This window comes from Leucopleurus acutus (genome assembly GCF_964270905.1).
Source record: "Leucopleurus acutus genome assembly, chromosome: 9".
Lineage (NCBI taxonomy): Eukaryota > Metazoa > Chordata > Mammalia > Artiodactyla > Delphinidae > Leucopleurus > Leucopleurus acutus.
Genome location: NC_139144.1, coordinates 47,171,197 through 47,459,554, shown reverse-complemented (window position 1 = coordinate 47,459,554; position 288,358 = coordinate 47,171,197). Strand labels below are relative to the sequence as shown.

The following is a 288,358-nucleotide window of genomic DNA, read 5'->3' as shown; positions in this document are numbered from 1 at the left end:
TCCACTTTTTACAGAACCTAGTATGCTTTCTGTTCTGAGGGCACAATGAAGCTGAGAGGGATGGCTCCTCTAAGTGAAACTGACCCCTGCATTTAGTGCCTGAAATCAGAGGAAGCCTGTCAGTGTGGGCAGACACCAGGAGTAGACCAATCTGATCTCCCACTTCTTTTTTATCTCATGGAAACGAATGGAGGGTATCTGATGTGGACCCTTCAATCAATTGTTCCTGCTTAACGTTTAAAACCTTGGCTTACTGTGGGGTAAACTTAGGTTCCTGACAGTCATCCAAAATCTTAGTTTCTCTTCAGTTCCACTGCAGAATAAAAACTAAATTTACCCCAGTGGATTGTTACATCGAGTCTGGTACGATTTCTCCCAAGAGGCCACCTGCTTCTGGGAAAAGACAACAGGGTGTGCCCTCTATTACACCTCCATTTAACTGATGGTATAATGATGTACAATTCCTTGTTGACCCCTGCAATTCAGAGTTATTGTCTTGGAACATATGATTTGATTATCTCTTTTCACTCCATAGGATAACTGTAAAAGTATCCACCCAGTGTTCAATCCAACCCCCAGACATTGCTTCTGATGGCCTTAAATTTTTTTGATTAGTCTACTCGCCACAAAAACTCAGATTACTAAAATTAGTGGGGAAGGGATGGATTCTTCTAAAACATCCCACCACCAGAACAGGTGTACTTGCAAAGTAAAGTTTGCCTGACGCATCCTCTGTCTCAAGTTGTACAAACGGCCCTGGAGGGTGGAGCCCTCACAACCTGCTTCCCTGGGCGTGCGCGTCTGTGGGTGTCGGGGCACGCGCAGGACACACATGGACCCACTCTCCCAGGGCAGCCCAATCAAAGTCCCCCTCTCACCTCAAAGGCTGTCAACTCTCACGCCCCTCCTTGAGCGCACAGCCCCTTTCTCCCTCTTCGCTCCTTCATATCCCGCCTCCAAAGTAGGATGCCTATTCTCATTGGCAGGTGCTCCTCTCACTCCCACCCTGAAACCAATCACTCGCATACTGGTGGAGAACGACGGAGCCAATGGGAATGCTCGTTGCGGCAGCTGCCGGCCCGGAGCGCCGGGAGGCGGTGCAGGGGGCGGGGTACGGGTTGAGGGGTTAGGTGCCTTATGGAGTGAGGAGCGGGCAGAAGAGGCGGCGGCGGCGTTTGCGGTGGCGCGGCTTCGCGTTCATCCAGGCACCTCGAGGCCCTTTACCCTTACCAGGTCCCCAGAAGCAGGGGTCCCGGCCCTTCCTGCAGCTGCCGGCCTCTCCTGCGCGTGCAACCCCGCGGATCTGCGTGATCCCGGCGGCTGCCCCTTTCCCCTGTCAGCGCGATGCCCGGGGCGGCGGCGGCGGCGGCTCCGGGCTCCTCGCGGCCCCGGCCGTGACCGCCACACCGAGCCCGGTCGGGCGGTTGGGGCCGTTGGACGTTTGTTTTCGCAGCCTTCCCCTCCCCCCTCGCTGAGGCAGCGGGGGTGCGCGTTGCGAAGGGGGAGCCGAGAGACTCCTCCCCCTCCACGATACCCCCGCCCCTCCCCCTTACACACTCGCACGCACTATCGCGCCGGCTCCCACACGCTCGCGCGCCTCCCGCTCCGCGCCTCGGTGTTGGCCGGCATCGTCCAGGGCCCGCGGAGCCACCATGTCCACTGCCTCCTCCTCTTCCAGTTCCTCTCAGACTCCTCATCCCCCGCCGCAGAGGATGCGGCGCAGCGCCGCGGGTTCCCCGCCCGCCACCCCCGCCGCCGGGAGCGGGAACGGTGCGGGAGGCGGCGGCGTGAGCTGCGCCCCGGTTGCGGGAGCCGGCCGGCTGCTGCAGCCCATTCGCGCCACGGTGCCCTACCAGCTCCTGCGGGGCAGCCAGCACAGTCCCACGCGCCCGCCCGCTGCCGCCGCCTCGCTGGGCAGCCTCCCGGGGCCCGGCGCGGCCCGCGGCCCCAGCCCGCCCAGCCCGACGCCGCCGCCGACCTCAGCCCCGACCGAGCAGGCGCCGCGGGCCAAGGGCCGCCCGAGACGGTCCCCAGAGAGCCACCGGAGGAGCAACTCACCTGAGCGACGGAGCCCCGGCTCGCCCGTGTGCAGAGGTAGCGAGCCCAACCTTTCTGTCCTCCCGGGCTGCGTCTCCCCGACGGTGCCCTCCGTGGAAACTTCAGCCTCTCCGGGCTTCTCTTTGCTAGTGCATTATCGAAGGTGTGAAAGCGGCTTTGGGAACCTCACCCCCCTGCGGTCGCTGCGGGGCTTGGATGAGCAAACTGCGGAGCAACTTTTATTTGACCCTCCTGCCGCCCCTCAGCTTTATCTTCTATCACTCGCCTGTATCGAAAGGTTTTTCAGTTTAAGAGCTGATTAGCTCACTCATGTGTTTGCTGTTTGTAGTGGGGGAAGGAGGAGCTGGGCGAAACACTTAAAAAAACACGCACACAAACTCTCCGGCAGCAGATAAGGTGGTGGTTGTAATCTCCACAGCCTCTTTGTGCTTTCCTACAAAGTTCCTATAATGTGTCTGTGCCTACCGGGATAATTTTTTTTTTCTTTTTTGGGGGTGGGGAGGTGGAGGCACCAGTTATGATGTAAGGATATCCTGTTGGGTGTGTAGAGGGGACAGTTTTGGATGTGCAATTGAAGTGTATAGTGTTTGGTTTGGCTTTTTTTTTTGTGGGGGGGGCTCCCTCTTTTCTCTACTTTATATAGTCATATGCATCAGGGCGGTACTGCACTGGAAACAGTTTATGCCCAACTCAAGACTTTCATGGTAAATTTCTAAGGACCTATTTGTGGAGTGTGCTCACTTTTTTCCTTCTATTTTTAAGTACACTTAACAGTTCAGTTGAGCTGTTAAAGGATCTCAAGTTTCGTTTTCCTTAGGTGTCAAAGGTAATGGTGAACTGGTGGATGCTGTCGGCTTCCCTTAATGTTTTGTGTTTTGGGGCGGTTTGGTTTATGTTTAGGGACACGGTGAATGATCTAGTTTAGTTCTGGGGGAGAAAAGGAAGTTTAGCCAAAACAAGGATGTAAAACTCATAAGGGAGGGAGGAGTAGCTCATGTTATTAGATACCACGCTAGGGCTACAGATGCTGCTGCTGCATTGTGGAGAGAACGGATCATACCGAGGGGAAAAATCTCTGCTTGGAAGGGAATCACTGTGGAGCCTGTGCAGTGTTTATGTGGTATGTGTAATTTTTTTAATGGAGTTTTCTTGATGAAGGTCTTAGACTTGGAGAAAGTGATTGTGTTAAGATAGATTGCAGTTTTGGTGTTTTGTTTTAATATTTCTGACCTGTAATTAGCATGTTGCTGAGGCCCTTGTTTTCAGACCACTTGATGGTGAGGCAGGGTAGGATGTAGTGCAGTGGTATGTGTACAGGAGCACCGAGAAATACATCCTGTAATCAGTATGCACCAGAAGGAATTTGCTCCCCCACTCCTCCCCCAGGTCAAGCCAGCTACAGAAACTGACATCCTCCAGCAAATCCTGAATGAATGAATGAAAACAACGTGATCGCCCTAATAATGACCACAACTGAACACACATCTTTGGCTGTATTTTATAGAAAAGGCCACCATTTTCTAACAGATTAATGCCATATGCAACTCCTTTGCACATTTTCTAGAACTGTATGAAATGAGAGGTAACAGAATGAAAAGAAGGCAGCAGTTACATAAATTTTTGAGTGATTTAGTTTCAACAGTACATAGATTGAGTTTTGGGATTTTCTTTTAGGGACTAATGTAAGAGCCATAAAATAAGCACTGCAGAAAGACTGTGTTCAGAGGGTTTTGTGGGCATAGTGAGTAGTTTCAGCAATTGCTGCAACAATATATTGGTCATCTAGTACCTCCTCCCCTTTTGTTGATAAACACATCTTACAACAGATCATAGTACAACTTGTTTTTCTGCATCCTTCAAAAGTCTTAATTGCTTAGGAATTACAAGGTCCATCATCAAGTAGTTTTAATGAAATTTGTGACCAGGCTTAAACTGTCCTCTTTGTTGTATGTAGTATGTCACATCTGAGTTTAATGCAATTTTAACGCAATCATGATGAAAACACTTCTCTGACTCTGGTTGTTCAGGAGACAGATTTGCATCAGAGAGCTTGTATTGGGAACAGAAGAGGCCTTTCTGCTGTTTTTAACACCAGGTGGTTTTGTCAGTTTCTTACACTGAAATGATTTTGAATGTAGGTTCTTCTGCCCCCAGTTCCCTGATGATATTACCTTTCTGTTACTCTCCACATCCCGCCTTGCTCCTCTCTAGCTAAGTTAAAACTATACAACTACTCTGTTCTTTTTACTTATCTATTTAAAATTCATGCTATGAACAGTTGAACAATTTTTCAAACAATTATCTACTCAGTTTCTTTTGAATTCTGCAAGGTTCTGACTTCAGTGGATTGTAGCCTCCACAGGTCAAGGCTCCTGCCGCTGCTGCTGCTGCAGACACTGACATCACTATACTGCATGAATGAAAAACAACAACGTGCTCCATTTCTTGCTCTCCACCTCCTTCCTTTTCTGCACACTCCGTGTGTGTGTGTGTGTGTGTGTGTGTGTGTGTGTGTATGTATGTATGTGTGTGTATGTTTAAGATGGTATTATGCTGTATTTGAAAGTACATTTAAAACTGTTAAATTAGGTAGGTGGTAGCTCAGGGATATGTGTTTAGTATAGAAGCATATTGCTTACAAGAAGCTTCAAGTGCTATGAGCATTTGGACTAGAGGTGACATAACAGCATTCAGTATTTTTTTATCTGGACTGGTGGTTATGGAAGAAAATACAGAAGATGTAAACAATTTTCTTTGTAATTGTTTTACCAAGAAGAAGTTATGAGACAACATAATTTCTTAATATGTTAGATCATTATCTCCCTCTGAAACATTCTTAATATGCACATTTTTAGGGTTAAGTCTAGAATAATAAAGAAATGATACTCAGATTATTTCACAAGGCTGAGGAAAAGCTGAATTATGTAAATAGGCACAATTTTAATATATTTATAAAATCTAACAAGAAGATGGTAATTTTCTCTATTTTTGTAGCACAGTTTTAGATAATTTCAGTGGGTATCATAATAGAAGATATATAAATCTCCAAACACCTTGCTCTGTATAGTGGACATGGAGCTTTAAAAATTGAAATTATATTGTTTATGCATATGATCATATTTTTGTTTGCATTTTTAAAATTTTCTTTTGTAGTTTTAAAACTTCAAAGTTTGTTATTTATATTCATTTCTTCTGCCTTTAGCAAAATGTCACCCTCCTCCTTGTTTAGTTCTGAAGGGTCTTGAAGTGGTGAATGACAAGCTACTGAATGCATCCTCAGGCTCCCTGTGATGTGTTTGTAATAGATGTAAAATCATAAAGTATTATGCAAATAGTTATTTTTTTGTAATGGTAATACATAAGTCTACCTTTGAGATAAATAGAACAACCCAAATGAGAATATAGCAGGATGTTAGTGTTAAAATTAATGATCTTTAAGCTAAAATCATGAGTAACAATGAAAATATAATAAAGTTGCTTCTTTCTGAAAACTTCATAAAGCAAAATCTATGAATTCAAAAACAGAACAGATACAATTTTATTGTGCAAGACAGTAAATAGCAATTGCAGGTCTTTTTGTGTTTTTTTGTAAGGATTGAGCACTGAGATGAAATATAAATTCTAAAAGATATGAAAACAGTTGCGTTAGAGCACTCGATGTAGAATACCGCTTATTTTTAAGTGTACCAAACCTAATAACAAAAACATGGAAGAGCTTGTAATTTATATAGTTCCTGCTGTGGAAAATAGCATGTGTTGATTCCTGATTTAACATGCCTAATATCATTAACTCTAGAGTGAAATTTGGTAAGAATTTTTCATGAGTACCTTGAGAGCCTTATTTTATACATTGAGAAGTTATGATTATATTTTAAAAGAAAATACAAAGCCAGCTAGCATATAATGCTGAATGACTGCCTGCATTGTGTGTGCATGTATGTGTGTGTGTCTGTGTTTTGATCAATTAATTTGCTTTCAGTTTTTTATTTTTCATTAAATTTTCCCTCTTGAGTCATTTTTACTGCTATGCTCAGTTTGTGGACTTCCAACATTTTTAATTACTTTTTTCTCTCTCTTTTTAAAGATACTCAGACATTCTCTTATAAAGTTACTTCTCAGGCCGATATTGTTGAAAATTAAGGTCCTCCGTTTGTCCCCCCCACTTTTAAAAATAGTTTTCCTTGGGTGCTTAGAGTTAACTTGCTTCAAAGCTTTCTTATACTAGACTGAAAACAGTTAAAGCTTTGACTGTTTTTCCTAAAGAGACAGGTTTCAGATACTGATTTTTGGGAAAGGTTTTCAGCCTTTGAGAACTACACTGAGTATCAGCAGCGTTCATTAATTTTTCCCATTAATTATGGTACGTAAAATTTCTACATCAGTGGGTTAATAGCAAAATAGATAAGTGAATTTATAGAAGTTTTTTTATTCTTAAACTGTTTTATGTTCAAAGATTATATTCCTTTCGAATAACTATTATTCTAAGCATATTGAATATTGTATACCTAGGGTGTATAAAAGCACCTTGGACAGTTTAGCTGTATGTAAAGTCGTGTATATATATTGAACTAAAAATTCTTTCATTATTTACAGTACTTTTTACAGAAGGACATTTCATTCACTGCAACGTATGTTGCTTCAAGGATTTAATGCAAATTAGGATTTATACATTGGGGAAGTGTTGAAGGGTAATGGTATCCTTGTGATTTTTATTTGTGATAATGTGGACTAAATGTGAATAAGAAAACAAAGGAGTAATTGGGCTCCATGGCAATGAATAACAATGGAAATAAACGGCAGTGTTCAACAAATGGCGAGTAGGAGAGGATTTTTCTTAAATCTGAAATTTAAAACATTGCTAAAAGCCTGTTTTATCAAAGCTTCCACATACAGCTAATAATCTGCCAAGAAGTATATACTAATGACTTTGTTATTCTTAATTTTAGTTTAGTCTTTTCTCCAGAGTTTAAATCCCCAGACACCACCACGATAGGCTTTTTCACAGCACCTGTCCTGGGTCTGTGCCTGGCACTGTTGTCTTTTGTCTTCAATATATAATTTTGTTCTCTCATTAAATGTCAAAGAAACCAAATCACTGATGCTGTTTCTGTCCTATATTCTATTTATTTTAACAAGAGGTTGAGCTTATCTGATGATGGTCTCTAACTGGGTTTGCCAAAAGTTAAGTGGAGGAAAGAGAGAACACTACTCACCTATTGATGTGAAAAACCTGAGTGAGAAACTGATGGAAGAGCCAGAAGCCAGTCTCTTTCCCTTTCTACCCCTCATCTGAACCCCTGGAACCGACCATGACTCTATGGATCATCCAGTTGATTCTAGAAGGATAATACTTGTGCTTATTCTGCAAAACAAATTATAATGGATTTATAGTAATTCTAAAGAAAACAGGATTATACTTAATTATGAACAAACTGTGGAAAAATACTTTTCTAGTATTTCATTTTTGTAGGAACAAACATGGCAGATACCTTTAAGCAGTGTTGTTTACCTCAGGTGAATGTTATTGTGGCAGCTTGCAGGACGAGGCAAGTTCATGAATAACTCAATAACCTCCCCAATATTATGTTGTATCTCTAATTGTTGTAGGTACAAAGGAAGAAAACATGTGAGTGCTTTACTATATATAAGGCAATATATTCTTTCATTCAGCAAGAAAGTGGATTTGAAATCATATCTTCCGATTCCAGATACAGTGTTCATTCCACAGGATTATCCTATTTCTCCTAATTAAAAAGAGACTGATATTGGTCATCAGCTGTGATTTCTGAGCTATAAGAATTACTAAAGAAGAGGTTTTCTATTGGTTCCACAGCACTATTACACTGTGCTGGGGTGTGCTTTGACATTTTCAGAATGTCTAAAAATGTGTCGAGAGAGAGAGGGAGAGAGACAGAGAGGAGGGTATGAGCAACAGTGTGTGTGAGAGAAATCCTGGTTCCTGAGGGGTCAAGGATATGGACTTGGTTGTATCTGGCCCTGTGTACTTCTAGAATCTGTGCTGTTCTTGAATCGTATTATAGTGAGAAGTATTTTTCTCCATGATTATTAAAAGTTAGTTATACATGGTGGTAAACTGGTAGATGTTTCAGGAATTACTTAGCAGAGATTCTGGTCTCAAGAGATTGTCCTGGCAACTGGTACTAGGTTAATTTAGCCCCACCAGGAGCTAATAGTTATCACTGTAATTTGTGGGTTTGAACTCTGTATATTTGTAACTTAATGCAATGCAACTATGGTGAACCTTAATAATGGCTCACCAAAAATAAGGATGAGTTAAAGAAACTAGTGAGATCCATTATTGTGTGGGAAGGTTGATGTCCAGAATTGTCTTCCACGTTATTAGAATTCAGAAATCCATTAAACTTCTGGATGTTTCATAACAAGAAGGCAAAAACTGCTAAAACTTGCTGCCTAGTGTCTAAAGATAAAATACCTATCAACTACTGACAGTAATATCCCCTTATTTAGCCAGTATGGCCTCAGGGTGAACTTCTGTTAATAGTCCATATAGCTAACCTTAACTTTTATATTACTAAAATATTAATTATTTAGTGAAACATTTTCTAAAATTATTATACAATTGTTTTCTTGAGCAGAACAAACAAGACATGAATGAACTCTTTGTGGCTTAATTAGCTTTATTAATACCTATGATATACCTAATAAAATAATTGCTGTTGATACTACTGAATATAAGATTGAATGAGCACTGACTGACAACTAGAGTTGCCCTATAACTGATTCTATAAATTTGCTTTGGGGATTGTCTTATTTCTGGAAAAGGTGGAATGAAGCAGTGTGTGGCTACATTTATTCCTTAATGGAATAACCTGGCTTTTTTCTCTAGAATTAATTATCAAGTTAAAGACCAAAGAAATGATTTTCCGAATGGTTCCATAAAAGAGGCTTAGAAACAGAAAGGTATACTGAAAAATATTGGATTTGGAGTCAAGAGACTTGGGTTATATTTCCACTTCTAACATTTGACTTATAGTAAGTTCTTAACTGTTTGCATCTTATTTTCTCTATCTTTAAAATGATATAGGTGGGTTTTTTAAGAGTTTGGTTGTGTAGGGAAAAGATTCCGCTATGGAAAGGAAAAGTAAGTTTATTAAAGGAAAAGTAAGTTTATTATTTACTGAGGTATAACTGACAAAAGTTGTATATATTTTAAGGTATACAGTGTGATGATTTGGTACACATTTACAATGTGAGATGATTAGCACAATCAAGATAATTAACATATCCACCACCTCACATAGATGCCTTTTTTTTTTGATATGTGATGAGAACACTTAAGATCTATTCTTAGCAAATTCCAAGTATATAATACAGTATTATCGACTGTAGTCACCATCTGTACATTAGATTCCCAGAACTTACTCATAACTGAAAGTTTGTACCCTTTGACCTCCCCACTTTTCCCACTTGCCAGTCCCTGGCAACCATCATTCTACCCTCTGCTTCTATGAATTAGACTTTTTTAGATTCTGCACGTAAGTGAGGTCATATTTGTTTTTGTTTTTCCCTGTGTATTTGTTTTTCTGTCTGGCTTATTTCACTCAGCAAAATGTTCTCCAGGTTTATCTATGTTGTTGTGAATGGCAGGATTTCCTTCTTTAAAAGACTGTATAAGATTCCATTGTATATATATACCACATTTTCTTTATCCATTCCTCTGTGAGTGGACACATAGATTCTCCACATCTTAGCTATCGTGGATAATGCTGCAAAGAACATGGGAGGGCAGATATCTTTTCAAGATACTGATTTTACTTCCTGTGGGTATATACTCAGAAGTGAGATTGCTGGATCATATGATAGGTCTATTTTTAAGTTTTTGAGGAACCTCTGTACTGTTTTCCATTCCCACCAATTTATATTCCCACCAGTGTTATACAAGGGTTCTCTTTTCTCCACATCCTCACCAACACTTCTTATTTTCTTGTCTTTTTGACAATAGCCATTCTAACAAGTGTGAGGTGGTATCTCATTGTGGTTTTAATTTGCATTTCACTGGTGATTAGTGATGTTGAGCACTTTTTCGTGTACCCTCATTAGCTATTTATATGTCATCTTTGGAAAATGTCTATTCAGATCCTTTGCCTATTTCTTAATAAGGTTATTTGTATTTTTTGCTATTGAGTTATATGAATTCCATATATATTTTGGACATAGCAAATGTATATATCCAAAAAACCATACACTTGTCACATGTATGGTTTGCAGATATTTCCTCCCATTCCATAACTTGCCTTTTTATTTTGTTGATTGTTTCCTTTGCTGTGCAGAAGATTTTTTAGTTGCTTGTTTATTTTTGCTTTTGTTGCTTGTGCTTTTGGTATCATATCCAAAATATCATTGCCAAGACTGATGTCAAGGAGCTTTTTCCCTATGTTTTCTTCTAGGAGTTTTATAGTTCCAGGTCTTAAATTTAAGTCTTTAATCCATTTCAAATTAACTTTGTGCATGATGTAAGATAAGGGTCCAGTTTCATTCTTTTGCATGTGGATATCCAGTTTTCCCAGCACCATGTATAGAAGAGACTGTCCTTTTCCCATTGTATATTCTTGGCACCCTTGTCAAAGATTAGTTGACCGTATATGCATGGATTTATTTCTGGGTCCTCTGTTCCATTGGTCTATGTGTCTGTTTCTATTGCCAGTACCATATTGTTTCTATAGCATTGTGTAGACTAGATGATTCTTAGTAAAATCAGTTATTTACAGAGCTTTTATGTCAGCAACTAGTCTTCACTGGGACTCAATATAAAACACTTTTATAATTTCTCTTTCTCTCTTGAGAAGTTAAGTAATCTGCCCAAGATCAGGTGGCATGCACAGAAGGCCCAAAGGGCCATGTAACTCTCTAAGTCCCGACTTCAGGGTCAGGTGAAAGTTGCTTTTGGAACCCAATTAATTATGGAGCAGGAAAGCATGCACAATGGGTTATCCCATTGCTTATACAGTTAAGTCACAGAAAGGCCAAAAATAGCTTTGGTGGGGTGTGAAGAGAAAGCTAAATGGCAGTAAACTCTAGGGTCCACAGAACTTAAAATAGCTGCAAGTATTCCCAGTGATTCAGGCCTCAGATATGTATATAAATATGTCATAGCACTTCAAAACCTTATTATGTCATTAGTAAGCCTTCCGCTTGGTCCTTAAAGTACTTACCACTTTGTTAAGACACAATTTAGATTTAATTTTTAAAATTGCCTTTCACATGAAATCTTAAAATCTGGGTAGAATGAGTCTTGCATTTTCCTATTTGATAACATAAGCTTTACATTTATAATACAGCATCATAAGGCTCCATTCAACCATAACATTGTGATTCTTAACTTTTACCATTCTTTGATAATTTAGCAGCATTCAAAATAGTATCTTTTTATATTTCACTCACATGGCAAAGCAGCAAGGTGCAGTATCTTCTCAGTTTATGCCTCTTGGGCTCTTTTCCATTTTCTAGGTTTGCTGATGTGATGTATAATAGAAAAGATATTTCAATCTCCATTTTAACCATTTCTTTCAGGATGTTGTGGCGTTTTTCAGTGTCACTTGTGCTTACTCTAAGCCCTCTTTGATAGTCAGTGTGGAACATGAATCCTTTCATAAGTAACATTAGAAATGGTATTTTTATTGTTATTGTTATGATACTGAAAGTGTTATATAGAGTCTCTGTGATGAAGTTTCTCATGACTTTTCTTGTGTAATTATTTACTTTTCTAGTTAAATACATCAGTTTATAAGTTGGATTAACGAAGTAATATTTGTATCTTAGAAAATAAAAACTAGTAGAGCTCAGTTGCTCAGTTACCTTAAAGAACTTTGCTATACTTATGTAAACCTGTGAAATGATCTTCCCACGAATGTGTAAAAGGATCATAGTAAAATACAGATTTGTTTATATATTAGCTGGTAGTCTATAAACAAATTATGATATTTTTGAGTGTTCTGTGACAGTGTCATTTTCTTTCTTCCAAAGTGTTTTGGAGGTTCTCTGGTGCATCTCCCTGAAAAGAATCAACTATCCTTTTCCTGCTTAAAGTCAGGTTATTTCATTTAAGTGTCTAATACTTACTAAACAGGGATTAGCAAACATTGCTAAATGCAGTTTCATTAGCATTGTAAATTAGGGAGTTAGACTATGCTCAGAAATCAGTTTTTGGAAAAAAGCTACAACATTCTGCAATATTTTGCCAGATAGCTTTAAAAAACTTATTTTAAAATTCTGTTCTTTCTTTACATATTTAAGTGACCTGTTATTGAAAAATACCTGGTCAGTTGATTGCATTTTCCCACTCTTTGTCTTTTTGGTTAACACATGGCCAAAGATGAGTGTAGCTTTAATGTAATTTCAGTGATAACTGTTCATTCAAGAAATTTTTGTTTTCAGGTATTGTAGTTGTTGGCAGTATGTTGATGAGTAAAACTAATGCATTTTCTCCCTGTTTTACACAATAAATATTTATTGAGTCCCCGCTATGTCTGAGGAGCTCTGTTTAACCCTCACAGAATACGTATTCTAGGTGCTATTGGGGTGCTCACATTCATTTTTCTCAACAAGGTCAAGTCATTTAAAATCTGCCAAGAATTTGACCCACTATCTTCTCCGAGGTTTGGACTTCGTATGGGAATTATTATGTTCTGTGCTTATCTTTCAAGATTAGGTTGCACTTCTTGGTATTCTTTTTTGAATACCAAATACTTGTTTATATGTGTTTTTCCCTTATTAGATGAAGCTTAGGAGAGCATTATCTTGTGGCTTCTATATTATATCTAGGTATAAGCTATATTGCTGCCTGGACATATTATAATATTCTGCTAAAGTCTGGCCTAGCATGGTGGGATTAACATGAAATCAGCTTCTGAAGCTGTTATATTTGGAGAAATTCAAAAAACCGTCATGCCAAAAATTTGGTGGGCATTTTCAATGAAAAATCTAAATGTTTTTAGATCTATCATAAAGATCATGATTATACTAAGCAAGCAATGAGAATATAAATTACATATTAATTTGTTCTTTATTGCAATGTAAAAATTTTTAAGTGTAGAGCAGATTTTGGGGTGTTTGTTTGCTTTAGAGAATATCTAATTTACGCGCAAGTAAAATTATTCAATTTAGCAAAGTGTTATTTACACAAACTTTTTAGGAAGTCAGTTACACAAGATTGAGGTTCATCTGAGGTTGTAAAAATATATTACTGAATAGTGTAATTTCTCATTGCTACATAAAATGTTCTACTGACATTTAGCAGGATTAACTAATATCCTAAGAAGTTGTTATAAATGAACATGAATAGATCTTTTCCATTTCCTTTCTAGTCTGAGTTTTAAAATTCTAAGAAATTTTGTATTCAATTAACCCCTAAAAGGGAAAGAATTCATATGTACTAATGATTTTATTTCTCACATTTCTCTGTGGAAAGGTATGCTTTTAAATTAGATAAATATTCCAAGTTTTCTTCTGGATGATTTTGTCCTTATAAAAAAAAAGTTATTACTTGAGTTATAATTTCCTACCAAACTGTTCCTAACCAGCTTAATGGAGGAAATATTTCTTCCTTCATGAAAAACTTTCACCAAACCTGCTACTGTTATCAGTGTCAGGAGGACAAGGCAATAAGTAAGCATAATTAGACTAGAAATATGATTAGTACTGTGGATTATGATATTTATAATTGTATAATCCTACAGTCTGATTTTAACTTAAAGTTTCTGTATATACTTAAGGACGAAGAAATTAACTGGTCACCCATATACACACTACTGTATATAAAATAGATGACTAATAAAGACCTACTGTATAGCACAGTGAACTCTACTCAATACTCTGTAATGGCCTATATGGGAAAAGAATCTAAAAAAGAGTAGATATATGTATATGTATAACAGATTCAATTCGCTGTACACCTGAAACTAACACAACATTGTAAATAAACTCTACCCCAATAAAAATTTAAAAGTAAATAAATAAGTTTACATTCACAGGAAGTTGCAAAGACAATACAGAGAGCTCCCACGTATCCTTCACCCACTTTTCCTTTAACGGTTATATTTTACAAAATTATAGTATGACATCAAACCAGGATTTTTATATTGGGGGGTGTGTGTGTGTGTATGTATGTGTGTGCGTGTGTGATTTTATCACGTGTAGATCTGTGTAACCACCAGTATAATCAAGATACAGACCTGTTCTATCACAGATGTCAGATGCCACTCAGATCCCCCTCGTGCTGCCCGTTGTAGTCATACCACTCCCTCCCCCTACCACCCTGACCCCTGGCAATCACTGATCTGTTCTCCATCTCTATAATTTTGTCATTTTGAGAATGTTAGATAGAAGGAATCATACACTATGTGACCTTTTGAGCTTGCCTCTTTTCCACTCAACATAATGCCCTTGAGATCTATCACAGTAGTTCAGAGTATCAATAGTCTGTTTCCCTTTATTGCTGAGCAATATTCCACAGTATGATGTACCACAGTTTCCTTACCCATCACTTATTGGAGGACATTTTGGTTAAGGTTGGGTCTATTACAAATAAAAATGTTAAAAAAATTTGTGTACAGATAAAAAAAATTGGTCACCTAATTTGATTATACCTAAGGGCTACACAATATCTGTGTGCATGTGTGTGTGGTGTGTATGTATGTGTATAAAAGAGAGAATGCTGTAAAGTTCGCGTTCCTTTTTCAACAATCACTGGATAATCACTGGCTCCTGATACTTTCTCCATATAGAGTAGAAATTCATGGTCATCTTTTCATAATGCTATAGGTAATTTTAATATACGAAGTGGTAGTGACTTAGGGACTTTACTTATCTCATGTAAGATAAAACCAATGGACATCTAACTAGATGAGAATTCTGAACATCTTCCTTGTGGTTATGGGGAAATTTGCTATTTATAATACAATTATATTTCCTTCTGGAGGCATGTCTTTTTTTTTTTTTTTTTTTTTTGTGGTACGCGGGCCTCTCACTGCCGCGGCCTCTCCCGTTGCGGTGCACAGGCTCTGGATGCGCAGGCTCTGCGGCCATGGCTCACGGGCCCAGCCGCCCCGCGGCATGTGGGATCTTCCCGGACCAGGGCACAAACCCGTGTCCCCTGCATCGGCAGGCGTACTCTCAACCACTGCACCACCAGGGAAGCCCTGGAGGCATGTCTTAAATGCTGAATTCTTTGAAGTATTTACTTAAGGATTATTTGGTAAAAAGTTGTTGGATGGGTTTGGAGAAACAAATTAATCAGTTTACATATAAATTACCTTTTCTGAATCATCTAACGTAATTTAGAATGACAATCCAGTTATCTACAGTTTAATTTTCTTAGTAAGTGTATGATCATTTTCTCTGCTGGAGTTGGCTTTGTGATTTTTGAGCAGAATATTATGTTGGTATTTAAATTCAAAGTTGAAAGAAGTGTTGAAACCTGTCGTTATTGCATTTCTACTGACTGGAGTGGGTATTCTTCTAGGTGGTAACTGTATATAGCAAATTAAAACAGACATAATGCTTACATCCTGCAAGTTTACATATCCACATATTTAAAAATATCATTATAATTGTCTTTGGATGTTTTGCTCATGCTCTTTACCTTCTTGCTGATCTCGTTACCATCTGTATAAGAAGTTTTAAAGTATATTCCACCTATGTTTCACATAGAATATATCATATTCCCTTAGGTAACATGCTTTGAAAAAGTGGTCTAGTGTATTTTTCTATGCTACTAGCAGAAAATCAATAATTTATTAATAAGACTTTCAGACCCAGAGCATCATTGGGTTGGGTTCTTAACTTCCTTGCAGCATAATTATTAACTTTCCCTCCTCCCTCATTTCTCTCATCCTACGGATCACTATATCTTATCCCATCTCCTTAGAATTATGTCCTGAATCTGGTAGCTTCTTTCCATCCCCTTACGGCTCCGTTATTACTTATTGCTTGATTTGTTAGAACTGCTGCCTCTTAAGTGGTTCCCCCGCCATTAGTCACGGCTCTCTAATTTACCCATTGCACAGTCTTTCTTTATAAACATAGTCTTTCTTTAAAAAAAAAAAATTCTGAAGTTCATAATCCTTTCTGTGACATAAAAGACTCATCTCAGCATCCTCGATTGTGTACATCAAGTTCTTTGTAAACTGAACTCACTTTGTATTGTAAATGCTATTATCTTTCAATAGCTCCATACTTGTTCCTTGTCAGGCAAAGATCCCGTGTCAGTGTAAGGTAATCTACTGATTACTGTAAATTAGATTAAGTTAGATCACTCTATTTATGGTGACAATTGTAATAATTTAGCAAGACTTACTCTAAAATTTGGCTCAAACTATCTCCGAGGTAATTCAGACAAAGGGAGTTAAGCCCTTCTATAGTAGAGACTTCTAATTATTCACCAAACCCTGTTTTGTCTCCCTCTTGGCCCACATCAAGACTCTTTTTCCTACCCCTCCTTGCAATTAGATAAGGCTTGGTGATATACATTTTCATCTGTGTTCAATAAAAAAGCACTAGTTTGATCCTCGTCATTCATTCTCTTCCCTCATCTGCCAGCTGGAAGCAGAGAATCTAGCAGAGGACTCCAACCAAGGCCCTGGGGGAATGGTAGAGCCATAAGATGAAGGAAGTCTGAATCCCTGAATGATCATATAGAAGGCCATCTGTCAGCCAGGAAGATACACATTGGGTTTTTATTGTGATAAGCCACGAATTTTAAAAAATTGTAGCTGTTAGCATTAGCAACTTTACTGCACCTCACAGTTTAAAGAAAGGTGGTCTGCCAGCTGCTACTACTGGAGCCACTTTGAAAATTCACCTTGGGAGTCTCACTCTTACCTCATGTGATCCATCACATAGGCAAGTGTGGTTCATTGTTATCAGTGCTTCTGTCAATATGCAAGAGATACTTCATCAAGTTCGATTGTGTGATCTTGGTGGAATATATTTAGTTTTATATAATTTGCTATTTACTTTCATTAACTGAAGATGCTATAACTACTCTTTGATTAATAATTTAAGAGACTATTTTCAAAACAATTCGGAGACATTTTAAGAATTGATAGCCATGTGGAAATAAATCCATGGTCTCCCAGAGTGCCTGGCAGGACACGAAGTTTAGTGATCTTATTAAGTGGTCTTGTTAAATAAATATGTTATTTTTCTTGGATATGCACTATATGAAGAGTTATTTATTATATGAACCTATATTAATGACCTGTTTGTGAAATACCTAAGCATGGAAATCATAGCCTTTTATGTAAATGTGGAAAATGGGATGATAGAGATCTGAATTCAAGTTATTTTTGTCACTCTCTTGCACTTCATTCACAATGATTTTAGATGAGCCTCACATACAGAATATTAAAAAGAAATGTGGAGCCATTCTATTTGAGGCTCTTCCAGAAAGGCTCCTTTGCTAATGAGTTCCATAATATATGCCAGGTGATTTCTAGTTTTTGAGTATTAATTTCATTAAAAGTAAGGAAAGGATGGATAACTGATATCCACAGGTTCAACAAAACTTGAGTAGTTGTGCTAGCTGTTAGAGAAACAAACAGAAAAAGACAAGAGCTTTACTTTTAGGAAGGAGCCCACCCTCTGGTAGATAAGTCTTACATTTATCATTTAAGTATAAACTAAATAGATTAGTGAATCATATTAGGTTTCACTTTCTTATTTCATTCTTAAATGAAAGTAAAATAGTTAAAATATGGGGGGGCAAGAGACAGATAAATGAGTGATTTGACATATCCGTGAAAAAGAAGTTAACTGTATTATTCATAATGTTTGAATATACATTGTTCGTACTTGTCCTGTCTCAAACACTACATAGAAAGGATTTAAAAAATTCTGGTCAGAGGTGAAGAAGGAAAGAATGGAGAAAAAAGGCAGACAAAAATGCAGTTGACCCACCTCTTTTCTGTAGTGTGGTTTTGTTTTCTTCCCATGTTGAGAAGAGTCTTTTCAGTACATCTGGAAGTGTTGTTCAGGTTTTTATTACAAATGCCCTAGCTATTGTAGGTATTGTTAATGATTCAAGCTATATCCAAAAGTGTAGTCTGATATTTGTTCACTCATTTCTTGGGTTCTTGGATTGAACAATGTTCTTTCATCATTTAAGGGAAAAAATTAACTTAGATGCTAATAACAAACTCTGGAACTTTGTGACTTCAGTCCATTTGTAGCTCCTGGGCAATGCCATTTTGATTGAAGTACAATTCAATCAGTAATATCAATAGACCATTTTTGACTAAGATTATAATGGCCAGTTCTAAGCCTGTTCTGGAGGAATAAAATATGATGCTCTTCTAAAATATTTTATGACACTTTTCCCCTACACTTAGTCATGCCACTAGTAGTTTTATTTTATTTTTTCTGAAGTTGCTCCCAGTCCTTGGCAGTGTTTCCTGGCAACCTTTTATGCACAATGTTTGTAGAATTGTTGAGGTGGAAGGTGTCCTGTGTATGCGAACACGGAACTGGTTTTTACCATGTTCTGTTTTACTCCATGGCCTCTACAAAGGTATCATTTGTATAAGACCTTTTCCTTCAGGATGTTTCCTGCAGCTTTGGGCCATATCCAGCTTTAATGAAGCATCCAATTTTAGATAAATTACTGCTTCACAGCTACATATTTGATTCTTTGATGTCAATATTTATGAAAGTAAATGCTAGAATAAACATCTGTGTTTTCTTATTTCTGAAGCCTTCATTCTGTTGAGCCTATTGATTTTGGGTTTATTCTACAGAAGCGTAGTTATATTTTTCCCAGTCAACAACATATTCACCATTGCTGGATTTGGGGACACGATGTGGGGGAAAATGCAGCTAGTTAGCTAGGTTTAATTAACTAGATTCTTTTGCATGAAGCAAATCTGTGGTATCCAGATGTATTTTCAGTTCAGAGTACTGTTTATCATTTGCCTACCATCAGTAAATTAGCTTGACTAGCAGTCATATCTTATTGAGGTTAAGCAGTTGCTCTTTTCCTAAGCCTTTCTCCTTAATCTTTTCTACTTAACCATGGAGTTAACTGTTTACCTTATTATTATGCTATTATGAGCTAATCTGTAGGTTTTATTACCTAAACAAAATGTTTATAACTTAGACTTAAATGCTTGCATCTTATTTTCATTATTAATTGTATGTTGTTAAAATGTATTTGGATTTAGAATTCTACAAATTTTCAGTATAGATTTAAGAAGAGATATTTACTTGTCTAGGAGACTGTTGTGCTTTCTCTGCCATATTAAGTCAGTATTCTTTATTCAAATAAGAGATGAGAAAACTGATAATTTTCAGATTCTTTTTCAGGATCAGAGGAACTATAGTCATCATACAGACTTCATCATAAAGATCTTGTATTACATGGTAAAATTTGGTTTTGTCCTTCTGTAATAGTGGTAAGACCCTGATTCCATAACATTAATAGTCAATCAGTTCTTTCTTGGTCTTGAAAATTATTTTAGGACTTTTTGTTCTTTATTGACCTGTTCCATAGATACTGGGATGATGTGGACAGAGGCTGCTTACTTTTGTTCCTTCAAAAAGCAGATCCTTATAGATTTAGCTCCTTGCAAGGTGAAGGTCCTCTTCAAGGCTGCTTTCCATCTTGTTTTTTTCCAAATGACTCTCTCTTCAAGCCCCTCAGCCCATTATTCTACCTTATCCCATGGTAAACTCCACCTTTCCCCATAAGAGGAATTCCCGTTCCTTGACCATTCCTGGTTCTTGCTGCAGGCTTCTGTAGGATTGACTTTCAAACCTTACTCTGTAATTGCCAGCTCTAGAGGAAGGGGATGGGCAAACATTCTATTAATGGAGTGACTATGGATGCTCCATTTCAATTAGTTTCTTCACTAGGTTGGGCAGGAGCTAATTTCTCTACTAGGTTACGTCTCTAAGACTCACATTAATTTTTCTCAGAGTCAACACAATAAAATATTGGAGGGATATTAAAATGTTTAAAAATATATGTATATATATCTGGTTCTATAAGAAATTTAATAACTACATTTGGTTATCAGATATTCTGGAAATTCTTAGTCTTACAGATGTGCTGAGAGAATAACTATATGAATTTACAATCCTTCTCTGGTCATTTCTTTCATGTAATGATGGAAGACTTACCTTAGAGATATTGAGCATTGTGCTACTCTCTTCTCCTTTGAAAGTTACTACCTGAATGGCTCACACATTCCAGGAGCGCTTATGTTAATTCCTTTCCAAGCTGTTGGTTGTTTGAAGCTATTCTCTGGTAGATTCTTCGGGACAGACTTATGGGAACAATATTCCTTGAGTTCTCATGTATTATGTAGCAAGAATATACAAGACTATAAGAAGTTTTAATCTATGGGTTTTTATACTTGAAGGTCACTTTAGCTTCATTAAAATGTGTTTGATTTGGGCTGTATCAGCTGTATCATTTTCTCAGATACATGTATAGTCTTTCAATATGTAGTTTGAAGTTACCTTTTATTCCTGGAGAGTTTTATTATAGTTTTTATCATTTTTTGCTTTGTTGCTTTGGTCTTCTTCAGGGACTCCTACTAAACATATGTTGGACAGTCTTGCTTAAGTTACATATTAATTATTGTCTCTTAAAATCTTTTTATCTCTTCTTTTAATTCTAAAATTTGTCTTATGTTCCATTTTCTACTTTTGGAAAGGCGTTAACCCACTGTGCTTCTTGTTAACTTAGTCTTCATTCCTGAAATAAGTTTTTCTTTTATTTCTAAATCTTTCCTGAGTTTGATCACCTCTCTTTTCATATCTTCCTTGCTCTCAAACACATCATTTTTAGTTTTTCTAATTCTGAGGTTTTTCATTGCTTCTGTCATTTAAAGAAGATTTTTAGCTTGTTTTGAACTGTTGGATCACAGTTTTCCCTACTTTAAAAATCAAGGAGTTTGATCAGTAATATTGGTTGTCATACTGTGGTAAAGATATAGCCCATTCTATAGCCTTTATTATAGTCTTTTTTGTTAGTTTTTTTTTTTTAATTGGGATATAATAGTGGATCTGTCTCATTTGGTTAAAAATTTTCTAAGTTCTACCATTGCTTTAACTGGAAGTTAAGTACTTTGAAACAAAATTTTGTTAAACATTTTGTCTTCTGGTTAAGGAATATTTGCTTTCCTTTCACTTACTATATTAATATCCATTTTTGGTCATCTTATTTTCATTGTTTTATAGTTGCTAATACTTTGTGATTATTTCTTTAACATTTGAGACCATTAGTTATATAAGATTTTAGATGTTTGGAAGCTCTATTAATCGAATTCATTGGAAGTTCATAAAGTTTATAGAATGTTCTTCTACTAATTATGACTTTGCCAGGGTTCCTTAAAGAAATACCATTTTCCACCAGAAAAAATTGAACTTAAAAATCTTTAGTGTCTCAGCTGCCATATACGTAATTTCTTTATAGATATATTCCAGATGTCAGAACTCCATCTTAATTTGTTGTGTATTCTTCCAGTGCTTGTCACCAGCCTTCATGGCCATCTTGGTGAAGTTTTCTTTTACAATCTTGATACAAGAAGATACTCTCTTGGGTTTTCTTTGAAAACAGGCTGAAGGCCTTCCTCCAAATGTCATATCTCAATTTATGTATCATTTGACACAAATTTGAGTGAGCTATAACCTAGAGAAGAATCATTCCTAAATGGCTGCTTGACTACATTTTTTTGTTTGTTTTTCTTGACAGACCTCAGGTTACAGGCTGTGTCAGGCCTCATTTGGTGAGAAGCATGTTTGTTTCTCTTGTCAGCTTCTTGACTGGTTCCTTTCCAGATTTCTGCAGGGCAGCCATATGGTCATTTCGGCATGTTTTCTAGATTGCTTCTATGGCAGGATTCCAGGTCTTGATTAGTGTTTCAGAATCTACTCACACTGAGAGGGCTTTAGTTTTTGCCCTTTAGTTTTATTTCAGATAGCATATTCAGATCTGGTGTCCTTCCTGTCTCATCTGAAGTTCATTTGATTTTGATGATTTTATTTTATGTGGCCCATGTATTTGGCTAACTTTTTATCTTCTTATATTTTAAGCAAGGAAGGCCCGTAAAGGCCGTTAGTGAGGTGCCTAGACTGTGCTGATTTTGGAAAACTGAATCTAACAATAATTCGATTAGATGATCAGTATTAATGTGCATTAGATTGGCTAGAGAGGTATACCAGTCTCCTCCTTTCTACTTTTTTTATTCTTAGTTACACAGTTCTTTAAATTTGTTTTTTTCTTGGTGGTGGGGGGAAGGATTTATTTTGAAAATTTCTCTCTGTAACCGTGAGGCAAGGAGAAAATTACTCATAATGTTGGTAGTGATGTTTAAGAAAAAATTGTTCATGACACTTAATAAAGATTAGTAAAGCAGACTTTATTCAGGGAGACTATCACGATAGTTGTAGGGACCACTGCAATGTGATTTTGTAGTTGGGGAGAAAGATTGGGCTCAAACTTGGAATACAACTAGGGAAACTGGGGATGTATAGCCAAGTAGAAGGGTGGGGTAAGTAGATAAAAAATTACTGAGAGGAAAGAAACATCAAAATAAGGGGGATTCTGGCTAAACAGACCTAAACAGGATTGTTAATGAAGGCAGACCAGGTGGTCAGATATTACATGGGGGATGGTGGAGATGAGAAACCTAATCAGATACCCAGCGTGATCAATATTGAGGGTGGGGGATTCTGGTTAAACTGACATAGTAGGATTCTTGCTAAAATTGGACAATACAGAGATGAACACAGAAGCCCAAAATTTAGGGCCTAATTGGAAAGAGTTCAGAGGAGCCTGGCTAAAGTTTGGTCAAGGAGAGACTCTTCAACAGTGATAATAAATTTAAAACTATAACTTTCAAGGAAGTAGCTCTCAATACAGAAATACTGAAGCAAATTTCTATTAAGAAAACAGACCTTTAGGAGCTTCCCTGGTGGCACAGTGGTTGAGAGTCCGCCTGCCAATGCAGGGGACACGGGTTCGAGCCCTGGCCTGGGAAGATCCCACATGCTGCGGAGCAACTAAGCCCGTGCGCCACAACTACTGAGCCTGCACTTTAGAGCCCGCGAGCCACAACTACTGAGCCCACGTACCACAACTACTGAAGCCTGCGTGCCTGGAGCCTGTGCTCCTCAACAAGAGAAGACACTGCAGTGAGAAGCCTGTGCACTGCAATGAAGAGTAGCCCCTGCTCACCGCAACCAGAGAAAGCCCGCAAACAGCAACAAAGACCCAACGCAGCCAAAATAAAAATAAAAAATAGATTTATAAAAAACAAAACAAAACAGACCTTTAGTTAAGTTCATGCTTAACTCAGTGAACCAATAGCAAGATATTCTCTACCCGTACTTACTTTTGGCTATTTTTGATCACTAAATTAGGAACTATATCATTTCAGGGTTTTTTGAAGTTGAAGAAAAGCAACTTAATGTCTTATATTCAGTCTCTGCTCCATGAATTTGTTATTTTGATTTCAGTGATAAGGATTGAAATTATAATATGAAGGAGCAAATTCAGACATCATGAAACACTTATTTTCTCTTAAAAGATAAAGGTTTTAAATAAACAGGCTATAAAATACTGTAATATTTGGAGACTCAGGCTTAAATTCTTTAATCAAATTAATTATTAAAATCTAAATTTTACTTTGCTTATATATTTTATTTTTCTTTGACACTTTGATTTTATAAAAAGGAACCTACTTAATGTAGTTTTTCAGAATTTCTTGTATTTTTTTAGGAAGCAAATTTTATTGTAGTTAACTTTTGTGTGCAAAATGCCCTGTTTGGGTGGGAGGGAATCTTTCCAAAGAAGCTGTATTGAACTTTTTGTCTGTTATCTCATCTTTCTAAGAAAGCATTCCTAAGCATTCTGTCTAGAGTGCTTTGTATTTAGGTTTGAAGGTTCTTATTGTCATGGCTGGCACTCAGTTTAGAAAGTGACCTTTTTGAAGGAGATGACTAGAAGTTTAAATTTACTAGATTCTAGAAGGTTAGCTGCTAAGTGCAGATTTCGAAGAATTGACTTTTTTGCAGCAGGATATTTTCTTGCATTTATATTGAAACTTTCAGTGCCTCTAAATGGAGTAGATTATAATCAACAAAATTATTTTATTTTTGAGCACGTGCAACTCTAAAGGATCTAGTCCCAATCGTTTAGACATAGGTTCTTAAGATTTTAGTACCATTAAATTCACTTGAGATACATATTTAAAATTCACATTGTTTGGTCCCACTAGCAGAGAGTCTCACATTGTTGATGAGAAATTGGGCCCAGTATTGAGCATATTTAACAAATGTCTAACACTTTGAGAAACATTGCTTTAGGACCTCAGTGGTTCCCAAGGCTGATGATGCATCTGAATCAGTTTGGTCTGGTTTAAAAAATATGTTGAGGGCTTCCCTGGTGGCGCAGTGGTTTTATTTAGTGGTAGTGATTACCTGGTTTCACTACATATGAAATTACTATTTTCCTGATGCCTGTTTAGCTTAAGTAATGATGGTAAGTATTTATTTAATTGATTTTCTTTCATACTTTAGAATATGGATTTTAGCAATTTTATTGCTAATGTTTTTTATTAAATTTTATTGTTTTTTAAGCTCTTGTAAATTCAAAGACTGTTTGAGGATACTAATGTATGTTTCTAATTGATAAGGTATCCTCTTATTTTATCTACTTGAACTGAGGTAATTTTGTAATAATTAGTAGAGAAATACTGTGATCAGTTAAAAACTAAATATATATTCTAATCACAACTATAATCATGAAATAAGAAACAATTTATTGTGTTGAATATATAGTGTAGACTGCCCTTATCCACAGGGGTATCTTTCAAGACCTCCAGTTGAATGCCTAAACCTGCATATAGTATTATACCCTGTATATCCTATGTTTTTCTTATACATACATACTTATGATAAAGTTTATTTTATAAATTAGGCACATTAAGAGATTAACAACAATTAATAATAAAAGTTATAAGTATATGCTGTAATAAAAGTTATGTGAACATGGTCTCTTTGAAAGTATCTTATACAAATATAATGCTTTTTCCATTTTAACTAAGTACCTATCACACACTGTGGCCCTAACTTTTGCAGTTTTGAGGTGCAACAGCAAAGCAAGCCAAATTTCTTTTTCCTTCTTCACAATTTCACAGATAAAAGATTTGTTCTTACCATAGATCTTAGCAACCAGAGCATTTAATTTTTTTCTTCCTTTATTAAGTTGAGAACTTTGACATTTTCACTTCAAGGGAACGCTTTACAGCTTCGCTTTGGCATATCCAGATTGCCAGCATCACTAGTCTGGTGCTTTGGGCCATTATTAAGTAAAATAGTTGTTATTTACACACAAACACTATGGTACCAAGACAGTCAATTTAATAACTGAGACAGCTAGTTAGGTGACTTAACAGGTGCGATATGCTGGACAAAGGGATGATTCACGTCCCGGGCTGGATGGAGCAGGATGGTTCTCATCACACTACTCAGAATGGTGCACAATTTTAAACATCATCATCATTATTATTATTATTATTATTATTATTATTATTATTTTTGGCGGTACGCAGGCCTCTCAGTGGCCTCTCCCGTTGCGGAGCGCAGGCTCCGGACGCGCAGGCTCAGCGGCCATGGCTCACGGGCCCAGCCGCTCCGCGGCATGTGGGATCTTCCTGGACCGGGGCACGAACCCGTGTCCCCTGCATCGGCAGGCGGACTCTCAACCACTGCGCCACCAGGGAAGCCCTAAACTTATTACTTTTTAACATCTTTATTGCAGTATAAATGCTTTACAGTGTTGTGTTAGTTTATGCTGTACCACAAACTGAATCAGCTATATGTATACATATATCCCCATATCCCCTCCCTCATGAGCCACCCTCCCTATCCTATCCCTCTAGGTGGTCACAAAGCACTGAGCTGATCTCCCTATGCTATGTAGCAGCTTCCCACTAGCTATCCATTTTACATTTGATAGTGTATATACGTCAGTGCTACTCTCTCACTTCATCTCAGCTTCACCTTCCCCCGCATGCCCTCAAGTCTGTTCTCTATGTCTGAGTCTTTATTCCTGCCCTGCCACTAGGTTCATCAGTACCGCTTTTATAAATTCCATACATATACGTTAGCATGTGGTATTTGCTTTTATCTTTCTGACTGACTTCACTCTGTATGACAGATTCTAGGTCCGTCCACCTCACTACAAATAACTCAATTTTGTTCCTTTTTATGGCTGAGTAATATTCTGTTATATATATGTGCCGTATCTTCTTTATCCAATCATCTGTTGATGGACATTTAGGTTGCTTCCATGTCCTGGCTATTGTAAATAGTGCTGCAGTGAACACTGTGGTACATGACTCTTTTCGAATTATGGTTTTCTCAGGGCATATGCCCAGTAGTGGGATTGCTGGGTCATATGGTAGTTCTATTTTTAGTTTTTTAAGGAACCTCCATACTGTTCTCCATAGTGGCTGTATCAATTTACATTCCCACCAACAGTGCAGGAGGGTTCCCTTTCTCCATACCCTCTCCAGCATTTATTGTTTGTAGCTTTTTGATGGCCATTCTGACTGGTGTGAGGTGATACCTCACTGTGGTTTTGATTTGCATTTCTCTAATGATTAGTGATGTTGAGCATCTTTTTATGCATTTGTTGGCCATCTGTATGTCTTCTTCGGAGAAATGTCTGTTTAGGTCTTCTGCCCATTTCTGGACTGGCTTGTTTGTTTTTATGATACCGAGCTGCATGAGCTGCTTGTATGTTTTGGAGATTAATTCTTTGTCAGTTGCTTCATTTGCAAATATTTTCTCCCATTCTGAGTGTTGTCTTTTGGTCTTGCTTATGGTTTCCTTTGCTGTGCAAAAGCTTTTAAGTTTCATTAGGTCCCACTTGTTTATTTTTGTTTTTGTTTCCCTTACTCTAGGAGGTGGGTCAAAAAGGATCTTCCTATGATTTATATCACAGAGTGTTCTGCCTATGTTTCCCGCTAAGAGTTTTATACTGTCTGGCTTTACATTTAGGTCTTTAATCCATTTTGAGTTTACTTTTGTGTATGGTGTTAGGTTGTGTTCTAATTTCATCTACATGTAGCTGTCCAGTTTTCCCAGCACCACTTATTGAAGAGGCTGTCTTTTTTCCATTTTATATTCTTGCCTCCTTTGTCAAAGATAAGGTGACCATATGTGCATGGGTTTATCTCTGGGCTTTTTATCTTGTTCCACTGATCTATATTACTGTTTTTGTGCCACTACCGTACTGTCTTGATTATTGTAGCTTTGTAGTATAGTCTGAAGTCAGGAAGCCTGATTCCTCCAGCTTCATTTTTCTTTCTCAAAATTGCTTTGGCTATTCGGGGTCTTTTGCATTTCCATACAAATTGTAAAATTTCTTGATCTAGTTCTGTGAAAAATGCCACTGGTAATTTGATAGGGATTGCACTGAACCTGTGTATTGCTTTGGGCAGTACACTCATTTTCACAATATTGATTCTTCCAATCCAGTAGAATGGTATATCTCTCCATCTGTTTATGTTATCTTTGATTTCTTTCATCAATGTTTTATAGTTTTCTGAGTATAGGTATTTTGCCTCCTTACGTAGGTTTATTCCTAGGTATTTGATTCTTTTTGTTGAACTGGTCAGTGGGATTGTTTCCTTAATTTCTCTTTCTGATTTTTCATTGTTAGTATATAGGAATGCAAGAGATTTCTGTGCATTGATTTTGTATTTTGCAGCCTTACCAAATTCATTGATTAGTTCTAGTAGTTTCCTGGTGGCATCTTTAGGGTTTTCTACGTATAGTATCATGTCATCTGCAAACAGTGACAGTTTTACTTCTTCTTTCCAATTTGTATTCCTTTTATTTCTTTTTCTTCTCTGATTGCCGTGGCTAGGACTTCCAAAACTATGTTGAGTAAGAGTGGCGACAGTGGACATCCTTGTCTTGTTCCTAATGTTAGAGAAAATGCTTTCAGTTTTTCACCACTGAGAATGATGTTTGCTGTGGGTTTGTCATATATGGCCTTTATTATGTTAAGGTAGGTTCCCTTTATGCCCACTTTCTGGAGAGTTTTTATCATAAATGGGTGTTGAATTTTGTCAAAAGATTCTTCCGCATCTATTGAGATGATCATATGCTTTTTATTCTTCAATTTGTTAATACAGTGTATCACATTGATTTGCATATATTGAAGAATCCTTGCATCCCTGGGATAAATCCCACTTTATCATAGTGTATGATCCTTTTAATGTGTTGTTGGATTGTGTTTGCTAGTATTTTGTTGAGGATTTTTGTGTCTATGTTCATCAGTGGTATTGGTCTATCATATTCTTTTTTTGTGATATCTTTTTCTGGTTTTGGTATCAGGGTGATGGTGGCCTCATAGAATGAGTTTGGGAGTGTTCCTTCCTCTACAGTTTTTTGGAAGAGTTTGAGGAGGAGAGGTGTTAACTCTTCTCTAAATGTTTGATAGAATTCACCTGTGAAGCCATCTGGTCCTCGATTTTTGTTTGTTGGAAGATTTTTAATTACAGTTTCCCTTGCTGCTTTTAATATCTTTTCTTTGTATTTAATTTTTGATAGTTTGATTAATATGTGTCTCGGCATGTTTCTCTTTGGGTTTATCCTGTATGGGACTCTCTGCGCTTCCTGGACTTGGGTGGCTATTTCCTTTCCCATGTTAGGGAAGTTTTCGACTATAATCTCTTCAAATATTTTCTCAAACCCTTTCTTTTTCTCTTCTTCTCCTGGGACCCCTATAATTCAAATATTGGTGTGTTTAATATTGTCCCAGGGGTCTCTGAGACTGTCCTCATTCTTTTTTCTTTTTCTGCTCCCTGGCAGTTATTGCCACCATTTTATCTTCCAGCTCACTTATCCATTCTTCTGCCTTAGTTGTTCTGCTATTGATTTCTTCTAGAGTATTTTTAATTTCAGTCATTGTATTGTTCATCACTGTTTGTTTGCTCTTTAGTTCTTCTAGATCCTTGTTAAATGTTTCTTTTATTTTCTCCATTTTGTTTCCAACATTTTGGATCATCTTTACTATCATTACTCTGAATTCTTTTTCAGGTAGGTTGCCTATTTCATCTTCATTTATTTGGTCTTGTAGGTTTTTACCTTGCTTCTTCATTTGTAACATATTTTTTAGTCATTTCATTTTTTTTTTTTTTGATGGGTGGGGCTGTATTCCTGTCTTACTGATTGTTTGGCCTGAGGCATCCAGCACTGGAGTTTGCAGGCAGTTGGAGAAAGCTGGGTCTTGGTGCTGAGATGAGGACCTCTGGGAGGCCTCACTCTGATTAATATTCCCTGGGGTCTGAGGTTCTCTGTTAGTCCACCGGTTTGGACTCAGAGCTGCCACCACCGGAGCTCGGGCCCAACCTGTGGCCTGGGAACCAGATCCCGTAAGGCTGTGGCGTGGCCAAAAAAAAAAAAAAGAAGAAAAGGAGCAATACAATAACAAAGAATAAAAAACAAAATAAAATTAGAAAGATAAAAAATATATTAGGAAAAATAATATAATTGAAACAACTTCAACAAGGTAAAATAAAACTGTAACAGAAAAAAGAAAAAGGAAAAAAGGGGGGTGGGGGAACAAGCCAAAAGGAGAAGAACAATAACAAAGTATAAAGAATAAAGTAAAATTAGAAAAATAAAAGATTTATTAGAAAAAATAAACATATAAATGAATGAAGAACAATTAATCAACAAGGTAAAACAGAACCCCAATCTAAACGAGGAAAAAAGGAAAAACAAAAGCCTTGGCTATGTGGGGCAGAGTTTAGGCAGGGGTGGAACTTAGGCAGGGGCAGGGGTTACGGTGGGGCGGGACCTAGGCTGGTGGGGGGGCGACTTGTTTGAGCATGGGGTAGGGCCTAGGCTCAGGACCCATGCAGCCAGAAAAGGCCTTGGGGGTGGGGCCTGGGCAGGCGATGTTCAAGCATCGGTCAGGGCCTCTACTTAGGACCTACAGAAGGGGGAGAAGCAGCACCTCCAAAGGAGGGCCTTCAGAGTGTGGAGTTCTGGAGTTTGGAGGCAAGGCCGTGGGTGAGGGTGTGTGGGTGTGGTTTAGGTCCAGCTCATTGGAGGGGTTCTCTGAGTGTAGAGGTAGGGCCCTGGGTGGGGGTGTAGGGATGGGGTTTGGGCTCTGCACAGCAGGAGGGAGGCTCTGAGGGCAGAGAATTAGGCCCGGGAGCCCAACAGGCTCTCTGGTGCCTAAGTGGACAGGGAAAGCACTGGCCGTGTTCCCTTCCATTCCTCCAGACCCCACTCCCCATCTCCCCCGGGGTCTCCCCAGTCCCTGCTGGACCCCTAACCATGGGTGTGTCCCGCTGGGTGTAGGAACTCCTCCCCTCCCCCAGCCACCCCTCAGCGGTTCCAGTCCCATAGGTCTGGCCTTTACTTTTGCTCCCCCTTCCCTCCCTCCCACTCCCTCAGGACCCATGCAGCTGGAGGGGGCCTTCGTGGGCAGAGGATCAGGACCGGGATCTCAGCAGGCTACCAGGGGCCCAAGTGGGCAAGGGAGACCTGGCCACGCTCCCTTTTGATCCTCTGCCCTCCCAATGGTCCCCCAATTTCCCCCTTTGGGGGTGGGATCCCTTCCCCTCCCCCAGCTACCCCTCAGGGGCGCCAGTCCCATCCCACCTCCACTTCTTCTCCCCCTCTCACTCTCCCCATGCCCCACGTCCTACCCAGTTGCTGGGGGTTTCTCCCGTCCCCTTAGGTGTCTGTGGTCCCTCACCAGTGCCTGGTAGGTGCCCTAGTTGTGCAGAGACGTGAATTCCATGTCCTCCTAGTCTGCCATCTTGACTCTGCCCCCCAATCTTAAACTTATGAATTATTTCTGGAATTTTCCATTTAATATTTTCAGACCATGGTTGACTGTGGAAAGTGAAACTGAGGATAAGAGGGGACTACTATAATGAAAAACCAGTGTTGATTTTTATTGTTGCACTAAATTGTAAAACCTGAATTGGTAGGTGATAATACCGCAAATTAAATATATAAAAATTTGGGAGAATCAAGGCTTAGATGTTGAGGCAGTTAAAATCTAATTCATTGCCATGATAGTTTGGATAATAGCAATAACTCATCTTGTTAAAATAGAATCGCACTGCTTATGATGAATCTGTTGGTAAATAAGGCCCTACTGATATTTGGTTAAGTGGGGTTATTATGGCTAATCATATCTTGGGAGAGTACTATCCTTGCCAATTTTTAAACTTATTTTGAATTTTTACCCTTCAAATAATTGACGTGGAAATTACTAATAACCACATATCTTTGAAATTTTCCTTGTATGAGCAATGGTGAGAATCTTTTAAAGCATATGTTTGAAATATAACCTTTCAAGTATATTTATTTCATATACTATAATTTTTTAAAACATCATGACTGATAGAGCAAATTTTATAACAGGATATCGATACCATGTTGTCCTACCTTATTCTATTTAAGGCAGACCGTTTTTGTTTTTTGGTATTGGTAATGTGTGATGCTTGTTTACACATTCTTAACACAATTAAGCAATAGCGTTAAATCACAGAGCTAACTGGCCAATCTGTAGATTGAATTTAGCACCCAATTCATATTTTTCCCTTTTATTACATTATGTTTATGGTAACCGCATGGAGATATAAATTTCAGGAAGTTTCCAGTTCAAAAACCTATATAACACATTTATACAACATTTAAAAGTACAAAAGCTCTTTTTGGTTAAGGGACAATACAAGAAAACTCATGAATTTAATGACACCAGAAGTGCCGGTCCACGCTGTCCCAGAAAAAGGTTACCAAATCTGTTTCTTGGCTCTCTCATTGGTGAGAATGCCCCCCTCTGATACTCAGCACAAGGTGAGTGTTTCTACACCAAATGTTGGAGCCTAGGTTTTCAGAGTCCGAGTTGATGGCCGCCACTGGTCCTTGGGACTTGGGAGCACCCAATTTAAAGTCCCTTATCCCAGTGGTCTTCACACTGAATTAAGGCCACCCATTTATGAGATACAGGAAGAAAATGTAACTTCCATTTTTTTCATACATATTTTTATTTTTTATATCATATGTAAATTTCTACTTAGGTTTACACTATATATAACATATTAGTAATATAATATATACCTCATTTATAAATAAATAACTGCACATATTGCTGCATACTTAGATATTTACTATTAGGAATACTCAGTCAAAATAACTTGAAGACCACAGTTCTGACAGTAGCTAATCAGAGAGAATGGACACTAAGGGAAGAAATAGGATCCTTTGAAAGTGATAGACAAAGGTCCAGTGATTAACAATATAATAAAAAAGTATAGACTAGAATATTATATGTATCAAGGGATTTGTTTATAGATTCTTTATATACTTATTATAAAACATAAAAATGATCTCTATTGTTCACCAAGTTAACAGGGGTTTTAATAACTATAAGTAGACTACATACAACTTTCATAATAGTTGGAGCAGTTTAAAGTTCAGGCACAAGTTTTTCGCATATAGTGGCTTTTCATTTTCTGGTTGTGGCTGTCCTTTAGGCCTTTTTTATTGCTATAAATGTTCTTTTTCAAGGGATAAACTGTTTTTGTCTTTTTTTTCTTGGTGGAGGGAATGTAAAGTAACTTTAAGAAGTTTTAAACAAATTATTATAAATCAGATTATGAGAGAGACATGTTAATTTTCCGTGTTTCGTAAAGTTGCTAAAATTTGTGCATATTGCTTTTATAGCCAGAAAAAATATTTAAAAGAATTAATAGAAGTAATTCCTAGTGATAGAACTAAAAACAATCTGCATATCTTCTAAATTACCTATGGTAGGGGAAAAAGTAAGGAGAAAAAGAAGTAAACAGTAAAACATAGAAAACAAGTAGCAAGGAAGAATTATAAGAGGAAGAAAAACGTTATGTGACAGGTTTAATCAAGTTTGTTATAACAAATATAAGTGGGATGAACATACCTTCTATAAGGAGAAGACATACTCTAAAGTTTTTTCAAAAAGCCTAATTGCATACAGTATACAAGAGTCACACCGAAACAGCATGATTGAAAGAAATTGAAAATAAAAGAATAGGCAAACCAGACACATTATAATAGAAAGAAAGCATAAAGGGATGATAATGTTCAATTTGACAGAGCTTAAAAGTAATAAATGGAACAGACTACAATGGTGAAGCATATAAGCCATAATGATGATGTCATGAATCAATATGTAACCAAATTATACAGAACTAAATTTCTATAAACTTTTTTTGTTTGTTTCTTGTTTTTGGCCACACGGCGCAGCTTGCGGGATCTTAGTTCCCCGATGACCAGGGATTGAACCCATGCCCCCTGTAGTGGAAGTGCAGAGTCCTAACCACTGGACTGCCAGGGAATTCCCCAGAACTAAATTTAAATGATAAAAATTGCAAGAGATAAAGAGAATTGTTATATCTCAAGAGTAGTTTAGAAATTTTAGAGTAGTTCTCTAAGTCTGTGACAGATAAAGCTAATAATTTTATTATTACTATATTCTATATTTTTATTTCAGCTGATGTACAAGAAAAATAACTGTATTCTGAAAACAGAAAATATATGTTCTCCATGACTCCTGAAATATTTATAAAAATTGACCATGATTTTTGGTCACAAATAAAATTTCAGGTGATTCCAAAGAGTAGAAATAGACTGTCCTGACTCTCTGCCTATGGCAAAATAAAATTAGAGCTAAGTAATAAAGATAGGGAGGAGGGCTTCCCTGGTGGCGCAGTGGTTGAGAGTCCGCCTGCCGATGCAGGGGACACGGGTTCGTGCCCCGGTCTGGGAAGATCCCACATGCCGCGGAGTGGCTGGGCCCGTGAGCCATGGCTGCTGAGCCTGCGCGTCCGGAGCCTGTGCTCCACAACGGGAGAGGCCACAACAGTGAGAGGCCCGCGTACCGCAAAAAAAAAAAAATAGATAGGGAGGAAATTTTGTAATTTTCAGATATTCTCTTAACACTCTTGGGTCAAAGAAGAAATCAGAACTGCAGTTGTAAGATAAAATTGGCCTTCCAGCCCTCTGTGTCCAAGGATGTGGAACCTGGAGAGGTGGATGGCCAAATGTAAGGGACTTGAGCTTCCTCAGATTCTGGTATCCGTGAGGGTCCTAGAACCAGTCCCCCATAGAAATGAGGACGACTGTATGTAAATAATATGATAGTTCACAGTATGCTGCATTTTCTTTTGTTTTCCGATTTAAAAAACCCAATTTTGTATTTTGGTTTCAGAAGGATAGTTAAAGGACAGTATTCAATAACAAATGTTTCTTGGCCCTCTGTAATGTGCAAGACATTTTGTTTGATGTGAGATATAACTCTGAGTAAGACTGAGCCTTGGTGCTTGTAATCCACTGGATTTTATTATTCAATGCACATTAGTAGTAACTTATTTGAGATGCATATATGAAAAATCCTTTATAGTTTCTTTGTAAAGAAACTATAGTGTTCAGTATGATCATTTTAATTCTCAGCAGAGGTACCGATGGTACCTATATGGAGAGGAGAAGTAGATTATTATAGTAGATTGATTGAACTGTGTAGAATATCTGGAGATCTTGGTTCCTTTTTACCTCTATCACCTGTTAGCAGTTCTATTTCATTGGACGATTTAATTTTATCCCTCTGGGCTTCAAATTCTTCATCCATAAATGAGGAAGCTGAATTAAAATGTAAGATTCTTTATACATGTTATTTTTGTGTAGCTGTGAATAAATTCATTCATAAGTATTGAGCATCAACTTCTTTTCAATCTGTAGGGACCAAACTTATGCTCTAGTTGGGGAAGAAAGACAAATTTAGGGCTCCATGCAAGCAGAGAGTGCGTATATCTTTAAAAAGGACAGAGATGGAGAAAAGAAGGGCATTGGGAAAGGTTTCACAGAGGTAGTGTGACACCTGAGCTGATCTTCAAGATAAGTTTTTGTCAAGTGAACAGGGAAGGAGAACATTTTAGGTGCAGGAGATAATAGAAAGTATAGAGGCAGAGAAGTGAGTGTTTTACATTTGGGAAATTGCAGTTAGTTTGTATGGCATTTAGTAGTTAACATAGGTTTATGGAGGAGTAGCAAGACATCAAGTATTGATGTATATGGGAGCTGAATTGTGAAAAATAATGGGCTTTAAGTTAAAGACAGTGAATAACCATGGAAATTTTTTTAAGCAGTGGAGGGAGGTGGTACTGTAAGATTTAGTTAGGGTGGATGCAGAGATAGCATTTAGGAAACTGGCAGTTGAGACATGATGAAGTCTTAATTAAAGTAATGGCAGTGGAGATGATATACAGGTTTTAGAATAGGTCTCTAAAATGGATGGGCTTTGTAGGGTGTGACAGCCCTGGAAGTGTATGCAAAATTTAATATGTGAATGTATTTTCCTTTGGGAGAGGGTCTATAAATTTCATCACATCACGCAGTAGGGCTATTAGGGTAAATATATATTGTAGGGAAAATTGACAGAGTGATATTTTACAAACTATGAAGGTTAAATAATTTTAAGTTTTACTTTATTAATTAGTGACTAATCTTTTTTCACTTTTTTATAGTGGACAGGCCAAAATCTCATCAAGTTCGAACCTCTGGTACAATAAGGCGAACCTCTTCTTTGGATACGATAACAGGACCTTATCTCACAGGACAGTGGCCACGAGATCCTCATGTTCATTACCCTTCATGCATGAAAGATAAAGCTACTCAGGTAAAATAAGCAAATCAAAATCAGTTTTATTATCCTGCAGTTCTATTTTGATCACAGTAAAGAAAATTAATTTAATCAAATTTTCCCAGTTATTAAATATATTCAACCAAAGAAGAAAGCCATTTCTTTTTTTTTTTTTTTTTTTTTGCGGTACGCGGGCCTCTCATTGCTGTGGCCTCTCCCGCTGCGGAGCACAGGCTCCGGACGCGCAGGATCAGTAGCCGTGGCTCGCGGGCCCAGCCGCTCTGTGGCATGTGGGATCCTCCTGGAGCAGGGCACGAATCCGTGTCCCCTGCATCGGCAGGCGGACTCTCAACCACTGCGCCACCAGGGAAGCCCGAAAGCCATTTCTTTTAATAAACTTTAGACTAAGTATTTTTATCATCTCAGTTTTGAAAGTTTTAAAATTATTTAATATTTAATAAATAGCACATCAGTCTACATTGTGTGGTTTTTGAGCCTTATAGTTTTAGGAATTATTTTCCTACAGAAATTAATGACTAGTAACTGTATTAGAAAATACAGGCATAACTTGTTTTACTGTGCTTTTGCTTTACTATGCTTCTCAGATATTGTGTTTTTTTACAAACTGAAGGTTTTGGCAATCTTGCATGGAGCAAGTCTATCGGCGTCTTTCTTCCAACAGCATTTGCTCACTTTATGTCTCTCTGTCACATTCTGGCAATTCTTTAAATATTTCAGACTTTTTTATTATTATTATATTTGTTATGGTGATCCGTCATCAGTGATCTTTGTTGTTACTATTGTAAAAAGATTATGACTTGCTGAAGGCTCAGATGATGATTAGCATTTTTAGCAATAAAGTATTTTTAATTAAGGTATGTATATTGTTTTTTTAGGATGTAATGCCATTGAACACTATAATAGAATACAGTAATAGTATAAACATAAATTTTATATGCACTGGGAAACCAAAAATTTGTGTGACTCTTTATTGCGATATTTGCTTTATTGTGGTGGTTTGGAACCGAACCTGCAGTATCTCCAAGGTATGCTGGTATAAGTAATTTTTGAAGAAAAGCTTGCACAGTTCCTGGAAATAATTTATAAAGTATTAACACATGGCTAAGGAAATATATGTTAAAGGATTTTTTTTCTGTTTAAAGCCAAAACTGAAATTCTTGAGAGAGAAATAGAAAATTTCCTGTTTGTCACACCTTCTCTATTTGTGGATCAGAGCTTTTGACTTGAAAAGTTTTCCTTCCATGTCAGAAAAAGATCTGAAAGCATCTTAATTTATAATTTCTGAATTCTTGACCATATCTTTATAGCAGTAGTCGATTAGCATTATGAACAATACTAAAAGTATAAGAGATGGTTATTGGCCTTAAAGAACTTACAGCATAGTTAGGAAGATAAGATGTAAATGTAAGAAAATTGGTAATAGAAGATAGAGTATTATTAGGTGTTAGATGAATGGAGCATTTAAATGTAAGGGAATTCAATGGAATGGGAACATTTTTGGCTTTGTGGGTTAGGGAAATAGAAGGATTAGAGTTTCATGTCTGAAGAATGAGGAAAAGGGGAGAAAATTTTGGACATGATCTATGAGAATCTTCTCCAGTTTTGTAATTTTCTCAGGCAAGCTTGAAACCATAAAATTAGCTTCTTTATCGTGAATCCTATCAATTTTATCTGTTTAATATTTTATGTCACCCACTCCCAGTCTTTTGCTTTCCATTCTTTGTGAGGGAAAGGAGCAGTTTGATATGGTAGGCAGTGGGATTCTCAAGTAGAAAGAACTAGCAAAACTTAGAGATGTGGGCCTGCACACTTAGAAATGGTCACAGATAATTCAAAACTATCTTTCTGGAGGAGTTGGACTCACAAGTGTGACAGAGTGTAGGTACAGAGTATGAAGAAAGAAGGTCAAGAGATCAAGGACTTAGTTTTTAGAAATGCACACAAGGGAAGGATAAAAAATTAATGTATTCACCTGGTAGCAACAAGAAGAGAAAGGAGTTTAACATTTACTGACTGTTGTACCATGTACTTTGTGTTTTTATATCCTGTGTTTCATTTAATTCTCACAAGAACATTATAAAATTACACGATGGAGAAGCAGAAGCTCAGGGAAGTTAAGTGACTTAGTATCATAAACCTAGGAATTGTTGGAGCCAGGTTTCTAATACAGGTTAATTTGTCAGCCAATCTGAACTTCAATTTTATGGTGCTTTTAGGATAAATGGAATAGTGTGTGTGCATGTGTGTGTATCACCTAGTAGAGTAATTGACACCATTCTTAAAAATGGTAGCTATTCTTTTTAGGTTAAAAAGAAACCCTACCTTTTATTGAATATATGCTTTATGCTGACACTCTCCAAAAATATTATCTTATTCATTCTTCACCAAAACTCTAACAAGAGGAGACAGAAAAAGAGCAAAAGCTAAGAGAAGAAATAGTCGAGCCTTAGAAACCAAAGGAAAAGTTGTTTTAAGAAAGGAAAAATTATTAACAGTATCAGGTGCTACCGAGGGGTCATGGAAAATAGGGACTAGATTTAGGGATTAGGGGCATATTGTCTTGGAGAGTGAAATATTGATAATATGTTAGAGAAGGAAGCTCAGATATTTGGGAGTTAAGAAGAGAGTGATATGGTGATAGAAGATAAGGGTGCTGGGTAGGTTTCTTAACCACATCTGTTTCTTTATCTGCACAATGGGATTAATGAAACCTAACTCATGATAATGTTGTATGACTAAATAGGGTAATATTTGAAAGTGAATATGGCAATACACATGTTAGGTTATTAGTAGTAGATACAGACAGGCCCATTTGTAACATCTGCAGGATCTGGAGCAAATATAAATGTAGACCTACATACCATATACATACTAAGTTAAATTAACAAACTGTTACATAAAATTCCCCCAAAAGCCTGAAGTCCAGGGTAGGGGCTTCTCTTGCCTGGGTCTGCTTGTAGATCGTCTATTTGAGAAACCTGACATTGATAGGAAGGCCAAATATAGGCCTCATTTTACATATGATATACTGAGGCTTAGAGAAGTTTAACTTGTACATGGTTATATAGCTAAATAAATATGAAGAGATCTGAATCCAGATTTGGCTGATTCCAAAGGTTTTGTGTTTTCTCCAGTTCCTCACTGCCTCTCATAGTAATCACTAAAGTGTATAGCACTTGACCTAATGCTTGCCTTACAAGCCTAAGAAATGGTCTTGCCCCGAAGCATTATTAGTTTAATTGAAGGTATAAGATATGAACATATGTAATGGTTGTTATTGTCATGTCCTCCTTGATTAATTCTTTAATTGCCATAACTCCTTGATTAATTCTTTAACTCTTGGGGAAGGAAGTAGATATTTTTATTTATTCAGTGGAAATTAGTAAACAGAAAGTGATACAGTCATTGTGCTACAGATATTAAATACCTAGGCTGTCTGGCTTTAGTGGAGGGAATCTCTAGTATTTTATACCTTTCATATTTCCATATTTCAGCTACCTTTATTATTGAGGGTTAGAAATAAAATTCTTATTGTTTAATGTATTTATACATTGGGCCTTTTTAAAAGAAGTAGCATAGTGTTGTGGGAAAGACTATGGACTTTAGAGACAGATCTTGTGTTCAAATCAAAGCCCAATGTGAGGGAACTTCCTGGGACAATGGAATTGTATATCTTGATAGAGATTTTGGTTACATGGGTGGATGTATTTATTAGAACTTACACAAGTATACACTTGTGCATTCTAATATATAACTTCTAAAATATAGAATATAAATATTGAAATCTAAGATGTTTAGAGGTGAAGGATACTGCTGTCTGCAACTTACTTTGAAATGAATAAAAAATAAGATCAATAGATGATAGATAGATGAATATATATGTGATGAAGCCAGTGTAGCAAAATGTTAAATATAGATTCCAAATGTTGGCTTTCCGAGTATGCACTGAGAAGTTTTTTCAACTCTTCTATCTGTTTGAAATTTTAAAATAAAATGGTGGGGGGAAAATCATGGCCCATTGAATTAACTGCAATGTGTCTCACACTTCAGTTTCCTTTTTTACAAATTGCAGTTAATAATACCCAGGTTGCACATACACATATTTATTCTGAGGACTAAAAGAGACAGCTTCACATTTTTGAGGCCAATGGGGAGATGGATAATTGCCAGTTTATTAGACTAATCTGGGTAGCTTAATAGAAAACTAAAAACCATTTGTAGAATTTGATGTTACTTTATTACATTAACCCTGCTGATACAACCTTTTTAAACAAGTTTATTACCGACACTTAAAATTGAACTTGTAGTTAAGGTCACTATAATCAGACAGTAGCATTTCCTCAGTTTTCACCCCACAGTCCAAAGTATAAATCTTCATCTATGGACAGATATGAAATCTACATGTGAATGTGTTTTTAAATGATAAAGTAACATATACTCTTTGTAAAGTGGTCAAACAATAAAAGTAATATAGAGTAATAATCAGAGGTGTTTCCTCTGACTTTGCAGGTATAGTAATGATTAGAGCTGTTAACAAATATTCTCATCCTCTCTCCTTGACATATGATAAGATTATACTTCTCTGCCCACTTGAAGTTAAGTGTGGCCATGAGACTTGCTTTGGGAAGAAGCTTTAAAGAGCTGGTGCACCAAAACTAGACAAGTAACACCACAAGAGAGAAAATTACAGGCCAGTATCCCTGATGAACATCAATGTAAAAATCCTCAGTATAATATTAGCAAATCAAATTCAACAATACATTAAAAGGATCATACACCATGATCAAGTGGGATTTATTCCAGGGATGCAAGGATGGTCCAACATCTGCAAATCAGTCATTATGGTACACTACATTAACAAAATGAAGGATAAAAATTATACAATCATCTCAACAGATGCAGAAAAAGCATGTGACAAAATTCAACATCTCTCAACAAAGTGTGTATAAAGAGAACATACCTCAACATAATTATAGGCCATATATGATAAGACCACAGCTAACATCATACTCGATGAAAAATTGAAAGCTTTTCCTCTAAGATCAGTAACAAGACAGGGATGCCGAGTCTCGCCACTTTTATTTGACATAGTATTAGAAGTCTCACCCAGAGCAATTAGGGAAGAAAAATAAAGGCATCCAAATTGGAAAGGAAGAATTAAAACTGTCACTATTTGCAAATGATAATATACTGTATACAGAAAACCCTAAAGACTCCACCAGAAAACTGTTAGAATTAATAAATGAATTTGGTAAATTTGCAGGATACAAAATCAAGATACAGAAATCTGTTGCATTTCTATACACTAATATCAAACTATTAGAGAAATTAAGAAAACAGTTCATTTACAGTTGCATCAAAAATAATAAAATATCTAGGAATAAATTTAACCAAGAAGGTAAAAGACCTGTATGCTGAAAACTATAAGACATTGGTGAAATAAATTAAAGAAACAAATAAGTGGAAAGATATTTCATGTCATGGATTGGAAGTATTAATATTGTTAAAATGTCCATACTATTCAAAGCAATCTACAGATTCAGTGCAATCCCTATCAAAATTCCAATGGCATTTTCACAGAACTCACACAATTCTGAAATTTGTGTGGAACCACAGAAGACCCAGAGCCAAAGCAATCTTGAGAAAGAACAAAGCTGGAGGCATCTTACTCCCTGATCTGAAATTATGTTACAAAGCTGTAGTAATCAAAACCATATAGGCGTAAAAGCAGACACATAGATCAATGGAACAGAATAGACAGCCAAGAAATAAACCCACGTATATATGGTCAATTAATTTATGACAAAGAAGTCAAGAATATAGAATGGGAAAAGGATAGTCTCTTCAGTAAATGGTGTTGGGAAAACTGGACAACCACATGCAAAAGAATGAAACTGAGCCACTGTCTTACACCATACACAAAAATTAACTCAAAACGGATTAAGGATGTTCAACATATGCAAATCACTGTGATAACACCACAGCAACAAGAGAGAAGACAGAAATCATGTTCATCTCAATGGGTGCCGAAAAAGCATTTGATAAAATTCAACATTCATTCATGGTAAAAGAAAAAAAAAACTCACCAAAGAGGGTATAGGGGGAATATATCTTAACATAATAAAAGCTATTTATGACAAACCCACAGCCAATAAAATACTCAACAGTGAAAAGCTGAAAGCCTTCCCTCTAAAATCTGGCACAAGGATGCCCACTGCCACCACTTCTATTCAATGCAGTATTGGAAGTCCTGGCCACACCAGTCAGACAAGAAAAAGAAATAAAAGGTATCCACATTGGAAAGGAAGAGGTAAAATTGTCATTATATGCAAATGACATGATACTTTATGTAGAAAACCCTAAAGACTCCACACAAAAACTATTAGAACTGATAAACCAAATAAGCAGGGTAGCAGGGTACAAGATTAACATACAGAAATCCGTTGCATTCCTTTACATTAACAGTGAAATATCAGAATGGGAAAGTAAAAGAAAAATCCCATTTAAGATCGCGTCCAAAAAAGAAAAAAAATACCTGGGAATAAACCTGACCAAGGAGGTGAAAGACTTATGTGCTGAGAACTATAAAACATTGATTAAGGAAACCGAAGGTGATTCAAAGAAATGGAAAGGTATCCCAGGCTCTTGGATTGGAAGAATTAATATCATTAAAATGTCCATACTACCCAGAGCAATCTACAGATTTAATGTGATCCCTGTCATATTACCCATGACATTTTTCACAGAATTATAACAAATAATACTAAAATTTATATGGAACCACAAAGGACCCAGAACTGCAAAAGCAATCCTGAGGAAAAAGAACAAAGGTGTAGGCATAACCCTCCCAGACTTCACACAATACTGCAGTGCTACAGTAATCAAAAAAGTTTGGTACTGGCACACAAACAGGCATATGAATCAATAGAGAGCAGAATAGAGAGCCCAGAAATAAACCCACACACCTACGGTCAATTATATCTTTGACAAAGGAGGCAAGAATATACAATGGAGAAAAGACACTCTCTTCAGCAAGTAGTGTTGGGAAACTTGGACAGCCACATGTAAATCAATGAAGTTAGAATACTCCCTCACACCATACACAGAAATAAATTTGAAATGGCTTAAAAACTTAAATATAAGATGTGACACCATAAAACTCCTAAAAGAGAATATAGGCAAAACATTCTCTGACATAAGTCATACCAAAAGGAATAAAAGGCAAAAATAAAAGGCAAAAGGAATAAAAGCAAAAATAAACAAATGGGACCTAATGAAACTTAAAAGCTTTGCACAGCAAAAGAAACAATAAAGAAAATGAAAAAAAAACAACCTATGGAATGGGAGAAAATATTTGCAAATGATGTGACCAACAGAGGCTTAATTTCCAAAATATACAGACACTCATACAACTCAATAACAAAAACCAAACAACCCAATCAAAAAATGGGCAGAAGACCTAAATAGACATTTCTCCAAAGAAGACATACAGATGGCCAACAGGCACATGAAAAGATGCTCAACATGCCTAATTATTAGAGAAATGCAACTCAAAATTATGATGAGGTATCACCTCAACACCAGTCAGAATGGCCATCATCAAAAAGTCTACAAATAATAAATGCTGGAGAGGGTGTGGAGAAAAGGGAACCCTCCTACACTGTTGGTGGGAATGTAAATTGGTACAGCCATTATGGAGAATAGTATGGAGGTTCCTTAAAAAACTAAAAATAGAGCTACCATATGATCCAGCAATCCCACTCCTGGGTATATATCCAGAAAAGACAAAAACTCTAATTTGAAAAGGTACATGTATCCCAATGTTCATAGCAGCACTATTTACAATAGTCAAGACATGGAAGCAACCTAAGTGTACATCAACAGATGAATGGACGAAGAAGATGTGGTATATATTATATAATGGAATATTACTTAGCCATAAGGAAGAATGAAATATTGCCATTTGCAGCAACATGGATATACGTAGAAATTATCATACTAAGTAAAGTAAGCCTGACAGTGAAAGACAAATATTATGATATCACTTATGTGGCATCTAAAAAATGATACAAATGAACTTATTTACAAAACAGAAACGACTCAAAGACACTGAAAGCAAACTTATGATTACAAAAGAGGAAAGGGGGGAGGGATAAATTAGGAGTTTGGGATTAGCAGATACAAACTACTATATATATATATATATATATATATAAAATAGATAAACAACAAAGTCTAACTGTATAGCACAGGGAACTATATTCAATCTTGTAATAACCTATAATGGAAAAGAATCTGAAAAAGAATATATATATATATATGTATTTATGAATCACTTTGCTGTACACCTGAAAATAATGCAATATTATAAATCAACTATACTTCTGTTTTAAAAAAACAATGTAAGACCCATTTTTCAAAAGCATGGCTTGGCGTTTTTTCCCTCTATGTATTAGATTCAACATCAACCAACTAGTTCAAGAAAATAAAGGAACCAATAATTGGTGATACTCCAAAAAGGCAAAAAAAAAAAAAAAAAAGGACTTGAATGTAAGATCTGAAGCCATTGAAATCCTAAAAGAAAACATAGGCAGTAAGACTCCTTGACATAAGTCTGGGTGATGATTTTTTGGTTTGAACCTTAAAGCAAAGACAACAGAAAAAATAAACAGGTGGAACTACATCAAACTAAAAAGCTTCTGCACATGAAAGGAAACCATTGACAAAATGCAAGGCAACCTACTAAATGTGAAAAAAATACTTGCAGATTATATATCCTATAAGGGGTTTATATACAAGATACATAAAGAACTCATAGAACTCAACAGCAAAAAAAAAAAAAAAATCTAATTAAAAAGCAGGCAGAGGATCTGAATAGACATTCTTCCAAAGATGTACAGATGGCTAACAGACACATGAAAATGTGTTCAACATCACCAATCATCAGGGAAATGCAAATCAAAACCACAATGAGCTATCACCTCATACCTGTAGAAAGGCTATTATCAAAAGCACAAGAGGTAAAAAGTATTGGTGAGGATATGCACTGTTTGTGGGAATGTAAATTGGTGCAGCTACTACAGAAAACAGTATGGCGGTTCCTCAAAAAGTTAAAAATAGAACTACCATATGATTTAGCAGTTCCACTTCTGAGCATCTATCCAAAAGAAATGAAAACAGTAGCTCAAAAAGATATACATACCCTCATGTTCCTTGTGGAATTTAAAATAACCAAGATAGGGGTACAACCTAAGTGTCCACTGATGCATGAATGGATAAAAAAATGAATAGATAAAAAATATTATTCAACCATAAAAAAGGAGGAAATCTTGCCATCTGTGACAACATGGATGGACCTTGAGGGTATTATGCTAAGTGAAATGTCAATTTAAAAATATGGTATTATACATGTGGAATCTAAAACAAAACAACAAACCCACCGTCTCATAGATGCAGAGAACAGATTGGTGGTTTCTAGGGATGGAGGGGGGTTGAGAGTAGTTGAAATGGGTGAAGGGAGTCAAAAAGTACAAACTTCCAGTACTAAAGTCATGGGGATGTAATGTACAGCATGGCACCTATACTTGATAATGTTGTATTGCATATTCGAAAGTTGCTAAGAAAGAAACTCTTAAAAGTTCTCATCACAAGGAAAAAACTTTCTGTAAGTATGTATGGTGACAGATGTTCACTAGACTTACTGTGGTGATCATTTAGCAGTATATACAAATAGTGAATTATGTTGTACACCGAAAACTAATATAATGTTGTATGTCAGTTATACCTCAATTTAAAAAAAGGTAGTGTGTTCACTCTGACAATGGTAGCATCCATCATACGTGCATATTTTACCAATTGTTTTTCTTTTTCTTTTAAATGAAGAGTGATTCATTATGTTTGAAATGCCATTTGATCTTTGAAATGAAGGTTGTTTTGACTCATAACCTATAATTTGGTGAATTTTTTAATAGATTACTTAATAATTGGTCATAATTACATTTCTGGAATGAATACTATTCATTTATGGAGTTCTTTTTTAAAATATACAGTGGCAGTTGAAGTGTTTAAAATTTATTATATTTATTTCAATATTCAGAAATGAGGTCTGAAATTTTTTCTTTCTCATAATGTAATCCTTAGATTTCTGTGTTATATTGCTTCATAAAAAGATTTTGCAAGATTTCCTTCCTCTGCTCTGGCATGGTGTAAATATCATCTCTATTATCTGTTACTTCGGTCTGAAAGAATTTTCCCTATGAAGCTGACTAGTATGACTTTGGATTATAGCTCTTTAGTAAATCTGTTTATTCCATGGCTCTTGGTCTTTTTTGATTTCTACTTCTTTAGTTTTTTGTTTCCTAGAATATAATCCACTTCATCCAAATTTTCAAGTGTATTTTCATAGAGTTTCACAAAGTACTCTTCTATAATTCTTTTAATTTTTTGTATATCTGCAGTTGTTTTTCTATTCTCGTTTTTATTTATTTATTTTAGGCTATGTTGGGTCTTCGTTGCTGCACACGGGTTTTCTCTAGTTGTGGCGAGTGGGGGCTACTCTTCGTTGCGGTTCTCATTGTGGTGGCTTCTCTTGTTGTGGAGCACGGGCTCTAGGCACGCGGGCTTCATTAGTTGTGGCACACAGGCTTAGTAGTTGTGGCTCACGGGCTCTAGAGCGCAGGCTCAGTAGTTGTGGCACACAGGCTTAGCTGTTCCATGGCATGTGGGATCTTCCCAGACCAGTGCTTGAACCTATGTCCCCTGCATTGGCAGGAGGATTCTTAACCACTGTGCCACCAGGGAAGCCCTCTATTCTTATTTTTAATATTGTATATTTGTGTTTGAGTGATTAAATTTATTAGGTTATATACTATATTAAAATTTTTTAAGGTGTTGAATTAATTTTACTGTGTTTTTTTTTCCTAGTTCATTGCTCTCTGACTTTGCTCTGTCTTTGCCTTTCTTCTGCCTTCCTGGCATGTGTATTGTTCTTTTTCTGGATTCTGAAGATGAATGCTTAATTTTGTATTTGTGATATTTACTGTTTAGTAAGTGTTTTATGCCAAGATTTATCTTCTGAGCTCAGCTTTGGCTAGTATATGTTTCCATTATTTGTATTTTCAAGATATTCAATTTCAGTTTTGATATCCTGTTTAGCATATGAGAGTATTTTGTTTTGTTTTTAACTTCTAAATGGTTAAAGTTTCTTTTCCTAGTAAAACTTTAATTTCTAGTTTTATTGCATTATAGCATAGACTAATAGGTTTTTGGAAACTTCATTGAAGTTTTCGTTGTAGCCTTTGATTTGTTGTTTTCTTAATTCTCTGTATTTGAAAATGAGGTACAGTCTTTACTTTCAGATAAAGAATACATTACGTATGAATTCAGCCTTATTCACTATATTATTCAGTTTCCATATAGGTCACTTTATTTATGTCTGTCTGTTCTATCATGAGCTCGATGTTCTTGAGTTAAAACTTCTGTTGATTTCTGTTTCCAGTGGTCGTTTGCCTTACATTTTGATGATAATACAGATGTTTTAAAGATGTATGTTCATTATGTCTTTCTTTTTTTTTTTTTTTTTTTTTTTGGGTACGCAGCCCTCTCACTGTTGTGGCCTCTCCCGTTGCGGAGCACAGGCTCCGACGCGCAGGCTCAGCGGCCATGGCCCACGGGCCCAGCCGCTCCGCGGCATGTGGGATCTTTCCAGACCAGGGCACGAACCCATGTCCCCTGCATCGGCAGGTGGACTCTCAACCACTGCACCACCAGAGAAGCCCCATTATGTCTTTCTAATGGTTGATATTGTTTATTGTTACAGAATGCTTAATGTCTTGATTAATATTATTTTCCCTGAACCGAACCTTTTCATGATATAAATATTGTAAACTCTCTTTTCTTTTCATTGGCCAAGAGCTCTGGTTTTGAATCAGATGGCTTGGTTTTGAATCTTGGCTCCAGCATTTTTTAGCTTTGTAATTTTGAGCAAACTACCTCTTTGCCTCAGTTTCCTCATTTGTTAATGGGATATTATACCTCATAGGATTGTTGTAAGGGTTAAATTGAGGTAATGCATTTGAAATGCTAAGAATAATGACTGAAACATTGTCAATAAGTAATTACTATTAATTATTTACATTTACTAGCAGAGGGTTAAAGATAGGTGGACATCTGGGTATTGGCCATGGCACTCTTAATTCACAGCTGAGAAGGGGAACTTCAAATAGAAATTTCTTCCTTCTTTCTTCCCACCTGTTTCCCATGGTTTTTACTTCTTAGTGTTTTTGTCTTTCTGTTCTGATAAATCTTGCTTATTGCTGGAAATAATTAGCTTTGAGCCATTTATATGTATTTTTGAGTCATCTGCCATACTTCTCCTTGTTAGGGAAAAATGACATGGTAAACCTGACAGTTTTTTTAAAATGTCTGATGGCCAGTTGAGGTGAGAGTAGCTTTTACTCTATATGAGTCCTTCCACTTTGACTGCTTGTCTATCCCCTCATTCATCTTCTCTGAAAAGTTGGTATCAGAGAAAGATTTCAGAACTTTTCATTTACCTCTTTTATTTTTTGAAGGGTAAGAAATGGAATGGTAAGATTTTTAAATGAAATTCTGTACACTTCTGCTTTCTTTTCTCCAGATGATATTCTTCTTTGATATTTTATTGTTTTTAATTAATTTTCAAATTTTACAGTATGAAACATTTAAACATGCCAAAAAGTACATAAAGTAACCTTTTAGTTTTCTTCATTTCATTAAGTTTGAGTGTATGGAGTTTTGTGATCCTATCTCTATGCCAGCATTTTTCCCTAGAAATCTTTTTTATATTTAAGAAACAGATCTGGTATAAGTACTTAGCGTTTGACTTTAGCCAACATTCGATAAAATTAACAACTCCAAACTAAAATATATAAATTCTTTGCTATTTAAATACTCTATTCTTTTCTTCCCTTCATGAAAGGAGCTTGGTTGGGGAGGACTTTCATCAAAGGAGTAAATGGTATATCTCAAATTAGTAATAGGTATAAAAAAGAACTTTCAGTTTTACCACTCTGATCAGAAACTCATTTCCTGACCAAAAGTCATTCTTGATACAGCTGTTTGGGTTTCCTGTGCCCTTGTTGAAGAGCTTGCTGTTAAAGTTTAAGAAGTGGTAGTTGCTGGAACAATTTTGGACGGTGGTGGGAAGCTTTTCTTGAAATGAAAGCAAGTCTAAAGATTTGGCCATCTTGGCCTCCTAGATTGCATTCCAGGGACCTAAATTGTTATTTTTATGGAGCTGGTCTCCAACTGGCTCTTGAGTAAGTTTATAAAGATTCTATCTTGTACAGGATCGCCTTTACTTTTTTTTTTCAGCCATTAGCTAATTAAAAGACAGGATTGTATAATTCTAGAGTTGAACAATCCACATGATAGTAGTCACGTTCCTAGTTCAGGGAGTAATATTTTTGGTTGCCAGAGGAATATACTCAGCTGTACTGGTGAAAAATTTAAATCCATAGCTAAAATATTTACTGTTTTACTCATCAGTTTCAAATACTGTCTTTAAAACTAGCAAAAACTCAAAATTCTACGTATTAATTTTTAATAGTTAATGTATTGATTTAAATCAAAAGTAGAAGGTAAATAGCAAAGAGCCTTCCCCATACTCCTGTTGCCCATATACCCAGTTTTCTTCCCATTACCAGAAATATTTTACAGGTAACAAAAACAGCCTGTTTTCCTTTATCTCCTCCCTCACCTTTACCCCTAAACTAGCTCTAGGTAAAGTTGTGAAATAGGTTGTATTTATTTGGAACAACCCTCTCACTCTATCTTCTTGAACTTTGTTGTCTGGTACATTGGTTCTCAACCTTTTATATCTTAAAATCCATCAATTTTCTATCAAAAATCCTGTGATAATAATAAACAGCATTTATTTAGAAAGACATTTATTAGAGACATTAAGCTTTAAGAGTCAGAATCAGATCATAGTTAAGGATGGGTGCAGTATGAGAAAGCAGTATGCCTTTCAAGTTGTCAATAACTTGGTATAAATTTTTTAATAAATGATTGGCATAGAATACATCATATTGGTAGGAAACATTAGTATAAACCAAGTGAAAACAGCTTTTTTGTGCTGTTGACATTCTTAAAGCTTTTGGGAGATAACACTAGTACCTATTAAAATGAGGATCACATAGTAAGCTTCTAGCACAGTAAATAGGACATAGTAGATGTTGAAAAATGTTACCTGCTTTGTATTGGAGTCTATAGTATTTTACTGTCAGCAGGCTTAAATATAATAATACTGAATTGAGTGGACAGTATTACTGGTATCAATAATTGATTATGCAATTATGAACATTAAATCTGGATTGGTAAGAAATGGCATAGAAATGATGCAACTAACTCCAGGGCATGATAGGGCTCTGAAACACGGTTAAACAATTTCTGGTGGGTCAGGGTTCATTCAGTCAGAAGTAGCTATTGTTTTCCACTGTACATTCTTACAAGTAAGAAATGGTACTTTAGATTTATAGGTCCATGTATGGGACAGTGGACTTATATTGCTACAGAAACTCCCACTCCCTTTCTCATTACTTAGGTATCCCATTGATGATATTTATGCTATCATCAGTTGAACACTACTGGTTTTTATGACTTCGGAATGGTATGGAAACATTTTTGGTAGATATCTAGTAGTCACCTATGTTGCTGATTTTCTGTCAGGTGTGAGAGATTAAAGAAACATTAAAAGCTATTAAGAAACAATAAAAAGTAATTTATAGGATAATACTGAGGCAGCTATATAATCCAGTGCAATTGTTAAATGTATTTTTTAAAGTGTTTGGAAATATCACTTTTGAAAAAGTAAAATTGCTCTCATTTTTTTTTACTAGTGGAATCAGTTTTCTGAAACACAGTCACCAAAGCAAATTGTAATTTTAAAAATTATAGCACAAAATAATGAATATGTTTTAATGCTCTCTAAAAACTGAAAATTAGATCTCATCATTTGGTTTTAAATTTATCAACAATAATAGTGAGAGAACTTGTCAGAATGGGTATTATTAAGTGTAAATACTGAATAATAAATTGAAATATTGTTTATACTTTTAATTCCTCATAGTACCATCTCCTTTTGGTTAAAGCAGAAACTGTCAACAGTCAATTTAATAACTGTTTCTGTAAGAAGCCAGAGAATAGTATTTCTGATATACAGTTTATTTTATGTTACATTAGTTCCTTTGTTAAATGTTCTCACAATGACTTGAGAAACCTGACTAGGTAGATTATTAATGTACAGTGCCTCCTACTCTTTTCTGTTATATTACTCGACTAGTGCTGCTGTGTGATTTGAAACTTGGCAAGAAAAGCATGACAGAAAATACCAATTATTTTTAGAAAATACAAACAATGCTTGGGACTTTCAGGTTCAGCAATACATGGCTTTTTTTAAATTGAAAAATGAGATTGATTTGTAATTTCCTCTTTGACATAAATATTTTTAATAACAGTTTTATTGAGATATAACTTATATAGCATACAGTTCATCTATTTAGAGTGTAGAATTCATGGTTCTTAATATAATTGTGCAACCAATGCCATAATCAATTTTAGAATATTTCTGTTTTTACGAAAAGAAACCATTAGCAGTCACTAACTATTTCCCCCCAGTCTTCTTTTCCTCAGCCATAGGCACCCAGTCAGTAGTCTACTGTCTGCCGCTCTACATTTGCATTTTCTGAACATTTCATATCAATGGACTCATACAATTTGTAGCCTTTGGTTTCTGCCTTTTTCATTTAGTATAGTATTTTTAAGTTTCATCCATGTGGTAGCATGGTATCAGTACTTCATTCCTTTGTAATGCCAAATAATATTTCATGGTATGGACATACTACAGTTTATTTGTACATTCATGAGTTGGTGAATTTCTATGAACCTTTGCACACAAGTTTTTGTGTTTACGTATGTTTTCATTTCTCTAGGAATTGCTGGATCATATGGTAGCTCTCTGTTTAACTTTTTGAGGAAAACATTTTTATAGATATTTTTTCCTCCATAGAATTAAAGTACAACATGAAAGACATATCCAAACTGAATTATAATTTCCTGTCAATATTCTCATCAATAACTTTCCACTAATATTTCTAGGTGTTGGATATTTCAGTTACCTTCAGTTTTCAGTTATTCTAAACACTTAAATATTTCAGCTTTTCTAAAGTCTCCAATTCCATTCCCATAGCCAGTGATAAACTACATACAGGCACTTGCAGTTGTGAGAGAACCCCAACCCCTAGTCAAAGGAAACGCTGACTAGGGAAAAATATTTTATGTGATGTATACTAACATCTTAACTTACATGTAACCTGTCTTCCAAGATAGATTTGAGGTTTGCATCTAAAGTTAGAATTTTTGTAATTCTATGTTGGGCTTTCTCAGAGTAGATATACATCCCCACTTACTGATTCTATTACATAGCTATCTTTCTCATTTTTTTAAAATCCTGCTTCTAAATTTGAAACAGGAGTCACTGCAGAAGATTTGGAAAATACCAAAAATCTCAAAATAAGTTGCTTATAATTCTAATATCCAGACAGCCATTTTTAACATTTTGATGCATATCCTCTTATATTTTGATTATTTGCATTTAAAAAATAAAAATTTAAAAACTACAGACCATTTTAAAAAGAGTTCAGATGATACTGCAGGTAGTAAATATGATTTTATTATTTATTTTGTATGATTTTAATAAATCATAACATTTACTCATGCCATTAAGTATTCCTAAACATGACTTTAAGTCTTTTTTTAAATCTTGATTTTTCTCAGCTGGAAAAAAAAAAGGATTTACTGTAGAATTATCTAGAATTCTTACCACCATTTATATTTTGAAGTATCTCTTTAAAGTCTTTTTCTCTTTGTGTGTACTTGCTTACTAAAGTGGGATTACAGTCCATGTAGTGTGGTTTTTTGTATTATAAGAATGTGCCACAACTTTTCTGTTCTCTATTGATAGACATTTATTTCCAGTGCTTCTCTTGGTGTACATCTTAGGTTAATTCTTAGAAATAGATTTACTATGAATATTCTTAAGATTTGGGGCACATTTATGATTGCTTTTTCTCAAATTAACATTTCTTATAGAGTAAGGCAAATACTTTTATCATGTCTAGCACAGATTCAATAGTTGATTTCTGTGGTATTTCTTATTTTTAAAAATTGCAGTCCAGAGATTTACCACCAACACCCTCCCTCCCCCTCACCTTGAGATCTGGAAACAGAAATATAGCTTCTTAACTCTTCTGAATAAGCTCCCTCATTAATAATCTAGAAAATCACAAACCATTACTTCATAGACTTCCCATTCAGTTGTGTGTTGAACACTTTTGAGGCCTAAATAGACATGGATTTTATAAATTTTACTTAAATATTCAGGCATATCTTAGTCCTTGCTGGAGACTACTGTTTAATGTTCCTTGGTAAAGAGAAACTTCTCTCTAGCAATATAACTTTCTACATGGCTCCAAACAACATTTACATTAGTTTATGTTAATTTCCAAAGATGTAATTATATGAAAATTGATATTATACTTGTAAATGGTTATTAGCCTATAAGAAAAATGAGTGAGTATATGGTCAGCTTCTTAGAACACAGATTGCTGGGCTTTATCTAAGAATTCCAGATTTGGTAATTCTGCTATTGAGCCTGAGAATTTGCATTTCTAACTTGTTCTCAGATGATGCTGATGCTGCTCCTCCAGGGACTGCACTTTGAAAGTGATCTAACAAAATGATCACATAAGTTAGTATATAGCTGGAGCATGATGAAAAACTTTGAGTGTGTAACTGCTATCACTGAATTCCTAAAGCTTTTTTCAGCGGAACTCTTCCTTTTCTTTACACCTTGTTAACTAGTGAAGAGGCTATTTATATCTGGTTATAAAACTATATATACTTATATACTGTTACCAGAAAAGCAAAGCATAATATTAGAATCACAGGGAGTTCCCTGGCAGTCCAGTGGTTAAGACTTTGCCTTACAATGCAGGGGGTGTTGGTTTGATCCCTGGTCGGGGAGCTAAGATCCCACATGCCTCAGGGCCAAAAAACCAAAACATAAAACAGGAGCAATACTGTAACAAATTCAATAAAGACTTAAAAAAAAAAAATGGTCCACATCAAAGTCTTAAAAAAAAAAAAAAGAACCCCAGTTTTTTGTGCTCCTTTTTAATCAGGATAGTCTTTTCAAGACGATCTTTTAAGTTAAAAGTTTTTAAAAAGTTAAAAAAAATTTATTAGTCAAAAGAAAATCAAATTTCTAAAAGACATAGTTGTAAACTCTAAAAGACATAGTTGTAAACTCTAAAAGACATAGTTGTAAACAGTGAAGGGTTTGTCATTATCTATTTTTAAAACGTTTCTGTAACTTAAAATCAGACTCTAATCTTAATTATTAATTTAATGATCATTGATTTTTCAAGTAATTCTGTTTCATTTCTTGCCAGCTTTATCAGTACCTTAATATTAAGGATCATCTATGTAAGTACAGTAAAATAATTAGCAGTCAGTAATCATATTTCCGTAATAGATTATAAACTATAATAAATTTCAAGGCTAAGGGTGAACCATACAAAAAACAGATTTTAAAGCTTTACATAGGATTTAAGTAAGTTTTATAAAAGATTAAGAGAATTTTGTGACGTGATTAGTTTTTTTGTTTTGTGGGTTTTTTTGGAACTGACTCTAGGCTCTTGCATGTTGAAAAAGAATATTTTCTTGCTGGGGGTTAGTTTGACCTGTTCTGAAATTGATAAAGCAGGAAAGCATATTTGCCCTTGCTAGTCTGTGAATAAAGATATAAATAACAAAAGCACCCATTGTTCACATCTGATAAAGGATGTAAAATATGTAAACAAAATATGCAAACAACTCTTAAAATTCAACTATAAGAAAACAAACAACCTGATTAAAAAATGGGCCAAAGACTTCCTAACAGGCACCTCACTAAAGACGATATACGCATAGCAAACAAGCATATGAAAAGATATTCCACGTTATATGTCATCAGGGAAATGCCAGTTAAAACGAGATACCTCTATACATCTGTTAGAATGGCCAAAATCCAGTACACTGGCAATACCAGATGCTGACCAGAATGCAGAGCAACAGGAACTGTTGTATGTTGCTGGTGGGAATAGGAAGTGGTACTGCCACTTTGGAAGACGGTTTGGCAGGTTCTTACAAAACTAAACATACTCTTACCTTACAGTCCAGCATTCATGTTCCTTGGTACTTACCCAAAGGAGTTGAAAACTTATGTCCACACAAAACCCTGCATACAAATATGTATAGCAGCTTTATTCATAATTGCCAAACTTGCAAGCAAGCAAGATGTCCTTCAGTAGGTGAATGGATGAATAAAGTGTGGTACATCCAGACAGCAGTATATTATTCAGCACTAAGAAGACATGGAGGGACCTTAAATATATATTACTAAGTGAAAGAAGGGACTCTGAAAAGGCAACCTACTGTATGGTTCCAACTACCTGACATTCTGGAAAAGGCAAAACTATGGAAAGAGTAAAAAGATCAGTGCTTGTCAGGGGTTTGGAGATGGTGAGGAATGAATAAGCAGAGCACAGACAATTTTTATGTCAGTGAAAATACTATGTATGGTACACAGAATGCACAACACCAAGAGTGAACCCTAATGTAAACTATGGACTCCGGTGATAATGATGTGTAGTGTAGGTTCATCAGTTGTAACAAACGTACCACTCTGGTGGGGGATGGCTGTGCCTGTGTCGGGGTGAGGGGTATATGGGAAATCTCTGTAATGTCCTCTCAGTTTGGCTATGAACCAAAAACTGCTCTATTTAAAAATAGTCGTAAAAACAAGTGTGTAGTCCTGTGCAGTAGGACTGTTTTCTGTTTATATCGCTCAGAGAAGAAGCATTCGTCACCCAGGAAACCAGAGCTAGGAGGATGGGCCTGGGGGTTGGAGAAGAAGCTTCATGGGCTGGACTTTGGATGATTCTGAGAGGTGAAAATTAAAAAATGGCTTCTTCCACCTGTAGGTATCATTTTCATATAGAGGGGACTTTTTTTAGCCAAACACCTTTTTGTCAGCAGTCTTAGAGATAGACTTTGGTTCTGCATTACTCAAGTGTAAGAAAGGTTCATTTTCTATTCCCTGGTAGTTTAAATGGAGGCAGCTAAAAAGGGAGAATCCCGCTAAGTATGGTGGCCGAAGAGTAAGATATTTTATATAATACCAATTACTGAAGATTATACTTCTTTCCAAGCTGTCTGTGGAGGATGTTAATACACATAAAATGAGTGTTCTGGGGTCATATCAGTAAGAAAAAGTAAAGCAGGTTTTTAAAAAAGTATCTATGTATTTGTATATTTGAGTTTTGAAATGCTAATTGCATTGTACATTGAGAAAAGGAGTACAGAATGTAATATTTTCCAAATTTATTTGACCATGGAATTCTTTTTCATATATTTTTTACTAATACTCAGGAACAGTGTTATAAGTAGCACCACTCATAAAATTCTGCTCTAGATTAATGGACAGAATAACAGGCCAGTTGGAAGGAATCACTTGCTGATATGAAAGCAAAGAACTTTTGCTACTTTGTGGTGGTGTTTTCCTAATTTAAATGGTAAAACATTTCTCAAATACTCAGATTTAACAAACTGGATACAAATTAATTCATCCTCTGTGACTTCACAAGCTTGAGCATTAAATAGATTTGAAGACCAAGTAGCCATCTTTGGTATTGCTTTGACTAGAATAATTTGTTTAAAATCAATGATTAGATCAACCTCTTAGATAGCCTCATCCACCAGAGGGCAGACAGCAGAAGCAATAAGAACTACAATCCTGCAGCCTGTGGAACAAAAACCACATTCACAGCAAGATAGACAAGATGAAAAGGCAGAGGGCTATGTACCAGATGAGGGAACAAGATAAAACCCCAGGAAAACAACAAAATGAAGTGGAGATAGGCAACCTTCCAGAAAAAGAATTCAGAATAATGGTAGTGAAGATGATCCAGGACTTCGGAAACACAATGGAGGCAAAGATCCAGAAGATGCAAGAAATGTTTAACAAAGACCTAGGAGAATTAAAGAACAAACAAACAGATGAACAATACAATAACTGAAATGAAAACTACACTAGAAGGAGTCAATAGCAGAATAACTGAGGCAGAAGAATGGATAAGTGACCTGGAATACAGAATGGTGAAACTCACTACTGCGGAACAGAATAAGAAAAAAGAATGAAAAGATAAGAAAAAAGAATGAAAAGAAATGAAGGCAACCAAAGAGAGCTCTGGGACAACATTAAACGCAACAACATTTGCATTATATGGGTCCCAGAAGGAGAAGAGAGAGAGAAAGGACCAGAGAAAATATTTGAAGACATTATAGTCGAAAATATCCCTAACATGGGAAAGGAAATAGCCACCCAAGGCCAGGAAGCGCAGAGAGTCCCATACAGGATAAACACAAGGAGAAACATGCACACACACATAGTAATCAAATGCACAAAAATTAAAGACAAACAAAAATTATTGAAAGCAGCAAGGGAAAAATGACAATTAATATACAAGGGAACTCCCATAAGGTTAACAGCTGATTTCTAAGCAGAAACTCTACAAACCAGAAGGGAGTGGCATGATATATTTAAAGTGATGACAGGGAAGAACCTACAACCAAGATTACTCTGACCAGCAAGGATCTCATTCAGATTCGATGGAGATATCAAAAGCTTTACAGACAAGCAAAAGGAAAGAGAATTCAGCACCACCAAACCAGCTCTACAACAAATGCTAAAGAAACTTCTCTAAGTGGGAAACACAAGAGAAGAAAAGGATCTACAAAAACAAACCCAAAACAATTAAGAAAATGGTCATAGGAACATACATATTGATAATTACCTTAAACGTGAATGGATTAAATGCTCCAACCAAAACACACAGGCTTGCTGAATGGATACAAAAAGAAGACCCATCTATATGCTGTCTACAAGAGACCCACTTCAGACCTAGGGAAACACACAGACTGAAAGTGAGGGGATGGAAAAAGATATTCCATGCAAATGGAAATCAAAAGAAACCTGGAGTAGCTATACTCCTATCAGATAAAATAGACTTTAAAATAATGTTACAAGAGACAAGGAAAGACACCACATAATGATAAAGGGATCAATCCAAAAGGTGATATAACAATTATATATGCACCCAGCACAGAAGCACCTCAATACATAAGGCAACTGCTAACAGCTATAAAAGAGGAAATCGACAGTATCATAATAATAGTGGGGCACTTTTAACACTTCACTTACACAAATGGACAGATCATCCAAAATGAAGCTAAATAAGGAAACAGAAGCTTTAAACGACACAGTAGACCAGATAGATTTAATTGATATTTATAGGACATTCCATCCAAAAACAGCAGATTACACTTTCCTCTCAAGTGTGCACGGAACATTCTCCAGGATAGATCACATCTTGGGTCACAAATCAAGCCTCAGTAAATTTAAGAAAACTGAAATCATATCAAGCATCTTTTCTGACCACAATGCTATGAGATTAGAAATGAATTACAGGGAAAAAAAATACGTAAAAAAGACAAACACATGGAGGCTAAACAATACTTTATTAAATAACCAAAGATCAATGAAGAAATCAAGGAGGAAATCAAAAAATACCTAGAGACAAATGACAATGAAAACACGACGATCCAAAACCTATGGGATGCAGCAAACGCAGTTCTAAGAGGGAAGTTTATAGCTATACAAGCCTACCTCAAGAAACAAGAAAAATCTCAAGTAAACAATCTAACCTTACACCTAAAGGAACTAGAGAAAGGAGAACAAACAAAACCCAAAGTTAGCAGAATGAAAGAAATCATAAACATCAGAGCAGAAATAAATGAAATAGAAACAAAGAAAAGAATAGCAAAGATCAATAAAACTAAAAGCTGGTTCTTTGAGAAGATAAACAAAATTGATAAACCATTAGCCAGAATCATCAAGAAAAAGAGGGAGAGGACTCAAATCAATAAAATTAGAAATGAAAAAGGAGACGTTACAACAGACACCACAGAAATACAAAGCATCCTAAGAGACTACTACAAGCAACTCTATGCCAATAAAATGGACAACCTGGAAGAAATGGACAAATCCTTAGAAAGATATAACCTTCCAAGACTGAACCAGGAAGAAACAGAAAATATGAACAGGCTAATAACAAGTAATGAGATTGAAACTGTGATTAAAACTCTTCCAACAAACAAAAGTCCAGGACCAGATGGCTTCACAGGTGAATTCTATCTAACATTTAGAGAAGAGCTAACACCCATCCTTCTCCAACTCTTCCAAAAAATTGCAGAGGAAGGAACACTCCCAAACTCATTCTGTGAGGCCACCATCACCCTGACACCAAAACCAGACAAAGATACTACAAAAAAAGAAAATTACAGACCAATATCACTGATGAATATAGATGCAAAAATACTCAACAAAATACTAGCAAACAGAATCCAACAACATATTAAAAGGATCATACACCATGATCAAGTGGGAGTTATTCCAGGGATGCAAGGTTTCTTCAATATACACAAATCAATGTGATACACCATATTAACAAATTGAAGAATAAAAACCATATGATCATCTCAATAGATGCAGAAAAAGCCTTTGACAAAATTCAACACCCATTTATGATAAAAACTCTCCAGAAAGTGGGCATAGAGGGAACCTACCTCAACATAATAAAGGCCATGTACGACAAACCCACAGCAAACATCATTCTCAATGGTGAAAAACTGAAAGCATTTCCTCTAAGATCAGGAATGAGACAAGGCTGTCCACTCTCACCAGTATTATTCAACATAGTGTTGGAAGTCCTAGCCACGGCAATCAGAGAAGAAAAAGAAATAAAAGGAATACAAATTGGAAAAGAAGAAGTAAAACTGTCACTGTTTGTAGATGACATGATACTATACACAGAGAATCCTAAAAATGCCACCTGGAAACTGCTAGAGCTAATCAATGAATTTGGTGAAGTTGCAGGATACAAAACTAATGCACAGAAATCTTTTGCATTCCTATACACTAATGATGAAAAATCTGAAAGAGAAATTATTGAAACACTCCCATTTACCATTGCAACAAAAAGAATAAAATACCTAGGAATAAACCTACCTAAAGAAACAAAAGACCTTATGCAGAAAATTATAAGACACTGATGAAAAATTAAAGATGATACCAACAGATGGAGAGATATACCATGTTCTTGGATTGGAAGAATCAATATTGTGAATACGACTCTACTACCCAAAGCAATCTACAGATTCAATGCAATCCCTATCAAATTACCAATGGCATTTTTTACAGAACTAGAATAAATCATCTTAAAATTTGTATGGAGACACAAAAGACCCCAAACAGCCAAAGCAGTCTTGAGGGAAAAAAACGGAGCTGGAGGAATCAGACTTCCTGACTTCAGAGTATACTACAAAGCTACAGTAATCAAGACAATATGGTACTGGCACAAAAATAGAAACATAGATCAATGGAACAAGATAGAAAGCCCAGAGATAAACCCACGCACCTATGGTCAACTAATCTATGACAAAGGAGGCAAAGATATACAATGGAGAAAAGACAGTCTCTTCAATAAGTGGTGCTGGGAAAACTGGACAGCTACATGTAAAAGAATGAAATTAGAACACTCCCTAACACCATACACAAAAATAAACTCAAAATGGATTAAAGACCTAAATGTAAGGCCAGACACTATAAAACTCTTAGGGGAAAACATAGGAAGAACACTCTTTGACATAAATCACAGCAAGATCTTTTTTGATCCATCTCCTAGAGTAATGGAAATAAAAACAAAAATAAACAAATGGGACCTAATGAAACCTAAAAGCTTTTGCACAGCAAAGGAAACCATAAACAAGACGAAAAGACAACCTTCAGAATGGGAGAAAATATTCACAAATGAATCAATGGACAAAGGATTAATCTCCAAAACATATAAACAGCTCATGCAGCTCAATATTAAAGAAACAAACAACCCAATCCAAAAATGGGCAGAAGACCTATATAGACATTTCTCCAAAGAAGACATACAGATGGCCAAGAAGCACATGAAAAGCTGCTCAACACACTAATTATTAGAGACATACAAATCAAAACTACAATGAGGTATCACTTCACACCAGTTAGAATGGGCATCATCAGAAAATCTACAAACAAGAAGTGCTGGATAGGGTGTGGAGAAAAGGGAACCCTCTTGCATTGTTGGTGGGAATGTAAATTGATACAGCTACTATGGAGAAAAGTATGGAGGTTCCTTAAAAAACCAAAAATAGAATTACTATATGATCCAGCAATCCCACTACTGGGCGTATACCCAGAGAAAACCATAATTCAAAAAGACACATGCACCCCAATGTTCATTGCAGCATTATTTACAATAGCCAGGTCATGGAAGCAACCTAAATGCCCATCGACAGACGAATGGATAAAGAAGTTGTGGCACATATATACAATGGAATTTTACTCAGCCATAAAAAAGAACGTAATTGAGTCATTTGTAGAGATGTGGATGGATCTAGAGACTGTCATACAGAGTGAAGTCAGAAAGAGAAAAACAAATACCGTATATTAATGCATGTATGTGCGTTATATATATTATTATTATATAATATATATTATATAATATATCATTAATAATATATTATTATGAATACATTATTAATTATGATAATATTAATATTAATTAATAATAGCATGTAATTATAATATTGATATTATTTATATAATTTTAATATTATTAAATATTAATAATATTATTAATTATATATATAACAATATTAACGCATGTTTGTAGAAAATTGGTACAGATGAACCGGTTTGCAGGGCAGAAGTTGAGACACAGATGTAGAGAACAAACGTATGGACACCAAGGGGGGAAAACCACAGTGGAGTGGGGATGGTGGTGTGCTGAATTGGGCGATTAGGATTGACATGTATACATTGATGTGTATAAAATTGATGACTAATAAAAATAAATAAAATAAAATTAATGATTAAATGTATAAAACACTGCTCTCAATAGAGCTTTATGCAGTGGTGGAAATGTGCTGTATCTGTGCTGTTCTGTATGGCAGCCGGTAGCCTCTAGCCACATGTGGTTATTGAGTATTTGAAACGTGCTAATGAGATTAAAGAACCGAAGTTTTTGTTTTATTTTCATTAATTTAAATTTAAATTATTATATGTGCCTAGTAGCTTTTGTTTTGGACAATGCAGTCTTTAGAATATAATAGTATATATGTGCAATTAAAATGAAAATTTTCTTTGGGGAGTATTTTTTGGAAAAGTTGAAACTATGATGAATATGCTTAAACAATTTATATACATGTAATTTTATAGCCACATGACTGAAAGGATTTTTCCAGTGGTTTTGTACTTTAAAAAAAAACTGTATATTTTACTAGATAGATTTCAGGAACATAAATATTCTTTTGTAGTTAGTTTTTATGTATTTCTTTTGTATAACCAATACTACATTCTGAAATAATCAAATAGGTTTTCACATTCAATTTTAAAAAAAGAATGACAATAGGAAGAAAGAAGATACTCTGAGATGAGAGACCTCAGATTTAGTTTCATTTGCCATTGGTGTGCTTGGCAGTATTAAGGCATTTGCAGAATTTTTGTGGCTACTGATTTAACTCTAAGTTGGAGATACAGTTTATGTAAATTTCCTTTGAAAAAGTTAGAGCCATACAAAATGAAAATAGTGTTATAAATGTTTTTGTTAATTATGGAACATACCAGAAATTTTATTCATTTTCTGTGAATATGCTTTTGAGTTTTAAACATTGTGATCCTTAATCATTTGATTTTTGATGAGAGCAATGCCTCTGCTTGGTAGAAAGGTAAAAGTATTAAGGGATATAAATTCTCGAAATAAAAGTTTGACTAAAACAAAGTCATAATTGAATAATCTTAGCATAAATTATTAAAGATATGACTACGTGGGGGGATTATTTTCAGAGTAGTTTTTCTTATCTGGGACTGAGATTAGGAAAATTTAATAACTAATTATTTGCAAGCAGTTTAATATATTAATACCTCTTATCTTTGCCATTACCAAGTGAATAAAATATTTTACTCAGTATTATGACTAAATAGTTTCACTTTAGTATTTGAACTGTTTAAGCAGTTTATTTGTATTTTTATTCAACTAGCATTCAATTGTTATTGGTTTTATTTTGCAGCATCATTACTTTTAAGAGGTGGTAATTATTTAAAACTTTGTCCACAAGCATTTTGAATTGTATAGAACTGATGGCTTCTTCATAAGTTGTGTATTATGTAAAGTCACAGGTGCAGCCTCAATATGAATGATGAACTTTTCTGTATGTAATAAAAAATAATTTTTGAAGCAATATATATTTATATTGGGTTGGCCAAAAAGTTCGTTAGGGTTTTTTCCCTAAGATGTTACAGAAAAATCCCAGTGAACTTTTGGCTTACCCAATATTTATATATGATAATCATTACCCTATATCTGTCTTAAAATAGTGGTTTTAACTTTCCCTAAGTTGCATTACACTAAGAGTCTTCTCATATATTAAGGATGGTAGTTTAATATTTAAAAATTTTTAATACAAGTACTAAATGATTTTACTATTTGGCATTTAGTGTTTTGTGTTATGTTTGGATGTAGTGTCTGTTATAGGTTAAATCGCTGAAAATGAAGTTTTAGGTAAAAGCAATTCTGTTTTCTGCCATGTAGCTGAGGTTTTCTTTAAGATGCATTGTTTTAAATTATAGTCAGTTTAGCTTAATCTTGTTTATTTTTATAATAACTTTTTCTATTTTTATAGTAACTTTATATTTTTATATAAAGATGCTTGATGTTTTTCAAAAAAGGATACTATTATTAACACACTCTTTCCTGAGTATAGAAAGAATATAGTACATTCAGCCCTTTACCTAACTAAATATTGACATGTAGGTCATCTGTAACCCCACTGCTTCTAAGCATGTTCTGTTAATCTTACTTCTCTTTAGTAAACATAACATTTCATAATTAGTTTGCCTATTCTCTTTAAAAACACCAATATACATATTTCACAGTTCTCTTTGAATTTGATAAATTTAATGTTGATGTAAAAAACCAAATGTTTTGAGTAACATTACTCAGAAACATCTTAGATTGATCATATCTAATTCAGAATAATAAACATTTCACAGGGTCATGAAAGTCTTAGCTTTTAAGGCATCCTAGTATTCAGTATAACCCTTTAATTGGTATGTGCTAAGATTTTGAAATATGTTTGATTTGCTGTGAGACTAAGGATAGAGGCAAAATTCTTTATTTTTTATTTTACTTATTTTTTTAAAGACACCTAGCTGTTGGGTAGAAGAAGGCACAGAAAAGAGATCACATCAGCGTTCTGCATCATGGGGAAGTGCTGATCAACTAAAAGAGGTAAGTCACTTCTGTTTTCAGTCTGTGTGCTGCTTTGGTCCTAGCAAATTATCTTAACTATTTCCTGAATATAATGATACTTCCTATATTTGTGATAAACTTACCTCTCTCAGAGTTTTAAGGGTTGCCTTCCACATTTTGGTGAACAATTCTGAGTTTACATTATTTGTGCCCTTCATATTCTTTATAAATATTTCTTATGTACCCACTCAGCTTTTGCCTTTCCAGAATGAAGTCTGATTTTATGTAATTTTGTCTTGTTTATTTGTTATATTTTGTTCCCACTTCAGCTTTCTTATTCTTGAGTTACCGCAACTAGAACTATAGATCACAATTTTTACAAAGGTAGGATAGTGTTTTCTGTTTCTTATAATTCTTTAATGATATCCAGCATATTGTTGCCCTTTGAGACCCGATAGTATAGTGGAATCCATGTCTTTGAGAAACAGTTATTATAACCCATTCCCTTATGAATAACCCAAATTATGATAACTTTATGTATTAATATATTTTTTGATTATTTTCCTGTAGTGTTATCTTTTATCCATCTAAATTCTTATTTATTTGCTTTTATAAAATTACAGAAACTTAGAGTTGGAAGGTCATCTAGTCCATCTCCTATATAAACACTCCTTCTTAGAAAACATTCATCTAGTCTATTACAGTCATTCTCAGTGAGAAAAGCTTATCACTTTGCAAGAAAACCAAACCAGTTCTGTTTGTTGCCCCTTAAGTTGTTCGTTTATTTTGTACTATATTGAACTCAAAATTATACCCCTAAGTTTTGACTCTGCCCTCTGTATCAATATTGAATAAGTCTAATTTAAATATTTGAAAGGTTTGCAATATGTCATTTTCCTCCAGAGTAAACATTGACATTTCTCTCAAATATATTTCATATGCCATAGTATCCATACCTCTTAGTATCATTTGCATATCCTATAGGTTATCAGTATTTCTCATATACTGTGGTGTCTGGACTGAATAGATATAGTAGTCTATTAGCATGATTTTGCCTGTGATTGTATTACATTTTTAGGAACTTCTTTATATTATTGATGTACAGAAATCCTCAACTCCTATCTATGCACACAAACACATATGCGCAAAATCAGTTTTTCCCAACAGCAACAAAAAACAAAGGAAGCTGAGTCTAATATATCTAGTCTAAAATAGGTACATATCTATGCACAGAATATTGAGTAATATTGAATAAAAAGTAAATTTGCTCTTTTATCTTAGAGGTAAATACAATCTCAAAGTTATAGCCAAGATTAGGTATAGTTGACTTTGGACTACAGCAATACATGATATACACTATTAAAAAAGGAATGGCTGACATGACTGAGTGAGAGATTTAATTACTTCCCTCACAAAGCAATCATAAAGCTGGACAAAACTGTCAAAACAAATTCATCACTCTGGAAATCAACCAAATAAATTGAGAAACTTCATTCATGAAAAGTACTGAACTCAGGGTAAGAATCTTAGCTGCAAACAAATAGGACCAATGGCTCTGCTAGTCTGAGATTGTGGTCTAATTTGTGACAAGCAACAGACTCATGGAGTAGCAGGATTTTATAGAGAGTTCTAGGAGGTAAGACAATCTTGGGGGCTTGGTAAGTTCACCACATATCACAGGTTGATTGGAGGCTGTAGACAGGCACAGCAGAATATCAAGTGGGCCCAGTCACCCACGTATCACTGGTTAGTGGAGCCTAAGAATATCTGGAAAGGAGATCAAACAGGCCTAGTGGTAGTAAAATCTGAGGCCAACTTGTAAAGACCCAAACTTTGAATGCACTCCTCATTTCACACAGAAATCCTCATTCAAATATACACACATCCTGAGAGTGGAAGCTTTACTGGATTGAGATGTTTGAGTAAAATCTCTGAATAGTTTTTGGCTAAACACTAAGGTGACACTGGAGACCAGCTTAAAAAGGTCTTAAAAAGCCAGTCATAGAAAGAAAAATGAGGGGGGAAAAATGGAGTAGAGATACCAGCAACCACACATGGTGGGGAAAACAGACTTTCAGTCCATCAGCCACCCTCAGAGAAAATCAGAATCTAGAGTTGCTCCAATATATTATCTAAAATGTCCAACATTCAACAGAAAATTTAGAGATATGCAAAGAAACAAGAAAGGATGACCCATAGTTAAGGAAAAAAAAACAGTCAATAGAAACTGTATCTAAGTGTCTCCATATGTTGGATTTAGCAGACTAAAACATCAAAGCAGCTATTATAAGTATGTTCAAAGAACTAAAGAAAACCATGTTTAAAGCATCAAAGGGAAGTAGGACCACAGTGACGCAATGAATAAAGAATTTCCACATAGATGTAATTATTATAAAAAATATACAAACAGAAACTGTAGCATTAAAAAGTATAGTAATTAAAAAAAATTCACTAGATGAGTTTGATAGAAGATTTAAGATGGCAGAAGGATCAGTGAATTTGAATATAGGTCAGGAGAATTTATATACTCTGAAAGAACACAGGGAAAAAGATTGAAGAAAAGTCAAGCCTCAGAGGCCTGTGGGGAAACATTAAGTTCATACATATACACATAATGGGAGACTGAGGGGAGGAGAGGGGAGTTAAAAAATATTTGAAGAGATAATGGCAGAAAACTTTCCAGATCTGATGAAACACAATCTATATAGATTCAAGAAGCTCAACAAACCCCAAGTAGGAAAACACGCAGAGCTGCACATAGACACATCATAGTTAAACTGTTGAAAGCTAAAGGAAAGAGAAAATCTTGAAGCTGGAAGAAGAAAATGACTCATTACACATAGGGGACCAATAATACATTTAACAACTGGTATTTTTCATCAGAAACAGTGGAAACCATAAAGCATGACATATTCAAAGTGCTAAAAGAAAAATATCAACCAAGGATTCTATATTCAGAAAACCCAGCCTTTTAAAATAAAGGTGAAATAAAGTATTCCTGGATAAACAAAGATTGAGAGACTTTCCTGCTACTAGACTGTCTTACAAGAAATACTGAAGGTATTGACTCCAGTTTAATTCAAATCAATAGGAAGAATTGAAGAGTGTTGGCAAATACGTGGGTAAATATAAAACAGTCTATAGATAGATTTTTCTCATTTTTCTAAGATTATATAAAACAATAATTATAACACTGTTGTTGGGTTTATAACATATACATTTAATATATATGACAATAATAACACAGAAGAAAACAAGGGAAAAGACATATTTTGGAATATAGTTTCTCTTTTCCTGGAATTAAATATTATTTTGAAGTAGATTATAATAAATTAGAATTCATGTTATAATCCCTACAGCAGTTGCTAACAAAATAACTCTATAAGAATAGAAAATAAAAAGTATCAGAAATGGATTAAAAAGATACAATAAAAAATATTTATCACAAAAGAAAGCAGTGTAGGAGGAAGAGAGAAATAAAAAAGATGTGACAAATAGAAAAATAGCAAAATGGCAGGAATAAATCTATTTAATTACATTAAATGTGAATGGAGTGAACATTATATTCAAAAGGCAGAGATTGTCAAACTGGATAAAAAAGCAACACTCAGCTATACGTTGTCTGTAAGAAACACATGTTAGATTCCAAGACACAAATAGGTTGAAAGTAAAAAGATGGGGAAAGATACACAATGAAGACAGTAATAAGGAAACATCAAGACAAAATAGACTTTAAGACAAGAAGTATTACTGAAGACAAATAGAGACATTTCATAATGATTAAAGGTCAGTACATTCAGGAAGATACAGCAGTCAAAAATTGTATGTACATCTAACAACAGTCTCAAAATGCATGAGGCAAAACTGTGGAAGGAGAAATTCAGTTTCTCTAATTGGGGATTTCAATACCTTACTCTCAATACTTTAAAGAACTACTAAGTAGGTAGAAATCAGCAAGGAGATAGAGGAGTTCAACAGTATCATCAGTCCGTTTGACCTAACTGACATACATAGAAAACTCTACCCATTGACTGCAGAATACATATTCTTTTCAAACACGTGTGAAACATTTTCTGGGTAAGACTATATACTGGGCCATAAAACAACTCTCAGTAGGTTACACAGGACTGAAGTCATATAACAGAAAGAAATCTTTAACAAACCCAAATATTTGTCAATTAAAGAACACTTACCTAGTACCACAGGGAAATTTTAAATATTTAAATAAATGAAAGCAAAAAGACAACTTAGAATTTATGTGTACAGGTAAAGCAATGCTTCAAGGAAAACTTATACCTTAAGTGCATATATAAGAAAAAGAGAAAATTCTCAAATCATTACTTTAAGCTTCCATCTTAAGAAACCAGACAAAGAAGAGCAAAGCAGAGCAAAAGCAAGCAGAGAAAGGAAATCATAAAGAATATAGCAAAAACCAATGAAACAGAAAAATACTGGAAAAAAGCCAATAAAACTAAAAGTTGGTTCTTTGAAAAGATCAACAAGGTGGACAAACCTTTAGCTAGACTGACCAAGAAAAAAAAACACACAAATTACTAAAATCAGCAGTGAAAGGGGTGACATTACTACCAACCTTACATAACTTAAAAGTATTATAATGGAATATTATAATCAAATTTATGTCATCAATTTAGAAAATAAGCCAAGATGGATAAAATTCCAGCAAGACACAAATTACTAGAAATAAATTACCAAGACTGATTTAAGAACAAATAGAAAATATGAGCAGACTTGTAACAAGTAAATAAATTGAATGAGGAATTTAAAATCTTCCCACAAAGAAAATCCCAGGATTGGATTTGGTGAATTCTATCAAATATTCAGAGAAGAAACAATGTTAATCATTCACAAACTCTTTCAGAAAATAAAAGAGAAGGGAGCACTTACCAATTCATTTTATAAGTCCAGAGTTATCTGATTTCAAAGGCAGGCAAAGACATTAACATTTCAGATCAATATCTCTCTTGAACGTAGATGCAAAAATCCTTAACAAAATATTAGCAAACCAAATCCAGCAACTTATATAAAGGATTATACACCAAAAGCAAATGCGACTTGTTCCAGAAATGCAAAGTTCTTTTAAGATCCAAAATTCAATTAATGTAATAAACACTACTATATTAATAAAATAAAGAAACAAAACTGCATAATTATCTCAGTAGAGTCACAGAAAGCTTTTGCCAAAGTGCAGCATCCATTCATGATAAAAATCTCTAAACAAACCAGGAATAAAAAAGAATTTTCTCTGCCTGTTAAAGAGCATTTATGAAAAACGTACAGAGAATATCATATTCAATGGTGAAAGCAAGAATGCTTTCCTCTAAGATAAGAAATAAGATAGTGATGTCCACTGTCACCTTGTCACCACTTCTATTCACTTGCGCAGGAGGTTCTAGTCAGGCAAGAAAAATGAATAAAAGACATCCAGATTGTTAAGGAAGTGGTAAAACTGCCTTCATTCACAGATACATGATCCTATATGTAGAAAATATAGGGAACATATAAATATATTACTAGAACTAATACAAGTTTAACAAGGTTGCAGAAAAAAAGATCAACATACAGAAATCAAGTGTTTGGTTGTTTGGCCTGAGGCGACCCACCACTGGAGCTTACAGGCACTTTGGTGGGGTGAATGGTGGACTCTGGGGGGGTTCACACCAAGGAGTACTCCCCAGAACTTCTGCTGCCAGTGTCCTTGTCCCTGCAGTGAGCCACAGCCGCCCCCTGCCTCTGCAGCCGACCTTCCAACGCTAGCAGGAGAATCAAATGTGCTGTCACAGTTGTGAAAACTGATTAAAGGTAGAGTCTATGCGACCAGAGGGCAGACAGCAGAAGCAAAAAGAACTACAGTCCTGCAGCCTGTGGAACAAAAACCACATTCACAGAAAGATCGACAAAAGGAAAAGGCAGAGTACTATGTACCAGATGAAGGAACAAGATAAAACACCAGAAAACCAACTAAATGCAGTGGAGATAGGCAACCTTCTAGAAAAAGGATTCAGAATGATGATAGCGACGATGATACAGGACCTCGGAAAAACATTGAAGGCAAAGATCAAGAAGATGCAAGAAATGTTTAACAAAGATCTAGAAGAATTAAAGAACAAACAAACAGAGATGAACAATAGAATAACTGAAATGAAAAATACACTAGAAGGAATCAATAGCAGAATAACTCAGGGAGAAGAACAGATAACTGACCTGGAAGACAGAATGGTGAAAATCACTTCCGTGTAACAGAATAAAGAAAAAAAAATGAAAAGAAATGAAGACAGCCTAAGAGACCTCTGGGACAACATTAAACGCAACAACATTCTCATTATAGGGGCCCCAGAAGGAGAAGAGAGAAAGAGCCTGAGAAAATATTTGAAGAGATTATAGTCAAAAACGTCCCTAACAGGGGAAAGGAAATAGCCACCCAGGTTCAGGAAGCACAGAGACTCCCAGGCAAGATAAACCCAAGGAGAAACACGCCGACACACACAGTAATCAAATTGACAAAAATTAAAGACAACCAAAAACTATTAAAAGCAACAAGGGAAAAACAACAAATAACATACAAGGGAACTCCCGTAAGGTTAACAGCTGATTTCTCAGCAGAAACTCTACAAGCCAGAAGGGACTGGCATGATATATTTAAAGTGGTGAAAGGGAAGAATCTACAAACAAGATTACCCAGCAAGGATCTCATTCAGATTTGATGGAAAAATCAAAAACTTTACAGACAAGCAAAAGGAAAGAGAATTCAGCACCACCAAACCAGCTGTACAACAAATGCTAAAGGAACTTCTCTTAGTGGGAAACACAAGAGAAGAAAAGGACCTACAAAAATAAACCCAAAATAATTAAGAAAAAGGTAACAGGAACATATATATCAATAATTGCCTTAAATGTGAATGGATTAAATGCGCCAACCAAAAGACACAGGCTCGCTGAATGAATACAAAAACAAGACCCATATATATCCCATCTACAAGGGACCCACTTCAGACCTAGGGACACATACAGACTCAAAGTGAGGGGATAGAAAAAGATATTCCATGCAAATGGAAATCAAAGCTGGAATAGCAATACTCATATCAGATAAAATAGACTTTAAAATAAAGAATGTTACAAGAGACAAAGAAGGATACTACATAATGATCAAGGGATCAATCCAAGAAGAAGATAAAACAATTATAAATATATATGCACCCAACATAGGAGCACCTCAATACATAAGGCAACTGCTAACAGCTAGAAAAGAGGAAGTCGACAGTAACACAATGGACAGATCATCCAAAATGAAAATAAATAAGGAAACAGAAGCTTTAAATGACACAATAGACCAGATAGATTTAATTGATATTTATAGGACATTCCATCCAAAAACAGCAGATTACACTTTCTTCTCAAGTGTGCATGGAACATTCTCCAGGATACATCACATCTTGGGTCACAAATCAAGCCTCAGTAAATTTAAGAAAATTGAAATCATTATCAACCATATTTTCTGACCACAACACTCTGAGATCAGAAATGAATTACAGGGAAAAAAACGTAAAAAACACAAACACATGGAGGCTAAACAATACATTACTAAATAACCAAGAGGTCACTGAAGAAATCAAAGAGGAAATCAAAAAATACCTAGAGACAAATGACAATGAAAACACGACGATCCAAAACCTATGGGATGCAGCAAAAGCAGTTCTAAGAGGGAAGTTCATAGCTATACAAGCCTACCTAAAGAAACAAGAAAAATCTCTAGTAAATAATCTCACCTCGCACCTAAAGGAACTAGAGAAAGAAGAACAAACAAAACCCAAAGTTAGCAGAAGGAAAGAAATCATAAAGATCAGAGTAGAAATAAACAGAAAAGAATAGCAAAGATCAATAAAACTAAAAGCTGGTTCTTTGAGAAGATAAACAAAATTGATAAACCATTAGCCAGACTCATCACGAAAAAGATGGAGAGGACTCAAATCAATAAAATTAGAAATGAAAAAGAAGTTACAACAGACACTGCAGAAATACAAATACAAAGCATCCTAAGAGACTACTACAAGCAACTCTATGCCAATAAAATGGACAACCTGGAAGAAATGGACAAATTCTTAGAAAGGTATAACCTTCCAAGACTGAACCCGGAAGAAACAAAATATCAACAGGCTAATAACAAGTAATGAGATTGAAACTGTGATTAAAACTCTTCCAACAAACAAAAGTCCAGGACCAGATGGCTTCACAGGTGAATTCTATCAAACATTTAGAGAAGAGCTAACATCCGTCCTTCTCAAACTCTTCCAAAAAATTGCAGAGAAAGGAACACTCCCAAACTCATTCTATGAGGCCACCATCACCCTGATACCAAAACCAGACAAAGATACTACAAGAAAAGAAAATTACACACCAATATCACTGATGAATATAGATGGAAAGATTCTTAACAAAATACTAGCAAACAGAATCCAACAACATATTAAAAGGATCATACACCATGATCAAGTGGGAGTTATCCCAGGGATGCAAGGATTCTTCAATATATGCAAATCAATCAATGTGATACACCACATTAACAAACTGAAGAATAAAAGCCATATGATCATCTCAATAGATGCAGAAAAAGCTTTTGACAAAATTCAACACCCATTTATGATAAAAACTCTCCAGAAAGTGGCCATAGAGGGAACTACCTCAACATAATAAGGGCCATATACAACAAACCCACAGCAAACATCATTCTCAATGATGAAAAACTGAAAGCATTTCCTCTAAGATCAGGAACAAGACAAGGATGTCCACTCTCGACACTATTATTCAACATAGTTTTGGAAGTCCTATCCATGGCAATCAGGGAAGAAAAAGAAATAAAAGGAATAGAAATTGGAAAAGAAGAAGTTAAACTGTCACTGTTTGCAGATGACATGACACTATACATAGAGAATCCTAAAGATGCCACCAGAAAACTACTAAAGCTAATCAATGAATTTAGTAAAGTTGCAGGTTACAAAATTAATGCACAGAAATCTCTTGCATTCCTATACACTAACAATGAAAAATCAGAAGGAGAAATTAGGGAAACAGTCCCATTCACTATTGCAGCAAAAAGAATAAAACACCTAGGAATAAACCTGCCTAAGGAGGTAAAAGGCCTGTACTCAGAAAACTATAAGACACTGATAAAAGAAATCAAAGGTGACACAAATGGAGAGATATACCATGTTCTTGGATTGGAAGAATCAATATTGTGAAAATGACTATACTACACAAAGCAATCTACAGATTCAGTGCATTACCTATCAAATTGCCAATGGCATTTTTTACAGAAGTAGAAGAAAAAATCTTCAAATTTGTATGGAGACACAAAAGATCCCGAATAACCAAAGCAATCTTGAGGGGGAAAAAACGGAACTGGAGGAATCATGCTCCCTGACTTCAAACTATACTACAATGCTACAGTAATCAGGATACTATGGTACTGGCACAAAAACAGAAATATAGATCAATGGAATAGGATTAGAAGCCCAGAGATAAACCCATGCACATATGGTTACCTTATCTTTGACAAAGGAGGCAAGAATATACAATGGAGAAAAGACAGGCTCTTCAATAAGTGGTGCTAGGAAAACTGGGCAGCTACGTGTAAAAGAATGAAATTAGAACACCCTCTAACACCACACACAAAAATAAACTCAAGGGCTTCCCTGGTGGTGCAGCGGTTAAGCATCTGCCTGCCAATGCAGGGGACACGGGTTCAAGCCCTGGTCCAGGAAGATCCCACATGCCATGGAGCAGCTAAGCCAGTGTGCCACAACTACTGAGCCTGCGCTTTAGAGCCCGCGAGCCACAACTACTGAAGGCCGCGTGCCTAGAGCCTATGCTCTGCAACAAGAGAAGCCACCGCAATGAGAAGCAGGTGCACTACAATGAAGAGTAGCCCCACTCCCTGCAACTAGAGAAAGCCCGCACACAGCAGCGAAGGCCCAATGCAGCCAAAAATAAATAAATAAAATAAATTAATAAACTAAAAATCCCGCAAAACTCAAAATGGATTAAAGACCTAAATGTAAGACCAGACACTATATAAAACTCTTGGAGGAAAACATAGGAAGAACACTCTTTGACATAAATCACAGCAGGATCTTTTTTGACCCACCTCATAGAGTAATGGAAATAAAAACAGAAATAAACAAATGGGACCTAATGAAACTTACAGCTTTTGCACAACAAAGGAAACTATAAACAAGATGAAAAGACAACCCTCACAATGGGAGAAAATACTTGCAAAGGAATCACCGGACAAAGGATTAATCTCCACAATATATAAACAGCTCGTGCAGCTCAATATTAATAAACAGCGCAATTAAAAAATAGGTGGAAGACCTAAATAGACATTTCTCCAAAGACATACAGATGGCCAAGAAGCACATGAAAAGCTGCTCAACATCACTAATTATTAGAGAAATGCAAATCAAAACTACAATGAAGGTATCACCTCACACTGTTTAGAATGGACATCATCAAGAAATCTACAAACAATAAGTGCTGGAGAGGGTGTGGAGAAAGGGAACCCTCTTGCACTGTTCTTTTTTTTTTTCAAACACAGACTTTTTAAAATTTATATTTTTTACAGCAGGTTCTTATTAGTTATCCATTTTATACATATTAGTGTATATATGTCAATCTCAATTGCCCAATTCATCACACCACCACCACCACTGCCCCCCGCCACATTCCCCCCTTGGTGTCCATACGTTTTTTTGTTCTTTCTCTGATTGCTTTAGGTGTAAGGTTAGGTTGTTTATTTGAGATTTTTCTTGATTCTTGAGGTGGGATTGTATTTTTGATTTCCTCTTTGATTTCTTCAGTGATCTCTTGGTTATTTAGTAATGTATTGTTTAGCCTCCATGTGTTCGTGTTTTTTACATTTTTTTCCCCTGTAATTCATTTCTAATCTCATAGCGTTGTGGTCAGAAAAGATGCTGGATATGATTTCAATTTTCTTAAATTTACTGTGGCTTGCACTGTGACCCAAGATGTGATCTATGCTGGAGAATTTTCCATGTGCACTTGAGAAGAAAGTGTAATCTGCTGTTTTCGGATGGAATGTCCTATAAGTATGAATTACATCTATCTGGTCTGTTGTGTCATTTAAAGCTTGTGTTTCCTTGTTAATTTTCTGTCTGGATGATCTGTCCACTGGTGTAAGTGAGGTGTCAAAGTCCCCCAGTATTATTGTGTTACTGTCGATTTCCTCTTTTATAGCTGTTAGCCTTTGCCTTATGTATTGAGGTGCTCCTATGTTGGTTGCATATATATTTATAATTATTATATCTTCTTCTTGGATTGATCCCTTGATCATTATGTAGTGTCCTTCCTTGCCTCTTGTTACATTTTTTCTTTTAAAGTCTATTTTATCTGATATGAGTATTGCTACTCCAGGTTTCTTTTGATTTCCATTTGCATGGAATATCTTTTTCCATCCCCTCACTTTCAGTCTGTATGTGTCCCTAGGTCTGAAGTGGGTCTATTGTAGATTGCATATATATGGGTCTTGTTTCTGTGTCCATTCAGTGAGCCTGTGTCTTTTGGTTGGAGCATTTAATCCATTCACGTTTAAGGTAATTATCGATATGTATGTTCCTATTACCATTTTCTTAATTGTTATGGGTTTGTTTTTGTAGGTCCTTTTCTTCTGTTATGTTTCTCACTTAGAGAAGTTCCTATAGCCTTTGTTGTAGAGCTGGTTTGGTGGTGCTGAATTCTCTTAGCTTCTGCTTGTCTGTGAAGCTTTTGATTTCTCCATGGAATTTGAATGAGATCCTTGCTGGGTAGAATAATCTTGGTTGTAGGTTCTTTCTTTTCATCACTTTAAATATATCATGCCACTCCCTTATGGCTTGTAGAGTTTCTGCTGAGAAATCAGTGGTTGATGTTATGGGAGCTCCCTTGTATGTTATTTCTCATTTTTCCCTTGTTGCTTTCAGTAATTTTTCTTTGTCTTTAATTGTTATCAATTTGATTACTATGTGTCTTGGTGTGTTTCTCCTGCCTGGGACTCTCTGCGCTTTCTGGACTTGGGTGGCTATTTCCTTTCCCATGTTAGGAAAGTTTTCGACTATAATCTCTTCAGATATTTTCTCTGGTCCTTCCTCTCTCTCTTTGCCTTCTGGGACCCCTATAATGCGAATGTTGTTGTGTTTAATGTTGTCCCAGAGGTCTCTTAGGCTGTCTTCATTTCATTCTTTTTTCTTTATTCTGTTCTGCAGCAGTGAATTCCACCATTCTGTCTTCCAGGTCACTTATCCGTTCTGCTGCCTCAGTTTTTCTGCTCTTGATTCCTTCTAGTGTATTTTCATTTCAGTTATTGTATTGTTCAGCTCTGTTTGTTTTTTCTTTAATTCTTGTAGGTGTTTGTTGTTTAATTCTTCTACGTCTGTGTTAAACATGTCTTGCATCGTCTTGATCTTTGCCTCCATTCTTTTTCCAAGGTCCTGGATCACCTTCACTATCATTATTCTGAATTCTTTTTCTGGAAGGTTGCCTATCTCCACTTTATTTAGTTGTTTTTCTGGGTTTTTTTTCTTGTTCCTTTATCTGGTACATAGCTCTCTGCCTTTTCATCTTGTCTTTCTGTGAATGTGGTTTTTGTTCCACAGGCTGCGGACTGTAGTTCTTTTTGCTTCTGCTGTCTGCCCTCTGGTGGATGAGGCTATCTACGAGGCTTGTGCAAGTTTCCTGATGGGAAGGTTGGATACAGCTCGGTGTTGCTCTGGTGGGCAGAGCTCAGTAAAACTTTAATCCACTTGTCTGATGATTGGTGGGGCTGGGTTCCTTACCTGTTGTTTGTTTGGCCTGAGGCGACCCAACAGTGGAGCCTACCTGGCTCTTTGGTTGGGCTAATGGTGGACTCTGGGAGGGCTCACGCCAAGGAATACTTCCCAGAACTTCTGCTGTCAGTGTCCGTGTCCCCACAGTGAGCTACAGCCACCCCCCGCCTCTGCAGGAGACCCTCCAACACTAGCAGGTAGGTCTGATTCAGTCTCCTGTGGGATCACTGCTCCTTCCCCTGGGTCCCGACGCGCACACTACTTTGTGTATGCCCTCCAAGAGTGGAGTCTCTGTTTCCCCCAGTCCTGTTGAAGTCCTGCAGTCAAATCCCGAGAGCCTTCAAAGTGTGATTCTCTAGGAATTCCTCCTCCTTTGCCAGACCCCCAGGTTGGGAAGCCTGAAATGAGGCTCAGAACCTTCACTCCAGTGGGTGGACTTCTGTGGTATAAGTGTTTTCCAGTTTGTGAGTCAGCCACCCAGCAGTTATGGGAATTGATTTTATTGTGACCCCTCCTACCATCTCATTGTGGTTTCTTGTTTGTATTTGGATGTGGGGTATCTTTTTTGCTGAGTTCCAGTGTCTTCCTGTCAATGATTGTTCAGCAGTTACTTGCGATTCCGGTGCTCTCACAAGAGGGAGTGAGCGCACGTCCTTCTACTCCACTATCTTCTCCTCTTGCACTGTTGGTGGGAATGTAAATTGATACAGCCACTATGGAGAACAGTATGGAGGTTCCTTAAAAAACTAAAAATAGAATTACTATATGACCCAGCAATCCCACTCCTGGGCATATACCCAGAGAAAACCATAATTCAAAAAGACACATGCACCCCAATGTTCATTGCAGCACTGTTTACAATAGCTAGGTCATGGAAGGAACCTAAATGCCCATCGACAGATGAATTGATAAAGCAGAGGTGGTACATATATACAATGGAATATTACTCAGCCATAAAAAGGAACGAAATTGGGTCATTTGTAGAGATGGGGATGGACCGAGAGACTGTCATACAGAGTGAAGTAAGTCAGAAGAACCAATATTGTATATTAATACATATATGTGGAATCTATAAATATGGTACAGATGAACCGGTGTGCAAGGCCCAAATAGAGACACAAATGTAGAGAACAAACATATGGACACCAAGGGGGGTAAGCGGGGAAGGCCTGGTGGTGGGATGAATTGGGAGATTGGGATTGATATATATACACTAATATGTGTAAAATAGATAATAAAAAAAGAAAGGAATCAAGCGCTTGTCTAGATATTAGATATGAACAATCCCCTAAATCAGAAAACAATTACAGTTGCATCAAAAATATTATAATATTTAGGAATAAATTAAGCAACAGCAGTTCAAGATTTATACACTGAAAACAAAACACTGCTGGACAAAATTTTAAAAGATTTAAATAAATGGATAGACAGTTTGTTCATGGATTGGAAGACTCAGTATTATTACTAAAATGGTAATTCTCCCCAAATTGATTCAGTATAATCCCTGTTTTCTTCCCAGCGTTTTTGTTTTTGGTAAAAATTGACAAGCTAATACTAAAATTTATGTGGAAATGTAAAGGGCCTAGATTGGCCGAAAGTAATTTTGAAAAGAAGGAAAACTTTGGAGGACTTGCGTGGTACAATTTCAATACTTTCTTATAAATCTATATTAATAAATTTGGCAAAATATTAGCATAAAGAAGAAATATAGATAAATGATTCAAAATTGTGACTCAATGAATAAACCCTTATATTTTATGGTCAGTTAATGTTCGACAAAGCTGCCAACGCAATTCAGTTGAAAAGGACAGCGTTTCTGGTAACTGGTACTGGAATAATTACATATTCATATATAGGAAAAATAGTTAGGTCCTTGACGCTCACTGTAGAGATAAATGAACTCAAAATGAATCATAGTCCTAAATATAAGCTCTAAAATTTTAGATCTTCTAGAAGACCTTGGATTAGGCAAAGCAGTTTTAGATACAACACCAGGAGTAAGGCCATAAAAGAAAAAAAACTGAACTTCATTTAAATGAACGTTTACACTACATGACTAAAGGAATGATAAGACAAGCCCCAGACAGAAATATTAGCAAATCATATCTGATATAGGACTTATATCTGGAATGTATAAAGAACTCTTAAAAATCAGTAAGAAGACAATGCACTTAAAAGGGGAAGACTTTGATAGAAGTATTTCATCAAAGATGTATGGATGGAAAATGACCACATGAAAAGGTGTTCAACCTCATTAGGCAAATGCAGATTTAAACCATGAGATACAACTACACACCTACTACAATGACTGTAATTTAAATGACAGAAAATGCTGAGTGTTAGCAAGAATGAAGAGCATCTGGAACCCTCAGACATTGTTGGGAATATAAAATGATACAGCCAACTTTGGAAAACAGTTTAACAGTTTCTTTAAAAGTTAATCAGAAACTTTGCATATAACCTAGAAATTCTATTCCTAGGACTCTGTATAAGAAAAATGAAAACACATGTTTACATTGAAACATTTACACAAACATTTATAGCAGAATTATTCATAATAGCTAAAAACTAAAAAATATTGAAATATCCACTGTTTGGTAAATGGATAAACAAAATGTCATGTGTTCATGCAATAGCATACTGTTCAGCAATGAAAAGGAACACTGTACTGAATACTGATACATGCTACAATGGGAATGAACTTCAAAAACATTTTACTAAGTCAAGGGTCAGCAAATTTTTTTCTCTAAAAAGCCAGATAGTAAATACTTTATGGTTTGTGGGCCACAGAGCCTCTGTTGCAACTACTCAACTCCACTATTGTAGTGTGAAAGCAACCATAGACAATATGGAGTGGACATGGTTATGTTCCAATAAATTTTATTTACAAAAACATGTGGCCTGCTAGATTTGGCTTGCAGACTGTAGCTTGCCAATTCCTGCTAAGTGAAAGAAGCCAGATGAATAAGATTACATATTGTATGGTTTCATTTATATTGAAATGCCAGAAAAGGCAAATCTATAGAGGGAAAAAAAGCCCATTAGTGGTTGCATGTGGCTGGAATGGGGTGGGGGTAGGGGTGATTGGCTACAAATAGACTCAAAGCAAATTTTGGGGGTGATGAAAAAATCCTAAAACTGAATTTTGATTATTTTGTACAACACTACAAAGTGATTACAACTTATTGAATTTTACCCTTACAATGGATGAAGTTAAGGGAATGTAAATTACATTTCAATAAAGATGAAAAAAAAGGAATAAACATAAAAGACTAGTAGGTTTTCCATGTTATGTCCATGGTAGATATTAAATTTTAAATGATATATAACTGAGGCTGGAAAAATGAGTACATGGGTAAAGACTAAAAGTAAAAATAAGAATAGTTATAAAAGATGACAGAATTGGAATCTGAGGAAATTATGAAAGCCAAAACTATTATTGAAATAGTAATTTCTTTTCAGTTATATGCTACTAAAGTTCAGTGTTTTTTTTTAACAAACAACTTTTGACCTGCTTCCTTGTCTCGGCATCAAATTCAGCTGTATCACATCCATTCTTCCTGAGTCACATACATGCTGTCCCCCTCAGAGAGTCTGCATCTGGATTTCTGATTTAAATGTCAGTGAGAGCACCTGAATAGTCTGCTTCCACTTTGTTCCAAGCTTTTAAGACTACAGTGTGAAAATTTTTCAAAGAAATACATAAGTAAATATATTTGAGCTACATTTAAGACAAGGAAAACCCCTGCAGACCATGAATAGAAGGGAAATCCTTAGTGATGACTGGATGTTGATGTTATCTGACTCACAGAAATCTGGATCGTGTTGGCCAGGTTTCTGTGAGTTAAGCCAAATTTAAGAGACTACACATTTTAAGAGAGTCAAATATATCTTGCAAATGGGAGATTGGAACTGGGCTGTCTGCATAAAGCAGGGAACTGGGACCATGTTTCCAGGCAGTAAAACTAGACCTGTAAAAACTCCACCTGACACTGTTGGTGTTCTTGTGGGTCAGACAAGCCTCTATACAAAAATGGAAATAGTAACCAAATATGTTGTGTGTGGATGTGGTGTCTGGAATAGAGCTCTGCCCATGTGGGAGCAAAGCCCCAATCTTCCTGATTTAAGACTTTTGCTCTGAAGCTATGCAACTCTGAAGCACTAGTCTGAGGAACCATGAAACAATATGGCAGTAAAGAGTTCACAAAATATAAAACTCCCACATACAGAGAACTTCCAAGTAAGTATTTTAGGGTATGTCAGGAAATCTACTGCCGTAAGAGACAGCAGATACATTAAATAGAGTCATAACTGAGAAAATAAGAATAAGAACACAATCCCAAAAAAGAATTTAGAAATAAGAATGTTTAAGAATTTCAAATGAAACAGTAGCTCACAATGAGAACAGAAGTAAATAAGAACAGGCAGAAAGAGAAAGGATCCTTTATAAGTCTTAAATATAATAAAAGTTGGTGAAATTAAACTCTTTGATGGCTTAAATTGACACAGCAGAAGAGGGAATTAGTCAATCAAAAGTCTCAACTGAGAAAGTCTGGATTAACAAATCATCTAGAATATAGAATAAAAAGATAGAGGTTGACAGAATGGCCAGCATTAAAAAGTCTACAAACAATAAATGCTGGAGAGGGTGTGGAGAAAAGGGAACCCTCCTGCACTGTTGGTGGGATAGTAAATTGGTGCAGCCACTATGGAAAACAGTATGGAGGTTCCTTAAAAACTAAAAATAGAATTACCATATGATCCAGTAATCCCACTCCTGGGCATATATCCAGAGAAAACTAATGCGAAAAGATACACGCACCCCAGTGTTCATGGCAGCACTATTTACGATAGCCAAAACATGGAAGCAACCTAAATGTCCATCGATAGATTAGTGGATAAAGATGTTGTATACATATATACAATGGAATACTACTCAATCATAAAAAAGAATGAAATAATGCCATTTACAGCAACATGGATGGACCTAGGGATATCATACTAAGTGAAGTAAGTCAGACAAAGACAAATATCATATGATATCACTTATATGTGGCATCTAAAATATGATACAGATGAACTTATTTACAAAACAGAAACAGACTCACAGACATAGAAAACAAACTTATGGTTACCAAAGGGGAAAGAGAGCAGGGGAAGATAAACTAGGTGTTTGGGCTTAGCAGTTACAAACTATTATATATAAAGTAGATAAGCAACAAGGACCTACTGTATAGCACAGGGAACTATATTCGATATCCTGTAATAAACCATAATGGAAAAGAATATACAGATATATAACTGAATCACTTTGCTGTATACCAGAAACTAACACATTATAAATCAACTGTACTTCAATTTAAAAAATTAAAAATAATTTTTTAAAAGATAGAGGTTGAAAATATGAAAGAGGAGTTAAGAAACAGGAAAATAGACTGAGTAAGGAGTTCCAGAAGGTAAGAATAGTAGGCATCAGGGAAGAGATACTTCTTAAAGGTTGAAAATATGCTAGATTTGGAGAGTGATGTGTCTTCATATTGAAAAAGCCCATCAATTCCACGAAGGATTTTAAACAGGACAAAGAAAAAATTTCCACCCTAGGTAAACTGAGTTGTAGGTCAAGGACACACACACACACACACACACACACACACACACACACTTACTCATTCTTGCAATTAGAAAAAAGATTACCTACAAAAAAATGGGAAACAGATTATCAACACATTTGTCAGAAACTAACTGATACCAGTGTACAGTGAGGTTATGGGTTGTGTCCATGTTAAGGAAATGAATTCAAGTGAGACATCATTTTCTTTTATGAAAAGATTACTTTTCCTCCTTTGAATTATGTTTACTGGAGGGATGTTAACCCAACCTTTATTTAGATTTTACAAACCAAACAAATGTTTAAGTGTACTTTTCCATTGGTTAGATATGTGGTTCCCTGTTTACATAACACAATTTAAAATTAATTTATAAAGCATATCTACAGTTTAAGAAGTCTGCTAAGCAAATGATAAGGATTTAATTAGTACTTATCACTTTTTTATTGTTGATGGTGCTTTTATTTTTAATTTTTATTGGAGTATACTTGATTTTACAATGTTGTGTTAGTTTCTGCTGCACAGCAAAGTGAATTAGTTATACATATGCATATATTCACTCTTTTTCAGATTCTTTTCCCATAAGTCATTACAGAGTATTTATCTATTTTATATAGTATAGTGTATATGTCAATCTCAATCTCCCAATTTATCTCTCCCTCCACCCTTCCCCCCTGCCACTGCTTTCTCCCCTGGTAACCATAAGTTTGTTTTCTACATCTGACTCTATTTCTGTTTTTATGGTACTTGATTTGTATACATTTAATAGAGGTAAAAGAGAAGACAGGTACATTTTAAATATATATTTTAGGATACATTGTCAGCCTGTAGTGGCACTGCATTTGTTCATGGAATAGCAGCAAAGCATAAGACTATATGCTCAATATTGTGTAAAAGCATCTAGAATTTCAAAAGAAAGAGTAGATACAATCTACTTTTTAAAGAGCTTAATTACATATTAGGAAAATCAACTAAGACTTTAAGGGATAATCACAAAAGGACTTTATATTAACTCCCACTATCCTTATTCATTGAGAGAAGTTCATCTCTTGTGTATGGTGCAAAACCAGAAGCTCTTACACACCTATGATTCCTTCAAGTGAACCTGCTTTCCAGTCTCTCGTAACAGTTAAAGCTTCCTACTTACTTCATGGTTGCAGCTACTCCTCTTCTAGCTAGGGCCTACTGCAGGTGAATGACTTCATGGGTGAAGGGATCCCGGAGGCTCCTTTTGTCTTTCTTGCTTACCTCTTTCCTAACTCCACAGCTACGATTTCTGACCCCTCTGGAGTTGGAGCTTGGGGGAGAGAGGGAGAGGTAAGGGGAATAGAAATGTTCCTACTTGACTGGTACTGTTATCAGATACCTGTCAATTAGCTGGGCTTGACAGATTTTTAAAACTCACCTTCTTTTGTAGAGTAATTTCATGGGTTCTTTGGACATCCCTTGTTGCTGCACATCTCTTACCTACACTTCTATCTTACTCTCTCCTTAGCCTCTAGAATTCTAGAAATAACATTCAGTTTCTCAGCTGCTGAGCTCTGTTTACCCTTTTAGGTGGTCCTCTTAAGTAGGACCTAAGACAACCCTCCTATGATTCTCACTTTCAAATTTCCCAAATGGTTACTGGGAAGCTTGCACATTAAAAAAATCTGGTTAATATCTGGGAATTTAGGCTGATTCTAAAGCAAGAGTAAATCTCCATCATCCTAGCTCAACGTTTTCAGTATCTGGGGTGGAGTCAGATTCCAGTCCATCCGGTCTTCTTATCTGTGAGGAACAGTCAGTCCTTCCAAGTTGTTCCATTAAAACTCCTTTCTCTTCATTTGAGGCAAAAGAGGAAGTATACCCTCCACATCTTGGATTTGATTTTTTCCTACTTATAACCTAATAAGTTAGCTTTTTACTATTTCATGGATGCTAGCAGAAGTCATGAGGCTCGTGGTTTAGAAACAATGGACTTTATTATTCACTGCACAGCAGGTATCAAGACTATCGAGTTTGCATTAGTTCCCCTGAACCCCAAGTCCAGTGGGGGTGATGGGGAGGGCCTAAATGGATGCCTACACATATAGTAAGTAGATCACATTATAGGAGAGAAACAGAACTTGGAGAATCCACTGTTTTTATAGTAAGCAGTTAAGTATAAACTACTCTTTATCCCAGAGGGTGATGTTCCCAGAGAGAATATAAGTGATATTACTGTATTGTTGTTTTGACTTTATACTATTTCTGATTTTGATAAAGATAAGTTGCAAAAGGTGAGTTTACTATTCTTAAGTCCTTCAGTGGATAAAAGGAAGAATCATGGATTGCTTCTTTTATCTCACCAATAAGCCCTCTTCTTATTAGTGGGATAGTTTTTCTCTAAGTGAAATGATTAGGGAAGTTTCTTGCTTCTGATCAAATAGTGATTAAAAAATATTGTTGTGGTCTTCCTTTTTTAAGAAAAATAAAAGTTTCCTTATAGTTTTAGTAAAAGTATACATTCTGCCCTAATGAAAAAAAATTGTTTTATCATACTATACTAGGGGAAAATTGCAATAATATTTTCTCTGGACCTAAAAAACAACAGTCTGAAGAATTTTTATTTAATTATGTGGTAAAGTCTTTTAAAAATACAAATATTTATCCAATAACTTCTGAGTCCATATTAAACTGAATTGTAAAGATGTTTTATAATATTTTCATTGTTTAAAACTGGATCCAATATGAACAATATTTAAGGTTATTAAACTGCTTATCAAAAAAGAAATATATCATTAAGTTAGTATGTAGTCAGTTAATTGCTTCATCAAATTTATGTTCACCTTTATTGCAGTTTCACATCTTGCAATATCTACAGCATTAAGAAAGGAAGTTACTTGGCGAAGTGGTTGAGATTATGAGCCAATACATAGTGACTGGTAGTTATTTGCGAACATTAACATAGTATTATTTTCAGCAGCCCTGTAGGTAATAGAAAGGGGTTACGAACTAAAGGCTAAAGGACTGGACCTGCCATTTATTAGCTGTGTTACCTTGGGAAAGGTACTTTATTTTTCAAAGTGTTTCCTCATCTGTAAAACAGTTACAATATATCTGTGGAATCTAGTGGGTTTATGGACCAAGTGTTCTTTAAATGTTAGTCTGATATTGTTGTCATCATTCCTCTGTTGACAAATATGTCTTATTGGTAAATACATGTCTATATTAAAAACTATTTTATGTGTATAACAATTGTCCCAAAGCTAGCTATATTTGTGGGAATGGATCTGTGTAAATCTCTTTGTTACTGGGGGTGGGGGCTTGTGTGAGTCTGCATGTGGGCAAGCATGTCTGTCCGTGGGCATGTGTAAAGGTGATGTGCATGCAGGTGACAACTCCCTGTGCATGTGTATGTGCTTACATATCTGTGTTCTTTATATATGCACGTTTGTGCATACATATGCCTATGTTTGTGCATTTGGATATCAGAGGGCTGAATAAACAGCATTTATTTCATTAGGGTTTCATTAGAAAAACAGGAAAACAACATGAATTATTCATATTTATATTAAACAAAAAGAAGTTTTAAATTTTTATTTTTAGTATTAGAGTAGGTAATGTGTTGCATTTTAAATTCCTTTGAACACTGTCAAAGGATATAATATGTAAAATTTGTTTTTAGACTGCAGAACCTTTCTTTTGAGACATTGATCTTTACAAGCACTAAAGTTTGTCACATATTCTCTTTTTTTCATATCAAAGAGAAATAACAGCTTGAGATTCATAACCTCTGAAACTAGATTTTCAGAAAAATTTGTTGGGTTAATATCTTTAGTAATTGTTTGGGGGCCTTTTTTCTTAACAGTTCAACTATCGTCATTTGTATATTGTTCCCATTTGTATGTCTGTCTTCACTTTTTGTAAGATTTCTTTATCTCCTTATGAGTTATTAACTTGATCCTTTAGGCAATACAGAATAGTGATTAAGAGAGCAGACTCTGGAATTCCACTTCCTAAGTTCATATACATGTTTCACCACTTAACTGTGTGGCTTTCAACAAGCTAACCTTCCTACCTCTCAGTTTCCTCACCTATAAAGTGGGGATAATAATAGTACCTATCTCATATGTTTTTATTGAGAAATGAATGAGAGAATTCATATAAATGCATGTGACAAAGTGCCATTCCTGGCGTTAATCAAGCTCTCTTCTCACTTTTTATTTTCCTCTTTCAAAAGCCCCAGGATTCTGCTTCCCTTCCTACTGCAGCCACTTAGTCTGTTTAAGATGTCTCAGTTCCTTGGCCTACTATAGAATTCATTCTGAGAAATATTACCCTCCCTCCCTTTCACTACCTGAGGCAAAAGTACACAACCAGTCTTTTGAGGCTCAGAGTTTAGTTTTTTTCTGTTTTTATTTTTATTATTATTTTAAATTAATTATTTATTTATTTTTGGCTGCGTTGGGTCTTTGTTGCTGCGCGTGGGCTTTCTCTAGTTGTGTCGAGCAGCGGCTACTCTTCGTTGCGGTGCGCGGGCTTCTCATTGCAGTGGCTTCTCGTTGCGGAGCATGGGCTCTAGGCGCGGGCTTCAGTAGTTGCGGCACACGGGCTTCAGTAGTTGTGGTTCGTGGGCTCTAGAGCACAGGCTTAGTACTTGTGGTGCACGGGCTTAGTTGCTCCACAGCATGTGGGGTCTTCCTGGACCAGGGCTCGAACCCATGTCCCCTGCATTGGCAGGCAGATTCTTAACCACTGGCCTACCAGGGAAGCCCTTTTTTCCTGTTTTTAAATGTTAACAATAGTGGGGGAAACTAACAGGACAAAAATAGCAAATAAACAAGGGTGATGTTATCACGTTTCCAAAAGTTTACAGTGAAATGTGTTCCTAGTTCTTAGCTTTTCAGTGGGGCCAGTCTCTGATTTTTCTTCATCTAATTCCACAAATATTTTAGTCATTGCTTTGTATTTGTGCTAATTCTTCTCTCTACAATATTATTTCTTCTTTATGACTCAGGCTTACTTAGTCCCTAACTTTTTCAAACTTTGGAGCTCACGTGCCTAGGACCCCTTTCATGTTTAGAGAATGCTCCTATCTCCTTCCCTCTTAATTTTTTTTCTTTAAGCTTCATTGAGATATAATTGACATATAGCATCATATAAGTTTAAGGTATATACAACATAATGATTTGATATATGTATATATTGCAAAGTTATTACCACGAGAAGGTTAGTTAACACATCCATCACCTCAAAATTTTTATAATTTTTGTGTATGTGGAGAACTTTTAAGATCTATTTTCATAGCAACTGTCAAATATACTATAGAGTATTATTATCTAGAGTCACTATGCTTTACATTACATCCCCAGAACTTACTCATCTTATAACCAGACGCTTGTACCCTTTTAACCACTCTCACCCATTTTCTGCCCCCCACCAGACCCTGTTCTCTGGTTCTGTGAGTTGGTTTTGGTTTTATTTTTTCAGATTCCATATATGAGTGAGATCATACAGTATTTGCCTTTCTTTGTCTGACTTATTTCACTTAGTATAATACCCTCAAAGTCCATTCTTAATTTTTTCCTTAAGGCCACAGCATTGCTAATGGATATTTAGAAACACAAGCAAGATTCATCTATAGTTTAAGAAATCCAGTCAGTATAACTTTGGGTTCCCTTTGTAAAGGAAGGTTGTATGGGCATTTCATTGTAGTAACTAGGGTGGGTAGGCCCACCGAAGTGAGGACCAAGAGCTTTGTGTGATGCATTGGACATGGGATTGATTAGAGAGGTTGTCTTAGGCAGAGGTTTGGAACTACGGATGAGATGGGAGGGGTGTGTGAGTGTAGGGTGGAAATTACAACACCCTCTGCCCCTTCCTCCCAGAGATACCTTTGTGTGTCTACTGTCTACTGGTACTGAACTTAGGGAGAAGAGATGGCTTCGGAAGCCCTATATCTTATTTTCATTTTACATGGTTCTTGAGTAAGAGTTGTAATGTTTTGAGTATATATATTAAGATGGGCTTCCTTTTTACTCTGATCTCTTCTAAGTTGTAAACAAAAGCAGAACTATGTTATAATCCAAAGATAAACAGTATTAGGGCTTCCCTGGTGGCGCAGTGGTTGAGAGTCCGCCTGCCGATGCAGGGGACACGGGTTCATGCCCCGGTCTGGGAAGATCCGACATGCCGCGGAGCGGCTGGACCCGTGAGCCATGGCCGCTGAGCCTGCGCGTCGGGAGCCTGTGCTGCGCAACGGGAGAGGCCACAACAGTGCGAGGCCTGCGTACCGCAAAAAAAAAAAAAAAAAAAAAAGATAAACAGTATTGTGTGGAAACTATAAGGTTGCATAGTTTAAGCTGATATTCCAAGCAAAGTAAGGTGTGTACCATTATGTATGCTTTTTGTTTTCAGGGGTTTGGTAAAGCTATTTAGAACAAAAACTTTTCCGGCTTAATATGGTATCTCAAAGGCCTTTAAAAAGAGTGATTAGGATTGATCAATTTTCAGATTATTTTTGTTTGTTTATTTTTAAAGATTATTTTTAAAAATTAAAAAGTACAAATTGCTTTGATTAATCTGTAAGCATTATGGGCTCTTCTCTACAAGCTCTTGCCAGTTTTGAAAAACCACTGAAACATCATTAATATTCAGAAAACACTTAATTTTATACCCCTATCCTAATTAAATAACTTGTACAATTTGAAATTCTATTTATTTTTATCATAGAGTATAATCTCTCTTGATTTATAATGATTACCTACTAATTTTGATTCCTTTTCTCATGAAAATTAATGTTCTCTAGAAGAAAACGATGTCATTTCAACAGAGAGCAAGGAACACAAATATTAACATAGATAATCTTATTTATATATCTTTGCAAGGAAATTGTATGGGATGTCCATAAGCTACAAAGAGTTTCAAAAAATTAGAGGATCTTATTTTAAATAAAGGGTATAGATTACTCTTTTAGGTGCTTTATTTTCTTCCATGCTGCTTCTCTTCTGTTTGTAAGTTTTTCCAGCAACCTATATACATTTCCCCTTGACCATTAACAGGCTTTAATAGCAACTATTTTGCTTTTCATTGCCATGGTTATTCCAAGTAAGCATTTTGCTAAACATCTCTTTGAGGAAATCAATATATTTTACACACTTTACTTTGTATTTGCACTTCGCCTAGTAGGTAACATAAAACTGACCTCGCTGTATGTGTTCAAGGAGTAACTATTAATTGATTGATGTCATCTTTTCTACAAGGAAAGTAATACCAATATTAAGTAACTTCCCCCAAATTGCTAATGATTCCCTTTGAAAATGCTCAGGTATATTTTACTTCAGGTCTAGCACAGTTTAAGAAGATTATATAGCACCTAAAATATGTTAATAGTTTAATGAATTCCAAGCCATATTGTAGAAATGACTTTTCTCTTAAGCCTTAAGTCTGGGAGTTCTACAGTTCCATTTAGGAGAATACACTCCTAAGTTATATTTGTTTTGAAAAAAGTTGTGTCACTGTAGCCAAGTATCTGTCAATGGAGAAGTGGATAAAGATGTGGTACATACATTCATCAATGAGAAAGAAGGAAATCCTGCCATTTGTAAACAACACTGATGAACCTTGAGGGCATTATGCTAAGTGAAATAAGTCAGACAAAGAAAGACAAATACTGTATGGTATTACTTGTTTGTGGGATCTAAGAAAAACTAAACTCATAGAAACTGAGCGTAGAGTGGTGGTTGCTAGACTGGAGGGTAAAGGGGAGTGGTCAAAGGGTACATACTTCCAATTATAAGATGAGTAAGTTCAGGGGATCTAATGTACAGAATTTTGATTATAGTTAATAATACTGTATTATATATACTTGAAAGTTGCTAAGAGAGTAAATCTCAAATGTTCTCACCCCCAAAGAGAAATGGTAATTATGTAATGGGATGGAGGTATTAACTTATGCTACAGTGGTGTCATTTTGCAATATATAATAGCATCAAATCAACATGTTGTACAGGGACTTACCCGGTAGTGCAGTGGTTAAGAATCCGCCTGCCAGTGCAGGGGACACAGGTTCAATCCCTGGTCTGTGAAGATCCCACATGCAGCAGAGCAACTAAGCCCATGCGCCACAACTACTGAGCCTGCGCTCTAGAGCCCGTGAGCCACAGCTACTGAGCCCACATGCCACAACTACTGAAGCCTGTGCACCCTGGAGCCCATGCACGGCAACAAGGGAAGACACTGCAATGAAAGCCTGCGCGCACTGCAATGACGAGTAGCCCCCGCTCGCTGCAGCTAGAGAAAGCCCATCTGCAGCAATGAAGACCCAGTGCAGCCAAAAATAAATAAATAAATTTATTTTTTAAAAAAATGTACACCTTAAACTTACACAATGTTATATGTCATTTATGTTTCAGTAAAGCTGGAAAATAAAGATTTTGTGACTAAGAGTAATATAATAGTAAGATATTAAATACTAACAAGTAACTAATGCTAAATGCCATACGATTTACACCATGGGATTTACAATTTTAAAGTGTTTAGTAATTGGTCTACCAGATCCATTTTGTTTATATAAAATGGGAACTTAAAAACTTAATGAGGTCCCTATATTAAGAGATTGGGTTTGACTTTAATCAATAGGCATGTGAAATACTAGTTTTTCATCTTAGAAAAAGTGTTTAAAGGGGAAGATGTTTCTGGTGTTACAAAGGTAAAATATGAAATAATCTGGGGAAATTTAGTCTATGTATTTACCAACAATATTTAAATCGTATAAGTGAAGCATTTGTAGCATATATTTATTTCTTATTTTCAGTAGTTTTAATTATTAAAACTTGGAGAATAAATCACTGTAGTGAAATAGTCTCTTCTTGAAATCTTTGATAGAAATTTTATTTTTTTAACATCTAAAATTAAAGAAATAAATACTTAAAGCTTGGTATTCACTTCTGTTCTCTTCTTGCTTCTCATCCCTTCTCCCCAAAGCAGATTGCCAAACTGAGGCAGCAACTACAACGTAGTAAGCAGAGCAGTCGGCACAGTAAAGAGAAGGATCGTCAGTCACCTCTCCATGGCAACCATATAGCAATCAATCACACCCAGGTAGGCTAACTTCTTGTCCAGATTGGAATAATTCCTTTTAAAGGGTTCGTTATAAAGGAGAACCCATCATTTTAGGATTAAAAAAAAATTAATGTAAATCTCTAGCTCTGTTACATTACAATGTTTGTTTTAAGAAGTTTTTGTTTTAGCCATATGTGTAATCTTTTAATAACAGACATAACAGAGTGTAGTGGTCACAAGGATGACTGTTACTGGCCTGGGCTGATATCCTAGCTCATTCACTTACTAAGCAACTCTGGGCATTATCTTATTTAATCTTCCTAATAGTACCTTAACCCATCTCTCTCTGTGTCTCTTGATATATTTTACCCCTATCTGACTTAGGAAGAAATTGAGAATTAGTTTTTTTGTCCTCCCACCCCCACCCCAAACATGTACTCACATCCCCATGGAACAAACTTCAGGTAATGCTATTCTAGGCCAAATTTACTTACAAATATTAATGTAAATTTTAGTAAATAAAATATAGGCAGTATAGCAGGAGAAACCCAAGTAGTATATCAAAAAAATCTAATTAGGGGTTGTTTCACAAATGTAAGGATAATTCAACATTAGGAAATGTATTAGGTTAGTTCATTGCATCAGAAAGTCAAAGTAGATGCTGAATAACATAATAACACTTGATAAAAACTCAGTATCCATATGTGATAAAAACTTATCCTAAAATAGGACACTTCCTAATGGGACTAACTGCAAATGTAGTTAGATCCTAACAATAAAATACTGGAAGTATTTCTGTTAAAATAAAAGTGAAGTCATAGATGTCTGTAATTATTGATGTTATTTGCTAGTAGTTTAGAGGTTCTAGACAGAGCAGTAAGAAATGTTATCACTGTGCATACGATATTGTTGTATATTTAGAAGATCAAAGTGAATTTACTAAACTATTAGAAAACTAATGATAGGATGGCTAAAATGGAAGATATTGACAATACCAAGTGTTGATAAGGATGTGAGGCAACCAGAACAGCCACACATTGCTGGTGGCAACACAAAATGGTACAGCTACTTTGGAAAGAAGTTTGGCATTTTCTTAAGAAATTAAACATACACTGACCATATAGCCCAGGAATTCCACTCTTTGGTATCTGTCCACAAGAAATAAAAACATATGTTCAGACAGTGACTTGTATATCATTGTTCATGGCAGCAGTATCTATAAGAGTCAAAAAATGGAAGCCAGGGCTTCCCTGGTGGCGCAGTGGTTGAGAGTCCGCCTGCCGATGCAGGGGACGTGGGTTCGTGCCCCGGTCCAGGAAGATCCCACATGCCGCGGAGCGGCTGGGCCCGTGAGCCAGCGTGTCCAGAGCCTGTGCTCTGCAACGGGAGAGGCCACAACAGTGAGAGGCCCGCGTACCGCAAAAAAAAAAAAAAAAAAATGGAAGCCAACAAATATCCATGAACTGGTGAATGGATAAACAGCCCTTCATACATCCATATAGTATAATACTATTCAGCAGTAAAAAGGAAGGAACTACTGGTACTTACAACAACATGGTTGAATCTCAAAAACATCATGGCAAGTGAAAGAAGTCAGAAGTAAAAGGCTACATACTATATGATTCATTACATTAAATCCTCAAAAAAGCAAAATGATGCAAAGTATTAGGGGTGGGAATTGACTGTAGAAAAGCCCTAGAGAAATTTTTTGGATGATAGAAGTTTCTAAAATGTGATTATACTGATAACTGGATGACTATATATTTACAAAGCTCAATGAGCTACATACTTAAAATGGGAGGATTTTATTGTATGTCAGTTATACCTCATCAAAGCTGTAAAACAAACATGTAGTTGGCAAGCAAGCCTCAGACATTTCAAGAGAAAATTCACATATGCCTTACTTTTTCTTCTTAATCTGGAAGAATTAATATATTATTCTTATTTTGTTTATTTCAAACACCTTTTCTGTAAGAGCCCAATGCATTTATAGTATATCTATTGACATATTGATTTAACAGAAAAAATTTATACACTTATTCCCAATTTACATTGAATTTTTTGGCATTGTAGTTATGTTTAAAAATAATTATCTTTTGGGCTTCCCTGGTGGCGCAGTGGTTGAGAGTCGGCCTGCCGATGCAGGGGACACGGGTTCGTGCCCTGGTCCGGGAGGATCCCACATGCTGTGGAGCGGCTGGGCCCGTGAGCCACGGCCGCTGAGCCTGCGCGTCCGGAGCCTGTGCTCCACAACGGGAGAGGCCACAACAGTGAGAGGCCCGCGTACCGCAAAAAAAAAAAAAAAAATTATTATTGTTATTATCTTTTGCTATACCTACTGGAATAGTTGTAGATGAACTATGAAGTCTAGAATGTGCTTTAATATACTCAAAGAACAAAAACAAGTGGATGTTTAGATGAAATAAAGTTAGAAAATGTTGATAAGTTTTGGAACTGGATGACGTGCACCTGAGTGTTCATTATACTATTCTGTTTAATTATATTTATGATTATAATTTTTTACAATAAAAAGGAGAAAAACTGAGAACTTAATGATCAGATAAAATGTAAACATATAAAAATCAGTTGTTTTCTCCTATACTAGTAAAGGTAAACTACTGTTTCCCTCTGCTTATAACATTCCTGACACCAAATGTGTGAGATTTTTTTCCCATACCAACCAATTCTCCGACTCGCCAGACACCAACCAAGTGTCCTCCAATTCAGTTATACCACTAACTACGTGGGGTTAGCACAGACCTCACAGGTGAAGGACTCCGCCCCACAAAACTGCCCCTCTTCAGATGCCAGTTGAAAGGTCCAGATTGTCATTGTACTTTTGACCTACTGGCTATAAAGAAGGGATTCCCACAGTCCCTTCTTCAGGTTCAGTAACTCGTTGTAACTGCTCAAAGAACTCAGGGAAACACATTTCCTTGTTTATTACAAAGGATATAATAAAGGATACATACAGATGAACAGCAGGATGAAGAGGTGCACAGGGCAACGTCTGTAAGTAAGTCACGTGCAAGAGCTTCTGCTCACATGGAGTTGGGGTGTGCCACCCTTCTGGAATATGGATGTGTGTTCACCAACCTGGAAGCTCTCTGAACCCGTAGTGTAGGGATGTTTTGGGAGGCTTCATCACATAGGCATGATTAATTATTAACTCAGTCTCCAGCCCCTCTCCTCACCAGAGGATGAGGGGGATGGGGGTTGGACTGGAAGTTCCAAGGTTCTAATCATGGCTTCTTTCTAGTGACCAGCCCCCCCATTTGGAACCTATTCAGGAACCCACCAAGAGTCACCTCATTAGAACAAAAAACTCTTGGTCCTATCTCCCAGGCAATTCCAAGGGATTTAGGAGCTATGTGTCAGGACTGGTGTCAGAAACCAAATATTGGAACAAAAGATGCTCCTACTGCCCCTGTCCCTCAGGAAATTATAAGATTTTAGGAACTCTTGTCAGGAACCAGGGGTAGAAACCAAGTACATATTTCTTATTATGTTACAACTAGCAATAACATGTTAGTATATATATAATAAAAAATATAAAATGCCTAGGCTTAAAAGAAATATGCAAACTATAAGACTTTATTGAGGATATGAAATATAATATAGAGACAAATGGGAAGTCATTCATGCATGGGAAGACTCAATATTTTTCAAATAGTAATTTGCCCAAAATTAACATACAAATTGAGTTCCAATGGAAATGTAAAAGGAATTGTTTTATTACTTTAAAAGTTATTTTCAAAGGTAATATGGAAAAGTAATGCCAGTTAAAAAGAAAATTTGAAAAGGCTTTCCCTATAGGATACCAAAATGCAAAATGTAACTGCTATAAAGTTATAGTAGTTAAAGTGGAGCTCTGTATAGGGATTATCAAGTAACAACTCAAGGAAATCAAATACAGAATCCATAAAGAAATGTTGGGGCAGTTTGATTACTATGTGGGAAAAAATACTATTTCATAACATACACAAAAATAAATCACGGTAGGTTAAATATTTAAATATGAAAAACCATAAAAGTACTGAAAGATATTTCATGCTAAAGTAAACAGTAAATGTATGACAAAGAGTTACAACTTTAATATGAAAAAAGCTCATGCATTAATAATGAGACAAAGGACATTCGTGGGCAGCAGTTTACAGATGGCAGGAGCACCGCACTGAGTATGGGAAATATATTATTCATTTAATCAATGACTAGCTGTCTACCTCATTATGAATCATATATATCAACTTTAATCATTCAGAATAAGGTAGAGATCATATACTGTTCTTTTTTACCTTGTTCATCTTTATTTTTCTTATTTCCTTTCTGTTCTTAAAGTTCCTTGAGCATCAAAAGGCTTGTCTTACACTTTGTGGTACCTCTGGCAGGACAGCTATGAGAGGTGGTTAATTTTTGACAACTCCTCCAAAGGACTTTTGAAAGCAACCTTATAGTTGTTAAGTGAGTGTTACTGAACTTAACACGATATTGTTGCCAAACTACTTAGTAATCCAAAAGCCTTTCTTAAATGGTTGATAAAATGGAAATGAAAAATACTAGAAGGTAATCGTCACAGTGCAGGGAACAAATCTTTTGAACACATACACAGGCACAGAGCAGAGCTGAAGTGTCATGTGATACACTTAACTTACATGATTTCAACTATGCTTTTCCAGTAAAAACAAAAAAGAAAAAAAATTAAACAGCGCAGAGGACACTCGATTTCTGCCATTCTACTGGAAAAGTGTGTACAGTTTACAATCGTACCTTTATACTTATATAAAGGATTACTTTGACTCTGTAATTTTTACCTTACTTTGGAACCGAAACTGCTGTATGTGTATCTGAATTTATATTGTATTTGAAATTTCAAAATAACTCTGCTCCTTGAGTTTCTCTTTTAAGATTTACCATGCTCTTTAGTTCTTGATTTCTTTGGCCACAAATAATTTGATAACACCTTATCTTCTGTTTTGTAGGCTACTGGATCAAGATCAGTCCCTATGCCACTATCAAATGTATCAGTGCCAAAATCATCTGTTTCACGTGTGCCCTGCAATGTAGAAGGAATAAGTCCCGAATTAGAAAAGGTATTCATTAAAGAAAATAACGGGAAAGAGGAAGTGTCCAAGGTAAGGTTACATGGGATGTTTGAGTCACTTTTTTCTTTAATATTGTGGACTGTATGTATGTATGTATGTATCAGTACTTCATTCCTTTTTATTGCCAAATAATATTCAATCATACAGATTTTATTATCCAGTCATTAACTGATAAACATTTCCATTGTTTCTACTTTTTGGCTATTATGAGTAATTCTGCTGTGAAGTTTATATACAAGTTTTTGTGTGAACATGATGTTTTCATTTCTGTTGAGTATATACCCATGAGTGGAACTGCTTGTATGGTAACTCTGTTTAACCTTTTGAGGAACTGCCGGACTACTTTCCAAAGTGGCTGCACTGTACCATGTTACATCTCCCCACTGGCTGTGTATGAAGCTTCCAATTTCTCCATCTTCAGCAACACTTGTAATTATGTGTCTTTTTTATTGTAGCCATTCTAGTGGATGTGAAGTGGTATCTCATCATGGTGTTGACCATTTGTATGTCTTCTTTGGAAAACTGTCTATTTAGATGCTTTGCCCATTTCAAAATTAGGTTGTCTTTTTACTACTGATTGGTAAAAGGTCTTTATAAAGTTCTTACCTTCTAGATAAAAATACCTTATTAGATATATGATTTGAAAATATCTCCCATTCTGTGGGTTGTCTTTTCTCTTTTCATTTTCTTTTGGGTCATATCTAAAAGATTGCCTAATCTAAGGTCACAGTGATTTATTCTTGTGTTTTCTTCTAAGAGTTTTATGGTTTTAGCTTTCTCTTATATTTAGGTCTCTGATCCATTTGAATTAATCAAAAATACTTTATAAATTACCTCTGTCCCAGAAAAGAAATCTGGACACTCCTGCATATGAACTTATATTTGACCGCATTTTAAAGATATACTCAACAAAAGAAAACATCAAGTAGCATTTGGCTTAATTATCTATCTGATGGTTTTTTAGAACTAAAATATGATTTAATTTATGTCAAATGTGTATCTAATTCCTTCAGATAATGTGTAGATTTTAAAACTGATTTAGAGTTCATCTCAAAATTCACACAGTTCAATTTTATATTTATAAAATTGAAAAAGAAACTTTTTCCAACTCTGAATATTGCTTAGCAGATATAAGCATTAATCACAGTTTATTGTATATGCTTCCAAATATGTGTATGTATGCTAATATATACTGAATCACTATATGAAGGTACCATAATTTAAAAGTCCCCTACTGATGGGCATTTAGATTGTTTTCAGTTTTTGTCATCATAAGCAGTGCTTTAGAAAACATAGTGTACTCTTGGCAGACAATTCCCTGGCTGTGAAACTGCTGGGTCAAAGCATTTGCACGTTTTAAATTTTGATGAATATTGCTAAAATTACCATCCCAAAAGGTTGTGCCATTTTACTCTTCCTAGAGTTAAATTTTTATGTTATATTCATTAGGCCAAAAAGGAACCCTTTGGAAATTGTGATGTCTCTTAGCTTAGCTGTGTATACCATTAAAATGTTTCCTTTATACATTAAGTAACATTTAAGAACAGTAATGTAAGGAAGTAAAATTGGTCTAATTTTTTGAGGATGAGATAATCAGACACATATTTGCTAATTCTTTAAGAACTGCTAAGCAAAACTATACTAGAAGATGAAACTTAGTAACATAGTTCTGCTGGAACACACTTTCTTCTCACGTGCACACAGAACATTCTCCAGGATAGATCACGTCTTGGGTCACAAGCCTCAGAAAATTTAAGAAAATTGAAATCATATCAAGCATCTTTTCTGACTACAACACTATGAGACTGGAAATCAGTTACAGGAAAAAAAAACTGTAAAAAACACAAATACATGGAGGCTAAACAGTACGCTACTAAATAACCAAGAGATCACTGAAGAAATCTAAGAAGAAATTTAAAAATACATAGAAACAAATGACAACAAAAACACAGTGATCCAAAATCACGGGATGCAACAAAAGCACTTCTAAGAGGCAAGTTTATAGCAATTCAATCTCACCTCAAGAACCAAGAAAAATCTCAAATAAACAATCTAACCTTACACCTAAAGCAACTAGAGAAACAAGAACAAAGAAAACCCAGAGTCAGTAGAAGGAAAGAAATCACAAAGATCAGAGAAGAAATAAATGAAATAGAAATGAAGAAAATAATAGCAAAGATCAATGAAACTAAAAGTTGGTTCTTTGAGAAGATAACCAAAATTGATAAACCTTTAGGCAAGACTCATCAAGAAAAAAAGGGAGAGGACGCAGATCAATAAAAATAGAAATGAAAAAGGAGAAATCACAACTGACACTGCAGAAATACAAAGGATTATAAGAGACTACTACAAACAATTATATGCCAATAAAATGGACAAGCTGGAAGAAATGGACAATTCTTGGAAAGGTACAATTTTCCAAGACTGAACCAGGAAGAATTAGAAAATATAAACAGGTAATGAAATTGAAACTGTAATTAAAAATCTTCCAACAAACAAAAGTCCAGGACCAGATGGCTTCTTAGGCAAATTCTATAAAGCATTTAGAGAAGAGCTAATGCTGATCCTTCTCAAACTCTTCCAAAAATTGCAGAGGGCGGAACACTCCCAAATTCATTCTACAAAACCACCATCACCCTGATACCAAAACCAGACAAAGATGTCACAAAGAAAGAAAGATGTCACAAAGAAAGAAAACTGCAGGCCAATATCACTGATGAACATAGATGCAAAAATCCTCAAAAACATACTAGCAAACAGAATCCAAGAGCACATTAAAAGGATCATACACCATGATCAAGTGGGATTTATCCCAGGAATGCAAGGATTCTTCAGTATATGCAAATCAATCAGTGTGATACACCATATTAACAAATCGAAGGAGAAAAACCATATGGTCATCTCAGTAGACTCAGAAAAAACTTTTGACAAAAGTCAACACCATTTACGATAAAAACTCTCCAGAAAATGGGCATAGAGGGAACCTACCTCAACATAATAAAGGCCATATATGATAAACCCACAGCAAGCATCATACTCAATGGTAAAAAACTGAAAGCATTTCCACTAAGATCAGGAACAAGACAAGGATGTCCACTCTTATTCAACATAGTTTTGAAGTCCTAGCCACGACAATCAGAGAAGAAAAATAAAAGGAATACAGATTGGAAAAGAAGAAGTCAAACTGTCACTGTTTGCAGATGATATGATAATATACATAGAAAATCCTAAAGATGCCACCAGAAAACTACTAGAGCTAATCAATGAATTTGGTAAAGTTGCAGGATACAAAATTAATGCACAGAAATCTCTTGCATTCCTATACACTAACAAGGAAAAATCAGAAAGAGAAATTAAGGAAACAATCCCATTTACCATCGCAACAAAAAGAACAAAATACCTAGGAATAAACCTACCTAAGGAGGCAGAAAACTTGTACTCAGAAAACTATAAAACACTGATGAAAGAAATTAAAGATGACATAAACAGATGGAGAAATGTACCATGTTCTTGGATTGGAAGAATCAATATTGTGAAATGACTATACTACCCAAAGCAATCTACAGATTCAGTGCAATCCCTATCAAACTACCAATGGCATTCTTCACAGAATTAGAACAAAAAATTTTACAATTTGTGTGGAAACACAAAAGACCCCGAATAGCCAAAGCAATCTTGAGAAAGAAAAATGGAGCTGGAGGAATCCCTGACTTCAAACTCTACTACAAAGCTACAGTAATCAAGACAGTATGGTACTGGCACAAAAACAGAAATGTAGATCAATGGTGCAGGATAGAAAGCCCAGAGATAAGCCCACACACATATGGTCACCTAATTTATGACAAAGGAGGCAAGAACATACAATGGAGAAAAGACAGCCTCTTCAATAAGTGGTGATGAGAAAACTGGACAGCTACATGTAAAAGAATGAAATTAGAACACTCCCTAACACCATACACAAAAATAAACTCCAAAAGGATTAAAGACCTAAATGTAGGACCAGACACTATAAAACTCTTAGAGGAAAACATAGGAAAAACACATCTTTTTTGACCCACCTCCTAGAGTAATGAAAATAAAACCAAAAATAAACAAATGGGACCTAATGAAACTTAAAAGCTTTTGCACAGCAAAGGAAACCATAAACAAGAGAAAGAAACAGCTCTCAGAATGGGAGAAAATATTTGCGAATGAAGCAACGGTCAAAGGATTAATCTCTAAAATATACAAACAGCTCATGGAGCTCAATATCGAAAAAACAAACAACCCAATTAAAAAATGGGCAGAAGACCTAAATGGTCATTTCACCAAAGAAGACATACAGATGGCTAAGAAGCATGTGAAAAGATGCTCAGCATCACTAATTATTAGAGAAATGCAAATCAAAACTACAGTGAGGTATCATCTCACACCGGTCAGAATGGCCATCAAAAAATCTACGAACAGTAAATGCTGGAGGGGGTGTGGAGAAAAGGGAACCCTCCTACACTGTTGGTGGGAATGTATATTGATACAGCCACTAGGGAGAACAGTATGGAGGTTCCTTAAAAAACTAAAAATAGAACTACCATATGACCCAGCACTCCCACTATTGGGAATATACCCTGAGAAAACCATAATTCAAAAGGACACATGTACCCCCATGTTCATTGCAGCACTATTTACAATAGCCAGGACATGGAAACAACCTAAACGTCCAATGATAGATGAATGGATAAAGATGTGGTACATATATACAATGGAATATTACTCAGCCATAAAAAGGAATGAAATTGGGTCATTTGCAGAGATGTGGATGGACCTAGAGTCTGTCATACAGAGTGAAGTAAGCCAGAAAGAGAAAAACAAATATGGTATTTTAAGACATATCTGTGCAATCTAGAAAAATGTTACAGATGAACCTATTTGTAGGGTAGGAATAGAGACACCGATATAGAGAATGGACATGTGAACATGGGGGAAGGGGAAGGTGGGACAAATTGGGAGATTAGGTTTGACAATAAATACACTACCATGTGTAAAATAGATAGCTAGTGGGAACCTGCTGTATAGCACAGGGAGCTCAGCTCGGTGCTCTGTGATGACCTAGATGGATGGGATGGGGCGGGGGGGGGGGCGGCGGGAGGGAGGTCCAAGAGGTAGGAGATATAGGTATACATATAGCTGATTCACTTCATTGTAGAGCAGAAACACAACACTGTAAAGCAATTTTACTCCACTTAAAAAAAAATTACATAGTTCTGCTTTTAAGTAAATCATATTCTAATTTCACAATAGCCACTTCAGAATTACTCTGGGGTAACCTACACAGTTATAACTAAAATATTAATTTTAAGAATTTTTAGATTTATGATTAAGTGTGCCTCAAAGTTTTAATAAATCAAAATGTCACCATCAGTGAACCTGTCAGTAGCTTCTAAGCCTTTATATTTCCCATCATTATTTTGTGTAAATGTATAAACTTCTAAAATCTGTTTTGTTATTCTAATTCTTCTGAACCCCCTCCCCAAGAAAACAGAAGTTGGTTAAGGAAATTGATATATATTATCCAGTTAAAGATTCAGAAATGGGAATACAAAGTGATTGTATCAAATAGGACATGAATAAAAGATAACTCAAATTCTTAAACTTTTTTAGTTACAAATTGATACATTATTCTTTTACTAATTACCAATATTGATATTTTATTAAAGCAGCATTTTCCTTGACTTAAATATCTAAGTTTTAAGAAAGACCTCTGTCATTTAACCCTCATATATATTCCAAAATGATCTTTCTTTATGGGTTGTTCTGAAAACCTCACACACCTATCACATAATTTTGTCCAAAAAAACCCCCAAAAACCTGCACCAATGATTTATTCTTAGAATTGTTCATTCTAAAATTTAGTGCAGTGTTGTAATTAAAATCTAAATTTAGTTAAGTAAAAGAAAAATTTTAAATAATAAATAATTTTCTTAGCGTTTGACCAAGTAACTTAATATTTCTTTGGGAATATTTCTTTCCTAAATTGGAAAATTTTACTTTTTTTGTTTGTTGACAAAATTAACTAATATTCCATAATTGAATATTCTCTTTACAGTAGCATGGTCATTGTCAGGTTGTGAAAATGGTATAGTTTTGGTTTAGCAACTCTGCATAGACAGATGAAGTTTTTATTTTAGGTTTTGACCTTCACTTAATTTGTTGTAGAAAAACATTGATATATTTTGAGTCTTGCCTAATTTTATCTTACTTCATTTTCCCTCTGACAGTGTTTCTAAAATCTCTGAAATGACAAAGCTCAGAGTAATAGCAGTAAACAGTGAAAATAAGTTGTAAATATACTAAGAATATATTGGGTCTTTTTTCCTAGCATTTCAATCTTGTCTATGTAATGACAAAAATACTGTAAATATATAGAATTATATTTGTTGACCTCACTTAGTTAGCAAGATATATCTTTACAGCAGAAGCAGAGTAGAAAGAGTCCACTGCAGCTGAAGCTCTGATGCCATTTAATTGACCATGTCACCAGGAGCTCTAAACTTTTAAGTTCTGGGGGTTTCCCTGGTGGTGCAGTGGTTAAGAATCCGCCTGCCAATGCAGGGGACACGGGTTCGAGCCCTGGTCTGGGAAGATCCCACATGCTGCGGATCAACTAAGCCCGTGCGCCACAACTACTGAGTCTGCGCTCTAGAGCCTGTGCTCCGCAACAAGAGAAGCCACTGCAACCCAGAGTAGCCCTCGCTCGCCGCAACTAGAGAAAGCCCACGCTCAGCAAAGACGACCCAACGCTGCCAAAAATAAATAAATTTATTTAAAAAATAAAATAAACTATAGGTTCTTTATTGGTAAAAACATTGTGCTAATGAGGTCTAGGGTCTTCTCGGGTCAAAAATATATGATTCATATATGATTCTATAATTATAATTTCATTTCTATTTTTTATTTTTGCCACTCAGAACAATGCATTAGAACTAAGCAAAATTCATTAGTAGTCCTACTCAGTTGGATACCAAATTAGAAGAAATGTTCTGAGTTATCTTAATATCCTCCCTTGAGTACTAATAGAATAAACCTTTTATTATAAATTTGGGGTAAACTGCAAAATCTGTTCCTGGCTTGTAAAAAAATAAGAAGAAGAAGAATGAACAAATGGAAATCCATACCTGTGAATATGAGATTTCTCTTTTTTTATTATCAAGTCAAAGTGACTTCTTGAGCGGTTTGACTAATTCTTAAAGCAAATGTTTATTGAATGTCTGCTGTGTGCCAGACACAGTGCTAGGGATACAGTGTTAAAAGAAGCCCCTGTCCTTGAAGAGTATTACTGGGAGTGCTGACCTAAAGTGACTGGCAGAAATTAAGACACAAGATTGGTATCTTTATTCTCTGAAGAATCAACTGTGGTGGCGATAATACTGCAAAATGAAATCAAAAGAAACACCAGTGCTTTCTATATGGATGGAGTATATGAACTGTCACTGACGGTGTGATGGTTGTTGCTCTTCCAGCCTTTGGATATCCCGGATGGTCGGAGAGCCCCCCTCCCTGCTCACTACCGGAGCAGCAGCACTCGCAGCATCGACACGCAGACCCCCTCTGTGCAGGAGCGCAGCAGTAGTTGCAGCAGTCACTCCCCCTGTGTTTCCCCCTTCTGTCCCCCGGAATCCCAGGACGGTAGCCCTTGCTCAACAGAAGATTTACTCTATGATCGTGATAAAGGTGAGAATGAAATCATCCATTTAGAGGGTTTGTTATAAGGCCTTGGTCATTCTACTTTCTTTGTCTTAGACCATTACATCACCTTTTTTGTTTCATTGAATGGTGGGATTGTAAAGGATTGGTTGATCTAGGTTGGTTTGTTCATTGGTTTCATGTACCCCCTTCTTTGTGACTTTCGCAAACATCTTCCATAAATGTGTCAGAGGAGCACAGCGCATGGTTATAACAGCTAATGAAAGCTATAAAATGAATGTGTACAGCTTCACATCATATAACACACAGTTTTTTCCTTGGTATTGTCCAGAGTTAAGGATGGTTATGGTAAAGTTTATGTTCCTCGTGCCTGAGGTTAGATTTCGTATTCAGATTAATTTGGGAGGAAATAATTTCTAAAAAAATCTGTTGGAAGAATGAGTGTATTTTTAACCAAGTGGGATAAAGTTTAAAAAGTACCTGTAGCACATCAGGGAATATATTATGGTATGTAGATGAGTTATTAACTAACACCAATAAGAGTGCAAAACCCGTGGGGTTTCTTATTGCCTGTCAAGCCCTGTCTGCCCATGTCCTCCTGTCTTCGTGTCAGGCACTTGGCTACCACTGTTCACTCTCTTCTTTCAGTTTCTAGCCCCCTCAGACTCAGACATCGAAGGTACTGAAGACTGCCCAGCTTCCACCTTCCTAGCTACTTACAAAGAAACACTGAACTTCCTTTGTAACACATTTATTGCTTTTCACCACAAGAAGATCATAGGCAACACAAATTTTAAAACATGAAAAAATTAAAGTTTATAGAATCTTACAGGATTTTTTTATGGGCCTTGTCCTGACTTGACCCCCAACCCCCTCAATTTGTTTTATTTTGAGGTGTTAATACATTTAAAGTGCCCAAATATTAAGTGCTAAGCCCCCTGAATTTTTACACACGTATGCACTCATGAAACCACTACCTGGATCAAGATACAGAACATTTTTCGCCTCCCAGAAGGATCCCTAGCCCCCTTCACAGACAGTATCCTTCTCCTCTCCACTTAGAAGTAACCACTGTTGACTTCCATCATCATAGTCTAATTTTTTCCTGTTACTGGATTTCATAGGAATGGATTGATGCAGTGTGTATTCTTTTGGTCTGGCTTCTTTCAGTCATCATTACGCCTGACTCTCTGCTGAGATGTTAGATGGAAGCTACTTTGGACTTTGTCCTCTTTGTGGGTGGATCTCAACAGTTCTCCCCTTTTCACCTTTTCCTTATTGGAAGCCTTGTGAACTCTCTTCCTCCATTAAGGATGTACTGAAAGCAGTACCTTAGTTAGGCATATCTCTCTGCTTCAAGTGGAATGTCGATATTGTAGAATGCAGACTAGGAAACTTTCATTTCACTGAGGCATCCTACAGCAGTCACTTCCTCGCATTTTTAGTATGGATGTTTCATAGTAAAACAAACAAGAAAACACCTTGCTTCTAGTAGGAGTATTTGTTTTGAAGGTAAATGGAAATGTTAAATAATCATCAATAATCATAAGTTATTGTAGGCTGCAGAGGTGGTATATGGTGAAACAGATCTTGTAAAACCCGTATTTTTTTATTGTACCACTAGGAAAGATAAGTGCAGACACTTTTGCTACTTATTAGCACTTACAGTTGGGTTAAAATTAAAAATAACAGTGATAATAAGGCTAGGCAGTTAATTCAGAAGTTTTGTTTTCTTCTAAGTTTAACACTGTGGATAGTTGAGAGATGCTGAACCAAAAGGGAGATGTATTAGGAAGTTGATAGATGAATTCCATTTTGGTTAGCTGGTTGTGAGATTGTCTTCTTGGCCTCTGCGGGACTATATTCTTTGAGGCAATCTCACAACCAGTTAGAACCACATTATCCATTCATCTGTCCATGGACACTTAGGTTGTTCCCATGTTTTGGCTATTGTGAATAATACTGCAATTAATATGGGAGTGCAGGTATCTCTTCGAGATAGTACAATATTCTGAATTCTGGCTGTTTCTTAGAGAAGTTAGACTTTTTCTAAGACTGCTTTTGGTTGTATATTTTTCTCTATGCCCTTCTATTCTTTTATACCAGATATCTGCCTGCATGACACAAGTGTCTTATCTTTCTTCTGTTCCTCTTGTTTGTTTAATGTAAAATGAGAACGTTGGTCCACATCATCTCTAAGGCCAACAGTTTTTCCCCTAATAGTTAAAACAAATTTTGTTCTTAGTAAAACAAGGTGAAAATACTTGTTTTCATACCTCATACCATTATTGAAGTTAAATGAGATATTGGAACAGAGTGCTTAGCACAACTCTTGGTATGTAGTAAACAATAAATGGTGTTGGGTGTGACTAATAGTGATTTTTAAAAAATTTCCTTAGAAACTAAGAAGACTACAGAATCATTTAAGACTGTTTTCTACAAAACTACCTCAGTTTGGGAATTAAGACCTCATGACATAAGTTTCTTAATATATCTACACTATTATACAAGTATGTTCAGAAAACTAAAGGTACAAAGGAGAGGGAGTTGTCAGTTTTGCAATTTCTGAAACTTACATATTTAAATCATTCAAACTATAGAATAATCTCTGACTCATTACTTCAGAATGAACAGTCCAAATTTTTTTAAGATACTAATTCTAGCTTACAATTTGCATTTTTCCACAGTAAAGCTTAAATTGGTCTTTTGTTTCTTTACATTTCCAGTAAAGAGAAAAAAAAAGCAAGCTATAGATTTCTAATAGGTATGCATCATTAACTCTGAAAACAGAATTGATACTGTAATTTTGTAGTCAACTAGAATTGATTTGGAGTACCTACCTATTCTGTAGTTGCTGTTGTAGACTAGCTAGTTTAGACATCTTTAGGTGCCTGGATTGGCATGCACAGGTGGGGAGAGGGAAAGACATTGTGAGTATATAGCTCTAATGAGAGATGTGCTAGTTAGCTGATTATTTTTCTAGTACTCATCTGTTATATCCTATCCTTTTCCTGACTTTATTATTTCTGCTTATTCCTAACATCTGTTTTTCTCCATGACACATATATAATTTGAGACCTATAAAAATAATTTTAGTTGATTAGCATAGTGGTCCTTTGGCTGTTTCAATTGCAATGCCAGGACAAAAACACTCTCATTATTGAGAAAAGTCCAGCCTTTAAGAGACTGTTTTCAGGTTTTAGTTTTTTGGGTTTGGTGGTTTTCTGACAGATTTTTCCAGTGACCTAAAGACTGAAGGCAAACTGGTAATGTGTAAAGTTGCTAGGCTTACTAACCTAATAACAGCCACAGTTCCTACATTATGATCTGTGTGGAGAATTCAGGGATCCAGAATAAGAGCTCTTATTATCTTGACATCTTCAGAATATATCCTAAGAGTTAGCCTAAATTCTTCTACATTATCATGCCCAAAATGCAAGGGAGAAAAACAGTCATTTATATAATGTAAATGGCAGTGTCAAATATTAGTTCTTTTAGCAGCTCTGCCAGCTTTCCTTAATAAGGTAGCAAGCCACAAAATCTTGACTTCAGTCTGCCACTTATAGTTGATCTTTGGCACAATTCACTTAGGCAGGTTGTTATAAAATTCTGCAGTTTTGCAAGATATTGTGGAAACGTTGATTATTCTAATCATGACGTCAACTGAACCATTCTAGTCAGGTCAACTACCAAGAGTTGTATTCCAAGAGTCCATAAATTGATTACTTGGAACTTAAACTATGTTTTCCCACAGGAACAATGTATATCACGTAGATGGAGTTTCCAGGGCACAATGCATATAAGCCTATTTAACTCATACTATGATTTAACTTATAAATATTAATATTTCTAAACTTTGGGTATTAGGACTGAGCAGCCCATAGTTGCAGAAAAGAAAAAAAAGTATTATCTTTTCAGGGTCTAGGGCTGACCCCAGGCAGACTTTTAAAAGAGACTCTTTTTGGTATCTTATTCCTTTCTGTATACATTTTAAACCCGATTTGTGTTCATCTTTAGGGCTCTATTTCTTAACATTGTTTGACCTTTGCCCTTACCATACTTTAACTCTCCACCTTCTAGATATCCTAATCAGCCAAGATTTTGTGGTACTTTTCTTTTTGTGGTTTATATTGTGAAAATAGATACGTTGGATATACTTCCTTTAGCTACCACACCTTGCAAATTGCTGCTTTTGAGCCTGAATCTGTTTCTCAATCAAAAGATTCTCCCCACATAATTCTAGGATGCTTATTATCCTAGAAGAACCTCTTGCTGGTAAAACTACAAAGAGTGTAGAAATCTTATTCCAACAAAGGAGTTATTCCATAGGTTAAAAAGTGAACTTTTCTAGAATTACATCCCTAAGGTCATCTTCCCCGTTTTGCTTTTTCAAGAGTACATCTAAAAGTACATATACTCCCCTTATCTGATGCGTATAAGAAGCATCCCGTAAATGCCTTTTCCCCCCTCTTTTGGAAAATGTCTACAATTTTACTAATAGCAGTTGCTGTGTTAGTTCTCTATGGATGAGTTACTATTCTTAATTCAAAATTATTAGTAAGTATACAACTCAGTTCTAGCAGTTACAACTCAGAGTCTAAAACAAAAGCAAACCAAAATTGATTAATATGTCCGCATATATAATTTCACTTAATCTTCTATTATCTATTTACTAGACTATAAGCTCCATAAAGAGCAGGTAACTTTATTTTGCTCATTACTTTATCCTCAGCAACTAGAGTGGCGCCTAGCATTAGCATGGAGTAGTGCTTAGTCGAGATTTTTTGAGTATTCCTTCTTCATGGTATGTCCATTTTTTTAAGAATATATTTTTATAGCTTTGTTGAAAACATTAGTGTCTTTTTCCTTAAGTGGTTAACTTATATATGTTAGGCTTTTGAATGTTCGGGAAGAGTATGATAATCCTCCCTGCTACCACCAACCAAAAAAAGAAAATAAACAGTCACCACTCTAAGATTATGCTAACTTAGTGATCATAGGCCTTTGGTGAGAAAGAAGCCATAAAGTTCAAATTTCCTGTTGAAATTAGGGGAAGGGAAGTAACTCTGCTAAAATCCATCTCATCTTCTACTCTGATCATGACTGGGGAAAAAATAGGGTATGGGCTAGAGGAAAGGGGATCTGTTGAATTTTTTTCTCCCTGTTATCTTTTATGTTCCTCTGAGAAGAAATATGGACACTGAAGCCACTCCTTGCACTGTGCCTCCTTGTGAGACTAACAGAAGGCAGACCCAATGAAGCTGTTGCCTAAACTCTAAGACTCTACTGAGGAGAAGCATGGAATGTTAGATGGGAACTTGATCGTCTAGTCTAATGAGGACGCTAGAGTTGAGATGGATCAAAACAGTGAGGCAAATAGCATGATGGTAACAAACTCTGACTCTGGTGCAGCCAGGTTGAACTCTGCTCTGCCACTTACTAATTATGTGTCCTTGGGCAAGTTACTCAACCTCTCTGTATCTGTTTTCTCACCTGTAAATTAAGGAAAATGATGGCACCTGCCTCATAGGATTGTTATGATGATTAAATTTGCCCAGGTGACTTTACCTTTGTTATCCCCTGTAATATTATCACAATCCGACGAGGAGGGACATTGTCATTATTTTAAGAATGGGGAGCCTAAGGCTTAGAGAAATGAAGTTAACTTTCCTAAATCTTTTGAAGTCCAGATGCCAACGAAGATCTTCTGTAGGAACCTCACACTACTACTTGCTGCCTTCGCAGGAGGAATAGCCATTACACAGTCATTCAGCTATGAAAGAGCCTGGTGTGTGAACAGTTAAAAAAAAAAAAAAATAGTGTGGCTAGAGCATAGGGGTAAATGGTAAGGAGTAGAGAGCAGTGAGAATGGAGAGGTAGGTAGAAAGGCCACTATTTCATAAGGGCCTTGTAGCCTTGCTGAAAGAAATGAAGAACCAAGCAAAGATCTTTTGTCAGCTAAAGCAGGGGTCCCCAACCCCCGGGCTGCGGACCCGTAGGGGTCTGCAGCCTGTTAGGAACCCGGTGGCACAGCCGGCAGTGAGCAGCAGGCGAGTGAACTGACAAAGCTTCATCTGCCACTCCCTGTCACTCACATTGCCACCTAAGGCACCGCACCCCTCACCACCCCACCCCCCGTCTGTGGAAAAACTGTCTTCCATGAAACCGGCCCCTGGTGCCAAAAAGATTGGGGACCGCTGAGCTAAAGGACATGACCAGCTTTAAGGATAAAGCTACAGAAGTGGAGACAGACAGCAAGAGGGGAAGATAAGATGCTATTTTAATAGCCTAGTCCCGTCTCTCCAAACTTGAGTTATTACATACTTTTTTCAGCAATTTTTAATTTGCACCCGTAATATAAATTTATATATTTCTAAGTTACGTAAGTACATAATTCAATCCATATACAAAATATTTGCTGGTAAAGCTTAGTTTCTTATTTTTAGAGATAAAAAGTAAATATGTATAAATGTTCTTTTTTCTTCCTGCATATCAGCAGATTGTTTAGTGCACCTTAATTGGGAGACCACAGGTGTAGGGCAAAGGAATTGGAGGAAATAGACTGAAGAAGAATCAGCAGCATTTGGTGGTTGATTAGATGTACAAGGTGAGGGATTAGAAAAATGAGGATAAAGGCAAAGTTCTAACAAAGTTCTGGCTTGGGACATAAGAAAACGATTACCACTATTAATAAGGCAGTGAATGTCAGAGAAGGAACAGGCTTTAAGATGACCATTATATAAGTTTAAGATTACATTTGGTTATCTGCCGAAAAGATGTTATAATACCATTTCCCTTTAGCAAGAATTGGGGGGGAAAAAAAAAGAGAGAAATACTGAGTTTTACCTGATACATAGCATTTTGTTTTGTCTTCTGTTTTGTACATAATTAAGTGCTCAGTAAATATATGTAAGTGTACATTTAAAATTATATTGAAATTTTATTAGAAGTTTTCATTTTTTCCCCTGTAGGATACTTTAGGAGCACTTTAATATGAACAGTGTGTTTCAGTGTTCTGAAAACTGATGTCCCTAGAAATTTTTTCATTTAAAAACCTCAAGAATATAAAAAAACTAAGATCGCATCTGACTGATTTTGATTTTGCTGAGAACCTTAATTACATTACTTTTCAAGATATAAAATATTCTGGGTAATCTGAAATTTATTTTCAGTTTAGTTTTACCATTATGATTTATAAGAGACAAGATTTTAGTCTATAAATTGGTTTGCAGACTGTCTTCAACAGAGTGATTTGCTTTCATTTTTTAACTCACGTCGGATAGTCAGATTCAGGGTGATTTGTTCGCGTTCATGTAAGATTCCGAGTGAGTAGTTAGCATATCAACGATGCCAAGTCAGATTTGGAGACAATAATAAGCAATGTTGTTCTGCATATCAGGATTATGTTTGCAGAAGCAGCATTGTACTTATTGTGAGTACACAAAAACAAAGGCACAACTATGATTTGTTTGCTTATTTTGTAAATTAGTACCAATTCAGTGAATATGGAATAAATGATTAAAATATAAAACACCTTCCACATATGACAAATATTTAATTAATGGGCCTAACTTACATTTGGAATGTAATGGGCCTAACTTACATTTGGAATGTAAGTCCCATTAATTCAAAACAGTCTTATTTGAGACAGAGTTCAAAAATATAAGTAACAAGGATTATGTTACATTTTCTCTCCTTACCCTTTGCTGAATGCTGATGTAAGGGAGATCTTAGCTATAGCTGATGTGTTGTTTTATTAAAATTTTGTAACCTTCTCATAAAAGGTTGACTTTGAAATTGTAGAGAAACGTTAGAGACTATTTGTAAAAGTCAAATGTTCTCCTTACTCTTCCACAGTTTTTTTTTTTTTTTCACTGAAAATGCAGGTTTTCAATACAATCAGTAATGCCAACTGGTTCCAAAAGTTTGTTGTCAAGAAACACTATACAGTTGTTTCTCCTGATTTCATTAGACCATCAAATTACACTACAGCTGATAATTTCATTTCCTGATGCAAAAAAAGTAATTTTTTAAATTGAAGCATAGTTACTGTACGCTATTATATAAGTTACAGGAGTACAATACAGTGATTCACAATTATTAAACGTTATACTCCATTTATAGTTATTATAAAATATTGACTGTATTCCCCCTGTTGTACAGTATATCCTTGTAGCTTATTTTATATCTAATAGTACCTCTTATTTCCCTACCTCTGTATTGCCCCTACCCACTTCCCTCTCCACTGGTAACCACTAGTTTGTTCTCTATACCTGTGAATCTGCTTTTTTGTTATATTCAGTAGTTTGTTGTATTTTTTTAAATTCCACATGTAAGTGATATCCTACAGTATTTGTCTTTCTCTGTCTGACTTATTTCACTTAGCATAATGCCCTCCTAGTCCATCCATGTTGCTGCAAATAGCAAAATTTTGTTCTTTTTTATGGCTGAGTAGTATTCCATTGTGTATACATACCACATTTTCTGGAAAAGAAGTAATTTTAATACTAGAATAGCAATTCTGTTTAGATCCTGTTTAGTTCATCATATTTATAATCTTATTCTAAATTGGCTAACTTTGTCACTAAGTTTAGTGTTCGTTGAACTCTATGCTCGTTTTCTCAGCCTGTTTTTCTAGCTTTGAAAGATAGAATAATAATTACATTCTGCTGGCTCTTGCTACACATGTAATAAATATTCTCTACGTAGAGGAATCTATAGAATCTGTATACTTTAGGCATTAGTTTTAAAATTTCGGAACGGTAGATCTCCATATGCTAAAGGATGCCATCATGAACTGGCAGAGTTCCTACTAGGCAGTCATAAACCGGAGAATCTGGTACTCCAAATGTTACTCGGCTTCCCCACCAGACACAAAATCTTACCTTTATATACCTTAATAAAGTTAGTGTGCATTTCTGTTACTCTCTTTTACCAAGAAAGTAGAATAGGCACTTAATTTCTGAATGGTTCACCTTTGTTAATTTGTGAATTAGGAATGATGTGTTCTTTCTACTATTGTAGCAGTATTTATTGAGAGCTTATTCTGTTTCAGGTACACATTTTTCACAGCCATCATATCAGTAGTTATTCCCATTTTATAGATCAAAACACAAGGGAATCACACTTTTCCTAGGCCATGCAGTTAGGCCTAGACAGAAGTCAGATGGCTTGACTCCATACCAGTGTTTTAATGTTTTCATGATTGGTTATCAAATTTGGCTGTACTTCAAAAGCATTTGAGAGCTTTACCAAAAAAAAAACAGCCAGCACATGCCTGGGAATGGGCCCCAGACTAATTAAATCAGAACCTCTTGAGGGGTGAGGTTTCAACATTGGCATTTAATAGTATTGTTAAAACATCTTTGATGAGTCTAATGTGAAACCAGGGTTAAGAACCACCACCCTGTAATTATACTGCTTATTTTAGAATTAATTTTACTTAATTTGATAAAGTAATCTGATAGTAGGAGATAAAGCACGTATAAAGACTTAGGGCTAGAAAAGAACCATGGCAGAGATTTTACATACCTTCCTACATAAATGAAGCAACTTAATATATATGTTTTTTTATACTAGAATTATTGGCCATACAGCTTAATATACCAGAAGTAATGGAGGCCATTTATAAGGAGAAATTCAGAAAACTCTAAAACTATAAAAGTACACATAGTTTAATGAATCTTGTTTCTATATGGAGTTTCAGACTTCAGTAATATCTCTAACTTTTCCAAGCTTTAGTTCATTATGATGTGTTTTAAAATGTTTGTCAAACTCCTTATATTTTAATCGTAAATATGGTACACATGCATAATTATAATCTTTTATAATAAAATAGTCAATAAAATGTTTCCATACTCTTAATTTTGAGATCTGGGTGATTCTGTTATAAATACAGATGAAACTATTATGAATGCAGACAGATATGTAAATAATTATATTCATCACATCTAATTTCATTGGTTATGAGGTTGTAAGAACATAAAGTAACATTTAACTTAATCTCAATTACATGTCTAGTTATTATCCTATTGTGGGATAAGAGAATGAGAAAATGTATCATGCTTGTGAACAGGAGGGATTAAATTAAGATTACCATGAGACTTCATCCTGAATCTCCTGAGCAAGCATGCTTACCTCACATTTATAATGTTCTCTTAATGAAATGTGGTTATTAAACTCAACACAGAGTTCTAAATGCAGGAGTTAGACAACCAAGCTTGGAATGGGTAGAATAGTTTGCTCATGGGAGTTGTTTTTAAAGCATGCCATTTGTAAAGCAAAAAAAAATATTTTGGTACACTGTTCCTTTTCTGTATGTTAGAACCTTTTGTAAAAATCACAGAATTTCAGAGTTAGGAATGGAAATTCCTTTAGTTATATAGAAACTTAGAGAGGCAGCTGTGTTGAAGGTTATACAACTATATACAGCTAGTGACAGAACTAAACCCCAGAAAGTTGTCTCCATTCCCTCTTCCTCTTTGCACTCTATCAGATTGCATATTTACCTGAGGAGAAAACCCCAGATTTAAGAAATCTATTTACGGCTCCAAATTTCTTTCTTTCAAGCTTTGTCTTTCCAGACCACCAAACATTAAATGTAATATATATATATATACACACACACACACACACACACACACACACACACACACATATGTATATATATATTCTCAACAAACAGTTTTTATTGAAAAGTCAAGGCAGTATAATAGCACTGAATACTATCTTTCTGGGATAGCAATATATTGTGTTTGTTTCTTTAAACATTTGTCACCCTCCTCCCCGCCCCCAATAAAAGAATGTTTAAGTGGGTAAAACTCTGTAAAAATATAAGCCTCGGAAATTAGAAAAATTTCAAGGAGAAAAACCATTTAATATTTAATTCATTGTAGATTGTTTATAGGAAGACAGTTAGTTTTGCTGATTATCCAACTCACATCTAGCTTTCAATTCTGGGAAGGTCCCTTGAAACCATCAGTAATGTTATGAGAGAAATCCTGTGGTAGGTCTGATGATGTAATAAGAAACAGAACACAGGAGACTGTAAGAGTGGCCAAGATGACTTTTCTTACATGATAATAGGGTGGATTCTTAACTACTGACCTGGTCACACCCCTGCTGATGGCAGAAAAGGCTTGTTAAAGGCATCAAGCCCATGGCTTTAGGCCCATCCTGCGTGCAGCAGGGCTGTGTCCTCTCCATGGAGGCACTACACAACCATAGCTACTTTTTCATGTATCCTTGGCATGGCTGGTCGTTGCTTGGATAATAAAGCAAAGTCAACCTGTATTTTTGGTATTATACCGAGTTCAAGACCTCATTCCCACCAGTTTTTGATTGAAGACCAGTCGTTTTGGTTTAGCCTAGCTCAAATAGCAGCAAAGTCGGACTCTAGTCAGGTTAATGATGTTTTGCATCTACCGAAGAGAAAAAATAATATTCCTTCTCCTCCCTCCCATTTGTTTAAGCAATATAGGATAAATGTTGAGTCTAAGAAAATCCTCAAGTCTGAAAAAACCCAACGTAACTCTAAGACTTAATTCCTTCCCAGAGACTATGCATAATCTCTATGGACATGTGTAACAGTAGTGATGGAGAAACTATGAGGTTTTCTAGGTTTCCCAATAACGTGGCCTTGTTATTTTGCAGGCAATGATTTCCCAGCCAGAGATATAGCCATATTCAAATATAAGCACACATCTGCATGCCCAACACTTGCACAGATGCTCTTTGAGTCATTCACCAAGTACACTCTAAGTGTGCCTCAAGGGTCTACTTTCTAAGCGTGTATTATACTTCATTAATGATGATTAAAAAAACCCTCCCTGTTACTCAGATTCTGAATGTTGGACCATGTACTGTATCCTAAACTGAAGCAACTTATCAAAATTGTGACACCTGAAATTTATGGTACTAATGCCATCTTTCAAAATACATACGAAAATACTACATCTCAATAGGTCATGTGCTTAGTATTTTAGCATGGGGGATTGGTTTGCATTAAGTCAGAATTTGTTTAAATAGGACTATTGTATTTATAAAGGTATGTTACTGACTTTACAACTTGGCATCTTAAAAAGATAATGACATATTTTGGTGGATATGAATTTCCAAAATCCTTTGCCAGGTAGGAAAGGGAGAAACTGCATATAGGTTTTATGGCTTTTCATGAATAGGCCATTTCTTTTTGGTCAAAAATACGAAGAAAACATGTTAGATAGAGATGCTTTTAGATTCCTCGTGCTTCCAGCAGCGAAAATACAAATAGTGCTCAAAAAATTCTTTTATATAGACATTTTAAAGGCAAAATTCTGAACATTACCTTTTTCATTGTGGGCCAAGGGAAAGTATATTGTGTTATAAGCCTGTTTTTTCCCTGCATACATGTTATTCACAGTGTTTAGTAAAACTAACGTTTCTGCTAAGAACTTTTGTAATGAAGATTATTCCACATATTAAAATTTTCAATTAAATTGGTTGAACAGTGAGAAAATATAGAGAATGCTGTATTTAATCTCTTAAAATTCTGCATGGCTATACATATCACCCCATTTATTTACCTTTTTGAAATACATAATGATGTATTTATTTTCAGGATTACAGCTCTACTTTACTCAAAATGCAGTTGTCTGGACCAAAATATCTGCTTTTTATGTTCTGTGGTATGGCAGATTACTATTGCATTGAAGCTTTTATTCATAAGATATGTACTACACAAGGATGTTAGAAACAGCTTTGCAATAAAGGAAGCTCTGTGGTGGAAGCCAAGGGGCAGTAGTGGATAAACTGTGCAAAAGGCTGCTTGTTTGGAAATCAAATTTAATTTAAAAGAGCTTTCAATCACTAGTTAATATAACTGCTTTAAATTTACAGACAGTGGGAGTAGCTCACCGTTACCCAAGTATGCTTCATCTCCCAAACCAAACAACAGCTACATGTTCAAACGGGAGCCCCCAGAGGGATGTGAGCGAGTGAAGGTCTTTGAGGAAATGGCGTAAGTAATGTCTTTTCTGTCAGCTGGGATCTGCAAAGCTGTAAAGCTTTTTACTGAGACCAGTTGATTACAGATGAATCAACTACTCCATCCAGCTGATAATGTGTTCCAAAAGCAAATTATGAAAAGAGAGTTGAATAGGCAGAAGAGATCTTATTGAAGGAGAATTAGAGTCTGTGTGCTGGAAATATGCTAATACAAAGAAACTTGGAAATTCATCCTTACTACCTAAAAGATTTATTTTTAATCATTAAGAATTTTCCTTTCAAAAGTTCTATTAATTTAGATGGCTAAAAAGAAAAAGACATTTAGCAGCAAAGTGAATATCCATGTGTGGCTAGCCTTAACGATAGTGATACCACAAGCCAGAGGGAACTCACTAACTCGTCTCCTTCCCTGTAGACACATCTAGCATGTGTATTCATTGAATTTAGACTTTCTGTTCACAGATTTTTTTTTTCTTTTTGAAAGTTTGGTACGTATAAAATAGAAATTAAAGGGAAAAGAGGCTCATGCTGTAAATACCTGGCAGAATAACTCAAAAGAAGAGCGTGTGGCTCTTGGACTCACTCATCCCTTTGTCCCAGTGCAGGTGCCCTAGTGGAGGCTGCTGTACTCTTGTAACCTAGAAGGGGACAGAGACGGGTCCTGCAGGAGTTGATGGCTTAGTTCCCGGGGAAGGGGAGGAGAGGAAGGGCTTGTGGACGCTGTTCTGTTGGGCTGACTCATCAAGAAACTACTGAAACTATTTTTCCTGATCTGTGTTAGTAGGAGTATGTATAGAGATACAGAAAAAGGAGGAAATGCTTAAAACCAAATATATGATTGGGTAATCCCTCTCCCAATGTACTTAACAGAAAAGGTCATTTTAACATCGCATAATCCATGTTTCTAAATGAATGAAAGCAAACTAATCTCTGAAAAATTCTGTGTGCCCAGAGTCCTTTTGAAAATCCTTCTGTTTTAAATGTCACCTCAGTGCTGTGTACATCAGTAGTATGCCAGCTGACTTGTGCTATGGAAGATGTTTACCCCTCTGTGTACACTTAATTCATTCCCTGCCATCCACATTTTAGCTGTTTTAGAGAACTCCAATTAATTCAGAAAGTGCCTAACTTTTTAGTGATTGTAAACCTAATTTTGTTTTATGGTTTTAGGTCTCGCCAGCCTATCGCAGCCCCTCTCTTTTCATGTCCTGACAAAAACAAGGTTAATTTCATCCCAACCGGATCAGCTTTCTGTCCTGTAAAACTTCTAGGCCCTCTCCTACCTGCCTCTGACCTGATGCTCAAGAACTCTCCTAACTCTGGCCAGAGCTCAGCTCTGGCCACCCTGACCGTGGAGCAGCTCTCCTCCCGGGTTTCCTTTACGTCTCTTTCTGATGACACCAGCGTGACGGGCTCCACAGAGGCCTCTGTCCAACAGCCATCCCAGCAGCCGCAGCAGCTCCTGCAGGAACTGCAGGGTGAGGAGCACATCTCCGCTCAGAACTACGTGATCATCTAAAGCAGAGGGGGAGCTGGCCTCTACCCTGTGTTCCCTGGATTAGGAACTAGATCTCAGACATCTATCTGCATGGAGTGACAAACTTCCTGACACCACCACCAACAGAATACTTATCAGCATCATAAAGTATCTCTTAACACTGATCTTGGCAGGGACGGAACTCCTATTCAGCAGTTTTTGTGGAAAGCAGTAATGCTTGCAAAAATGTGTGTATCATTCAGCATTTTAAGTGGAGACTATGCATTTCATAGTATGTTTGACAGATTAGTACTGTGTCCTGTGTTTTGTTCCAAACTCTTCAGTATAAATAAGCTCTATATCAGAAAGTTGCCTGTCTAAATAGAAAATGTCTTGCTGTGTTTTGTCCTATGGAAAAATACTGTACTTCAGAATTATGTTTACAATTGATCCAGGTGTTTGTTTCTAACTTCTGTAATACATACAATGCAAAAAAATAAATAAATAAATGGCCACAACAGTTGCACAGTGCCCACCCTATGGCCTAGCTTCAGGTACTTCAGTTGAAGTCTAAACTCAGGTAACTTGGAATGTATATCATATTGGGATATTAACTATTTCACAGCTAAAAAGCTAAAGAGGGAACATCACTCTTTTGCCTTTTCTTATTTTATGCATTTCCCTTTCCTCATTACATTCCACGTTCTTAGAATAAGAAGTGCATTCAACCCTAGGAGAACAGAAATCCTGGACATGGGTGAACATGAGGAGAACCAGCAAATCTGTGGTGTCTGACATCACTTTTGTCATGTGGTTACACGTAAAACAACTGTTGCATTCACTGTTTCAACATGTGTAAATGTGGCTTTTTTTTTTTTTTTTACAAGTTCAGGTGTTGCTCGGTTAATGACTGATACAATGTTGCAAATAAAATGTCCAGTACTAGGCTGTACAAAAACATTCCACCTTGTGTGTGTGGAATTTAAAGACAAGAAAGTCTAGGTCTAATTTCAGGACCAGTGCAGTTTCACAGGAGGATGGCTGAGGTTTTTTGTTTATATTGGCCATCAGGGTCATGAAATGCTACTGTTCTATCAAAAGGCATATTAATGTTTAGTTTCTCTTTTGGAAATTGTTTAATTTGCAGGTTAAGAAATGACACACTTTTGGTTATTGTTTTCCTCAAGCAGTTCAGGTGCATGAGTTGCATTCACACAGAGAGAGCATATGTGAGTCTCAGAATTCAACATAAGTAAGCAGGTTATGTGGTGACTTACAAATGCAGTAGTTTGAAGCTGTCTCTACTCAAGCCTCTCATAATAATACCATGAACAGTTCTGTTCACATTTTGGATGCACGAAGTAGAGCATAAACCCAAGTAAAGAGCCCTGAACTTGCAGACTCAACCTAACTTCTCTAAGTGTGAAGAGAGCCCTAGATATTCCTGATTGGTCAGTGGAAGAGCCCAACTTCAGACATTGTTTTCTGCAGCACAAAGAGAGTATTCAAAAGCAAAGGGAAGTTTCTTTATTTTTATTCCATTGCTTTCAGTTCAATAAAACTGTTTCATCTGCACCTGAAGTGTATGGCACAGTTTTCTTAAGAATTAGGGGAACAAGGTGCTTACAGTTACAGGAACGTTTCAGTTCCTTTCAGTCATTCCTGGGTTTTTCTTTGTTTTATTTTCTAAGGAGGTTGAAGAAGGAAGAGTTGATAAAGAAGAAAGCAACACCATTGATTTTCTTTTTTTTAAAACAAATGATATATATATGTGTGTATATGTTTGTGTGTGTATGTGTTCTGTGTATTATTTTGTCATGATCCCAATTATCTTCTTTCCACCAAAGTTTGCAGTAATATTCTCTCCTGAAGGTGCATTCTGGCTCCTTTAAATTAGTCAGTGTTATATTGTAGGAGACTGTCATGGGAAAGGACTCAGTTTACTTTCGCCATTTTCACAGGGGAACGTTTTAAAACAATCTATTCAGCAGAAGAAACCTTTAACCCTAATAATCTCAGGCCTTGATGAAAATACTATATTTTGTAGATTATGGTTAAAGGGAGAAAATATTAGTTCTGTAAGATAAATATGAGCTCCATTAACTTCTGATATCTGGTTTAGCATTACATAATGTGTTGATCTTATGCTCTGCTTTTGTCCAAATAAGATGCAATAGTATCAATATTAGTTTCTGAACGATGGACTGAATATGCTTTTTTTGGTAATGAAATCTGATGTACGATATTTATAGTGACATGTGCTTTTATTTTCTCATGAGAAAACTAAATATTAATTGTGTTGTACATTTGTTCTTAGCATATATTAAAGTTTTGAACCAAATGTGTTAAAGCTTATGCTTTGCCATGTAAATTTCCCAGAAGTTGTTGAGCTCAAATGTATCCTACATCCAGCTGTAGAAATTTGTCAGAAATTGTTTAAATTTTGTATATAGTTGTACTGTTTAATTCTAGCCACTGCGCTGAACAGTATTCGAGTTACCATACAATATGGCTTTACACAAGGAAATGTGTGGCTTTTGTTTTGTATTTTTTCAGTATAGAAGTTCCTGTGTCTTCTTATTTAAATAAAGTTATTAGTAAAACTGGAATAGTTCGCGTATGTTTTTGGAAAGACTGAGCTTTTTAGCATCTTACCTGACAGGGATGAATTCAGCTCAGGGAAGTGGCAGTATTCAGTACTCACTCAGTTCCTGACCTGCATCTCTGGGTTGTAGGTAGTCTGACTGGATCAGATTTCCACAGCCTGGTTTCCTCTTGACATTTAATGTACACACTTTCCATCACAAGGTGAGAAGCTAGATGTCTGAAGTTCCAAGTGTTTGTACTGCTCCCAGCTATGAGCACCTTAAAAAGAGAAAACATTGTCCCCATGTTGTTATTTTATGCCTAAGAATTTTTTATGAAAATAAGTTGTTGAAGTTCAGTGAAATCACCACAAAGGAAGTTGCAGCAAAATTAAAAAATTTTTCACTCTTTTTATATATGTTTTCAGGATAATAGGGAGAAAAGCTTTATGGAACAAAGGAGTGTTGATGTTCTTCCCAGTTACCCAAATAGGGTCATCATAGGCCACGTGCTGGCTTGAAAGCAGCAACAAACCACTTTGAGAAATAATTTACCAGCAGAGTATTCTTCATTTCTGAAGCACATCTCACTAAAGAGATTGATAAGATTTGACTTTTAAATTGAACTTAAACATAACGACTTAGTAGCTGTGTTTCAGGCCTTAAAAAAATAAATACAACTTTTTAATAGTGAGCTTGATCTTCTTCAGGACAATATATGATTTAGGCAGGAAATTATCTACCTTATACAAGTTAAAAACTCCATTGCAAATGAACATGAAGGAAAACTGGAATTCTCAGCCCCATCTCTGCTTGACTTGATCAGATAATAAGCTTAATATTAAATGGCCCTGAGAAACAAGTCAGTATTTGCAAAATCAAACCTAAGGAACAAGGAAGGGGGAATCAGTTGTAAGAATTTACATGTTTAACCCTATGTTAGCTAGAAATAATCACTTAAAGTTTATTCACGAATATCGCAAAATAAATATTCACCCCCACCCCACAGTGTGAGGTGAGGTCCCTTCTAGCTCTCAAGTCCAGTTATCCCCGACATACTCCCTCCCGCTCTCTATGAGCAGCTTCCATCTTCTACCCCATCTTTGGTACTCGCAAGTCTTTCTTCCCCTGTAAAATCACTCCTTTGGGGACCTCAGGGCTCCGTAGAGCTGCAGGAGCTTCGTGAAGATAGATCCTGTAATTCACACCTTGAGTCAAAAGTTAAATGCCATAGTCTAGTCCCACGGTTCCAGTTGTCTGAAAAGCATCTCCTCTCAGACTTCCTGCCTCATTTCAACTGCAGTGATTAAATGCAACGAAGACACACTCTTGTCCCCGTCACACCAAAGCAGCTCTTCTCCTTTACACTCCTATTCCTCCTATTTCCCAGAAGACAAGGACTGGAATTCTATGTCCTGAAGTTTTCTCCACCTAAATCAGAGTTGCCTTTCTGTCTTCCTATTATCTCACCACTAAATATCAAGCTGCAGAGACATGATGGTGGCAGATTAGACAGCCGTGCCATGTGGATGAAATTTCTTTTGAAATAGGATTCTAATGGCAAGGAAAGAAAATAAGTTTGCTGGACTTCCAATAACCTCTATAGCTGTAGACCAGGGATCAACCAACTACAGCCCATGGGCCAAATCCACCCCAATGCCTATTTTTATAAATGTTACTGGAACAAAGCCATGCTCATTTGCTTATGTACTGCCTATGGCTATTTTGCTGTACGATGGCAGAATTAAGTAGTTACCACAGAGACAGGCTGGCCCACAATGCCTACAGTATTTACCATCTGGTCCTTTACAGAAAACATTTACTGACCTCTGACATAGACTAAAGACTAAACTAGATTAGGTAACTTGTGTCATAAACATAAAGACTAAACTAGATTAGGTAACTTGTGTCATAAATGTGGTGGTTTTAAAAATATGGCCACATGGGCTTCCCTGGTGGCTCAGTGGTTGAGAGTCCACCTGCCGATGCAAGGGACGCAGGTTTGTGCCCCGGTCCAGGAAGATCCCACATGCCGCGGAGCGGCTGGGCCCGTGAGCCATGGCCGCTGAGCCTGCGCGTCCGGAGCCTGTGCTCCGCAGCGGGAGAGGCCACAACAGTGAGAGGCCCGCGTACCGCAAAAAAAAAAAAAAAAAAAAAAAAAAAGGCCACAGTCTCTTCAGCAAGTGGTACTGGTAAAGCTAGACAGCCACATGTAAATAAATGAAGTTAGAATATTCCCTCATACAATACACAAAAGTAAACTCAAACGGGCTTAAAAACTTAAAATATAAGACATGACATCATAAACTCCTAGAAGAGAAGGTAAGCAAAACATTCTCTGACATAAGTCATAGCAACGTTTTCTTAGGTCAGTCTCCCAAGGAAATAGAAATAAAAGCAAAAATAAACAAATGGGACTTATAAGCTTTTGCACAGAATAAACAAAACAAAATGGAAAAGACAGCCTACGGAATGGGAGAAAACATTTGCAAACGATGAGACCAACAAGGGCTTAATTTCCAAAATATACAAATGCTCATACAGCTCAATAACAGAAAAACAAGCAACCCAATCAAAAAATGGGCAGAAGACCTAGACATTTCTCCAAAGAAGACAAACAGATGGCCAACGGGCATATGAAAAGATACTCGACATCGCTAATTATTAGAGAAATGCAAATCAAAACTACAATGAGGTATCACCTCACACCAGTCAGAATGGCCATCATCAAAAAGTCTACAAATAATAAATGCTGGAGAGGGTGTGGAGAAAAGGGAACCCTCCCACACTGTTGGTGGGAATGTAAATTAGTGCAGCCACTATGGAGAATAGTATGGAGGTTCCTTAAAAAACTAAAAATAGAGCTACCATATGATCCAGCAATCCCACTCCTGGGTATATATCCAGAAAAGACAAAAACTCTAATTTGAAAAGATACATGCATCCCAGTGTTCATAGCAGCACTATTTACAATAGCCAAGACATGAAAGCAACCTAAGTGTCCATCAACAGATGAATGGATAAAGATGTGGTGTGTGTATGTATATATCCATTGTATGTATATGTATTAGCCATTAAAAAGAATGAAATAATGCCATTTGCAGCAACATGGATGGACCTAGAGATTATCATACTAAATGAGGTCAGAGAAAGACAAATATCATAGGATATCTAAAAAAATGGAATCTAAAAAAGTGGAATCTAAAAAAATGATACGAATGAACTTATTTACAAAACAGAAACAGACTCACAGACATAGAAAACAAACTTATGATTACCAAAGGGGAAAGAGGAAGGAGGGATAAATTGGGAGTTTGAGATTAATAGAAACACACATATAGAAAACAGATAAACAACAAGGTCTTACTATATAGCACAGGGAACTATATTCAATATCTTGTAATAAACTATAACGGAAAAGAATCTGGTATACATATATATATATATATATATATATATCACTTTGCTGTACACCAGAAATTTATACACTGTAAATCAACTATATATATATATATATATATATATATATATCTCCACAAACTTTTTTTATATTCCTCCCTTCCAGAGGTAGAGATTTATTTTCCTCCCCTTAAGTGTGGGCTGGACTTGCTTTAGAATAGAATACAGAAGTCACTTTTGAGCTTAGGTTATAGAAAGACAGGTTGCTGTCTTGCATGTGCACTCTCCTGGACCACTTGCTATGGGGAAGCTATTTGAGAGGATACTCAGGAAGTCTATGGAGAGACCTACATGGCAAGCCGCAGAGTCCTCTGGCCGCCAGCTAGCAGGGAACTGAGGCCTCCTGCCAGCAACCGTGTGAGTGAGCTTGGAAGCGGCTCCTCCAGTCAAGCCCTGAGATGCCTGCAGCCCCAGCCCACAGGTTGACTGCTGAATCTCATGAGAGGCCTCAAGCCAGACCAGCTAAATCACTCCTGGGTTCCTGACCCTCAGAAACTGTGAGAGAATGTTTTTGTTGCTTTAAGGTGCTAAGTTTGGGGATAATTTGTCACATAGGGTTAGAGAACTGATACAATACAGCAGCTGCCCTCCGTGGCTGTACCTACACACATATACCCATTACTGCCACCAATGTCACCTAGAGCAGGGGTCCCCAACCCCCAGGCCATGGACCGGTACCAGTCTGCGGCCTGTTAGGAGCACAGCAGGAGATGAGCGGTGGGTGAGTGAGCGGAGCTTCATCTGCTCCCCGTCACTTACATTACTGCCTGGATCACCGCCCCCCCATCACTCGAATTACCACCTGGACCACTCCCCCACCATCCGCCCTGGCTTCTGTGGAAAAATTGTCTTCCATGAAACTGGTCCCTGGTGCCAAAAAGGTTGGAGATTGCTGACCTACAGTCTTACTGTGTCATTCTGTCCTCTGGGTCCAGAAAAGGAGGCTTGCCTTTTTGGAATGGACACTTCTTGAATGAAGCCCATTTGGACTAGGTCCAAGACAAAGCTTTCTCATATAAAATTTTGCTATTTGAACAACTCACATGATAGTAAGTCTACTAGATGTGCCTAAAAGTTGTCTAACACTATACCATCTTACCTAAGACAATCCAATGGAGGGAAAAATTAAACCCTTACAGGAAAGGATTCCCCATGGGAAACACTGCAAAAAGAGGGAGGACAGGTGATCAGTTTTAAAAGCTGGAAAAGAAGAAAAAGCAGAATCTCTAAAGAAAATGAGAAATATTTCCATCTCAAATATCTTTTTTTTCCTTTAGTGAACAGGAGGCTGGTGATCCATTGATTCTAACAGCCTATTCCATTCCAGAGGCATTTGCATCTCTCAGGAGAGGAAAATTTTTTCAAAGGTTCCAGATCAGTTGGGTGATGACCCCTCTCATTCAAAAAAGCCATTTTCTTAAAGATGACTAAGAATTTGAATAATTAGATCATTTTCCCTCCAAAAGATTTTCTGATAGTAAGAAATGGGTCCCCTTTCACACTACAGATTCTACTCAAGTTTTGGCATCAGTTTTAAGCAGGACTTTGATGACATCCCTTGAGCCAGATCTGGGTGTGGGCCTGCAGGCAATGGATGTTATTTCAAACCACTGTCGGGAAGCAGACTGGATAAAAGGTGGTTGGAGGGCTCCACAAGGACCTGCCAGATGGAGAGAAGGGTTCATGTGGGAAAGGCAAACCATTTCTCAGGTTTTCTATTCCACTTTGTAAAGGAAAAGGGTTATACTCAAGGGATGGAAGTTAACAAAGGCCACTGCTCATGTGTTGCAATCAACGGCCTGCCATTTTTCATATGGACTGAAATCCAGGCAAACAGGGTAATCTTAACTCACTCTCCATTCACCTGCCCGTTTGATTACAGACAAACACCTGGTGTGGTCTCCCTTGCTTCCCTTCCCAATTGACCCCCCATGGAGCTATGTATGAAGAACCTATTTCGTTTTGAACCCCTGACCCTTTCTCCTGATCACTGCTAAATTCAGGTCCTGCAGGAAGACAATAAAGAGGTAGGAAGAGGAGGCCAAAGATGGTTACACCTGGGGAACAGGATCTGTGGGTGGGGCAAGGAGAGGGCTGAGGTGAGCTTTCACAATATTCATATGCCCTACTGAAATATTTGATTCTTTTCTTACAATGAGCATGTATTCCTTTAGTAGTGTTTTCTAAAAGAAGACAAGGAAGCAGCATGACCTTCACTTTTGCACAATTGTTGGCAGTCCTCTTCCCTCTGCCTGCAACTACCTTCTTACTATCCATTCATCATTCCTACAGCAGAAAGTGCATATGACTGGACTGCTTCACATACTCCTGATATAAAGACAAGGTGAAATTCAAGGGGAGTGATCAACATGAAAATAAATGTTTAGCCTCACTAATGATCAAAGCAATGCAAATTGAAACAATCTGTTTCCTTTAGCAAAGATTAATAAGAAGGATAATATTCAGTGCTTAAGGGGGCGGCGGGGATACGGTCACCCTCATATATGCCATTAGAAGAATAAATTGGTACAGCTTTCTGAATAAGAACATGGCAGCACTTACACAAACCAGGGTCACCCTGTAGTTTTGTAAAAACACATATATATGTGAGTTGAAAAAAGACATGAAGAAGGTACAAAAATTAATAGCGGTTACGTCTAGGTTGCAGATAATTTGTATTTAACATTTACATTTCTGTTTTTCTGTTTTCTTTAGTAGCAACTATTAGCCTTATGACTTGAGAGAAAATACATGTTAATTTCTAAATATTAAGGGAGGGAAAAAAGTATGGAGGAAAGGAAGGAAATGCTAGCAAAAGATTTAGTTTTAACGGAAATGAGCTGCAGATCTCTTAAAATCAAGGTGGATTGAGAGAAGGTTTGGTACAGTGGATTTTGCCCCAGCAGGAGAATCCGAAAATGACATAGAGTTTCAGATGTTTTCCTCTTAGAAAAAAATGGCCTCAACAGCTTCATACTCGGGTAAAGAAGATTAAATGATTTAAGCCTGGGTATAAATTGGGAGTTTGGGATTAACATATACACACTACTGTATACAAAATAGAGAATCAACAAGGACCTACTGTATAGCACAGGGAACTACACTCAATATACTGTAATAACCTAAATGGGAAAAGAAACTGAAAAAGATTTTATATATATATATATATATATATATATATAACTGAATCACTTTGCTGTACACCTGAAACTAACACAACATTGTAAATCAACTATATTCCAAAATAAAATAAAAATTTTTTAATGATTTAAGCCTGGATTGGAGTTGGAGGTGCATTTGGGAAAGGCTGCAGCTTTAGTTCTGAGGACAGAGCATTCCCTGGAGTGTGGAGCACACTAATAGCCCTCCACTCAGCTGAGATGGACTTGTGAAGTGGGCACCCAGGGGCCCAGCAGTCTGTCCTGTTGTTTACATTTCTTGAACTGCCTCATCTAGAAAACTGAAAAGGACCCCCTGCCCCAAACAAACTATAGAAACCTGAAAATGGCCAAGAGATTGTTCTTGAATGTGATTCCTGTTTCTTAGCACATTCTTTATTGAGGGCTGTTAGTCTAGTTTTACAGATTGCCTAAAGTGGATACATGTGAGATGGACTCTGACCAGGATTCGGATTAGCTGAGATTGGGGATCAAAGCACTAGACAAGCTGCAGTGAAGTCCTTGGCTTGAGAATCACCACTGTAGGAGGACTCGGTCCCTCCTATTTGTCTTTGAATCTGTAGCTGGCATAAGCCAATTGGGTGGAAAGCAACTTGGGACGTTTCCTTATTTCTCCTTTTTGGCAAGTTTCTGCCCCTTATTCACCAAACTGAGTCTCTGAATTTTGCCATCTGTGATTTTGGTCAGCTGGCAGGCCACACCTGGTAGAAAACCATGTCTCTGCCACATCCTGGGACCCAGAGGCAGTGTGGCATAAGGGCCTATGGTCCAGGTTTGGCATCACACAAGAGTGAGTGATGACCCTGTGACCCTAAGAGTCTTGGTTTGTAAAACAGAGATAATAATGCTTAATCTGATTGGGCTGCCATAACAAAAGACCACAGAATAGGTGGATTAAACAACAGAAATTTACTTCTCACAGTTGTGGAGACTGGAAGTCCTGGATCAAGGTCCAGCAGGGTTCATTTTCTAGTAAAGACTCTTTCTGGCTTGCAGATGGCTAGTTTGTCCTCACATGGCCTTTGCTCTGCACCAGTGTCTCTTCCTAGGGTGCTAATCCTATCAGGTCAGGGCCCTGCCCTTCCTCATGATCTCATTTACCTTAATTACCTCCCAAGGCTGAATTTCCAATATAGTCACATTGGGGGGTTTAGGCCTTCAAAATATGAATCTCTGGGGAGACACAATTCAGCGCAAGCAAATACCTACTTCCATTAGAAAAATGCAAATTAGAACCATGAGATACCACTTTATACCTGCTAGGATGGCCATAACCAAAAAGACAAATAATTACAAGTCTTAGTGAGGATGTAGAGAAACTGGAACTCTGATACACTACTGGTGGGAATGTAAAATAACGTAGCCACTTTGGAAAACAGCCTAACAGTTCCTCAAAAGATTAAGCATAGAGTTGCCGTATGACCCAGAAATTCCACTGCTAGGTATATACCCAAGACAATAAAAATATGTCTGCACAAAAACTCGCACACAAGTGTTCACAGTGGCATTATTCATAATAGCCAAAAAGTAGAAACCATTCAAATATCCATCAATTGATGACTGGAAAAATAAATTGTGTCATATCCATACAACTACTAATTCAGCAATAAAAAGGAATGAAGTACTGGTATATGATACAAAATGGATGAACTTTAAAAATATTATGCAAAGTGCAAGTGTCACCAAGCAGAAGCCTATGGGACCTTCCTGGGACAGACTATAAATGATCTGTATTTGCTCTTAAAATATTGTGTCACTTTGGTTAAGTGAAAACTATTGTTTCACAGTGAACTATGATCTTATTTGACCAAACGTTTTGAAAACGTTTTGATAGTTTTGACAAACTTCCCAAATATCAAATTCTAATTAAAGTTCTTTTCACCTCCAGCTAACTTTGGGATACTTCAGAGGGCCCCTAAGGCACCTGAGAGAGAAATATTAAACCAACTAGGATTATTTGGTATGTTAAATTACGTGGGAAGCATTATCACACGAGGGATAAACCTCATTCTTAGGTTATACTATATGGATGTCATTAATATAAATGTTCTAGAAATTATAGGAAGTTCCTAAAATTTAAATAAGCCTTGATATAATGTTATCAGTCATAATTCTAGTTATTACCTTAAAATATATGTCACAGCAACTTGGCTAAGTCCATTTGTCAACTGCATTGCAATGAGATCTTTAACCATGCCTTCTTATGTCTTTTGTCATTCATGAATAGTTACTGTTTCACTCTGATGTTTTTGAAAATAGGCTTCGTCATCATGAAGATTCAAAGAAAGGACTTTTTGACAAGTACAGGTTTCTGATAACTTTCAGATAATACTGCTGAACTAAGTAAAAAATTAAAGAATTGTAATGGAAACCCTGATGGTTTCATAAAACTGTTAACAAAAAGGATTAGTTACATAGGACTGAATGAACTGATAAATGTGGTTATAATTTTATGGTTTTTGTCCAAAATATTATTGGCTTTTAATCTGTTTTCCAGATATAAGGAAACCTTTCCCCTTAAGCTAATTATAATTTTTTTTTTTTTTTTTTGCGGTACGCGGGCCTCTCACTGTCGTGGCTTCTCCCGTTGCAGAGCACAGGCTCCGGACGCGCAGGCTCAGCGGCCATGGCTCACAGGCGCAGCAGCTCCGCGGCATGTGGGATCTTCCCGGACCGGGGCACGAACCCGTGTCCCCTGCATCGGCAGGCGGACTCTCAACCACTGCGCCACCAGGGTAGCCCAGGCTAATTATAATTTATAACAACTTGGTAAATTACATTTTTGTAAGTAAAACTGAAACACTTATCTTTTCCCTCTACCTGATCCTTCCAGAAATTGGAAATTCTTGGGTTTCCAGCAGCCTTATTAGGTGAATAAGAGAGGTCACCTCCTGACAGGTGTAGGAATCTCAAGATATTTGGGGGACTTCAAGAAGAGAGAAATTCACCCAAATCTATAGATACTGCAGGCACAATCTGACGACAAGCCCATGGTGTGGCCTTCCTGGTCTTGAGAGGCTTCTTAAAAGTTCAATCTGAGGTTCCTTATGAAAAGTTCCAGCAAAACCAATTTAAAAGAGTCTATGTGGGGCTTCCCTGGTGGCGCAGTGGTTAAGAATCCACCTGCCAATGCAGGGGACGTGGGTTCGAGCCCTGGTCCGGGAAGATCCCACATGCCACAGAGCAACTAAACCCGAGTGCCACAACTACTGAAGCCCATGCGCCTAGAGACTGTGCTCTGCAACAAGAGAAGCCACCGCAATGAGAAGCCTGCGCACTGCAATGAAGAGAAGCCCCTGCTCTCCATAACTAGAGAAAGCCCACACGCAGCAATAAAGACCCAACGCAACCAAAAATAAATAAAATAAATAGATTTATATTAAAAAAATAATAATAAAGAAATAAATAAAAGAGCCTATGTGATCAATTAACCAGACCTACTTTGCAAACAAATTAGTTTTAATTTGGCTATATTTGGTAAAAATGAGGGCAATTTTAGAAAGAAAAAGATTATGTTTCAATGGATATTAAATTCTAGTTTTGTTAATTCAGGTCAATATTTACTGCTTAAGACTCACTTCCCAAGTAGCTTCTTGTTGCTATGTTACATTATTGTAAAGTCTGAGTTATTAGGAGGATATTCTAAGCTTGTTTCTGAAGTCAATCACAGTACTGTATCTTTGGATGAAGATCAGATGCCCCATGACCTGCAACCAGGAGATTATGCATACTGGAAAAGGCATCATTTAAAGAACCCTTATCAAGTATTCTTAAATACCTCATGCACAATGAAACTGAAGGGAGTTAAGTCTTTAATTCATATTTCCCACTTAGGAAAGACCTCTGCATTGTACTGGTCTAGAGAAAGGTCTATTGGTCCCAAATAATATCCACACCAGGACAAAAAGAGGATGACAGCAATGGTAGGCAGCTAACCCAAGAATCTAGACCAGGTCTATAAGCCCTATCACACTAATTTAATAGAACCCTTTACCAAAACTTTGTCTCCCTGTCAACACTGAAAGTTATTGTTTTACTTCTAACCACATTTTGCCCCCAGTGTTTAAGATGGAAAGAAAATTCTCTAATGAAGTTGTCACAGAGTATAACTACTCGTGACACGTATCACTCCTTGCTTTAGGTCTACTGCTTGCAGGACATGTACAATGTTTTGCACGACAATTCAGTGTAATTGATAAAAATGTATAGCCTACAAAGTGTTTCCTCATCAGCATACCTCTGTGCTTATTTATTTTGTCTGATTATTTTCTCCCAATGTGGATAAGTAGGCAAATTATATACACACACACACACACACACACACACACACACACACACACACACAAAGTAGGCCTAGCACCAAGGGACATCATGGACCTAGGACAGGCAGCAACCATCCTGGCAACAAGGGACAATTATTTTGATTATTAATGCTTTCTATCAAAAGTGGGAAATGTGGAGGAAATTTTCACATATTGAGGTCTGGGAAAGTAATTCTGACTTATACATGACTTAAATTGAACTTTAGGCTAACCAAAACAGCCCGTTTGTGGTCTACAAAACATACATTGTACATCTGCTTTAACCACTGAAGAAAAGATTACTTTTTTAAAAAATGGAGTAACTGTGGTTCAGGCATCCAAAATAGAGCTGGATGGCCATTATGGACATGGTTTCAGACTATTTTACTATATTACTGAGAACTTGAGTTTTCTAAACAGTATCAGACTCAAGGACACCACCAGGTGTTCTTAAAACAATATCTGCTAGCACCTGCCAACTGCACCCTTACGGTCTCAAGTTCTCCTCTCGTAACTGTGAAACCTTTCTCTTACTTCAGGAATAGTAGTGGCAAACAAGGCAGCTCATGCTATAGCCTCCCAGCTAGGCCCTAGATTCTTTAGCCAGAATAGTATTAGATAATAAAATTGCTTTATATTATATTTTGGCAAAAAAGGAGACATATGTGTATTGACCAATAGCTCCTGTTATGTATAATTTGTATCTCTGGACTGGACAGCTGCATGTAAATCAATGAAGTTAGAACACTCCCTCATACCATACACAAAAATAAATTCAAAATGGCTTAAAGACTTAAATATAAGATGTGACACCATAAAACTCCTAGAAGAGAACACAGGCAAAACATTCTCTGACATAAATCGTAGCAATATTTTCTTAGGTCAGTCTCCCAAGGCAATAGAAATAAAGGCAAAAATAAACAAATGGGACTTAATCAAACTTATAAGCTTTTGCACAGCAAAGGAAACCATAAACAAAATAAAAAGACAAGCTAGGGAATGGGAGAAAATATTTGCAAATGATGCGACCAACGAGGGCTTAATTTCCAAAATATACATTCATACAACTCAATAACAAAAAGCAACCCAACCAAAAAATGGGCAGAAGAGTTAGACATTTCTCTAAAGAAGACATACAGATGGCCAAGAGGCACATCAAACGATGCTCAACATCACTAATTATTTGAGAAATGTAAATCAAAACTACAATGAGGTATCACCTCACACCAGTCAGTATGGCTGTCACCAAAAAGTCTACAAATAATAAATGCTGGAGAGGGTGTGGAGAAAAGGGAACCCTCCTACACTGTTGGTGGGAATGTAAATTAGTCAGCCACTATGGAGAACAGTATGGAGGCTCCTTAAAAAACTAAAAATAGAGCTACCATATGATACAGCAATCGCACTCCTGGGCATATATCCAGAAAAGACAAAAAGTCTAATTCAAAACAATACATGCACCCCAATGTTCATAGTAGCACTATTTACAATAGTCGAGACATGGAAGCAACTTAAGTGTCCATCAACAGATGAATGGATGAAGAAGATGTGGTATATATGTACAATGGAATACTACTCAGCCATAAAAAAGAATGAAATAATGCTATGTGAAGCAACATGGATGGACCTAGAAATTATCATAGTAAGTGAAGTAAGTCAGACAGAGAAAGACAAATATCATATGATATCACTTATATGTGGAATCTAAAATATGATACAAGTGAGCTTACAAAACAGAAACAGACTCAAAGGCATAGAAAACAAACTATGGTTACCAAAGGGGAAAGAGGGAGAGAAGAGATAAATTAGGAGTTTGGGATTAGCAGATACAAACTGCTATATATAAAATAGATAAACAACAAGGTCCTACTGTATAGTATAGGGAACTATATTCAATCTTATAATAAACTATAATGGAAAAGAATATGAAAAAGAATATATATGTGTGTATACATATATACATATATGTGTATGTATATATATTATATATGTATAACTGAATCACTTTGCTATATACCAGAAACTAACACAACTATAAATTAGTATAATTTAATACAACTGTAAATTAACTATACTTCAGTTAAAAAGAAAACCTGGAAAAGTTGAAACGCAAATATGGAATAATTCAAAAGGCTACTTGTTTACTGGATGTAAGTAAAGAGGATCCACTCCAAAACTTATTTTCCTGGTTGCCATCTAAAATAGGAGGACTATTTTCGGGAATACTACAAGGTGCATTTTAATCATTATCCTCATTGTAATATGTCTACTAATTTTCCAACCTTTGTACAGGTATTATGACAAAGCAATCAAAGAGAGAGGTAATGTTTTCATAATACGAAATGCTGATGCTAAGTTTGGAACTGGGGAGTATATCCAACTCTCTGTCCATTCCCCAGATTGGGGCAGGACCATGCCCCATTTCAGCAGGAAGTATTCAGAGCCCCATTCCCTCAAAGATTTGGGGAAAGTTGAAACAGAGTAGGGGCTAAAACCAAGTCCTCCTAAAAGTGAGTTTCTCTGCCGAGTTAATGATTAACTTCTCTAACCAAAACTTTATTCCCTTTCTTGTCCTGCACCGGTTCCCCTTCAAGTTTGAGGAATATCAAACAAAAGAAGGGATTGTAATCAAGTAGAACGCTATGGGGCCTTCGCTGGACAGACCCCTCCATATCCTCCATCTACCTCTTGTTTATAGAAAAACTTTAACCTCCTAGGCTTTCCCCGAGTTCCAAAGAACAAATTTAATTAGAGACGCAAGGAAATGCAGAAACAAAGGAAAACAGTCAAGCAAGACAAAATAATAATAGTTTAGCCATTAAACAAAGTCAAGGACCTTTAGCTCCTCCTCAAGGGCTACAGATAATATTCTGAGACATATCCTTGAGCTGTTTTGCAGCTACTGAAACCCCCACCAGGTGGAAGAAGTTAACTGAAGGCTGACCACAAACAGGTAGGCCCCAGACTGATTAGAACCAGGAGGCTGACGATGTTGACTCCTGATTACCTCACCACCAACCAGTCAGAAGAATGTCCGCGAGCTGATCACGTACCCCACAACCTTCTCCCTCACCCTGCTTTATAAACCATTCCCTGAAAGCCATCAGGGAGTTCGGGCCTTTTCCTTTGGAAGTTAGCTTCTGGTACTACTTGCTTGGTGCTCTGCAATAAACGCTGCACTTTCTTTCACCGCAACCCAGTGTCAATAGATTGGCTTTGCTGCACGTGGGCGAGTCAACCCAAGTTGGCCTCAGTAACGAAAGAAGCCAGTTACAAAAGTCTACATTATCCCATTCTGTCCATTATAGGTAAATTCATAGACATAGAAAGCAGATTAGTGGTTGCCAGGGTCTGGGGTAGGGTGGAATAGGGAGTCACTGATAACAGGTTACAGAGTTTCCTTTGGGGATAATAAAACATGCTCTGGAATTAGATAATGGTGATGGTTGCATAACCTTGTGAGTATACTAGAAAGCACTGAATCATACACTTTAAAAGGGTGAATTCTATGGTACGTGAATTGTAACTCAATTAAAAAAGTTTTTTTTAAATGCACACACACACACACCAAAAAAAAAAATCCTACCACATACGATAGTTAAGACGATGAGTGGGCTTATGTGCGCATGGCACAGTGCCCAGCACAGAGTTCCTCATGGATAACAGCTGTTTTTATTTTCCACAATCTATGTAGGGTCAGAAAGACTGAAGGTAGGACAGCCATAAACATGGTTACATTAGCCTAACGTCTCTGCCTCTGATGTCCTCAGGGACACTCACTGCAGGGCCCTACCTCCTTCTCTGCCGTCCACTGCCTGGCGTTTGCACCGTTCCTCGCTCTCAGCTGGGCAGTCTGTCCGGCTCCCACCACCCAGGCTACTCAGGCAAGAGGCCCAGGAGTGCGCCTCCGACCCTGTCCTCCCTCTACAAGCAGCCCGGCTCTGCTCACCCCGCCCACCCCCGGAAACCAGGCCAGGAGCCCAGGCTCTGCTCACCCCGCCCACCCCCGGAAACCAGGCCAGGAGCCCAGGACACTTCCGGCTTCACCCTGGACCCGCCCCTCTCTCCTCTCCAGGTGCTTCATCTTTAACCAAAGACCTGGTTTCTAGGGCAGAAAAACCTGCTTGGCCCTGGGCTGCTCTCACCACAGGCTCCCCATTGAAACCCAAGATAAAGAGGCAAGGGCTCCCCCAGGGCTGGTTCTGAGGGCAGCTAACAGATGGGTGGTAGACTGCAGGTAGCAAGAGCTCAGGCTAGTATGTTGTCAGGATTTGTTCTCTCCTGCCAGCTTCTTCCTTCAAGCTGGAGCCGAAGTCACAGCTCACCCAGGATGGCAGCTCCTACTGGCAGGATAAAACTAGCCCTCAGTTTGACTACTGGGCCCACCCCACGTGTGGCCAATTCAGCCATTAAGGGCAAGGAGAGAGGAAACAGGACAGAATGGCTGTGACTTCCCTGCCGGGAAAAGTAGTCCAAGGAGCCTCCCGCTCGCTGACACACGAACGATGCGGGATTTCAGGGCTCACAGGAAGTTCCAATCACATCGGTGCCCTCAGCATCAGCATGAAACCTCTGATGATTGGCATGAATGTTTCTGACTTTTATTGTTCATCGACCCCTTTGAGGATTTATGGGAGCTCTAGACCATTTCCCCAGGAAAAAAAATCCACAGAGGGGCATTTTCACAAAAAATTACATATGATCTCAGAGGATGTACAAAACTCTTGATGCTAAGAGGTCCATAAATCCCTGGGCCAGAATAGACTCTATAGTAAGGCAGAAAGAATTTAGAACCCAGCCATCAGAAATAGCAATGAGGTGCTGGAAAAGGATGGAAGCAAGGATGTTATCTGTCCAGCACTGCATCCTAAGAATGCCTTCTGTCTGTGCTGGGGACAGGGGCACTGTGGGGGATGCTCTAAGTGTGAGACAGACCCTTGGGCACCCACAGTTCAGGGCCAGAAACAGCAAGGAGACACCTCGGATCAAAATCAATAAAAGAGCTCCCTGGGAAGTAGCTGGAGAAGGAAGCCCCAGAGAGTGGATATATAATCCAGCCTCTACTGATGAGGCATTTCTAAAATCGATTGCCTCATCCCTCACTGGTAGAGGTGGCCTCTGTCGGGTCTTAGAGGTTTCCTGGGCACTTCCAATCAGCTCTCTGCTGGGCCACATCATGAAATCACCGCCCTAATGCCAAAGCCAGCAGTTATCCAACGCTGAGGTTGTTGCTCCCGCCGGGGGGTGGGGAGGTAGGTGGGGCAGGGTTCCTAGCAGTGGAAGGAGGACGTCTCAGTGCCCTTGAACATACTGGAAGTGCCACCAGAGTGTCAGGCCATGGGGCCAGCGGGGAAAGGAAGAGATCTGATAGAGAGCCTGAGGGGCCCCGGAATTCCATTGAGAATAATCATGTTCTTCTCCAGGAGGACACAATGACTGTGGCTCCTCTTGAGAACTCTAGAGCCAGCATTTGGGCCTGTTGAGAGCAATAGAGTCCTCAGGTCAGTCTCTTACCGATTAATTATCAGAAGGCAAAGATCCTATTTTCAAAGAGGTTCGTCAGTTGATCAAAGAAGTCTAACTGAGAGCACTGGAGTAGCCCGGGCTGTCTGCAAGGTCCGGCCACCACCTGCCCTCTCCCCTGCTCCACCCCCTGTCTGGTCTATACCTCTCTGCTTCTGCTGGCTTGGTGTTTCTGGTTTCAAGCCTCCCATTGCTTTAGAGTAACTGTGCATTGCTTCTGTTAATTTTGGTATCTACAGATTTGTCCAGCTTCAGAACCCAAACTCTAATGACTGCCCTATATTACTGTGCTAAATTCTATCTCCAAAAGGTGTATTTAATGACTGGTCTAAAACCTCAGCTCTCAGTTTCTAGCAAACACCTTGAAGTAAAAGAAGGCTTGGCCCAGGAGTCAGGCAATGTGGGCTCTAGTCTTGGTTTTCCACTTAACTTATAGGTTTTTTATGTCCCCTGGGTCCTTCAGTCTCATTACCTGGATATGAGCAGATTGGATACACAGAGCTCTGTGATCCCTTTTGACTTTCCTGAAGTCAGCTACAGGTCAGCTGCAAGGTAGGGATCCTCCATGGGCCACTGAGAGCACCAAGCCTTCCAGCCCCAGTGCTGGGAATGACCTCAAAAGGGATCCCAGTGGGGTTCCTGGAAAACATTCCAGTTCTTTTAACACAGCTCACTTCATATCCCTCTGGAAAGACTACACAGTGCCTCGTCAAAGTCCTTCCAGTGGAAACTAGCGTGGATCGCTATTGCATTCTCCTTCCCAAGGTCCATTCCCTCTTCCTCTAGTAATGGCACCCTAGCTTTCCCATAAGGAACTATCTTCTCTCTATTCCCAGTCCTTGAGGGTTGAGCTCCAGAGATAGGCTCATGAAAAGCTGGGCAAATAGCCTATTTTTCACCCCAGTGGTTGACTGATGATTGGACCAAGGACAAAAGGCAGACTCAAATCAAGACTTTGGCTGGAGACGCTGGTGGCCTTTTGGCCTCCTTATGAGAAGAGTCTGTTGGAACGAAGCAACACAGAGGGAATCAGAGCTGGGAGCTGAAGAGGGGATAATTGTTGAGAACATCATCTGAGCCCCTAGATCCAGCCATGCATGAAAGCCTACACCTGGACTTTTTAGTTACCTGAGAGAATAAATCCACCCCCACTTTTTGTTGTTGTTGTTTAAATGAGTGTGAGTTGAATTAGGTGTCAGTAATGTGTTCTTTGAACTTTCTGCTTTTCTCATTCATGCATGCCCCTCTGTCAATGTTGCCAAATCCTAGCCAATTTTTTTTTTTTTTTTTTTTTTTTTTGCGGTACGCGGGGCTCTCACTGCTGTGGCCTCTCCCGTTGCGGAGCACAGGCTCAGAGGCCATGGCTCACGGGCCCAGCCGCTCCACGGCATGTGGGATCTTCCCGGACCGGGGCACGAACCCGCGTCCCCTGCATCGGCAGGCGGACTCTCAACCACTGCACCACCAGGGAAGCCCCCTAGCCATTTTTGATTAAAAGAAGAGGAAGGGGAGGAAGAGGAGAAAGAAGAAGAAGAAAAGGAGAAAGAAGGAGAAGGATAAGAAGAAGTTGTGAAATCTAAAAGCTGCATGAAAGGCAAGGTCTAATGTAGTGCTGGTAATTAGATAGCATTGTTGCCACCACTCCCTGCCCTGTACCCATCACAAATATCACTCATTTATAAGAATTCTTCTCAATGCAGAATTCTTGACAGCCATTGCCAATCATTCGGAGTTGCCTCCAACCTGAAATCTATTTTCTAACAAAGCTAAAGAGACCTACATCATTACACTGGGACTGGGACTGGGAGATGGTTTAAACCAAAGCAGAGGATTAACTACCATGGCCTGTCTGGAGGACACTAGTTGATCACAAAGACAGAAGCAACTTTGATATACTGGCAAAATCCAACAGTGCTAACAGTTAGCCCTGAGCCACTGCCAGGGTCAGCCCTTGGGGAGGGGTCTCAGAGAGAAAAGCATAGAGTTTGGTTAATTGGCCCCTGGAGCTGAAGCATGGGCAGGAGAGGTCTGGTGGGTGCCATCTTAACCCAGAGGGCTAGGCAGCCTCACATGGCAGCCTTGTGGGGGCCCTCTGCCCTGGCCCACACCCAATGTCAACACATGATGGTGAGCCCCACCTACACGCCAACTGGCAACTCAGGGCTCCCAAGGCTGCCAGTTCTGAGCAGGTAACATTTTCTTGGGCATAAACCTCTGATAACAACAAGTGCTGGTTCTTTCTAAGTTGGCACATTTCTAATTCTGAAGCTGACGGATGCTTTTCTCACTCTCCCAGAACTCAAAATCAACTTGACATTTCTAAAATTACATTTTGAAGGCGATGAATCTATAAAGTGCAAATAGAAACATTCTGGCTCTCTCCCGTAAATGTGAATATTCTTTCTACATTAGCTGGGACAGGGGGAGTGGGGAAGGGAGACTTGCACCTCCAAAGGATGAAAGTGTTCAAGGAGCAGGTGCTCTCTGAATGTCCCTGAGAGTTCAGAGCAGCTTCACGACATGGGATGAAAATTAAGCAGAAGCAAGATTGGGCACGAAGAGGTGAGGCACCTTCGACTTCTAGACGAAGACAGCCCGGCCGCGAGGTGGGTCCCAGAGGAAGCCCCCTGGCTGGGCCGGCACACAGGACACTTAAAAGAGAATCAGGCAGGGCTTCCCTGGTGGCACAGTGGCTGAGAGTCCGCCTGCCGATGCAGGGGACACGGGTTCGTGCCCCAGTCCGGGAAGATCCCACATGCCGCGGAGCGGCTGGGCCCGTGAGCCATGGCCGTTGAGCCTGCGCGTCCGGAGCCTGTGCTCCGCAACGGGAGAGGCCACAACAGTGAGAGGCCCGCGTATCGCTAAAAAAAAGGAAAAAAAAAAAAGAGAATCAGGCGGCAGCTTCTTCTCCTTAAACTGGAGAGGTGTTCGAAGGGGCTTTGTGTGAGCCACGATGGAAACACACCTATCAAGAGGGATCCAGAGCCTGGCCGAGAGGACTGCAGATGGGACAGGGAATTGAATCTTTTTTCTTTTTAACAAAAATGTAAAAATCCAGGGAGAAAATGCCTTTTTTTTTAAATTGTAGCAAAGGCTGTCCAATGACCACAATCCTCTTCTCCCCTTCACCCACAGATCAACCATAAAATGCAACCTGTTAGTATTTAAAGTGATCCATTCAACAGAAAAGAACCCCGCACCCCTTGCCCTCCGCCAACCAAGCTCCCTGGGCCTCCAGCCTGGACAGAGGGAGTCAGGCCCTCCTGCTTCAACCCCTTACAGTGGCTGCTGTGGGTTTTTACAGCTGCAAACAAATGTGACCCAGGATGAAACCATGAGGCCTTAATCAACATTCCACACAGGGCAGCTGCATTCAGCAATCATTAATCCAGTGCTTACAAGGTGCCTCCAGGGTGCTCATTAGTGGGGAGACAGAGAAGATTTGGGGAAATAGAGGCCTTGTTTTCTGGGATTGCAACACCCGGTGGTAGAGGCACATGCAGACAGCACAGGCCTTCTGAGGAGATGGGACGCCAGGGACAGAGATGAGAAGCAGTTCTCCAACGGAAAACTGCGGGCTACACTTTGAGAGGTCCCTGTGGGGGAGACGGTGTCTGAGGAAGCTCCTGAGGGGTGGGTAGCATCGTGAAGGTGGCTGAGGGCACGGAGCCGGTGGAGTGCGCAGCAAACGCACAGGCCGAGAGAGAGGGAGGCTTAGGGGCACAGCAAGCCTTCCTGTGGTGTGGGGGCAGGGTAGTGAGCTGGGGCCCTGGGTAGGTACACCGATCTTCTCTAAGACCACGAATGCCAGGCTGAGGAATCCGGTAAATGAGATTCTAACGAAAGACACCCCTGTGGAGGGCCGTGCTGCTCCGGCCCGGAAGTGAGCTGAGCTGAACAAGCCACATACGCACCGCCCAGTCCCCGGTGCTATCTTACCTGCGTCTCCTTCCGCGCAGAGGAAGGAGCGCCTTCCGCAGGCTGGGCGCCAGGCTGGGCCTCCCCTGAGCTGGGCAGGCCCAGCGTCTCTGTGCACGTGGAGAAGTGGCCCCAGGAGACCCTTTAGGGGCTGGGGACTGAGGCTGCAGGCGCAGCAGACACCTCGCAGCCCAGCTGAGCTCGTAGAACCAAGGCCTTGCTAGTCCGTCATAGACTCCGCCCCGACTCAGTGAAAGGCGTGGAACACGGGCTTCTGCGGATGTGTGTGGCTTCTCAGCCCATTACCGGTGACACGGGCGGGAAGAAGAGGCGGCAGCCCTGGAGTCTCTGACAAAGGTGGATTATCTGAGTCGCTTATGTGCCCGCACGCAGAACTGCCGCCCTCACCCCTGCCCGCGCTGGCAGGAGTCCCCGCCCCTCCCCCACCGCCGGACCTGGGGGATGCATGGGTCACGTCAGCAGCTTCATGCAGGTGGGACCCGTCCTTCTCCCCCGTCCCTCTCCGGCCTCTACTCCCACAGCACCTCCCCACTGAGTCCACACGACAGACTCATTTATTAACTTGACTTTGCATGTCAAATATCTTTTCCGTTTAATTAAAAAAACAAAACAGTTAATATCACAAGGGGCTCCAGAAATACATGCTTTTGAATTCCAGCCATGGAGAGGACTAAAGGAGAGCTGGGATCTGCAGGTGTGGCTGCTTTCCGCAGAGGGATTTGTGCAGCCCCGACAAGCTCACTGCCCGTGAGAGAACCCACCGCACAGCAGGCAGGGGCCGTGGGACAGAGTCTTTGGTCGGCGGGAGCTTCACCCAGAGCTCTCCGGAAAGTGGGTCGGCAGGAAGAGGGTGTCTCCCTACAGCCCCCTGCTAAGGGGGGACACGGGCAAGGGGGTACAAGAGGAGGCATTTAAGCCTCCCTAGCGTCCCGCTGCCTCTGAGGCTGTAGGCCACCTTATTTAAACCTAACAAAAAGTAGGTTTATGATTTGAACTTGGACCTTGTAGCAGCCCAGTGACACGTCGGCAGCCACGATGCAGTTGTGGGCAGGAAAACGGTGGGCCTGGAAACTGCTCCTAGACCACCCTGTATCGTCAGGTCCACATAGAGAACACACAGGAACCCTTTAGACCAAATAAAAGTAAATAATCATACCAATATAAACAGGGCCTTTGACCCTTTCATTTTATTAAAATGGCACGTAAATATTAAAACAGCATACTGATCGCTTCCTACATCTGCAAGCCCCCCGGGGTGTGCTGATTTGGAGCCGCCTGTGGGCTCCTTCCTGGAGGCTGCAGACTCATGCATTCAGCAATTCATGTTCTTTGTCGGTTTTCCCAACAGCATCAGGATTTGATAATGGGTCGAGATCGGCGAAAAGGCTGAACCAGGCAGTCAGGTCCGAGGAGGGCTTGGCAGGCTCTGGGGAGAGAAGAGCAAACGTGAGCACACCTACCTTGCTAACTCCCACCTCTGCCAGGCTGCAGGCAGGTGGGTCCAGGGGCACCTTGAAGAGGGAGGGCGCTCAATCCGACAAACCCCATTGCTCTTTGTCGCTAAGCCCTGTTAGGGTATTCCATGCCCCCCCGTTGGCCGGCTGGCTGAGCAACATTTTTAAACCATGGTCTTTACACAGCTCAACGCACAGTGATCCTTTGTGTTAACCCACACCTGCACCTCCACCCAGCGATGGCCACTGCCCGCAGAGCTGCCTGAAACCCCAGGCCCCATGCTTCACCACCACCAGGAAATATCAGTCATTTCAGAAATTAGACTGAACGTCTCAAGCAAGGTGCTTTCTGGAGGAATCTTTTCAAATCTGCTGGGTTAAGAGAAACACCGTGTGTTACTCTTTTCAGCCTTCAAAGCAACAGGTCCAGAAGGGGGGAGGGGGGGAGGGGGGATGGCACCTAGGCCTGACTGCCCCTCTTCTCTCAAGGTCACTGCCTTCTTTAACCCTCTCCCATCAGAGGAAGGGGGCCTGTGACAGGCCTCCCCTTCCCCACTGGGCTCTAAATTGCCTCCATACCCCTTAGACTCCAGCCTCAGTGGAACAGCCTTCAGCTGTCCTTTCACCGAACCACCTGCCCTAACTTCTTGAGTGCCACGATTACAGAGCCTAATTATTTTCCAGATGAGGAGAACATTTTCAAAAGAGTGCCTGATGCAAGTGATTTACAAATAAGTTGGGGGCTCCTCTCTATATAAATCATTCCACATGAGAATCTAAGTTCATTCGCTTGGATGACCCATGCTTTTTTTTCTTTCTACAACGGGTGGCAGTATCAAAAGCATAAAGTAAATGTCTCTCTGACAGGTTATCCTTCTAGCTGAGAGCAGCTAGGAATGTGCTTGCCATCTGGTTGAAAAGAGTCTCAAAAACTATTGGTAGCACAAGTTGCTAAAAGTGGTTATATGACAGTGATAGAGAATATTGATGGGATTATACCAACATACACAGGGCTTTTGATCTTTTCACTAAAAAGCACTTAAACATTAAGACAGTATACCGATCACTTTATACTTCTGATTCTCCTCCCTTTGTTTTTCAAAGTCTCTTGTGGATATATTATTTTATAATGAGATAATAATGCACCTATTACAGAGATAAGCTATGGCAAGCAAGACTAGTTAGTAACTGTGCAAGTTATTATTATGTAACATTAATTTCACACTGTGTGCAGTTAGCCCCCAAAACACTTGGGTTATTTTGATATGATAAACTGAGACTTCAGAGATCTCAATACAGCTTGGCGGGAGTGGGGGAGATATCATTTTTTTTAAAAAAAGGGAGTAATTTCTCTTTCTTTAGTCATGTAGGAGGTCACACAAGGAAACTGTATGGGGCAAGATTGACTTAGGAGGATTAGTGTGTTCTTGATAGAGAATATCAAGATATCTTAGATAGGGAGGGTGGGAGGGAGGGAGGCGCAAGGGGGAAGAGATATGGGAACATATGTATATGTATAACTGATTCACTTTGTTATAAAGCAGAAACTAACACACCATTGTAAAGCAATTATACCCCAATAAAGATGTTAAAAAAATAAAAAAGAAAAAGAAAATAAAAAAAGATATCTTAGAGACAGCACCAGTGAAAACACCCTCCATGCTCACCTCCCCTTCCCAGCACCTTCCGATGGTGGGTGTGGCCCTGCTGTGAAGAGCCAGGTAACTATACCTCAGGGGCTTGGGGGTCCTCACATTCCCCAGACCTCCACTGTGGGAGGGAAAACCAGGTGCAACTATTTGCACAACACCTAAAAAACAACAAGGGAATGCTTTCTGATGATAATAAAATTGACACTTCCTTTAACTTCCTGTGGTCAACACAGGGAAAGTGGGTGATGACCAAAGAAAGACAGAGAGCTGCAAATACAGATGAGATCTTCCTCAGGCAGATGTTTTGTCTCAAAAGAACAGATTTCACAAGCTCGAAAGGCCCTCTTTTGACAACTAAGACACCTGGCTCTTCATGCAAAGCACTAACCAAATGCCTTGTCTGGTGGAAGCAATGGTATTTTCAGCTAAGGATCGCCAACCTCAGTGGCCTTTTCTCCCTTACTGTTGTCACCCAATCTTGGGGAGCACCCAGTCCCATGGAGATAGATGTTTGAGTCTTCCTCATTAGATGTGATAGAGGGAGTTATGAATTAGGACATTAAGCCAGGAAAGAAGTTAGAATGTTAGTTCCTAGGATCATGCCGAACTCTCCACCCATGCAGCCCCTCCTCTGAACCCAAGGTGCTCACATGGAAATTAGTAAAGAAATAAAGAAAAGGGTGTTAGGCCAGTGAAAGTGAAGGCAACTGTCATTTAAGGGGGGATAGAACACTGTATTACCTTTCACTGCAGGGCTACTGCCATTTGGACTGCTTGCCTTTGGTGCTGCCCATGGAGGAGAAGTAGGATTGACATTGCTCTCTGACCAGCCTAATGTTCAAAACCAGAAGTTGTTAGATCTAGGGAAGGGCAGTTACACTGCCCCATCAGTTCCTGGGGCACACACATGGCTCTCAACTCCGATAGCCCTCAAAGAGAGAGAGGAGGGTGGTGTGCAAAGACCCTTCTCCCATGTTCCTCATACCCGGAATATGTTTTAGGGGAGAGTGGATATGTATAATCATGCCCACCTTAAGAGTATGGGCAACTAGGGGAAAGACTGCATTTTGAAAAGCAAATGAGAAATTGCTAAGGCTAAAGCATGTTTGCTTTCAGTTTTATACCCATTTTTCTTACCAAGTGACATCATTTCATGGTCACACCAAAGATTATCAATAGTGTTGCAAGGAAATCAAGTGCCTTGTTTTCCTGTCACAAATGGGGAAAGCTTAAAAAAGTGAATACCATTAAATGTAGCAACAGAACTAGGGAATGGCTGGTCTTCTCTGCTTCCAATATGATCCAGTTCATTTATTTTCCATACAGCTAATTTAAATTGGGAAGTTTAGCTAATACAGAGAAATAAATGGCAGTCCAGTCCAAACATACAAGGGGAAAGAACCTCCCCTTAACTTGATGTCGTACCCTTACAAATGACATTGATCTTGTCTAACCCACTGTTCTGAAAGGCCCCCCTGTGCTCTGCCTGCCCCTAATGATTAAGAGGCATTCAGCAGTCCTGCTTTGGGGGAAGCAAGCCTAGTTTCCCCCCAGTATTTACTGTCTGTGCTGGATGTTTCAGCATGACTCATTTAATTTAGAACTTTACCATATACTTCTTTTGCACGTCTGCTTTAATTCTTCACGTGTTAAGTCCTGTCTTCTCAATGAGACAGGGAACTGTTTCTTCAATGTGCTCCATAACACCTAATGTGGTACAGGTAGGTGTGTGTGGGTTAAGTCCATTGTTGATTCTCATTGTGAAACGTCAGATGAGGCACCACTGTTGGGTCCAAATGGTTAAAACTGTATCCTTTCACTGGGATGCTCTGGTCGCAGTGTTTCCTACAGAAAAGGTTTTGTCTCTGATAAGCCCCCCATGAGACATCACGTTTAGATGGCAGAGTTCAGCTGGGGCAGTGAAACCAAATTCTGAAGCAAGCAAGCCACTCAGTAGATGCCACAAAAATGATAAGATGTAATGCTGTTTGTTTCCCCTGCCATTCTAAGATTTGTGATAAGGGACCTAATTATAGAATCATACTATATTGATTAGCTTGTACTTTTGTTTCATCTCCTAGAGTTCTGAGCCCCTTGAAGGCAGGGACCATGTATTATTCATCTTTACATCCTTTAGTGCACTACCTGGCACACGATGGGTGTTGAAATTAAGATAAACTATTGAAGAACTCTTTTAAATCATGAGAAGTACACTTACGAAGCTTTAAGAGATGGCAAGGCAATGCTTGGCGCAGTAGATGCTATAATACTCACTGGTTGATTATTTCATTTTAGGCAAGTAAACACAAACGTCTCTATGAAGACTAACCAATGACAAGTGAAACAGGTGGCCTGTGACCTATTTATTGGGTCTAAAATAATGAAAACATAGAGGGTTTAAAAAGCATTGTTATCCATTGGAAAGGTACTTGAACATGTTGTTAACATAATTCACAAACAACGAAAAGCACCAAATTTTAAAGGAACTTTTTGGGAAGATGGAAATGTTCTAACACTAGACCGTGGTGATGGCTGCACAATCAAAATTTACCAGAAATCCTTGAACTGTTCTCTTACAATGGGTGAATTTCATAGTATGTAAATTATAGTTCAATAAAGCAGTTTTAAAAAATGACCAGTATTGGGTTTCCCTGGTGGCGCAGTGGTTGAGAGTCCGCCTGCCGATGCAGGGGACACGGGTTCGTGCCCCGGTCCGGGAAGATCCCACATGCCGCGGAGCGGCTGGGCCCGTGAGCCATGGCCACTGAGCCTGCGCGTCCGGAGCCTGTGCTCTGCAACGGGAGAGGCCACAACAGTGAGAGGCCCGCGTACCGCAAAAAAAAAAAAAAAAAAAAAAAGACCAGTATTTGGTGTAATCCAGGAGTAACATAACCTCCCTGTTTCCTAGAAAATTGGCCCATGGGCATTTTCCTTCTACACCCAAATCACATAAATAGTGGTAAATGTAGAAAGTTAAAATTGGAGTTTTGTCATGTGCCAAATAAAGCTCAAAGAGGTAGCATCTAACTGGGTCAATTTTACCTTTTTCCCTACAATCCTCTTCTGGACACCAAATGTCAAGACCCACCTGTGCTCTGCAGAGCCTGTGTAACTTTTCATCAACGCCTGCAGCCTGGCCTCCATCTCTTAGGGCAGTGGTTCTCAAAGTATGGTGCCCGTGCCACTGGCAGGGGCATCACCCGCTGAATCAGAATTGCTGGGGATGGAGCCCAGGGAAGCACAAACCCTTGGCAGCCGTCATGCAGTGCAGTGTGAGAGGCCCTGCCACAGATGGTCTCCAAGGAGCTGCCACGGTCACCATCTCTGTCAGGATCAGGGTCATCTTGGTTGAAGTCAGAGCCGGGACAAGGAGAGAGACCCTCCTCGCAAACCGAGAGGTCTACTTTCAGGACCCCGCCTCCCAGGTCCTGGAGCTTTAAGCTCCTTGACCTCGTCAAGCTCTCTGAGTTCAGGGAGGCCCACACTTCCAGAAAGATCCTGAACAGATGCAGAGAAAAGGCAAGTGAGGGGTATGGAAGTCCACCGCTCCCGGATCTCTGAATGCTATTTGAAACAGTGGGGACACGAGAACATTCTTCCCATTTCAAAAATAGGCACAACATTTGTTTTTTAAAGTGGTGGCAGAGAATGCTGGAAAAGCGGTGGTTCAACCACTGTCTTTTTCAGAGTATAAAGTGGAACACTTTCCTACAGGAGGCAGAAATAAAGCCACATACCAAAACGGAGCTCCCCTCACTTTATGTGATGGGCATGTTCCCAAATGGCTATAAACAAATAAAATGACTGTATATCAAGTCATATTTTTAAAGCACCAGAAATACAAGTTGTATTTTTAAGCCTATAATTTAAAGGATTATAATGGCAGACTCCTTTGTAAAGACAATGTCTTCTAATTGGATTCCTTTGTAACTATGGATTTTTGAATATTGCTCATCTAAACGCTCATGAACATGTGGAAGTGATATGTGGAGGGTGACATGTGGAATCTATGGGTTTGGGGGCTTCTCTGCAGCAGAGGACGTGGAGAAAAGGATGAGGGTAAAGACATCCCCCTTTGGGGACTAAGATGATGGGGAAAGTATACCTCAAAGTTTCCCATCACTGTTCCCTTGTCCCATAATGTGAAGCAGAAACAGCAGCCAGTTTGCCAAATCACAATCTCTCCTCAGAACAGCTATTAAGCATAAGTCTAACAATCCAACTATACGCACATGAGGGGAGAAAATGCTACAGTTGTGACACCAGCTCTATACATATATTTTAAGCAAATACTAAACTGAGCTGCAGTTTCACCCTCACTCATAACACTTTGGGAATTATTTAGGGGAGGGGTGCAACTAGGGTAATTATGTATGGAACGCCAAGCCAGACTTCAAAGGTCTTGGCTTCTATCAGGAAAAAAAAATGCTATTTAACGAGAACTTACTGTTGCTAATATTCCTGTAATTGCCTTCAACTGTCCTCTAGTTGGTATTAATTAGTTGGCTGAGGCGTTTTTAACAGGAAGGTGTGGCTGGAAAGATGTCTCCCCATCTCAGAGAAATTGTGTCAGGAGATGGGTGGTGAAGAGAGGAGGCAGGAGAAGCTGAGAGCTCTGTGAACAAGATGCCGAGCCTAGCCGTCGGCTCCTGTGATATGTCAACTGTGCTACCCGTTTGCAGGAAACACATATAAAATTTTATTGGAGCAATCCTGCCCCGCTTTACTTACATAAGGGAAAATATAAATCAGCCAGAAATAACACCGGCCAGCTAGAGCAGCAAGTAAAGCCAAAATAATACCACCCAGAGCAGCACTTCACCATGAATGTAATATTTCACTAACTGGGAAAGCAAAAGCCCAGGCTGGGTTGACGAGCACAGCCCAGGGCGCTCTGGGGTGGGGTTGGCCATGAAGGGGAAAGTGGGAAGACCATGGTCTTGGTGGCCGAGCACCAGCCTGCTGTCCACACCTTCTCTGAGCCCCGGTTTCCATACCTGCAAAGGGTGGATAAAAATTCCTGCCTCATTAGGTTGTTGTATGGATAAAATGGGATCCTGGTGGTGAAACGAGGGAATACAGAGGCTGTAAAGAGCAGGCCCTCAATAAATCTAAGTTGAATCTCGATTTCTGAATAAGTCAGCAGACATGAGAACCAACCCCTGAGATTGTCTTAGGACTGTTTTCTTTCCTATTAGTGATTCAATGTCAGTTGATCTCTCCCTTCCTTTTTGCCTGCCATCCATCCATCCATCTACCCATCCATCCAGATGTCTCTGTCAAACATCTCTTCTAGGCACTGAGCTATGATCGGGAAATATGATGGTAAGCAACACAAACATGGGCCCTGCCCATGACGACCTAAAGCAGACAAAAAATTAAATCAATTTTACAATGAGGTGAAATAAGAGGAATGATTAAGTACTGGGTGTAAAGGGAATGGAGAGCAGAAACACCTAACACTGACTGCGGGGGGAGTCCCTGGAGGAAATGACACTGAACAGGAGAACCTGAAGGATGAGAAGTTAGCCAAGCAGAACAAGCAGAACATGCAGGTGGGTGGAGTGCTCCGAGAGGAGGGGAGGGTCAGACTCCCTGGAGTCCAGCTTACAGATGTAATAAATACATGGTTCTCCAGCTGAACAAGGTCATTGAGTCATGCTAAGTAAAGGCGTGGGGGGTATGGGCAGTGATGAGAACGGGGCAGGCCTTAAAGGACTCTGTAAGCCAAGCTGAGGAGTTTAGACCTTATGTGAATGGTGGATAAAACCACAACAGCTTGGCAAGTCATGAGACCTTTCTGGGGTCCCTTGATTTCCTCATCTATAAAGTGACGGTAGAGTAGACGGTCACCAAGGTTCCTTCTGTGGACTAACGGAGGCACTTAAATTCTGCAGATACCCAAGACCTGGGGATGTGCCCAGCAGGCTTAGAAAGTGCTGCTTCTTTGATGGAACAAACAACGCCAATGGCTCATGCTCTGTGTTCAGGTTATCTTTAAATGCGGCCCAGCAGCCTCTTCTTCGACATTATTCCATTTGAGTCCTGGAAATATGTTAGCCTGGAGCAAGGCTAAGCCAGAAACAGCAAGAGGAGAGCTCTGGTTGAGGAAAGGTGACTCTAAGAGAATGATCACGCTAAGCTTTCCATTACACTGGCTTTAAATGGAAACCCACCCAGATGGCAATAGCACCTCGGAATTAGGTAAAACAAAAGGATATCCAGAAGGAACAAAGGGCTGTATGTTTGTGAGAATCTGGAACAAGACCCCTAACTTTGGTTTGCAGAATCCTAAATTAAAAGATGTCCTGGCGCACTTATTTTGAGGAGATGGTTATCTTTTCAGTATCAGCATCTGTTTCTAAATTAAATTTTGGATGTTGGTGGGGAATTAAGAAGAATGTTTAATGAGGCCCGTCAGCCTTGCCGGGTCTCTACCTCAGGCAGCCCCTCTGGCTGGCCCTCTTCCTACTCACTTTAAGAGGCCTCAGGAAGGTACAATTTTCTCATCACTGTATGACACAGAAAACCCCAGCCCCTATCATGCTGGCAACTTCAGAAACCCTTAGAAAGTCGAGCCAAAATTAACTCCTTAAAATTTTTAAGCACAACTTGATCCTAAATGTAAGTTCCTTTGTTTTGTTCTCCTAGAGGCTGAAGTAGGTGGGGGAAGGAAGATATCATTGTTCTCTTACTAAATCCCCCTTCCTTTCTACTTCCCCAGAGCAAAGGAGAAGAGTGAGGACACAGGCCAAAGAGGAGAGGAAGGCAGAGGAGAGCAGAGAGATAAGGAGGCGAGAAGACTGAAGAGGTGGAGGAGGGAGGGGAGGGAGGGGGTTTGGAGTGCGGAAGGAAGCTGAGGTATCTGCAGCTGGGGCCTGGAGCCACCCACCTCTGTCCTCTGAACACTGCCCCTGAGGATACAGCTCTGCCTGGACCTTACAAAGAGCTACAAAGGTGGTGGAGAGACTGAGCTAGACAGCACTACAGTGAATGAGGGGGCGATGGCTAGCACAGGCGAAGATTTTTGTAGACAATCTCGATTTCACATATTCTATTCTGGAATGTCACCCAACTTTTGTGGTTGACACAACCCTGCCCTCCCACACCCACATGCCTCCTGCACGACTGCGTGGTTTCCCCCCATCCCTGTGCACACCCAGGATGCCCAGAGCCAGGATAACAGTCTTTATAAGCCCTGCTCCTCCAGAAGCACCCAAGGCAAGGCCTGAGGGAGCCCGTCCGGGAACCGCGTTTGCCGTCAGAGACATGGTACTTGGAGGCAACAGAACAGAATGGGGAAAGGCATGGATTCCGGAGTCTGGCGGCTCAGGCCCACAATCCGGCCTGCCTCCTACCAAGAGGTATGATCTCGGGCAAATTACTTACTGCCCTGTTCCTCAGTTTCCCAGGCTGTAAGCTGGAGATGATGCCAGTACCTGCCTGGGAAGGGTGTGGTGAGGATGAAGTAAGTTAACACACGTAAAGCACATGGGAGTGCTTGGCCCACAGCGCATGCCATAGGGAGAGCTGGTTCTTATTATTTTACCACGATAAAGGGCAAAGTCACAGAAGCAAACAGTTTTAGACCACAGCATCTCTGAAGTAGGGGTTAACCCAGGGATAAGAAGATGACATTTGTGGAAAAGTGAAAAGCTCCTTCAGATGACTTGGGTCTCTCCTGATAGATTATTTAGTGAGTCTAATACCTCGTATTACAGATGAGAAGGCAAAGGCCCAGAGAATGAGTAGCCTGACCAATTGCTGCAAAGTGAGTGCAGGGAAGGGAGTTTACAGAAATGAAACCCAGGCTCTGAACTCCCTACCACTGTTTGCCTTGCTGAGCCAATATGCCAATGAGCCTTCCTACTCCACGTTTAGTTTGACTACTTACTTATATCGGTGGTTTATTTGATTTAGTTTTTGAGATGATCTGGATAATCAGGGGAAGTAGTTTCAATATGAGGTGTCAAAAGTTTAATAATTATTTAGATTCTTTTGCAATTCATGTGTACAGATGGATTTTCTAGACCATGGATGCAATGGAAAAAAATCTAGAGCCAACATCCACCTTTTGCTCTTTTTTTAGGAGGTTGGAGGGAGTCCTGACAAAAGCACAGAATATGGTTAGAACTGGATTACATGATCAATCATCAAAGCAGGGAGCCCACTCTTTATCTGTACACATGTTTTGAAGGTTTTCTGAATCAGAGGGCATCACTGGGGCAGAATTGTTGGGGCTGCCTGCTGGTAACCTGTAGGTATATAGAAGCTGAATGGGCTTCCTCTTTAAAACACTGAAGTTCACTTTTCTTTCTGTCATTTTGAGTTCCATAGACATTCAATTTATGGCTGTTGGCATGCAAAGGAAACAGGATAACTCAGAGGTTACAAAAATAACTCCTTTAACATTGATCTTGGTAGAACCCCAGCAGAGGAAAGGAAACTTTTAGCAGCCAGAATGGTCCCTTTATGGTAAATCAGATCATGTCCATCCTCGGTCCAAGATGCTGTGATGGTTCCGAGTTCTTCCAAAGGCTATGAGGCCCTATGTGGCCCTACCCGTCTCCTCTCCAACTGCCTCCCTCTCTCACTCCAGCCCCGGTGCTTCTCCTGCAGACCCTCGACCATACCTGATCTACCCTGCTGTTCCCCCAACACTATCTCTGGCTCTACTTTTTCCTTTTCTCCAAATCGTTGGTCACTTTCTAAGCTACAATGTAATTTTATTATGTTTACTGTTCATTATCTCCTCTTCATTAGAATGTGAGTTCCAGGAAGGCAGAAGCCTTGTCTGTTTTGTTCTCAGGTGAATCACCAGTGCCTGGTGCCCAGAGGACTCAATAAATATTTGTTGGACAAATGAGAAACTTGCTAAAGTGCTACTGGGGTGGTAACCTCCACTGAGACTCTTGTTTGCCTGAGAAATAAATGGCCTCCCTTTGAAGTACCTCTTTCTCTTTCCATAGCGCGAGCTTGCATCTCTCTTGCCGTCAGATCACCTCCCTCCCTCCTTAGACCCAAGTGTGGTCGTGTGCCTTTCTCCTGGCCATGGGGCAAGGCTGAAGTGCAAAGCCCACAGCCACCACACTTGTCCTAGCTCTCAGGCGGAGTTCTGGGGACAGCGCCCTGGGCCTGAGCTGGGATCTTCTTGCTCTACCTGCTCAGGAAGAGGGCATGTGGCTCTGACTTCTCAGTGTCAGCCTGGGGCGCTCACAATAGAGTGACACTTGGCCACACCAGCGAGGGAGAAGCACTGCCACCACTGCTCCTGGGCAGCAGCAGGGGCCCTGGTATCTCCAAAGCTGGGGGGCGCCAGGGGGATTCATCCTCCAGCACATCTGGAGAGTCTCCAGCAGCCCCCAGCTCTGAGCTGTGGATCCCACTCCGGCCCCTGACTCTCCCACGCCTTGTTAGTGCCTCTGCCACAGGTGGGTGGTGATGAAACCCAGTCTTTGTCAGCCTTGCTCATCTGAGGTCCCAGCAAAAGAGGTGGTGAAACCCAGGGGTGAAAGTCGGGGCAGAGATGTAGTTTTGGATTGCAGTTATCCCTCCTATCTCTAACTCCATTACTGAGAATAAATGAGATGGCTACAAAATAGGACTCAATAAGGACGATGAAAGGAATCATGTATTTCATAAAAAAGAGTGAAGACTTTTCTTTTGGTCTTGCCTACCAACTCTTGTCATGTCCGTGACCTCATCTCCAAAGACCTGAGGTGTTTTTTTGTTTTGTTTAATTTAATAGCCCATAATTACTTAATCATTCCAGCTCTGCCACTTGTTCTCAGCTTTAAGAGCCAGATAAACACGTTGTTTATTAAAGGAGATAGCCTAAATTCATGGAAAAACCAAAACAATTTGAGAATTTCTTAACAGTGATTCCTGTCTTACAATTAAAGCATGAAAGGAGGAAAAAAAGTGTTGAACTACTAAAATGGTTTCCTTCTCAAGGTTTGTTTAGAAACTCAAACTTCAAAATTTAAATTTCAACCTGAGTGTTAGTTTTTGCACTCGAAATCAATGTGCTCCCCACGTAAGCAATTCTTAACCAGTATGTGGGCTGCCGGTGAGCCTCGGAGTGCCTTAAACCCTTACCAATGCTGCCGATCACTTTTGATCAGTGTGAAAACTCTACTTCTGCCGTGGTCGGGCTTCAGGGGACTGTTGGGCCATGTGTTTCAGGCAGAACAGGAACAGCTGAGCTGAGGGCATACTCAGGGTACTGGTAAGCCCGGATGGAGAGGAAAAAAAGCACCCAGAAAGCTCCGTGTCTACGGGAACGTGGAGAATGTTGCCTCATGAGTATGTGGGAGAACTCAGCTAGGGTGAGTGCCAGGAAGAGATAGCAAAGTCAACAAGCCACAACCGTGAAGGCAATCTGATCCCTCAAGTGTGCCATGAAAAAGTCTAAAATCAAAGTAAGACAGTAAGACTGAGAACCACCCCTCTAGCCTTTGATTAATAGGAAATGTTAACAGGAGGAGAAAATTATGAGAAGAAATAGATTTTAAACCCTAATACATATCTTAAAGCTGGAACGTGATTCTGAAATTTGAGCTAAAGAGTCACTGAATATAAAAGGAAAATTTAAAAACAAACAAACAAAAACGACACCGGCTATATTTTATCTTATAAAACACCAGTTTTATAAGATAAAACCCAGAAAACATTAAAAAAAGATAAGGAAAAATAGGCCACTGGATTTCAAAAAACAAAAAATGAACCAACAAAAAAACCCATTTCAATCCCTGTGGCACATACCTTCCAGTGAGGCCTGTAAGTCTTTCATATTTTGATCTAGAAGCTGTGAAGGAAGGAATCCTGAGCCTGTCTGGAGCTTGGGGTCTGGCTCTCCTGGGGCCGCAGTGGGTGCTGGCTCCTTCACCCGACTGTCTCCAAACACAGCAGCCCACTCTTTGCTGAACTCGCCCTCTTCCAGGGAGGAAGCGTTGAAGATTTCACTCAACAGCAGCAGGTCATCTTTGTCAGCACCTTCAGGTTCCAGGGTCCCTGCCATTGGGCCCAGGCAAGCTGATCAAAGCAACAGAACACGAAACATATCACCACCAAGGGCCCAGGCCCTAGGGAATAAATGTAGTGGGGGTTGGGATGGGACAGACCAGGTGATGGCTAGATTTTTTAAAAAGTTAATCAAAATATAAATTAATTCCCTTACAGCCTATCAAGAAATTTTGGAATTAAATTTCTAGTCCCACTGAAACCAAGCAATACCCTGTGAGGACTTCCTGGGGACAGCCCCACCACCCATGTCCCCTGCCTCTTGTTCGTATAAAAGCTTTAGTCTCCTAGGCCTTCCCAGAGTTCGAAAGAGCAAATTTAAGCAGAGAAGTAAAAAAACAAAAACAAAAAAGGAACACAGTCAAACAAGACAAAATAATAATAGCTGAGCCATAAAACAAAGTCAAAGACCTTTAGTTTCTCCTCAAGGGTTATAGATAATATCCTGAGCCATATCCTTGAGTTGTTTTACAGATACTAAAACCCCCACCCAGTGGAGGAAGTTAACTGCATGCTGACCACCAGCATGTAGACAGGCTGGAACCAGAAGGTTGATGACTGAGATTCCTGTAACATCACCTTGTTACCTTACCATCAACCAATCAGAGAAGTGTATGAGTTGATCAGACACCCTGCAAGCCACACCCCTAAGCTTGCCTTGAAAACCCTTTCACTAAAAGCCATCGTGGAGTTCTGGTCTTTTGAGCATGAGCTGCCCGTCCTCCTTGCTTGGCTCTACAATAAATGCTGTACTCTCCTTCACCACAACCTGGTGTCAGTAAATTGGCTTTGCTGCTAGTTGGGCAAGTGGATCCTTGTTTAGTTCTCACTCATTCTCTTTCCTTCAAAGCAAGTCCAGTTTCTGAGCCATTAGAATTGCATTGAAATAGTTTCCACAAAATTCTAGAGTGTTGGTTTCTCCTTAATATAAAAGCACATTTACCATCAATACATTGCTCAGACATGAAACAAAGCCAGGATTGAAGGCATGTTGGAGATCTTAGTTCCTTGTTTGTATAGCCTCCCAAATCTTCTCATACAAGCCCCAAATTCACAACCAACACACCATGTGGCAGCCTGCCCTGCCAACCAGGATGAGAAGGGGAGCCTCACCATTCCCAGACTGACCCAGGGAGATGGGAGCAGAGGTATCAGGAAGTCTAACAATGACGAAGAAAGACATCCTTGCTTCCTGTCTCATTTGCGGCACCCCAAGTACATAAAACAAAGGAAAAGTGGGTCTGGTTTGCCTGAGGGCAGCGGTGAAAGAATGACAGGAAAACAGGGCAAATCACACACAGAACCACTAGAGAATGAGCTTCACAGACCAAAGACACAGTTGGAGTGAGCACTGGACCAAAGGAGGAGCCCCTGGACCTTCCTTTACTTGCTGTGTGACTTTGGCAAGACCCTTAACCCCTCTGGGCCTCTGTTATATCATCTATAAAATCTTATTAATAATGCCCACTTGAATATCATCAGGAAGATCAAAAGAAATACAACTGAAACCTCATTGCCAGAAGGAAGACTTTTGAGATTCATTCTTAGAATATGAACAATGACAAACTACTAAATAGTGAGTACAAGTAGAATGGGGGCATTACTATCACAAATCCTATAACCTTTCATTGAGTTTTCTACATATTTTGAAAACCAAGAATTGATGATTTTTTTAAACTCTGGCTTTGTTATGGTGTCTAACTGCCACTTGGAAACTACAAACATTTTTGTTGTTAAGTCATGAAGAGAGGGAACAATCATGATTTACATTTTCTCTGAGCTAGATGGTAATGCTGACACTGTCATATTAAGTGAGGTGAACAGGTTTCCCTCAAATATATGAGATAATTTTTAAAAAGGCTTCACATGAATTAGATAAAGCTCTTATATCTCTGTCGGCTTTACTGGATCTATTTTCAACTATACTTTATAGAAAGATCTATGATAGAGGGGATTTTGGATGTGCTGTGCAGACTGGCTATCCATCAGGGGGGGAGGGGTCCAGGCATGCTCCTATCACTGTGGTTTAAAAATAGTGGCGAAATACCACCTTAATTGGACAGCTGTCTAATTTAAGCATTCTTCTTGTTTGTGTTATCACAGAGGTTTGCACTAAGATATAGCCTGTAGGTGTGGTGGTGAGAAGATTGGGAAAATGGCATTTTACTAAACAAGCTTCTGAGACAGTTCTGTAGTGACAGAGTAGTGCAGGAACCACTTAGGCCTGTGCGTGGTAGGGAAGGCAGGGCAGGAGAGGTGAGGCAGCTCACCGCTGTGAACAAAGGAAGGAACCTCAGCTGTGACAGGGTGTGTCCATCAACATGCATTTGGGTGTCCTTCCTCCCTCCCCCTCAGTCTCTCTCAGCATCACCCTTTTTACATCTATTAACTTCACAAATCTCTGTACTTCCTACTTTCAGTTGGGTCCTGAGTGCCCAAATCTTTTCTCATGGTTTACTTTCTGGCCTGACTGAAACCAGATGATTGCTGAACCAAACTCCTTTTATTGGAAACAATTCAAGTCGATGTACAGACCCTAGAGAAACAGATGACTTTAAAGGAACATTGAAAATTATGTGCATTCCTCCCAAAGTCACTTTACAGCTCTCCACTGAGTCAAAGCCTGGGGGAGCCTTCGTTGCTTTGATCTAGATGTCAATCCAGGGAAAATCACAACCAACATTAGCAACTACAAATAATAAACCTTGAGAGCCTTTCAAAAATAACCACAGACGGGAAGAGCTCTTTCTGTTTACTGTTTAGGTTTCGTGCGATGGTATTTAGAGTAGACCTCTTTGGGTTTTGCTAACTTAGCATCCCTTTCTTCCTCCTCTTTAGTTTCCCTTCGGGGAGACACCTTCTCCTCTGATCCTGGTGAGATACCACTTAAGATGCCTCACCACCTCATCCCAGGTGGATGTGTGACCTAGGCTGGCCAGAGTCTTTCATTTCTCAGTGCATGGTGACTGGCTCAGGGATGGGCTTCCCTGAGTTTGGAATATGGAAGCTGGAAGGAAAAGGGGCTCTCTTCTTTGGGATTCTAAGTTCTAAAGATGCAGAACTGAAGCTCCCAGTGATGATGGAGCCAAAAAGGGAGGGAAGAGTCAGAAACAGAATCCTGACCACACTGTTTAAGCCCTTGGATACAGCCTTGCTTAAAGTCAATCCACCTAAGTTACATGGACCAATATCCATGCATTCTTTTATTCTCTTTTAATTTTAAAGCTAAACTATTTAGAGAAGGATTTCTATTACTTCCAACCAAATGATTCCCAACTAATAATCTATCCTATCCAACTCAGATTTAGTGACTGAAATAAGAAAAGGACCCACGGGGAGGATGATACTGTCCAGAGCTAGTTCTGAATTGAGATTTAGTCTAAGGTCTACCATTGAATGTGGTCTGTTACTTAGTGTCCTGGTTATTTAACAGTTAAAGCAGGCTGCACTGTGGATATTTTCTCTTTTAAGAAAACTTGTTAGCTGAAAGCAATGACACTGACACTGACTTGAACCTGAAAACAGGGAAACCTCCTAATTATTGCCCTGATAGTTAAGATGCTTGAAATTACTGTACATAACTTGTAAGAAGATCACAAGTGAAAAAGGACAGGTTTAGGTCTGTAACCAGACAAGTCAAGACTTGAAAAATAACACTAGTCAGTTGGCTCTTAAGAATCATGCTATCATTTTTCTCTGGAAATAATTCAACTCAACTGTGAGAATATGAGGACACACAGAGATACGATAAGCTCTTTGAGAGAAGCCTGGTGAGAGTTACAACTGGAGTCACAGCCTCCACCGTGTAGATGAGCAAGCGTTGCTCCTGGGTTACGGAGCCCCACCCTGCCTTTGTCTTAAAGAATGAACAAAGAGATTGCAGGGGCCAAATCCACAGATACTCCTTCCAGCCCCCTTCATGCCCTTGCTGGCTCTCAAGTCTCCATGTTTACTTTCCTATCAGTAACCCAACCGCAGATACTACTACAAAAATAAAGGGCAACACACGTGACATACTCAAATTCTCACTGCTTGGCTTCCAGCTCTACGACCCTTCATGCACTCCCTCATCCTTTGCAAGATTAGCCCTCCCTATGCTCTCCCCATGCTTGTGGGAGCCTGCTCTGCTCCCAGTATTATTCCAGCATCAGCATCTGTAATTGTTCATTCTCCAAGGCTTCCTCTCCCTGACCTCAGGTGTGTGCACAGCCAACAATGTCAATCTTCACTTGATGGTGCTGTCTCTCCCCACACACCCCCTGTCAACTCACTGTCCTAGTTTCTTTCTTCTACAGCCACACACTCTACTTTGTCACCACTCTTTTTGGGGCTGTCTGTAATCAAGTTCCTGCCCCCACCTACACTGAAGTGGGCCCTCTCGAAGGTTAACAGAGAGATCCTCATGGCAGATTCCAAGCCCCTTTTCTCAGGCTTTGACCTCTGTAGCACTTTGCACTAATGCCCGCTCTGGAAATGCTGTCATCTCCTGTGAGTCCCCATCAAGTGGCTCTCTTGGATGTCCTCCTATCTCCTTGATAATACTTTCCCTGCTGCCTCTTCCTATTCTGGTTGCCCTTAAGATTTCTTCCTAAGCCAACATCTCTCTCTTCCCTACATTCTCTACATAGAAGATCTCATTTGTTCTCATGGTTCCAGCGTTGCTTGGGAGCATTCTCAAATCTCCATCTCCAACTCCAACTTCTTTCTTGAACTTGGATGACAAATTCCTACCTGGGGGCCCTTAGGGGTTTGCCCATTGGCGAACCTGCTGGCGCTCCATAAAAGGCACCCTCCTGTTGTATACCTCTGCTTAATTCAGCTGTGAGGTTATGACTCCCTTCCTCAAAAAACTTCAATGGCCCCCTCTGACTCCTGAGTGAAGTAACACTCCTTATGGTGGGTTCAGGACCACTACAGTCAAGCTTTAAGGCAGCTCTTTCAGCAGCTAGCCGACACTGCCTTCGGGGAAGCCTACGATTCAGCAAAACTCCTCCGACTGCCATTCCTCAAACATGCTTTCCTGCCTTCCTGTCTGGGAACCTGCTGTTTTCTACCAATGAGATGCCCAAAGAGAAGAGTCATACTCAACTGAAAGGGATCGTATAAATCATCTCCTCTAACTCATTTTACAGATGAGGAAAAATACACCCAGGCTAGGTGACCTCAAGGTCATATACTTTATTAGTTATAAATTATCTGGCTGGAGACCCATGGTCAAATTGTTTTTTCAGTGCACCACACTGCTTTCACTTCAGAGCCTATTAAGGATCTCATATATAAACAAATATTTAAGTTTTGTAAAGTTTGTAGGGTTTCTAAGGTCATATGGCTCCACTGGTAGCTAGGCAAAGCTCACAGCTGCAGGCACCATGGCAGAATGGTCGAAATGACAGAACCACTTAGCACGTTTACCCTGCCCTGCCCTGCCCAAGGATTCAAAAATAAAAACCCTATGCCTCTGGGAAAACATTCCCTAGGAATAATGATTCTGACCCAGTGAGTTTTCATTGAGTGAAAACTGACCTTCAGAGGAAGCTCTCAAGTTCAGACTGAGTGTGGGTGACAGAAACCTAATGTAGGAGCCAGGTGACAGCCCACTCGGGTGATATTTTTGAAATCATACTGAGGTTCATGACCTCAGCAGAAATTAGGAACACAGAAGATGGAAACATAACTACACAGACCCAAAATGAGAGCACAGGAAAACAAGTAGATAAATGTCACAGAAGTTCCCTTCATCTGTGTGTGAAACAGGAAGACACTCTGGTTTGCTCCCTGGTCCCCACTCTCAACATTATGACTAATTGTAAAGGCCACACGCTTGAAACACACATGAAAAACCCCAAACACCAACACTATCCTCACACTTGGGTAGGAAACCACCTTACGAAGCTGTCTAACAAGAAAAATAGTCTTCATTATAAAAGGCTCTGGTAACAAATTGTACTTGATTGGAATTCAAGAATACTGCTTCTAAAAACTCCCTTCTCGTGAAAAAAGACATGGATAGTAATAGCAGATGGAGGAAAACCCACCCTGCCCACTCTCTGGGACACACACACACACACACACACACACACTAGACAAAAAACAAAACAAACAACCCCTCCCCCATCAGAGAAAAAAACCCCCAACAATGCTAGACCCAGAGTAGGCACTCAAAAAATACTTTTTGGGGCTTCCCTGGTGGCGCAGTGGTTGAGAGTCCACCTGCCAATGCAGGGGACACGGGTTCGTGCCCCGGTCCGGGAAGATCCCACATGCCACGGAGCGGCTGGGCCCGTGAGCCATGGCCGCTGAGCCTGTGCGTCTGGAGCCTGTGCTCCGCAACGGGAAAAAGCCACAGCGGTGAGAGGCCCACGTATCACAAAAACAAAACAAAACAAAAAAAATACTTTTTATGAGCCTGCTCCTCCACTGTAGCATTAGAGCTTAACAAGCAAGCAGTATTACCGGAAAACTTGATACCTGGAGCAGGGGTAAAGCTACATAGAACACTACAGACTATAAGGTGATTAAATAAGAACAGTATTTGGTTTTAAGGTACATCATTATCTCATGAAAGGAACCAAGCCAGCAGTTTTCTCCCTAGGAGACTGAGGGAGACAAGGAGAAGGGAAAGTTTATGAGAAAAGATAATGAGCTTAGTGTTTGACACATGGCTGTGAGGAAGCAATGGGACCCCTAGTTAGCTACATATATATATATATATAGGTAAGTACAGGAGACAGTTCTGAATGACTGGGCAGGACCTGGGTGCAGGGACAGAAATGCATATTACTGCTCCAGGCTAAAGCTTCTCACCCACACATATGGGAGCTAGTGAGTGAGTGTCTCAGTCATTTGCTATTGGCCAGAATTTAGAATCGCAAATCTGGAGATAGAAACCAAGGAAGCAGCCAAAGACAAACATTTTCGTTGTAATATGAACAATTAAACCATTTTAAAATTGGTCCAGTTAGTCCTGTCCTAGAGAGGGATATTTTGGATAAGGCCGAGTTAGGAGATTTAGGTGAGCTGAATTCATGTAACTCTCTTCTGCTTTATCCCACCACTTTCTGTTCAGTTATCTGAGAGTTATTTTTCTTGGCCCAACTTTGAGGAACACAAGACTTCACATGTTATAACTTGTGAATTGAGACTAAGGACTGTCACATGTGGTCACAAGGTGATTTCAGAGCCACTTTCAAGTATCTCAAAATGTCACTCAGTTTCTTTTTCATTTAAAATGTTTGTATAAACTGGCCAAATACTGGTTTTCCATTACCTTATCTATTTAGTAGGAGAAAACACATTTCATTATGACACTGAGTCGGAGTGATTTTCTGGGCCACGGCTCCTGAAGAATTGTGTCCTTGCTGTAGACAGAAGCGGTCTGCTCTCTGATAACACTGTACCAGGGCTTAGCCATGACTTGTCCAACAGAATCACCACTGGGAGTGAACCAGCCTCCAAGCAGCAGGGTGCTAGAGCTTACAGCTCCCCCAGTCCTATAAAGTCAGCCATCCCTGGATTAAGCTCTTTTTATTTCTTGATTGTTTAATGTCTTACATATTATAATCAGTATTTTAATTCAGGATTTGGGCCTTCTGGCAGTTTTCCGAAGGGCACACATTTGGAAGTCAACTAATTAAGAGTATTCTTTTCTTCCATCACCGCAAGTTCTCTGTACACCGAGAGAATATTTTTATACTCGTGGCCATGTTAATTTTTAAGCTGATGCTACCCCTGGGGCTGCGGACGCATAAGAGGCAGATAGAGGGAAAGCACGGCTGGTGACTCAAGGGGGGCTTTGTGGGTTGGCAGAGATAAAGGGAAAGGAGAAATTATGTGACACTGCATTTAACCAAGAAAATTTGTAAATCAATTTTTCTGCCTGAGAACAAGTACACATTTTGAGGAAGAGCACATTCATCTCTTTATCTTCAGAATTAAGTTGAGTGCTCAAAAAAAAAAAAAGTATATGAGCCACAATTCTAGGAAACAAAGATTGTAACTACAAACCAATGAGGTGTTTTAAATAAGGAGAAAGATATCAATCTTATTCCAACATATCTTGGCACATGTGTTAGAAGAAGCTCATGAAAGTAAGCCTGTATCTTGGGCAGTTAGCATTTCTGACTTAATTCTGTGAAGAAAGGCATGGCTACTGGGTTAGTGTTGTACCACTATAACCAAGTTTAAAAAGTCAAAAACCAAAACCAAGAAACTTTTTTTGGAAGAAGCAGGGAAACACGAGACTATAGACTCAAATGTGCTTGTGTCTGTGTAAAGAAACACTGGAGGGATGCACTAAGGGATGGGAATGTTGAAATAGAGAGGAGAGTGGGCAGCAGCAATGGGAGTGAGAGGTTTGCTTTTGTTTTTTTTACTGTATACGTTTATATCATTTTGATTTTTGCACCAATGTGAATATACCACCTACTCAAAAATTATGTTTATTAAAATAATGAAATTAAATAGGAGATAATAAAAGCAAAGAGCAAACTATATAAACAAGAGGTTGGGAATAGGATAAATCATATTCCTATCAAAATAAATTGAAGCTGATGTATAATTATAAATAATCTGTTAAATGTTAAGACTTGCTAAAACTAGGTGGTGGGTACCTATTACTTGTTACATTATTATCCTTATCTCACCTTTGTAAGACTGAAATATTTTCCCCCTCCAAAAAATAATTTGCTTAAAAGCACTTTTATTTCATCAAAATATTCTATCCTTAAGCCAAGGGAGAAACATTTTTATGAAAATATAGGCCATGTAATGGCAATCTGCATTAATTATTTGCTTTTTTACTTTCATACCCTGGTGTGATTTCAGTATTTACAAATAAGTAGACATTCTGATAAATATGCATGGACATTCATGAAATACTGCACAGTGTGTTGCCTAGAATGAAAAATTAATAAGGAAAGTGGGTTTTTGCCCTCAAGTTTATATGCCTTAGCCTTGGAAACTTTTTTTTTTTTTTTTTTAAAGCCTTGGAAACTTAGTGCTAGAGTTGTGATGCCTTTCCAATTTTGAAAAAACTTTAACCAATGTCCTGTTTTCCAGAGTTTCCCCTCTCACACTCTGGGAATTAAATCCAAATCAAGCAAAGACTGAGTAGAGAAAATCATCAGCCCTAGGTAACTGGGGCTGGCAGGATGACCTTGGCCCACTTCTAGTCCTGTAAGAAACCTGTAAGACCAGGGCAGACGGTATGCCAGCCACCCAGGGCAAGGGATGCTTTAGAATTTGGCTGAGAATCTCAGGGGTAGGATGGAAAGCAAAGGCTATGACCAAGCTGAACACACTCAATTTCTTGGGATCGCTTAAGACTAAGCATGTCTCATCCAAATCCATAGTTCTGGAATCTCTTGTGGGGGGTTATTTAGTAAATGATTTTAGGTCTGGTGAACTTGGGTGTGGGACCTGGCCAGGCAAGCTTTCCCTATGCATTTAACTAAGGTTCAATGAAGATAAGCACAGTACATCAGCAGGGCAACATTTCTTTCTTTCTTGTTTTTTTAATTAGATTTTTCATTTTTTGAAAATTGCCTAAATGCATAATTTATAATCTATTTATTTATTTTAAAAAATTTATCTATTTTTGGCCACACTATGCGCGGCACGTGGGATCTTAGCTCCCCAACCAGGGATCAAACCCGCGACCCCTGTAGTGGAAGTGCAGAGTCTTAACCACTGGACTGCCAGGGAAGTCCCAGCAGGGCAACATTTCTAGTCCTACCATCTCTGCTTACCGTTTGGAGAGTGTCCCTGTGTCAGAGACGATGAAAGACCCTTTGCATACTTGATCTCCAATCCTGGCAATAACCCAGCAAGACTGTTGCTACTGGCTCCAATTTACAAATGAGAACAACTGAGGCTAAAAGAGTTTAAGTATGAAGCAAGTTACTTAAGGCCATAGAGATCATTTCTAGGAGAACCATATCTAAATTCAGGTCTGTCTGATTCTGAAAGCCATGTTTTTTTTCTACTCCAGCATTCAACCTCTGACATAATAGCTTTTAGCTTTAGTAGTTTGAACATTATGTAATTACACTAAAGATGACAGATCTACACATACTATTTGTGCTTGAGCATATCTGAAGTCACTTATAAAGACAAATGACAGTCACCTAAAAACAATTGCTTGGGAATGCAAAGCTATTCAAAAGATAAAAATTACATTTTCCTGCATGTAACAACAGTATTTAAAATATTAAACAAATTATAACCCCAAAGAAATGCATAAATCTTACCACCTTCCTCGAGTTTCATGTCTAATAGTTCATCTATAGGTTCATTAGAGGAGAAGAAAGAAAAGAAAATTGAGTCATTTTCATTTTGTAAGGAGTTTGAGTCAAATTACTAAAATTGAGTTGTTTTCCTTAATCTAGACTACCTGAGCATGCATTATGTATAGAGCTTTTGTCTAAGGCAGATAAAACACTTTTTCCATCTTCAGCTGTAAATATAACACATGCATTTGTTTATCACCAATTCAGAAAGCTGTGTGTGTTCATATACTAATGCTAAGGTAAATACATGGCTTCAGGAAGAAATGGTATCCACAAACTCACTCACACAGAAGCAGAGGTCCTCAGATGATAATCTACCCAAGCTGCTGGCTCTCCATGAATGCTGAGTTAACAGCCCTGAATCCTTGTTTTGTTTGGTAGAAAACTACATGACACTGATCAACAATTCTCCTTCTACGGACAAATGTGTGACTTAAGTACCAGAAGATCGAGTGACGGTGCGCTAAGGAACCTCAGCCACGTGGGCCTGGCTAAAATAAAAGGGCAGATTACGGGTGAAAGAAGCCAACCTGTAAAGGCGACATTCAGCGTGATTCCAACTATATGACACTCTGGAAAAAGCAAAACTATGGAGACAATAAAAAGATCAGTGGTTGCTAGGAGTTTGGGGGAGGGAAAGTTGAATAGGTGAAGCAACGGGGGATTTTTAGGACAGTGAAAGTACTCTGCATGTGGTGGATACATGGCATTAAACATTTGTGAAAACCTACAGACTGTACAACATCTAATAGAAACTATGGAATTTGAGAGATAATAATACGTCAGTGTTGGTTCATTGATTGTTTACCCTGGCGGGGGATGTTGCTAGCTGGGGTGGCTATGCATGTGCGGGGGGCAGGGCATATATGGGAACTCTTTGTACCTTCTGCCTGATAAAGTGTGTGCGTGTGCGTGTGTACGCACAATATAACGACCTTAAAACTTGGTTTGCTCATAGGTACATTAGACTTTCTACAGGTCCCAGAATAAAGGACAGATCGCACTTCATTATAATGGATTCCATTCTGTGTATATATAAAATAAGGAAATCAACATTTACGATCTCAAAATATTATGCAGCTACCACAAGCAAGTGAACATACGGCACAGAGAGAAAATCTGATCCCCCTGTACTGTCGCATGTTGTATAAATAAACGATCTATATTGATAATTTGAATAGAAATAGAATCAACTGGAGTTTACATTTTTCCCACAAAACTAAAATTTTTCTATTCGATTACTTAGATTCCCACAGGATTCGTGCTGTCAGCCCTGCATGATCCTGAGGCTGTGGATCAATACAGTCAGAGACTCTTACATGGCCAGCCTGCCTCTCTGGCTTCTACCACTTACTCCCTCCGTCAACCTCTAGGACATTGTTCCTCTGACCTTCCCCTAGTCCTCCCTGGCTCACAGTCTTTGCCCAGGCTGTTTCTTTTGCTTTGATAGGTCTTGCAGTAGCCTTGACTTAGCCAGTTCCCCGGTGCCCTCGAACAGGTGAAGTCACCCTAACACACAGGTCCATCGCCCTTGCAGCCCACACCCAAGTTGGAGTTGCCCGGTTACTTGTGTAATTGTTAGGTTACCACCTGCTTCCCCTTTTGACTGTAAGCCCCATCCTGGAAGGGTCCATCACCATGGGCCCAGAGCCCTGTGCTGTGTCCGCCACAGAGGTGGCTCTCAATTAACATCCGCTGAACAAATGAACAAGTACATGAGTAAGTGAAGGCATACAAGCACGAAGGGATGACACGAAGCCAAGCTGTAGAGGCAAAAAAGTGATAGTTTTTTTTTTTTCCCCCTGTTGAAAGACAGATGGGGGAAAAGCAAAGGAAGCAGTAAATGGGAGAAGAATAAAGTAGGTGATGTGGTTGGAAAAGTAGGAAGGAAGACAGAGTGTGAAGGGAAGAGATGGAAGAGAGGGGGAGTTCTAGGGTGTAATCTGCCCCCTCCTGTCTCCTGGAAAGGCTGCCCCAGCAAAGGGCAGAGGCAGATACATTCCAAGAGGGCCAGGCTGAACAGGCGGTTGGGGTAATTTTAGTTCTCTTCCTATTACCTATAAAACTTTCCCCTGCATCTCCAAGAATTTGAGTCCCAGCGAAAGGCTCAGCTTTCCATCCTGAGTTCTGTCACACTTTACCCTACCCCATGCTCCTCATGCGAGAACACACCAGTGAATGAATGGCCTGTAATAGCAGAAGGCAGGAATAGCTGACAAGCCCTTCAAAGCACGCTGTCTGGTCCACCAGTGCTCTGATCCCTCTTCCGACCACACGAGGGTCAGTACGCCAGAGGGATCTGGTGCCACTCAGTACTGAGCAGGCCCAGGAACCACCTGGAAGAGCAGTGTCTGAGCTCTCCCATCTGTTCCCAACCATGACCAATACACACCCCATGACACAGCCAAAATCGAACTCCCCTGATGTCATCATGTAATCTCTTTGCAACCATCTCTACAGCCCAAATGGCAGTTACAACTCGTAATGGTAATAGCAGAAATGTTATCACCTGTTGTAAAAGAAATAGTGTCAATAGTGATGCTCCCCTGACAGGCTGCTGCTGAAATGACTAATGATGCTGTTTTCTAGTTCAAAATATACAACCTCTCTCAATAACGCTATAGGGTCAACAGCACTGATATTTGAAAATTTAAAATTAAATGATAGGAAGCAAATTAATATAGAATTTTCTCAATTGGAAAAAAAGGTCTAGAAGAAGTTTACCAAAAAAGAAAATGAGCTGGCTGTTGTGCAGCAGTATTTCAGAAGCAATTCTAAATAAAAATCGAAACTTACTCTTAAAACTAGAGGATTCCTTGTGCTGGTTTTCATCCTCTAATGAAATTAACCTTAAAATTAAAAAACAAAGTTTAGTAATGTTGTTCTGAAAATGTTATACTTATGATAGAGCCAGATTTTCTGTACAATATCTATTACTGTACGTACATACACACACACAATATGAACATACAGTCATTTACATGCTATATATTTTTGGAAGAAGAAATAAATTTGCTGGCTTTCTTCTGTCCCTGTACTAAAACTGGTAGTAGTATCTTAATGTCTGAATTTAGTTTCATGCCAAGGCACATATTCTGTAAATATCTAGGTGGGCAGTTATGTATAACAAAGATAGATACTTACAGTTATCACTTTAAAAACATAGTTAAAAAACTGATGGACAAGCAGGTGTTTATTCTGATTCGTGGTGTTACAGGAGAGGATACCTCAGGAGGTTAGCTAAATTACATAAGGCTGAAAGCAGGATCATTCTCAAATCCACAAGACTGTTGCCTACTGAACTCTCACTATTCATGGGTAAGATGATGGCACAGATACATCACCACCCTGAGATTCAGCTGGTGCCTCTGAATCCCCCTCCTAGCAAAGTGGTTCACTTTATCTGCCATTTCTGAACAAAATTCTTATTAAATTTCATTGTCATTTAAACTAGTTACTTTTATACTTTTTGAGCTTTAAAAAAGGAAGTACTAAAAATAATGAAGAAATATGAAATCAATTAAAACTAACCACCCAAAACTAATCTTCGGTGGTTCCTCTCTAAGTAAAAGTTAATGCTTTACTTTGATTGCAGTAACATATATGGTGAAAAAAAGGCACCAGAACTCACTCCAGGCCCTGCCTCTTACTATACTAGGGGCCATGGGCAGTCCCTTAACCTCTCTGAGCCCCACTTCCATCATTAACACAACAGGGAAATGCCTATGTTAATTACATGGAGGGTCATCATGAGAATGAGTTGAGATAACATGAATAAAGCACCTGGCATTGTGTTTCACACACAGTAGGTGCTCACTAAATGGTAGCTAGCATCACCATTACTAACAGTAATAGGTTAAATTGCTTCCCCCTCAAATAGTCAATTGTACTAGATTCAGAGCACATTCTATAGCTGTTCCTACAGTGAAAAATTGTCTTTGGTCTGCACTAAAGAAATTTTCTAGTATTTGCTTTAAAATTAAAGAAGGCGGGCTTCCCTGGTGGCGCAGTGGTGAGTCCGCCTGCCGATGCAGGGGACACGGGTTCGTGCCCCGGTCCGGGAGGATCCCATGTGCCGCAGAGCGGCTGGGCCCGTGAGCCATGGCCGCTGAGTCTGAGCGTCCGGAGCCTGTGCTCCGCAACGGGAGAGGCCACAACAGTGAGAGGCCCGCGTACCGCAAAAAAATAAAAAAATAAATAAAATTAAAGAAGGCTACTCTTGGTGGTAAATACTTCCGTCAGACAAAAAAGAGATTTAAAACCTGATTTAGAAACACAGTAAAAATGTAAACCTGTTTTAGCGCAAGATTGTCATCTAAACTTTTTTGTGTGGAAAAGGAAGAACAAATGGAAGTAAGGTAATCTACTAGGTTAGCCAGCTCAAGATTAACCCCATTCCCACGGGCTATGACATCTCAACAGAAAAAGACATAGGTTCACATGTAAACCTCCTCCTTGCTGTATGAGTTGAGGAATCATGCAGCATATATGTTGAAAAGTTCATCTCAGTGTTTAAAAATGACTGGAGGAGGCTTCTCTGTAAAGAGGCAAGAAATGATGATGGAGAGTCATTTCCTGCGCTCAAAGCTGCTCTCCGCTTCACAGAGGAGGAAACAGAAAGTCTGCACGTAGAAACAAAATGTCAAGACCCAACACTTGTGTATCATACCACCTGAGTACTACATGTGTTGTGAGGTAAGCTAATAAGTTATTTCCTTCTATGAGAGAAAAGCCGGGGATTTCCTATCTAGGACAGGATCTTGTAACTGATGGTGACAAAAGGAATAGATGGGGTGCAGAAATCCCAGAGAGCAGGAAGCTGGGTCTGAGGCCAGGGAGTACTGGGGACCTTTGCCCTCTCTTGCCCCAGTCAACTCCTCACAAGTTGCCCTTCCTAAGACCCCAGAAAGGGGTCTCTTCTTGGGATAAGCGAGTCCTGGCCTAGCAGGAATATGTGAGGGGAGGAGTTTGGCCTCAATTTTAGTACATCTACTCAGAGAAGTGAGGAAGTAAAGCAGTCACCCTGTGTCAGAAACCCTGGCAGACTCGGTCTGCGAGGATGGCGGTGGCCTTACCTGTGGGAAGAAAGGTTTGCCAAGAGAAGGAGCCGTGACTTACTGACTTGGTTCCTCCACTGAGGCCTCTGCACTTTCCTGCTGGGCAATCTTCTTCCTTTCTTCTTTCTCAACCAGCTTTTTCATAGGGTCTTGTAAGCTCTTGATCAGGATAATAGGAAAGAAAACAAAAGAAAATGAAAGGTCAATTAAAAACTCAGCTGCCACTGGTCCCAGGAATCAAACCCTGAATTAGAGGTTTGGGGAGGTAACCTTGAACCAAACAAGTGGACAGAAAGGAAATGTTGGATGTTCTCAGACCTATCCAAGAAATACTAGCTTATAAAGGAGAGTTGTTTTGCCACTAGATTTATGTTTTTCCCTTTTGTGATAAGTTATTCAAAAGAAGGCCTTTTGGCTATTGCTAACTTTATGTTCCATCTTTAACATGCAGCTAAGATAAACATTCTGTTCTGCTTGCAGCCCACACACTGACAGAGTAGAAGCTTTCTCTCCCCCGAAGATGAGACAATTTTATTTTTAATTTTGTTTGCTATTTTGCAATATAAAACAGCTTATTTTTTAAAAAACAAGAGGAAACAAACCCTTTTTTTTTCAAACCCAAAATAGTGACTTAACAAATTCTGACAAGTTAACTCCCACGAGTGGACAGAGCAGGTGCGTCCAAATCTTTGTAGGTTAAAAATGGGTGAGAGTCTTTTTTTGGCACATCATTTCTTTGAGCGACTGTTCTTAAAGTTTATTAAATATTTAAGGAAAGGTGTTTTTTTTTTTTTTTTAAAGCAAAAAGTGCCAAGGAACTGTACACCAGTGACAAAGCCTGAAAAAGCAAAACATTCCTGTAACAACTGAATAATGAGCTATATACAAAGATCTCCATTTCTGGCCTAATTATAATACAAACAAAAAAGAAATATCTCAAGATACTTATCCTGCTTATATTCTCAGAACTATTAAAGTCCTCATCCTTTGGGTCTTCACCTCTCTGTTCCTGTCTCCTTCCCATCCTTCACTTTTCTAGTATGACACACACACAGAGGAGGCAATAACTTTTCATATGCCAACTCGGACTGATTACTGATGGCTGACCAGAGGGCTGGTTGAAGATGGTCTGAAGGCTGAGTCTTGGCAGAGTGGAGCTGTGACTGGTTTTGGTGTCTGCCATGGACACTAGATGGACACTGGTGTCACTCTTCCTGCTAGAATAATTTTCCTATAACACCCAGGCCATCACATTACCCTTTTTCTCAAGAACCCATTGTAGTTTCTTATTTCCTTCCATTTCTAGTCTAAACTTCTCCGACCAATTTAAAAGATCTTCTAAAATGTGACCCTATCCTACTCTTCCAGATGCATTCCCGCTAACCTCACATGTCCTTCCGTTCAATTAGGCTTCTCTCCTCACGGTCTCCTGTGTGCTAGTTGCTCCCTTCCTATCTTTGCTCATTCTGCTGCTTTAACCTAAAAAGCTCTCTCTACCTATCTGTCTATCCTCAAAGTCCTATCAGCCTCTGCAAAGTCCAGACCAGTTACTACCATTTTTCATAAAGCGTCATTCACTGAGCATGCCAAATTCAAGAACGTCCTTCCATCTCCAAACTGCACTTACAGTTTTATTAGTATTTCATTATACATATCCTGTATTATGTTTTGTCTTTTAAAAATATTTTTTTAATTAGAAAAGTAATAAAACCACATGTAGAATGTTTGGGAAGTAAAAAAGGAAAAATTACTCGTAATTCCATTTCCCTAAAATAGTTATTATTTTTATAATATTTCCTTTCTGTTTTTTTTTCTTACTCATACGACTTATACAATTGGAATCCTTGTTTGTATAGTAGATATTTTTATAGAGCATTGATGCCCTCTTAACCAATTTAATGTATGTAGATATTTCATAATTAAAACAATTTGAGTGCAGAATATAAAGATTTTATATATCTTAAACATTTAATATTGAATTAAAAATATATAAATGTTTAATTTATATTGCCAATATTCTAAGGTAGGGCTAAACGTTCTCTTTGAATATATGTCCCCTGATTAGGATTCTGACGTATTTTCTTGCTTAAACCACATCCATAAGGCATTGCCATAGTTTTTAATGATTCCCTATTTCTGGACATTAGATTAGTACACTCAGTCAGTACACATAGTGTTTGAGCACATCCCAAGGCCAGGCTGTTTTGGGTGCTGGGGATACATGGTGCACAAGACAGACAAAATCATAAGCTAGTGATGGATCCAGGCAGAGAACTGATATAGGGGGATAGAAGGTGATTGGGTCATAAGGTAGCAGGTAGCAGGAATGTCCTCTCTTAGAAGTGATATTTCAACTCATAGCTAAATGGCAGGAAGGAGCCATCCACGTGCAGCTCAGGAGGACCACGGGCCCCAGGTGCAAAGGCCTAGCGGTAGGAACAGCTTGGCTTGTTTCGGCTGTAGAGTAGTGGGTAACAGGACAAGTCTCATGAGACTGGGATAAAGAGGTCAACAGGGGTCACACAGGGAGAACGTTCCTTTACCCACATTCCTCAATACTTAACATTTTGCCCCCATTAGTTTCCTTATACTCTTTTGCTCTTTCTGTCTCTCTACTGCATGACAACTAAATAGACTCTATGATCCTTGGCTGGAGGGGGAAATGCTATGAAGGACAGCATTGGAACAAATGAAGCAATTGGAATATGGACCATAGTCTTGGTGTTCTTCATATATGTGTGTGTGTGTGTGTGTGTGTGTACACCCAACGGCATCTGGTAAAAGCTGGGCGTGTGTGTGTGTGTGTGTGTGTGTGTGTGTGTGTGTGCATTTTGGAAATGTGCAACCACAAGGAGTAGTTGAACAGATGTCAAGGACTTACTCTTTTCACCTGAGCTGCCAATCATGGCACTCACACACACACTCATACACACCCCACTTCCAGCAGTTTTATTCTCTAAAGAGTGGTCCAGCCCTGGTCAAAGTGAAGCCAGGAGAATTTCCAGAGAAGGCTCCGCCGGCTCCAAGTCTTGCTTTTAGATTCTGTGACGCTTCGCTCAGGCCTCCTGGTTTGCTCAGTTATCTTCTCTCTGCATTTCCTTTGTATCAATCAGCAGTGGCAGGGCCAGGACAGCTGCTCTCAGCCGGCCATGTCTAGCTGCCACAGTGCTCGCCTAAGCCCCTGAGATGCCCTTGACAGCTCCATGGTTATCATCCCTTCTGTCTCTAGCCTGACCTCCCCTCAGAACCACACTCCAGCAGCTCTCAGACAACCCCTTTGTGATGTAAACCACTTATTCCTTCTTTTCAACCCCTGCTCCTGTTGGGCCATTAGCAGGCACTCAATTGTTGGCCCCCTGTCACCACCATCACGGTTAAGTCACTATTGTGCTTCACCAACAGAATGGCTGCAGTTCCAATTGCTACTTTATTATTAATAATTCCTGTGACAATCACTCCTTCCTTCCTTCTATTACCATTGTCCTTAAAACAATTTTGTTGTTGCCACTCAAGAGAGGTGCTGTGTATGCACCTGTTGGTTGATAAATTAATGTACATAAGGTTAAACCGCAAAAATTAGAGCTCTTTAGCTAAGAAATTCAAAGGCTAGGGGAATCATGTGAAAAGCCTTATAAAATCATAAGCAAAATTAATACTGAGCACATGGGCTTGTTTATTAAATATTAGAATTTTGAACTAAGGGGACTCGTGTGTGTGTGTGTGTGTGTGTGTGTGTGTATCTTTACTGAGATATAATTCACATACCACAGAATTCACTCATTTAAAGTGTACAATTCAATGGTTTACAATATAGTCACAGTTGTGTGATCACTAACACAATCAATTTTAGAACATTTTCAGAAGGTGTCTCTTGAAGCAAGAGAGAGTTTTAGATCAAACTAAGCTATATGTTCCTCTACAGAGCAAGGGAAAAAACCCTGCAACACCACATATGGAACTTGTTTCTTACAAAAGATGGTACACATTGAAGATATAAAGAGGCTTAGAGGAACTCTGAAACATTATGGAGGACAAATCATGTCTGCTTTCCTCCTTCAAAATCAGTTCCCGGGTGTGACTGTCAGATACAGGATATTCTACATGGTGAATCACGACGTTTTCCAAGGTTTGATTATAAAGGCCCAACTGGGGGCAGGCGGGTAGAGGTAAATTCTTCAGATTAAAGTCCAAAACTCAGCTGAAAACGCTTAACCCTGTAGCATCCTTAAAAGTCAGAGGTGACAGCATCTTCTGTGTGACGTGAACATCTGCTCAGGCAAAATGAATCTAAGACGCCTGGCTGACTGTGCAGACAAGGCAGCCATCAGATGGAAGTAGTTTGAATCACTGGCTGATGGAAGTCATGTTCAAATCCATGTCCAGAAATAAAACGTCAAAGCATTCTGTTTCTAAACCCCAAACCTTCTAGGCCCTTCATTAAAATTGCTTGGGAAAATCACTATGAATTAGAAGCAATACAACATCATATAAGACTGAAAGGTTCTCTGTGAAGGAGGGAATGTTTTTAGACCAAGTAACCTTTCTCTGTTAAGGCTGCACTGACATGCTAATAGTTTCCATCAATGCTTAAATGGTTTCAGGAAGCACACACACAATATGTAAGATCAGCGTGACAGAGGAAACTTACAGACCGAGCTTGCAAAAGTGTCTTAGAAAGGAAACAGCTTAATATAATAAAGGGAGTTACTACTTCCTGTATTAGGAAAATAAAAGCAACAGCAACATTCATCTGAATGAAAGCAAAACTACTCAGCAAAACAAATTTCACAGGCAAAAGAACAGCAATCAGCCCTCATCTAACGACCTAAATTTAATGTTTAACTTTGACAACTGGGTAACGTTTCCTCTAATCTTTATTACTTTTAATTTTCTTAGGCTACTTCCCATTAATTACACGATATGTATATAAAGGTGCCAAATAATTGTTTATAAAAGGAAATAAAAGTGCTCAAAATAGCACGGCATGGTTAAAAGATGCTGAACTCAGTTGGGTTTGTGTATATTTGTGATTTTATAATTAGTAGCACATGAGGAATAAAAAGCAGAGGCCATGATGATATGTATGAGCCACATAATTTATGGACATTTAGCTCACATGTCCTCCCCACCCATGCAGCTATAAATTTATAAAGGCACTGTACAAGGAACACAAATTAATCTAGGACCAGAAGGTACTCTTGAATTCTACTGTAGAACAAAAAAGTTAAACAGTAAAACTACAGAAAAATAAACACAATCTATTCTTTAAAATAAGATGGAGACTTCCCTGGTGGTGCAGTGGTTAAGAATTCGACTCCCAGTGCAGGGGATGCGGCTTCGATCCCTGGTCAGGGAACTAGATCCTACACGCATGCCGCAACTATGAATTCGCATGCCACAACTAAGACCCGGCACAACAACAACAACAAAAAAAAAGATGGAAAATTAGTACTGGGAAGGCATCATAGTGTACTAGAAAGAGATGGACTTCGGAAATAGTTCACGTAGTGCTGTGCCCTGGTAAAGGGTCTTCACCCCCGGGAGCCTCTCTTTACCCATCAGAACAAAGGAGACAAGTAAACCATCCTTGGGACATTGTGAGGATTAACTGAGATAATGTCTTTGCAGAGTACCAAGCTCATAGTAAGCACTCAAAACGTGCTTTCTTATCAATGACTTTTAAAGATCTAAAAGGAATTAGATGTCTTAAGGGCTCATTTTGTGTTACGTACCGCATTCCATGTTTCATACATCTCTCAAAACCCAGATAAACACTGTCCTTCCGGATTTTCTGACATGGACATGGAGATCAGGGGAGGTGAAGTAATTTGCTTAAGGCCATTCAACCATTAACAAGGAGAAGCAATATTTAAATCCAGGTCTTTACAATTCTACAACTAGTTAAGAAACTGTATTGAAGAGCCAGGCCAAGAATATTTACTGAATTCCCCTTTCATATGAAGTGCCAAGGAGATGGAGGGGGCTTCATTTCAAATTCTAAAGGAAGGGCCATGGTATTCGAAGACTGACATATAAAAGGTGCTTCTCGCCTTCAAGCAAATACTTGGAGGATATGGGGAGGGGGAAGGGTGAGCTGTGACAGGGCGAGAGAGAGGCATGGACACATATACACTACCAAACGTAAGGTAGATAGCTAGTGGGAAGCAGCCGCATAGCACAGGGATATTGGCTTGATGCTTTGTGACTGCCTGGAGGGGTGGGATAGGGAGGGTGGGAGGGAGGGAGACGCAAGAGGGAAGAGCTATGGGAACATATGTATAACTGATTCACTTCGTTATAAAGCAGAAACGAACACACCATTGTAAAGCAATTATACCCCAATAAAGATGTTAAAAATAAATAAATAAATAAAATAGCCAGGACATGGGAAAAAAATACTTTAAAGTGCTATTTTTAATTGAAAATTTATAGCTGTACTTTTTTTTTTTTTTTTTTTTTTGCGGTACGCGGGCCTCTCACCGCCGTGGCCTCTCCCGCTGCGGAGCACAGGCTCCGGACGCGCAGGCTCAGCGGCCATGGCTCACGGGCCCAGCCGCTCCGCGGCATGTGGGATCTTCCCGGACCAGGGCAAGAACCCGTGTCCCCTGCATCGGCAGGCGGACTCCCAACCACTGCGCCACCAGGGAAGCCCTATGGCTGTACTTTTTAAAGGTGGCGATTCTGCTTTCTCTACCCTCCTGCCTCACAGCCAGAACACCACCTGAAAAAAGTGCCACAAGGCAGAGTGAAAGAAGCATAAGCATCCCTGTTTCCAGATCTACCATGTACTGAGCATGTGTCCTTGGGCAAATTACTAGACCTTTCTGAGCTTCAGTTTCCTCATTCAAAACATGGAAACAAGAACAACTATGCCCACTTCCCCAAGGCTACTTTGAGGATTAACTAAAATATATGCACTTTCTATATGTCAATGCTGAACCTAACGTATTATTCATTATAAGACCCAACCTTGGTAAATTAGAGTCCCACGTACCATGACAAATTCTTCTAGACATTATTGCACTTCACCCTTAGCAGAACGCCTGGCATAAAGTAACTACGCACACAATGCTAATATTTTTTCCTTTTCCCTCAAGGAAGAGGTGGAAAATAAGAAGAGGTGGTGAGGAGAGAAGCATCTTACTGTTGTGAACAGGGCCTGGGCTACCAGCTGCCCTGAAGAACCAATGTCAGTCATCAAGGATGAATGGATGACCAGCCACGCTTGGGTGTGTCCCCATCCAATCTGAAATACCTCAGATTTCAGTGGTAGCCACGGTCAGTCTCTCTACCGCTCCTCTCCCAGTGACCTGGATGCAGCCCAGTTTGCTGTTGGCAATGATCTGGCCTGGAGCAGCTTGGGGAAAAACATCATTCTGCTAAATGCTGTGTAAAGTAAAGACACTGAGAAAAAACTTGAAAGTCTAAAAGGATATTCTGGATGTTCACCATGAGTAATTGCCATGTTGGGACTGGCAACTAAAATTGCATTGCAGGGATATTTACCCAATTTTCATAAAAACTATTATGGCTTTATTTTCAAAGCAAGTAACTACAGATCCATGTGGCTTGTCGGTAAATGTTCAAGTGATTAACTGAGAAATGGGGTGGGTGGAAGAAGGCTGTGAGGCATACGAATTTGAGAAAAACAAAATTTAGAAAGAGATGTTTTTTGAACTGTTAGAGCTAAAAGCATTTGAGTCTGTAGAATGATGTTCCATATAACAGTGCTAAGTCCTAGACCCCAGGAGAGAGAGGAGGGAACAGTGGCACATCCATTTCGATGGTTATTTTTGAACATGCACAGTTAGGTTTTCAAATTCAGGTTTCCTTAGAGTTAAAATCTTGGCACAGACCAAGAGCCACTTGCAAAGCCAAAGTGCATTTTTTAGAATTAGCCCTGTTACAGGGGTGGGACACCCTCTTGCTTTTCTGGGGTGCAGGCCGGCCCTGCCCTCTCCTATCCCTGGTGGGAATGACCTGAGCCCAGACCAGGGTCTGCAGGGCAGAAAGGCTGCCAGAGCGTCTGGGGGAGCAGGGAGGGAGGAGGTTGGGTTTCCCTGGGCAAGGTTAGTGAGACCTCCTATTCCACTGCCATAAAACCTTGCCTGTGCAAAACTAATAACCTAGGGTGAAAATGGTGCATAAGAAAGTAACTGAAGCTGGGCTCCAGAACCTGACAACCACAACAAACCCTTCTGTATCGATACCGCCAATGGCTGTCTTCTGGATCCACTAACAGAATGTTTAATAAGTCCATCCCTCCCCCACTCCCCCCCGCCCATGGAGCACCAAGGCTGCCACAGTCACAACCACCACCACCACACGGCTGGGCAGTGACAGAGCTAGACTCAGAGCCAGATCTGGCTGGCTCCAGGGCTTGTGCTCCCACATGCTTTGATTTATCCCATAACCAGAGTCAAAAACCGGCTTTCCTCCCCAAGACACTGCAGTGGGGCACATCACAGGACTACACTCTGCTACTGACCACTGCCATTCAATATAGGTCCTCATCTCTTCACAAATACCAGTGCAGAAGGACATGCCTTCCCTTCAACCAGCCCCCAGGGAGCGTGTCCACGTCTTCAAAGGGCCCAATGCTCACTTCTCTATAAAGACATCCAACTCAGCGCATATGCCAGCACATCAGATAGGGGAGAAAAGGCCACTGGTACCAACAGAATTTTAGACTTTCCAATGAAAAGCCACTTGACTCCTGAGGGCTATTTTTTTTTTTTTCTTAAAAAAATTTTTTTTTCCTGGTGCCTGTTCTGGATATGTGGAGAAATGTGTAAGTAAGCGACATCCTGAAAGGATGAAGCAAACAAGACCACATCTGAAGGCTGGTAATTTAAGACAGGTACTACTTTCCTATAGACAGCATTTCTTTTCGTTTTCTTCCAAAAAAAAAAAAAAAAGTTTTAAACTCTTAGTCTAAATTACTTTCTCTAAAAAAGCTTTCAAGATAGGGCTAGTCACATTCCGTTCCTATCCCCATGACTTGATAATTTCTACCATGTAAAAGACATTCCCGAATGAGGTGGAATCAGTATAAAATTAATACACTAATGATAATTCATGCAAAATTATATGTTAGTAGCATTGTAATGAACCAATAAATATTTATTGCTTGAACATATGAGATTAGGGAATTGCTTCTTTTATGGGAAACCACTCAAAAGATAGTCTTTCAACTTTCAACTTGAGCTGTTACAATTATTAGATTAACAATTTTTTTGTTAACTTTAAATTTCAAGGCTAAATTTTCCATAAAGTTAAAATGCTACAAAAATGTATTTATCATGAAATTAGAATGATGAAGGAATATGTCAATAAATGTAGAATCAATATAGTCAGGCCTGAATAAAAATGTAATAGCTGTTGTCACATAAAATAGCACCACAAAATATTCCTAAAATGTCAAAATCGTCACTTGGAAAAATTTCAAGTTGTGTGAGGTGAAGACTCAATTCACTTTTATAATAAAAATATTATACAAGAAAGAATTACACATATTTTCTAGAGAAAGGCTCATTAGAAATAAAACGAACTTCTGGGACACGAGTTATATCCCTGTAATTCTGCAGCAAAAGACTCTTCCCTCCAAACAGGATGCACTGAGTGTTTAACACATTAATTATCAACCTTCATCAAGCATAAAACTAACAGTCAGGAAATACAGCTGCAATAGCACAATTATCAACACACTCAGACTACGCCCCACAGCAAAGAAAGCAAATGGGTTGCTTTTCATTAACAGAGCTTGGCACACCTCCCCAAAGACAATGTTTTCTTTCCAGCCAGCATCCCAAAAGGCATTTAAGGGGCTATTTGCTTAGGTAAATCCAAAGAACAAGTAAACCATGAAAATATTTAATTAAATTTCAAAATATTCATTATTAATATACAGTGCCACTCATATATATACATATGTGTGTACACATATGTATACCTATATGTATTGAAAGATGATTTGATCAAGCCAAAATCTTTTATATAAAAGACTTGTATTTTTAAAACATTATTAGTGCAAGAACGTTGGTAAGTAAGGTTATAGTCCATGCTTGACTGTGATACATAAGGTATTCATGGTTTTCGTTCTCATAGTTTGTGGCATACAGTATGATATGCAACGCGCCTCCATCTGTGCAGTAATGGGCTGAGTGATAAGTGTTCTATGACACGGGTTTGAGTCCATATAAAGAAAGTAATTAGCTACTAGCTTCAGATTCTAATATAACATGTCATCACTGAAAGCCTAGACGAATAGCATTCTAAAGAGATAATAAAAGCATAGTTTATTTGGTTTACTTCTGGACACTTAACATCCTTAACATTATTATAATCTTATTACACCTTAACAGATGTATTATTACTCCTACCAAATTTATATTACAATTGAACTATAAACTGTTCCTTAAACCATAATTTAAGGAAGGCTTGGGGGATGTAAAAGGCAATGGGTAGGGGCTTCCCTAGTGGCGTAGTGGTTGAGAGTCCGCCTGCCGATGCAGGGGACACGGGTTTGTGCCCCGGTCCGGGAGGATCCAACATGCCGCGGAGCGGCTGGGCCCGTGAGCCATGGCCGCTGGGCCTGCGCGTCCGGAGCCTGTGCTCCGCAACGGGAGAGGCCCCAACAGTGAGAGGCCCGCGTACTGAAAAAAAAAAAAAAGGCAGTGGGTAATCATCTGCCCAAAATATTTGGAATTATATCTGAAGCACTGCCATCAAACTTTCACTAAATTCCCTGCCCAGAAAGCCTCTAGCATAATCAGCTTGGTTCTCTCTGCAGGAAAGATACCACAGCAAAATTTAAGGAGTCATATTTTCTTCAGCACAGAAGGCCAGGGATACACACAGGATTCTTCTATGCTTGTGGCACAACTTCAATTTCATGATTTTATACTGTACTTTATATGCAATTAACTCAAATCTGAACCTCTTTAAAACTGTATCTGAGATAGGCATTATCTCATCTTCCATCTGGCCAACTTGTGTTATGTACAGTTGTCTTTCAAATGACTGATAACCTTTGTATTCATTATAATATAAACTCTGACACACATTTATGCCCTAAAACCTAACACTTGCTGCCTTACCAAAGGTTAATCCATGGGATTCTGCTCAGGCCTGTGTAAGAAATGTGAGTAGTGTGAGTTATAATAATTTTAATCAATCTGCCTTGGTCGGGATAGCTGCTTCCTAAGGCGCCGAAAGCAGCAGTAAATCACAGAGAAGGCATGGGGTCCTTACCAACAGCTGTAACATAGCCAGTGTGATAAGGAAGGCTGCGGGTTCGCTGTGTGCGGAACATCTGGCTGGACCAAGGACGATGCACAAGAAATAAAAGGTCCGTCCCCTCAAGTGCTTATAGTTCAACTGTTTACACTATGCAGCATGTCAGCAAGCACCAGTGAAAGAGTAAGTGACCAGCTGACAAGGGGATCAGGAAAAACAAACTCGATGGCCAGGGTATCTGTCTGGGGTCAGGTCAGGTACATAACAAGGTGAGGGGACTGTCTTGCGTTCCTCTTGGGACCTCCAATTAAAGGGTCATGGTCTTAAAGTGTTTCTGTCTTAGTACTTTTGTAGGTGCAGTGACATTATAAGCATCTCAAAATCAAAGAGGTGTTTTAAGGCAAAAGAAAAAAGAAAAATCTTCTTAATGTTTTGTCAAGCAAAGTGACGAGACCTACTTACAAACTGCCTGAAAAATTAAAAGGAAGGTAATTTCAAGGTGAAGTTTAACTAGTTCTTTCCTGGTCTCTTCCTTTCAGAGATACGACCTGGCAACAAAGCACCCTGTGTTCTGTCACCATTCTGAAAATCCTTTTAGAACCCAAATCCCTTCCATATCTCGATATGTATTCACCCTCAGCAACCATTACAGAGCAAAGTGACTCCACCTTCAGTTGTAATACTGAGAACCTGACATTTTGCATGTATTCCTTTTGGGTTGAGAAATCATTGAGTTTAATGTTGCTTCTTCAATTAGAAAATATGACTGCAGTGTTAGGAAAAAATCATATTCTATATTGGATGGTACTCACAGAATAAAATGATATTTGTTAGAAGTAAGGGAAGAAAGGAAAATGCCTTCTTAAGTGAGTATATTTTAAGTTAATAAGTAAAAAGTAATAAAGTGTACTAGACTTGCACAACTTTCTCTTTAGCAACGTCAAACAAGTATTTTAAAGGAGCAGCGCCAATCATTAGGCTCAAGTTCACCGCAATTCATCTCCCAGTAACAAGTACCAAGGTTGAACCTGTGTTTTTGGATGGCTGTGGCTTATTGTTGTATTGAACACTGATGTGGTAAAAAAGACCCTACTAGGGGGCATAATTCTCTCTTTGACATTTAGAGTCTGTTATAATAATGATGCTTGCTTCAACAGACATTGCTGGTGATAGAAACAAATCTTTACTTTTTATGAGATTTTCTAACGGCCTCTCTAGCTCTCATACCTTTTTTTCTTAATGTAATATTTATTTATTTTAATTTTTTTTACATCTTTATTGGAGTATAATTGCTTTACAATGGTGTGTTAGTTTCTGCTTTATAACAAAGTGAATCAGTTATACATATACATATGTTGCCACATCTCTTCCCTCTTGCGTCTCCCTCCCTCCCACCCTCCCTATCCCACCCCTCCAGGCGGTCACAAAGCACCGAGCTGATCTCCCTGTGCTATGCAGCTGCTTCCCACTAGCTATCTATTTTAGTTTGGTAGTGTATATATGTCCATGCCTCTCTCTCGCTTTGTCACAGCTTACCCTTCCCCCTCCCCATATCCTCAAGTCCATTCTCTAGTAGGTCTGTGTCTTTATTCCTGTCTTACCCCTAGGTTCTTCATGACATTTTTTTTTCTTAAATTCCATATATATGTGTTAGCATATGGTATTTGTCTTTCTCTTTCTGACTTACTTCACTCTGTATGACAGACTCTAGGTCTATCCACCTCATTACAAATCGCTCAATTTCGTTTCTTTTTATGGCTGAGTAATATTCTATTGTATATATGTGCCACATCTTCTTTATCCATTCATCCGATGATGGACACTTAGGTTGTTTCCATCTCCAGGCTATTGTAAATAGAGCTGCAATGAACATTTTGGTACATGACTCTTTTTGCATTATGGTTTTCTCAGGGTATATGCCCAGTAGTGGGATTGCTGGGTCATATGGTAGTTCTATTTGTAGTTTTTTAAGGAACCTCCATACTGTTCTCCACAGTGGCTGTATCAATTTACATTCCCACCAACAGTGCAAGAGGGTTCCCTTTTCTCCACACCCGCTCCAGCATTTATTGTTTCTGGATTTTTTGATGATGTCTAGCTCTCATACCTTTAACGTAGTGAACTCATATGGCTGATAACCTTTGAAGCTCTCATGGATGGCGGCCATAGTGTGAGAAGTTTTCTCCCAAAAATGGAGCAGAGTGGTCTGTAAAGAAAGACAGTAAAGCTATTAGCATTTTAAATGCCCAGATCTAATCAGGGGTCCTAGAGAAAGAAGTGTGCCCATCTGTGGCTTTCAAAGTTATTTCTTTTAAAACTATTTATTTATTTATTTATTTGGTCGTGCTGGGTCTTAGCTGCAGCATGCGAACTCTTAGTTGCAGCATGTGGGATCCTGTTCCCTGACCAGGGATCGAACCTGGGCCCCCTGAATTGGGAGCATGGAGTCTTAACCACTGGACTACCAGGGAAGTCCCCCTCAAGGTTTTCTGAAACACGATTTTTACTTATCTCTGCAGCCTTGTTTCCTACTATGCCCCTACTTACACCCTGTATTTCAGCCAAACTTAATGGCTCCCTGTCCCCCTACAGCTCATGCTGCTCCACCACCTGGGACATTCTCCTCTCCATTCTCTTTGTACTTGTCCCATCTGACCCATCCTCCAAAACCCAGGGCTAGTCATTAACAATGGACTTTTGTGATTCCCTCAGTTGATTCCATTTCTCCCTCTTCAAGCCTCCATTGGATTTTGTAGATCTCATTTCACTTAGCACACCCTGTTCTGCCCTTGAGGTAGAGAAAATATAGTCAGACGTTACTGTCTCTGACTTCCTTTCTAAATTTTAAGTTCCTTGAGGACAGGAAATCTGGTTTTATCCACTGTATATTCTCTACAACACCCAGAGTTTGCCTCCCACCCTCAGCTGGTGCTCAATAGTACCGTTGATGGATACGAGTGCCATTCTGAAGGAACTGACAGGCAACGAGGAGACAAAAGCAAGTTCATTAACTTATGGCAACCTGGTGAGGAAGTGACCATGCCATGAGAATTACAGCAACAATGCTAAGGGAGTTCAGAGGAGGCTTACTGAAGGAGGGGACACTCTGGTATCTCAGAGTGGAATTTGGAAAGGCACAAGTGGAGAGGGAGAGCACACAGGCAGAGGGAACCACCTAAATAAATGCAGGGAAGTGGGGAATTACAGTGTATATACAGGGAATAGCTAACATTTGGTTTGATTAACTGTAGGATGCTAAAAAAGAGAGATGTGGGAAGTAAATTATGAGAAAGGCAATCTGAACTTCATTATGCCCAAACCATACTTTGGGCTCAAACACCATTTTTCTGTTATCTAAACCTTGTAACATTCTTGGTCCGCTGCATCAAACATCACTTGGTTACCTGGTATGTTGCTAGCATATGAGACAAGAGATTGCATCTGCTCGCTCCCAGAAGATCCACTTTTTGACACACATCCATCTTCAATTTGTCAAAGCTTTTTTTGGCAAGGCGAACTTGTGTTTGCACCTATGAAAGTAAAAGAGAATCTCTGAACCACTCAAACTGTTTGGTTAAAATTTGTCAGTGAGAAAACACCAATAGCGGGATTAACTCTTTCACGTAAGAAAACACCTTTGAAAATTCCAGGCAAGTGAGAAGATGCTACAATATCCATTCTTTACTTCCAAAGGACCTAAACGACAGTACTGTATATCATGATTTTACAGCAGACTTACCATCCTAGTATTTTTCTCAGTCGAATGGTAGAACTCCTCTCCTCTCAAGGCATTCACAAACTGACCATAGTGGGAAGAAGTCTGGAAACACGCAGGGTGGTAAGGGGATAATATTTGCCTTACTGTTTTCCTATGGTTCTTTGAAGCTGAATTCCCCAAGTACTCCTCACTCTCCTTCCCCTAATGTTAACATCTTACATAACATGACACGTTTGTTAAAAATATGAAATTAACACTGATACAATCCTATTAACTAAACAACAGATGTTATTCAGATTTCACCAGCTTTTCCACTAATGTCCTTCCTTTCTGTTCCGAGATCCAATCTAGGAAATTGTGACACAGCCTAAAAAACTATCCCCACTGATAAACTTTCAACTTTTTATTATTGCATATGTACATCAGCAATCCTCCATCCATCCCTAAGCCATGCAGTAATTCAGGGATGGAGGGAAGGTCAGGAAGATTCAGAAATGTTATTCTACATATTATTTGATAATAATACAGAAAGTTTTAAAATTTAATACAGCTACATTAAAAATAGTGGAATCAAAATTTCCCCTTCCTCTAACCTGAAGCATCACTATATCCTATTTTAACCAGGGAAAGGTAGTCACATATTAATTTATCTCAGATAATTCATGCACTTGTAGTTACCAGGTAGGTAACTGGGAGTTGGGAATAATGCTGACTCACTAATGGTAGCTCTTTCATCACAGGATACCTCGGGTGGGTATCTCCAGGGACTCGAGGACAATGTCTACCTTGATCACCATTATATGATAGGCACCTGGCGACCTGGTACAAAGCAGGTGCTGAATATATATTTGGTGACCGAATCAAGAAAATTTCCAGACCATTTCTAAAGGTAAAGTACCTGAGTACCATTTTAAAGTAGAACTTTTAAAGTAGTCTTAAAAGTGATAGTTTTATTTTTTAATAAAAATAAACATGAAGACGATTTGATTTAAAATATATTAATTTTACCACTAATAATTTATATTCACAGCTTTTAAAATTACAGGGTATTATACAGTAACAGTAGCAATTGACACAATTGTTATCATTTGTAACAATTTAATAATCAAAACAATTCAACAATAGATATAATTCAAAATTAATATTATACAATCGATACAAGTGAACAATTAATACAATTCGCTCATCACATGCCAGCTTTATTCTCTGTTAGCCTCTGTTATTGCGCTCTGATGGCTGAGGGTAAGAGGCTTCATCAGGGGAAGTAACTGACAGGCAGGGCTGGCATTCTAGATTAGCCTGCCTGACTCCAAAGCCACGCTCTTCTGCTGCCCCAAACGACTTCCACTAACCATTGCAAAATCAAGAAGCTCAAAATTATGATTCTACCCAGAAGCACAAGGTTTCCTGTAGGCTTCTATGGAATTGGAAAATAATCAGGCAGTACATTTAATACCATATCGACAGAATTAATACTCTATATGAATAGGGTCTTGTTTCTGTAGCTGTGTAAAGCATTACCTAAGAATTCCTCTGTATTCCTAGGTCTACAGAGCTTGGAAAACCAGCAAATGAAGCCATTCAGCTCCTCTCAAAGCATACCGTAAGCTTAAATAAATCCCAGAACTCGATCATTCCTCACTGTGGAGTGGAGAGACTCTAGGGAAAGTTACTGGGGTGTGCGGACTATAAAAAGAGTTAGGATGTGTTACGTATCAGTGATTTTCTGCCCTCCTTTGAGAGGAATAGGGATGATACAAAAGGGAAAACCCAAGTTCCTGAAGGGAGAAGTGGAAGAGTGTGCAGGGCAAGAAGTTTAAGCAGCTGAGAGTTTCACTGCAGGTCCCCACTGGTTCACCAGTTGCTCGAGCCAGGAAGAACTCCTCAACTGGGACCCTGAGAGGCATCTGTCTTTACCCTTTCCTTCTGAAGGGGGAGGAGATAAATACACGTGTGAGCTTTCATGTATGCATTCATTCAACACATGCTTAGTGAGCATTAGTGCCTATTACGTGTCAGGACCAGTGCTTGGCGCTGGGAGGTCTGTAAAGCAATGAGACACATAGCAGGCGGTCAATAAATACTTAAGAATGAATGCACAGAGGCACAAGGACCCCCTAGTCTTTTAGAGACGACAGATAAGTTAGCAACTATATTATAATACAATGGGGAAAGCAAAACAACAGAACTAAGAGTGAAGACAGAGGTAGCACAGACAAGGGAATGATTAATGCTGGGGGTGGCATGGGCAGGGGTGTTTGATCAATGGCATTAAAACCCCAATTACAGGCTTTCTAGTATCCACACCCTTAGCCCTGTAACTTTGTAGTCTCCTCCCACTCTGACACTGGGCTTGGTATGTGACTTGCTTTGGTCAATGGGCCAAATGTGATGAAACTGGAAGCTTGGGGGAAAAAATGCCAGCATGCTTACACTTTCTCCCTCCCTTATCTGAGACTGCCGTGAGAACATGCCCAGGTCAACCTGAGAATGTGCCTGGGCTGGCCAGCTGGAGAGGTGCTGAGGCTCGTGCATGCAAGAGACACGAGGAGGAGAGCCCAGTGGTCCCAGCAGATCAGCCTTTGGCAAACTGATGCCCAGACATGTGAAGGAGGCCAGCCACGGTCAGCAGAGCCTCTCCCCTCCCCACAGCTCACCCTGGGCTCACCCGTGTGAGCCCAGCAGAGACCAGAACTGATGTGCGAACCCACAGACCTGTGAGCAATAAGAAATGCTTATTGTTTTAAGCCATTGAGTGTTACAGTTGTTTATTTCATAGCATTATTGGGGCCATATACATAACATATAAATGGTAAGTAAGGGGCAATGAAGGCTTCTGAGATGGTGGGATATCTGAGGTGAGTCTTAAGGCATGAATAGGAGTACATAGTAAATACAAGGTAACCGTGAGGCTGGCCTGCTTATGCGGAGGTTCTAGATTTTTCTAATTAAATACAAATTACTTTTCTGTGGGGATGTGAATTTTGCTTTTTCCTTTACATTAACATAATCAGTTACACATAGATATTCTTTTATCCTAGAAGAAAACTTAATTCTTTCATAGATATTCTTTTATCCTAGAAGAAAACTTAATTCCCTTGCTTATAACACAAAGCTCATGAATTAACATACATTGAAATGTGCCCTAATTTAATTTTGTTTGAATTTTGTAAAGTAATTTTAGAAACCTAGAAGACGACTTCAGCACTTGACCCAGTGAGTTCTGAAAGGCCATATGCTTTGTGTGTCAACAATGATTATTAAAATACTTAATGCACTGCTGAGTTGCCAAATGTTGAGCCCTTTCCCTGCCAAACAAGGAGGATGTTACACTGTTGGGCATTTTGAATACGGCAAAGTTCATTTAATATTTTGTGCTCCATGTCTGTTCTCTAAAACACATTTCCAGTCTGCAGCCCGAGGACAAAACACCAAGGATACAGGCGAGCACAGGCCACCATCAAGAGTCTAATTTCATATGCTTCCAGATGCACTTAAGTAAAAAATGTTTTGATTATTATTCCTCTCAATCCCAAATAAATTATATTCAATTACAGAAACATCTTGAGGAGCTCCTGTAGTTTTCAAGGTTCTTTAAAAAAATCTTCAAATAAATGTATCTTTTTTTATTTCTTAATTTTACTCCTGTTGCCCCAGCTTTGTTCTCTTATTCTCCAAGCTCTAGGAAATGATCACATATATTTGACCCTCTTTAGCATGGGTCCTGCCTTCCCAAGGCTGCAGAAATTCAATTTACCAGAGAAAGGAGTAATGTCTTGTGTGCCAAAACTACAGGGCACTTCTCTGTACTTACTCGTCATAACCTGATATTCTACCTCTTAGTCCCAACTTGAATTACATATGATGAAGCCAAAGCTATTCGTACTCAGTACAAGCTGGCTTCTCCATTCAGTGGGAAAAGTCTTCATATTACTACACAACCAAATAATTTGAGAGTAGCTTTGCATTTTTTTCCTAGTGTTTTCTTTCCTTTAAAAGTAAAATAAAGCCACACCCCCCCATCTTACTCTTACTTTTACATTGTCTTCTAGAAGATGGATTTGCCTCTCTCCCTCTATCCATTCACTTAGTAAATATATACTAAGTATCTTCCATGTGCCGATAACAGTGAACAAAATGGAGGCCTCATGATGACAGTCCAGTGGGCATTTTCATAGCCGTGAGGAAATAACTACAAACTGAGTGAGGTGATCAGAAGGATAGCCACACAGTTCCATAAGAATGATTTACCAAGAAATCTGAACAAGAGTATGTTCTGGGAGGTGGTGCTCAAGCTCTCTTCTGAAGGACTGAGCATGGTTAATTGTGCAAGGAAGAGAGAGCTCCAGCAGGGGGAGGAGGATGTGCAAAGGCCCTGGGGTAGAGGGCAATAAGACAGGCCCCAGAAAACTAGTGCAGCTGGATTGCTGAGAGCAAACAGAAAGGTGGTGTGAGATGAGGCAAGAGAGGTAGGCTGGGGCATATCTCAGGGCCTTGGAGGTGTGCTCAGGATTTTAGTTTTTATCCTAGAAGCAGTGGAAAAACATTGGAGTCTTTGAAGCAAGGAAGAGATAGAACCCTATTTTCAGTTTGAAAAGATCACTCATTGCAGTGTGTGGATGGATTGGAGGGAGATGAGAATAGATGAGGATAGATCTAGAGTCAAGGGGAGAGATGATGGTAGCTTTAAACTTGGGTAGTGATGCTAGATATGGAAAAGAATGCTCTGACTGGAGAGATAATTAGTAGGTAAAACAGACTGGACCTGGTGAGGGGTTAGATGTTGGGGGTATAGAGGATGACTCCTATGTATCTGACCACCCCAAGCCCAGTATCACTGTCTAATTTTCCTTTTCCACCAGGTGATTCTACTCATGTCAGTTCTTGTAGACACCTCAGGCCACATCAGGATTCTTGGCTTGCTTTTTCAACCAGTTCTCAATACTCCTCCCTAATTAACTGATCTATTCACCCCTATCTATGCATCCTGCATTCAGAAAAAAATGTTAAGATCAGAGAATACACGAATTACTTCTTTTGGCTTTTAGGAAGGTGCCACAAGAGAAAGTCTAGCCTATCTGAAGTCCCTTGGAAAACAGAAGGTCAGATATTTGGTTTCATTAAAAGAAGATTGTTTTTTCTGAGGCCAACATACTAAGACCTCTAGAGGGTCAGATGATCAAACACCTTGCTGAGTCATTTTACTGGACCTGATTTATCCTATACTTATCCACTGACGGCAGGAGCAATTCTGACATTGTATCATGTACAGAAGTATGTATAAGTGACTGGGTGTGCACCACGCATGTGTGTGGGCAGCCACGTGCAGACTTTAGGAGCTATCTATTTTTGGTCTTCCCTTAACAAAACCCTCACCCTGCTTTCAAAAATGTTCCTTTTCTTTATTCTAATAATGTGGCTTAAATGGGGGTTGTTGGTATGCTCTTTTATAGACCACCCCTCCACTCCTACTGACTGGCCCAGGGATGAGCACCTTAACCCAAGGTGAGTCAGTCACAAGGCACCATGGATGCCTGATTCAGGGAAAGGCACTTGGTTCAAGCTGGACGAATCAGAGCCCTTCCTCAGGATTTTTTAACTTGGAACTAGAGAAAATAAGTCTCAATCCTTTTCTAGGGACTTCCTGCACTAAGGGCAGGAAGTCGTGGCATTTGAATTTCCTGTGGTATGAAGAAAATTGGTCTGAGAGAATAAAGGTGACATATAGAGAAAAGCATAGAAGAGACAGAGTCCTAGTGGCATTCAAATTCCTGGATCCTGCTGCCCTTCCTATGGTCACATGAGATTTCTCCCTTTGCCTCAATTAATTCAAGTTTCTGCTATGCTGCTCACTTTTGCCTTCTTGGAAATTCATATGAAAGGTTCTATGATAAGGATCCTTTTTTAACTTTGATTATTCCAGGGTTTCTAAAATTTATTTAAACAGAGAACCCTTCCCATATTTCATATACCACCTATTACACGCAATACATTTTTTAGAGGGGAAATCCCTGTTTTACAGAAGAAGAAATCACGACTTAGATACTTAACTGATAAATAAAAATTAGAATCAAACTCAGGTGTGTTTGGTTCTCTAATTGATGCTCTTTACATTAATCCATGGGACACAGGGTAATTAATCTACCATTGACCATGTAACTCACAGTGTTCTAAGTCTATGACATGCACAGTAGGTGCAGGTACCATTTCAGGAATCGACTATGCTGGACTTATCAATTTAGATGGAGGCATAGGGAGACTCCCAAGCCACATAGCCTGAATAGTACTTCTATCAGAACTCTAAGGCTCTTTAGCTCAGACTCCTCAACAAAGTGGAAAGAAACCAGTGCATCAAATTCCCTTAGGTGCACGGTGGTCAGTGGATTCCCTGATTTCTACAGGAAAAAAATGCAGACAGGGTATCTGTTTCATTCTGTGCCTAGAAGCTGATGCCAGCACTGTTACCATCACTAGCATCACCACCACCACCATCATCATCATTATTTCTTTTTTAAGGTTTAATTAAGTTTTTAATAGGGTAAACATTAATCTTTTTTAAAAACATTTTTATTGGAGTATAATTGCTTTACAATGGTGTGTTAGTTTCTGTTTTTATAACAAAGTGAATCAGCTATACATATACATATATATCCCCGTATCTCCTCCCTCTTGCGTCTCCCTCCCACCCTCCCTATTCCACCCCTCTAGGCGGTCACAAAGCACCGAGCTGATCTCCCTGTGCTATGTGGCTGCTTCCCACTAGCTATCGATTTCACATTTGGTAGTGTATATATGTCCATGCCACTCTCTCACTTCGCCCCAGCTCACCCTTCATTACTTTTAAGCAGCTTTATTTATGAGGTAAGATTTAATTTTAGGTGTACAATTCGATGAGTTCTTGGACAAATGTGTACAATCATGCAACTACCATCAGAATTATGATATGGAACATTTCTATCACTCCCTAAAGTTTCCACTGCAGTCAATTCCTTCCCTCAAGTCCCAACCCCTGCCAACTACGAATCTGCTTTCTGTCACTACAGATTAGTCTTTAGTTCTAGAGTTTCATATCAATGTAGTCTAGTTTTTTTTTTATGACTGGATTCTTTCACTCAGCATAACCCCCTGGAGATCAATGTTGTTACGTGTATTTACAGTGTGCGCTGTCTTATTTCTGAGTAGTATTTAATGGTATTGATACAGCACAATTTGTATACTCATTTGGGTTGTTTCCAATTTTAGCCTATTTTGAATAAAACATCTGAGCATAAGTTTTTGTGTAGACATGCTTTTCATTCCTCTTGGGCAAATATCTAGGAATAGGATTCCTAGATCATACAGTAACTGTAACTTCACTTTTATAAGAAACTGCCAAACTGTTTTCCAAAGTAACTATATCATGTTGCATTTCCTACCAACAATGATCCAAATTCCATGGGTTCCATAGCCTCTTTAACACTTGGTATTTTCAGTCTTTTAAGTTCTATCCATTCTAGTGGATGTGTAGTCATAGTTATTATAATTTTAATTTGCATTTCTCTAATGACTAAAGATGTTGAAATTCTTTTTCAGTCTTATTTGCCACTTATATATCTTTAGTAATGTGCTTGTTCAAATCTTTTGCATATTTTTAAAAATTAGGTTTGTCTTTTTATTACTGAGTTATAAGTTCTCTATATGGATAATATAGATCCATTATCAGACATAAGTTTGAAAACATTTCCTTTAAGCCTGAAACTTGCCTTTCATTTTCTTAAAAGTGCCTTTTGAAGATAAAACATTTAAAATTTTGATGACATCTAATTTACCAAATTTTTCTTTTACCTACTTTCTCTTTTTGTGCCTTTTTTACCAAAACATTCCCTAACTCAAGGTCACAAAGACTTTTTCCTGTGCTTTTTCTTCCAGAAATTTTGTATTTTCAGCTATTACATTTAGATCTATAATCCATTTCAAGTTAGTTTTTGTATGGTATGAGGTATGGGTATAGGTTGATTTTGTTTTCCCCACATGTGGATATCCAACTGTTCCATGTGTTGAAAAACTGTCCAACTGCTCATTGTATTGCCTTGGTTGGCACCTTTGGCAAAAATCAACAAGCCATTATATGTGTGCGTCTATTTCTGGACTCCCTATTCTATGATTTTGATGTATATGTTTATCCTTACACTAATACCATGCTGTCTTGATTCCTATAGCATTATAATGAGTCTTTAAGTCAGGTAGTATAAGTCCTACAATTTTTTTCAGAATTGTTTCAGTTATTCTAGGTTCTTCATATTCCTACACATATCTTAGGGCTAGCTTGACAATTTCTTCAAAAAAGCCTTCAGGATGTTGATTAGCACTGCACTGAAGCTACAGATTTACTGGGAATTGACATCTTAACAATATCTTCAGACAAATGAACATAGTATATCTTTTCATTTATTGGATCTTTAACATTCTTTTAACATTTTGTTTTTCAGATGTTAGGGCACAGATTTTGCACGTTTTGTTAAATTTATTGCAAAGTATTTCATATTTTTGATGCTATTCTAATTTCTATAAATTTCAAGTTCTAATTGTTCATTACTAGAAATATGGATTAATTTTTGTAATTTGATCTTATATCCTGTGACCTTGTTAAATTCAGTGATTAGTTTTAAAAGCTTTTTCTGAAAGATTTTTCAGGATTTTCCCTCTCTATAATATATCTATGTAGACAGATCTATGTATATATATATATCATGTTGTCTGAGAATATAGACAGTTTAACTTCTTCCTTTCCATTTGTATGTCTTTATTTACTTTTCTTGCCTTATTGAACTGGACAGGATAATGTTGACTAGAAGTTGATGTGAGCAAACATGCTTGCCTTATTCCTTATCTCAGGGGGTAAGTGTTTAGTCTTTTATAATTAAGTATGATGTTAGCTGTATGTTTTTCATATATGCCCATTATCAGTTGAAGATATTCTCTTCTACTCCTATTTTGCTGAGAATTTTTATCAGGAATGGATATTGAATTTTATCAAATGCTTTTTCTGGATCCATTGAGATGATCATATGGTTTGTTTTTGGTCTATTCACCTAGTAAATTACATTGACTGATTTTAAATTGACCTCCATTCCTCGGGTAACCACATTTAGTCAAGATTATATTTATTTCTGTTAATAGTCCTTGTTCTGAAGTCTATTTTGTCTAATGTTAATGTGGCCACTTCAGATTTCTTTTGATCAGAATTTATAGGCCATATATTAATGTATCTGTTTACTTTTAACCTGCTATATCTTTATATTTAAAGTGAGTACTGAGACTATTCTCAGCTCTGTCTTGCTTTTTTAAAAATCCAATCTCTAACTCACTTTTCTCCATTTTATCTATAGAGAACTATATGAGACTTAAATAATATTACCAGTAAGAGGAATTGGAATTAGTCTGGCGTTAAAGTGAATCCACTCTGCTTCAGGATAATCCCATTTTTTTCCCCAAGTTCCTTAAAAACCACCTATATAGTAATCAGTTCTGGATTTGATTAAGAATCCAAGTATATTAAATTTTTGAGTTTTAAAAATTCTCTTTTAAAATAGGACAATATTTGCTTGTTATATTATTTCTGGCATCTCTGATTTCTCAAACATTACTGGCAGTATTTCTGTGCTTGGATACATGAGTTCTTTCTGGGGCATAATTTATCTAAGTCTGGTGACTAAGTTATTTAAATACAACTAATACACATTAGCCCCTTTCATGGACTGAGCCTCAAGTTTTCCTCAAGAGGTCCTTTCTATCCTTTCCAGTTTTAATACCACCTCCCTTAATGGAGGAGAAAGTATAATAGGAGTTTAATAGTTCTGCTTTCTTTGCTTTTGCCATTAAAATTAAATCATCCAAAATTATTTTCTAGCTCTGTCCACAGTAAAGGTCTAAATATAGTGGCTAACTCAGAAGCAATGAGCACCCCTAGCACCCAGATCATGGTCTCTGACTATCATATCTCTCTTAAAGGAATCAGCGTTCCTTGTTGAAATGGCTGATTCCAGGGTTAGGGCAGGAAACACATAAGATGACCCTGAAATATTATGCTGTATAAGAAATCAAAGAAGACCACTATCAGGGTCATGTCAAAAGGATTCAGGAGTCAACCTGAAGAGGCTCTCACTAGCTGAAGATGAGACAATTTGAACATCAATAAAGTATTATCAGCAACAATTAAAACACATCCAATATATTTAAATTTCTGAGTTCATAATGATACTTAAAAACAAGGAAATGAACAAATTAACTGAAAACCAAAAAACCTCATTGGGCACCTGTAGAGAACGCCAGTGAACCAACTCAATATTTTGACAAAGAACCAAACATTTATCCTGACTTTCCTATCAAACTGTACTGACCTGGTAGTCGATGAGGGAAAGTTACTCATTATGGAACCACTGAAATTTACTAATGAAGAAGAAATACAGAATATATTAAACCATCTGTTCCTAATAGTGGGCCTATCTTCACACTCACAACAGTTTTATTGTTATTAGGATGTTTCATAAACCTCAATCATTCCAAGTTTTAGCCTTCCTGATATCACTCTTACTTCTAAGTCCCTTCTTTCCTCCCAAGAAATATTACTGAGTACCTACGGTTCTAGGTGCTGAGCATAAGCAGGAAATAAAGTCTCTACTTTCATGATGGTTACATTCTACTGGGTAAAACTGGACAATAAACAACAAAAGTAAATCTATTGTTTGTTAGATGGTGAAAATAAAGCAACAAAGGAAAGAGATATTTGCAGGGTTTGGGAGGGGTAATAGAGGAGTCTCTTTTAAATGGAATAATCTAGGAAAAGCTTCCTGAGAGGTGATTTTGGACCAGAGATTTGGAGGAATTGAGGAAGCAAACCATGCTGATATGGGGTTGGGGGTGGGGTGGGAGTGGAGCATTCTGAGCAGAAACAATGGTGGACGCGAAGGCACCAAGGCTGCTGTGTGCTTGGCTTGTTCAAGGAACTGTGGTCATAAGTTATATGCTTTAGTTACGTTTAAGGCAGGCTAGGCTAAGCTATGATGTTTGGTAGGTTAGGTGTATCAAATGCATTTTCAACTTATGATATTTTCGACTTATGATGATTTTATTCAGACATAATACCAGTGTAAGTTGAGGAAGATCCGTACATGTTTAATGCTGCAGCTGGGATGGTTAATAAGCAGTATTTTGCCAAAAACAAGGAAGATGTGGTTGTCATCTTACTTCATTTCCTCTTAAGCATGCAGTTTGAACTTTAACAATTCAGGATAATAAATAAGCCGTGATAATTTTAAGATTTTTCATTATTGCTGAAATTACAGATAAAATTGGATCTTTTAGCTAGCATTCCCTTTACATGAATTAATAAAACTTAATTCAAGACAACAATTTTGGATCCACCTGTGTAATTAGGACAGGCACACATGTGGCTGACAGAATCTCAACTCATTTACACGAACACTTTCATTCAGATACTCATTTTCAGATACTAATAAGAAAAAAAAGCCAATTTCTTCACTACTCTGCTCTTCACAAGTTCAAGTTTATAACATGTTCTGATCATGAGTATAAAAGTTACCTAGGAGAGTGGAGCACACCAATGCCTCAGGGTGATGTATAAAATATACATTTTATATACAAATGTATAAAATATTGTACTAGGAATGTATAAAGTACTGGATGAATGCTTTCATCAAGTAGTTATCTCAATGAAGATTCAGGAGAAGTAGAGATACATACCACAGTCTACACTCTTTTGAATTTCCAGGGAGGAGAGTTTTAACTCTCCTTTTTTTTATTTCACCTGATCATGTGTTCCAAGTTGGGTAAGGAGAAGAAAAGGGAGTGAACACTTCCGGAGGGCAGTGTTTTACAAATGCTTCTTACTGCAGTTCTTCAAAGTAGGCAAAATTATCCTCATTTGCATAGAAGAAAAAACTGAGGTCCAAAGTAATTTGCCTAAAACCAAGCAGCCAGTAAGTATAGAAAGGTAAGGACATGGCCTCGGTTGGATGCTGTCTCGTCTTGTATAAAATACAGACTCCACACCCATACCCTGCCTGCCAGCCTGCAGCCCATCTGCCTCCTCTCCCACATCACCTCCCAGGCACCATGTCATCTGGGCATACAGAGCTGCCGTTCTCCAGCTACACCAAGACAAACCCACCCCCACCTTCTGCAAGATTCCTCTGCCTGGAAAGCCCTCTTCCCGTTGTTGTGCACATGGCAACTCGTGCTCACATTTATGGTTTCCACTCAAAGGTTTTCTCCTTTGAGAACCTTTTCCTGGAATGCTCCTCAGCTGAGTTAACAGCTTCTTCCTCTCTATAATCAAGGCACTTTGCAAACTGGCTTAGGACCCAAAACTATGGTAATTGCTACCTGCTCCCATGTAGGCCCAGCCACCCTCTGGACTGTAAGCTGCATGAGGGTAGAATTACACTATTCAATTTTATAAGCTAAGTCCACATGCCTCCAGTTAGCAGGTAAACAAAACAACGAATGAATAAAGGGAGGACACCAGAAGGAGTGAACCATCAGGCCTTGTCCTCCCACTAAGTAATATGTATAACATGTTCTGTTTGCTCAATTACCCTTAGACTTTCCCAGACACCATCCCTCTTCCTCAACCACTATCACCACCACTCACTGATTAGGTATAATACACATGCACATATTCTCATTTGATTCTCACAACACTCCTACACCATAATTTTGTTTCTGTTTCACAGAGAAGGAAGCTGGTTTTCAGAACCATTAAGTAACTCACCCAAGCTTACTTGTGAGCAGGGGAGGGGCAGGATGTGAAAGTCCATGCTCATTTCAGCAAATCACTTTGCTTTCCTAATTGTAGCACATCTCAAACCAGTTAGGTTAACTGTATATTACCCAAAATGCGATGTCAGCACTTCACCTACTACTCTATTTTCCTTGTCAACTCATTACATCAAAATAATCTAGCATGTTAAAAGTTTGTGATTCTGGCTTCTTGTTTTAAAATACAAACCATGACTCACTATGCAATACATTCATTCACATAGGAATCAAAGAGTAAAAGGTTTTCTATTCTCAAGCCCTTGGCAAGTTGAAATAAATATGTTTAAAATGATTCACAATTATGTTATTTGCGACATGCAGATATAGTTCAGATTAGTTAGCTATCACACTGCCCCAAGTGTCTTTTGTTTTGTTTTGTTTTTAACATCTTTATTGGAGTATGACTGCTTTACAATGGTGTGTAGTTTCTGCTGTATAATCCCAAGTGTCTTAATGTTTGCTCAGCTGGTGATTTTTTTTTTCTGTTTTTAACTTAAGAAAGCAATTCTGTCATCAGAAAATTTAACCGACTGGCTTCACTTCCTCTTTCAGGTCATTAGTGGAAGTATTAACTCAGGTCACAAGACAGAACCCAGGACATCCGCCTTATCAATTTCTCTCTAATCTGAGAAGCACATACTTCAGGAGACAGTAAAAGGCTATATTACTGTCTCTTTATCCCACTGATACTTTTGTATTTTATTGAGGTTTTAAACATATGCCATTATTCCTTTTCTTTTCACTACTGTTTTATGGATCATTTATTCATGTCTATGTGCCACGTGAAGGCTGGCAAGTTTGCCTGTGTCTCTTGTCTGCCTAAGCTAAAACCTGCTTGTACTTCATATTACAGTGTATTTTTATTATACTTATTGATGATTCTGTAAGTAATCATAACTCAGAAACACAAATCAACGCCTAAATCAATAGGTGAACTGATGTGCTAAGAACCACCTTGTTTGAGGGGTCGTGTTAATTCACTCTGTTGTAGGTCCTGGATAAAGTGAAAAGGGAAAAAGATCAATCCTCTCCCTTTGTAGACATTCTGCTGCCCTTGAGTTCCAAAGTGTGGTGGAGCTGGGAGTTCAGGGCAACCTGGAAAGACCGTCTCAAGAACAATACTGTCACTGGTTCCCCAGAACATCGAGGGTGAACCCAGGCTCTGTAACCGGCATACATATCCTTTGTGATCTGCCTCAGATCCTTGCCTCTCTCTCTTTCTCATTCTTTTCTCCAGCAAACCTTCCAAACTGTTCGTTTCTCCCAGTGTGATCTCTCAACTCGTAAAGTGGTTTCATCCTCTTCCCCTTCACATGTTGTTCCCAATGATGTCATATTTCTTCTCCTTTCTTGGCCCTTCACAATCCAGCTTGTGCCACCTCCTCTAGAAAGCACAGCTGGATCCCCAAGTCTGACTGCAGACGCTCCTCTTTCGGGGCCCCAATGGCACCTTATTATACACCTCTACTATCTCACAGGACACATCACATTGCATGGTCATTGTCATTTTAACTGACTATATTCTTCTATATTCTGCAGGGAGCTTGTGGCAGGGACCATATCTTGATTATGTTACCCTGGTACCGACAGTAGGAGCTAAAAATGCTAGTCAAATAAATTGTTTTTAACCTGGTGCATAGTAATATATACCATCACACGCTTTGGGTCTGTGGCTTCTACTTTTATAGTCTGATGACTGACATTCTCTCACTTTGGGTGTGTGTGTGTGTGTGTGTGTGTGTGTGTGTGTGTGTGTATTTAAGAAGAAGACATTGTCACAGTAATTGTATGCCAAGAAGGGAGCTGGTCCAGCTCCTTCAATTTCCCATCAGTCTAAATCTTTAAAACATTTTCTGTGTTGAGATTTAACATATTTCTGTAGCATTTCTTTGCTCCTTCCTGCTGGAAATCACCTCATTCCAATTTTTTCTAGGTCAGCTCTTCTGGAAAACTTGGGTTTTGTGTTCTTTGTACACACCTAATTCATTAGCATTTTGTGTCAGTGGTCAGTGGTGATTCCTTTTGTTATAGGTCTGAGAACATCTCAGATTTTCAGTTGTTGGGCAAGTGCTCTTGTGGCTGAGGCTGCCAGCTGTCCATCAGTATGCATGTGCCCTTCTACAGTTTCCAGTCTCCCCTCAAAATAGGTGTGGCCATGGGACAAAGTTCTCTCCAGCAGCATGTGAGCACAGGTAACACACACCATCTCCAGGCTTGGCCTAAAGCCTTTCTACATGTGCTCCTGCAGGCTCTGTCTCCTTTTGGGATGACTGGGATGTCCACATCTAGGGGACACTGGAGACATACCTAAGGACTGCAAAGCTGCTGTCAGCCTGGTCCATAAATAACTTGGAGGAAGAGCCATTCCAAAAACCTGGACACCTGCCCAGTACTATTTGGTGAGCAAAAACAAAACCAAAAAATGCTTCTATTGGCTTAAGCCATGGAATTACGGAATTTGGGGTGTTTCTCTGTACCACAGCCTAGCCTAGGCTATTCTACCTAATATAGGCACGGCTTTAAGAAAAGGTTAGTTAAATGCCAAGATGCTAGAAACAATGTTGGAAGCAGGTTAAAGTCTATTAGTCCCATAGACAACTGTCAGCTATCCAAAGATATGTTATTTCCATTACTATTTTGATCATCAACAAGAATGTCATCAATAATATCAGGTAATTACTAAAGTGTTCAAAAATTCATTTTAGTGCCGTTGAATTTTTAAAGAAATGTTTTAAAGCAACCATGGTGGGGTTGGGGGGAGTGTGCTAAGTGTTCGGGGGGGTGAATTTGAAAACACTGAAATTGCTGGAAAATTCTTCAGTGCTTTTTTATCATTAGAACTGAGAAGCCTTAGATGATGCTCTGGTGAACTTCTGATGCTCTTAGCCCAAGTTACCCAAACTAGCTCCCAAATGCTTAATATATGCTCCTTGGAATGGGAGAAAGTCATTTTTCATATTTTTATATAAAAGAGGTCTCTTGATATTTAGGGCTGGAAGATATTTGCTTGAAATGGTGAGGAAATTAGAAAGTAGGATATGTAAACAAAAAAGACATCCCTCATTAAAATGGTCCTTTTCTTTTTAAAGTGCCTATAAATAATTGTCACTAAAATTCATTTCGGTCTCTGCTTTCTTTCAGGTATGCTCTGTGCTTCTATTCTTCCCTTCCTCTCCCCAAACTCCTTAATTTCAGCTTCTTTTTTTTTTTTTTTTACTATTTTACTGAGGTATAGCTGAGAGTGCAAAATATGAAGCTAATACCGCCATATACTTTTAAATATGTATATACCCACATGAGTACCACCCAGAACAATATACAGAACATTTTCAGCGCTCCAATAGGCTCCTTTGTGTTCCACTTTGGGCGATACCTCCTCAAAAATAGCATATTTTGACCTCTATCACCATGGATTAGTTTTGCCTGATTTTGAACTTCACATGAAGGCAAGCATATACTACATATTCTGTGATGTCTAGTTTCTTTCACTCAACTTCATGCTCAGGAGATACATCCATATATTGCAATCTAGTAATAGTTAATTCTTTTTCATTGCTCTGTAGTATCCTAGTGAATGAATAACACCACAATTTATCCATCTTACTGCTGATGGACATTTGGTTTGTTTTCACTTTGGGGCTATTATGAATAACACTGCTATGAACATTCTTGTATATGCATTTTACATGAACACTCATTTTCCTTGGGTGTTTGCCCAGAAGTATACTATTTTTAGTAGATAACGCCAAATAGTTTTACAAAATGCTTCTATCAGTTAACACTTCCACCACCATGTATAATAGTTCCAGTTGCTCCCTATCCTCATTAATATTTGTGACTGTCAGTCCTTCTAATTTTAGCCACTTGGTTTTTTTTTTTAATTTATTTATTGAATTTATTTGTTTCTGGCTGCGTTGCGTCTTCATTGCTGCACGCGGGGCTTTCTCTAGTTGCGGCGAGCGGGGGCTACTCTTTCTTGCGGTGCACGGGCTTCTCATTAGGTGGCTTCTCTTGTTGCCGAGTACAGGCTCTAGGCGCACGAGCTTCAGTAGTTGTGGCACTCGGGCTCAGCAGTTGTGGCTCACGGGCTCTAGAGCGCAGGCTCAGTAGTTGTGGCAAACGGGCTTAGCTGCTCCGTGGCATGTGGGATCTTCCCAGACCAGGGCTCGAACCCGTGTCCCCTGCATTGGCAGGAGGATTCTTAACCACTGTGCACCAGGGAAGCCCCATTTGGTGGATTTTTATTTTCACTTCCCTGAGGGTTAATAATGTAAATACCTTTGCACATTTGTATTGGTAATTTTGATAACTTCAAGTGCCTTTTCAGATTTTTTGCCCATTTTCAACTAGGTAGTTAATATTTTTCTTTTTGACTTGTATAACTTATTTATATAACTTCTTTAAGTCCCTTTTTGGATATCTGTATTACAAGTATCTTCTTCAGTCTTTATTTTTTCTCAATGGTATCTTTTAATGCATAGACTTTTTAAATTTTGATGAGGTGCAATTTATTATTTTCTTTTGTGGTTAAGTGCTTTCTGCATCCTGTTTCAAAACTCTTTGCCTCCCCCAAGGTCATTCAGATATTTACCTAGGTTTTGTTCTGAAATAGATTTTTATTTTTGGACTTTAAGTCTATGATCTATCTCTCATTAATTTTTGTGATATGATATGAAGTAGGAGTCAGGCTTATTGTTTTCTATATGGATAGCTAACTGTCTCAGCACCGTTTATTAAAAAGCCCATTATTTCCTCTAATTAACTGCAGTAATGCTTTTGACATAAATCAGGTGACCATATATGTGTGCATTTTTTATGGACTATTCAGTCTGTTCCATTGGTCTACTGAATTATTCTTTAGTCAAAACCATATTGTCTAATTACTTTAGGTTTATAATAAGTCTTAATATCTAGAAATGTAAGTCTTCCAGCTTTGTTCTTGTTTTTTAAGATCACCTTGGCTATTCTATGTCTTTTGTATTTCTATATAAGTTTATAATCATTCTGTGAATTTCCTATTGGGATTGGGATTGGTGTTGCAATTAAGATCAATTTGGAGAGTTAATGACATCTTAACAATGTAGAGTCTTCTGATCCATAAACATGGCATATCCCTCCCTTAATTTAAGTCTGCTTTAACTTTTCTAAGCAATGTTTTATAGTTTTAGTAAGGTAGTCTTGAATATCTTTGGTTAGATGTATTCTTAGGATTTTGTCATTTTCAGTTTTTAAATGTGGCTAAGAAAATAAGACAGCGCTTAATCAAGAAATGTGAGGCATTACTAGTATTCACATCACCTTGCTTAAGAGGTAAAAAGAGCACAACTCAAAGGCAAAATAAATATATAAGTATAGTGAAAACTACCTAGAAGATTAAATGTTAAAGTCTCATTTTCTAAAAGTTGAACATATCTGAGCTTAGCTATTACTGAAGCAATGTTCTTTGAACCTACTTCTCTATTATCTAAATTAAAGTTACCACTAGCTACTTGCATAGCTTATGTTAGAAAAATTTAATGCTCCAGTCAAATTTCTTTCATTTGTTTTGCTGTGCTATTTCCCTTCTTCACCCTCTTCTGGGCTTTCAAACATCTTACAACTCTGCCAGGAAAATCCTTGCTCTCTCCTTCCCCTTTTCACCTGGCTACTAACTATACTAACAGTCTTCAGCTTAAATCATAATATCTCTAATAAGCCTATCCTGACCCACCAGACAAAATTAGGCATCCCTGCTATGTGCCTCAACAAAATCCTTCAGATCCTCTATCCTAGCACGAGACTCTGCATTTTGACTGTTTGATTATTGTCTGCCTCCCCTACTACACTATGAATTCTATGAAGACAGGGTGGCAACAGCCTTATTCACATTTTATCTTTAGAGCCTTGAAGATAAAAGTACCTGGCATATATTAATTGTTTGATAAATACTTGAAGGAATTACCATGAAATCTGGGCAGGGCAGAAGAATGGACTCTTTTCTTTTCCTCCTTGAAAACTGGAGTAAATAGAGACCAACCACTAGGCTGTCCCAAAGTGAAATCATTAACAAAATTCTCATTGTCCCTGAAATTTTGGTATGGTTATTATACTTCTTCCTAATTTTTATTGTTGGTAAAACATAAAGTAATGAAAAAATGAATTAAAGGATTACATTGAAAGAAGACCATTCTTCCAGAATAACCAACAGATGTAGTATTCAGGATTTATCCTATTTTTAGAAATGTTTTATCTTTAAAAATATTATTTTTGTTTGGTGTGTTATGACTCAATTTTTTTACTTTGTGTTATATAGCTCCTTTTGAGAGAAACCCACTGTCACTGCAAGGTTGGCAAGGTAAATGAGAATCCCTACAAGGGAGATCATATCTCTGGATGGTTTATTCCTGCCTGCATCACCACTCATGTCTTCAAGAAATAGCCCCCCAAATAACAACAGTGGCATGTACAGGGACTTGCAGTGACATTTCCCTAATTTTCCAATGTGCACTGAAGATACACTAGACCCTCTAACCATAGCTTTCTTAAAACCTTGAAAGGGGAAACAGAGAAAAGAAGCTACAACTGAACAGACTGATTTAAAAGATTGAGTTTGGTTTTTTCAGCTCTTGGTCTCCTATGGGGAATTAAGGAAGATCAGTTTAGCAGCCATCAAACAGAGACTGAATAAAGGAGGCAAGAATATACAGTGGAGAAAAGACAGCCTCTTCAATAAGTGGTGCTGGGAAAACTGGACAGCTACATATAAAAGAATGAAATTAGAACACTCCCTGACACCATACACAAAAATAAACTCAAAATGGATTAAAGACCTAAATGTAAGGCCAGACACCATCAAACTCTTAGAGGAAAACATAGGCAGAACACTCTATTACATAAATCACAGCAAGATCCTTTTTGACCCACCTCCTAGAGAAATGGAAATAAAAACAAAAATAAACAACTGGGACCTAATGAAACTTAAAAGCTTTTGCACAGCAAAGGAAACCATAAACAAGACGAAAAGACAACCCTCAGAATGGGAGAAAATATTTGCAAATGAAGCAACTGAAAAGGATTAATCTCCAAAATTTACAAGCAGCTCATGAAGCTCAATATCAAAAAAACAAACAACCCAATCCAAAAATGGGCAGAAGACCTAAATAGACATTTCTCCAAAGAAGATATATAGATTGCCAACAAACACATGAAAGAATGCTCAACATCATTAATTATTAGAGAAATGCAAATCAAAACTACAATGAGATATCATCTCACACCGGTCAGAATGGCCATCATCAAAAAAATCTAGAAACAATAAATGCTGGAGAGGATGTGGAGAAAAGGGAACACTCTTGCATTGTTGGTGGGAATGTAAGTTGATACAGCCATTGTGGAGAACAGTATGGAGCTTCCTTAAAAAACTACAAATAGAACTACCACACAACCCAGCAATCCCACTACAGGGCATATACCCTGAGAAAACCATAATTCACAATGAGTCATGTACTACGATGTTCACTGCAGCTCTATTTACAATAGCCAGGACACGGAAGCAACCTAAGTGTCCATCGACAGATGAATGGATAAAGAAGATGTGGCACATATATACAATGGAATATTACTCAGCCATAAAAAGAAACGAAATTGAGTTATTCGTAGTGAGGTGGATGGAGCAAGAGTCTGTCATACAGAGTGAAGTAAGTCAGAAGGAGAAAAACAAATACCGTATGTTAACACATATATATGGAATCTAAGAAAAAAAAGAGTCATGAAGATTCTAGGGACAAGACGGGAATAAAGACACAGACCTACTAGAGAATGGACTTGAGGACACGGGGAGGGGGAAGGGTAAGCTGGGACAAAGTGAGAGAGTGGCATGGACATATATTTACTACCAAATGTAAAATAGATAGCTAGTGGGAAGCAGCCGCATAGCACAGGGAGATCAGCTCGGTGCTTTGTGACCACCTAGAGGGGTGGGATAGGGAGCGTGGGAGGGAGGGAGATGCAGGAGGGAGGAGATATGGGGATATATGTATATGTATAGCTGATTCACTTTGTTATAAAGCAGAAACTAACACACCATTGTAAAGCAATTATACTCCAATAAAGATGTTTAAAAAACGAAACAAAACATAGACGGAATCTAAATTTCCCTGTGCTCCTAAAAGTCCTTACCCAAGAAAGTGAAGATTATATCTTGACTGTTTAGCATCATTCTGAAAACCCTCTTCCCTGTATATTTGTTCCCTTAAAGGCTATTCTACCCTCCTCTTCCCTCCCTTCCCCCTCATTTATAGCATCTACAGCTGTGGTTCTACCCTGCAGCTTGAACAGCATAGCCATATCAGAATACAGCCCAACGAAAGATACACACATACTGACGTGTGTGTTGGGGGGTGGAGTTTGTAGAGGGGGGTAGTTTTGGTAGAATTCTATGTATTCAGTTAACAAATAGTTATTAAAACTCCTGGCAGGGCTTCCCTGGTGGCGCAGTGGTTGAGAGTCCGACTGCCGATGCAGGGGACACGGGTTCATGCCCCGGTCCGGGAAGATCCCACATGCCGCAGAGCGGCTGGGCCCGTGAGCCATGGCCGCTGAGCCTGCGCGTCCGGAGCCTGTGCTCCGCGGTGGGAGAGGCCACGGCGGTGAGAGGCCCGCATACCGCAAAGGAAAAAAAAAAACAAAAAACTCCTGTCAGTGTGGTGAAGTGGAAAGGGCATCTGATAGGTCTGAATTCTATGTATGGATCAGAAACTTCCTAGCTTTACAACACTGGGCAAGTTATTTAACATTTCTGAGATCCTGCTATTAGAGGTAAAGAATAATGAGATAACTAACAGAGAGAATGGATATCAGATCTTTCTTTAAAACTGTGATACATAATGCTGTTATTAGGAGTTACGTGTAAGGTCCTGTGTTTAGCACAATGCAGATCCACTATGTATCTGCTCACTTTGTGCCTCTGTGTCACATTTTGGTAATTCTCACAATATTTCAGACTTTTTCATTGTTATTGTATTTGTTATGGTGATCTGTGATCAGTGATCTTTGATGTTACTACTACGATTTGCTGAAAGCTCAGATGATAGTAAGCATTTTTTTAACAATAAAGTATTTTTTAGTTAAGATATGCACATTGTTTCTTTAGACATCATGCTATTGCACACTTAACAGACTACAGTATGGCAGAAACATAACTTTTACATGCACTGAGAAACCAAAAAAATGCAAGCAACTAACTTTACTGCAATATTCGCTTTATTGCTGTGGTCTGGAACTGAACTCGCAGTATCTCTGAGGTCTGCCTGTACATTAAGGCCTGGTGCCATTTCTAGGCTCCAAGAGGACTAGAGAAAGGGCACGCCATGCTGCCTTGAGCTCCAGCTGTACCTTTTATCGTTAAGATGCAATGTGCTCAATGGTGAAAGGGCTCCACTCTACTTTGAAATAATAGCTGAATTTATATCATGGTTTGTTTGGTTAAGAGTTGAAATAGAGCAGAAAAAAGGAAATTTGCTTTAATCATGCTCCTTGGGGGAATATATCACAATATAAAACTCACACGATAGCTTTCTCTCTTCCCAGGCTACTGATAAATAATGCCTTTAGAATACATTTAGGTTTGGAGAAACAAATCATACTTGAATATATTTAAAACCTAATGACCTACTGTGGATTAAATACCTATTGTGCGTTAAACATACACCCAGGAGTACAAAGAAGATAAAGTTACCTCGGAGGCAGAGGAGAGAGACCTACAAACCATCTGTAACATTACTTTAAACTAAATATGTTTAACATTTGGAAGAAAATGAAAAGAAAAAGAGATAAATGAAAATAGTTCTATCCTTCTTCGGTTAAAAAAATAGAAAAAGCTCAAATTCAAACAATACTATGAGGCAGTTAAAATTGGTATTTTAAATAAAACTCAACTTTAACCCTAATCTTTTAAGAATTATAACTGAATATATGCATGTACCTAATGTCAAAAACACAGAGCAGACTTATGAAACTCTGAATCAAATGATCTATCACGCATCTATCTATTCATTGATGAATGATTATGCTTATGTAATGGTTCTCAAAATGTACTTTCTGCAGCAGCAACATCAGGACCACTTGCGAGCTTATTAGAAATGTAATTCTTGGGCTCGATTAGTGGACATTTGGTCCTGTCCAAAATGTGCATTGAGACATTTGGTCAACACCAAAAGGTCCTTGACACTTGGTCCTCCCCAGAATCCATGAGCTTATTTGGTCCATGCCAAATGGCCCTTGATATTTGTTCCTTTCAAAATTGTTCATGCTTAGAAAATGTCCTGGGGTTCAAATAACCCATAATGTTTGCTTATACTTTTGATTTATAGGATTAATACATAAAAAATACTATCGCATGTTTTATTGGTCCAAAAATTGTGCTGTGGCTGTATTAACAGTAATAACCCTTCTTGCCTCAGTAGCCTAGCTGGTAATAGAACATGGAATTAGATAGACGGGTCAAGGTTCAAATTTTGCAGAAGAGTGGGATTTATATTAACTATGCCTATGGAGGAAGAGTCCTACAGTTAGAGAAACACAGAGGACAAGTGGAGGGTGAGATCTCATGATGCATGGTGCATTAATATGTCACTGGGCATTTGGCTGAATGTGGCTGGGTTGTTCTATAAGTGTGAAGTTTGAAAGGAGGAGCTTGGTTAAGCCACTATGTAAAATGGGGATCGAATGTGGTGATGTAAACACTTTACAGAGTATCTTGCTTGTCTGGAAGGAATGAGAATAGATGTGGCTCTCCTACCACATAGTGGTCAGGTGTAAAAGCCACCATGAGGGGGGATACCAGGCATTTAATTAGCCCCACTACAACTATCCCATTGCCCAGGATTAATGGGTAATGTTTCCCTTGAATCAAGGTCATATAGAGGTACGATCTTGGTAGACAGCAAGAAGCATCTGCCACTATTTGGAGAGATTTTAGTGGGTGTGACTCTCATACTTACCTGCCAATCAGCATGGAGCACCACACCCTGGGCTGATGCCTGTCTACTGGCTAACCCAGCCAGGCTGAACTGGGTACTGAATCCGTAAGACATTAGTAAGGTTTCCCCTATCATTAAACCAGTGACCACTGCTCAGAAGTCTACAAAAGAAAAAAAAAAAAAAAAAACTTCTGTTGCTTGGCAATGTGACATCTTTATCTGAAAATTCTCAGCAGAATATTATACTCACAAAAAGAAAAGCCAATGCTACATAATAATGGCTTTTGTTACCATCTCCATTCCTTTAACAGAGATAGGAGTAAAAGGTACTGGTGCTGTGAAGAGAGAAGAATCTGCATGGACAAGTGGTCAGGATTTGGATAATGTAATCATTCAAGATGGGACAGGAAAACATCAACACCACTTTGGTGATGTTGAAGGGGAAGTAAGGAAAACCCTGAATAGGTTAAAATGACACACAGAGAAGAACCAAATGCAACACCATCACAGCTACTTTGAAGAATTCTCTGTGATATTCATGATAAAGAAGTCTTGTTAATGCTGCCAGTAAGAAACTCATTAACGAGGCAAGTAAATAAACAGAACTCAAAACAGACATCAGCCTCCAAACCCAACTTCACTGCATGTAAATGAAATTCCAGAGGAATATAAAGTGATCAGATGGGGAGAATCAGTTCTTATGCACAATTCCATTGCTCGAGATGATGACAGAATCCTATTTACACAACTCATGATAATATTTGATATTTAAGTGCCAGTACCACAATGTTCAGTGACAGCACCTTCAAGATGGCACCAACATCGTTCAATTGTCTGCTGTGCACAGTGTGCTATTGGGTTATATTATGCTGTTGATTTATGTACTAACAATGAAAAGGCAAGAGACACTTACAGATAGATATACATGAGGAAGTACCTGCGTTTGCACGAAAGAGAAATCCTGACATTAACCCTTCACTGTGCATGATAGATTTCGAGTTTGCAAATATGAATGCAATTTTACTACTACTATCAAGTGCACGAATAAAAGGATGCTTATTTCACTTTTCACAATCTTGAAAAATACCTTCTCTGAGTCTAACACACGATATGCGACAATGATAGGTAACACCTGTCTAAGTGTGCACCATTTGGGCCTTTGAAAAACTTAAATGAAACTTTTGAGCACATTGTGGAGAATGCAAAGAAAATTTAGATGACCTAATGGCTTAGGCTGAGAGAGTGTACGTCTGTGGAAGGCTTGGCAGCGGCAGAGTAAGACCAGACGCTCCAAGATTTCCACCAGAAACTTGGAATGTTTACACATCAGTATTGAACGGTGATCACAGGACAAACAATGCAGCAGAAGGCTAGTACTGTAAATTTCAAAAGCCGACAGGAGTATATTGTCCTTCAATTTGGAGCCTCATTCAAGTGTTAAAAGACAGACAGGAAAGCAATGAACAAGCTATCACCCAGGTTTTTGGTGATCACACTCAAATATGGCCACCAACTTCACCATGATACCAATAAAACCAAATGCATACAACTGAAATTGTTAACAGATAAGGTCAATTATCAGGTTCACATATACTTGAGAGCAATTGCTCATCAACTTAAGAGCAAGCCTGCCAAACATCACGACAAGGAAGAATAAGAATAAATGTGAATTTATTACACATTTCATCATGAATTACAATAAAAATAATATAAATACAAGTTTAACAAAGTTGAGTATTTGTATTATTTAATGAATCACGGCCCAAATGTCTCCCTGGATGTTTTGGACAGGAACAAATACCAAGGACCTTTTGGCATGGACCAAATGTCTCAATAGACATTTTGGATGGAACCAAATGTCCCGCAAGGCTCCGGTCCCACCCAGACCTACTGAATCAGAAAACACGATGGGGTTTGGCTATATGTTTTAACAAGTCTTCCAGGTGATTGATTGTGCTGCATGTTAATGTTTGAGAACCAGCCTCCTGGAGTGAAAAGGTTAACAGCGTGCTCTTTGAAGTCAGAGAAATTTGGGTTCAAATACTGCACTTAGACTTACTGTCTCTGTGACTTGGAACAAGTCATTTAACCCAAGCATCAGTTTCCGATTTAGTAAACATGGTGGCAAAGTAGAGACATGGTACCTTTCAGGGCTATTGTTAGGATTAAATGAGGAAATATATACAGATGAGATCTATAGTGTATGTACCTCAAATACACAGTGCTTGCTGCAGAGTAAGCACTCAGTAACTGACGTCTGTTATTTTTCCAGGCAAGGAGAACCTTGTGTTCAATATTGCAGGAAACACTGTGCTAATCAGACACGGCTTCTTTCTTCAGTCTGGAAAAGGAGCTACACTAGCTTACAAATAATCATGATACAAAGTAGAAAGTGTTAGTTGGCAATTGAGTGGGTCCCTCACCATGGTGCCAGGCAGTTTCTTATATTAAAGACACCCTAATGGAACTTGATGGAATTGGGATTCGAAAACTAATATCTAAAACGTTCCTGAGATGTTTTGTTATTTACATGAAAAGAAAACTTTTTGAGGCATCATTTCCTCTTATAATTATCAAACTGCTTTCATAAGTACAAAATAAATAGAATACCTAATTCCTATAATACATTTGAGGAAAAGGTATTCATATATAAGACAGTATAAAAAAGACTGACAATTTCATAACACATAATGACATGTTTATTTGGTTTCTAAGTCTCATCATTTCTACCCTGGAACTCTCTCATCTGTTTCCTCCTTTCCACTCTTGTAGCAACCCACACAGACCTACCAAAATAATCTTCCCCCAAAACTACTTTAACACAATCACCTCCTTGCTCAGGAACCTTCATAATGACATCATTTTCATGACGTCAGATACAAAGTTACAGAGTCAAGATTCAAACCTGAACAACTATATCCTATCACCTTTTGGAATCACCATCACTGATACTATTTTTAATAGTGAGTGTGGGGTAAGGGTGGTAGCCTGGCAGCGATTTTTGGTAGAAGTAGTTCAGGGATTATAAATATAGGAGGGCAGGAGGTGGCTGGGCCTTAAGAACCATTTTGGGGGTGAAGAAGCTTTTTTAAATGTGGAAATACCACAGTTACTGGCAACCCAAGGGGTCAGGGCAGGGAAGCCTCCGGGGAGAGGAAGAGAGAGCCTTTTAGGATGTGGCTCACCAGGGCTGGGAAGAAGGCAGCATTCAGGGCAGAACTCAGGGGAAGCAAGTCTATGGTTTGACAGGAACATCACCTGTGTTCCATCTCTCAGTTGTACAAGGAGGAGGGAAAGACCCGCCCCGGAAAGGCCAAGGGACTAAGCCGAACTTTTAGAACAGCGGATGCAGAAGCCATGCTTCCCAGTGAACCAGCCTTGATAACCGGGGAGAGGAGAGAGTTAAAGCAGAAACCAAGGTAGGAAAAAAACAGGGAGGCACCCCTCTTTGAGGAAGTCTTCATCGATTCAGATGCCACCCTCCTGTGGGCCTTCAAGTGAAATAGGATCCTCCTGAGCTTTCATAATATCCAGTGATCATCTCATATAGCACTTATGTTGGAAGCATTTGCTTAGACATTTGTCTCCCCTACTAAACACTAAACTCCTCGAGAGCTAGTTTCTGTATTATTTGACTGTATCCCTAACCCTTAGCCCAGAGCCTGGCACAAAGCAGGTGCCCTGAGTAAAATGCCAGTGAGTGCATGAATGAATGAATGAATGAAATGAGGGTAGAGCTCTGGAAGGACGCTTATAACTCATGTAGTCCGATCCTATTGTTTTGCAGAGAGGTTAAAGGGCTTGCAAGGCCCTTTAGTGCTAGAGGTGCAGGGTTTAGTGCTAGAGTTGTTCCCGGAACCCAGAACATGCGGCCACCCTTCCTCCTCCTTGCCCTGCTGGGATCATGGAGACAGCTCTCACAGACGTTCTAATGTTTGTTGGCTCCTTGTTGGGAATGCACAATACATTTTCCCTTTTCTTTTTCTTCTTTTTTTTTCTTTTTCTTTTTCTTTTTCTTTTTCTTTTTCTTCTTTTTTTTTTAAATGGTGGTTCAGTTCCCAGGCCAGGCCACAAAAGCCTATTTACCCTATAGCTCAGCTCAACTATAAAACCAGCGGTAGCTTTGAGGCCTCACTGAACCCCCAGCTCCGAGCCCACAGTCTGGGGGGCAGGTGGGCAGCTGGCTCTGTAGGGGGGAAGGCAGAGCTCCCTTGAGCAGACCAGGAGCCTGGGGTGGGGGCTACGCAGGGGGGCTGGGCAGGGGGCCCGGGCAGCAGCTGCATTAGGCTAGGCAGCCTCTGAATGCCTTGGTGGTTCTTAAGTGGATTGTTTGTAAGTTGGGAACTGTCTGTACTTAGAAAGGCGGATTTCAAGAGGTAGGGGATCCTATTTCACTTGAAGGCCCACAGTAATGAGGGTTCTTTATTCGTAATGAAGTAGCCACTAATTGGAGGGACAGGCTCAGGAGGCCTGCCGGAATTTTGTACTCCTGGACCAGAACTGAGTAATATTATGCAGTAGCCTGGCAACCCCTCACTTCTGCATAAAATTCATATAAAAATCTACCATGAAGTGCCTATTTGACATTCACTGTGTTTATTATTAATAATGATAATAACAGGGTGGCTTATATACAGCATTAAGCTGAGAAAGTGAATGAATTCTCACTTTCCTCAAGTTTTCGCCCTCCGGCCAGATTAGGAACATTTGGAAAATCCTTACACTCAGAGTGGGCTGAAAATTTTCATAGTTACCCTGAGGAGACATGGCTCCAGTTTCTAAGGGCTCGTCCAAGAGATGATCTCTTTCCTTCCTTCAACTCCTCAGAGACAGAAACCTTCCATAAACTCATGAATGTTGTAAAAGCAAATGTACAAAAAAAAGCAAATGTACAAAAAAAAAAATAGTGTCAATGGAACTGAAAAAGTTACAGTAGGTGAATCAATTATAACAAGGTAATAGTGTTAGCCTTTCTGGACTTAATGAAATGTAATCAACTCCACTGGAATGTTCTGGTGCCCCCTGGAGGATCCTAAAACCTACCAAAACTGGTTATTTAGTACCTTTCTTCAGAGGCCTTAGAAAATCCTACAGAGGCAATGTGTTTCTTCTCCCAGGCTCAGATCAACTTAACCTGACTCAATCACACACAGGGGGACAGAGCAGGAACTAAACCTAACATTTAAAAGGTTTTACCCATCGTAAGTTTATCATTAGACTGCAGGTTTTTGGATCAACGACAGAATCTATTTTTGGTTTGTAAAGTTTATAAATCTGACAATGCAAAGTTCACAGCTACACGTGCAATCTCTCAGTTCTTCTGGGCTGACTGTTTAGTGAACAAGGAAGTTTGCTTCTGTGAACCTTGCTTTGTTTTGCACAGGCATTCTGGAAAGTTAAACATTTAGCTTCTAAAATTTTACGCACTGGCGTTCCTCAAGGACATGACTCCAGTATGATTATGACTACATGGCCATCAGAGTTGTTTATTCCATAGCCACAGAGCAGTCAGCAGATGTGAGGAACCATTGTCTGACTTCAGTAAGCTCCAATAATAATAAGCTCCAATAATCTAACAGGATTATAGCTGCCCATCTGCCCTCCCCACATCCAATTTATATGAGAGTGACTGAAGTTACTATCTTGGTGCATAATGTGACTGATACCCGCCAGCCTTAGATCATTACATCTGAAAGACACAGACCAGGTTTCACTAAATTTGCAAAGACTCATGCTGGTACTTTATTGTGACTAATACAATAATGGTTACAATAAAAATACAATATTATACGTAGAATTAATATAAACTTCTGCTGTCACTTTTTTCAGTGCCATTCCATCATACTATACTGAATGCTTAATTTCTTAATTTGAATATTATATAGGAGTGTATGTATTCAAACCATGAAATCATCAAATGTAATTTCAGACTTTCAGAAAAGCTGCAAGAATTCTTTGTATTCCTAGATACACTTCACCTAGATTCTCATAATGCCAACATTTACTACAGTCTTTTCTTTTTCTAAATGCACGTGAACACACATATTTTTTTCCCAAACTGTTTAAGTTGTGAATATAATGTTCTTTTATTCCTAAATATTTCAATGTGTATGTCCTTAAAATAAGGAATCCTCTTATGTAAACAGTATAATTATCAAAATCAGGAAATTACCATTGAAATAATGTTATCTAATCTACAAAACCTCACTGAGATTTTATCAACTGTCCCACTAATATTTCTTATAGCAAAAGAAAATCTAGAATTACACACTGCATTCAGTTGTTATGATGTTTCAGTCTCCTTTAATCTGACGGTTCCTGAGTTTGTTCTTGTACAGGCCAGGTATTTAACAGACTGTCCCACATTTTGGATTGTCCTTTGTGTCGTCATGGTTAGATTAACGTTATGTGCTTCTGGCAGCATAATATATATGGGATTCTGGCTTTTTCTCTACAAAACATACTTGGAAACACTATTGATCGGTCCCATTAATAGTAGTGTTAACTTTAATCTTTTGGTTAAGGTGCTATTGGCAGGTTTCTCCACTTAGAGTTACCATTTTACCCTTTGTGAATAAAAAGCAGCTTGCAGGGATATACTTGAAGATGATGTAAATATTCTGTTCTCAAACTTTCATCTATTAGTTTTAGCATTCATGGATGATTCTCTCCTGTATCAATTATATTTATGATGGCTTGGCAAAAGGTGATTTTCTAATTCCATCATTCCTTCTACATTTATTAGTGCATTTTCTACTAAAGTTTTCCCTTCTTCCTTATTTATTTGTTTACTTGTTTGTTTATATCAGTGTAGCTCATGGATCCTTACTTTATTCAATAGTATTAAATTTACTATTATTATTTATTTAAATTAGTTTAATGATTACATCATCCCAGATTGGCCAATGGGAGTCCCTTAAAGCTGGTTCCTCTGTCTTTCTGACACGTCCCTATCATTCTTTAAACACATTCTTACTTTGGGGCATAACAAGGTGTTCTAGTTCTTTACCTGCCCCAATCCTGAATTCAGCCATTTCTCCACGGAGCTCTATATACCTCATTCCCTACTTTCTTTTAGTGGAGAATTTGGGTATATAGAAACCTAGATCTTGGCTGTAGGTATGCTCACTGCTACTGGAGTGAAATTGCTTCAAGGCCTTCTCAGAGGACAGAGCTGGGGAATGTTTATACATACATATAAACAAATATGTGCATATACACATGCACTCATGTGTACAATACACATTATAATCCATGCAGACTTATATCCAGTTACATACATATGTATGTGTATATGTATGTTCATGTATGTGTTAGAACCCATGACTTCACACCTATATCTCCAATTTCAGTCCAATAATGCAGAGTTCATTCTATTTTTTTCTTTTACCCTGATTGTAGCTTCCTTCTCTCGAAGTGCAAAACCTGACTGCTCAATCCTAGAACATACAAAAAATGACTTCAGAATTGCTAACCTACGCTTCTGCAGAAAGAGAGGTCTGCTAACCAGAGTTCAACATTTACTTAGAGTTATTATGTTTTTAGCCTGAGAGCATGTTGTCATACTACTGCATTCAAAGCTACTTGGGTTTGCTTCCCCCCACCTTCTTCAGTGTGATTATATTATTTATATGAAATGTAATTTTTTTCTTATCCTCTGTTTGATCAAATCTATTTTTATCTTTCAGAGATGTTTTACAGTTCTCCTTATAAAGACGTTACATATTTCATGTTAAATTTATTCTTAAATATTTTATCTTCTTTATTGCTATTGTAAATACACTTTTCTCTACCTTTGTATATTCTTTTATAGCTTGCTGATTTCTGAAATCTCTTATTTATTTATTTTTAAATATAAATTTATTTATTTATTTATTTTTGGCTGCATTGGGTCTTTGTTGCTGCGGGCTTTCTCTAGTTGCGGTGAGCCGGGGCTACTCTTCGTTGCGGTGAGCAGGCTTCTTATTGTGGTGGCTTCTCTTGTTGCAGAGCACAGGCTCTAGGCACGCAGGCTTGAGTAGTTGTGGCACGCGGGCTTCAGTAGCGTGGCTCGTGGGCTCTAGAGCTCAGGCTCAGTAGTTGTGGCGCACGGGCTTAGTTGCTCCGCGGCATGTGGGATCATCCTGGACCAGGGCTCGAACCTATGTCCCCTGCATTAGCAGGCAGATTCTTAACCACTGCGCCACCAGGGAAGCCCATGAAATCTCTTATTATTTTGTTTGGTTTTACCATTGGTTTTTTAGGGTTTCCTAGGTCCATAATTATATCATCTTCAAATACAGATAGTTTCACTTTTCCAATTCTTATGTTGCTAATTGGTTTCTCATGCCTACTTGTACCAGCTAATATTTCTAGTACATTGTTGAATGGTAGTAAGACAATTGGTAACCTTGTTTTGCATCCAGTCTTAGTGGAAATAGCGCTAGTGTTTCTGCATTAAGCTGGCTTTAAAACTAATGCATGTTTGTACTTGATCATAAAACTATATGTTTTCAGAAAATATCCATCAATTCCTTTTCCTTGAGTGACTTTATCAGGAATGAGTGTTGAATATTGTAAAAGATTTTCAGAATCTATAATTATATGATTTTCTTCTTCAGATCTATTAACCGGGCCATTAAATTAATTGATTTCCTCATATTGAGCCATCCTTGTATTCCTGGGATAAATCCCACCTGGTCATGGTGTATTATTTTATTCATGTAGTATCAGATTCTATTCTCTAATATTTTATTTAGAAATTTTACATTAATATTCATAAGTGATACTGATCTATAATTTTTTGTACTGTTTCTATCAGGTTTAGTTATTGAACTTATACTTGCATAGCAAAAACAATTCAGAAAATTTCCTTCATTTACAATACTCTTGAACAATTTATGGAGCACTTATGGACTATTTGGTCTTTGAAGGTTTGGCATAATTTCCCTGTAAAATGTTCTGGTCCTGGTGCTTTTCTTGTGGGGTAGTTCCTTGATAACTTTTTCTATTTCTTCTAAGGAATTTTTCTGTATAAGCTATATCAAGTGAGATCAATTTTGGTAAACTAATTTCCTAGGAAATCATCCATTTCACTTAGGTTTTCAACTTTGCAGAAAGGTCTGAAACTCAGTTCTTATATTTCTAAATTCTTCTTATTCCAATAATTATCTCCCTTTGTGTATGTGTGCATTCTCCCTTTTTTCTTGACTTAGCTAGTGGCTTATCTAATTAATTTATTCATTAGATTTACTGTTTTTCTGTTCTCTACCTCAATTTCTATGTTATCTTTATGATTTCCTTCCTTTTGCTTTATTCTAGTTTACTTCTTATTCGTTTTCTAGCTTTGTAAATTGAGAATTTATTTATTGCCATCTTTAATTTTTATTCAGTGTTTAAGGCTTTGAATATTCCTTTGATCATTGCTTTATATGTATCCCACAGATTCTGGTATGTGGTATTTTTCATTATTATTTTCCAGAAATTTAATTTACATAGGATCTTTTTTTGGTGAATGTTTCCTGTGCACTTAAGAAGAAGGTGTATTTTCTATTGTCTGAGTATAAAGTGTAATATATATCCTTATTGATTATGCTGTTTAAATCTTCAGTATCTTTACTTTGTTTTTACTTGATTTGTCTTACGCTGAGAGGATTATGTTCAATTTTTTTATTAGTAGGTGTTTTTTATTCTGTGTATCCCTTTCATGTCTTGTAAATTTCGCTTTATAAAAGTGGCTGCTGAATAATTTAGTACATAATCTAAATGACATAAATGTTTTATCTCCATTGTGAATTGTGGCTTTTAGCATTAAAAAGTGGGTTTTTTTTACACATAAAAGGCTTTTAAAACTTATATCAATATTGCTATATCTGCTTTCTTATTATTTCCACTTGCTTGGTATATCTTTGCTTATCCCTTTATTTTTAGCCTTTCTTAATAATTTTATTTTGGATACAGCATATAGTCGAGTCTTTCTTGGTGTGTCCCATGGAAAATCTTTTCTTTTTTTAGGTGAGTTAAGCCTATTTACATTTATTGATAAGGCTGATATGTTTGGCCTCAACTCTGTCATATTTTGGTTCATGATTAGTATGGGAATTACATTCTATGTTTTATTTCTCTATTGTTTTATTAGTCCTTTAATTTGATTTTTTTTGAGTTTAGTGGCACTATTCTGTATGCTTCTGTAATGGTGAATACATGACATTAAACATTTGTTAAAGCCCATATAATCTGTAACACAAAGGGCTAACTCTAATGTAAACTATAGACTTTGGTTGATAATGTGTCAATGTTGGTTCATTGATTATAACAACTATATCACACTGATATGGGATATTGATGGTGAGGGAGGGGTATGTGAAAACTATGTATTTTTGGTTCAATTTTGCTGTGAACATACACATGGGCATTTTAAAAAGTACGTACCTGGGACTTCCCTGGTGGCGCAGTGGTTAAGAATCTGCCTGCCAATGCAGGGGACACGGGTTCGAGCCCTGGTCCGGGAAGATCCCACATGTCACAGTGCAATTAAGCCTGTGTGCCACAACTACTGAGCCTGTGCTCTAGAGCCCGCGAGCCACAACTACTGAGCCTGAGTGTCACAACTACTGAGCCCGCACGCCTAGAGCTGATGCTCCACAACAAGAGAAGCCACCGCAATGAGAAGCCTGCACACCGCAACAAAGAGTAGCCCCCGTTCGCTGCAACTAGAGAAAGCCCGTGTGCAGCAACGAAGACCTAACACAGCCAAAAATAGGTTAATTAATTAATCAATTAAAAAGTATGTACCTGTGGGAAGGGTGAAAACAACAAAGATGGTAAAGATGAAAAAAATGATAAAAACTATGTTTCAGATTCCTTAAAAAATTATATGTCTACCATTTGCCAACCACATTAAAAGAAAAGAAGAACAAAAACAAAGTCTTTCTACTCGAATTGAGCATGAACCAACACTGTAGAGAGATTTATAACTGAAGGCCACTGTCACTTCACCAGCCAACTGAGTGGCATTTCACACTGAAAAGCTAGAGAGTTGTGTCCACTTGGCATATGGTGGCAGGTATGTTCCAATCCAGTCTTTCTCTACATTGGGCTCTAAAAAACATTCCTTTACAGTCTATCGCAGTATTTAAATATGGTTTTAAGTTGTGCCAAAATATGTATCATCAACTGTGTTCTCCATTAGGTGTTGGGAAAGAGTAAAGTCATGATAATAAAGGCATTTGAACCATTGTTCATGCTTCTTGAGTAAACCCAGTCCCTACTTTACCAGCTCAGAACTGAGAAGCTGTGCTCTTTAAGGAATCAATGTGAGGAGTGCAACTCTCAATGCCACGTCTCTCATTTTTTCCTCCTCTTGGCTTTTTGCTACTAAAATCAATTAACTTTATACTAGAAAGAAAGCATCATTTTGTCTTATTCCAGGGGAATCCTCCCCCCGCCCAGTTAGTTTAATAGATATGCCATTGAACATTACGGAGAAAATGTCATGAAAAAACCACAACTGTGCTTGCCCCCATTTGACAAAGCTTCATCTCAGATGATTTACTAATGAGTCAGTTAAATCCAGCTTTTCAACAGTGCCATACTTCCTTTCAGAACTTTTCCTTTTTGGTTGCTTGTGTGAAACCCAGGCCCAGCAAATATACATCACAGTCCCCTTCCACCCACCCGGCATGGGTGGGTAGTGCCCTGAGCACTATTCACTATTATTTATAAAGTTAGTTGTTCTGAGTTAATACAGCAATATTTTTGTCTCAAATTTTACTTTACCAGGAATTTTTTTGGAGCTATTGATCCATGTGTGTGAAGAAGCAGATATAGTGCAATACAATGGTAACAACGAATGCAAATTCAATAAATATAAACTGCAACATATAAAGACCCTGAAGATACAGTTTAGTTGAGATAAACCGCTACCATCTTTTCCTTGATGTACAATGCGATTATGTCCTGATAAACTCAATGTAAGTTGAAAATATCCTAAATCGACAATGCATTCAATACACTTAACCTAGCCTACCTTAACAGCTTAGCCTAGTCTACCTTAAACACGCTCAGAACACGTACATTAGGCTACCATTGGGCAAACTCATCTAACACAAAGCCTATTTTATAATAAAGTGTAAAATATCTCATGTAATTTATTGAATACTGTATTGCAAATGAAAAACAGAATGGTTATATGGGTCCAGTATGGTTGTAAGTGTCGCGGTTGCTTACCCTCGTGATCCTGTGGCTGCCTGGGAGCTGTGGCCGCTGCCCTGCCCAGCATCATGAGGGAGGATCATACTGCCCATCGCTAGGCCAGGAAATATCAAAATTCAAAATCTGAACGTGGTTTCTACCGAATCTCTATTGCTTTTGCAGCATTGTAAAGCTGAAAAATCCTAAGTTGAACTATTGTAAGCTGGAGACAGTAGTGAGAAAGTAAAGGGATTCCTGTAAAAACCATGTTAATTAATTTCAATGTCATAATAATACTACATCTCAAATTGGTGAAATGTTAGTGGACCAAATTTTTTACCCTCTCAAATGACTAAATTGCCTATAGTCAATTAAAGGGACCATTCAGGGGAACACACTGTTCTTTGGGAACGAAGCAGAAGACCAGCCTGTGTGTGGTTCCTCAGAAAGGCCTCTGGCGGTGAGCACAAGAGGTAGGCAGGATTCAGAACAGGATTCAGAACAATGACCAAAAAGAAACCACAGAATTTAAGGATAGAAGCAGAGATGGATTTATATGAAACTAAGTAAGCTTGAGTGAGTGTCCCTTTGAAGACCTTACACCTAATTTTGTGGGGGGTTTTCCTAAAGAGAATTCCAAATAGTATATAAGCCTGGGCTTGTAAAACCTGGACCTGCCCTGAGTGGAAGGTCCTTAGAAATCACTAAGATGGACTGTCTGATTTTGCAGATGAAGAAACTGAGGGTCAGAAAGGACAACTTGATGAGGTCAAAAAGTGGATGTCAATCATTAATTAAAAGTCAGCCTTCTTTGCACAGGGAACTCTATCTAATGCACTGTCATAACCTAAATGGGAGGGAAGTCCAGAAAGGAGGGTATATCTGTAAGTGTAAGGCTCATTCATTTTGTTGTGCAGTGGAGGCTAACACACTGTAAAGCAACAATACTCCAATAAAAATTTAAAAAAAAAAAAAAGTCAGCCTTCCTGTGTTCCCTGTAGAAAGGACTGCATTGTACTACTTACACTGCAATAACTACCCCAGCCAGGCCCATAGGTTCCTTCCCAGGGAAACTGCCCCACTCACAGCCTCTGCTGAAGGAGCAACCCCAGCCTGTTTCCGGAGGAGAAGTAGCTTTGTGGTTTACCCTGTGACCCTGCCCCTCACCCCCACCTCCAGGCCATCAACACAGGTGATTGGCCCTGGGGTTGACACCTGACCCAAGGGAGTCATTCCATCTGGGTCAATAACCTGGGAGGTCATCTGGTATAAAAAGCTCTGCTCAAACACAAAAGACTTTGATGAACTAGCCCAGTCAAATTCTCTCTCCTGGAAATCTGAACTGGGGAATATGGAAAGAGACAGACAATTAGCAGTAGACCCAGAGAGTGGTTGTGCAGTCAGCTAGGAAGCTGTGAGCTCTGTCTGCTGAGGGAGAGATGAGATAAGCCAGTTTTCAAACCCCAAGGGACCCTCTGGTTCTAGAGTCTTTGAGGTGTAGTTGCATTGCTCTTCCTGAAAGCCCTGGCATGGTGGCTCCGGTGGCTGCTTTCTTTCCAGCTTGGTCCTCATAACCCCTAACCCCATGCTGACCACCACCCCTGGGAGAGCACCAGATCCTTGAGCAAAGTGCTGGTTCAGCAAATACTCAACTCCCATGTTTTTGAAAACCTTGATGGCAAAAAGTGGGAAATGACATTCAAAGTGAGGTCTGAATTCATCTTTGAGGAGAAATTGCTCCTTTGTCCTTGAGGAAAGCACTTTAGTAGGTCTTTGATTATTCAGAAGCAAGAACATATTCTGGAAAGGAAGCAGAAGGGAGAGAGAAGGAGCTAAAGTACTCTGCATTATAAAGTAAGTGCTAATCTTCCTGGTGGGTGGATTACGTCTCTAACACAGCTTCCCCTTAAGCAAGTAAGACTTTTCTCTGAGAACCTCAGCGGGAGGCAAGATGGGGCCCTGGCGCTCCCAAGTGGGAGAGTGAGGCTGTCTCTGTGACATGGGGTCCCACTGGGTCTGTCCTGGCGCTCCCAAGTGGGAGAGTGAGGCTGTCTCTGTGACATGGGGTCCCGCTGGGTCTGGAGGAGAGGCATCCTCCTGAAGTGGACTCTGAAGGTACCTGGTGGATGAATTCCATCAGGAGTCACACATCTGCATTATAATTCTCTTCTGTTACAGGACGACAAGGGAGGACCTGCAGAAAGTGCCTGGCAGACTAGAGGCTGACAGCTGACTAAGGACACAAGTGTCAGCCACAGCAGATTGGAGGAACACAACATTCCTATGGAATTCCCGAGGATGCTTGGGCTGGGACTCCTGGGAAAGTCCTGTACCTCCAGGAAAAATGGGAAAAGCGTTTGGAGCACCATTATTGGACTGTTAAAGTGAAGCGTGACCACTATATTTGGGAAGTGAATGAGACATCTGGGTTTCACATGGTTTCAAAGAACCTCATGAACATGGTAAGTAATTAAAATCACCATTTAGTGTCATCTATAAAAACAAAGGAAGAGTTTTTAGGTATGAATAAATGCATGTATATATAAAGAATAAATATATGTATATCCTTTTTTTTTTTTTAACAAGCATCAGAGAATTGATTCAAACAGAATTAAACAATAAGGAAACATTAATTCACACCCTAGAGGTAGGAGAGCCTCCAAAATTGGCTCTGGAAGTCCTAAAGGACTGAAATTCTTTCCAATTTCCTGTGTTACCATTCTCAGCCTATTGCCTTTAAGGGTGCCAGTAGCTGGGGCACCCTTCATGGTCCCAAGAAGGCTGAGGCAGTTCCAGGGGCCACATCCAGACATGACAATACCCAGGTAAGCACAAGGAGTGGTCTTTTATTTTTTGGCCACACCACACAGCTTGAGGGATTTTAGTTGCTCAGCCAGGGATTGAACCTTGGCCTTCGACAATGAAAGCAGAGTCCTAACCCCTGGACCGCCAGGGAATTCCCAGGAGTGATCTTTTTCTGAGTATCCTTCTTAGGAGCAAGGATATTTTTCACAGAAGCCTTCTTACCAACCTGATCAACTTCCTCTCACTAGCCAGAATTGGGTAAGCTACAAATTCTTAAAAACCATTTAGTGTCTGGGCTTCCCTGGTGGCATAGTGCTTGAGAGTCTGCCTGCCGATGCAGGGGACACGGGTTCGTGCCCCGGTCCGGGAAGATCCCATATTCCGCGGAGCGGCTGGGCCCGTGAGCCATGGCCGCTGAGCCTGTGTGTCCGGAGCCTGTGCTCCGCAACAGGAGAGGCCACAACAGTGAGAGGCCTGCGTACCGCAAAAAACACACACACACACACAAAAAAAACCCATTTAGTGTCAAAGAGAGTGAAATTATCAAGACTGTCTTCGACCAGTGGTTCCCAAGCTTGTGCATACAACAGAATCACCTGGAGGAGCTTATTAAAACACAGGTTGCTGGGCCCCACCCCCAGAATTTCCGATTCAACGGGTCAGAGGTAGGGCTCAAGAATTTGCATTTCTAACAAGTTCCTAGGTGATGCTGATACAGCTGTTTGGGGATCACACTTTGAGAACTACTGTCTTAAGACCAACCATTTGGAGTAAAATGGATGTTGGGGCATCAACCAAAAATGTCTGCCAAAAGAGATAACTTTGTCAGAAGAATATTTTGTATATTCTGGAATGAAATATTTCTAAGAATTTTCTTTTGAAAACTGAAGTTTCCGTAAGTTATGTATGTGACAAACAATACTGATTGTGGTCTACCACAAGCCAAAATATGGAAGTAGAACACAAGCTAATGGCCTATGGCAGAAAATGTGGTTTGAGCAAATGTCACCCATTGCCACAAACATCCACCCATCCTGCCCTGCACACTGTGCTACCCCACACCCCTTCCCTTGCATACTTCTATTCTCTTTTCCAAGACTGAGCCTGTAGCAGTATCAACCGCCTACTGGCTGAATTGACACTGATCTCAGTTTTTCTCTTGGCAGAGGAGACAATACAAGCAAAGGAATGAGAATAAGAAACAGCTCATTGTTTGGAGGAAACTAAGCACCTTGATGTTTTTGCAGCATAAGATATGAGGCTGGAATTGGTGTGAGGTAAGGCCCTAGATTTGGACAAGAGCAAAACCACAGTGGGCTTTGTGGGATGTTGAGGAGCTTGAACTCAATACTATGGCCTCAGCAGCCACTGAGCAAAGACGTGATGTGGTTGGATTTGGTTTTGTTTAGATCACACTGGGTAGTGTAGAAGGCAGACGTGAAGGAGGGAGGCATGGTAAAAACTAGTAGTCCAGGAGAGCTCGAAGGAGAGACAAAATGGTAGGCTTACAGAAAACATGGATCTGGGAAATATTTAGAAGGTCAAAATCTACAAATCTGGTGATTTGTTAGCCATAGAAAGTACAAGAAAATGAAGCATTCAGATATTCCTTAGGTTTTTAACCTCAGTGAGAATAAAGAAGTGAGCTGTTATGGGTAAGGTGATGGGGTAGTGATACAGGGGAACAAGGAGATGAAATCAGTTTTAGATGCCCTGTATTTATGTTCTGGCCCATCTCCTCATGAACGTATAGATGCTCAACTGGTAGTTAGGCATATTAGGATGGGTTTGAGAGAGAGGGCTAGATGAGAGAGAAAGATATCAGAGTCACCTGTAGTTGAATCAGGAGCACAAACAGATCACCCAGGAAAATCATGAAGGTTAAAAAGAATATTTAGCCAAAAACAGGACCCTGGAAAGGCCAACATTAACATGGTAGGCAAAGGAGGAGAGAGCAATGAAAGAGAGCAAAGGAAGGAGGAAGGCTAGGGTATAGAGTTTCAGAAAGCCAAGGTCGTAACGTTTGAGGCAGGAAGGAGTAGTCAACATTGTAAAATACTGTAGAGAAGAGGGTCCTTAAGATAAGGCCTGAAAACTGTTTATAGGATTTGGAATGGGGAAGTCATAAGAGATTTCAGGAGAGCAGCTGGGCTGAATTACAAGGCAGTGAAAAAGTGGAGACTTTTGTTCTTGTTGTTGAGGGTTTTGATGGGAAGGGCATGGTAAGAAAGCAGATAGCACTCACTGAAGTAGGGGGCATGGTCATAAATTGAGGAGGGTTATGAAGGTTTGGGATAGTCAGGAGAGGAAACTGTTCTTTAGGTGTTCTGGGAGGGTTGGCACTGTACTTGGGGCTCTTTCATTTTTCAGAGCATTTTGGTAACCACAAACCCAGGAAATAATATATATTTTAAATGAGTGTGCCACTGGGTCTCAGGATTTGTGTAATGCTTAAAGGAATAGATATAGGTGCATGTGGCAGAGTGCATTTTGCAAAAATGGCCACAGTACTATTTCCAGTCACACATGGAAGAGGCTTTGTAACTAACTGCCTTAATGAATAGAAGGCAGAAGTGACGCTGTATGACTTCTAAGGCAAAAGGCAATGCAGCTTCCAGCTGGCTCTTTATCTGGGGATGCTACCATGCTGTGAGGAAGGCCCAAACCGCCCACTTGTCTGATGCTTGATGCTGGTTGCTGGCTGGGTTCTAAGGGCAAGCATCCTGAGAAAAAGAGCTAGTCCAAAGCTGCATTGTCCTTTGCCTTGGAAGTCACAAGGGTCATTTCTGTCCCCTGTCTGAATTCCTGACCCACATAATCTGTGAGCATGATAAATGGATGTTTTATTCTACTAAGTTTTGGAGTAATTTACTCAGCCATAGTAACTGGAACAGCATCCAAATATCCAATCAAGTAAACATGACTATTAGGGAAGAACAAGATATCCTTGTATCCCAGACACAGTCATAAGACATATTGAAAGTTATTGTTCTGATCTCTCCTGAATACAAGATATTTTTATTCACTTCCCAGACTTCAGCTTAAATGTACCCTAAATGTCTATGTCCAAGCCACAACTTTATCCCTAAAGTGGCCTTTATTCAAATACTTTCCTAACTCTAATTTTTTTAAACTATTTCTGTATTTAGGATAATTAATATTTTATCACATCTAAATAGCTTCCCAGTGTGCTAGCCTATTTTCAAAAGTAATTTTTTGAGTCTCGATACTACCCTTTTCTACCCCTGAGCAATAATGTAGACACACACACATACACACACACACCACTTATTTTTAAAACAAGCCTTTCCAAATGTCACCAGGCATCAAGAAAGGTACAATACCTCTACCTCTGCCACAGAGGAAACCATAAAAAATACTGTTTATTCCAAGAAGCACAATTCTGAAATAATACAGGTCAAACTGTGAGGAATTATCTGTAAAGTTTCTAGAATGATAAATCATAAGTATTCTTCAATGTCTCTAATCCACAGAATCTTAAAAAAATAGATGTTGAAATTGTTTTGCCTAAATAACAGAGCTAAAGTATTTTTCAGATCATTAAAGAGTAAAATAATTAAAATCCTTAGTAATTTCTAAGAAATAGTTACACAACATCTAAGAAAGCACGTATACATAAAACTATTTTAAAACACTAATCATGGTTTCTGTTTAATTTCTATTTTGCATATTTTAGAGCTCAAATGCAGAAAATGGAGATAATAATACTCTTTAGTTCTTGGGATATTATTTCTTTTCTGTTTTAGATTTTGAGCACATTGACAATTAAAGGGGGAAAAGTACAAGGTTTCCTTATTATCCCAAGAGTAAATACTAAGTATATCAACAGTGCACTCTTCTCTGCCCCACGCCGACCTTGACGTCACCAGAAACTTTCTACCTCCAAAATCACCAATCAAATACCATCCTCTTTGATCACAGCTTCCCATCTTCAAGACTCACTTTCTCAGGAACACCCCAGTATAATAGCTAATAGCCAGGGCTTCATTCTCATTGATGCTTCAGATCCACTGACCTCTGCCCTCACTTTCCTCTTTGTCTAGCTTGGATTGTATGGGCATCATCTCAAACACTCTTTGGCTACTTCGGCACTTCTTGTTTCTACTCATGTCATAACTTCCTAAAAAACTCCAACCGTGGGAGGAACCAACTATGAGCGGAACCGATCTCCTATCTTCTCCATGTCTGTGCCTGCAGCAACATGTGTGCTGCTGAAGAAAAATCAACCACTGGGGCAGAGAGGTATTATCTTGTAACTGCATGAGTAACAATACAGGTATCTCACGCGGTGCCCGTGTGTGAATTAGAACAAGACATCCCTTCCTCAAGACACTTGGCTTTTCTGTCAGAAAGCTGTGGTGGTATCTTGATTTTGCAAGAACAAGGTAATTTACTGGCATCTGCCAGAAACTTGCCATAACAAATATATAAATCTATGATGTTTATGATGTGAACAGTTCCCCTCTGAGGTATGGCAACCTTGTGCAATGCCTGCACAGCTGTACACAGAGGCCCTGATAACTACCCTCATTCAGGCACTCATGCCAGTAAATGTTTCTTTAGTGAAATATATCATGCCTTTGCCTGTCTTCTTAAACCCAACTCTTCTTTTTTCCCTTTATTCTCAGGGGATATCTATTCCTGATACTTCAAGAAAACTGGAGCTACCATATGGGAACTCCCTAATTTTCCTATTATCATATCCACAATCTTTCCATCATTTACACCCACCCTTTCCCTCTTTCATCTTCCTACCAAGACCAGTCCCTTTGTGTGGGCTCTGTATTCCAATCCTGTCGATTCTTTCATGGAATATGTCATGATTTTAAATTCCATATTCCTCTATATGAAATAGTTACTGCATGCCTATCTCCCTATTAGATCCACCCAGGGCAGGGATCATGTCTGTGTGGCTCAGTACTGGATCCCTAGGGCTGTGTACAGAGTAGGGGCTCAAAAGATTTGCCGAATGGGCGAATGCTAACACCTAGAGGCACCTGCTAACTGAAGTATTGCTCTTCCTCTTTCATTACAATGGATTGAATGACAGTATTAATGTAAGCTTGTGAAGAGTAAGGCAAGCCAGCTTGTCCAATTTATGTAAAATAGTACCATGTCATGAGATGGCCAGATAGCCACGAAATGCCTTGGGGGAATGTTACATGTTGATATCTACACATTTATACCTATTACTTACATAAATCTATGATTTGTTTTTCTTGAAATTGCTGTCTCTTATTAAGCTGTGTGCCCTCAAGGTTGCCTAACATCAGTGTGGGAGGAAACTGACACATGTTTGGAGAATGAGTTACACCAAGTGGAGGATGAAAACTTCTAAAGCAGAGCACAAAGAAACCGGGGGATTATTTTGCAACAATGAGGAAGGTGCTGTAAAGTGCTGACTTGGAGGAGAGCTGCTGGATTAAAGTATCCTGCAGAAGTACAGCACAAACCTAGCCCATGACTTCCAACCGAGGTTTAGTGGTGGAAAGACAGGCAGGAAAAATCTTAGAAGCAGACACACTGCTGGTTTTGAGCATGCATGTGTTGCGTGTGTGCTCTTACACAAAGACACACGACACACAGAGACACACACAAACACACACACCATCTCTCCAAAACATGGCAGTATCTCTAGCTTTCCTGTATGAGGGTAGTCATTATAATGCTTGTTTTTTCTTGTTATCTTCCCTAGACGTAAGCAGAGCCTTAGTATCCAGCAGTAACTTCAAGCTTATTTCCTGCTGTCTTCCGGCCAGAAAGCTTGGCTGGTATGACTGGTCTCGAAACCAGCTCTCTACTAAGTCAAGCTCGGGCTGAAAGAGACACTAGATTTGGAGTCAGCAGGAAGGTAGGTCTATGCCCAGTTGTGTCAGGCTCTCTGATGTGACCACGTGTGAAACAAACTCTGGAAATCTCTGCTTCCCTCCTTACAATGCCTCTCTCATAGCACACAGGCTGTGACTTAAAAAGTGGAAGATGAAGAAAATGGAATGCTCAGAGTGTGAGTAGTTATTATTAGAGATCCTTCCTGCATCTGGCTCATGCAATTTTAACTATGATAGAAATACATTTAGTTTGGAATAAAGTGGCAAGTTCTTCCAAATTAGATGGAACTTCATGTCCCCATGAAGTTCTGGGACAATAGGAATCTAGGGAAATGCCGTACATGGACTCTACTACTCATCTGAACACTAAGCCATCACACATATTCTCTCTCTCTGATGAGTGTATGTCTTATCTCCCTGACTAAACTGTATAACTGTTCCAACAGGGTCACTCAGTAATTGGTCAGTGAAATCACTGAAGGAAGATCAAAGAATGAAAAGTAAGCCTAGAGTTTCTGCTGACATATAGTCAGTTGATTTATCTTTGAAGTGAGTGCTTTCTTTGTAAGTGTAACTTTTTGCTCCAGAATCAAAGCGAAATGGTAAAAAAAACACACAAATATTGCCACAGAGAAGGGAAACATCTAGGCACCCATGCTGAAATGAATCTTAAAACATCTCCTTTTAAAAACCTGATTCCTTCCTTGAATCAACATTCCCATTAATTTTGTAGCTTCTGTTCTTCATAGGATGATCAGTCTGTCCCTCTGGGAGACTTTTTCTAGGAGATTGGTGGGAAGGGTTCCAGAATTCTGACCAGTGTTTCAAGGAAAAACTCTGCCTTTAGAGAGGGAAGGCCATATGACGTGAAAAGGACAAGGTAGGGCTTGCTGGTCTCATTCACAGGAAGACGATGAGTAACAGCAATGTTGTCAAGTGCTTTTGAGAAAAAGAATTCTTCTCTAAATGACAAGGGATTCTCAACTAATGCACAAACAGGTATATAAAAATGCTTGACAGAATACATGAAAAAGGAACATGATTTCTAATTGAAGCAGAGGTTGGAAAAAAACAGTAAAGGATACCAATTGGAGTCACGAATCTAACACAAGTTCCTCATAGGGTGTACTGGGCCCGATCTAGAGGAAACATGCACATCTCATTATTAAGTGGAAACGATGCAGCCAGATAAGGTTAATGGAGTACTTACCCCTTCGGTTTAAATGTTAAAGGCTTTCCAGATCTCTTCACTAGAAAAACTGCAACTCTCATGTGGACAGATACACACTTAGATCTAAAGGGGACACAGCAAGATCATCCATTGGCTCCCACATCTAAAACATCCAAACACGTCTACCTCTTACTGCTTTAAAATCTACAGAAAGGGGGGATGCTTCTCAGCTCCCTTAGGACTCTCCCTACACGAATAATTTCTTCAGGATCTTTATCACCAAGTAGTGCTGCAACCTGGTCTGATAATACAGCCTGAAGAGCTTCAGTTTTACTCTGAGGGAGTGTGGGCCAGCACTGGGTAGACAAAGTGGGCACAGTCATGGAGAACACAGAGGGTTGGGAGACTAACAGATAACCACAGTAGATCCTTAAGCAGAGATGCAGCATGACAAGACCGCTGTTCAGAGAAGCTATAATTTCAGTTCAGTGTGTGTGTGTGTGAGAGAGACAGACAGACAGACAGACAGACAGACAGACACATCTGTTAGGAGATCTTTCATTAAAGCCCCAGGTGATGGAAGTCCAAGACTGGGTGGCCACAATGAGAAGCAAGAGGAAGGGACCGATGCAAGGAGACTTTTGACGGGATTCTAAGCAGGATATGATGGCTGACAGGACAAAGGGGATGACACTTGGGAATGAGTCAGGTTTTGAGTTTGGGGCCTAGAAGACTCTGGTAGGGCCAGTCAACAAATGTGGTAAGTTGTAAAAAAATAAAAAACAAAAGGCCTGTCTGGGGAGGAGACTGGAAGTCAAGAGCTAGCAATGTCATGTTTGAGTAGTTGGGACACTGTAGTGTGGCCTGTGAGGAGACCTGAGTGTTTCCCCGAAGTTCTCATATATCTTAAGTGAGAAATCAGGCTTCAACAGAGAGAGATCTTGCAGTCCACACTGAGATTGTGGAACTGAAGTCATGAGAGGTGGTCAGGTTGCTTAAAGAATGTGAGCAGGGTGAACAGAGGACCTGATGAAGATTTTGAGGAATTGCCCTGTTAGTCAGTTCGAGACAGAAAAGGCACCAGTCAGCGGGATGAGGGAAGGAGAAAGGAAATGTACCAGAAGAAGCAGAAGAGTGAATAGCTGAGAAGTTAATCATTTCTCCTCTATTTCTGAGACTTTGGGTGTAGTTCCCTGCACTGGTTTGAATCATGTGTGTATCCACTTTTCTTCCCGACTGTCTGGAAACCTCTTCAGGGTAGGGACCCTGCAACCCTACTCTGTCCCTTCAGTGTCTATCTGATACACCTCCTCAATAGAGAAGCAGCTACAGAGAAAGCCAAGTGTCAGAGGAACAGGTGGAAAGGTAGTAACACTGCTTATTTTGTGTGTGCTTGATTCCCCGGCAACAAGAAAGCAAACAGTGATGAGCTATCGCTTCACATCTACAAGTCCTGCTCTGGACTTCCTCTCCCCTGATCCAGTCTCCCCAATCCTCTCTCCTTTACAAACCCTTCTACCCTGTCCTCTGCTGTTCTAGTCAAGGCAGAAAGAACTCCTTCCCATCTCCTTACCTCTTAATGTTTTAAGGGGAGGCACACAAAAACATCTCATTACAGATTCAGGCTGTATCCTACCCCAAAAGGTAAAGTGGGGTTTTTAATACTGGCCATTTCACAGAATTGTTGAGAAGCCTAGTAAAGTAATGCATGCAAAATTTCTTGGCCCAGGGCCTGGCCCAGGATGTGTTAACCATCACTCCCCTCACAGCTCATCTTGCATATCTAGCACCGAGCACATAGTCATGGCTCAAAAAACAAACGAATAGTTTAAGCTCAGTTATATAAAGTCGCCATCACTCATCACAAAGGCCTCGTGTTTGGGTGACTGTAAACCACCCATACACATTCAAAAACAAGCTCTTCCTAACTACAGATTTCTCTTTTATAAAGAAGATACATGCTTTTATTTGCAGTCTGAAACAGATATTCAGTGTTTTGACAAAAATGTTAGAAAACTGGAATGAAGTAGAAATAAGGTTAGAAATATTTTAATCCAACCTGACCCTCCCACCATACTCTGTAGATAAAAATAAATTAAGAAAGCAGGGCAAGTGAAAAGGATTTGCTAAATATTTGAGATAAAGTACAGTGTCGTGTTTGGAGGTGACATGGAGGTAAGTCTCTTTAACGTCTTTGAGAGCCTTTAGCGTATCTGAAGGAAAGAAAAATACATCAGAACAAGTACAAAATACTACATTAGAACCATTACAAAGGAGCATATTAACCTAAAAGTGAATTCCTGGAAGTTCTGGGTTTTAAGCCAGGCTTAGGGAAGGGAGTGGCCATAAATTGACAGGAAGGAAGTCAAGGAAGAGACTTCCTCTTTGGATGATACAACCAGGAAGGGCAGGGAAGTAGGATGCTGCACTTGCCACATTGATAAATACAAAAGGGGTTTGGAGGAGAATCAGAGAGATGAAACTGACGAGGTATAATGTAAAAGGTTCTGAAAGAACACATGGATACAGGAAACTGGATTTAATACAGTTGTCTACTTAAGGCCATTTTAGATTCTTGGACGTAATGCAAGAGTTTCACGAAGATTTAAGCCACAGTTGGGAATACTGGTTGAGTTTCAGCTGGAGATGCTGGGCCCCTCTGCTATGTGTCCAGTTAACCAGTATACCTTCATGGTTTGTCATGCTTTTCTACTTTCTCACTGTTAATTGTTATTTTTCAGGAAATCTGCTGATAGCATTGGCTTCTACTTTTGTAACTGCAGATTTCTTCTGGACGAAAGTGCAGTGTTTCATGTCTGATTTCTTTTTATCACTGTTCCTTTCTATCAATGCAAAAAATCACAAATTTCCTTCACTCTCATGGTCAGTGAGCATAGTGGATGAAAGCCTACATAGCATATGTTCCAGTTGTGGGAAATTAATCTTTTTTGGAAATAGTCAGTGTGCTTTTCTGTTTGCCTGTCCATGTACCTGACCTTCTCCATTGTCAGCCTGGGGCACAGATCTGCCTGGGATCTGTGGGAGGCTGTTCATTTGGACTGTTACCAGAGAAATACAGAGAGAAAGTGGTACTTTCCAGCTCCTGACAGACCAAATGAGGTTTTCAAGTCTGCAGCAAGATAACAAGTTTGAAATTCACTTTGCTAGGCAATAAAGCACTACACAGTTTTTCTCTCCCACTTTAGTAGGTGGACTTGATCATATTTTTCTTGTGGTTGGAAGGGAGAAAGCCTGCCCATCCTCTCTGGCTGGGCGGTCCATCAGGGAAGTGTGCAGTGACACAGGGGGCCCAACTTTGTTCCAGGGAGGGAAAGCACTGAGGGAAAAACTAAAGGTAGAATGTGGTCTGCCCCACCACCTGATTGGGAATTTGCAAGACGGTTACCTCTCAAGCCTGTCTGTAATCTAAATAAGGTCAGCTGCATCAAAGTAAAGCAATGAATGCAGTTGACAATGGAGGGCTGAATTCAGCTCCCTAGTATCTCCCTGGGCTCTCAGGGTGTGGAAAAGAAGAAATCCAGAGGATCTCACATGCCCTGTGGAAGGAAAAGGAAGGTGGTTAAGGGAGCTGATTAGCGTTCTTTCCGGGGAGTGTTCTTGGCTCCAACTGGGGCCAAACTGGAGCCTAACGTAGTCTGAGTTGCCATTAGGGTGATTCATCAGGGGAAGGTGGCTAAGGCTCCTGGAACGTTGCCAGAGCAGAGGAAAGAGACCAGGTGTTAACCCAGCCACGGGCTTCAAGGACACCATCTCCCTTGGCCCCTCCAGGACACAGTCAGCCAATGCCCTCCAGGGCAGTTTAAGGGGAGGGGGTGAACTTCTAAAAGAGCATCCCAAAAGGGACTATTTCAACCAGTGCTAACAGGAAGCAGAATTTTGAACGGACTCAACATTTAAACTGAAGCAAGAGAGGCTATTTAACCTCATTTAACTGACAAGTCCAGAAGTCCCCATCACACATGCTCAGAAAGAAGCTGCTTTGGGTCTAGAAAATAAGATGTATGGATACATGTGACAACCCCTTCCCACCTGGCCTTGCCACATTCAGTGTGACAATGAGGAAGTTACTTAACCTCCTTAAACTTCAGAATCCTCATCCACGAAGAGGGGATCATAGTATCTACCCTCTAGAGAATTCTGGTGAGCATATTCATATAAAATACTTAGAATAGTAGCTGGCACAAGATAAACGTTTAGTAATATATTTGTTAATTTTGTCATCATTTCTACCGATACATTCAACTTCAAAGTTTCTGTTGTCCTATTCAAGAGTGTCTGCACGTCTGTCAAGAAATGTCAAAGCACTCTGTTCCTGAAGTTCTTCATTTTTGATTTCACAGCCTCTAACGCATCCCCACAAGCACAGGATGTCATTCTGGGACAAACGAGAAATTCTGTTTTCACACCATCCGTGACTCTTTCTCAACATCTTGGTACTCACTGCAGGAAGTAACTCAAAGCCAGGACGTCATTGCTCATGAACAATGTTAGCTGTAACAAACCACAGAGTCAAACGACGGCAGTGTTGCAGGACCCGGTGCCGGACACCTCTCTGTCTCAGGCTGATCTAGTCCTAAGAGGACAGACCAGCTACAGGCAATAGTCAAGCCACATGAGCGAGGAAGGATGCAAAGGGGGAGGATTTATTTGTGATGCTGCAGGCTTCTTTTTTTTTTTTTTAAACGTGCATATCAGGACACTAACAGTGCCAGATTGCTCCTGGAAAATTCCCTGTATTTAACGTGTGTAAATTAATTCTCGGAACTTTGCTACATGCTCACAAAGCAGCATGATCCTGAGTAATCAACTCTAGATACTAACTAACCTGAGGCTCCGTCCCAGCTCTTTCAGTTTTCTGAGTCAACCAGAAGAGCATTAAGGAAAGTTTAGTTGAAACCGGAGAGAGATTTAATTAGCAAGGTTAATATTTTTTTTTCTTAATTTTTATTTATTTATTTATGGCTGCATTGGGTCTTTGTTGCTGTGTGCGGGCTTTCATTGCGGCGGCTTCTCTTGTCACAGACCACAGGCCCTAGGTGCGTGGGCTTCGGTAGTTGTGGCCCACGGGCTCCAGAGCGCAGGCTCAGTAGTTGTGGCGCATGGGCCTAGGTGCTCCGCGGCACGTGGGATCTTCCCGGACCAGGGCCCGAACCCGTGTCCCCTGCATTGGCAGGCGGACTCTCAACCACTGCGCCACCAGGGAAACCCAGCAAGGTTAATACTGATTGTAGATGAGCAAAGTAAGTGTATTTGAGTGTCTGTGATATACAAATCTCTAGGCTCTAGGATTTAAGCAAACATTTATGATGAGTACCAAAAAGCACCGTAATGCTTAGGATAGTAGAATTTGGGGGGTTTCATTTAAGTGACTTTTCCATATAATTCAACTTTATTTTTTAAAACAACTTTAAAAATAAGAAATCTTCATACATTCGACACCTGTCTTCCGGGATATCTTGTCTTGTTAAACAGAGCAAAATCACCTTTTTTGATGGGTCACTCATCATTGGAGCGTCAGTTATTCCACAGTGGTGTGTTGGGAAAATATGTCTCAAGGTGTGATCCATGGACCCCAGGCAAGGAAATCACCTTGGAAGCTCATTAAAAATCAGACTCAGGACTTCCCTGGTGGCTCAGTGATTAAGAGTCTGCCTGCCAATGTAGAGGACATGGGTTCGATCCCTGGTCCAGGAAGGTCCCACATGCTGCGGAGCAACAAAGCCCATGTGCCACAACTACTGAGCCTGAGCTCTAGAGCCCGCAAGCCACAACTACTGAGCCCGTGCGCCACAACTACTGAAGCCTGTGCGCCTAGAGCCTGTGCTCCACAACAAGAGAAGCCACCGCAATGAGAACCCCGCGCACCGCAAGGAAGATTATCCCCCGCTCACTGCAACTAGAGAAAGCCCGCGTGCAGCAACGAAGACCCAACGCAGCCAAAAAAAAAAAAAAAAAGATCAGACTCTTGGGTCCCACCTCCAGCTTCCTGAATCAGAATACTTAGGTGGGACCCAGGATTCTCCATGTCCAATTCACTTCTCAGAGGATTCTTATACACAACAGAGGCCAGAGAGGCCCTAACTCAGGGTTAGTTGGGTATGTAGGAAAATGTCCTTTACTGAAAATGTGGCAGGAGGCCACCTATCTTTCTGTGCCTATTTGTTGTAGCGTCTCTGTTACTCTTCTGAGTACTAACCTTTCTGTAGTGTACTGGCTTTAAACCTACAAGCTGATACACAGGATCCTTGGCTGGCTGCTGGCCTTTGTGATGTCAGCTTTCCATCCTTGAGCCTTATACCATGTGTTCAGGCTTGGGGGCTCTAGAAAGTATACTGCTGTGGGATTCAGGCGCCTGGCCCCAAGGAACCCATGTGGAGACACCAGCCATTTTACTGAAAATTGCACTCAGGATAAGACGGAACGGGAGAAACACTAAAAGCCAAACACAGAACATGACTAGATGTTCAGAAGGCAGACAGATTGATGGGCTGCCTTGGTGAGAAGTAAAAAAAATCTGAACTCCTTAAGGGTACTGGTAAAAATGAGCCCTTGGGATCAGAGAAAATGAGAAGAGAAGATGTGGAACGTGCTGGAAGAGGTAGCTGCTACTTTAATATGAGGCTGGGTCTCTTCCACCACAGAAACATTTTCTCCCACAGCGACTAAGCACTACATAGGGATCCATTTAGATTTGGGAGGAACTCAAGGCAGAGGTGGTGGGAAGATCACTGACTGTGGAGTCAGAGGACTTGGGTCGAATACTGACTCACACATGTGGCTATGGGCAAGTCAGTCAGACCCATGGCGCCTCAGTGGTCTTAGCTGTGAAACAGGACAAAGAATCCATGCCCTCACTGAAGAGTTGTGTAGCTCCAATGAAGTAATGAATATGAAACAGCTTTGTAAACTGAAGACACCTTACAAATATTTAATCAGAAATATCCTGCACTGTATACATATTTAAGTTGCTGCTACATCTTATCTGTAAGACAGAATGCTAAGAAAAACCCTAGGCTGGGAAAAAATTCAAATATGTTAATTATCTTAACATAAATAAACCTATCATATTGTCCAATATGGAGCTTAAATATCTGCTGTGCTTTTGTATCATGAAAACGATAGCTTTAAGCAAGAAATGAACAGTACTTTGACTTTTGCACAACTCATATTTAACATTCTCTTGAAATTGGTTGTTCTCATTTTCTTGATTGAAGAATAAGTGAAAAAGTCAATCAAGTCTTCATTTCATTTTCAAAACCCTCTTTCCTAACATCAATTTCTTAATGTCTACTTTACTTACATGATTTATTAGCTGAAATTGCAAAATGGTGGGGGAAATGGGAACATGCCAGGGAGAGAAGAGTGACAAGTAGGTCGATACAGTATACAAGAGGTTTGCCCAAACCTAAAATACACTACGGATGGGAAAGAGGGAGGCTAACTTAGGAAACCTAACCATTGTCTGGCTTCACATCACTACTTTTAGTTGTTATCTTTTCATTATAAAGTGGAAGATGTGCAAACATTTTTTTAAGGCAAAGCTAGTTCTTTCAGCAGAGAATTCAAATTAAAAGCAGACGGAGGCCCGGATAATAAGTAGCAATAAATGCTTTTGCTGACATAGCTTCAATTTACAAATCACTGGCTTTTCCTGGCAGCGCTTGGGGAAGGAGGGTGAGGAAGTATCGCCTACACAGCCTGGATGAGGAAGATATGGAAAGCTTTAAAATTAAAGATGTGTTTCAACTTCTTATTCTAAAACACTTGATTTATGGTGACCATGATAAAATTCCAGTGAAACCTGAGTATGCTCTGTAGCCTCTGGAAACCCTGGGAGTGACTATGTCCTTACGCCTTCCCTGTTGTATCTGATTTTGACCTGTATACTTTGTGAGTGGGAGCCCAGTCCATAATGTGTGCACAAAAATATGTGTGGTTTAGAATCTGCATGTATTTCCATCTTTTTCTACACTTGAGCAGCAGAACACCCTTGTGAGAATATGAAAAATAAACTAGTAATAAATAAATAATAGGAAGCCAAAGGGATGTAGGTTGACTTATGGCAATTGATTTTACTTCTTAAGAAGTTTTAATGACAAACATAAATACTCTTGGTTTAGTTTCTAAAACCTGGAAGACTACCAGTAAAAAGGAACTGATAAAATTGCTAGATTTAGAGAAGAGAGTGGAGAGGCGCTATAGGGAAAATTTTTCTCTGAGCCTGTTAAGTAGCATGAATGAGAATTAGAAGTGGATGACGAACACAGAACAAGTCATTGAAGGCAGCAGAAAACCCCCAAGGTAAGAGATCAAATATCAACCTATAGATGCTGCAACCCAACTCAAAGGCCCCAGCGTGGGTGGAAAATGTGAAGACAATCCCCTCTGAAATAGCGGTCCTCTCCCCCTTTGATTCATCTTTGGGAAAGGATTTTCTCTAAATTCTCACTTGGTGCAAAACACAGAATTCATTCCTTCTAGGACGCAATTGAGGGGGGATGGAAAAAGTTATTTTTCTACTTCTTCACCTTTTCCCAGTCCCTTGAGGAGAAGCATAACTGCGTATTCCAGTTCTCTTAGAACAGTGAAGGCTTTTAAAGGAAACTTTCTCATCTTTCTTGATTTTGGTGGTTTTCCCTCGGGCGTTGTTTTTGATCCTTTTATTCCTTGGTGACTTGGCCACCTCACATGACTCTCCCTGCTGACGGCTTTCGAAAATGACTTCACCCTCCAACCTCCTCCATCTGGCTGCCTGTATGATATCACCTTTGGAACTCAGCTTCCCATCTTTGCCTCTAATGCCTGTCTTCTCTCTTCACTTTATTATTATTAAAAACAAACCAAAAAACCCTCCTCATTTTTGTCAAATTAGGAGAGTTTTCTGTCATTATCCCTTTCCTTCTACCAAATCTTATCTGTTCCCACTCTAATCTCATTTATTCTCATTATTTTTTATACATATTCTTTTAAGGATAACACATGCACATGGCACAAAATTTAAAAGGCACAAAAAGGAATATAGTAAAACTCCAACCTCATTCTCATTTCTGCTTAACTCCTCTCAACCGCTCTCTAATCTAGTCCCCTGCCCCAGAAGCAATTACTATTGCCAGGTTCTCCTGTATCTTTCTTTCCCTAATTTAAGACAAAAAAAAAAAAAAAATGGAAAGGGAACAAGATTCTAAATGTAATATATTTTACTCCACTAACTTCTCTTCAGCTTTCTGTCTATTTGAGAAATTTCTTCATTTATTTCCCATGCATTCATCTATGGGCTTTCCATATGGTTCTTCCTCCCTAGATGTGGGTATTTTTCAAGTCTCTGCCTGGACCTCTCAGAACATGAACTAATACCCATGAACTATTCTTGCTCATAAGAATGCAGAGTCCCATCTCTACAGGCCCAGGAAAAAAAAAAAAAAGATTTAAAAGAACAAAGCAGAAAAAAAAAAAAAAAACCCATCCCTCAATTTGTTTATATAATTAATCTATCTTGAGTAGTATCCCTTATTCCAATGTCAGCCGTCACCAGAAGAACCACAGTAAGGAATCAGCATCTAAATGACAATGGTTGTCTCAGAATCACAGCTGGGGAGTGAATTTAAATAGATGGATGGACAGATAGATGGGTAGTTGGATAGAAAGAGCCAATCAACTGTGAAGTGTTACCAAGCCCTAAAATCATATTTCATTTGATGAGAACAACAGAAGCCTGATTAATGCATGTGGGAATTTCATTTCAAAGTTATACCAATGGCCTTTCAAGGGCCCGCTTCTTCTTAGGGCTCCCTGAGTCCATGTAAAATTGGCCAGTGTAAGATTTTAGGGATCCTAAATATGAGTTTCATTTATCTTGTGTAATGATTAAGTGTGGGATAATTGTTGAATAGGAAACAGAATTTTTTCACTTGGGATAATACTCTTATACCCGCAACTGTCCTGAAAAGTTTTATGCTTGAAGGGTAAGCACATACACTTTGATGCTTTCTGTTTAACGTTTTACTTTTACTAAAAACTCATTAAAGGAGGCAAAGGGAAGCCTTCTGAGAGGGGTGAGCTGAATCGTGCACGCTTTAGTGAGCAGAGCTACCATGCCCAGGTCATATACTGGGTCACATGAGGGCCTCCCTGGCTAATTTCCCTCCGAGATTAAAATTACATCTGTTCCCTAGAAATCAAGGAATCATCAAATACCTTTTTTTTTTTTCTTTTAAAATCTCAGAACTGTGAATGGAAAATACCAGTTTTCTACTGACTCATTCTTTTGATTGTTCAAACACTGAGGTGTGGATGGACTTGGACTTGAGATGAAGGAGATTCTGAGTTTTACTGACAGACAGGAAAACCTGTGAAACCACTGACAGTCTATGACTCCATTATGGGGCCAATACTGCTCGGATAAATCTTGTCAGGAATGCTTTATTAGGGGTTCACAAAAATAATTCAATCGTTTAAAAAGTGGTATTCAAATTCTTTCAATATACCTTGATGACAAACTAACACAGAACCCAGGTGTTTTCGTAAAGCGATTGTGATTCAGAGCTTTCTTTCTGAAATATGAACCCTCCATAGCCAATTTATAAATCCAGTTAGATGTAAAAGTGACAGTTTAGACAACCATCAAATCATTATTTTTTTCTGTCACTGAAAAGTCTGGTTGGAAAGAAGAATGTATTTGAAGAAAATTCCTCTTAACTCTAATAAAAGTAACTTACAGTGCCATAAAGCTATTGGCATTCAGGCAATAGTAGATACATTGCTCCTGTTTGAAATTAAATAAAATCCACATTCTATTTTGTGTGTCTAAGTAAACCACCATTTTGTAAAATAAGAATAATAGCATAGTGGAATAGATCCCTCAAGCATAAACATTTAAAAAGAGGGTGTTAAGTTAACCCACCAGGGTGCAACTGTCTTCTTTTATATTAAATTCTTGAAGATGGTAAAAATTGCAACCAAGTTACCATGAGGGAATAAGAGGACTAGCTGGGAAAGATGATATTTGAGCTGTTAACCAAAAGGAACAGGGTAATCTAGAGGGATATACTGACATGACAGACTTGGAGACAAACTATAGAGACAGTAAGTAGTATATCATACTACTCGAATACAGTAATTTTCCATTAAACCATAATCTAAAATGACATCTTCTCCAGGAGCTACCAAAAGGAGACAGAGGCAGATGGAATAGTCTGTGGTTTCAAGAAGGGGGGAGGGTGTCATGGGCACCAGCCACCCCCCAAACCTGAAGCCAAAAACACAATGTGATGAAACATGGAAATAATGAATTCATCCGAGAGATTCTAGCTGCTGAGGCACTGAGAAAGCCATGGTTATAAGATTTCGATCTGGAACCTGATGGTTCTACTCAGTAAAATCTGTATGTTTTGTATATTATCATGCATGAAATTCTACAGACCAGGTTTGCATATGCCATCCAAGACATGTAAGTCTTAGGAAGAAAAGCCAGATGATCTTGCAAAAGGAAAACTATCTTTGGACTGGATCAGTTCACACTTTGATAATGAACTTTTGCCCAGAGTCCATTCTGAAACTTGAAAGTTAAGCAAGCTTTTCCTTCAAACAGTTAGAGAAATGCCATATGCAAAGATTTTATACTTCTCTCAAGACAGAGGGAAAAAATCTACTTTAAGCTGACACGTTAGCTTTTACGGTATTACATATGTTTATTTTTTTAAGAGTCCAAATATTTACCATTCTTATAGAAATTAGACAATATGAATTATGAATTATTTTTTTAAATAAGTGTATTATTATTTTGGCTGCACTGGGTCTTCATTGCTGCGCGAGGGCTTTCTCTAGTTGCAGCGAATGGGGGTTACTCTTCATTGTGGTGCGCAGGCCTCTCATTGTGGTGGCTTCTCTTGTTGTGGAGAACAGGCTCTAGGCGCACAGGCTTCAGTAGTTGTGGCACGGGGGCTCAGTAGTTGTGGCTCACGGGCTTAGTTGCTCCGCGGCATATGGGATCTTCCCAGACCAGGGATCGAACCCATGTCCCCTGCATTGGCAGGAGGATTCTTAACCACTGCGCCACCAAGGAAGTCCCTGAATTATGAATTAGGATGTGCAGATAGTATATTCCAAGATGATAACGTCAAAATCAAATGACTCCTTGCTTGCATAGCCTGAGTCTCAATTTTATGCAATGGCAGGATTAAATAAAACACTAAAGAGAGATTATAACACTAAAAAGAAACTATATTTGTTTATTATGTATTTGGAATTAAAAGCAGGGTCTTGAAGAGTTATTTGCACACCAATGTTCGTAGCAGCCTTATTTACAATAGCCAAGGGATGGAAGCAACCCAAATGTGTCCATTGATAGATAAACAGATAAATAAAATGTGGTGTATACATACAATAGATTATTCAACCTTAAAAAGGAAGGAAACCCTGCCACATGCTACAACATGGATGAACCTTGAGGACATTATGCTAAGTGAAATAAGCCAGTCATAAAAAGAAATACTGCATGATTCCACTTATATGAGGTAATCTAAAGTAGTCAAATTCCTAAAAACAGAAAGTAGAATGATAGGTACCAGTGGCCGGGGGAGGGGAAAATGGAGGGTGGTTGTTTAATGGGTATAGAGTTTCAGGTTTTCAAGATGAAAAAGTTCTGGAGATCTGTGTACAACAATATGAATATACTTAACACTACTGAACTGGACACTTAAAAATGGTTAAAATGGTTCATTTTATGATAAAAACCCATCTTCAACATGTACTGGAGGTGCTTATAAATTAGAGGACAGCAAACACTTTTCTGTAAAGGGGCAGAACATAAATATTTTGGCTTTGCAGACCACAGTCTCTGTCCTTAACTACTCGACTCTGCCATGGAATGGTGAAAGCCACAGAAAACAAGTAAATGAATGGGCATGGTTGTGTTAACGCTAAAACCCTTACAAAATTAGGCAGCTGGCCCGCGGGCCACAGGTTTCTGACCCTCGCGAAGTATGAATATCTAAATAAGAGACACATATTAACACTTTGTAAACGCCAAGCGCTCCTCTACCCAAGAATTAGGAGTGAAACATTCTTGTTTTCCAGAGTCCAAGATTAGAGCAACAGCAAAAGGCCCAAGCAAATGCAACAAGACCATAACTTGCTTGTAGTAGGAAAACACTACACAAAAGGACACGTTAGGGCTTCCCTGGTGGCGCAGTGGTTGAGAGTCCGCCTGCCGATGTAGGGGACACGGGTTCGTGCCCCGGTCCGGGAAGATCCCACATGCCGCGGAACGGCTGGGCCCGTGAGCCATGGCCGCTGAGCCTGCGCGTCCGGAGCCTGTGCTCCGCAACGGGAGAGGCCACAACAGTGAGAGGCCCGCGTACCGCAAAAACAAAAAAAAAAAAAAAAAAAAGACACGTTAGCCCTGCTCAAGTGTATATACTTCTTTACTGATGAGCTTAATGATTTTAGAGCTTAACGATTTAGAGGAAAACTACAAATATTACAGCTGGAAGAGAGCTTGGTGATCATCTAGTACCTACCCTCTCCTTGAGTGGAGGAGAAACTGCAACCGGCTTATTACCCCAATCGGAGCTGTCACAGCTGGTGTAGGCAGGGCTGGGAACAGAGCACACCGCCACCCCACTCTGAGGTCATGCTTCTTCCTCCTCTTTATTTCCAGTCACTAGCAGAAGCCAGCCAGCCATCAGCTCTGCAAGAATTAGCTGTTTCATGCATGCTTTTCCGCATGGTCTTGGCTTAACCCTGAAACTAATTTTTGCTCTTCACCAAGTTCAGTGGAGAAAATCAATAAAGACATACAAGGCCGCAAAGGCCTCATCTCATGAAATTCAGAAATGAAAGCGAGGGCATAATGATCTGTTCCCTTCCCCGTCGTGCCATGTGAAAATAGCATGTTTTTCTTTTGGCATCTAGGTAGTATAAAGAAACAGCAACCCAAGGGTGGAGGCTAGCAGCTAGATTCAATCTTCTTGGGGACCACAAAAAACAGGCACCCTAGTTAAACAACCAAAACAAATAACAAGCACACATCAAATACCAACAAATGAAGATGGAGGGTTGTGAAACAGATACGATAGTGTGTGTTAGTTTTACAAAAGGAACTTTCACCTCATCAAAGGACTCAAGCCAGTGCAGAGAATTTTAGAACCAGAAGAGACAGAGAGATAAGGGGTCAAATCCTCCCTCCGCTTTTATGTATGAACTGGGCAAAGCCCTGGGAGTCAAGGTACTGCCTTCACAGATACTTACTGCTGGTCTACTGTATGGACCAAATCCTGACATTTTCCACACTCACTCAACACAACTTGCTGGGTGGAGCCCCGCCCCGCCCTTGGCCCTGAACAGAGGCAGAACACTGGGTTAAGCCTGAAAGCTGGATGGCTCAGGCAAAAAGGAAAGGCCTTTATTGCAGTACAGGGAGATGGCTGAGCAGTGACACGCCTGCGTTACTTGGCATCTCCAGATCCCATGGGACCTGCCCTCAATTGCTAAAAGAGCCCGACCTCTGACAAAGACCAATGATTTCAGCAGTAATTAATGATACTGTCAAATTAATTAACCCAAGTCTTTGTCCACAGGAAAAAAAAACCCTCTGATGTCAATACTGCTGTTTACTAGTCCTTGATCAAGCTCCACAGACCCAAACCTTCAGTGGGGACACAGGGACACCACTGACAGATGACTCTAATATGTCCGCACCTATTAAGCCACCACCATTTGTTAGCAAACCTTCTCACGGTAACATGCCCTTCGCTAATATGTCTAGCGAATTCACAGCTCTCCAAAATCTAGCATTCTTTTAAATAGATACAAGCCTGAGAACACCAGTGGATCTTTCACATTCCCTACAATACTTTTTTGATACCCTTTTGAATTATGGTGATGAAACACAAGACAAATGCTGTAGGATTTCATTAAGCCACTTAATAAATGGCCCTCATTAAAACGCCAGTTCCCTTGTCCTTGTCTATAAGGACTCCAACTAATCCAAATGCCCACATATGCATTTCCATATTATCACTTTAGAGGATTCAGAAATATTTTCTTACACCTAGCACAGCTTTTGTTCCATTTAGAATAATTACCCTCTATCCCATTTCTGACTTTCAAGAAAAACAAGACACTTAACTGACCCCAGGAGGACCCTCTCAAGGGCATCAGGCTGCAAAAGCCCTTCTGTGAGCTCACAACTTAAGCTGATGTAATCTGCTACAAGAAGCTGACTTCTATTTTTAAGTTATACCCTTTTACTCTGCCTTCAAAGGGCACATATATCACACGTTGTAACTGCTCATAAAATACTTTGTGGCCTCCTCTCCCATGCATTTCCCTCCTGGGGTGCATCACACTGTCAGGAGCGTTTCCAATGGCAACAGCAGCCCAGCCCTGCCCATTTAAATGCATCCACCATTTCCCATTATTCGGTCTTCAGGAGAAGAGCTACACACGGCCCCACTCTCCAGGTGTCTTGTTTACCATGGTAATTTTGACAAGGAACAGATGACTAGCAGGGTCCTTCTTGAGGGCTGAGATCAAGCTTTCCCACCTCTTTGTATTTCCATCCCCAAAGATAGGCACTTAATAAATGCTTAGATTCCATATATATGGAATCTAAGAAAAAAAAAAATGTCATGAAGAACCTAGGGGTAAGATGGGAATAAAGACACAGACCTACTAGAGCATGGACTTGAGGATATGGGGAGGGGGAAGGGTAAGCTGTGACAAAGTTTCTACCAAACGTAAAATAGCTAGCTAGTGGGAAGCAGCCGCATAGCACAGGGAGATCAGCTCGGTGCTTTGTGACCACCTAGAGGGTTGGGAGGGAGGGAGACGCAAGAGGGAAGAGATATGGGAACGTATGTATATGTATAACTGATTCACTTTGTTATAAAGCAGAAACTAACACACCACTGTAAAGCAATTATACTCCAATAAAGATGTTTAAAAAATAAAAAAGAAAAGAAATGCTTACTAATCTTGCCACCGAGAGCTCTGTCATCGGGCCCATGTGCTCAAAGGGTGCCAGAATGAAACCAGATCATTTGCTTTGTTTAATTTTAAGTTTTTCATTCATCATTTCGGTCATGCTCACTGCGTGTTATTTAAAAAGTTGCTTAGCATCTTGAAAACACTAGGAAAAATGCCTTGGTTGTAAGTGAAAGTACATTTGATCTTGCTCTTCATTTATTTATACTTATTCTGCTCATTTCTAAAAACGAATGAAGAGCTCTGTAATTAACGTGGTGCTGTTACTGAGTCTGGCGGAGGTCAGAACAGGACATTTATTTCTCTCTGGTCCACTTCCCTCTTCATTCCCTGGGTATCCCTGTCTCGTCTGTGGCTCGCCCAGCCTCAAGGCTTGGGCCCTTCCAATCCCTTCTCCCCACTGAAATCTGAGCGAGCTTGTGAGAACACAGACTGGATCATTCCCTTCCCCTTCTCAACACCCTTCATTCCCCTCGGCCCTCAGGGAGATGTCCCTTCAGCTGTGGTCTGCTTATCTGCCCCCCACCCCCTTTGCCTTTCACACTCTGGTTGCAGGGATCTAAAAGGAGCTAATCTCATCCTGTTTGCCTTCACCTAAAGGCCTTTGTCCACGTTGCTTCCTCAGACTGGCACTCTGCTCTGCTGTTCCTAGTCCCTCCGCCCTGCTCCTTCCCTCTCATCCTTCAGGGCTAGTTTAGATGCCACTTCCTCCAGGAAGCCCGCCCTGGGTGTTCCTGTGGCACCATGTGCTACCTGAGACAACGGTTCACCTTACCACACCCTGTTTACTTGCTCTGTCTCCAAGTGACTGCCCGGAACAGCAGGGCAGCCTCTGTGTCTGCTCACTCACTACTGTATCCCGCTGCAGGTGGCCTGGCACAAGGTGGGCTTCAATATCATTTGCTGGATGAATGAATAAATGAATAAGTGCACACTAAAGGTTGCAACCAGCCCGGGGCGGGGTGTCACACTTGCCAAGTATGAATTAGAATGTTGTTTCCTCAGAAAGTATGAACCCAAAGAACAGAATTTAGTTCAGGATTCATCAGTTAGAATGTGAGGAAGGCAGCTGGCTCTGAGGAGACTAAATTCCCCCTCCCACGGTGACTCCAAAGGAGCTGGACCACTCTCCCAGAGGACTCAGAAAACACATTTCAGTAACACTTTCCTGAGAGATAAATGGAGACTCTGTTTAAAATGGAATCCCACTGGGACAAAACACTAAAGCTGACTCAAAGTTAAGATTCATGCTACGAACTCCATGCAAATAGCAACCTCCACAATTTAAATTCATTCCAAAGAGGGCAGCAAGCCACAAACTAATAATGCTACTTCTTACCTGCAAAACCGTATATATCAATTTCCCAAACATTGCAAGGTCAGTTGCATGTGGTGGGAAAGCTCTACAGGTGTGAGAAGGCATGAATCTGACACTCAAATGCCATGGCTCGCTTCTGGCCATCTGATATGGGTGCTAACTTGGACCAGGTGCTGGGCTTGCCCTGGGATTGTGGCAGTAAAGAGAACTAACCGTGTCCCTGTCCTTGTGGAGAGTCTAGTCTAATCAAATATACACTTGAATACAGACTTCTTTTAAAAAATTATTTCTCTAAATTCTAAGTACACCATGTTCAGCTATTAAATTAAATCCAGCACACATGGGATTGTGGAGTAAGGCATTGCTTCAGCGACTTCTGCATGGCAAAGGATTTTTTTTATTTTTAAAAAACCCATATTTTCCAAAATCGACAGATTGATGACACTACAGAGTGGGTAATGTTTCAACATTCAAACCGAACGACAAAGGGCTTGGTTTATTTCATCCTTACACAGCTAGTAACCACCCTTCAAAACAAAACCAAATAAACACAATTTCATGTGAAATTCTCCTGCCTTCCAAAATAATTTTATGTTTACTTTATTACCTAGCACATAGAAAGTGCACAATAAATGTTTGTTGAATGAATAAATCACAGGAGAGTTGTTACTATGAAAATGCTTTTGTCGATTTTAGGTATGTTCTTTAATTCCCTTCCTTTCCTCTCTTAAAGAAAAAATTATGCATATTTTCTAGGATTCTGACTTTCATTTCCCTGTCTGATCTTGTGCTAGTTACTTAGGTATCGTTTTCCTCCTCTGTAAAATAAAATCTGTGTCTTGGTTATTGTGAGGCTTAAATGAGGTAACAGATAGAGAGTGACTGGCATCACACCCTGCAGATAATGTTGGGTTTTTTGTTTCCTTTTTCCTTTTTTAACCTTTCCACTCCATCCTCCTCCAACCCCCAAATAAAGTGTCAAAGACAAACCAAATTACCAGCCTGATTAAAAAGTCAGGAAATTTCAAATGTAGCCTGGGCTTGCCAACATCTAGCGATCAACCTTTGAAAAGTTTTATTTACTATTTTGGGGCCTAAGGTTTTCTCTTTTACAGAATGAGTGAGTTTCACTAGCTCATCTTTAAGGAACTTCTCAGTTCCGATTTTCCATGAGCTCAGAAACCTGCCTTACTAAGGAATTGGATATTGCTAACACACTAATGCCATCTATGATCAGAAAGAAAATGGACTCTGAGTCCCTTCATAGAGATGGATTCTAAATTACAAACCAAAGTAAAACTTGCCTTTTAAAAGAATTTGTGTCAATCTAATACCTGGGTCAACAATTGGTGACCCTATTATTAAGCAACAGAAGGTCCCTCTTTTCCCCCTCTCCACACATTCCCCCCATCCTCCCACATCCCACACATCTAACCTCCTGCACACCAGCAGGGTTTCCCATTCACAGCTCTGCAATGTGAAATCTAGGTATTTTAAGCAATACCACAATTACAAATGGATCATTTGAAATGACTTAGACAATTGACACAATATTATGTCAAACCTAACATTTGCTTGATTTTTTGGTCTTTCATACCCTGAAATATATCCAAGTCGACCAAACAAAGACCTACCAAGGTTATACACACACACACACACACACACACACACAAATCTCGCTGCATTTTCATAAATATTCAGTGTATGACTGCCACCTAGTGGTGCAATGTATCCTCGCAGGACCAAATCTCCAAACAGCTAAATGAACACGGACACTTAAACACACAATGAAACATTGTTCCTCTGCTGCTCACCAGTCATTTCAGGGAAATTTAAGAGCATATCCATCTCCTCAGCTATCTATTTTGCCCATACAAATAGCTGAAGGGTCTGCTGCAGATGGAGTCAATGCCACATTATTTAATCCTACAACTAAATGCAACAAAGGCGCATTATTACTCTATTAATTTTAATATTCATTAGCAATTAAAAAGGATTTCCCCAATAGTCTGTTCTTACCTTCCGGTTTCATTTGGTCTAATCTTGATTTTTAGTTATGCATGAAGAAGCATCTACAAGTGACAGCCTTACAAAAAGTGCACATTACATGAAAATCTGACTTTAATTAAAACCAGTTACTAAATCCCAGCAATTTCCAGCTGTCCCTTCTATCTTATCCTTAGAGAATTATAGATCACATTAATTGGTATTCTGTCACGTAAAGAGACACCAGCAATGATTAATTGCATCCTTGGTGCTTTTGATTTACATTACATCTTCTTTACTAGAGGGATTCAAATCACATCTCATTACCTTCCAGCAGGTACCCCTTTTGTTAACCCTCATGAAATCTCCTACCTTCCTGAACTTCTCCATTTGCTTGTAGAGGTCTGGATCAAGCTCCTGGGACACGTCCTTCATCCATAATAACGCCCCTCTGTATTCAGTCCGGCACTGCTCCATGCGGTTCACAGTCAGCCAAGTGTCCGAGATGGCCCGATGCCGGAAAGTCTCCACTTCTTGGTGAAAGCGACACAAAGGATTTCGCAAGGCCAACCTAGACAAGAGGGTAAAGCCACAATAGTGAAACTAAGAGGGCCAGCAATTTGAATCCTTGAAAGCTTACCAGTCTTAAACTCATGAGCCTAGAATAGTGCCTGAAACATGGCCGAGGCTGCAGAAATACTTGCTGAACTATAACTGAAAAGTATGTGAACTGATGAGTCAACCAGAGATGATTATCCATGTGCTGATCCCTTAGATTTCTGTTACTTAACTATCACTGGGGAGTCTCTCCATAAGTATTGTTGGGGGTGGCCTCATGCCCGGGCAGAGTACTTCTTTAAAGCTGGAACCAATCTTGTGTTAACGGAGGAAGGTCAAGGCATGACTATTTCCCATTTCTTGGCCACTCCCTGCCCTCTGCCTCCCTGAAGCCTGGCTCTTTGGGAAGACATGGATGTGTGCAGGATGAGGTCTCCCTGTCTAGGCCATTCTGGATCACTCTCCAAAGGCCAGGGCATCTGCTGCTTGCTTCAATAGTCACAGAGAATGAAGTACGAACAGAAGCATCTTTAAATGGTCTAGGAAGTGGGAGAAGTACATTTACTGAGGGTCTACTGTGTTAGGCACTTTCAGATAGGTTATGTGATTTGATTCTTATTTAAAAACAAAAAACAAACTTAAGGATACTACACCAGAAATGAATGTACATTATACAACGAAGTGGGTATAAAATAATTATAATATTGGTCATAACATACCATTATTTATTCAGCAAAAATTGTTTGATGCATGTCAAACTTTGGATAAAATATTTATTTGGGAGGGGAAGGAGGATAGTGCTTCTTTCATCTTCCTCCCTCAAATGAGTAATGTCAGATGAATTATACTCTTAAAATACAGTAGTCTCCATGAAGCTGTGGGGCATAGGTTCAAAAAACAAAAGATTAGTATTTACATCTCAATTTAAGTGCAAACTTGTTAAGGTGAAGGGAAAAGTGGTGTCAGTGAGCTGAAGTCAGCTCTTGGCAGCTCCATCAATGTCTGAAGACATATGCAGAGCACTCTAAGGTTATAGATGGGGCAATAAACTGTAAAAGAAAAAAGTTCCTTTTGCTATTTTCTCTGGTTTTCCTCTTATCTGTAAAGCATCATTGTTAAATATTCAGCACTTCTCTAAAAATAGCTTGCTCACATCATCCTACCTAGATGTTGCAGGCTGTTTTAAAAAACATATTGTTGTGCCATAAAGTAAGCTTGTGTTTTATCACCATTGGATTAAATTTAATACTCACTTTGCATCAAACTGAATGGGCTGTTGTGGCAATGACTACCAAATAAGTCAGTAAAACAAATGCTGGTATGAAGGTTTATAAAATTGGAGACTTCTATTTAAAGAAAGAGTCCTCAGCTGTTCCTCTAAGAATCCTGTTCATTTCTGATCTCCTTTATCTCTTCCTTTAGAGTTTGCCAATTTTCCTAAACTGGCTGAAACAGAGTCTTGTGAATAAAATATTCTTGATTTCTTTGACTGTTATAAAGTTAGAAACCTTTGAAGATATAATGACATGATGATAGGTGTTCAGATCTTGAAGAAAAGAAAGAGGCATATAAAGTCACCTCATTTTTTTCTGTAACTTGTTTCATATAAAATCAGAAAGGTGAAAACCCATTCACTTGTGGTATAAGGGACTGAGTCTAGACCAAGAAAAAATCCAATAACTGGAAACATCAAACTTCAGTGAAAGACTGGCCCACGTTTCCATTCACTAAAATCTACCCAATGGGAATAATTAATAAAGCACCTAAAGGTCTAGTCCAAAGACGTTTACTCTTTAGTAGGAAAAGGTAAAAGTGGACACTAGCGGACAGAGGGCTTTGGTTAAACGTATCATGGCATGCCCAGATAATGGAATAATATGCTATGGACGTTTTTAAAAAGGTATACATGGACATAAAGAAAGTTAGGATTATTTGAACAAAAAATCAATTTGCTAAATAATCAGTATGCAATACTATTCAAAAATTGTATGGTATGCTGCTGTTTATATTAAAAATATATTCTGGAAAATCCCAAATTATGTCCATTCGAGGTTTGAGAATTCAACTTTATGGGAGTTTTATGTAATCTTCCTACTTTCCTCATGTGCACAGAAGTAGTTTGGATTTCATGTGCCTCGTGAGCAGTTGAGTACCATGGAATCAGAGTCATCTTGCAGGAGGCCACCTTCCAAATTGCAAGCTGTCCAAGCTACATTAATTTATGGATACAGGGCAGTTTGCTGGTTTACAGTATCATTTACATTGTTTTGGTTGATTTCTTTTACTGTTTTTGTCTGTATCCAAAGGTTAGACTATATAAACTTAAGGTACCATATGTTTTGTGAGATAACTTTGTACAAAACTATGAAAGTGTATAACTGGATAGCAACATTATAAAATAATTATATGATCAGTAACAGTAACTCTTGTGGTGATTGTGTCCAAGGATTTGGCTTGTTTCCCATAAGTGGATGGTAATCTTGGCATGAAGGTATGTATAAGAATTTTTCCCACTGAAATTAGTGATAATTATATGTATAATTTAAGAAATATATAATGCTTATATATTTATAAATAAATATATAAGAATTTATGAAAGATTTTTCAAGAATCAATGATCCTTGTAAGACTGGGGCAAGCGTATATGCATTGAAAGTATCTATCAAGGGGTTAAAAGCAAGTCAATCTCTATTAGCAAAATTTGGGTTGTTTTTAATTTTCTCCTTTTGGTCTGTTCCTGTTTTAAAATTTTTCTAGAATGAGTATGTATTATTTTTGCAAGGAAAACAGTTATAAATAAGATTAAAAGGTGCAATTAAAGATTATAAACCAACGCTTCTCTTGGAAAACTGGGGTAGAGAACTATTGGAAATCGTTGCATTCAACTATGAAAGTTGGGGTCCAAATGTCATTAGAGTGAACCAGAATGCTCAGGAGGGGGAACCACTGAAAAATGCACACGTTTGGTTCTCTTTCTTTCCACCCCACCTTTCTTGGATCTTCATAGGAACACCTGTATAACAGGTGGTGGCCTGCTTTTGGCCCACTGGGAGAGAAAGCAGTGAGGAAAAATTAACAGCAGAAGAAAATGTTGGACAGTTTGGGCGAGTGAAATTTTTGTGGCCCGAATATTTTTGGAGACTACCTACAAGCCTTATTTAGGTATGAAGTCTGCCTAATATTAGTGACTGACATTTTGGGGGGCTTGTTAGTTACTGGGGAAGGAGGAGGAGAGAAGGAATGTCACCTTCTCAGATACAAAGTGTGACTCTGTGCAGTGGCTCCTGTTTATTCCACATGGACCTTGAACGTAAGTTATGGTAGTGTCAAAAAAGAAATCACTGATCTATTACAATTTTCTCTGCACCAGAGCTTCTCAAACTTGAGTATGCATGGAAAACAACTGGGGACCCATTAAAATGCAGATTTGGATTCAGTAATTCTGGGGTGGGGCCTGGATTCTGCATCGCTAACAAACTCTCAGGTGAGGCTTTTGATGCTGCTGATCTAGGGTCTGAGCAGAACCGCGGAGGGCATCTTGAACAGCACCCCTCTCAAATTAACTGCCCCCAGAGGGCACTCGGGGAACCCTCCTGCCTGGTCTCATTAGGCTCTTGCTTTAGTCAGCTGCTGGAAGGGGACTGGATGGATTGCTATGAGGAACACTGAAGGTCAAATAGAAGCCGAGGATAGCACTCACAGTGACTGGGGTATAACTATAGACCAGAAGAAATAGGAAAACATTTTTTAAAAGTTAATAGGGAAGGAAAAAGATTATACATGTTATCTGAATCAGAGTTAAGTATGAACAGACTAACAACTGTGAACAGAGGAGCTCCTCAATCACAGGCAAGAGCCTTCTAAAGCCCAGTAGGAGGTTCCCTTCATGAATGAGTGGGTCCCAGGTTCTCAGGAGACCTCCCCCAACAACAGAGCCCCAGGGCAGGCCACACACCTTTGCTGGGAAGAAAAGCAGAGGGCCTTTCCTGTCGCTTGCATCATTTTTCCTGCTCTGGTTTTATCCTGGAAGCCTTGGGATCGGAGAAATTTTCCCAGTTCGTTTTCTTCTTGAGACAAGACTGATGGAGAAAAGACCAAAAGGAGTCATGAACAATGAACATTTTTATTACAGAGAGGAGAGAGACAAAATCACAAGGTCCTCTCTCTTCTAGAGGCAAGAACGAGACGAAATTAAATCCAAGTGGAAGGCTACAAGGTAAGCCTCCACCGCATTTAACTTTCATGCTGTTCTTCCATTTACGAAACGAGAGATCAAATTCACTTGAGTGCATCTGTCAGTGCGTTTGGTGCTCTGTAATCAGAACCAGAAAATGACCTCTGTACTGAAAAGCGAGCTGATAATGTGCTGCTTCGAGCTGAAATAAAAGAGTTGGGTCTGTCAAGTATGACTGTGGGAATCTTTTGTGGCTGCCTATAATGTAGGGCCAGTTTCCCCCTATTATTCCCTCTTCCTGACTTTTTGATCCCTGCTTTCTGAGTTACATTCCACTTGATTGTAAAGCAATTCAAATACCTTATCCATGGCATAGGTCTTGGCTGGAGCAGGGGGTGGAGGTTGAGGGTATGTAGGTAATCAAGTTGGTGACTTGGTGCATTTTTAAAATGCAGGGCTGGAACCCAATCTGAATTGCTAATGCCTAATCTTGACCTTACTCTTTGTTCTTATTTTATAAAATTGAGGTATAACTGACATACAACATTGCATTAGTTTCAGGCGTACAACATAATGATTCAATATTTGCATATATTTGGCCTTATTTTTTAAAGACAACCTCAGAGGGTGCTATTGGTGAGAAAGTGACTGGTACAAGCTCTCTACAGACTGATTTGGCAGTAAATATTAAAAAGTCAGAATTGTACACATCTTTTGACGTTGTACTTCTGTTAGGAGTAAACTACGTCCTGAGGAAGTAGTAAAATGGGCACAAAGATGTATATACAGATATAATCATAGCCTAGTTATTTATAGTAGCAAAACATTCTCTTTCCCTACCTTGGGGACTGATTTGATCAATGCAGTGCATCCACACAATGGATGCATGGGCTGCTAGGCAGCTACTGGTCCGAATACACATTCACCAACAGCTGAGCCACAGGCAAGCAGTGACACGGAGCTTCCCAGAATGGTTCTTCTCTGAACACAGACTTTGCTAGGGACACACTTTGAACACTACTCTTATTTCACATTTCTGTACTGACGCATTTACCAATCATTTGTCTCTAAAAATGCTTTCTAAATGCTACCAGGATTCTTGTCTGCTTTCATGAACAATCCAGACTTCTTTCAGAATGCATCCCATTCCTGACACGAGCCCCCCAACAACAGCTGTAAAACATTAGCCAGGAACCAAGAATCCAAAAGTGAAGGTTAAAGCTACGACTGCTTCCTTATTAATTTGTGACTAGCTTACACTCAACATTCCACGGAGAAGAGGCTTTAGAATCCATTCTTCCTGATGGTCAGTGACTACCCTCCTTCCTCTTCTGTTTCTCAAAATCAAGTTCATTGGTTAAAGCCTAGCTCAAAAGCTACTTCCTCTGTGAAGCAGGTGATCCCTCTTTCTCTGTGACAGCAGCACCCTCTCGGCACCTGGTACTGGGGTGTCCGTGGGTGGGCAACGTGTCTATCTTTCCCGTGAGAACCTAAGCTTTCTCAGGACAGGGACCTCATCCAAACTATGGATTCCCAAGACTGAGCATAGAGTCTTATTCAGGGCACTAATTAAATGCTTGTGAAATTGAACTAACTATAACTTTTGCCTTGTTATCGCTGTATACTTCACTCTAAATATTTATCTGATACTTATGTCCTGGCTCTAGGTAATTTTTTTAAATTCCTATAATTATATGAAGCTTTGTTGTTTTTTAATACCTTCCATTCTTCCTCCTCTCCACTTACTAATATGGGACTCAACTGCACAATAAGGAAAAATTTCACACTTTTGTTTATAACAGTATGAGGCTACTGTCACCTTTTTTACCTTGAAACCTCAAGTCACGTACAAATGAACACATGAACTTAAGGCTAGGAAGAAACCAATTCATGGTACCTGAATGACTACAAGGGTGGTGAAATGTACTCTTTCCTAAATAAACCTAAGTAGACTGAAGCACTTGAGAATCCATTTTTGGTTATTTTACACACTTGAGGATTAAACTTGGACTGGAAAGACAGGCTTCATTTTAAGAGCTGGAATCTGGTAATGGGCAGCGCTGCTCAGAGGGTGGTGGAAAAAGTTTGAGTGGCATCAGGCTACAGGTTGGATGACTTAGTGATGACTGTGTCATCTTCCAAGAAGGGATGTTCATTCCTTAATTTTAATTTTAAAACTCAAATACTGAAATAAGTTTATAGAAGTTTAAAATTCAGGTGCAATACAGGTATCAGATAACTCAAATGTTTCTACTTATAAGGTTTCACTCAACTGGGACTTAATTCAGAGACAAATAAAAATCTTTTCATGTTTAACTCCTAATTAGATTTTCAGATGTGCCCCGATAAAGGAACCAAAGAACTACAAAACCAATTAGCTTGGCAGCATTAATTCACTTAGCACCAATTTATGGATGATCTCATATGTACTAGGCACTGTTCTTGTCACTGGGAATAAAGAGATGGACAAGACACATGAGGACCCTGCTCTGATGCAGTTTATGTTCAAGCGGCAGCAGACAGAAAATAAAAAATACAAAACTCAAAACACAAGAAGAAAAATACCAGATTGGGGGCGGGAGGGTGGCGAGTAAGAGAGAGTGATTGGTAGCTGCTTTGGGCTGGGTGGTCAGGGAAGGCATCTCTGAGCAGATGACCATTAAGCTGAGCTCTGAAGGATACGGGGCCACTAGAGACAATGAGGGCAGGGACATCCCAGATGGAGGAAACAGTGAGTGCAAAAGGCCTCAGGTCACATCGTGGGTAAGAGCAAAAGTGGCTGGAGAGGTGAACTGGGTCAGATTGTGTAGGAATTTGTAAGCCATGGAGTAGAAGTATACATCTTACTTTAAGTACTTATTGAAGGCTTTTCAGCAGAGAAGCAATATGATCCAATGTACATTTTTATTTATTTTTAAAAATAAATTTATTTTATTTAATTTATTTAGTTTTGGCTGCTTTGGGTCTTCCTTGCTGTGCGTGGGCTTTCTCTAGTTGCGGTGAGCGGGGGCTACTCTTCGTTGTGGTGACTTCTCTTGCTGCAGAGCACGAGCTCTAGAGCACAGGCTCAGTAGTTGTGGCACACGGGTTTAGCTGCTCCGCGACATGTGGGATCTTCCTGGACCAGGGCTCGAACCCACGTCCCCTGCATTGGCAGGTGGATTCTTAACCACTGTGCCACCAAGGAAGCCCCAATGTACATTTTTAAGAAAGCTTTATTTTGAAATAATTTTAGGCTGATAGAAAAAATCGTAAATAGGATACAGAGTTCCTGTGTACCCTTCTTCCCCTAATGTTACATAACCATGGTAGAATGATCAAAATTAGGAAAATAACATTGGTACAATACCACTACCTAAACCACAATCTTACTGAATTTTCCTAGTTTTCCCATTAATGTCCTTTTTCTTTTCCAGGATCCCACGTTGAGTTGTCAAGCCTCTTTAGTCTCCTTCAACCTGTGACAGTTCCTCAGGCTTTTTTGTCTTTTATGACCTTGCCGCCCTTTAAGAGTACTGCTCAGGAATTTTGTGGACTGTCCCTCAACTTGGGTTTGTCTACTTTCTCATGATTAGACTGGGGTTACAGACTTGGGGGAAGGAAACCGCAGAGGTGGAGTGCCCTTCTTAGTGTTTCATATCAGGGCCACCGGAGATCAACACACATTATTACTGACGGTGTTAACCTCCATCATTTGGTTCATGTCATGTCTACTGGATTTCCCCACTGTAAAATTATGATTTTTTCCTTTTGTAATTATTAAAAATTTGGGGGGTAAATACAGAAGACTATGTAAAAGTCCAGTTTCTCCTCAAACTTTCACTCACTAATTAAAACATCTTTCAGTGAATCTTGCCTGCCACAGTTCTTACTGTGGTATTTACCTAATGGTGATGCTGTGGTTCCCTCATTCTTTCTAGATTTATTAATTGCAATTATTTTATAAGCAAGAACTGTCTCTTCTCCCCCATTTGTTTGTTTTTGTTTGTTTTCTTAGAAATAATAGCAGCATTTAATAATGTGAATGGATATAAGCTTAACACAAAAGTCAGATATATTTTTATTCTCCAGCAGCAAAAATATAGAAAACATAATTAAAGAGGGGATTCCACTTAGAACTGTATCAAAGAAATATTACGTGCATAAGAATAAATCCAAAAAATGATACCCAATACCTGTAAAGGAAAAATTCTAAAACTCTGTGAAGCAGTATTCAAGAGTACCCAACTAAAAAGATATAAACTATGTTTCTGGATAGGAAGACTTAATATCATGAAAATATCCGTTTGTTTTTTTGTTTATTTCCATACACACTTAATGGACATTTATCTTACTTCATGGGCTCTAACCTAATACAATCAGTTATTTACTTTGTTGCTCAAATTGTCCCAGCTTTGACCACTGGGAGCTCTGGGAGATTGCTGACTGCGCTCTGACTGCAGTGCAGATGATGGGCTGGAGAAGGAAAAAGTGGAGGCAGGGAGATCAGTTAGGAAGCTGATGCAGCAAACCAAGTAAGAGTGCTGATGGTGGCCTGAACTAAGGCGGTGGCTGTGAAGAGGTACAGCAGGGAGAATCTGAAAGCAAAGTAGGTGACAAAATGGACCAGCATTTGTGGCTGACTGGATATGGGACAGAGGAATGTTGGGGGCAGTGTGTCATGTGTCTGGATTCCTCATACCCAAGACTGTGGAGTTCTAGCCCTGGAGAAGTCTTAGCTCAAACACTTAGTAAATAGTAACACAGGTAATTTACAAAATTCTGCCTCTAAGTCCTAGGATTTTGTACTTCCGAAAAACGGTCTTCATAAAAGTTTACTAATGAAGGAAAATGCCCAACTGTTAATTTGAGATTACTGGAAAGGGGTTTGGCAGTAGTCAGAAACAAACTTCTCAGAGTTTAGTCTCAGAAATACAGAAATTGTACTCTTAAATGACCTACAAATGGAAATTTAAAAACATACTAACGTACAACTTGATATTTAGTATTTCAGAGACAACTTCGTTGGTAATTATTTTAAGATGGGATGATGATAGGAAAATCTTGTTCCCTAAAAAACCCAATATCTGACATAGAAAATGTTCAGGAAGAAGCGCTGTCAACAAAATATAGTCAATGAATTAACTGTTGCCTTCTCTCTCCATTTGGTCATTTTAAAAGGAACAAAATTGGACATAAGAGAGCCTGGGCAATCAAATAAAAACAATGCCAAATCCCAAGATATAAAACCGAAAAAACTTTTTTATAATTAGGAAAATAAATGGCACGTACTTATCCATGGTAGACTCAATGTAAAATTCTTCTGTTATGGTATTTGCATTAAAAACAGCCTATGTAAAGAATTTCCGATAAAATGATTAAAGACCCCACCCCACCAATTAAAGAGCAAAGACAGACACTCCTAAACAGTAGTTTCCTTGTCTTGCTTCCTAAACATATAAAATTATATATTAAGGCAAAATATCCAATTTCTTACTGTCTATTTGGTCAATATTCACACTTATGGCATACTTACAACAGATTCTCTTTTGATAGAGTACAATTGCTTTAGACAAGTCCAGACAGGTTCTCTGAATCGAGTGAAACAGCTATAATAAAAATACAAACAAAATGCTAAACAAAACAGACAGCAGTGAAATAAAAAACAAATTATATTGAATATAACCACAGCATTTGATTTGCCCACTAAAAACAAGATCATATGCCTAAATGAGCTTGGTGTTACATGGTGTACTGAACAGAAAATGTGACCAAAGCTTTTAAATATGCTCCTATTTTTCTATATTTATTAGAATTCATCAGCTCTGCGATCTACATTGAGATCTGCAGAAGGATGATTTCCTCCAGACATTGAAATAATAGCTGAAAACCAGAAATCCTAAGTGAGGGGCCCAATTAGAGGACTTGGTAAACCAGAGACCCAATATTCCTTCATAATCAAATTTACTTCTTTTACCACTTACTGTCTTTTTTTTCAGATGGAAGATCTGTCAATTAAGCATCTTATTTAAAACACAACATTAGCTTACTTTGTGATCCTAATGCATTTTACGGCAGGCTTAAACAACTCTATAAAAACAAACAAATATCAATCAGCTGAATGTTCTGTCTGCTTTGAAGAGATCTGGTAAAACGGAGTTTAGCTAGCAGCTCCTATCACTCATTATTTTCCCAATTATTTCATAAAATATACAGAGAAGAAACCTAATGTCATGCTATGGCCATAACAGAGAAAATTAAGGGAAAAGCAGGTGGGCTGTATGGAGAAGAATCTCACTAGATTTTAACTTATGGTGGTTCTGGTCTTTGCTTCAGAAATGGAGACAGTTCAAGAGAAGACAGAACAATTGTAAACCAACTATACTCCAATAAAAATTTAAAAAGAAAAACAGAAGACAGAGCAGAGACTTCACACTTTCTCCATCCTCTGTCCACCGACTCAGAGACCAGGGCTGCTATCCATTAGAAAACCTGGCAGACAAACATTATGCCTCTGAGGAGCCATCCAGGGAAGCAGGGCAAGGGATTCTTCTCTCTTCCCTGGCTTACTGGCCATGGTGATGTAGCAATGATGCCCTAGTACTACAAAGCACTTCACGGTTGGGTCAAAACAGAAGATCGGCTTCATGATATAAATGATCAAATGTTCTAATAAAAATGAATGCATGCATATATACTTGAAAGATTAAAAACCATGCCTATGAATGCTTACTATGATAAATCTTGGTCATGTAAAGTATAAATTTTACTAAATCTCGTGTCATTACACTTCCTCCTCTACCTATTTAGGGAAAAAACAAAAACCCTTTACCATAAAACAAAACAGAAAATCAGCAGTCTGAGTATGTTCCTTACCAAATGCTTGATAACAGTATTCTGGGTCACGAACTATCAACACATTCCTGAACACAGGAGCAAGGACATTAAAAAAAGTATGTTCAAGGGCTATTCTGCTGTTACTGTTCACTTTTTAAAAACTGAAGTATAAATTAAATGCAATAAAATGCACACCTCTGGAGAGTTCAGTTCTGTGAGTTTGACAATTGTATACACTCTTGTAATCATACCCAAAGTAAGATAAGAAACATTTCCACTATCCAGTCAGTCTGCTCTGCTGTGGCAACCACTAAAAGACTTCTGTCACCACAGGTTAGTTTTGTCGGTTCTTGTACTTAAGAGCTGTTTTTCAGAAAATGATTTCATTAATTCTGACAAATATTTAAACTTAGTGAACATTTCTACATGAGCTTCCCAACAGACTGTAATAGAATCTGACCATCATTACAGCTTGGCATACAAGCTTTCTTTGCCAGCAGAATACAAGTTCTTGTTTCATCAGCTAGTCTTCTATGGATAACTTAGTTGAAAAGCACATCAGAATGGTCTGCACATCGTTTTCACATGCTTTATTGGTGGAATCCATTCTCCTTCTCTATAAACATCAAAATCGGTATTAAAACATTCCTGCAACAGAAATCTTTATCATGTGTAAAATGATTAGTCACAGTTAAGTACTTTGGATGCTATGTGCCTAGGACAGCAGATATTTTGATTAAAGTACAGTTGGTTCAGTGAAAATGCTTCTGCAAGAACCTAAATATAAACATAAAATGACTGTATTGTGTTTCATGTGCTAGAAAATAACATATTCAATTACTTTTTGAGTAATGCTTGTATTTACTAGGTTGTTAAGAGGAAAAAAAGATAAATCTATAAGATGTGAAAAGCATATGCACCTTACAATCATTTCAATTCTATTTAGAATACTAAAATCAGAATAGAGGCTTCCTGGCTCTACTTTTCTCCGTTGAAGCAATCTCTGCTAGAACATCTCTGTCAAACCCAGCTTCTGTTAGAACAATTCCACTGACAGGAGAAAGGGTTGGGAACTCATCTTAACTGCATTAACACGTACACTTATACAGTTAATACTTACTGAATGTGTACTGAGTGTCATGGAATCTGACCCCCTGGTGGAGGGAAGGCAGGCAAACAGACAGACACTTGAGATAATTCCATGAGAGATGAGTACTATGAATAGTGGCCCTGGGTCTGGTTCTACCGTCAGATGCACAGAATGAATCTTATCCCTCCTTCCACATGACAGGCCTTCCCAGAGAACTGACAATTAACATATTTCCCCTCAACCTCTCTGTTCCAGAATAACCATGGCTTGCACCACCCTGGTCACCCTTCTCAGAAAGCTTTATGAAATCTCGAGCTTTTGATTTTTGTCTCATTAAGTGTTCAGCTCAGTAACTTTAGCTTATGTATTAAATTTAGATATCATTCTGAATTCTTATCAGACCACGTGACATGTTATCTCTCTCTGTGCCCTGTCATTCACAGAAGTGTTAAGTATGCTTTTTAAATTTTGGGTTTTTTAAAATTAATTTTTCTTGGAGTATAGTTGACTTACAATGTTGTGTTAGTTTCTGCTGTACAGCAAATGCTTTTTAAATTCTGATCTAAAGTACTGGCAGAATGTCCAGCAATTAGGGAATTAGTGGGCCTTTAACCAGTTGTACTAGTATTCAAGGATCATTCAGATATGAATTCAGTTTACTGTATTATTAACTAGTCTAACTAAATATTGGTTAATTCAATTCTAGAATTTTCCAGGATTCAATACAAGCTTATTAGACTCACTTTCCAGGATCTTTTGCCGTCATCCTGTTTTCTTTTTTTTTCTAAATGTAAACATTTGCCTGACCCTAGTGTTGCTATCACTGGCAATGGCTCTTTGAGTGCATTAATGTTTTTCAACAAACATTTATTGAGAATTTACCACATTCCATGCATTCCAACGAAATGCTTGAAAAACAAATTAACTGAGGCATACTGGGGGTTACAGGAGAATTTGTGGGTTTTTAAAAAATATGCTGGGATTGAGTTAATCTGATCCTAGATTTTCCTTATGAACTAGCTGTTTGCAGTATGTTTTCAAATACAAAGCACACCTATGCTTGCCCCCGTGAATACATTCTCAGACCCTGAGCCTAGCAAGGTGGCTGTGCTGGGGCTGAGGGCAATGAAGCGCTCACCTCCAGCTTGGCATCCAGGTCTGCGTCGGAGGCAACGACGTGTTCGTCTTCCTTCTTCCCTGTGGCTTTAATAAAGGCCTGCTTCGTTTCCCAATACTTCTGCTGCATCTTATTTACAACTGATTTATCTTGAGCATATCGATCGTGTAAGTCCCAGGGATAACTGCTAAAAGGCATTCGAAGAGCCATTTTACTCACGACTTTCAAAAAAGTTAAGATATTATAGTGTGAACAAATGTATCCAAACATTTACAACATTAATAAACATATAAGTACTTTCTTACAAGGTTATTACACCAAAAGGTTAATCAAGTCTAACTTATACCAAAACCTTAAAAGTTAGTGAGGAAATTAAGAAACTTTTGCAGGAAATTGAGAAACTAAACCTTGAGGAGTTTAGATATCCAAAGACTGGACACACTCCTTTCAGAAGTAGACAAAGTGAGGCCAAGTCAGGCAAGGTGACTGCCTCAAGCACCCCAGTGAGTCAGAGATAAAGCCGAACACCAACGTTCTCTCCAGCCCAGCATTACGGCCAACAATGAAGTGATGGCAGAAAAGTAGAGATAAGGGGCTGAAAAACAGCATACATCAAATCTGTATCACAGAGGTACCTAACACAGTCAAACTCATAGAATCAGAGAATAGAATGGTGGTTTCCAGAGGTTGAGGAGGAAATGGGAAATTACTAATCGACGGGCATACAGTTTCAACGGTGCAAGGTGAATAAGTTCTAGAGATCTGCTGTACAACACTGTGCCTAGAGTTCACAGCACTGTATTCTACACTTAAAAGTTTGTTAAAAGGGTAGATCTCATGTTTAGTATTCTTACTACAGTCAAATAAAATTTTGAAAAATAAAAAAGTATTAAAAAATTGATTATGGGTTTCTCATACTAAAACTTTAAATTCTTAAACATAAATGCTTAAAATACCGATAGGAAACCATTCTTCAGGAACAGCACAGTGAAGATCGTATCAAAAAGTATGTAAGGAAGAAATTGGAAAAAAATTCAATTCAGAATGAAATGGAGTTCTGTAAAAGTGACCAGGGTACCCAAATATTGACAGAAAGTTTGCCACTGGTGTTCCATCCCTCCTTGCTTTGTCTACACCTCCCTCCTGTCTAAGGTTCCCGTCCAAAAGCTCACACAGGACCCCCAGGCATCTCCCTCTGCAGACATGTAACTTCTTCCACCCCATCCCATTAGCACTCAAAATGTGCCAGACTTGTGTCCTAAAACAGAAATTGCTTTATACTACTATACCAAAATATGTATCTCAAAACTCGATGATTTACACTCTCCTGCCAGATAACATTTACAAGTTTCAATTCACACATTTGTTCTTAAAAAATCAGTTTCAGATGACTTCCTTAGCAATGGTTATCTTTGGAAAGAGGAGAAGGATTATGGTTTACTTTATGTCTTTCTGCATCATTTCAAAGTTTGGAATAAGTCCAGATATTTCATGTACACGCATGATGACTGTACTTAATAATATTGTATTCAACACTGGAAATAGGCTAGGAGAGGAGCATTACTCTTCATGTGCACTCATCACACACAAAAAGTGGTAACTATAAAAGGAGATGATATGTTGGGACTTCCCTGGTGGGGAAGCGGTTAAGACTCCGTGCTCCCAATGCAGGGGGCCCAAGTTCGATCCCTGGTCAGGGAACTAGATCCCACATGCATGCCACAACTAAGAGTTTGCATGCCACAACTAAGGAGCCCGTGTGCTACCCACCTGCTGCAACTAAAGACCCAGAGCAACCAAATAAATTAATTAAATAAATTTAAAAAGATGGTATGTTAACTAGCTTGACTGTAGTAATCATTTCACTATGCATATCAAATTATATTGCACACCTTAAATATATATAATTTTTATTTAAAACATATAAATAAAAACCATTTTATTATGAGCTTAAATCAGAGAAAATAAGATGAAATTATGTATAACTTTTATGTAAAAGATAATCCCTCTACACAGTATGTGCATTAAAAGATGGTAAGAATATACTCCCCCAAACTGTGGCTATTTCAGGGGAAAGGAATTTTAAGAGTGGGGACTAGGATGGATTTCTTTCTATTGTGGTTTTTGTTTTTGTTTTTGTTTCTTTTGCGGTACGCGGGCCTCTCACTGTTGTGGCCTCTCCCGTTGCGGAGCACAAGCTCCGGATGCGCAGGCTCAGCGGCCATAGGCTCACGGGCCCAGCCGCTCCGCGGCATGTGGGATCTTCCCACACCGGGGCACGAACCCGTATCCCCTGCATTGGCAGGCGGACTCTCAACCACTGCGCCACCAGGGAAGCCCAGTTTTTTTGTTTTTTTGGTCAAAGGTCATGGATTAACAACAAAAAAATTCTATTTCGAGGGGGAAAAAAAGGACTTTAGAGGTCATTTAGTGAACATGCCTCACCCGTTATTTAACAAATGAGGAATCTTAGGTTTCAAAACGTTAAGAATCTTGCCCAAAATCACACAGGATTAAAATCCAAAGCTCTAAATCCCAGCGTAGTGCGCATTTCAATGTTCTCTGCAGCCCTTGTATTTCAGCAGCAAGCAATGAAGTGGCACAGTAATGGGAGAAGGACTATGGGGAAGGGCTCATCTCCTGGGACTCTCCAATCTCTCCTAGGTGGATGACAACTACCTACTTCCCTGAGCCTGCTGCCAGGATATGACAGCCATTACGAGGGTCACAGGATGAAGCCATCCTTTTGTCTTAATGAGGCAAGCTGGAACAATTAAAAAAATAGTCTGACAACTCTTACAGAGCTGTTAGATGGGGATACTCAGGGAAACTAAATCCCTTAGCTATTTATTAATTACCTTTTAAAGCTCATTACATTTTAAGACATGCAAAGTACTTTTAAAGTTTGACATTTGATATTACAGAGGACTTGGACCTGACTGCTTCTCTACTGAGAGAGGAGGGATTAAGAAGTATATTCCTTGGGGCGCTAACCGTAGCGCAGCGGTTAAGAATCCGCCTGCCAATGCAGGGGACACAGGTTCGAGCCCTGGTCCAGGAAGATCCCACACGTCGCGGAGCAACTAAGCCCATGCGCCACAACTACTGAGCCTGCGCTCTAGAGCCCATGAGCCGCAACTACTGAAGCCCACGCACCTAGAGTCCGTGCTCCGCAACAAGAGAAGCCACCGCAATGAGAAGCCCACGCACCACAACGAAGAGTAGCCCCCGCTCGCCACAACTAGAGAAAGCCTGCACGCAGCAACAAAGACCCAACTCAGCCAAAAATAAATAAGTAAATAAATAAATTTATTTTAAAAAGTATATTCCTTATTATAATCAATTGTACCTTTGAAAAATGAAAATATGCAATGCACTTTTTCATGATACAAACTAAGAAGGTAAAAAACGACAAAGATCTGCTTGCCCAGTGAATCAAGGTTTCAGAAGGGTTCAGAAACACTGCTTGTAACAGAACTGGAATTTATAAGTGGTTTAACATGCTGTTGGATGCTTTATAGGCATGTAAAAGGCAGTGATAACACTGCCATGTAATTACCACATCTATTTTATTCAGCATCATCTACTTCCAACCATGACTGGCTCCTGAATGTTCATGAAGGTTGAAGTCATGACTATATATTAATGAGTCTGAGTTATTTTTATTGTTATTTTATAGCTGCCCTATATAAAATTCCCTTATAACCCTAATATTTGAAGTTGTAAATAAGACAGATTAAAAAATGTATCAACTCATTACACTGAAAAAAACGGTGGTAAGAAAAGCCATTGTTAGATTCCCAGGAGAAAGTTACACATAAATGAATTTCTTAGAGAATATTTTTGATTATTGGTTTTCATATTACATTTAGTAGGGATACTGAAAACTTGACTATACTCAACATTGGGTATAGGCTAACTGCTATTGTGACTCTTGATTTTTCCATTCAGTAGACATTTATTGAGCATATACTACATGCTTTCTTCTTTCATTAGCCTCTCCCAGTTCAGAAGAGACAACAAATTACTTACCATTTGTGTCCTGACATGTTTCCTTCTTCTTCCTTTTCTACTGTTGATGATTTGGGGAGAAGGGACAGGGAAAAAGCATGAGAGGATAAGTTATATTATAACCTGAAATAAAACAAATATGTTTAACAGTTACACACTATATTATAATTATACATTAATTTGACGCATATAAAGTTTTTCAATCTAAGCCATTTCTAGTTGTATCTTGGGGGCCACACATTATTACACAGTATCACTGTACCCAAATGTCTAGAGTAGTTTAGTTAAGTAACACTGGAAGAAATATCCTCAATGAAGTTTAAGAAGTGAACAGGCAAGTGGAATGAAAAAAGCAGGTTGCAAAAGACTACATAAAATATGAGACTGTAACATTCCAAACAATACTCTATATTGTTGAAATATACAATTATAGAGTGAAGGTATAAAGAATTGCATATGAAGGACGAACACTAAATTCCAAACAGCAGTTACCACTGCAGTGGGGATGCGGAATATTATTTGAGAGGAGTATACAGGGACTTTGTACCCATAATATTTTCTTTGATAAGCTAGGTGGTGAGTATACTGCATCTGTCTGTCTCTTTACAGATTTTAAATCTTTCATAATCAGTATTTCTAGAAGGTAAACCAACACATTGCAAAAACAAACAAAAAGAATTGATAACCCAGAACAAGATACCAAGAAGCGTACAAAGGAGGAAAATGAGATTATTTCAGTTTTGACCAACCAAGTACTGTATTTTCATCTCATTAGTAAATATGGGAGTCACTTGATGCCTTTGCCCCTCACTCCACTTGCCCCCCTCGTGGGAGCTAGCCAACCCCAGGGAGGGGCAGAGACAGCCAGCCCAGCCACACTTGCCTACCAGTTACTGGAAAGAACGGAGAGTTCGCTACCTAAAGGAATGGCCTCTGACCAGACACAGACTGCTGGCCACTGGAGTGAATGCTCAGAGTGTGAATGCTCTGGTTACTTCAACAACATAAACCCAATCGTTCTCCCTCTGCCTCAGAAAGGGTCCTAACAACCAGGATCCCTAAAATGATCAGAGTTTCCAAGGCTTTTTTTTTTTTAATTTATTTATTTGGGTGCACCGGGTCTTAGTTGCAGCACATGGGATCTTTGCTGCCACATGCAGGATCTTCGTTTGCGTCATGAGGGTTCTTTAGTTGCAGCATGTGGGATCTAGATCGTTCCCTGACCAGGGATTGAACCTGGGCCCCCTGCATTGGGAGCGCGCAGTCTTAGCCACTGGACCACCAGGGAAGTCTCTCCAAGGCTTTTAAAAAATGTTTTGAGGGAACGCAATTGAGGTGTTGATATTCCAGGCTTCAGGTATGGGGACAGGAAAGAGGAAGGACATTTTCTTAGAGTGTCCGGATGCCTCTGAAATGACAGCATCCCGTAACCAGCATCTCTCTTCTTCCTGGAGAGCATCCATGTGCTTTTTGGCCATTTGCATATCTTCTTTGGAGAAATGTCTATTCAAGTCCTTTGCCTATTTTTTTAATTGGGTAATTTTTTTGTTATTGTATTATAGGAGTTCTTTATATATTCTGGATATTAACCCCTTCTTTGATATATGGTTTGCATATATTTTCTCCCATTTGGTAGGTTGCCTTTTCACTGTTGATTGTTCTGTTTGCTGCAATTTTTTGATTAATTTTTGATTATTAATATATTTAACAATGAGTTCTTTATAGTATAATAGATAATAAAAATCACTAAACAAACTGCCCTTTTCCTGAACTTTCAGGCTATTCCCAGATTATGATGCCATACAGCAGTGTTCCTCACGGTATTGCTTACAAGTCAGTTACGCAGGAATCTTCTGGGGTGTTAACATGAAGATTCCTGGGCCCCATCCCTTATCTACTGAATTTCTGGAAATGGGTTTGGGAATCTGCATTTGTAACAGGTTTCGCAAGTGATTTTTTTTTTTTTTTTTGTGGTACGCGGGCCTCTCACTGTTGTGGCCGCTCCCGTTGTGGAGCACAGGTTGCGGACGCGCAGGCTCGGCGGCCATGGCTCACGGGCCCAGCTGCTACGCGGCATGTGGGATCCTTCCGGACCAGGGCACGAACCCGTGTCCCCTGCATCGGCAGGCGGACTCTCAACCACTGCACCACCAGGGAAGCCCGCAAGTGATTCTTAAGCACATTAAAGTCTGAGAACCACAGCTAAATGGCACAAAGGAAAAATCCTCTCTAGAAACAGAGCATTCTTGAACAAACTTCTGGATTATATAAGGCACTTGAACAAAGGAATCACGGATGGCAAAATCAGGTCAGCCTACAGGGGATATCTGAATGTCTCGTAAGATGGCAGTTGCAGCCAGCACTTGCATCTCTTTTAATGTATGTTTCAGTCCCATACACCAGGGACAATTAATAAACATTTTAAGATTTACTGACAAAATCCATCTCATCTGGCCTATCACCTTCTAAATCCACAGTGTCAAAAGAACTTTTTAAAAAAATTGTTATAATTCTCATCTGTTCATTCATTTCATTTCAACAGTTTGATTTATCAAACATGCATCGAGCATTTAATTAACATGTGGCAGGCACTGTCCCTGGCCTCAAGGAACCTATAGTCTAGATCAGCTCTGTCCAATAGAAATATACTATGAGCTACATAAGTAATTTTAAATGATCTAATAACCATATTAAAAAAGTAAAAAAAAATAAACCCACACATATATGGTCAATCAATTCACGACAAAGGAGCCAGGAATATATAATGGGGAAAGGACAGTCTCTTCAATAAACAGTGTTGGAAAAACTGGACAGCTACATGTAAAAGAACAAAACTAGACTAGTGTCTCACACCATGCACAAAAATAAATTCAAAATGGATTAAAGAATTAAATGTAAGACCTGAAACCATAAAACTCCTAGAAGAAAACATAGCCAGTAATCTCTTTGACATAGGTCTTGGCAATAACTTTTTGAATCTGACAACAAAAGCAAAAATAAGTAAGTGGGACATCATACTAAAAGGCTTCTACTTCCTGCCTAGCAAAGGAAACCATCAACAAAATGTAAGGCAACCTACTGAATGGGAGAAAATATTTGCAAATCATATATCTGATATGGGGTTAATATCCAAAATATATAAAGAACTCATACAACTCAATTAGCAAAAGCAATCTGATTAAAAGATGGGCAGTAGATCTGAATAGACATTCTTCTCAAGAAGACATAGAGATGGACAACAGGTACATGAAAATATGCTTAACATTACTAATCGTCAGGGAAATGCAAATCAAAACCACAATGAGATATCACCTCAAACCTTTTAGAATGGCTATTATCAAAGACAAGAAATAACAAGCATTGGCGAGGATGTGGAGAAAAGAGAACACTTGTGCACTGTTGGTGGGAATGTAAATTGGCATAGCAACTATGGAAAACAGTATGGAGGTTCCTCAAAAGATTAAAAATAGAACTACCATGTGATCTAGCAGTTCTACTTCTGGTTATTTAACTAAAAAAAATGAAAACACTAACTCAAAAAGATATTCACACCCCCATGTTCACTGAAGTCTTATTTACAATAGCTAACACATGGAAACAACTTAAGTGTCCACTGATGGATGAATGGATAAAGAAATTGTTGCCTCTGTGTGTGTGTGTGTATACACACACATACACACATACTTATGATGGTATATTATTCAGCCATAAAAAAGAAGGAAACCTTGCCATTTGCAACAACATAAATGTACTTTGAGGGCATTATGCTAAGTGAAATAAGTCAGGTAGAGAAAGACAAATATCTTCTGATCTCTCTTATATGTGGATTCAAAAACAAAGAAACAAAACAAAAAAACAAGCTCATAGATACAGAGAACATATTGGTGGTCACCAGAGGTGGGTGGTGAGTGGCTGGAGAAATGGGTGAAAGGAGTCAAAAGATTAAAAAACACGGGCAAGTATACAAATAGACACCTTACCATACAAGATATACAAATGGGAAAAAAATCATATACAAAGACCCTGATAATGAGGAGATTATAAGAAAATAACAGATATGAGATATCCTACACATTGATTAGAATGGTTACATTCCAAACAAACAAAGCTGAAAATACCAGTCCTAGCAGGAATGTAGAATAACAGGAAAACTCATTCATTTAAAAAAAAAGTAAAAAGTAAAAAAATTTAAGTATATTTTATTTAACCCAATATATCTAAAATACTATTTCAACAGGCAATCAATTAAAAAATTACTAACTATACTTTGCATTCATGATTTTGTATCAAGTCTGAAAACTGGTATGTATTTTACACTTATAGTACATCTCAATTGAGACCAGCCACATTAAATGCTCAAAGGCTAGATGTGGTTATTGGCTATAATATCGGGCAGTGCAGGCTGAGCAGGAAAGACAGACGTATATAAACATAATTTCTAGATCCAAGAGACTCTTGACATTTGCAAGAGACATATAAAAAGATCTTCATGTATCCCCAAATTTGTAAACTCTGCTGTAAAAATATCATTTTCCCTTTAAAATACAATAAAGTATATGTTTAGCTAATACTTCAATTCACGATTCTGCAGAGGAAGCTCTTTCTCCACTTCTGCCACAAAGCACTTATGAAAGAAGCCCAAAATGAATGATATCAGGTCTCAAGGTTGTTAATAGCACAGAGAAGACTTCCTAAAGTTCTACTTTTGGTCACCTTACCTTAGGAGACAGGCAAGGAAGAGCAAGTATCAAGTTGCTCACGGACTGTGAGTCCCATGATAAGAAAAAGAAAAGAACCAATATTGTTAAATTCAGCATCACTTGACCACATGAATGCTTGTGTTTCACTAAATTCTGTCTCCCCGGGGACAAAGCAGATGAGCCAATAATATTTAAGACCTACTCAAAGAAGTACGGGGGCTTCCCTGGTGGCGCAGTGGTTGAGAGTCCGCCTGCCGATGTGGGGGACACGGGTTCGTGCCCCGGTCCGGGAAGATCCCACATGCCGCAGAGCGGCTGGGCCCGTGAGCCATGGCCGCTGAGCCTGCGCATCCGGAGCCTGTGCTCCGCAACGGGAGAGGCCACAACAGTGAGAGGCCTGCGTACCGCAAAAAAAAAAAAAAAAAAGTACGGACCCAAGAGTTAATAGATCAATGAAAAGTTAGTTCCTAATTTTGATGTAGCAACCCTGAGAGTGGGAGGATGAGTGAGTGAGGAAAAGGTTCTGTGTCTAAGACAAGTAATAAAGGGGAAAGATGTCTCCCTACTCAGAGGTGGGACTGCTGCTGAGGCCAGCAGCATCTTCTTGGGTGACACTAAAACAACCGACCTAATCCTCTTAGACTTTCCCAGGCTGCACCGTGATGGAATTATAATACTTCCACCTCAGGATCCGAGGCCAGGCATTAAAACCAGGAGCTGTTCTCTGACACACACATGTGGCTGCGAGACCATCTCGCCACATGGGGAAAACTGGGAGAAGTGGGAGCAGGGATACTTTGTTCAGATTTTCTACAGGGGTTCTGTGCAGTCTTTATGTTCATTCTCCTCTATGCTTTTCTTCATGCTTGGTATGCTGAGTCTTCAATTTTATCCACCCATGTGGACAGACCACAACTGTCCCACTTGTTTTTATTTCCAATAGCCATTTAAAAGCCATTTTGAACACACTGGCTGGCCAATACCTAAGCAAAAGTTTTTTCCAAATACCCCAAGGTTCATAGAACACTAAAGCAAGCCTGGTTTAAACAAAGTTTGATGCATTGCTACAAAGTGGATTCGGTCTGTCCGTGGCTGCCTCCAACTCTGATACCGGATTTTCCCCCTTGGAAATGTAACATGGCAGAGTATTTTCATTCCATACAGGCTGCCTTCAGCTGCACTGAACATTTGTTCCGGCCCAGAACACTTCTCTATGAGTTTATGGAGTTAGCTGATAGCACCTCTGATTACATTTGAATTATGCAAAGAGACTAAAATTCTTGAGCCAACGCTTACTCAGAGTAAAGGTAAGATGAGTAGTTATATTTCACCATATCAATATTCTCAACCCACAAAAATACTTCAGTAAGCTTCCTCTTGACTCACATTTCCTAAGTGTGTCCTGTTTCTTATGCAGTTTCATGCCTCAAATTAATTATCTTTCCAACTTTAGCAGTAGGTTTTTCTCTTCTCTCAGTGAGCAGGTTTTCTATTAGTTGGAGTACTAGCTGAGACTGAGTCCAGAATCCCTTTTTCCTATATCTGTACTGAGCATATGGTGGATTCTCTTGAATTGCAGATCGGAGCCACAGCCAAATTTGTCATTTGTCTAATTTATTCAAAATCTCTATTTTCTAACTAAAAATTGTCACCATCTTAGAGCACTTCAGTTCTGTTGTGCACACCAGCATTTAGCTTTCTTTGGGAAGTGGGCCATTTTTCCCCCCAAAAGAAACACACTTTTCAAGAGAACAGAACAGAGTCTTACAGTGATGTGGGTGCATGGGGGTATGTTTGAATCATCCCATAGTAAAATCACTCATTCCCAAACACCAGCTTCACGGCACCACATGTCTTTGAATCCAAGGTCCAAATCTGTTCACATTCCAACCTTCCTGAAACCAGGATGTGTCGTATAATTGATACCTTGTCAACTGTTTGGCAGTCATTTTTCTTTCTTCGTGGAACACAAAATGGTAAAAGAGCTTATAAGCAATAGTTTCTTATATTTGATCAAATACAGAATAATTCTTTAAAACTAAACCTCTATAAAGTTACACATCACTATTTGCCATAGACTTTGGGGGCTATTTATATATAAGTGAACAGGAGAATCTGAAGTCAGGGGATGCCAAGTGCTGCCTGTGATGGGGAAGAAGTGCCATGGATGAGGAAGGTGCCCAGGGTTAGACGAACAAAGAAGTCAGGGCACCGAGCTGGCTTCCTACATAGCCTCTGGGCTGGGATTCTAAGAATCAGTAGTTGCTGGTCAGGGGAAGGGCAGGAGTGTGTGTGGATATGCCTCCCCCAGGCAGAGGGAAAGCAATGAACAAATTGCTTCCACAGTAGAACTGCATGGTGTGTGTGTGCAACCAACTGTAAGCAGTTATGCATTCCTAGAACTTGAAGAACAGGAGCTGTGACCGGGGACACATGGGGACCAGTCTCTCCTGGAGGGTAGACATTTGATGCTGTCTATTTCAAATGCAGTGGTCACTTTCTATGTCCTCTCTTTGCTACATTTCCTAATTGACTTTCCGTAACAAATGTTGGATGCCTTTGGCAGATCTCTTGGGTTTAGCTTCCAATTGCAGGATACTAATTTATATAATTTTCTCCTCATTCCATCTTTCCGTTTTCTCAGAGATCAACTTCATCTAAAAATATTACCAGTTTTCAACAGTTGGTTTTGTTTCTCTGATGCATAACCTCAGAACTAATACAAGCTGTATAATTTAAGAGCCTAGAGGGAGTTGAGAAAACAATGGAATGAAGCCCCTTCCTTTTAAATTGGGGAACCTGTGATCCAGAGAGAGCAAAGCAAATCAGCTTCAGAGCCAGGGCTCAGATACAGGCTCCTGACGACTTGCCAAATGAAGAAACACACATTTGTCAGAGGTTCTAGGTGCCACATTAAAAAAACAATTTATGTTTGTACTTTTTATTTTGTTCAATGTATTTTTCATCTTTTTTTCCCAGAAGTTTACCTCTAGTCACTTTCTCTTATGTCTAAAATGATTTTTATAATTTCCCATGTAGAGAAGGAAAAGTGTTTTAAATATAAATATTTAAATGGTTTCAGTAGAAATGGGGAGGAAAAACTAAAACAATTCCTCCAGGCATAATTAACTATATTTATTTTTATTATTATTTCAATCTTGATGCATCAAACTGTGTTCACACATAGTTGATAAAGAGAGATCCCTGTGGAAGGTGGGAAGTTGAATTATCTTCTATCCTTTCAAAAGCTAAACATTAATTAACGTAATGTGATTCTGACTAGCTTTTATGGGTGTTTTTCTATGTCTCAGATATCACACAGCCTTCCTTTTCAGATTTTGATAGGGTTATGAATACTTGAGCATTCCATATAACTTTAAATGGATTCTGTTTCTAGCTGAGTTTGGGTCTCCTGCAAATGATTTTTGACATTTCATAAATTCACAAGCAAATGTGAAACACCATCATGATTTAATTTTACGAGTCATGCTTTAATTTTGTGAGTCAGCAAGTCCTACAGGAGGAAAGCAGAATTCTAACCTTATTCAAGGCAGCTAAAAGATAGATGATAGATGAGTTTTTATTTAAACCCTACACATGCAAGTTTGCATTTTCTGTTAATGAATTGGGGCTTAGGATATTTTTAAAATATTTTTAAATGATCGCTCACATTTCAAAACAGCTCAAGTATTATATACAAGCATTAATTAAGGTTAATAACTCCCTAACTCTATTAAAATCACATCCTGAAGTAAATATTTTAACGCCAGTATAACTTGTCTCCCAATATGCTGCTCAATATAAAATCCAGGAATCCCACGACCATGCCACAAATCTGTCCCTCCTCCAAGTCACTTCACTATCTGGCCTCACTTGGCTCATCTGTAAAATAGTAGACTAGGCTAGCTGACATCTAGGATGCCCTCAGTCACAAAACCACGAAGCTAATTTTAATTATTTTCAGAGATATTTACATCTAAGAGAAAGCTTAGAGATAATGAACACAACATCTTCCTTTTTAAAGATAAGGAAATTGGGTTTCTAGAAAGAGAGACTTTTCCAAGATCAGCTTAAAGATCAAGTTTATGAGGAGGAATTCTGGGACTGAAACATTCATCAGCTGATTAGCAACCTGGTGCTTTCCTGAGTCTCTTCCTCTCTTCCAAGAGATGTCTCTCAAAGGAAAATATCAAATATAGTATCCCATATTTGAAGAAACTTTAAAAAAAAGCCAATGTATTCTCTAAAAAGCTTTCATCCTTAACATTAATATTAGTTAAAAATATTATGTCCCCACGAAACAAACTAAAATCAAAATAAACCGCAAACTCAAATTGCTCACAAGGGGCACAGTCTAGGTCTTGCTCTTCTTTCTCTTGCTTACAGCCCTGCTTGCAAAGGAGGAGTAAGGGTGAATTTTGTGCTGCAACAAAACTCATGATGGTAGTAATGACAAGGCTGGCACTGAACACAACAAACCTCAAGGAAATCTAAAAGAGCAAATAATACGAAATGGATTAGAAGACTGGAAACAGAAAAAGAACAAATAGGGTATCTTTGCTAAAGAAAGGAGTTTTAAAAAACCCTTGCTGTATAAATTATATTCACCCTTGATTTTATTTAGGTTGGTTTATGTAACTTTCAAATGTCAATTCAAATTTAGCATACGTATGGATTTTAATCTCTGGTACTTACAGTGGCTTTTTCTCTAAAAGCTTAATGTCATAAGGTGAAGAATGAAGGAACACCCTAGTCAGACAAAGGTCTCAATCAACTTCTGTCAAGAAATACTAGAGGCTTCAACTGCCAGCACAGAACATTATTAAATGATGGGAATACATGTTTTCCTTAAATTAAATGTTAACACTGCATTTTATAATTGGGATAAATTTTTTATGAAAGATTAATCTAAGATAAACTAACTTTCTCATCTGAGACTGTGGTGTCCAGTACATCAGCCACTTGAAATATGGCTAGTTTGAAATATTTCAAACACACATGGCTATTGAGCAACTTGAAATGTGGCTAGTTTGAAATCAGATATGCTTTCAAGTAAAACACACACTATAATCTGCAGACTTAGTAACCCCCCAAAAGTAAAATGTCTATTAAGAAATTTGTATTTTATACTCATTTATATTTTATGTTGATAAAATTATATGTATTTTATATTGATATATGTATATTTAAATTTTATATAACTATATAGCTATATTATATATAAATATATATTTACATATTATATGTTATATTTAATTATGTTCATACTTATTTATATTTTATATATGTATTTTTATATTTTATGTTGAATAATATTTTGGATATATTGGGTTACATAAGTATATCATCTAATGCCCCCTGCTTCTTTTCAGTTGTTTCAATATGCCTCCTAGAATGTTTTAAATTACACATGTGGCTGCCCTTATATTTTTATTGGACAGCCTTGGTCTAAGGCATTAAACAAAGCAGCAAACAGCTAAAAATTAATTCCGTAACTCAGGTCATCAATCTTCTGTACAAATATAAATACCTTTAAACAGTTTTCTCCCCAGAATCTCTGACAATTATCCTGTCAGAGATGTCATTACAAAAATAAAATCTTATTTATATACATGTGTATGTATATATACAAAGACCATATATGTGTATATATACGTGTATATATAATCTTTTAAAACGAACTACAAAATGGCTACAATTCACATTTTCATAATAAGTTGCTTTAAAAAGGTCCAACTCTCTATGCAAAATATACTGCTTTAAATCAGATTCACAGGAATGATTATGTGAAGTGGATGAACTACCTTTAGGCCATCAAAAGTGAGAATATAAGGACAATCAATCAATCTCTCTCTCTCTCTCTCTCTCTCTATATATATATATACACACACACACATATGCACATATATAAATACCTACAAATATAAAATGCATACATATATTTATAAATGAAATATACATAATTCATATATAAATATGAATGGTTAATAATATTACAAGTGTGAAGGAAGAAAAAGAATGTGAATGTAGTGACGACACCTATATGAAATTACACATAAGCATAATGTCAACAATCAGAACAATTGGGGAGATACTACTGTTTACAAAGTTCTCTTTCTTTAAGGTTAAATTCATAATTGAAAGCCTCTTAAAGAGATGATCAAGTAATTTCTTAGGCCTCCCCAGGATCACTCAGAGATAGGAGAGAACTTACAGATCATTCAGTCCAATCTTCCCCTTTCATAGATGAGCCAACTGAGGCCCAGGATTGAAGGAAATTTCCCAAGGCACAGAGTAAGCTTTTTTCATTAGTTTTAAATTACTGAAACACACATACACCAGTACGTGGTTTATAAAATATCTATGCTGTGCACAGGTCCTGTAAACAAACCCAAACAGCTCCTTTCTCTGGAAACGGCACAGATTCAAGGACTTTCCTGGGTAAGGTAGTGGCCCCTAAATCATGTTGGAGTTTGGGCTGGTTTAAGAGCAAGGGATGAAGGCAGCCCAGGCAGGGGAGGGAGATGCAAGAGGAGGACCTTTAAATAAAAGTCAGCAGCAAAGGGAAGCAGGCAGAAAGAGAGAGCTTTGCATTTTCACGTACCCCAATTAACAGAGCCACCCTTGGGTCATCTACTTGGTGTTATTTGAGAACTAATAAAAGATCCCTTTTCCAGGTTCTTGCTACTTTCTTAGGGAAGACATTTACTGGAATAAACGGCAGCAATAGTGCTGTTATTATTAATAGTGAATAAATTATTAACCATTATTAATAGCAAATAAGGCACAAGACCAATTATTTTGGTGGGAATCAGGAAAGACAGGTCCATTGGACATATACCTGGTAAGGCACGTAGAATAACCAGGTAGAACCACCAGGAAGTAGCTCAAAGGCACAGAGCTTCAGGTCAGGAGTGCAAAGAAGAGAGAAGCAGGAAACAGAAAGAGGCAAGTGGTTTGGTACTAACACAAAGTTTACCTACTTCACAACGTTGCCCATGCTGCCTACGGCAACACGGAGGAAAGAGTATTAGATACAAGGACACTCAACTTCTGGCCTTCAGGGAGCAGCAGGTAGAAGGAAAATCCCCAGGGTGGTGATGACCAGCCTCCCTCCTCATGCTCTATGCGGAATCACGGCCCTGGGCATTGTGCTGGGCCCCTTCTCTCATGGCTTCCACTCTTCATCACCACTACTCAGTTCTTTGGAACCATCCAGCACCATGACTATAACCACTGCTGTTCCTTTCCCTTCAGAAGGGACAGGTCTTACCCTTTTGCCCCTTCCCACCTTGGTCCATCTATTATCCCTTCTCTTTCAAGTTAATCAACCTCTCTTTCTGCCGTCAACCCATATCCTCCAACCTGTTTCTTCCTCCAGTTACCATCCTCTTCCTTCTCTTCACAAAGTTCTTCTACGCCCACACAGTCTGGTTCCTTTCTCCACCACACCAGAGAAAGGTTTTCACCAGGAGCCCAACTCAAGTCCTCCTCTCGCTTGACCTTTGACTAAGCTCCCCTCCTTGACTTCTCAGAAAACACTCTCTACACTTTGGTAATTTTTCAGTTTCCTTTGTTAGCTCCTTTCCCTCTGTGTGCAATGATATCTTGAATATCATTGCTCTACAAGGTTCCAACCTTAGCCGTCTTCTATCACACTTTACTTGCTCCCTCTAGGTGATTTAATCCACTTCTGTGGCTTCAACCAACAGCTGTATGCCAACAACTTCCAGAATTAAACACCTCTCCAGAGACTACAGTAGGGGGATCAAAATGTGGATTTGGTGCTCTGGAGAGGTATTTAACTCTCCATTTTCCTATGGTCATCTTCACCTGGATGTCCGATAGGCACTTCAAATTCAGCACCTCTAAAACTAAAATTATCTCTCTCCATCTCCACCCCCAAATGTTTCTTTTTTCTGTGGTCCCTATGTTAATTACCAGCACAAAATCTACTGAGTGGCTCAATTTGGAAACTTGACTTCTTTCTCGTCTTTAGCTGCTGGTCTCCAAGTTCTCTCCATTCTACCTCCTAAAAGGCTACTAAATACATCTTCTCCTTTCTAGATTCACAGCCAGGGCTTAGTCTAGGCCTTCAGAGGCAAAACCATCCCTGTATCTGCCCACTCCAATCTTTTACACCATGGTCTGAACTATTTCTATAATATGCAAATCTAATCATACCACCTTCCTACTTAAAACGCTTTAATTGCCTTCTCTTGTCCCTAGAGAAAGTCCAAACTTTGTAGCAAAAAAAAATCAGGCCCCTTCACATTCTGGCCCCTTCCCAAAAATGTTCACCTCACACAGAACTATTCCTTCCGGTCATTTCAGAGTGCTAGAACTTTCCTGAATACACTATCTCATTTCAAGGCTTTGCAAAGTTTCCCTCCACTTGAAGTGACCTCCCCTCCTTTGTCCAATTGGCCAAACTTAACATCTTATTTCAAGACTCTCAAATGTCACCTCCTCCGTGAAGTCTTCCCCAACCCAACACCTGCCCTCCTGCTCCACACGGATGCTAGTGGTGCCTTGCACTCCCATTATTCTCCTGTGATGAGCTGATTACATCTGCATGCCCCACACTAGCCTGGAAGTCCCTTGAAGGCAGGGACCCTAACTGGTTCATCTTTGCCTCCTTACACCAAGCACAGAACCTGAAACACAATAGGCCTTTAGTAAATATGTGCTGGACAAAGGGCCATAATTTTGTGCTACCATTTATGGGGCACTTTACATGTGTGAAGCACTTGGAGTTAATGCCCACACCAGAAGGGGATACAACCCCATTTTGCAAGTGAGAAAAAAAGCTTAGAAAGGTGAAATAATTTGCCCAAAGTCAACAGCTAGTAAATTCAAGGCTGCTTTTGACCTCTGAACTCCTGTTTCTAAGCACTCCACTCTACTCCTGGACCAAAGGGACTGGATACTGGGCTTGGTTTCTATAAAAACAATCTCTCCTAATCACAGGCTCAGGCTGTGTTAGCCCCAAATCCATTACCACCATGGTGCTCGTGCACAACAAAACCTTGCTGAAGACTCCTGGCGGCTATCAGGGTTCCTACCCATAAGAAGAGGGGGGCAACATTTACCACAATTAGCTCCTTGGTCCCTGGCTTAGGATGCGCTACCCCAGAAACATGCAGAGAAGGCTGGATTTCCCCCACGTACCATTAGGTTTCCATGGCCTACCCTGGGAACAGAGAAGTGGGTGGGTGTGAGAGATCATGATGACGGATTTTAATGCGTGCTCTGGGAAAATAGCTGCAAAACTTTACAGTCATTCGTTGTACAAATACACCACAGAATGAGAGGAACTTCCCACTCTCAAGTCTAGACTCTCAGGGCTAGCAATATACCATTATCTATATATTCACTGGTCCATCACTGAATATATATACCTCGTGTTTCCCACCCACAGTCATGCATTCAGTTGTCTTCTTCAGTCACCCTCTTTTAATTCTATGTAATTTCTGTTAAACGTATTCTAAAATTGACCTCTTTAATTTCCTCTAATGACTTTTTAATGCCAGTTCCTTATTTTCTACTAATACCTCTACCGCCTCTCCATGACTATAGAGCACATAATTGAAATCAGTCCTGTGCTTACGTTGATTAATACATTTAAGCCTCTCAATTCACAGGTGATCAAACTTGCCCAAGGTCACTCAGCTAATGAGGGATACACATGCACACTGGGCTCCAGGCATGAGGACTATTTGCCAGTATTCTTTCCCTCTGTATACCTGGGTACTGTGTGGTGAACTCTCTCTCTCCACTCCCAACCTTTTCTGACCTGCCAAATTCCTACTGGCCCTTTAAGGCTTAACTCAAGGGTCACCTCCTCCACAAATCTTCTCAGGTTTTCTCTGCTCTCTCTCCTGTCGGTTGGGTACCTCTGCCCTGGGCTTCATTCCCTCCCCACTTTTCCTGAAATGTAATTGTCACCTGACCCCTTGATCTCCCTCACTAGGCTGCAGGCTCCTCCAGAGCAGTGTAGAGTCTGGGTCTTGTCTTGGGATTCCCAGTTCTGGAACAATGCATGGCATATAACACACACATAACAAATGCTTGCTGAAAACTCAGTAGTGACCCCACTCCTCTGATTTGGCCAAAGTCCTGATGAACGACATCATCTGACTTAGGAGGAGAGACTTCCTATCATGAGCAATGCCATTTTCTCAGCTTTCCATGAACTTTCTCTCGCTAGGTTTACACTGAGACAAGTAATTACCATTAGTTGAGGAATTACTACTTCTCAGACTGACATGAATGCTTCGTGCACAGTATGCTTATTCTGACAACACTGTCCAGTGGACATCATCCTCATTTTATGGATGAAGCTCAAAATCAGTTACTTATCCTAAGTAACTGGCCTACAGTCACAGAGGAGAAAGGCTTTGTTTTAAAAGAATATATAGGGCTTCCCTGGTGGTGCAGTGGTTGAGAGTTCACCTGCTGATGCAGGGGACACGGGTTCGTGCCCCGGTCAGGGAAGATCCCACATGCCGCATAGCGGCTGGGCCCGTGAGCCATGGCCGCTGAGCCTGCGCTCCGCAACGGGAGAGGCCACAACAGTGAGAGGCCCGCGTACCGCAAAAAAAAAAAAAAAGCTTAAGTAACTTGCTCAAGGTCACATGGCTAATTAAGTGTTGCAGCTGGAGTTCCAATTCTGCTCTATTGGGATCCAAAACCTGTCCTCTGCCCAGCCTCCATGGCATTAAATATGATGGTGGTATAAAACGTGACAGCTTGAGGAAAAAAATGTTCCTCCTGTAGGTATCGGTATTGGAGTTAAGGGCTTTGCTGAGGCAGATTCTGGATGGGGGTGAGGATGGGAATGAGGTTAATTAGTTAGTGATCTATGTTGACTCATGGACAAAAACATACAGATAGCATCCTTGTCCATGGTTCCCATAAATCTGATAGTGCAGATGGAATAAAAAGGACATTAGTAGCCAGCGCACTGATCCTAAACGTTGCCACCTACCCTCAGGCTTCTAGATGTGGGGCTCAATCAATAAAGAGGAAAAATCCTTTCTGATCCTTGTGGCCTATTAACTTCACCGCCTTCTCCTGTATGAGGTTTCTATAACTTAAAAGTTCACACCAATACGGGTTTACCCTGCCTTGTCATTTCACAGTTGCCACACTTCTCTTGCTCTGATAAAACTGCCCGCACCTGAAAAAAAAATGTACTGTTTAGTCAAATACACTGAAAATGCAGCAGTTTTGAAGGTTTTCTTTTGAGTAACAAAATTGTCCATATTTTTTCATAAGGTTGATGTGGAGAGAAATGCATGGTAATAAAGATGCTCAGAGAAAGCAGTCAGATAGGGTCTCAGGTGGACCAAATGAAGCAAAGACAGCTATAAAATAAACTTGCTAGGCATTTACCATCCAGTGTCTTTAGCATGTCATGCCCTATGGATGGAGTGTCCAAGGTCAGTTTTTTTAGCCTTGGGTCTCTCTACTATTACAATGAGTACTCAGTAGCTTAACTGTCATTTTCTAAAGATTCATCTTTAATGACAGTACAACTCTTTACCTATGTAATGCAAAAAAGATCCAATTAGAAAGCTACATCTCCTTAAATTAAATATATACATGGCAGTCTGAAACCAAACAATGATAATCGAAATATTAAGGATTATAAACTGATTTTGCCCCTATGGTATTCTCTACACACGATGTTTCAAAAATAAAGACTGCAACCTAAAACAACAAAAACAAAAAGAATGGTTTGAAAATTCACTCAAAAGTAAAAAAATGTATGTTTTAAACAGAAGGTAAGAAATTGAGTCTGGAGCACAGATTTCAAACTAATAAGCGTTTCCTATTTCATTCCCCCACCCCAAGGAACAGTTCAGATCTCAGAAAAACTAAAGGTCCACAGAAACCAACCTGACATTTTTCTGGTGAGGCTTTACTGAAATGTTTAGACATGAACATGTTTGCAATGAGTCATAATTTATAGGACCTTAATGGCCAATGCCTTATGTGCGTTTCTTCCTACATTCAATAGCATTTTCAAACCAGCTGGTGGTACATTTTCCAGGCCCTGATAATTTGTATAAAGTTACCAGATCTCAGTTACTAAGGCTGCCACCCAGCACCCTTTCTCGTGATAATTTTTTATGCTATCTAAACAGAAGAGAACCTGATTCCCTTTTTGAACTAGAACTCTCCCCCAACCAGCCAGTTAATGCCTTTCGCCAGAGAAAGGGCGCACGCACTATTTTTAAGACCCCCAAAGAGAAGTTGAGGGGCCTTCGGGGCACTCCAAGTAAAAAGGCAATGGGAAACGTTAATGGGGAGCCGCTCTGGGCAAAGGCAGACGCAGTAACAGGATATGTTCCTTTCTAGAGGAAGCAGGAGCTGCGATAGCCGCGAGGCAGGAAAGGCGGTGTCAGCAGCACCTAAAGGAAACGGGCGCGCCAGGGTTGGCCAGGACCTGGCCTGCGTAGGGACTCTCGCTCCAGTCGGGTCCGAGGTTGGTGAGCACTTCGCCCGCGGGAGGTCAAGCTCAGGCCTCCCGGTACTAGTGGTTATAAAGAGTACCCATCTGCGCCCTGCCACCTCCGCCAAAGACGGGCTAAAGGAAGAGAAAAAGCAAACACCAGGAGCCGCGGCAGGTGAACTCGTCAACAAGTCAGCCCCGGACGCAAGTCCCTGTCCAAGAGGGACCTCGGGGTCCTGGGGCCGGAGGCGTTGGGAAGGCGAGGCACTGCGTGGGTGGGGTGGGTGGGCGGGGAAGGGGGTGCTGCAAACGCCGGGTCCACAGATGGGGCTGGAGCGCGGAACATTTCCCTCCGCGCCCCACCGGGGCTGACGCGCGCTCTCGAAGCGCGCACGCATCCTCCAGACCTTCCCAGGCCCCAGGGCGGCGGCGGGGAAGGGGAAGGGGCTGCGGCGGTTCTTGCACAGGGACGGGGGGCAGGAGGAGGCGACCTGCTTGTCACCGGCGCCCGCGGAGGGCTGGCAGCCCCAGGCCCCCGACCGCCCCGGCTGCCGGGCGTCTCCCAATGCAGCCTGCAGCCCGCCCAGCTCGCCCTCGCCACGGCCCCGTAGGGCAGGTACCTCGGAGCCTCGGCCCCTAGGAGCCTCCCGGCCGCGATCCGAGCGCCCCTCCAGCTCCCTCATCCGACGTCGGCGTCAGCAGAAGGCGAGGGAAGGGGGCGGGGGGAGCGCAGGAACCGGCCCTTCCTGCGGCGGTCGCCGCCAGCCGGAATAGCAGCCGGCGGAACCCGTGAGCGCCGCAGCGCAGCGCAGTGGCCGGGGGGAGCGGGTGCCTTCGCCTCTCCGCGAGCGCCAGGGGCCGGGGCCCCGCCGTTGTCTCCCCTCCCCGCTTCTCCCCTCCGAAGAATCCCCGGCGGGCGACCCCTCCCAGCAAGACCCAGGGACCCAGAGGAGGGAGAGGGCGATGGCCTCACCTTGTTTGGGGCGGGTCCGGGATTGGGGGAGTGAGTCTCCCTCTCTTTATTCCCTGGGGTCTTTCCTCGACCCCCATCTCCTAGGGTACACCCCGCTCGGATCTGCCGCCCAGGGTGACCCCGCCCCTGCTCTCCCGCAGGTGTGCCACGTGTCCAAAGCATTTGCGTCACAATGACCTGGCCTACAGGTGGGAGCAGCAGCGAACGCCCCGGGGTGCCCACTGTGCTGTGCTTAGCGCGTGCTGCTTGCTTCCACTGCAGACTGCCGTGGCTTTAGAGGACAGGAGACTTCATGACTTCAATGCCAAGGAAAGTTACAGAGCCCTGTACCTGGGAATCAAGTTTGGGCTTAAAGTAAAGAGGCTCTGTGAAAAAAAAAAAAAAAACTGTATATGTATTTTTCATTCCCATATATTCATATATCTTTTATACTTAAGTTACTGACGCTTATAGTAATTTTATCTTCTCTTATTCTTTGTTATCAGGAAAGAACCAAACCCTTCTTTTTTGAGTACCCTGCAGTGATCACATGAAGAAATGGTGTTGGAATAGTTCCTTCTTAAAATCATCTATGCTGAAAAGCAGTCCCAATGTGCTATGACTCATCCCTGACTGTGTTATATATTTATTAAAAAGTTCATTGAATAGTCACTGATTGAAACAATTTAACAGGGTGGAACGAAAGATGATTATTGTAATGATACAAACAAGTCTGAAATTCACAGGTGACAAGAATGGGCTGCTTGTTCTGTGCCAGGCATATGCTGTATACTTTACATTTAATCCTTACAGCAACCCAGTCCTGTGGGTAGAGTATTATCCCTATTTTACAGATGAAAACACTGCCCAGAGTACCATAAAGGCATTCAGCCAATAGGATGTTGAGCAGAAGTTTGACTCCAGGGTTGTCTGAACCAAGAGATTTAGTTTAATCTCAAGGTAGAAAGGTGTCTGACAAAGATGCAAAGTGAAAAAGTATAGGAGAAGATGTTGTCATT

At 39.0% G+C, this 288,358-nt stretch overlaps 2 protein-coding genes across 4 annotated transcripts; one reads left to right on the top strand and one right to left on the bottom strand.

The window, feature by feature from the left end:
- Window positions 1-1,604: 1,604 nt before the first annotated feature.
- GLCCI1 (glucocorticoid induced 1) lies at window positions 1,605-121,495 on the top strand. Of its 2 annotated transcripts, none has more exons than XM_082846294.1 (8): window positions 1,605-2,094; window positions 35,640-35,791; window positions 64,210-64,296; window positions 91,649-91,762; window positions 96,703-96,855; window positions 104,322-104,532; window positions 117,382-117,502; window positions 118,660-121,495. In XM_082846294.1, exons 1-8 carry the CDS (start codon window positions 1,653-1,655, stop codon window positions 119,006-119,008), a joined length of 1,629 nt encoding a protein of 542 aa, XP_082702420.1. In that variant the 5' UTR covers window positions 1,605-1,652; the 3' UTR covers window positions 119,009-121,495. The 2 variants fall into 2 exon arrangements, with proteins under 2 accessions (XP_082702420.1, XP_082702419.1); XM_082846293.1 differs by having other exon boundaries at window positions 91,646-91,762.
- A 21,718-nt stretch (window positions 121,496-143,213) lies between these two features.
- ICA1 (islet cell autoantigen 1) lies at window positions 143,214-269,266 on the bottom strand. Of its 2 annotated transcripts, XM_082846763.1 has the most exons (13): window positions 269,249-269,266; window positions 265,238-265,403; window positions 261,709-261,781; window positions 255,975-256,098; window positions 251,834-252,032; window positions 186,066-186,191; window positions 184,769-184,867; window positions 171,485-171,582; window positions 169,163-169,215; window positions 166,471-166,533; window positions 166,328-166,369; window positions 155,823-156,092; window positions 143,214-143,378 (listed from the first exon to the last, which is right to left on the bottom strand). In XM_082846763.1, exons 1-13 carry the CDS (start codon window positions 269,263-269,265, stop codon window positions 143,257-143,259), a joined length of 1,452 nt encoding a protein of 483 aa, XP_082702889.1. In that variant the 5' UTR covers window position 269,266; the 3' UTR covers window positions 143,214-143,256. The 2 variants fall into 2 exon arrangements, with proteins under 2 accessions (XP_082702889.1, XP_082702890.1); XM_082846764.1 differs by lacking the exons at window positions 184,769-184,867; window positions 186,066-186,191.
- Between the last annotated feature and the right edge of the window lie 19,092 nt (window positions 269,267-288,358).

Coding starts and splice junctions, on each gene's coding strand:
- GLCCI1 (XM_082846293.1), top strand. CDS start 1,653: ATGTCCACTGCCTCCTCCTCTTCCAGTTCCTCTCAGACTCCTCATCCC. Junction 35,792..64,209: donor TGAAAGATAAAGCTACTCAG/GTAAAATAAGCA, acceptor ATTTTTTTAAAG/ACACCTAGCTGTTGGGTAGA. Junction 96,856..104,321: donor GGAAAGAGGAAGTGTCCAAG/GTAAGGTTACAT, acceptor TTGCTCTTCCAG/CCTTTGGATATCCCGGATGG.
- ICA1 (XM_082846763.1), bottom strand. Junction 171,583..184,768: donor ATGAGTTCACTACGTTAAAG/GTATGAGAGCTA, acceptor ATCCTGATCAAG/AGCTTACAAGACCCTATGAA. Junction 143,379..155,822: donor CTTACAGGCCTCACTGGAAG/GTATGTGCCACA, acceptor TTCTCTCCCCAG/AGCCTGCCAAGCCCTCCTCG.